Source organism: Tachysurus fulvidraco, chromosome 21 (assembly GCF_022655615.1).
Source record: "Tachysurus fulvidraco isolate hzauxx_2018 chromosome 21, HZAU_PFXX_2.0, whole genome shotgun sequence".
Lineage (NCBI taxonomy): Eukaryota > Metazoa > Chordata > Actinopteri > Siluriformes > Bagridae > Tachysurus > Tachysurus fulvidraco.
The window spans coordinates 17951472-18167526 of NC_062538.1; the positions used below are offsets into that span (position 1 = coordinate 17951472).

Consider the following 216055-nt stretch of genomic DNA (forward strand, 5'->3'; position numbering starts at 1 on the left):
CCACCTGGGTGGAAGAGGCTACAACTACAACTCAGGCAAACATCCCCGAGGAGTACCGGGACTTCGAGGACGTGTTCAGTGCCCAAGCCGCCACCTGTCTCCCCCCCTCATCGACCCTGGGACTGCTGCATTGACCTGCTCCCCGGTGCTAAGCTACCCAAGGGCAGTGTGTACCTGCTGTCCACTCCTGAACACCGAGCAATGAAGGAATACATCCAGCAGGCTGTCTGTCAGGGGTTTATCACGCACTCGTCCTCCCCAGCAGCATCCAGCTTCTTTTTCGTGGGAAAGAAGGATGGAGGTCTTCGCCCCTGTATTGATTACCGGCAGCTGAACTCCCAAATCGCTCCTCTTCCGTACCCCCTCCTACTCGTGCCTGCTGCTCTGGAGGACCTGCAGGATGCAAGGGTTTTCACCAAGCTTGATCTCCGGAGCGACTACAACCTAATATGCATAAGGAAGGGAGATGAGTGGAAGACTGCCTTCATCACACCCTCGGGGCACTATGAATACCGGGTCATGCCGTATGGCTTATCCATCGCTCCAGCTGTCTTCCAGGGGTTCACGAACGAGGTACTTTGGTCCAGAGGTTCGTCATGGTCTACATAAACGACATCCTGATCTACTCCCGAAATGGGGAGGAACACCTGAGACACGTGCGTGCCGTCCTGGAGGTACTGCGTTCACACCGGCTCTACCTGAACCTCTCGAAGTGCGAGTTCCACCGCCATACTATCCCCATCCTGGGCTACATCATCAGTGTGGAGGGGATCCAGATGGATGAAGGAAAGGTAAAGGCAGTGAGGGAGTGGCCCGTTCCTGAGTCGATCAAGGAGCTCCAGCGTTTCCTGGGTTTCGCGAATTTCTATAGCCGGATCACCGTCCCTCTCACTTCACTCCTCAGGGGTAAAGCCCGATCCCTGAGGTGGACCAGGGAGGCTCAGGAGGCCTTCCACGAGCTTCGCCAATGCTTCTGTAGCGCTCTGCGTCACCCAGACTCCCGGAGGCCCTTCATGGTCGAGGTAGACGCGTCTTCTACTGGAGTGGGGGCCACACTTTCCCAGCGATCGGGAACCCCTGCTCAGCTCCACCCATGTGCCTTCTTCTCCCACAAGCTCTCCGCAGCCGAACAGAACTACAACCTCGGCAACCGTGAGCTTCTGGCCATCAAGCTGGCCCTGGATAAATGGAGACACTGGCTGGTGGGAGCCGATCACCCGTTCACCGTGGTCACCGACCACAAGAACCTCCAGTACCTATGAGATGCACGGAGGCTTAATCCCCAACAGGCACGCTTTTTCAGCAGGTTCCGGTTCCACATCACCTATTGGGCCGGTACACTCAACGGCAAAGCCGATGCCCTATCCGGGATGTACGGGCCGGACGAACCCATTGACCCGGAACCCATCCTTCCTCCCGCGCTCATCCTGGGGCCCATCGTTTGAGAGATTGCCTGCAAGATTCGCACGGCATCGCTCCACGAGGCCACGCCTGCGGGATGCCCAGAAGGACGTGTCTTCGTCCTGACCTCCTGCCGAAGCTGTCTGATCAGATCAGTCCACGACGGACCGGGCACAGGCCACCCGGGTGGAAAACGGACGGTCCAGCTCGTCCAAACACGATACTGGTGGCCCTGCATGACAGAGGAGGTCACACGGTATGTGTAGGAATGCCCCACCTACGCCATTTCCAAGGTCCCACACCACCTGCCCATGGGCAAGCTAATGCCGCTCCCTGTCCCTCAGCACCCCTGGTCTCACCTGGGAATTGATTTTGTGACTGACTTGCCCCGGACGGAGGGCCACACTTGCATCCGGGTGGTGGTAGACCGATTCTATAAGGCCTGCCACTTCATCCCCATGAAGAGCCTGCCGACCGCCCTCAAGACAGCGGAAGCCCTGTTCCATCATGTCTTCCGGAACTTTGGACTCCCCGAGGAAATCGTCTCGGGCCGAGGGCCTCAGTTCACGTCCCGGGTCTGGAGAGGGTTCTTCAAACTCCTGGGGGTGTCCACGAACCTAACATCAGGATACCACCCACAGTCTAACTGCCAGGCCGAGCGAAAAATCCAGGAACTGAGCCGTTATTTGAGGACCTACTACAGCCAGGATCAAGGGGAGTGGTGTCGGTTTCTGCCATTGGCCGAGTATGCCCAGAACTCGCTCTGCCAGGACACTACAGATGGCCCCGCGGTCCCCGCACAGCCGGAAATCGTGGACCAGCCCGATATCTATGTGGTGAAGGAAGTTCTGGATTCTAGGCGGCGCAGGGGTCGCCTCGAGTACCTGGTGAACTGGGAGGGATATGGGCCGGAGGAGCGGTCATGGGTGGCTCGGCGAGACGTGCTGGATCCGGCGCTGCTTGCGGAGTTCCAAACTTCACATCCACGCTGCCCGGCACCCCGGTCGAGGGGCCGGCCTCATCGCCGGGTCAGGGCGTCTGGTGCCGCCCCTGGGGGAGGGGGTGGTATCAGGGAGCACCCTGCTTCTTCTCCTGTGCACGCCCCGCCTGCTTTGGAGCTCATTGCCAACGTACTGATTTCGCACACCTGGTCCTCATTACACTGGCCTATATAAGCACCACAGCTGTGATATGAATTGATGAATTAACTCTGCAGACTAAAGAATATAATTTAATAGATATTATACATGTGTATTCCATTTGTTTGTATGATTGTTATGCCTGTTGTGGTGGTAAGAAAACAAAAAAACAGGTTTGTGTGCACAGCCCATTACCCGGAAATGAAAAAAAAAAGTGTTTTAATAAAACTTTTATTTATTTAAGATTTTTTAAAAACATGTTTTAAATAGCATGAATATTCTTTTAAAGTGTGAATTAGTGGTATATTTGAATGTTTTAGAACAAATCGTTAATATCCAGGTTCCTCCTCATCCTCCATTAGGTAGGTTTGAGCAATAGCACTGGTCACAGTATGTGTCACAGTTGGTGGCAGGCCGGCGATCCTCCAAGTATCCACGCTTGTCCTGGCTAACTTGCAGTGGAATGCGGATGCTGACATCATGACTATCCACAGCAGCTGAAAACTCCTGGATGTTGGAGGTACTGTTTAAGCCAGTAAGTCTCCTCTGGTTGTCCTGCCCACCATGAGGATCTGAGACTCGGATGTACTGGACATGACGTGCGCGTGATTTTTCTATGATCTTCTTGATATGCCTAATATAGTGGAGAAAAGCACAATGACAATCATAAGGTATTAATGTTACATGAATGCACTCACTCCAGCCCTCCATCTGCTCTAGTGGCCACAGTGCTGACGTTAGTGTGGCAGCCAGCTTCATTCTAGTTCCCTGGGATGGGTTTGGGGTCCAGAGAGGCGATTACTCCAAAGTCTTCACACACTCTGTGCAATAGGAAGCGTGCCATCCACAAGTGATCTCCTCCTACAATTCCTTCACATGGACCCACCTGGAACTCTCACTGTATGGAGACAGGCAAAATGTTTAGCAACATGTAGTTTTGAACCATTGAAAAGGCTATATTCATATCTGGTGATTTAAAAACTTCAAAAAAGATGGGGAAAAAAAGACAAGAAAATTACAAGGGTGACTTACTGCTTCCACCAAGATAATACAGTATGAAGCCAATGCACATTGCTCTATCCCATAATTTCAAAAGCCTTCTTTTTCTTTTTTACTTTCTTCATTCTTTTTTACCATTTTGGACAAAACTTTATATTTTGATTAAATTGATATTTAGACATGGGTATACACATACACTTAATTTTATGAGCTCTTTTTCTTGAGAAGAAACATCTGAGACGTTCAACAGCAAATAAACACCTTTAAATTGTGGCACTTGCCTTTAAAGTCCTTATTATATTTTATAAAATTGCTTTCCCTCAGATGAGCTAAAATAATTCAAGAAACATCTTCAGAATGACATGTAAATTAGACCTGTCTCAATTTTGCCCCACAGTTCTATATAGTACTTGTGTCTGTAGTTATGACTGAGTTCTGAACATTGAGGTATAAAGTTGTGGTTATTAAATCTTCACATCATCTCTGAATGCATCCCACAATGAATGAAATAAATAGAATTTGGTAATTACCTGAGAAGGCATCGACTCAGCATTGGTACCACAAATTTTGATGCCTGCATAAATGCATGCTTTATAGTGACACTCTGCAATGTCTTTGCCATAAGCTCTATCTGCACCCACTCCACAATAATATGGTGTAGTGGGTGCAGATAGAGTCCATCTATCCCCGGCAGAGTATACTCCTGCTCCATCCCAAACCACAGTATGGAATCCTTCACCTTCTCCATGATTTTCTTGCAGGCATGCCGATAGCTAGAGTCTACAAATGAAATCAAAATACAGCTTTTAAAATAAATTTTAAATTAATAAAATCTACTAATCCATTAGTCAAATGAGTTTTTTTGACTTTACCTGCAGGTTTGCGGTTGATCTTGAGCACTTCACATAGCACCAGTTTGTTGGGGTCCAGCATAAAAGGGTCTCTGAATATACATACAGGAACCAGGATCATGGTGCTGAGAGTCACAGGGTGGTTTATGCTAAAGAACATACAGTTCCACTCCCTGAGGAAGGCTGAGGTAGTGGGAGCTCCGCACCTCATTTAGTTGTGAGCTAATAGACAAGGCGTACGTCATGGCAGCACCTGTATTAGTTTAGGTAGAACAAAAATGAAGAAAGAACAGAGATACTCTAAAAACAGAACAGTGGAAACACTGAGCAAGATAAGCAATGCAGATCACTGTTCATGCCATGCAGTCCAAAACAAATTAGAGTTATTATTGCCAGCTTGAAGTTTTAAAATGTTTTCCAATGAGAAGGTGTCTTATATTATGTGAAGCATTAATTGCTAAAATGATACCATATTAAGACAAGTCCATTAATATAAGGCTGTGGTTTATAAAAAGAAATAATAGACAAGGTTTCTAAACAATCAGATTCCAAAATTTATCAGTGGAGTAGTATAATTTAATAGTTTACCATCTAAACAGTGCTTGCAAATAATTAGATAAATTATATACAAATTACAAAAAAATGACAAATTACATCTGTAAATACCTAAGAGACAACAAATATTTAAGCATGTTTATGAATAAATGTCTGAAAGTAAGAGCATTTTCTACACACAAAGGAGACTCACTTTAGGAAGATTACTTGTTACTGGAATGTTTTCTGGGAGAGTCCTAGGCTGTTCCGTGCTGACGGCCAGCACCCCAGCAGAGTTGGAGCGGAGATCCTCTCGGACCACATCTCCAAGGTGCTGCACACCTTCTGACTGGTAAACTAGGATTTAAATCTAATTTTCAATAGCCATCCTTCACATCGTCACATTGATACAAATGCACACATAGCTCATCCTATAGAAACTGTGTCTGTTCCCCGAGTAGTGAGATCAAAAAGTAAATGCACGAGAAAATCTCAAAACAATCTTACTGTAATTAGACCAGAAAAATGGAAAAGAAACAAACAAAAACAGTTCCTAAAGTTTGGGCTTCTGAACATTAGATCACTTGCACCCAAAGCACTTATTGTAAATGGAATCATCTCAGACAATAGCCTTACTGCATCAGTCTAAATGAGTCAGTCTAAATGAGTCTACACCATCAGGATATATCTATAAGCATGAGCCTCGTCAGACTGGTCGTGGAGGTGGTGTTACCTCTATCTCGTGATCTCCTTACTGTTACTCAGAGAACACAGTATAGATTTAGTTATTTTGAAGTGCTTGTTCTTAATGCTGCACTCTTGCACATGCACACGAAAAAAGCCATGATGTCTTTTGCTATAGCGGCCGTGTACAGACCCCCAGGACCATACACTGATTTTCTTACAGAGTTTGCAGATTTTCTCTCAGACATCCTGCGAATCCTGAGGCATCTAGAGATCTACCAGCTCCAGTTAGACTCTGCTATACTAAAAAGATGTGAACTCCATGTGATCTTTTGAATATATACAACATTTGTTAGACTGTATATTTATAATCAAACCCTCCAGTGTCACCCATATGAGGATGGGTTCCCTTCGAGCCTGGTTCCTCTCAAGGTTTCTTCCTTACCATCTAAGGGAGTTTTTCCTTGCCACTGCTGCCTTAGTCACCTCAGACTTGCTCATTGGGGATATATACATACACATTGTGAACTAAATCTATCTAATATTAATCTTTAATTTTGTATTCTATTAATCTTTATATTATTCTTATAATAACCCTTTGTTCTATGTTTATGTTCTGTAAAGCTGCTTTGAGACAATGTCAATTATAAAAGTGCTGTACAAATAAACTTGAATTGAATTGAATTGAACTTGTCCCTCTGGTTAGCTGTATGCAAATTAAACTACGAAACCTAAACCCTAAATTTAAAAGTTGGTTGGCTGTGATGTAAAAAAAAAAGGCCACACCTACTGCAACACCTGGTCACTCCTATTTTATTAAGCAACCTGGGCAGCTTATTCAAAGTCAATCCAAAGGTTTTTTCTAGTAAATGTTTGTAAGATTCAGTTCTTATTTTGACCAAAAACGTGCAGTGTTTTGTTTATTATGTTAGCTAATTAAAAAAAAAAAAAAAAAGTTGAGACATCTTCATTTCCATAACACAAAGATAGAAAGAACAGAACACTATAAGAAATGATTTATGGGGTTAATCAGTAAAGCTTAAAAGGAAGAACATTTTCAACATAAAAAATTAAGTTTGTTACAGTGCATGTACCGTACATTGTCACACGACACTAAAACTAAAATTACAGCATATCCTAAGCTAATTCATCGATTCTATAAATAATGGAGTTTTGGCTAGATAGTGTGTTCAAGCTGACTCTACTGTATGGACGGCTAAATATTTTATAGTCGCAGCTAAATGATCTTATGTTGATGACCTAGTTGTTTTTGTGTGAGGTTAAACGTTAATTATATTACAGCTAAAGAACATTCTGTGTCTTTAAAAGCAGGCTGCAAAAGCCACCATGTTGTAGAAAGTAGGAAAAGACATAATAATAAGCGAGTTCATTTAAGCACATTACCTAAAGCATGGCATTGTGTGTTTGCACCATTTTTCACATTGCCCTAGACCTGACCACATTTAAGTTTTACTTGTTACTTCAAGCAGTGAGAGATTTGCTTCAGTGATTCAATTCAGTTCACTCTTCTGTGCTATATCTATTATTATGCTGGCTAGTATGTCTGACTTCTATTCCCCTTCAAGATGTTTAGAGTTAAAAATGTAAATGTGATTTAAACTTAAAGATAAGTTTTTAAAGATTAACACTTCTCCTCCATTCCTTAGGCAGCTTCTCACTATCTAAAATCCTGTTGAACAATATAAATAGAAACGCCACTGATGTCTCTCCAATACCTGTGGAGTCCTTCTCCACAGGTATGTCATCCGGACCAACAGCTTTTCCACTGTTGATTCACCTCAGAGCGTTCCTCACTTCATCCTTTCTAATTTTTAATATTACTTGCTCTACAATATTCACCTCTCCCTCCTGTCTTTCCCTCTTATTTTCCTCATTCATCAGGTCCTCAAATTACTCCTTCCATCTTTTCTGTACACTCTCCTTGCCTGTTATCACCTTTCCATCTCTATCTTTAATCGCCCTTATCTGTTGCACATCCTTATCATCTCTTTCTCTCTGTCTTGCTCAACTGAATAAGTCCTTCTTGCCTTTCCTCGTGTCTAATCAGGCATACAACTCATTGTTTGCTTTCTGTTTGGCCTTTGCCACATCCCTCTTCACTCTGTGCTGCAATTCCTTCTAATCCTGTTTACGTTCTTCAATCCCTTCTATGTCTAACTTCTTTTTAGCTAGAATCTTCCTTTGAATGTTGTCCTGTACTTCCTTGTTCCACCGCCATGTTTTCTTTCTCCTTCAAGATTACACACCTAGCACCCTCCTACCTGTCTTCCTGATCACTTTTGCTGTAGATTAGCAGTCATCTTGAAGCTCTTCCTGACCACCCAAATCTTCCACAGTCTTCCTTTTTAACCTTCCACCACATGGTCTTATTTTCTATTTTTTCTCTCCTCTTCTTCCTGACCACCAGAGACATCTTACACATCACAACCCAATGCTGTCTGGCTACATTCCCTCCTACCACCACTTTGAAGTCACTAATCTCTCTCAGATTGCCCCGTCTACATAGAATGTAGTCTCTGTGCTTTGCTCCCCTTCCATCTGGTCTCCTGCACACAGATATATCTACCTTCCTTCTCTCCATCATGTCCGCCAGCTCTCTACCTTTCCCTGTCATAGAATCAATGTTAAGAATCCCTATTCTCAGACCTGTAGTACACTCCTGCCTTTCCTCTTCTCTCTCTGCCAGAGAGTTTCAGAGTAGAATGGAACCAAAATTAGTTAAAATTTTAAATTTGACCACTTAATATCACCAAAACTTCATAAACTTGTAATGAAAATTAAGTTGTTTTAACTTAATTAAGCTTTATGTGGTCAAACTAGTGTTCGAATTAATAGGCAAGTCGTACCCTTTTATCCTGCATATTGTAAATGCATCAATTTGCATCTAGTTTGTGTGAGACTGCAAAGTTGCTTCAAACAGAGCTGAATTTGCATGGATTAGAACAAAAGATTTGCTATTAAAATAGTTGAACACTGAACATTGTCCATTTTTATTACACACGTATTCATTATAGATATTGTTTTATCAAAATTTTGTACAAGACACTGCAAGAAATATATGATTTGATATAGCTCTATGACTTTGTTGTGTAGAGAATTTCATTTATACCTCCTGTATATTGAAATCTTAATTATGGTTTTTATTCAGGGAACTCTTCAGATGTAAAATTATTCCACTGAACTATTGAAATCTCATTATTTAAATGTTGGCAATAATATCTTGACTATTTATTTGAATGTTAGAGACAGACACAGAGAGCTGAACATTGCTTTTTGGGATATTTGGTTTGTATTTTTTTTCTGCCATGAACAAACTGAGAGTAGATATTTTATATCACTTGGAAGAGTGAGGATTTTACCTAGGAAAGACTGAGATAGGATTAGAAAACATGTCATGTAAGAAACCATAAGGAACACGGTGTTGGGTGGTTAGTTAGGGTTAAGGTTAGCTTATTAGGGTTAGATTATTAAGAGGGATTTCATACTCCATATTGTCATGTCAGTCAGTCAGGAAAAGGGTATTTAAAATGTATATGCATCCAATATTACCCCAACTTTGACAAGTTAAATTTAATAAATTTAATTGATTAAACTCTTAAGTACAGTATGCTTTAAATAGCCTGCATCTCTTTTGTAACATATGCAGTATATACTGTATATTCAATATATCCACACATATATCAATAAACCTATTATATATTTAGTTACATGCTGTAGAACCATGTAATTTAGTGTTATTTGGTGTGATTTACTCAAAATCATTAATATCCAGGTCACTCAGGAGATCTTCCTCCTCATCCTCCATTAGGCAGGTCTGAGCAATAGCACCGGTCACAGCATATGGGTCACAATTGGCGGCAGGCCGGCGATCCTCCAAGTATCCACGCTTGTCCTGGCTAACTTGCAGTGGAATGCGGATGCTGACTCCCCGACTAGCCACAGCAGCTGAAAACTCTTGCATGTTGGAGGTCTCGTTAAAGCCAGTAAGTCTCCTCTGGTTGTCCTGCCCACCACGAGGATCTGAGATTCGGATGTGCTGGACATGACGTGCGCGTAATTTTTCTATGATCATCTCAATATGCCTAATATAGTGGGGAAAAACACAATGACAAACATAAGGGATTAATGTTACATGAATACAACTGTTTGTGCATTCATGTATAAAAATGCACTCACTCCAGCCCTCCTTCTGCTCTAGTGGCCACAGTGCTGAAGTTAGTGTGGCAGCCAGCTCCATTCCAGTTCCCTGGGATGGGTTTGGGGTCCAGAGAGGCGATTACACCAAAGTCTTCACACACTCTGTGCAATAGGAAGCGTGCCATCCACAAGTGATCTCCTGCTACAATTCCTTCACATGGACCGACCTGGAATTCCCACTGTACAGAGACAGTCAAAAATGTAGCTTTGAAGCATTAAATATTCGTATTTGGTGATTTAAGACCAAAGTTACATTTCATCTGAATACGTCCTACTCTAGGTGACAAGCAGTATGCCAATTGTATGACTGAATTCTCAGTGTTCATACAAACAATCGGTGAGAAAATACCTAGACGACCTGCTGTTTCCAATAAGATTCTGCAGTATAGCGCCTGTGCACGTCACACTGTCCCGTAATGTAATGAGTCTGGCATGGAAGAGCTGTTAGAATTTAAAATAGTGGAAAGCAGAACAGCGGCTTTTTTTTATTGCTATAAGTGGTAAACATTTTTCCATGTGGTTAAACTGATATTGTTTAACTTCACCTGAATAAATTGTTATTTTTTTGAAAGCTTAAGCTAGAAAAAGCTGTTATGTCCAAATTGTATTCATATTACCCATATATTCTGCTCTGTATATATAGCATGAACAGCCAAGCAGTAGGTACTGAATCGAATGCAGTACGTACAATATACAATTTTTTGTGTTTTTTTAACTTACCCCTCACTTCAGCTATAATCACTTAAGAAAATTGTCAGAAACGCATGTAAATGAGATATATGAGTTTTGCTCCACCTGTGCAATTCTAACCTAAACTCTGAATAGCAATTATGTCTGAGTTACATCTGGTTATCAAAATGTCACCTCAACTCTATAAATGACCTACAATGAATGAACAAAATAAATGGAACTTGTTAATTACCTGAGAAGGCATCACCTCAGCATTGGCACCAAAAATTTTGATGCCTGCATAAATGCATGCTTTATAGTGACACTCTACAATGTCTCTGCCATAAGCTCTATCTGCACCCACTCCACAATAATATGGTCCTGATAAAAAGATAAGGAAAAACACACAAAACATATAATATTTATATAGATAAGAAAATGAGGCATATATGTTTATTCCAAAGCTACAGAAAAAAATTTCATGTTTCATGTTTCTATTTAAATAATAATTCACGTGCAAATAGCTGTTATATTAATTAGGACAAGTCATATCATTTTGTCTTGCATAATAAAATGGCCAGGCATCTAATCCATTCTGTATACTCTGACATAAAGACTGAATTTCTCACCCTGTGGTTTGGGGTAACCATTTGATGGCCAGGAGTATGGATGTCTATCTATCCCCAGCAAAGTATACTCCTGCTCCATCCCAAACCATGGTTGGAAATCCTTCACCTTCTCCATGATTTTCTTACAGGCATGCCGATGGTTAGTGTCTACATATAAACAGAAATCAACATACAAATTTAAATTAATCTACAAATAAAATTGACTAATCCATTAATCACATGAGTTTTCTTTGACTTTACCTGCAGGTTTACGGTTGTTCTTTAGCACCTCACAGAGTACAAGTTTGTTAGGGTCCAAAGTGAAAGGGTCTCTGAATATACACACCGGAAGCAGGATCATGTCACTATCGGCAGTCACAGACTGGTTCGTGCTAGATCCATCAAAGTTCCACTCTGAAATATCTAGCACATAAGCAAAGATCTTAAGTGTAAAATATAAATTACTTACCTTAGTACACTTATTTGGTATTAAATATCAAATATAAAAAGTTTCCAAAAGGAAAATGTTTCATGGACTGCTTGTATATATTTGATGCTAATCCGCCTTGTGTAAAAATTCAATAAAGGATATCAGTGAGGATTAATTTTTGTGGAACCAATCATAACAGTACTATTAACCATTTGTAAAATAATAATAATAATAATAATAATAATAATAATAATAATAATAATAATAATAATAATAATAATAATAATAATAAGGCCTGGGCTGATTTCTTTCTAGTCCAGACTGAATATTCATGCAATCTTTTACTTACAGGCATGTCAACTGATTACACATAATGACACAAAGTGAGATAAATGCAAAAGAGGTGTATTGTTTGTCATTCATTGTTTTGTACCATAAAATAATTCTCAGTTAAAGCATAATTTCAGTCTAGGTGCTTATGATACCCTCTATGCTGCCGGGTTCAGACTCCAAGGTTCGGGTTTTGCTTCGAAGGCCTTCCCCAGAGCCATCGATCCAAACATAGGTGACCTGACAGAGACCTCCCTGAGGAAGGCTGAGGTAGTGGGAGCGCAGCACCTTATTTAGTTGCGAGCTGGCAGACAAGGCGTACGTCATGGCAGCACCTAGAGAGAGCAGAGATACTTTAAAAATAAAAAAGTGGAAATACTGAGCAAGAAATTAGAGTTATTATTAACACCCTGAAGTTCTTTTCCAGTGAGAGGGTGTTTTAGATTATTTTTAAAGCATCCACTAAAATATATTATTAAATAAATATAAATATATTATTAAGACAAGTATATTAATATAAACCTTTGCTGTTATTACGAAAAAAATAATTAACAGCTTCTGAACAATTAGATTCCAAAATTCAACAGAACTGTAATATAAAACAATTTATTAGTTAAGCATCATGCATAAATATATGATAAGAAGAGGATTCTCTTCACACAAAGGAGACTTACTTTAGGATGATTACTTGGCCGCTCTTGTTTAATTGCACGCAAATTGAACTGCAAACCTGAATATGGTTCCGAGTCCTGCATTTAAATATTGTCTATGATGTCATAAAAAAGGCCACACCTACTGCAAGTTCATTACTGCTTACTTAACTTACTCAACAACCTTTTCAAAGTCATCTAATCTAAAGTATTTACATTTTATACTCATTTTCTGGTCATGTGTTTCTTTGACAATAAATAATCTGTTATTATTGTTATTAATATATTAGCTAATTAAATCTGTTTTGACTAATATGTTATATTAGTTTTTAAATATGCTAATTAAAAAACAACAACAACAAAAAAACTTAACATAAGACAAACACTAGCTGTTTTTTTCCAGTCACCATGTATCCATTTGGGGAACTGCAATCACTGATGCATGACTGTCAGCTGAAATACAAATTACTCTAATTTGCTGAGGCAGTTATCCACCTTATTCAGTGCATAATTACATGCTATACAAATATACCAGGAGCCAACGAGAGTAATGAAAGAGAGCTCAGTTTTTTGCAGAGTGAGCCATGGGCACCCAGCAAGGCCACAGAGGAACAGAACTGTTCATTAAGTCCAGTCTAACTTCACTTCACAAATACACCAGGGTGTAATCTGTAAGAAATGCTGATTGAGCAGTGAGCCATGGTGAAGACAGCAGTTCTACCTCAGCTGAACCAACACTTTAATCTTTAATATTAGTAATCAGTCTCTGGGAAAAGTAAACTTGTATGTTTGATGTGCATGTGTCATGTCATATTGTCATTGTTCTGATTGTGTTGGTTTATAAAATATCTGAAAATTTAACATCTTATTACATGTTACTTATACATTATTATTAATCATGATATTTGTATTATCAATATTTTGTGGAAGACAATGCAAGAAATTCAGGATTTGATATTTCCCTTATGTTACTAAGTTTTATTAAATAGACCTGAGCACACGTAAGCTTTTTTGGCAGTTTAGCCTTATTGAATATACAATAGGTTGAATATACTTCAGCTGTATATACATGTATGATACATTCGAGTTGTACTGGGACTTATGTATGTTTTACCGTATTTATTTGAGTTAGGCACAGCTGAATTTTATTGCCAATTACAATAAATTTAGTTCACTTGAGATGAACACACATGTGAGATGTATTGACACATTGTATTAAATAAATTTGAGTTGCACTGCCATTTAAGTTGCATTGAATACCCTTGAATTGAGTATACTTGAGTTGTATTGACGTTTAAAACACACTGAATACATGTGAGAAGAATAAAACTAACTACAATTTAAAAATAAACTACCACTTGAGATGTATTGAATACACTTGAGTTGAATCAATTCGTGTAGTGTTAGCATTGATTTGGGTACGAATACATCTGAGTTGCATACAAGGAACTTGTATTGCATACTCTTGCGTTATGTACACTTTAGTTGAAAATAAAAAGCCTTGAATAGTATTCAATAGATTTACGTAGTAATGAATACATTTGAGTTGTTTTGGTAATTAAGTTGACTATACCTGGGTTGTATTGACACTTGTACCGAATACACTTGAGATGAATTCATTTGAGTGATCAATTTGTGTTAGTTAGTGTAAATTTTTTTGCAAATTTGTAAATTGGTTTGAATTGAAAACACTTGAGTTGTGTTCTCTTAAGCTGAACCTTGAATAGTGTTGAATAGAATATGAAAAGTATTGAATACACAAGTTGTATACATTTGAGATGTATTTCCACTTGATTTCTCTGCACTGGAGTTGTACAAACAATTAACTTGTATTGTGTATGTTTGCTTATTATGTTTTATTCCACTGCTGCACAAATTATGTTCAGGCTCTAGGGCTATTCACAGAACACAGATGACTCATCACCACCAGAAGCCCTCTGTATGTTGCCTTCTTCCACCTTATTCACATTCAGCCCATTACATCCAGCCCCTAATGTCAGCCATGTGAAATTTGTCAGCTTGTATACTTGTTAGCTCTGTCAGCTCCTATAGCTCATATTCACTTCAATGCTTATCATTCAACCTGATTATTATGGTGCATTTGTGGATGTGATGATGTAGTACTTTGCTATTGCGCTGTGCGGTGTTGTTACAGGCAAAAAGCAAGCTGAGGCTGTCTCAAGCTGAGGCAGCAGCCATGGGATAAGAAGAGGCGAAGAATAATTGTCATTGTCACCACCCATTCAGAGAACATTGAAGAAGATTGTGATGGTCATTGTTGGTTTGTTTTATTTCATTTTTCTTCTTATGCATTTATTTTATTTTTTAAACATACATAACATAGATATTTACATATATGTTCATTCATTTGGCAGACATTTGCATCCAGACCAACTTAAAAAAAACAACACAGTTGCTATTTTTCTTTAAATGGACCACATTTGTGTACAGAAACATCTGACAGCAATCGGTATCTGGTACAGAAATCCTTTTGACACATCACATGGATAAAAATAGCACCTCATTCTCAATACAACAAATCACACACCATACAGAGAGCATTTAGGTTAACAACATCTAAACTCCACTGTTAATAAACAAAACAATGACAATAACTGTTTGGTAAAAGGCAACATGTGGCATAGTGTAAATTATATGGAGTTAATTATAAACACCATTCTTCTTCATTTCATGCTTTCCTAACTATACGGCAGGTCTTCTTCCATCTGAGTCTATCTGACCTCACAGACTTGCTACTGACTCTCCACGGGCCATGGCAGATACGGGCACTGAAAGGCGAGAAAAACATTAATGCATCATATTTTAACCAAAAAGCCTACCCATGGAACACTGCACATGAGGCAGGGCACAATGCATACAACACTCACACACTTGTTCACATTTAGAAGAACCACCAGAATGGTACCATAAAACTAGTGAACCTGAAGGAAACCCATACATACACAGAGAAAAACTGCACATTACCAACATTGAAAGCACAGAATTAAACCAATGTCCCTATACCTATAGCTAGCAAGGGTAGTTGCTGCTCCCCCATGCTGTCCTTGAGCTGTATTTATTTATATTGAATTTAATCTTTATTTATTATTTGAATAATATTGACACAGTTTAACGTTCTTCAGGTTTTGCCAACTTTCTACCAAAGTTGAAGAGTCTGAGGAGTGCTGAAAAGCACAGGATAAAATATCCACTACACTAAGTTTTAAACTCTTTGGAAACAGCATCAGCATAAGAATGGTTCCTCGGGTGTTAGCGATACATTTATCATGGCTGAGTAGCCAAACACAAGCCACACGCTTGTTTTTTGGAGAAAACCCATGGTGATACACTCAAATGATACTGTAAAAATTCTGCTTTGGCTGGCCTTGATGAATTTTCAAAACATATGATATATTTTATATCGTACACCGACATCAGTTATAATGTCATGGACATGTTGATAACTGTGGGATGGTGTGAAGACTACTGTGATATGTACATTATCCTCAGGGTGGCATAATGATGCATGTAGGTAACACTGCTATCGCATGACTCCAGTTTGGGTTACTCTATGTATCATGTAGGATTTGTGGATTTCCTCTGAAATGAATATGTGAGCATTGTGCACTGTCATATCCTAAACAGAATCTATTGCTGCATCATGATCAGTGTTCCAGGGTTGGGCTCCACATTCATTGCAGTGTCACTAATTGTGATAAAAAAAACATTACATAGGTCACAGATTCTCAGTCCTGATCATGGAGTACCCCATGGTCTGCCTAGTTTAATGCTTTCCTGCTGTAGATTTGCTTATTAGTTATTAGAATCAGTGTGTGTAGGACAGCTGATACTCCAGGACCAGGGTTGGACACTTGGGACATAAGGATCTACAGTAGTTGGTAAACAGTTTTGTGTGATCATTCTAAAAGCAAAAAGACTAGCAGTTGCATCTGAACATCTAGATGCATCTGGATCCAGATCACCTTGTAATCCGAGACCATCTAGGCTCAGATACGACAAGTATACATGCTTTAAAAGATAAATAAACAATAAACTCACCTGGAGCGCCACGTCAGAGCGGCTCTCTTGTGAGGTTTGGCCGCTTGTGCCTTGTACTGAATCAGTCCGCACACCAGGTCGTGCGCTATCATCAAGTACAGCAGGAAGATGAGCACCGCAGGATCCATGGCGCTGTCCGAAAGGTGCAGAGAGTCTGTACGCTTTAAAGCATCTGGACGATGCGTGCTTCTGCGTGGCATAAAACGTGTGGGCTGCTTGCGCGTGATACGCTGTCACTCACTATCCTTCCATCCCAGCCATGCGGACTTCTATCTAGGCTGAACATTCCAGTGTGAGCACGCGCACGCACGCCCTCATGGACCGTCCCTGCATTGCTTGGTTCATGGTAGCTATACTGATGCTTCCGAGGTGCGCGCGAGGACAGAAGCGGGAGGATGTTGCCGTGGAGACATCACACCGTTGCTAAGGGTGTCGTCATATAGACTCGTGCAGCTCAACGCATGCGTTCCCATGTAAAGTTTAAACTTAACCTCCTGAAATGAATGTCTAGTTACAATTCAATACGAATATTAATGATAAGAATTGATCCATTTTTCTTATTGCACTCACATTAGGTGATCATATCAGATAATCACATTAGATTATCATATCATGTGACACATGGAGTTGCTTATATGTTGGTTTGGTTTTTTTTTGACACTATATGATACTGGATTTTCTCTAAAATGAGTTAGAATTTGTGCCTTGATTCATTTTCTGGAATTTTCTACTGCACCTAAATAGAGACAGAGCATCAGCCCGTAAAAGTATGTAAAGGGAATCAGCAGCAACTGTTTTTGTTCATAAATAACTCATCATTTAGTTGCACATCTGTTTCTCTACACATTCTATAAGTAATAGCTTTTTAACATGTTCTTGATAGTCAGTGTTAGCCCAACGTCAAAAACATATCCTATCTAACACTGAGAGAGAAATTATTTTATTATTTATAACAAATGTGAGACAAGTTGACAATTCTTATAAGAATATTCTGTTAGTTTAAATGTCTACATAATTATATTTAGACTTAATATTAAATAACCTCATTTTGGGCTGCTATATTACTTAATGTTCTTAATATCTTCTGGCTAGTTTTGTTTGGTTCTTAGCCCAGCTACTTTCAGTGTTTGCCATCTAACTAATACTTGACAGACAGGGTTAGCTTCTTATCTCCACTGCAAAACTAAAGAAGCAAAACTGAGACACCAGACATATACTGGTTACTAAACGACACTCAGAATACGCTTAAAAATGATGTACATACGATTTATTACTTTTAATCAGTGGTTTGTTACATATTACAAATATGTAAAAAAGGGTTTTAACAATGAAAGATCACATGATATATTTTACTGAATTTAGTTCTTGTTGTAAACACTCAGACAGCTACAGTAGTTAGCACAGGTCACATTTTGCATATAAAGTCATTTTAAAGTTCAAACCCCGAAGGCTAATGATAAATCCTTGCTTTTAACATGTAAATACTTTAAAATGTTCATTCAAACAGCATTAAATGATTTCTTTATGTTTGTGCATTAGCTTTTAGAACTGTATTTGTATACGTGTTGTCAGATCATGCACTGCAATGAGTTTTTAACCATTAGTACTAGTATTACTACTAGTAATAATACTAATCAGTAATAGAATATTCTATCAGTAATAGACTGTATATAAATATTATTTTACTGTACTGTTCCATTACTAATATCATCTAGCTCTTGCCTTCTTTACTAAAAGTATGCCCTGGGCCCACTCACATACTACCAATCTCAGCAGCGCAGACCACCATCAAGCGTTAATGAATAAAACATCAGTTAATTCCTCACCAATATGCCTTTTTTAACTTTTGAAGTTAATAAGTAAAAAAAATGCAGCTTGCCATGTTACCACTAAACCATGAAGCCATCCATCTTGCATATTTTCCATTCTTGGAAAGACTAAAAGATTGGAGACTCCTTCCATAAATGTTAAGCATCTCCTGATAGAAGACTTCAATGTCAAGAACTGCACACATATGTATGTGGAGCATGTGCAATACAAGTCCCTGTATGATTTGTTACCATTTAAATGATAATGTATTAGAAAAAGTTTCAAAATGTCTCTTGGTTTACCGTATTGTAATACAGTTTAATTGAATTTGATTGAATACTAACAGAACTGAGTAGTCTACTGCATGCTTTTATGGACGTGTGGATGCAATGATACAAGCAGTTCTTTAGCTGTGAAATCTTGGTCCTTTCACCATGTTGCACAATCATACACTCCGCTCATGCTCCTGTAAAACCGACATATCACTACTGTTAAACATTCAAAAGCTTTTATTCTTTAACTCAAGACTGCTTTAAAAAAAAAAACTGATAACATACCTGACTATAGACAGAAGGTAAAACAACATGATTCTGTTGGGGGTGAAATCAGAGTTATTAACACACTAATATATCCACAATTTGTTTTTCTTAATAAAAATGTCCTCAGTATTGATTTTTTTTTTGTTGACGGTACAAAGAGAAAGCATATCTTTGTTATGATCATAGTCTGTATTAATGCACTTACCTAGCACCCCATCGGTTATTATATTACTATATTATATCATAATTCTTATACAATTTTCTATGAACTATGATCACTGTCTCATAAGAAGCAGATCTAGAACAGAGGCCTGTTAATAACAAATACTTACAGGTTCATACAGATCATTTGTAAAGCCTGTATGAGTCTCTTGACCACTTGAGTCCTGTCTCTGAGAATTGGTACGCTCACGCATCCTTAGGTACAGAAACAGTAACACAGCTAGTGTTACCATCAGCAGAATGGCTACTAGCACAGATGCAGCAATGACTCCTGTGTTGTTAGGTGATGATGAACCTGAAAAGGGAAAAGTATTGGTTTAAATGACAAAAGAGATGTTTACTGTTACCATTAATATCATATTATAATACCATTTATTGCTGAAAGTCTTATTGTGCAGGTCTGACATGCTTGATGACTATATATACTATACTGCATATGCTATACAAACTTTAGGCAAAGGTTTGTGGAAACTTGATCATTTTATTTATATGTGCTTGTCTCTTTCTCATTCCAGATTAATGTGGTGATCTGAGCTCATTTTGCTGCAAGAGCGTTAGAGAAGTCAGGCACTGATGTCAGGTGAGGTGGCTTGAGCTACAGTTGGTTTGCCAGATGCTGTAAATGTAAATGTCTTCCAATTCATCCCACGTGGGGGCTCTATGCCGGTCACTCAGTCTGTTCAACTCCAACCTTGGCAAATCATATCTTTATGGGCCTGCTTCAAACAATGTGGGAACAGTTTGGAGAAGAACCACATATGAAAGCGCTGGTCATGTGTCCACAAACCTTTAGCCATATTCTGTATGTATTAAAATCAGGCATTTACTTATCTGGTCTGTCTGCTCTCCAACACAGTTGACGCCAACACTGTAGCCAAAGTCATCCAACGCAAGAACACCCTTTGCTCCTTTAAGTCCCTCAAACACAATCTGTTGCATGTGCACACATATACACACAAATATTACATCACACAGTAACAGATAGTGTATCAGACGCAGGCATTACACACACACACACACACACACACACACACACACACACACACACACACACACACACACACACACACACACACACACACACACACACACACACACACACACACACACATTTAGCATTCTTTACTCTCTAAGTATTGTATCACAAAGGGTGAAAACTCACTTGGTACTCAGTCTCCGAAGATACATTTAATCTAAAAGGCATCCATGTTCCTTCAGCCCCTGTGAGGCTAAAAAGTTCATTTTTGGCCCCGTTGGAGAGCCTCCACACCACCAACTTGCTGTCATCTCCAGAGAACAATACAAACAACAAAGCTTTTCTATATTAAAACAATAAAACCAATGAACTCTTGAAGCAATTCTACAACATTCTACAATCCCATTATTATATCATTAAAAATCAGAATGAGAAGTTAGAATGAAGAAAAGCCTTACCAGAAACAGGCTGATAAACCCAAAAATACAGGCAGGTGCCTTTAGTAGGAGGAAGATGTCGACTCAGCAACCAGGCATTATAGCCAGCAGAGTCTCGTGGAGTGTGTGGAAGGTAAAGGAAGTGACCTATAAGTTAAGAGAATAGTGTTGGTTACACTGTAAATCTTACAGGTCTCCGTAGATATATCTTGCTAGGCAACACCAGCTATAAAAACATATAAAAACCTCTCTCATTTTGCAGTGTGTGGTCGTGTGGTGGGGTGGGGTAGTGTGTTTCAGACAACAGGTTGCTTAGCTCCCAGTCTAACTGGTCCAGATGGTGGCTCTGAGTGTTGCTCCATCCACATAGACCATGCTCCAGATCACATAATATGTCTGGAAAATGGAACAATTGATCCTGCTTTTGATTAATGTCTATTCATTCATTCATTCATTCATTTAAACAAACCTGTTGTAGGACAGATATGAGTTGAAAAGCTGATGTCATCAATAGCAACATAAGTGTCTTTTCCTCCTCCTCCCTGCACCTCAAACTGCAACTGATGGACAAATATACTGTATATATATTATAGATTTCTTTGCTAGGTGTTATTACTGATGCAAACCTGCAAATACTATAATGAAATGTTTTTTTCTATGATTACTTATAATGAGATAATTACCTGCCAGTCTCCATGGCAACTAACATTGCCCATGCCAAGGCGCCAGACTTCTCCCCGATCCAGACTGTTAGAGAAGAGCAGGATCCTGTCCCCATCAGCAGGCTTTGCATACACACTCAAAGACCCTGTTTGATATATATTATATCAGGTACTTCTGTCATATCAGAAAATATGCAATATATGTATTTATTGCTGTCTAACCTGGGTTTTGTCCCACCATGTTATACCAGAAATAGACACACTCAGTGTGAGTCACACCACGGCGTACAGGAGAGTTCAGAGTCGTCACACTGCCCTGTGGAAGGACATTCGCACCACTGTGGGCCAGCATGTAGTAACCTGAAGTGGCAAGAAATATCACTCGGTCATTTCACACCATCAATTTCTCATATTTATTACTTCTTTCACATTTCAACTGCTTTCTAACCCATCTCTGTCTCAAGACTGTGGTCGGTCTTAGGGCCAATCCTTGTTGCATCCCACGCCTGGTGAACCCAGAGACCATCTCTATTGTTAGTGTAGCCACAGCGCTGACCCTCAAACGAGCACATAGAAGGCAGAGAGCATGGGCCTTTTACAAATGCCACGTCATCGATAGCCACCTGTCCATCAAAACCTGAGCGCACTGCTTCAAACACTAACTGAATGAAAATAGGAAAGTGAAAGTGAGGGATACATAGAAATGTAATTAAACAAAATCATGCAGTATATATACTATATACATACTAAACAAGAAAATTCAGTTGTTAATGAAGTTAATAGAAGTAAATGAAGTCAATTTCCCAAGCTAATAGATACTTTGTACAAGTGCTGATTTTTTTTAAAATTCCATTTCCTTTCACGCCTAAAATATTTCTGACCAAAAAAAAAAAAAAAACAAATTCATTAAATACTGCAAATAAATTACAAAATGCAGCATTAAAAAATAATGATTATAGGGCATAGTACTGTAAAAATATAGTTGTCGGCAACTTTTACCTGATAGGAAATAATTTGTTGAGGCACTGGGCACTGTCCTTCCTGCCAAACATTTCCGTGTGACCCAAACCGGGTCCATAACAGCTGCTCTGATCCGTCTTTGAAAAGCATTTTAACATTGAGTGCACCTGAAATGTACAAAGCGTGAGTCACACTTTACCATTATTATTACTCACATCTCAATTTTTATGCACCAAGCTGGATTATCTTCATTTGTTTATTACCTGTTTGAGGGCCATAGAGTTTATAGAAGAATAAGAGACAGTGCTCATCGATTGAGTTCTGGCTGAGTGAAAGAAGACGACCAGAGAGACCCCTTAATTTCGTGTTCCACATATCCACCACCAGGCTTTTACCTAGAAAGGTGGAGGTATTACAACACAATAATGGGTTAACAATACTGAAATAGTGTAGGCAAGTAAAAGTATGTGTAACTATTAAAGGCATTGTTTTCAACTCTGCTACGTGCTACACACTGTTTAAACTCTGAAGTTATCTTACCTTATCTTATAATGCATCTACTACAATTTTAAACTTTGGAACAAGAAGTTTTTCTTTGTTAAATAACATTACAATTTTTATTAATTTATTAGATTATGTGGAGTGTCCATTATATAAGTACATCAGTATACAAGTGAACCAGTTGTGACTATAGAAATAAAAATAAAAGGTACTATAACGTCTGTATAAAATAGCTTTAAATCTGTTTCACTTGTTCATACAGTAGCATTTATTACAAGATATTCCATACCAACTCCAATAGTGTGATCACCGCCATTCTGAACACTCCAGTCATAGTTGTCCATTTGATCTTGGTACCATCCACATAAGTCAGTCTCAAAGTTACACGATAGTCCTGTTTGATAAAGAAAGCAGAAAAACACAGAACACAAAAATCAATAATTCCAGTAAAGTCACCTGTAAAAACAACCAATGATTTCTTAATAGCAAGTACAATATACAGAGAATAATTACACGCTATTTTCAGATAAATGTTAAGAATTTAGTGAATTCGGGGCTGATGTTCCAGCACTTTAACACAACCCAAACCAACCCTCTGTAAAATACAGTAAAAAAAAAAACAGATAGCAAGAAGCATTATTTGTTCTCTGTCCTGTTTAATACACATACTTACTGACAGGTAACTGCAAAAAAAAAAAAATTAGTTACCGACTTACCATCATTAGTTGAGGGAATATACTCTGGGTTGCAGTTGACATAATGAACATCCTTCACTGCTATTCTTGCCCCTGAGGTAAGAGTTTGAGCATGAGCTCTGAATTCCAGCTTACAGAACAAAGGTAGAGAAGGAGAGTTATAAAAATCAGATGGAATAAACATAAACAGAAGAAAACGGAGTATGATATTTGTAGCAGGACGGGGAGTGGTTTAGCATAGGTCTACTCTGGGAGAGACATACTGTATTTGTTGGCAAAACTAGAGTTGTAATAACTGAGCCTTGTTTAATGTATATTTTTGTGATCACTTTATTCCTCTTGTTTTCTCTAAAACAGTGAGTTGAGCATATGTGTGTATGAGCAGAGCAATGAGCAGAGAAAGCCAACACTGAGCAGAAACTGGTGAAATATTGATCAAGTATTATGCTACTGTTTGACTACTGTTCCAAGTGTAAAAAATCCAACATGTTCTGTTACACCGGGCTTGCTGTCTTTTCTGAGCAGCCTACTGTCAACATTAATACAGTACAAAAGAAATGCCAAAACCTGGAACCGATGATCTCTGGCACCAATATAGACCTCTTCTTTTACCCATGAGTCAGTTAGGTTTTCACCTGTCCTCCCACCAAACTCCCACAGCCGAGGCAGTGAGCCCAACACACTGTCCACTACGATTACAGACACTTCACCTGGGGAGAGAGAACACCAAATATGTTGCTGCAGTGTATGTGTATTATGGACAAGGTAATGGTACGTGCATATTGTAATGGCGTGTGCGTTAGGACTAGAGTAGTTGTTTTGTGTCTATGCGGAAAGGCATTGGAGTGTTTTCCTCCTTGTACCTATGTGTGTGTTGTAGCCTGTGAGACTGTAGGAGAACTGGAGAGTGCAGGCGAGGCCGGACGGGCCGAGTAAAGGGGTGCGTGTTTGAGCTTCTGTCAGCTGCTGACCAGCAGCTTCAGCCACATATAAAAACACCTCTGAAAATAACCAATCAAACAAATAAATAGTTTAATTCCATAGATGAAACTGTACAATATATACATACTAATATTTATGAGATGGAATAGATCAAAAGTAAAAAAAATAATCACCGGCAGAGAGAATGACTTAGGAACCTTTTTTGTAAGCATGTATATGCATGCCCAGCTCTGTCTGATGCAGTATTTACAATAAATCAAACTGTCATACAGCCATCATTCTTGTTCTTCTCGCATTATACACATGTTGGGCCTCAGGTACACAATATGTAATTGCTTGCTTAATTAACAACTTGTACATACAGTCGGGAACTACAGGCATCCTGACCTATAGTAAGCTCCTATTATCCCGGCTTTTCTTTCCTGCTGTGTAAATACTGCAACACTATGGGGTCCACTTGCCTCGAGTTCCACTCATTACCACAAATAACCTTATTAGCAACACTTCCCTTATCTTTGCTGCATTTCTAGTTTGTAATGCTTCCTTCTCTGCATTTTTGCTGTATCTTTATGATTACATTGCAGGTGTATCAGCTGTGAATTGACATGCTAGTTTCTTAGATTTCTTTGAGTTTGAGTTGTTTTCTTCCCTTGAGTTATACTCGCTGCATCAACTGCAGTTGATATGAATATGGACATTAGTATGTGCGTTTTTGCTGTCTCATTGAAGCCATCTGTCACTACTCTTCACAGTCTGAGACCTCATGAAGCAAGATGCTGTACAACTACCAAAGGTGTTACTCATGCTTTTTCACGATCTTGTGAACAGACGTAGCAGGCACAAAGTCTGAGACCTGTGCCAACATTTATTGTTGCTACATGTACACAACTACACATATTCAGTTTAATATTAGAAAATAACTCTGGCACACAATGTGTTTTTTTTTCTTTCTTTCTTTTTTCTTTTACAAATATCTCTGACAAGAGAAATACCCAGTGTTTACTTTTCACATTGAATAAGTAAAGTGATCTGTAACATGCATGGAAACTGCAAAACAGTTTCGATACTATCCATCTACTATTTTACTATTTTTTACACTTTAGGCTGTATTCTTGTGCTTACAGTATATATGAGTATGAATATTTATGATCCTGTATTTTGTTCCATTGCATTTAACAACACTTCTTTTCCGCATCTGTAATATGGCTCTATTTTTCCTCTTCTTATTTATCCTGCATGTATCACTAGAAGGATCACCTGAAGATGAGGTATTTTCCATCCTATTCCAGCCTTGACTTCCGATACTGGTGTCTGTCCAACCCTTGATACCCTGCTCATATGAAAAGTCTCCTGTGGAAATCATAAAACGCATATCATTTACATCTCGGTTACATAAAAAGTATTCCAATATTAATAGTTTTAATATTAATTACATTGCACCAGTAAGCGTATATACACCTGCTCTTGGTGAGCGTATACACCTGCGATTCCGAAACAACACTCACCACACTGTGCTTCATCCTCTTCCTCTGTGCAGTCCTTTGTAAAGTCACAAATCTTGCTGGCCTCTGCACAGGGTTTTTTGGGAGGTTTAGGAAACTCTGGTTTTACTGAATCTGTTGGTGGGGAAATTCAGATAAACAAATCTTAGAGATGCACCAAGGTGCTATATAATAGATTCTCCATTACACAATTATAAATATGATATTTCTCAGATTTAGCCACAGTAAGGTTCACATTAGGATCCAAAATAGTGATTGATTCAGTGTTGAGATATGTCAAGAGCTGTGAATAATTTGTAAAGAGTGTTTTATCCTATATGAGAGAAAAAAAAAAAGATAACGTAGCTCACTATTAGCCAAACGACATTCAGGAGACAGTGTGATATCATCAACTGCAATGCCTCCATATGCTTGGTCTCTAATCGCAGCAACAAACAATATCTGCAGGATTGCATGCACCAGAGAAAGAGAAAGAAACAGACAAATATGGGAAATGACAGAATTAGAGCGTAGATTTATTCTGGTGTACTTATACTGGTCAAAATAGTAAACTGTAAAAAAATAAAAATAAAAATAAAGCATGTACCTGAAATTCGCTGTTGACTACAAACTCTATCTCAGCCTTAACCCACAGATCACCCAGTGAGCCCCCACGCTCCCACACTGGGTAAATCTGTCTCTCTGCTACCAGCACTGATAGGCCACCTGATACACCACCAAACTGGTGTGTGTACATCACCATCTGGCAAGAATGAATTAATCCAAACTCATCCAAATACTAGTGGCTATGCTTACACTTTAGTACATTTCCAGTGATTAATATGATCATTTAAACTAGGACTATTCAAACCCTAATAAATGGCAAATTTGCTGTACTACTTTTAGTTTAGTTTAGTTTTAGTTTTTGCCTTCTTGACATTCATATATACAGTATTTAGTTTGTAATTAACATATATATAAACCTACACGGCAAGGATGTGAGCTATTGGTGGGCTCCAGGGGATGACTTTGAAATGATGTCCAATCCTGCATGAGCTCATTTGGTTTCGTAACATACAGGAAATGACCTGTGAATGCATATTTATTAGAATCATATAACTGAAATTGAAGAAAAAATAAAAAATGTTTTCGCCGTAAAACTGAAAGTTAAGTGACAGTTGCAAGTACCTTTAGCAGAATTGGTGGAATGGTCTCTCCCAGGGCCTCTCAGAGGCTCAGACATGGAGATATTCATCTGACTGGTCCAAATCCACTTAAGGTCTGAAATAGACCTTATGTCCCATGCACACTTATCTTCCTCGAAGTTACAGCTCATATACCCTGCTGTACAACCCAGCAGAACAATGAATATAACATGAATATTTGGAAGTGCCATGATAGAGATGCCCATTAGATGCACTATATGACCAAAAGTATGTGGACGCCAGTCTACATCCACAAAGTTAAAAGCACATTCTGTATAAGATGTATTTGTATCATATAGCATTACGATTTACCTTCACTGGAACCAAGAGGCTCAAACCTGTATAAACATGACAGTGCCCCTGTGCACAAAGCAAGGTAATTTTGGGTATGAAACAACTAATACTCAAACCCAAACTTTACCTCAAATGCATGGAATGCCATTGGGATGAACTGAAATGCAGAAAATATCCAAATTTCCTTTTGTTTTTGTGGATGAATGGATGCAAATCCCTACTGATACACGGCAAATAAAAAGCCTTTCAGAAAGGCTGCTATAGCTAACTTCATATTATTGGCCCTCCTTTTTCGGATGGGTGAGATGGTCAGGCGTTCAAACACTTTTGGTTATGTACTGTATCAATTATGTACACTCATAATTCATAAACTATAAATTGTTAATATGATCCATTCTGTGCATGTCATGGTCATAACTCCATATATCATCAATACCAAAGAATCCCAGCCCTGCTTCATAAAACACACTTTGAGACCTAATTATTTTTTCTTTATTAATGCATTGTTTCATTATAAGGATTATAAGGAACATTTACTTGAAGAACGTTTGCAAGAAGTACTTTATTTATTATGTTTTATATATATATAATAAATAAAGTAAGTTTGGCCTGTATTTCTTTGATTTTGGTGATATAATAAGCTATAAACAATATGTATAATGCATTCTATTACAAGTTTTTGAATGCGTTATACTCATTGTTATAAACAATAATGCATCATAACATCATAATTACATGAATAATGGCATATGAATGTATTAAAACATGTTATGTATGCAGGCTTTTTGCATACAGCTTATATGGAGTATCATAACCATAAATATCATAAAGCACTGCAATATAACAATTGTGTATCATGATAAGGGCTATGGGATGAACACACTAACCGCAATTCTCCTCATCTGTTCCATCTCCGCAATCATCTGTGCCATCACACACTGCACGTTCTTCCACACAGCCTCCCTGTTTACACTGGAAAAAGCCTACCCTGCAGCCCTCAGTGCCTACAGGAGCTAGTTATAGAGCAGAAGCACAGTTCCTATCATTTACTGTAAAATAAATGTACAGAAAAAATGAACTTTTGTTGCCTTTCAGTGTTTTTCTTATTCTGTTGTACCTGGAAGTGCACAGTCCATGAACTCCAGCTGATCGATCGCTATGTCTCCACTTCTCCCATGTTGACACTGTGAGTGTATCTGGATCTGAAAAGGGCCAGGTATGCGTCCCAAGAAGATGATGCCTTCCCTCCATGCACGGACACTCGAGCTCTCTGGTCTCCACACCAGAGCATTCTGACCCTCAGGAGTCCACACTTCTGCCCAAAGAGAGCTGCCTTCTAGAGCGGTCAAACCTAGACAAAATAATTTGAATGTAAGCAGGTGGATGTAAAGCAGTACATACAGTACATATAAAACACACTGTTCATACAGTTTATAGTTTCCTTAACTGCTGCTAACAAGCATTTCTCGGTGCAGAATTTAGAGAGCACGTTTTTTGAAAACTCCTTACATTGTAGAAATAGCACACCACTGGGACAGATGATAAATTATTCAATATTCATAATACTCTTGTATACATTCATCATTAGTCTTGTATAAAGAAATATGTTGGGTTTCCTCTCTGATTGCTAGGATTTCTTGTTAGGAGTCTATGGCAACTCTGTTCCCTGTAATACAATGCAAAATCAAATGAAGAAGGCAAAAAATCATGTCTAAGTGTTTTGATACGATTGATTACGTTGAGATGTGAAAGAACTTAAACCTGAACTTGGCCAAACTTGAAATGAAATCATTTTATTATGTTTTGTTATTTCTTAGATGTTTGTGAGAGCATGTACGTACTCGAGTCCCACATAAAGTAGCGGAGATGAAGGCGACAGCTCAGGGAGGACTGTTGCATTGTGGGAGATGTCAGGACGGCTGTCCTTGGAGACTGTGCATTCACTGCACTTACTGCCATGAACCAACCTGCACATAACACAGGAACGTATATACACACTAGAGATCAGATATCCATTCGATCAAGGTATCCATTCATCCATTCACCAATCCATCTATCCATCAATCATTCTTAGAATGTATCCGTTTATTAATCTTTATAAGAATGTATCTATCCAGTCATCCTTTCATCAATCCACCATTCCATTTATCCAACCCATCAATCATCAATCCATTCATGCATCACCCATCTCTTTTCTGAATCATCCACTCAGCAGTCCATAAATCCATCCATCTATCCATACTGTCATCTATTTCTTCATTAATCAGTAAGAAGCAAATGCCAAACATGTCCTACTGTAGCTTTTACCATTTTAATATTCTTTTTTGCTAAAGAACTGTTAACACTCATGCATCTTAAATACTGAATCTAATATAAGGCATTACTCTAATTTCTCACCCCTTAAAATACTTTTATTAATAATTTAGCCACACAACTATAATAATACTGTATGAAAGTACAGTACGTAAAGTTTACTGTGTTGAAACTGTGTACCTGCTGATGTGCCGATGGTGTAGTCAGATGTGGGGCCGCTGTTGGGCAGCGGGTTTCCACTCTGACGTCTTTCCCACACGTACGTATTACCTACAGCCGACTTATCCGTCCATCCACATGTCCTCGCGTCCTCAAAATCACACACAAAATCTCTCCCCCGATAACCTGTCACATCCCATAAAGGCATAAATAGGCAGTTTCTTTGAATTCATGAAGAACATTGAGTCTGATTACTCAGTTTTAAAGAATATCATCATTTGGTGTCTCACCACAGTCCTGCTCATCGCTGCAGTCGGTGCAGTCGCACACAAAGTCACATCTTGGCGCTTTGCATTCGCTACTTTCCAGGGAAAAAACTATAAAGTGTGAAAATCAAAGATATATACGATTAACGCTGACATTTCAGCTTCAAATCTCTAAAAAATGTTTTGAATATGAACCCTAATTGCTCTTTATGGCATCGTTTCATCACTCACAATCAGTTTCTTACAACAAGAAAAGCTCAGGCCAAAGGTCTCTGATATTAAACAGCAGATATCAAGGACACATGTGCAAAGTCAAGATGTCTTCAAACAGTATTTTATGTCACCTTATTACAACTCTGTATTAGCTCTCATATTCCAAAAATAAAAGAGAGTGAACTGCGTTATAACTATAGCAACAGACACTTAAAAAAAGACACACAGATTTATACAATTAAATAAACCTACAGTGCATTGGAATTATCACTACAATTAGATTATAACTATATATCATTGTCAAAAGAAATATGAATATGAAGTATGAACATTTATTTGCATTTTGGTTTGAACTGTAATCAACACTTGATCCAGTTAATCAATAAGTACTAGTTTCAATACATGACAGAATATTTATACCCTTGTTTTGGAAGATTAACACTTACCACTCTGGACAGTAAGGAGCAGCGTCAGAAGCTGAATGAAGTCCCTCTTCATCTCAGTATATAGAAGAGACTGTATGCACTGTGTATACCAGCTTCACCTGTTCTTAAAGATAATGCTTGGACTTGACCCTCTGAGGTATCATAAAACTGCAAAAATGCACCAACCACAAGAGACTGTGGAAATTAGTACTGCGATTGCAACATTACTGATGTGTACGGTGGCCGAGAAGTGCAAAACAAATTAACGAATCTGAAAACAGATTAACAAATCCAAAAACACATTAAAAAATCTGAAAACAAATGAACAAATCCCAAAAACAAATGAACAAATCTGAAAACAAATGAACAAATCCGAAAACAAATGAACAAATCTGAAAACAAATGAACAAATCCGAAAACAAATGAACAAATCTGAAAACAAATGAACAAATCTGAAAACAAATGAACAAATCTGAAAACAAATGAACAAATCCGAAAACAAATTAACAAATCCGAAAACAAATTAACAAATCCGAAAACACATCGATCAATTTGTTAATGTGTTTTCTGATTTGTTCATTTGTTTTCAGATTTGTTCATTTGTTTTCAGATTTGTTCATTTGTTTGGCACTTCTCGGCCACCATAGATGTGAGATGCAACATATACTTCATATAGCAAGCTATAGAAATGGAATGACTGACAATTTTGGCTTTGGTTATTTTATTAGGATTTATTTACACACACACACACACACACACACACACACACACACACACACACACACACACACACACACACACACACACACACACACACTCTCTCTCTCTCTCTCTCTCTCTCACACACACACACACACACACACACACACACACACACACACACACACACACACACACTCTCTCTCTCTCTCTCTCTCTCTCTCTCTCACACACACACACACACACACTCTCTCTCTCTCTCTCTCTCTCTCTCTCTCACACACACACACACACACACACACACACACACACACACACACACACACACACACACACACACACACACACACACAAGATGCTCTATGTAGTGCCAAAGTGACAAAAACTAAACTTCTTTTATTCCATTTTGTTAATATACATCAATTTCGATGTGAATTAAACATCAGTATGCAAACAACTGTGGAGAATGTCTGCTGAAAACATTGACAGAATGGATATAAACCATCAAATTCATGAGGCAAGCGAGATTTTATGACTTCCTATAGCAATAAACTCTTAGGAACATTTATGCTTTATAGGGACTTTCTCTGGTTCATACACTTTCTCCTGGTTCAAGTCGATGTGGATCCATATTTAAGGGCAAGATTAGAATAGATTAGATCTATTGCAATCATATGCATACACACGTTCCACCTAACAACATATTTTTGAGAAGTGGAAGTCAAACAACCCACAAGAAACTAATGCTGTCACATGGACAACATTAACTGCATCTTAGGATCAAACCTTGAACCCCAGAGCTATAAGGCACCAACACCTCTTAATATAATTTTACAACAGCGAGCAAATCCTTTAAAAAGGTAATTTCCTGCCATATAGCAAAGCTGTAATGCTTTGCAATTTCCTTACGATAAAGCAAATTTATGAATGAGTGTGCACGGGATGGTCTCCCATTCAGTGTGTATCTTCACCTCATGCTCACTGCCATCCTCATCAGTTATAGAGGTTACAGTATATTAGTTACATCTAAGTAGTCACTAAGATCACTGAATGTCTTCTAAATTGTTAATTATGGAAGCAATGACACATATCTATTCATTCATTATGTAGCTGGATTATACTGTGTATCAGGACCAGTAGCTTCTATTCCATTGCTCTAGACTGCCCGGATAGTGTCCTTTGGAACTAGTGGAGTTTATGTATAGCAAACGTGCAGACTGTAAACTATACTCAATGAATTAAAGTAAGTAGAAAAGAAGTGAACATATTTAACCATGATCCTAAGACTGAGGAAAATGTCCATGACATCACAGAGGTCTGTTATAGGTGATGACTTTAGCTATTGGTACCTAACAAGGAAATGGCCATGTGTTCTTCTATAAGCCTGTCTGTTAACAAACATATGATTTCAGATGAAGAAAACAATATTGCAACACAGAGGCATCATAATTATTTATTAGATAGATAGTCAGACAATTTATCAGCAGAGATAGACTTAAATTTCCAAGACATTTTGTCTATTTTCTCTTTCAGGTATTTACAGAAAGCACAGAAACACAAAGTAAATCACATCTGTCTCAGCTTTGTTTTTTTCAAGTGAATAGTGAGTACAAAAGTAAAATTCTATATAATCCTAAAGCATACACTTTATCCTTATGAAGCTTGTCGCTGTATGGCATTATTGTGGATTACTAATAATTAATGTTTTTCACACTTTATGTACATAACTGATTAGTCATATACTCTGTATTCCTATGTAATACTCGTACTGTCTATATTGTTTCACGTCATCTGTATTGTCTTGTATAGTCCAAGCTATTTGTACAGTATTGTGTTATTTATGTCTGTACTTTTGTGTGTGTGTGTGTGTGTGTCAACACACTTGACCAAAAAACCTGATTCTGATGTGAAACATTTCATTTGCAGTTCATTTTATTTAAGTCCTTTAACGTTGTGTAATTTCACAAATTCAGTAATCTCTAAATCACAAACTGGGCAGTTCTTAAGTGGTTAACATATAAATAGAGCGTTAATAAAGTACAGAATGTGTAAACATTTATCATCTGCTGTTAATGAGAAATCCCCTGATTTCAGCTTCTGTGTCGTCCCACGCTGATGTGTCCGATTTCCCATCTTGCTCAAGCAGAGAGCAGGACAAGCTTTTGTTTTATAAACATCTCCAATCTGAGGATTGTTCATGGCCAGACCACTATGGTAAGTCCTTGGCCTTTGAATCAGTAGCCTTCATTTGCCCATGTGATCTCATAATCTGCGTATCTTGTCTTCAGTTTTTCTGTAGAGACTGCGTGATTGGCTTGTCCAAAACCCTGAAACAGGAAATTCACAAAATATTACTTACACTACAAAATCAAAAAACACTACTAAAGCAAGCCGGAGAACGTTTCGGTGTTTTGTTCACCATGGAATAGCCATAGACATGGATCTTTTTCTCAGCGCTGTCGTGTCTGATCCTTCCACCTCCGATACACTCACAGTCCACACCGCCTGCTCTCTCCAGCTCACCAGAAACCTTGTCATAGATATCAGCTGTACAAGACACACACAGGAACAGATACAGCAGTCATGTAACCAGAAAACTCTTGACACAACAAATCTGGATAGTACTTCATCATTTGTACTTTTTTTTGAGGTTTACTGAATGTCACACCATGTGCTACATAATGACTGTGCTGGTTTTTGTGGACTTTCTGCTTTCTCTGTAGCACAAAAAGCTGTTTATCTTCACTTTACAAAAGAGAAACCATGCTGTTATATAACAAGAATAAACTTTAACGACAATTCGACGCTGAACATAATTATAAACAGATTAAAATAAGTTGCCGTGGTGTATATGAGGACTGAAACACTTGTTATTGTTGTGTTGTTATTAGACGCTAGTTAAAGCTAGCTGCACTGTTCAGGTCTCTGTACCGTGATACTCGGCCCACGCGTAGCCGCGCACTATGTCCACGTAGGAGTCGTCGGTTTTGCTGTGAACTCGTATGAGCACGTATTTAAACACGCCGTTCGGGTCGATATCAGCTTCAGGAATCTTGGCCAGTCGTTCGGCGGACATTATGAGCTCGCTAATTTCATACAATGTCTTAGTTCCAAACCCGGTAAAGCTTTCATTCCTGCAGCTCGCATTAGAGCCACCTACCGCCCTGGAGCTCAAATACGGATATTTGAGCTGCCACACCCTCTCAGGGCCACGATGGCCACGATGACCACAGTCCCGATGGCGTGCCAGTGGTGGTATATCATAACTTAAAACATGTATTCATAAAAATATTAATATTGATACCAATGGACATTATAATAAGATATCTGCTATTGAAATCAGTGTGAACAGATGCACTCAGTCTCTCACTATCACAACTTAAGTGGTCATATTGAATACACAGCTATGACAATAATAAATATACGCCAACAAAGTGTGACTGAGAACACAAAAAATAAGCCTTTGGAGGAACTTGTGAGATGTGAAGTATATTTTATTAACTTATGATTCACTTAACGGATCCATAACTTAGTAATTATAACTTGCAAACCTGCAAAAGATCTTCCATGAACATCATAGCATCAGTGGATGTATATCAGTGTATCAGTGAATATCAGCAGACCAGAAGTAGTAGTGTGTGGTGTTGGAGCATGTCAGGCCTACTTTCTTTTATAAGTGTACTTCTTGTCACTCCGTGCAGCACTGAGAAGCTGTTTGTCTTTCAAACATCTACAGTAAAACTCTGAACAGGACTGCTCAAAGTTAAAAGTGATCAAGAGCTCACTCCTAATGAGCTCCACAGAGCACCTGTTCCTGCTGTCACTCCATTTGTTGGCCATTCTAGAAAAGATCCTGTCCACATCACCAGTGGATGCTGGGATGCTTAAGATGTGGCTGATGATGGACAGCATGTTAGGTTATGGCATCGTTTCATATGGATTTTCTGTCAATCTGACACTGTCAAAAGAACCGGCGAGGCGGCGTCCCGCCCTCCTCTGACTCTGATTGGCCGTCATTTACTGCCCGTAACCCTAAAACAAATCAATCAAACCAACAATGGTAACGAGTATTACCCAATCAGGGACAGAATAGTACTCGTCTCCACACAATGCAGGTGGGGTGATTTGCTTGGGATGCTGTATAATGTGGACCTATGTAAAATACGGGACAAATCACGTCCCGTATTGATTTGATACAGGACGCGTCATTTTGCGTGTAAATACGGGACGATTCCGTATTTCACGGGACGGGTGGCAACCCTATTTGGGGGTGCCAATACTTTTAGAGGCAAATGGATTCGCGCATGTGACGTCATCCGAATACCAGTGATGCAATTCCCCTCTGAGTGTTTTGATACGTCACATGTCAATGTTGTGGTAAAATATTTATTTTGGGGGGGGGCTGCATCAGAACACTTGCGAAGACGTTCCCCTGATCAGAGCCTAGTTTAAAATCAGTTCTTTGTTTTTTGACACCCAAAGCACCGGCTCTGAACCAGGAAAACTGGTTCTTAAGTTGCACCTAAACATTTTTGGTCTAGACTTAAGAACCGCTTGCGTCAGGGGCTGGGATTACTGTGACCAACAAAACAAACGAGAACATCGTTAGCGATATTTTAATACATTATTTTTAATCAGGATTCACCACGTTTGAACGCCAATGTTGGTTCGCTAAGCCATAAGCATTAACAGTAAAGCAACATCCTTTGCTTTATTGTTGATGTGTTTTCCGCCACTGCGCAAACATTGCTGTATAACGTTGTATACAGTGACGTCAGACGCGGCTCTGTGATGGCTCTCTAGCCCAAGGAAAGGTTTGAAGAGATATGATGAGATCTTTCATGTAACGTGATCAACACGGTCTTTTTTTTTTTTTTTTTTTTTCTCGTACCCTCTTTTCTTTACTCGCTATATTTATGCCTATTTTAAGCCGATAAAACAGACCATCATTTATAAAAGGTGTTCAACTACACTTATTAAATATATTACTCAATTAAAACACATCACATATTAATGTGTATATAATTTTGTCCTTTCTGTTCTATTTTATTGACAATGTGTCTAAGTTACAGTGTTTTATTTAATTAAATTTATTGTTAAAGACAAATTAGAGTCAGTTATTCATTCTGAGTGTTAATTAATTCACTCACATGTTCTCTCTCTGTCATTCATTTAGTTTGTTGTGTTCTGATAAATGTTTGTAACTTTATTTACTTGTTCACTTGGTTTGTCACAGACACAAATTTTTAGAATATTTTGTTTACTGACGTTCAAGTATTTAATTTTTTAATGGCTGAAGTTTAATTTAATTAATTTTTTTTGCCAAATATGTTGTTCAAGAAGTTTATAAAAGTGTAATAAAGTAGAAACATGTTTTGAAATGAGAAAAAAAAAAAAGCCCAAGGAAAGGCAAACTGGTTCTTAGAAGGCTCACCAGTGGAACAAACTTTGGACCAGCACCCGGTTCTTTCTGGTGGAAAGGGGGCATCTGAGACCCGGTACTGTGAGTACCAGAACTCGGATCGCTTAGAAAACTCGAAAGCTGTAGGAGGAGCAGCAATTAATAGATTTTTGTCCAAGAAGAATAAGCAAAACAGAACATTGAACTTCTACAATCCAGTTTAAAAAAAAAAAACATGCAAAATGCCATTCCATTAATGGGTACTGTTGTTATTGTTAAGTTTATTTCTGTTTTCCTTTTCTTTCATTTTCAGGAACTGTTTTATTTTATACGGTGAGGTTTGCAGTGAATCCAGAGTCTGTCCCATGAACGACTGGCATGATGCAGGAACACACCGAATCGGATCGACTCAAGGCCAAAGATAGATTATGACATTCCCACAACACACTTACAGCACGTTCTGCTCATCGTAAGGTATTTATGGCCATGATTTTGGTATGACTTTTTTGCCTTGATATTATTCATAGAAGCAGATGATTAAAAATCATCCTCCATGGCGCTTCTTAATCTCTATATAAATGAATAAATATATATAGCTTTGTCATTACATTAATAATAATATTTAATTATTCTGGTGTTATAAAGCAGTTCACCTACTGAAAAAAAGACCATTAGACAGCTGCAACTCATACAGAACGCTGCTGCCAGAATTCTGACCAGAACCAAAAAATCTGAGCACATCACTCCAGTCCTCAGGTCCTTACACTGGCTTCCAGTTACACTTAGAATAGATTTTAAAGTATTGTTACTGGTTTATAAATCACTTCATGGCTTAGGACCGAAATACATTACAGATATGCTGATTGAATATAAACCAAGCAGACTACTCAGATCATTAGGATCAGGTCAGTTAGAGATACCAAGGGTTCACTCAAAACAAGGTGCATCAGCATTTAGTTATTATGCCACCTATAGCTGGAATCAGCTTCCAGAAGAGATCAGATGTGCTTCAACAGTAGACACTTTTAAATCAAGATTAACAACACATCTGTTTAACTCTGCATTTACTGAGTGAGCGCTGTGCTGCTTCACACTGACTGCACTTTTTTTCCAAATCACTTTTACTCCTGTTTTATTCTTTTTAACACACTTTAAACTGTTTTTATTAAAATCACATTTATTTTCTTTAATTGTTATTTGTTTTTATGATTTTATCGTGTTTTTTATTTTTCATATATATTTCTTTTTCTCTTTTATAAACTGTTTTATAATTTCTATGTAAAGCACTTTGAATGACCTCTGTGTATGAAATGTGCTATACAAATAAACTTGCCTTGCCTTACTGTATTTTGAAGCCCATATTTTTTTTATATTAACAACACTTAAAGTGTTAAACCATATTTACACCGATAAATGTTTAGTTACAGTATATATAATGTACACCAATAACACTGAGTGTGCCGAGGCATCAAAACTGACTGCATGTACAGGTGCACGTGTGTGTAACAATTCACCCCTTTATGTGGAATTCAGCCACAAATTACGATTTGTTTTCATTGACTGTATTTCTTTATCAATTTCGGAAAGTTAGCAAAAAAAAAAAAAAGGAACAATAATATAATCAGGCAGAGACAGAAAAAAAAAAAAAGGTATTAGATCCTTTATACAGTATCAGCAGCTACTCCAGAGAGAAATGGAGGCCCAGCACTTCTCTGGGACTCTGAAGCAAACCGGTGGCTGAATCGAACTCAAGTGGCACAGACTGGCTTTGTCTCTTCAGATCTCGTTCCATCAGCTACAGAAACAAACAGAATGTTCTAAGCAAAAAATAGAAATTAAGCTCATCGGTTTAGAAAAACATGTTATTACTCTTGTACACACCTCAAACGTGGACAGTTCGAGCAGCTCGCTGATATCATCCTCGGGCTCGGGTAGAGCTTGGTTTATTGCTTTGGCTGCTTTAGAGACATCTGGGTGGTAATGATTCTGCAGTGTCTAAAGGAGTTGTTTGGTTTTTGGTAATAAAAAGGACAAATTAGAAAAAATTAAGAAAAAAAAAAAAAGTGAACACTAAGGCACAAATAAGGTTCGATACAGTTTATCGGTACTGCGAAGACACAATTATCCCTGTGATTTAAACAGACGTCACGCATGTGATTTGAATTACGGATGTTAATCTCCTGAAAACATGATGTCATGCTGCTTTCTTTATCCAAAATAAAAAGCTCAAAAGACATCAATACTACATTCCTTCATATGATGCCTACCTTAATTTCCCACAGACTGCTTTCCAGGGCATAGCACTTGGCAGGGTCCTCCTCCTCCATCACATATGGATCTGTGCACATTTCTGAAGGAAAAGGAAGAAGAAAAGAAGAAGAAAAAAAAAAAACACTTTCAAAAAGGCTTTTTAAGAAAGTTATTTTCCTTTTCTTGCATAATTTGTGCCCTCGAGCGAATGCCGTACCCTCGGCAGCACTGGGTCTGTGGATGAGGACTCTGCACGATGGGTGTCTGCGAATCAGGTTACAAATAAAGGGCAGCACTATGAGCAAGCCGGTCGGAGGAGCGGTCAGGGCGAGCCGAGACAATCGCTTGATAAACGCTGCTACGAGGTAAACCGGTAGATGGCTGTGGAGAGAAGAAAAGACAAAACCCGCACAAGTGAGCTTGTACTTCAGAGCACACAGATCACAAGTGTTATTGGAAGGAGTAAAAGGTTTACCTCGAGGACAGGAAGATGTTGGTTAGGTGGAAGAATCGTGCTCTGTACTTCACATGGAAGACAGAAGGCTCCAGCAGGTTGTACAGCTTCTTGTAAAAATCAGGATAATCTCTGTTTTATAAATAAGAGTTCGGCTGATCGAGTTCTGTCGCGTAGTACTACAGAAATCTTTTCAAAGCATACAGAAGTCTTTTTTCCCCCCATACTTACAGATTGTGCTCGTGGATGAGGACGAAAAGGCCGTTCAGAGCCAGTAAACTGATGGCACCGCCTGAAGTCCAACACGCAGTCGATTATGGTGAGTAAAATACAATTTTCTTACAGTTTCTGTTACAATTTCGATTTTTCTATTGAATCGTTCTCTAATTCTTTTCCAAGCAATTATTTAAATGCAATTAAATCCTTTTTAACTGGGAAATCTAATAAGATGAATACATATATTTACTAACCCCCTCTTGAAGGTCAGGGCTTCCTAAATCTATCGTATGCCTCCTTTTTCTTACTACTATTCTGAACCGTTTGCGTTGAGCAATTCGTAACGAATGTGTGTGTGTGATGGACGAACTCACCGACGTTATACGCCGCAGTCAGGAAGTCGATCATCAGCGTGGGGTCGCCCATGTGGGGCAGAATAGAGTCATGCAGGATGACCAGCACCTTTTTATACATGCTCAATGGTAACTGCAGGAAAACAAAACCCATGATAAACATTTCATCCATTCAACCTTGATTACTGGTGGTCTGAAAGTCTCGTGTCTGGATACGAGAGTTTGACTGTTACCTTGTACTTCAGGAAGGTCAGCCACATTAGCTCAAATGCTCGCTTGTGCTCCTGCAAACAAAAATCAATTATTCTGTACCCTTCACTTAGTGCATCTTTAAACACTACACAGTTATCAGTCGAGATTTTATTTATTTATTTACTTACTTTTTTTTATTAAGCAAGTAGACAGTTACAATATTTACAGAAGAGAAATTAGATGTAAAAATACAAACAAAGACCACCAAAACATACATAACAGCAAGTACGATTTGGGTTTGTGTGTGTGCATGCATGTGTGTGTGTAACTGGGTGTGGGAGTGGAAATATATGAATAAAGGAGCATGTAGGGAAGTACAACAGACATAACCAGAGTATTAATAATAATAATAATAATAAATCCAATTAATAAGAAATGACATAGTAATAATAGTATTAGCAGTAGTAGTAATTATAAACATTAACAAATATACTCATTTCATCCGGAATGGGAATGAGGGGGGAGGTTAAAGGATCAGGAAGAGGACAAATACAAATAGTAGTAATAGTAATAATAATAATAATAATATTAATAACTCACTTTTAATTTAGCCGCCTTCCAGTCTTCATATTTAGCTGAAAAGGTAGTAATGGTGTTAGTGTAATAAATAAATAAATAAATAAATTAATTAAAAAGCACATTTCACTAAAGGACTGATGCATAAAAGTGGGACTCACCCTCCTGCTTGGTCAGGAAGTTGGTGATTTCTGTGCCCTGGCTTGGCACGGTGATGGTCGTGAGCATCGTGAATACGTTGTTTTGGTACACCGGCATCTCGGCCTGCAAAAGCCACACAGATCAGTAGAATAAAATTTTTAGAAAGTATATGTATTTTTTAAATATATATAAAAATAGGTTTATAATAAAAATATCATCAGTAACTCCCAACGACGGTGGTGATACTCATGAGATTTCTTTTTATAAACCTGCAACCATCAAACTGTTCAGAGAGAGAGAGGTAGAGAGAGAGAAGGAGGGAGAAAGAGAAGAGAGAGAGGGGAGAGAGAAAAAGAAATAGAGCAAGAGAGAGATAGAGAGGCAGGGAGGGAGGGAGAAAGAAAAAGGAAGAAAGAGAGAGAGGGTGAGAGAGAAAGGGAAGAAAGAAAGTCTACAAATAAAAAAACGTGATTAACTAAATCTTAAAATAAAAAGTCCAGCCATCAGAGATGGAGAAAAAAAAAAGCAAACAAAAAGGGGAGAAAGCATGTCTACAAAGTCTATGAACATTTCTTCCTCCAGCTCTACATACACACCCGTTTGTTTCGGTCCATCACTCTATGTATATTGTCTCGCACCGAATTCATGACATAGTAGCGCACGTCATCCATTTCTAAAAACTCCTGAAACCTGGAGATAAGCAGAGCCATGTCCTTTTTCTCCGAGAGCAGAACCCACACCAGACCCTGCAGACAAACACACACTCAAAACTTAACACTGCATGTAGCTCAAATTTATCTGACAGTGTGTACGTAGTGTAAAGAAGAAGAATTCATAAGCACAGATATACTAAGACTAAGACAATCGTATAATCAGCGCTTACTGTATTTATATCAATGTAACGCGGATGGATTTAAAGCCGGGCTGAAGGTGTATGTAGACTCACGGATATAAGCTCTCTGGGAAAATTGTAATGCTGACTCCAGTCTTGTTTCTGCAGAGGATGCTTCCCCTCGGCTGCTGCCAGCTTCATTAAGGCACACAGTGCGCTCTCCTACCAGCACAAACACAACACAATAGCCAGGATGTACAAGACACTGAAGTGGTCACTGTACATTAGATACGGTTTATTAATTTTTATTTTTTTTAAAAAAAGCACCAAAACTAGACTTCATAGCCAAGTTCTCTCACTCACCGTTACTTGGTAAGATTCATGGCCCATGTTCTCCAGCAGCAGCTCCACACAGCTATTATAACGGTGCCTTATAAATATGTGGTACTTTTCATCGGCATCTCGCTCACCTGGTGAGGTAAAGGAAATGCAAAACCGTTAATATAAAGAGAAGTATGTAGCACTACTGCTCCAGAGCATTGTATCCTGGGCTTTAGATATGAGTGAGACCGTACAGTGCATGCAGATATACACTAAACCACTGCTCAATGTATAGGATTACCAGTATGTTGAATTGATCCATTTTTTTATCCTGGGAACTATCCTGTGTGTGAGACAAGAATATGTGCATGACCTTCTGCGTCACAGAGCAAATTACTTTTTGCCATCCTGTACATCACAGAGCATAGAAGTGGTTAAGGCATTGGGTTTAATCAGAAGGTATTGAGATCAAAATTTTCAGCACAAATAAGCTGTCACTGTTGGGCCCTTGACCAAAACAACTGCTTTAACCATCAACTGCTCAGTCTTAGTGGTACTTTACTGCACCACTACAAACCAGGTGGTGGATTATTCTCAGCACTGCCATTGCTGCTCCTCAGGAATGGTGGCCTAATGGATAAGGAACTGGCACCTAAGCCAGGAATTGTGGACTCAAGTCCCATCTGGAGTGCACTTAAGCAGAATGGAGCAGCGGAAGCGTGCTGGGCCCATAACCCAGAGGTCAATGGATCAACACCATCCTCTGCTAAGAGAGTTTTTAACGAAAAAGAAAATGGCCAAAAGTACAGAATTGTTGCCATCAGCCCTAATCGTTGCAGGTCATTGCCACAATCCTAGTGGACTACTGGATGATGCTTTGGCCTCTTGCATCAAAGATGGGTTTTTTCCAAATACTCAAAACAGCAGTAACTTAAAACAGCGGTAGTGGTTAAGGTGTTGGACGACTGATCGGAAGGTCATGAGTTCGAATCCCCTGTCCACCAAACTGCCACAAATTATCAGGTCATGAGTTCAAATCCAATGTCCACCAAGATGCCACTAATGATCAGAATTTCATGAGTTCGATTCCCATGTCCACCAAGATTCATTCCACTAATGGTCGGAAGGTCATCCGTTCGAATCCCATGTCCAACAAGCTGCCACTGTTGGCCCCCAGAGCAAGGCCCTTAACCCACAATTACTCAGTTGTATAAATTGATGTCCAGAGTAAGTCACTCTGGATAAGTTTGGCTGCTAAATGCTGTACATGTAAATGTAATAAGTGATTATTGTTATTATTGTTATTATGAAATCTACAGCTACATTTATTTACCTTGGAGAATCTCTTCTTCTTTCGGCAGCTCACCAACATAAAGCTCTCCTCTCTCTATTAACTCGCAGAATAAATTCTGACAGGCGTTGACTGCAAAAACGACTTCTCTCTCTTTTTCGGACTGCAAGTTAAACAGAATTACAGAATGTAAATCTTATACCAACAGAACAGACTTATAAACTCCTAGAAAACCGTGCTAACGTTACCTGTAAGTACTCCAGCAGATCGAACACGCTGTTCGCATGTTTCCTGCTTTGTAAAACGAGCTCTGTTTTAGTGTTTATGACCTGTTTAAATGAAATCTGGCTGTTTTCGGCGTCGCTCTTCTTCACGTTGCGCCTCCTGGACGCCGCCATGTTGTCTGCTCTGTAGCTGTGGAAGAAACACGCGCCGAGCTTCAAGCTGCACACAGCGCCCTCGTACGGTCGGAGGACATGATGCGCTTAGACGTTAATAAACACTACATTAACATCTACATGAACAAAAAGCTGCCTTTAAAGTCCATATTGTAATGACAACTCAATAACTCCAACAAGCAAAAAGTTATGGTAGTGAACAATATTTACATCTCCAGCATTTAGCACATGCCATTTTATCCAGAGATATTTTTTTCTTATGCAACTGAACAATTGAGGGTTAAGGGGCCCAACAGAGGCAGCTTGGTGGACCTGGGATTCAAACTCATGACCTTTCGATCATTAGTGGCATCTTGGTGGACCTCGGAATGAGCATATTGCAGATTTTCACTATTTTTATTTATTATAAGCATATTGCACATTTTCACCTGTTGATTTCATTATCTGTTTGTTAATTGTACATATTGTACACACATATTATACTGAATATATCTATGAGAAAATTGCACATTTTCACCTGTCAATTCATTATCTGTATGTTAAATTGTTTCTGCAACTTCTGGAGTTCGATCCTAAGAATTTCATTCACCTAGGCACATATGCTGTGGTGATGTGACAATAAAAGTGACTTGACTTGAATCAAACTCACAACCTTCCGATTGGCAGAACGACATCTTAACCACTAGGCTACCACACGCACGAACGCGACGCCTAGAGCAGATCATAAGATTTATACCGATCCGCCATAACGTCAAAACCGACAACAGGTGACGTGAATAATATTATCTCGTAACAAAAGGACCTGACAAGAGGTGGGATATATTAAGCAGCGAGTGAAGTCAGTTCTCAAACTTGTATTGAAAGAAGGAAAAATGGGTAAAGAGATTGTCATGGGCATCTAAGGCTTGTGGAAGCACATCAAAAGTGCAGGCTGGTCCTTATAGTGGATCATATTCCTAAATGGAGACATATAAACGAGTCCTTCCGTATTTTTCTGTTGTTAATGTGGAATCGTCTTTGTATGATGCCTTTTCGTTACAGGAGAGTCTCAAACTATTTTTTTTTAAACCATAGCTCTCTAATGATCCATTTATTCTAAATGATTTTATTTCTTGCAAGTTTTTTGTGTTGCTTGGTGACATTTTTTATTCAGAGTGAAAAACAAAACAAAACTAAAAATTCCACAGAGGACTTTGAGGTAATCGATCAGATAACTAACCACAAGATTACTGAAACTTACAGCGATGAGATTTTATTTATTATTATTTTTTTTAAAACATCCTGTTTGGTTTTCCATCAGATTTCTTTATGTAGAATGTCTTATGTTTTTGCATTGATTCAGAGAATATTCCAATATTTTCTTGTAACATTTAAAAAATTTTAACATCTCAGTAACTTTGCAGTAACTTAAAGGTGGGGTGTACGATGTTTTAAAGCCAATGTTGACATTTGAAATCACCAAAACAAACACGCCCCTAGCCCAAATGGGTGTCACCCGTTTTGATAGCTCCGCCCACACATACATACACAAGCAAGGCAACTATTATGGTGGAACCTGCTGGCCGAGGGGCTATTTTTTATCAATAAATAAACTTAATGAGTAATACTATGGTAAAACAAATATGTGTTTGTAGTATGGTGTGTTGTACTGTGAAAGGTTTAGCCCAGTTTCACGCAGAAGACGATGTTCAACACCTAGAACCCGAGGCAGAGGTAAGGCAGGTATCCACCATGTCAATGTTTCAATCGCTTTCAGCTAATGTCAGATATGCGCACTGAACACTCCTCCGCCGCATATTGACAAGACACGCCCCTTTCTGCTAATTGGCTACACGTTTGTTTTGTTAGTCGGCCAACTCGGTTTTCTGAAGCATTTCTCAAACATCCTGCACCCCACCTTTAATGATGACCTAGTGATCACGATGCCAGTCTCAGCTCCTAGAGAGAATGTTAGCTACATTTACCCTCTCAGCACACAAAAGTGTGCAAATCTCTTGGATGACTGACTACAAATTGGTGGCAATGTGAAAATCAGGTCATTGAGGTCAAAATTCAAATTTAATATTTAATATATACATTTCATAATAGATATATCACAACATAAAATATAATAGAAACAAAACCTGCAAATAAAGAAAAAATGAAAAAATATATTGAAAAGTAGAACATAAAAAAAGCAAAAAAAAAAAAAAAAAAAAAAAAGCAAAGATTTTCAAATGTCTCAGTCTGACGCATTTCCAGCATCCTCTTCATCCTGTGGAAAAAATAATATAAGAGAGTCACCTTTTTAATAAAAAAAAAAACCCAAAAAAACCCCCACATATATTCATGCAGGTCAGTTTTATCAAGGTCCCTGATGATTTCTGAGTAAGTCACCTCCTTTTTTTGTTCGAGAATCTTCACACACACTATAATTGTTAAACATTACAATAACAATGTTAAACAAAATAATATAATGTATAATATGATATATATATATATATGTTAAATAAATATATATTCATATTAAATATATTTATATATTATATAATTATGAACAAACATGTAATGCTAACACATTAAATGTTATTTAAATAAGTTTTTACACAGACTTTAAAATGTTCCTGAAACTGTCTGTAAAGAATAAAACACAATAACTTACACTCACATTATATTCATATTACCCTTACACTCACTCACATCCTGAAATGCACATTTACACACCTTGTTATCTTGCTTGCCGGTTGCTGTGGCAGTAAAGTCGTGAATGGGCAGCGTACTCATCCAGCTGATCATCGACTTCTCCTGACACTCTGTCTCCACTATACTCGGGTAAATGTGCTCTTCCTTGAAGGCAGCTATAACGTCCTCTTCATGCTCCCACTCCAAGGTCTCATGAAGACCGTCTCCTCCGAAGCGCTTGTTGTACCGATCAAAGTGTACGCGCTCCAACACGAGGCCGAGCCCAGGAGCCTTGGGCACGTCGACCTTTTCTTCACCCCAGCTCCTTTCGATGATCTCCTCTTGTGCGTATCCCTTCACTACAGCGATCACCAATCCGATCATCTTCCGGATCTGGTGCATCATGAAGCTCTGGCCTCGCACTGTGATCACGGCGAACTCTGCCTTCTGCCTGACAAACGGTTCTCCACAGGACATTTGCGTGATGTAGCGCTTAGCACTCGGGTCCCGGGGACCCTTCTGTGACGTGAAGTTGTGAAAATTGTGGGTGCCTTTGTAGAGAGCAAAGAGCTTGTTAACCTTCTGAAGTGTCTCGGGGTCCAACCGGAATGACGTGTCCTCTTGGTCAGAGTCTTTTGGAGAGAACGCGATAGTGGGAAGCATGTAGGAGTAGGTCCTGGCATCACAGTTGTTTTTGGAGTTAAATCCACCTGTGACTCTCTTCAAACCTGTCAGAAGAGGCGTTGTTTTAAATCGAGCAATCGCAGCATACATTAAGTTTAGAAGATTAAAAAATATCCGGGAACAAAAAAAGGCTCACGTAAAACTCTAATCTGTGGTGGAAGGTGAGTGTTGATCTTTTCCAGAATGTTCTCAATCAGCCAGAGCTTTAGAGATACGACCTGGCCGGCTGCAGAAACACCCTGTGAAATAATCAGAAGAGATCGCAGTCAGAAATGAAGTATAGCTGTGATAATGACACACATGATATTATACACGCACAATAACGTACAGTACTGATGCTAACTACAGAAGATGACACGATCAATAGAGCATGTTTTTATTATCCACAGAATAAAAACACATTGAGCAATGAGGTTTTTTCCCTGCCGTTGTACCAACAGGATGATGTGATACAGCAGGGTTACTGTTTCCACCTCAAAGCTTTTTTGGCAGAAACACATACTGACTCTTAAATGATAATACTAGAGACTCCTTCCACAAATATCGAATAAATCTCCTTACAGTAAATCCCAACATATCAGACGTACATACACATCAAGATATATCTCGAATAAGAGTAGATACAGCTTCAAGTCGAATTGTTTACTACACAACATGATTTCTTGGTCTAACCTTGTCAGTCCTGGCACATCTCTGGAAAGACATCTTCTTCATATCATCGCCATGATTTTCAGGAATACACCCAGCTTTGATGAGAGCTGTGACCAGGTCATCTTCGATAGTTTTAAACTGAGAATTTCCAGGATTCCTCTAATAAAAACAGATCAATGTGCAAGCAATGTTTAAATACGCAGATGTAAAAATCAATATCAGCATTGCCACTCGATTTGATGACTTTCTGATCGCCGTTAGCGAAATTCTACATTTTGGGTCATCGCCAACAGTTTAACATGGAGTACTGAGGTCATTTCTTTTGTTCACTATTATTCAGCTGACACGTACATTTGCTTCCAGATGCACAAGTCTGTACATTTGTATATTTCACCAGATTCATAACAGACGTGACAATGAGAGCAAAACTACCTCATTAGGTACAACATATGCTCAAACATGCATCATATATTTTACATTAACAGCAGATAGCAGACTCCCTTATCCAGAGTGACTTACAATTTCAGAGCTACCAAATCGGAAGGTTTTGGATTCGATCCCAGGTCCACCGAGCTGCCACTGTTGGGCCCCTGAGCAAGGCCCTTAACCGTCAATTGCTCAGTTGTATAAAAAAATTAATGAGAACGTAAGGATTCTGGATATAACTGCGCTCTGGATATAAGGGCGTTTGCTAAATGCTGGAAATGTAAATGAGAAATTGAGGATTAAGGGCCTTGCTCAGGGGCCCAACAGTGGCGGCTTGGTGCACGTGGGATTCAAACTCATGACGAGTGGGATTCGAACCCTGAGCCAAGGCCCTTAACCGTCAAATGCTCAGTTGTATAAAAAATTTATGAGAATGTAAGTCGCTCTGGATATAAGGGCGTCTGCTAATTGCTGTAAATGTAAATGGAGTAATTGAGGGTTAAGGGCCTTGCTCAGGGGCCCAACAGTGGCGGCTTGGTGGACGTGGGATTCGAACTCATGACCTTCCGATCAGAAATGTCCTCAGCTGAATGGACGCTCGACGTATTTTTAGTATTCTATATGCAAATCATTACTACGATGTAAACGAATATGCAAATGAACCTATGACGCGACAGGACGATCTCTAACGACTTCCTCGAGCCTGCAGTAGCTTGGTAACTTTAATCAGACAGACAAGCAGAAAGACTCGCCTGCATCCCATAGTAGCCTTTGCCCGAATAGGCCACAAGCAGGACAACTTTTCTCTTCGGGAACCTTTTCTCCTCGTCTGTTTTTAGCTTCTTAGCCTCCTTTTCTGCCTCACTGTTTTCTGGAGCTCTTTTCAGCTTGATGCTGTGATTGTGATGGGTTTCAGACATCTTCCTGAACCGTTTAATCCTACAGCAGACTGTATAAACAACACATTAACATTACACACACACAAAGGGTTAATGACTGAAATTTAACTCGTGTTGATTGTTTAGAAGCGTTTAAACTCACCTTCGAGTCGAACAGCTGCTTTTAAACGCTCACTGCTAAAAACACCGCCAAGCTGACAGGATTTTAGCATCTCACTTTTGGCTTTAACTCTTTAATGCGGTTCAGAAGCTCATTTTTAAGCTTTTATCTCCTTTTTTTTTGCTTGAAACACTATTTTGTGTCGCCTTCCTCTTAGCCATGGACGCGCACGTGGAGCGGCGCACTCTAACCTATCGCAAAGTATCGCGAGAACTGAGAGACTCGCGTTGCCAGTACCGAGCACAAAAATAATCCCCGTAGTGGATGGCTTTTGTATGTGGCCTGATTGACCTGTATTTATTTTGTGAAGAAAAAAACTTTAATAATAAATAGTAAAAAAAAAAAAATCAATAATCGGTGTTAAAAGATCCTAATCTCTCCATAATGTTCCCAAACATATATATATATATATATATTTACATTAAACATTCACACTATTTTCAATTCCATTGTGACATTGACTGACAATTGTCTTATTGTATCTACAACCCTGTTACCCAATTTCCAGACAAAAAGTAAATATAAATACTGCTATACCATTAAAACCACTGACAGGTGAGGTGAATAATGTTGATTATGTTGTTACGGTGGAACCTGCCATGGGGTTAGATATACCTACTGTGTATTAAACAGTGTGTTGGAAGCCTGAAAGAACCTACAAGAACCTTTGAACACCAGGATGCACTTTGGGAAGAAAGCAAGCTGGTGGAGGCAATGAAGGAGGTTCTACTGGGAAACCTCGGCTTCTGGAGTTCACGTGTATGTTTCTTTGACACACAGTGTACCACCTACCTAAACATCGTTGCAGAACAATTACACCTCATGTCAATAGAATTTCTCAAAGCCCTGCCATACTACAAAAACCTCCAGAACCTTCAGGTTTGAGGAACATAACAGAACTCAGGGTGTTGATTTGGCCTCCATATTTCCCAGACCTCAATCCTGTCAACCATCTGTGTGATACACTGGTCAAATATGTCCAATCCATAGAGGCACCACCTCTCAACTTACAAGTTTTAAAGGATCTGCTATTGTATTGGTGCCGGATCCCACAGCACACCTTCAGAGGTCTGGTGGAGTCCATGCCTTGACAAGTCAGAACCGTTTTTGATAGCACAATGTGGACCTACACAATATTACGCAGACAGCTTTAATGTTATTGCTGATAACTGTACACATATCAGTAGTACATTTTCTGTATTTGCTAATTCTATGGCAAAAAAAAAATACTAAGCCATGTTCCTACTTAAGTGAAACCATGTAAACCTCAAAATATCGCCATCTTAGACGGGTTACATCCGTTGGTAGGTTAAATCACCTACAAATTAACTGCATGTCTTTCTGAAGCAATGCTGTTTCCTGTCTGACATTTTGACATATACATTGGATTAAAAACCACAGAAGAAACAACGCAGAAACATTTCAAAGTTATTTATTTATTTATTTATCGTACCCTTCAAAGCAAAAAAATAAAATAAAATATTGACATGGAAACAGTGTGCACATTTCCATAACTTACTACAGAGTGGAAAGAGGTTTATTGACCACTGGGAGGAGATTTAGTATTACTCTCTTTGGTGGGTTGAAAAGGAGGGGGGGAAAAAAGCACGTCTTCATGCGTTCGCATGTCGTATTTACACATTTGGTGCAATAACTTAATTTACAAACTTTATTTACAAGTGGTGCTTAGGGGTAAAGTTCAGGGTAAATTCTGTCATCTCTGTGGTACATATGCGGAGTAGAGAAGCAAACAATCCAAAGTTTTCTTGTGAATACACAGAATCGGTGTAATTCAGGGTTAGCGTGGCATCAGCAGCGACGGAAGATAAAGACTCAGCACACAACTTTAAATTGATTTAACATTTGATGAATTAGTATTAACTCAATAGGATGTGTATTTACTGATTTTAGAATAGAAACAAAATATCAGCATAGAGTAGAAAAATATCTCCAAACCACCCAAGCGTCTGTGGAAATGTTTGAATGCAGGAATAAATGGTTTGGTTCATACTGTAACTGGCCTTCTTATTGTTATCTACTGTGAAGCATCAATTATAAAACATCCTTGACTAATACAAAAAAAAAAAGAAGTTGAGAACTAGTGTGTTATATACTATCCATCATACACCCTTTTTACACACAATGCAATCCAAACACACTTACACACGGTCACAAAAAGCCTGTCCTTCGTCACGCGTCCGAAAAGGTCACAAACGATATAAGAAAAAACAAAACAAAACAAACAACAAAAAAAAAAAAAACAGGCATAAACATCGAAACATCAATTCATCTATTCAAAATAATAATCAAAACAACATTTTTCAGTGTTTATATTTTAGCATTTTTTTTTAAAGGCACATTTTTAAATAGATTTATCCTATATCTGACACACAAAACCAAACCACTCAGCATACATCAATAGTTTTAAAAGCATTCAACACTAAAACACTTGCATGGAAACACGGCGCAGTAAACTTCTGTTCCCGAGTTACAAAATCCGCATTCACTACAGGCATCATAATGAACAAGCTACAGTCCTTTTACGAATTCGTAGGACTGAATATTAAACTGGAACAATAAGAGATCTGTCGCTAAGGAAAAATGTCAGATAATTCTTATCCAACGTGGTTGAAACTAAATGAAATAATGTTGCATTACAGCGCAGGGCCTGCTGCACGCTATACAATGCCTAGATTTCTAACAGCTAAAACTACAAAAACAAACAAACAAAAAAAACAAATGCAGAACGTCGTTCATTCGCGTTCTCTGTATTTGTAGCATGTCCTTCTGTAACTCGTACACACGTTTAAAAAGGTGGACAAACACGATTGCCAAACATGATGTAAAAACTAGAAAAGAGACGAAAGAAAAAAATAAAAGCGATAAAAGTGATCCAGAGACGTTCAGACGTCCCGACAATCATTTGATGTCTTTGTAATTTGGAAACAAAGTGGAAAATCTTGGTCAGCATTCAGTAAAGTGCTACTCACGGCCTTACTGGTAATAAAAACTCAGAAAAAACAAACAAACAACAACAAAAAAAAAAAACGGAGAAAGTACTGGATATTTATGAGTTCCATGAATTTTTACTTTTAAAAAGTTTTATGGTGTAATTTATATATGTATGTATGTATGTGTGTATGTAAGTATGTATGTATGTATGTATGTATGTATGTATATAAGTATGTATGTATACATATAAGTATGTATGTATGTATGTATGTATGTATGTATATAAGTATGTATGTATGTATGTATGTATGTATATAAGTATGTATGTATGTATACATATAAGTATGTATGTATGTATGTATGTATGTATGTATATATATAAGTATGTATGTATGTATGTATGTATGTATGTATATATATAAGTATGTATGTATGTATGTATGTATGTATGTATGTATGTATGACATCCTTTTCTACAGAACATGACCTGGGTTGCATCAAGAAAGCTACTGGAATAGATCCATATTTATCTGTGAATCCAGTTCCAGCATTAACAAATACTAGTTCAAAATAATTTCATTTTAAACCATCATTCTAAATCCTGGTGTTGATTTTCAACCAATATTTGATCAAAATCAACAAAAGTTAACCTTAAACGAATAATTTTCTCACACGGTAACTGATTCGTGATTATTTCTCCGTTAAAAAAAAACAACAACAAAAAAACCTTGTACTACAGGTAATGAAAGCTCTAAGAATACAGGGACTGCTAGTTTTCTTTCAAGTAAAGAAGACAATGTAAAAGAAGTTTCACTTCACTGCCGAGTAAAGTGTCGTATCACAAGATATGAATTCATCTTCAAATTCTAAACATACTCAACTATTAATTCAGCTCCAAGTTACCTTCTTGGTTCGTCTGTCACGTTTATACGGTGAAGATATTTTTGAAGCAAAAAAGGGATAAAGAAACGTGTCAAATTAAATAAAGTGACAGTTGATTAGGAAAGTGTCTACTTCATTCTCCGTGTGTGACATTAGGATATAAACTTTTTTTTTTTAATTTTTGGCTCGATTTCAAGTGGCTAGGAACATACTTAACCAGAAATGACACTCCGAGTTAGAGTATTAAACTGTGTCTTTCATAGAATGAGGTGTTCGGGTGGGGCATATCGTGGGGTTAGGTAATATGTGGTGGGGTAGGTTGATATGGGGTGGTATGCGGAAATGTGGGTCGTTGTGCAGTGATATGTGGTAGGGTTGATTAATTTGGAGTGGGGAAATTTGAGAAATATGTGGTGGGGTTGGTGTGGTGCCCTCAAAGATCCATCCTTTGTACCTTCATTACCTATAGTTGTCCTTCAAGTTACCTAAATGTCCATAATTCAGCTTTAAAGATAAATTACATGCAAGTGCATACTAAAGCTACTAAAAAAAGGCAGCACCCGAGTTGTAAGAAAGATACAGTTTAATACGCTATTTTTTTTTTCTGAGAGTGTATGATTAAATCCAGCTGCTGATGAATATCTATCACCTGTGATTGCACAATCCCAGAACTAAAGGAACTCAGATCCTGACATAGTGTTATGTCTATGCAAAAAATGTTTACACAGTGCAGCTTATAGGTTTAAAAACGATATCCACGACAACGTCAGGGCCTCAGCGTTGGGTCTGATGTGATTGCCTGCAGCTTAGTTTTGATTCATACACACTGTGATTCAGGACCGCGCTCTCTTCATGTCTCTCCGTACACTGCGGGCATCACTAACACAAACCCCTACCACAAAGCCGGTCCTCTCGGTCTTCATTTTCTGCGATGAGAAAGAGGAAGCAGCGAGAGGGCTGGAAAGGAGGTGTATTTAGGGAATGTAAGGAAGGAATGTAAGGAACACTCTATACACAGAGGCCTGACTTCAGCGCAGTGAGACGACGCTCAATACACTGCTTACCTGTAAACAAAAGCAAAAAAAAAATCCAAAGCGTTACCGTGCTGTTCATTCAGCACACGTGGACAGTATGAGAAGAGGATAAGTCCTCATGGAAGGAAGCACTCACACTTGCTGACGCTCAGGATGTCGGCCTGTTCAGTGAGGAGCAGTAACAGACCCTCCATCAACAACAAGGCTTTGTGGTAGCGCTGTACTGAAGCCTCGCCTTGGTGGAACATCTCATCCAGAGCTGCAGCCTGCACCTACAGGACACAAGTCGTGTACTCAACATAGTGATAGTTTTTCATTATTATTCAATAGTCTACTTATACTGAGGGATTTTGGTCACATTATAGTTTTTTTTTTTTCACTTGGCAGCTCTTAAAAAAATGCAAGTGAAAAGTGTTATCTAATTACAAATGATTAGATATTAATTCGGGGGCGGGGGGGGCGGTGGCTTAGTGGTTAGCACGTTCGCCTCACACCTCCAGGGTTAGGGGTCCTATTCCCGCCTCCGCCTTGTGTATGTGGAGTTTGCATGTTCTCCCCGTGCCTCGGAGGTTTCCTCCGGGTACTCCGGTTTCCTCCCCCGGTCCAAAGACATGCATGGTAGGTTGATTGGCATCTCTGGAAAATTGTCCGTAGTGTGTGTGTGTGTGAGTGAATGAGTGTGTGTGCCCTGCGATGGGTTGGCACTCCTTCCAGGATGTATCCTGCCTTGATGCCCGATGACGCCTGAGACCCGTGACCCGAGGTAGTTCGGATAAGCGGTAGAAAATGAGTGAGAGAGATATTAATTCGATTTTTTTTTTCTCTGTAACTGGATCACAAACAAATCTGTACCCTTTATACCCTCAGTAGTGAGCAGATATAGTGAGTAGAAAGTCATTTGGGATGTTGCATAACGGTGCTTTGGATTAGTGCTTTTTATGTGGGAGTTAAAATGAAATAAAAGCAACATATACATACAGAATAAAGTGAAAAAGTTCTTTCCTCTGGAAAGAAAAGAAGTATGTAATGATGTAGCACCAGATTCAGCAGTCCTGATGTTTTTTTTTTTCATCTTTTACATGATGTGAATTTTATCTGTTTGTATTTTATGTTCAGGTGATGAGTGCCAACGTCCTTGTGCGTGTGTGTCTATTTTTTTCTGGTAGATACGTTAAAGAGAAAAATAACTATTATGGGATGACTATGATAGATGAGGAGGAGCATCTCTATTTATCAAGTTTGCTTGTAACCAGTCATGCACTCTAGTCTTTGCTCTTTATATAATGAATAATTCATATAATCAGCTATGTATATTTATATAAAACTCAAGATGCCTTTAGACACTTAAGTAAACTCAGGTAAAGGTGAAGTCGTGAATAAGTGCTTGAAACGTATAAAGCCGCGAAGTCGTTTTTAACAGTCATGGAGTTTACATCATTGAGTCATGTTTTTTTTTCCGTACCATCTGCACAGTATGGCTAAAGATGAGCCTTTCTGCAGTGATGGTGTTGATGTGGTCCATCAGCCGATGCTTTCGGGAAAAGAACCTCTCTAGACGTGCGCTGAGGGAGCGGCATGACGACACGCTCGACTTGTACACGTCGTTTAGTCTCCTGACAACTGTTGAAATAAGAGAACAAACCAGATATTTGATTAGATTTATATTATACTGTATGTTTATCACTCCAAATGTTGAGGAAAAAAAAACGATGAGACCGGGCTAATATTAGGATCAGCGATTTTAGATCAGAAGGAAAGATGATGCCGTTCACACCTTGTTTGACTGTGGTGGAGGGATACAGTTTACCCTGCTTGATGCCCTCCATGGCTGTGTGCAGTGCAGTGGACAGGAGCTCTGCAGTCTTCATGTACAGCACCAACTGCTCAGAGTGGCTGCAACACACACACACACGCGCACACACACACACACACACACACACGTACACACACACAAACGTACACCACTCTCAAAATGTGGAGTAGCAGTAACTCATAGTACAGCACTGTCTTAAAATATTCCTTCATTTAGCTGAACTAATGCCAAAAATGAAAAAAAGAGAGAGAATGTTTTATGATAAACAGGATATTACAAATTTAAGGTGGTTCTTTAAGGTGGTTCTTAAGGTGTAATCTTCTAATCTGCTCAAATGTTGCAATCCATCACTTTGCTGCCTCGAAAGATAAAGTGTGCGTGTGTGTGTGTGCACTGTGTGCTGACTTAAAATGCATATTGTACACTATGAAAAATGTGCTGAGTAATGCTGCTGAATTCTCAAATCTGATTGGTCAGACCGTGCCCATTAATTCTCTATAACAGCAGCTCTGACAAAATTAATGGGCTGTAATGTATTGTATTAACTTGTGTGTGTGTGCGTGTGTGTGTGTGTGTGTGTGTGTGTGTGTACCTCCATTCGCGGCTCAGAGAGCTGATCTGGTCGGCCACGACGCTTTCTTGCTGGTGTAGGCAGGTTGTGGGCTGACTGGCACGCCCGGCCTCTTCACCTCTGGAAGCTGCCACCTCCACCATACAGCGAGCGAATTCCAGCGTGAACCGGAGCTGCTGGAGAATCTCTGTGTGCTCCTGCTACAGAAAAACAAAGACGAAAGCACTCAGCCCACACAACTGATTCATTTTCTAATAATAATAATAATAATAATAATAATAATAATAAATATAGCTGCAAGCAGCAATACCAGCATCAAGCCAATCAGATGCGCTCAGAACATGTCGCCGATGAACCGTACCAAGTTTCGTAGTGATATGGCATTGCATTGGTAAAAAACTGGCCTTAACGTGAAAATTCAAAATGGCCGACACACAAAATGGCCGTCCGAAAACCGTTTGGTATCGTTTGACTCAGCATGCCTCAAGGAGTGCCTCAAGGAGTCCATGACTTTCATGATTTTAGACTCAAGTTTGCAGTAGTTATAAGTGAAAAGAGCCGTTTTTCAAATCTCGTGACCACTAGGTGGCACTGTGATGAAACGTTGGTTGCACCCTCAAGTCATCACCCTTATGACATATACCAAGTTTTGTGTCGATACACAAAAGTTTTGCGAACATACAGCCTCACGTCCGTTTTGGCCGTGCTCGCCACCATGTATGTTGCCACGGTATACGAGAAGACATTGGTCTATCAAAAAGCTTTTGATAAGTTTTTGTCTCGGGTTTGTCTGGATGCTACATACCAAAGGACATGCCAATCAGACAATCGGTCTAGGAGGAGTTTGAAAAAGTAGGTTTTACGGAAAATTCAAAATGGCGGAAAGAGACAGAAATGACATCATATGATGCATTCGAATCGGCATGAGCAAAGGATCCAAAACATGCAAGAATTCTGTCTCTAGGCCTTACGAGTCAGCAGTTATGAACATAAAAATAATTGGATGTTTGGACTGTTGGTGGCGCTAGAGGGTTTGAGCTAGACACACCAAAGTTGCTATAGTAACTTCTAAGACTGGCCTCTACATGTGTGCCAAATTACATAACTTTCCTACGTACGGTTCTATGGGCTGCCATTCACTTCAATGGCAGAATAAGAACACTAACGATAAAAATAGGTGTCTACGTCCCTTCGGGGTTTGACCCCTAACAGTAGGTGTCTACGTCCCTTCGGGGCTTGACCCCTAACAGTAGGTGTCTACGTCCCTTCGGGGCTTGACCCCTAACAGTAGGTGTCTACGTCCCTTCGGGGCTTGACCCCTAACAGTAGGTGTCTACGTCCCTTCGGGGCTTGACCCCTAACAGTAGGTGTCTACGTCCCTTCGGGGCTTGACCCCTAACAGTAGGTGTCTACGTCCCATCGGGGTTTGACCCCTAACAGTAGGTGTCTACGTCCCTTCGGGGCTTGACCCCTAACAGTAGTTGTCTACGTCCCTTCGGGGCTTGACCCCTAACAGTAGGTGTCTACGTCCCTTCGGGGCTTGACCCCTAACAGTAGGTGTCTACGTCCCTTCGGGGCTTGACCCCTAACAGTAGGTGTCTACGTCCCTTCGGGGCTTGACCCCTAACAGTAGGTGTCTACGTCCCATCGGGGCTTGACCCCTAACAGTAGGTGTCTCCGTCCCTTCGGGGCTTGACCCCCAACAGTAGGTGTCTACGTCCCTTCGGGGCTTGACCCCTAACAGTAGGTGTCTACGTCCCTTCGGGGCTTGACCCCAACAGTAGGTGTCTACGTCCCTAAGGGGCTTGACCCCTAACAGTAGGTGTCTACGTTCCTTCGGGCTTGACCCCTAACAGTAGGTGTCTACGTCCTTTCGGGGCTTGACCCCTAACAGTGGGTGTCTACGTCCCATCGGGGCTTGACCCCTAACAGTAGGTGTCTACGTCCCTTCGGGGCTTGACCCCTAATGATGATGATAACATGCTAAATTCTAGTATTTTATTTTTTGCTATAGCAACAACAGGGCGACTTGCATGGCAGACTCAAACATGTCAGAAGTACAGCTGTGACTCAAAGATTCCTGACATCTTTCAGAGGTATTTTAAGGGTTCTTGGCAACATCACAAGTGGCATTTTCTGTCTTATTAACTACATAAGGCGTAAAAAAAAACCACTGACTTGCGGAATGATTCGTTTCCAGCTGATGAAATGTATGATGTATCGTCCTTTAATGAATTTGCTGTGAAACTTTAGGAGCATGAGATAAAAGACTACTGGAAAATAATCTTGGCACGGTGGCTACTTCAACCCTGACGTTGATTATTTTTCGATAACAGCATTCGTCTGCTGCGTTTTATTCTTTTATTTGTTCGGTAGTCTGATCAGAAATTCAAGATGTGCATATTTACCTCCATGAGTGTTTCTTCTGGGAGCTCAGGGGCCTCAAACATCACAACACCCTCCAAGTTGACTGAAATGGGGTCGGTGAGACCGTAACGTTGACAGGATGAGCCCTCGAACCCATCCAAACACATGCCTGTCTGGGGGTAACGGCTGGTGAGGGACCCCGCGGGACTGATGGAGCTCGAGGAGCATGCTGAAGGATAAATTACAGCAAGACATTCGTCAATTAGTCAGTTATAATAAGCTTATATTCATGATCAGAGCCTTGTAATGTCATGTCCATGTCAATATAATAATAATATACTGGTGCAAAAAAGGACAGCTTTGCTGACATGCTTCCACACAGGGACACAAGGTCAAGACAGAAAAAAGAGGACTGGGAGAAAAACTTACTTGACTTACCTGAGAATTTTCTGGAACGAGAGGTGTGGGGTGGCGTCCCTCCGCTGGGTGGCGAGCCCACTGTGAACACCACCCGTGCAGGACTGCCTGAACCCACCACCATGGTCCCACCAGTACCAGGTGGCGCTGTGGAGCAAAGTAAGGCCATGGATTTTGTGTAAAAAAATAAGCATTTTTTTTAAACCATTTAAAATACAACAACTTTAAGGTATTTTGACCAAGTTTTTTAAGGGTATCTTGTTAGATTCAATAGCTACCTCATTTTATGTTGTCAATGTTTATTTATGTTTTTTCCTTAATGTGTTTTTTACATAATAGCTTGGGTTTGGAATGTAATTAAAATATATATATATGTATATATATATGGGGATTATGAAGCAGTCAGCCTAAGACGGCTGTAAGATTACACCAACTTATCCTTTCTCTCTAAATCCGTTGTTTTAACTGCTAGCATTTTATCTTCTAACAACACACTTCTGTCAATTGTTGTATCCCTCACACACACAGAAGTGAAGAAGTCTTGAGTTCTAACCTGCGATGTCAATCGCTCTGTCAGCACAGAGGTTCTCCGTGCTGCCTCTGTCTCCCAGCTGTCCCCCGAACGCCGCCATTAACAGCATGTCCGACAAACGACCAGAGCTCTGAGACCTGAAAACACAGGACAGGGATGTGAGTGAGGAAACAGAAAGCGAGTGTCTGTTTTCCCAAACTGCTTAATCACTACCTCCCAAAAGTCTTCGCGTCCTCGGGTTGGAAAGCGGCAGGCACGCCTGATTCTCCATGGCACGGTCGGCTGGGAGATGAAGGGAAAACTAAACCCTGCTGAGTCAGAAATGTCACCATGTTCGGCGAGCTGGGCGGCTTTGGGAACTCAAACGGGGACATGGCCTTAAGGGAAACACAAGAAATGAATTCGGAGGTGCTGTGATTGCTCAATTTTACCACACAACCCCTTTGTTTAGGTCAGTGTATAGAATAGCATGAAAACAGCATGAAAATAGCTGATAGTGATATCTGAACTGATATCTGATTGTATGAGATTCTGTTTAAAACAGTTATTAAAAATCTAACACAAATCCACCCTGCAGTCCAGACCACACCCATAACAATACAGCATTTAACACCATATTACATATAAAAGAATAATTACAATATATTGAAAGGAAACATTACATGAAGTCACAGCGCACATTTTATCCTATGCTTTTTTCTCTTGTTTAACACGGAACTGAAAAATATTTTCACTCTTTGTTTTCTTTTGGCTCACAAATCCAAGGTTTCACATTTAACAAATTAAATGTTAAGTAGACAATCGTTTTTCTTGATTTTTTTTGTTTGCTTGCAGTGACAGTGACTTTCAATTAAAGTGTGTTTATGACACATTAAAATGATTAGGATAAGTTAATAATTAGAACAATAATGAAATATTAAAATAACTTAAAAGTTTACATTATGCAGCAGCATGTGATTTAGAATGATTAATCCTTAGTTATATTGCAAACATTAATTGGTTTTTTTTTTGAGTTACAGAGACAAAAAAAAAAGACGCACTGGCAACAAAATAGTTTAATTAACTATTCTCAGTTTAACAGCTTTTGCAAGACACTTAAACAGAACGGCTACATACTCTTGATGGCGACCCTAGGATGGTGGGTAAAGGACTTCGCTGCATCAGTTCACTGAGTCGGGGCGAGGAATGTAGGGGCCTCAGGGCCATCGTGCCTTCATGAGCGGCCACCACGGGGTCCGAGTGCTGTTTCCTGATTGTCTGCCTGCAACCGCCAGCGGCCTCCAGCAGGCAGGGGGCACTGTGGAGGCGTGAGCCCAGTCCATGCTGCCTGGCTCTGGACTTAGCATCGGGTGGCTGGAGAGCTGGAATATAAGTGTGTAGGTATAGAGTGAGAGAGGGAGAAAGAGAAAAAGAATGAGAGAGAGAGAGAGAGAGAGAAAGAGTGTGTGAGAGAGAGGGGGGAGAGAGAGAGAGGGAGAGAGAGAGAGCATGTGCTGATGTAAATAACAATGATGCAGGCTAGAGGGCAGGTGAATTATTAAAAAAAAAAAAAAAGGCAGTAGGGAGCTTTGGGAAATTCAGACATTCTGGTGATATTTGCATGGCGAATTTCACAAGTATGAAACTCAGAAGGTTGAAGCATGCACTGCATATAAAGTGCAAACACAGACGTACCATAAAAAGCTACAGCCTCTCAGAACTCTGTTAATATTGCAAACAGACGCTCAAAACAGCACAGGATTGACGAATGATCAGAAGTGATGATTTTATATTTTTCAGGAAAACAAATCAACAATTTTTTTTTTCCAGAAGTGAAAAGGATTTTTATAAAGAAGAAGTTTCACCATCACGTTTGGCATCTTTAGACAAAATATCAAAGTGTTTAAGTACAGATATTTTAGGAGCACACTGATTTGGTTATAGAAAGCATTTATTTTCAGTGGCTGAATCTGCAATTGATATTTTATACCATATATTGCACAATGGGGGGGGGGGGTGTGCACGGTGGCTTAGTGGTTAGCACGTTTGCCTCACACCTCCAGGGTCGGGGTTCGATTCCCGCCTCCGTATTGTGTGTGCGGAGTTTGCATGTGCTCCCCGTGCCTCGGGGGTTTCCTCCGGGTACTCCGGTTTCCTCCCCCGGTCCAAAGACATGCATGGTAGGTTGACTGGCATCTCTGGAAAATTGTCCAGGAAGTGTGTGTGCGCCCTGTGATGGTTTGGCACTCTGTCCAGGGTGTATCCTGCCTCGATGCCCGATGATGCCTGAGATGAGGCTCCTCGTGACCCCAGAAGTTCGGATAAGCGGTAGAAAATGAGTGAGTGAGTAAGAGTATTGCACAAAACTAGGTTATAAACTATGAAAACGACAAAAGAATGACATGTGGGTCTTCAAAACGACTAAGTTTACTTAGATCACAGGCAATAAACACTAAACAAAGGAAAAAATGTGTTCCAGACACTTTCAAAACAACTGTCTGAAGATTTTGTTCGTCCAATCAACGAGCTACACTATTATTAGCTCTCTATGACCCATTTCAGCTTGTCTGATAAGAGGAAACATATTAACTCAGGGTCAGGATATAAATACAGTACAGCTTGCTTGGTAGTAAAAAACAACTACAAGATGGAACTATAGTTAATTACTCAGCCTGTCAAAGCCAGAGATACTTAGGCACCAGAGGTAGTCCTCACCCTGTGGGGAGAGCTGGAGTGGTTTGATGCCTCCTATAGACAGTCTGCGGGTGGTTATGGTTGAGTGATGAGGGGGAGATGGTCCTATCCTCCCACAACCAAGAGGACTTCCACTGCTGCAGCGCCGCACAGGAGTGCACCTACACGACACGACACGACACGACACAAACAAACGCAGCAAAAATATTTAATATAGCACATCACAGTTTCTCCACAGTGGTGATGAATATAGCGCAACAGGGTTCAAATTATACGGACAAAATCATACAACGTAAAAGCACCCTAAAAAAAAAAGTCTTCCATTTTACTATAAATATAAAAATATTTGATAAGTGATCTTGGTTCTGTACTGACCGTGGGGAGGTGTCCTGGCTGGGAGAGTGCAGGTTTTGCTCTATACGCTGATAATTGTGAATCTGTGTGGGCACTGGAATGGGTAGGGACTGTCCATAGTTACTACAGTTGCTCGAAGAGTGCTCAGGAGGCCTGCTGAGAGCGAGAGAAAGAAGGAAGGGGTAGAAAAAGAGACAGTAGGACAAAGAGAACAGTAAGATGCATGGGTCTAGTCAATAAAATCAAAACACCGTCCAAAAGACTTACATAATGAAACACAGAGACACACAGAGGAGCTTGAAACTGACCCTATTGTTAACAAAAGACTTCAGTGGGCAGTAAGCGAGTGGCACATCAATCAATACTGATGAGGTGACTGCAGAAAGTGTTAACTACTCCACCTTAGAGGTATTCTCGGGTCTAAAAAATGTACCCGACCCGAAGTGGCCTGAAAAAATTAGACCCGAGTCTGACGGCAATTTTTTTTAACCCGACTGGACCCGAATGTTGCATAACTCTACACTCAAGTAACCGCTACAGAGTGGATTCAAAATTGATTGACAGGTCTGTTTCAACAAAAATTAGCTTACCGCCAGTCACACGATGTCGCAAGCGGTCTTGGCAAACAGAGGAGAGGTTGGAAAAGGACTCGAGTCAATGCGAGATACAGTAGTTCTGGTCTTCTCGGGTCCGTTCGGTAAAAACACATATATTTTAAATTACCCGAGACCCGATGCCGCTATTATTATACACGACCCGTGTCCGAGGTACACGTGAAACTTTTAGGTCTCGGGTCTGACCTCGGTTTTTCGGATCTAAGTGGACCCGTGAAGACCTCTACTCCAACTCTATATGAGGCCCTTTCTGTTCAGAGTGACGGGAATGAGCCGAAATAAATTCACCGAACTTTTACCGCTTCAATGCTGAGTATTCTAGCCAGATAGCTAACATGAATCATGAAGATCAAGCTTTATAGCCCATTTTATCTAGCTGGCTAACAATATCCATCAAACAATACTGTATCAATGCCTTTTATCTTCTTGTATCGTTTATTTGTTTCGATGTTTTTCTCTTTTGCTTAGTTTGACAAGATTTTGTCTAAATGTATTCATGTACGTTAATGAAAATAATTAATGGATATTTAAGTTAACGGACATTAAATATGGGTTTGACCTACCCTGCCGGTGGCGCCGAGCTGCTGTAAGAGGGCGAGCGTGGAAGAGACTTGGCCTGATTGCCCTGACTTCCAGAATTGAGAAGAGAACTCCTGTTGCAGAGTGAATTAAAAATGCTTTCATTTAAAAATGTAATCAATTTTAATTTTACTGACTCAGTGTTGTATGCACTACACAGAGAGTACTATACACAAGACTAAACTATACACACCCACTATACACAAGACTATCCTGAAGCACTTTCCCTGAAGGCATTTCACATGTCAGCTCACCTAGAGAGAAAAAGACAGAGATATATAAAGAGTGAGTTGAGAAGAATCAAAGGACTAACCAAAGACGAGAACCAAAATAACAAATAATCGGAGTCCTACTTTTGCAGGCTGTCACCTCCCATCCTGTTATTGAGTTATACGGTTAAGGAGGGAAATAAATTCACTTACTGGGGAAGTTAGCTGGAACCATGACGAAGTCATCCGTGTCACAGGAAGAGTTCTTACTGCTTCCTCCACCACCAGCTGAATCCTTCAGCAAGAAGCCTGGAGAATCCTGGGTAGGGGAGGCCAGTGCTTTGGCTCTATTCTGCTGGATCTCACCGAGGGACTGCTGCAAATTCGAAGAGATATAACAACAACAACAACTTTTGTCATTTTTTTACTTTGACAGTCAGGCTTCAATTCAGAATGCAAAACAAAACAGAATGCATCTTCAACATCCTCATCATGCCAGACAATACCATCAGATGAATGAATATTTACCCAGTTTAAACTGGCTACAAAAAAAAAAAACTAACAAATTAGTAAATCCATCATTACCGGCGGTTGCCAAATGTAACAAAACTAAATAACCCGATTTCATATAGTTTGATGGATAAAAGTGATCGTTATTAATTTTAAATAAAGAAGCATTTAATTATTGAATAATTGAATTATTTACTGTTATAATCACACTATAATACTGTATTATATCACCGTGTATCATCACACTGTAACATCGTAGAAGGAAAGCAAAAAATTCTAATGTAAAACACACAGAGGGTCACAGAGGGCAACCTGCCTAGTATAAAGATCACATAATAGGGATGGTGTCACACACACACACACACACACACACACACACACACACACACACACACACACACACACACACACACACACACACACACACTCTGATGTGAAGGTCATGAGTTCTGACCCCAGGGCCACCAAGCTGCCACTGCTGGACCCCTGAGCAAGACCCTTAAGCCTCAATTGCTCAGTTGTACAAATTGAAATAAAAAATGTCTTTAAATGTAAATTCTCTCTCTCTCACACACACACACACACACACACACACACACTTACAGGAGGAGAAGCAAGGTGAGATGTGGAAGAACTGCTACATGAGCTTGCTGATCCTGAGCTGGGAAAGCAGGTCAGGGTCACTGGTGCAGCTGTGAACACACACACACACACACACACACACACACACACACACACACACACACACACACACACACACACACACACACACAATTACTATCCTGTCTACTTTGTTTTTATTTTATTTCAAAAAGAACTACAATACAGCAGATCTTTAGTCTACATTAGTTATTAGTCATCATTTAAATTGTAAAAATGAAGCTACAATAAGAAACATATTTCTAAAATAGTTCATAAATACTAATAAAACAATTTATTAATAATATCAATTCAATATTATAGAATAGCTACATTAGGATTAAAAAAAATAACATGCAGACTAAACAGTAAAAATCTATATGGACAGGAAAGAGACTCACACTTCTTTATGGTCGAGCTTGCCTCGAGGAAAGGGTGCTTGAAAAACTCGTCTAAAAATTGCATGGCGAGCAAGTATTACATTACTATTTTGATTACAAATGGGAAAATATACAAAAACATACAAATCTAAAGCAGCACTGACCAAAGTCCATGCGGTCCTTATGGTTCCTCTGCAACAGGCCGAGAAGCAAGTGCCTCAGGTGACTGGATGTCTCTCTGGGAATGCTACAGACAGACAGACAGACACAGCGACAGAGAGAAAGAGAGGGGGGGGGGTATGATCAGAGGAACTGAGAACAACAAGAAGCCTGTTCCACCCGACACTTACTTTGGGCTAAGATTCTTATTCTTCTCATAAAACATGCGGAGGTCCTGAGGACTGCTGGCCTAAAAAAGTAGAAACAGAGAACATTTCACTTCGTTTTCTTGCCTTCTTTGTGACCACACTTTAAGAAACGCTAAAGTTACATAATTAATGAGCTACATGTCCATTAATGGCCCTGTTCACACTGCAGTTAAAAGTGGCCCAAATCCGATTTTTTTGGGGTCAAGTGACCAGGTCAGACTTCTTCAGGAGTAGTGTGAACACTCAAATCTGGCCACTTCCATATGTGGTCCTGATGTGGTCCATATGTGGTCCTGAAATCTGGCCACTTCCATATGTGGTCCTGATGTGGTCCATATGTGGTCCTCAAATCGGGCCACTTCCATATGTGGTCCTGAATCAGACCCAAATCTGATTTTTTTCCAATGTGGCCGCAGTGTGAACAGCCAAGGCGGATTTGATGCGACTTTTATGTCAATCTACATCGACATTCATCACAATTATGCGCCGGCGAAGACTTATTTATTTATTTTTTTGCTTAACACACACACGCGTTACCAGTCGCCGCGTTTGAAAACGTGACACAAACGTGACTGGTAACGTGTGTGTGTTAAGAGTATTATATAAAGTGGTTACGTGAACCAGCTCATAATGTTTGCATTGAATACATCACGTTATAGCGTTACATGATATGTTTGCTTGCACCAGATGATACAGTACTTCCTCCATAACCTCGCCATAGCTTTTTAGCGCGATGGCATGCTGCGTGTGACGTCATCGTTATTGTTCGTTTGCGCATGCGGGTCAGTTCAAAACAGCAAACAGTTCACACTGGTATCTGATATAGTCCACATTTTAAAAGGTAATGTGAACAGCCAAACAAAAAAATCAGATCTGAGCAAAATATCCGTATTGAGCATTAAGACTTGCAGTGTGAACGTGGCCAATATCACACGTTTCAGAAGTGAAAGTACGACAAGTAAGAAAATTAAACACCACTGTCTGGTTTGTAATAATATGTAGTATATTGGTCTGGTAGGATTAAGGGGTGTTACTGTATCTCGACTCATCCAATCAAGTGGGAGGAGTACAATACTTTCGAGTGAACGAGTGTTGATTCCGCGCTTCAGTTATTGTTCACATCATAATGGGAAAAAATGCGAACTTTGGCATGGTTGTTGGTGCCAGATGGGCTTGTTTAAGTTTTTAAAAACTGCTGCTCTTGGGATTACACATAATGGTGCGAAAACCTTCCAGTGAGCAGAATCCAGTAAGCGCCATGAAGATGATAGAGGTCAGACAAGAAGGGCCAGACCAGTTGCTGTCGGGCAGAAAATTATCCGAATTGAGCATTAAGACTTATGTCCAAATTTTGTCAATTTCATATTTTTGCACATAACGATGCTATTGGTCAGTCCCCACGTGGATCTGTTCTTTTTACAAGTTATTAACCTATCTAAAGTCTTGAAAATAGCTTGAGCACAAATCTCTTAACTCCATTGGACGCAGCATATCCTCAAGATTAAGAGTCGCAACGAATCAACATGTCTTCTGAGGTAAATGTCTTCAAAACACTGGGCTCAAAGAAAAAAAATCTTGACCCCCGCTAGTTCTGGTGCTCGTCTGAGGACAGGAATTTAGCGCAAGACAATCCACTGCAACACAGACTAAACGCTGTGCATTGCAGATAAGATACGGTGGTTATTTTAAAAATAATGAAAATAATGGTTTTGGAGATACGAGGATTCCGCCCGACAGCGACGATATCTCTTCTTGATGTCCCAAAAAGTCAAGAACAGGAATCTGAGGTTACAGTGGACACCGGCTCAAATGAAACTGGGCAGTTGACGATTGCAAAATCCTTGCCTGGATTTTTTCCAATCTGCAGTTTTGTTGTGCCTGTATCTCAGATTTCTGTATCCTCGTATTCGTTAGTCACATCATAGTCATCTGTATAGTCTGTGTGTCTCTACATACAGTAATAATTAGAAAAACTGCTCCATGAATGTACAGCTCTAATAACAAGTCAAGAAGTAATGATGTTACCGTAGGAATTTAAAGAAAAGAGAGATTATTCGAACACTCACTTGAAATGGGGCTTTCCCAGTCAGGCACTGAAACACAATGGTTCCTATACTCCACAAGTCAGCCTTGGCATCATAGCTCTGTGACATGATGACCTCTGGAGCCTGGGGTGAGAAGGATTTCTGGGTTATACGGGTGCACGTAGGGAGACAGGATAACGAGCTGAGAAGGCGGATGAAGGATACTTGCCATATACATGGGGGAGCCGCAGAGGGTAGCGGCCATCATGTTGTTCTGAAGGTGCCGTGCAAAGCCAAAGTCAGCTGAAGAGAAAAAAGAAAGAGAAAGAAGATGGAGCTCAAGATAAGGAGTTTTATGAAATATAAGACAACATACAATTCACGAGGGGGGTCAGTAAAAAATAAATAAATAAATAAAATAAAACAAACAGGCCTTTACTCATCAGAGAAGGAAGTTTGGGGTGGGGGACTGTTTCAATACTAGGACGAGAGCCAAGTAAATTTGCGTCCGAGTCAGGAAAAGACCGAGACAGAAAATGAAAACAAATACAATCCAAAAATAATAAAACTAACACGGCTCTAGCTACGTTTCCTAAAGTTCCCGAGATTCCTTTAAAAGATGATTATAGATTCCTTAAAGATTGTGACATAATCTAACAAACTAAATCATACTACAACAGTGTGGAGATTAAGAAAGTGATTCAGAAAGTGCTGATTAAGTTTCGACAAATGTGTATAATAACAGCAACTTGAAAATGTGTTATTTAAAAAACAAAATGGTTATGGAACGGAGGAAAAAAGAAGAAAAAAAAACCACAACAACGTATGTCTAGTATGGAAAAAGGAAAAATATTACTAAATATTCATCATGCTCTACCTATTTTGATGCAGGTGTTGTTGGTGTGGGACTTGCGGCCGGCTGGGTGGGACAGCAGGATGTTCTGTGGTTTCAGGTCTCTATGGATAATGCCTTTGGTCTGCAGCACTCTCATAGCTCCTGCTATCTGCTGCAAGAACACACGGATGGTATCCTCGCTCAGTGTGCCCTTGGCTGTGTGTGTGTGTGTGTGTGTGTGTGTGTGTGGAGGAGGAAAAAAAAAAGAATAATCATTAGAATAGACATATAATAAATAACAATGTCTGTGTGATTAATATTACAGTTACGAATACTGTATACATGAAGTAAATATAAGAGATTTTATACATAGGTAAAGTTTGCGCCTTTATCCACTTTAAGCTAAACGAGATAAGCTTACCACGAATGACTATTTAAAAGGGGGAGGAGCCACAGTCCCGTTCTGACTTGTTTCAGTGAACGATCGTTGTTATAAGACACTCTGTATATTCCAAAAGTCAACAGAACTGTGCAGAAAGAAAAGTACATGTTTATCTGTGAAATGACTTGAAACATGGGGTCGACATTGTTCGATCTGTTGATCACCGAAAGAAGAAGTCAGAGCAGGACATATTCAGTAGCTCCTCCTCCTTTTAAATAGCCAATAGCGGTAAGCTTAACTCAGAGCCAGGGCTAAGCCGTACTTGAGAGCTGGAACAAATACTTCGTTCACAGTAAATAAATAAATTTCCTTCTTAACTAACTTACAGCTGGAGTTTACATTTTTAACCCATGCTTCTTGATGCAATTTATCTCGCTTAATAATGGCAACTTCAGCAAGGTGATTTTTTTTTTTTTTTATAATGTCAGGGTGGGGCACTTTAGAATCCAAAAAAGCATTTGATTGGACAGAAAATGTTAAAGTGCAGAATGAGGTCATTAAAATTGTTGATCCGTATTGGTGAAAGAGAAAGATTGTAAGTTATATATATATTCTAAAAAAATGTTTTTTTTTTTTTTACTGTTTTGGAGCAAACTATCTTTTATGATTTAACGCTGTTCCACAAATCACAGATTGAAAGATAAATATCAAATCGCAATACTGACAATTTTAAGTACATTTTAAGAAAGCTTTTAACGTGTATATTCACTTGTGTATTTGCTCGTTCTGACATTGTAAAATGGGAAATCAGATGGATTACTAGCAAAAGACTTCAGCTTAAAACAAAAGCATGTAAGAAAAATTATTAAAAATGATTAAAAATGACTTTTAAAGATTGTTCCTGTTCATAGAGAAAGCGCCCAATAAGTCTGTGCTTATTTTCTTTTTATTTCCTTGAAAAGAGACACTTGGATCCAGCTGCACTTGACAGGGTTTAACGCCTAGCCGTAAACCCGGGACGTCATAAGGTTTGGGCTGTAAAGCGGTTGTAAACAGACCTTTCTAGAAAACCAGACGAGTCAGCATCAGGTGTGAAGTCGAGTTACTGAGCGTTTCTCGGTCTATGTTTAGCAGGTTTGTCTCAGTGGTGTGTTTATTCTGCTAGTGGTGATAATACCCTACTCACCACACACCATTTTATCATCTGGTATCATTTTGTATTTAATGTTTTATATTTACTGAATTGTCCCATTGTATATATTTAAAGTCCACTTTACAGTATTGTCTATTACACGCTATAATTTAGTCTTCCTTAGTTTCTGTACTACTGGTTGTTGATCGTGTACGCTGTTGTCTCTGACCTCTGTAATGTCACACCAAGGTCTTGGAGAATGCTAGAATGACAATAAAATCTTTTTTATCTGATAGACCGTTTATGTACACTGTACACCTCTCGAAAACACCTCAATAGATATATAATCCTAATAAATACCTAAACAGAAGGAACACTGATCTTTAAGGTGCCTAGAAACCTTTTCGAAGAATAGAAGAATATCAGTATGTTTTTTCTTTTTGTCTTGGAATCAGGCAGTCATGTATAGCTCAACATTTAATTTATTTATTTACAATAGCTTGAATTTATTTACAATTTACTTTGACACGTGTCTTCAAAGTGAAAGAAGGGGTAAAAATGAAAGCTAATTGTCAGTGCATCATATTACAAAACAGAATAAAAGCCTTTATTTTGTCACATATACATTACAGCGAAATTCTTTCTTTGCATATCCCAACTTTGGAGGTTAGGGACAGAGCACACGGTCAGCCATGATACAGCACCCCTGGAGCAGAGAGGGTTAAGGACCTTGCTCAAGGGCCCAACAGTGGTGGTTTGGCAGTGCTGGGGCTTGAACCACAATCCTCTGATCAACCCAGAGCCTTAACCACTTGAGACACCACTGCCCTAAAATGCCTCTAACTGAAAGATACATTTTTCCATGTTGTGTTTTTGATTAACTGTGAATAACCATGAATAAAGTTATTATGACTACATTGATATTGTGTATATGAGAATCCAGTGAACACAGGATAGTTAACATCTGTGTTTTGCTACTTTACTGATAAGCCAGACAGTGTGTCTCTTTCCTTTCTTACAAAGCATGCTAGGTCTCAACTGTAGATTTCCTTTATTCTGCAACTAAACACACACACACACACACCCTCCCAGCTTCACTTCCTGTGTTGAACCCTGAATCTGGTCTACTTCAATAAAAAAAAAAGAAAGTAGTTTCCTTTACTTTGTAAGAGAGAAGACAAGAGACCTCATGATGGAGGAAGCAATGTTATTTAACACACACTACCTCTACCAGACAACATGCATCTTACACTACAGACATTGCATCCTTTCTTTGCACTATCTGCTCATTTATATATTTTTCCATATACTTTTCCACTCCCAGCCTGTACAGAATAATTCTATTCTTAGTATATTTTGGGGTACATATTCATCCTTCATTTAATTTTATTTATTTATTTATTTTTTAATTACACATACAGTCGAATACACTTCACTACATGTCCTGCTGTGTACGGTTGTGTTTGTGATGTGTGTGTAATTATGAATTCTGTACTCGGTCACTGTTATACTCACAGTGCAAATAGTCGGCCAGGTCTCCTCCATTACAGTACTGTTAAAAGGAAATGAGAAACAGCTTTAATCTCTGCTGCTGAATAACTAACTTAAGCAACAGCCAATTTATTAGAATGAAGAATTGAAGATTAGGACAATGAATCAGGCTGTGAGGCATTGAAATGCATATTGAATTCGGTCCCTTCCCGAGATCAATGCCTCCAACCCCCACGACCCCCTCCGCAGTTTCTAAACCAGCCCGTAGCCTCCGATGACCTTCATGATGCGACCGGCTGAAATCCGTCACCGTCAGCGTCACTCGTACACACCTGGAGGTCCATGTACAAACCCGATGGTTTGAAACAGAGTTCATTTCCGTTATTATCTGAAAAAAAAAAACTTTGGACTAAGGACACAAAACAAAAACAAACTCTCAAAATCTTACCTCCATCACCAAATACACAGAGCTCGCCGTTTCCTAAAAAAACAACAACCACAAATCAGTTTTAACTCAAAGAGGATCAACTTCCAGAAGATCAGAAATTACATAAGTAAAGAATAAAAAACAATAAGGCACAAAGTGTGACAGGAAAATAATCAACAATCAGCTGGTGTCATGTAACCTGAAACAAAGTGTCACATTCCAACAAAGCATATTCGACATATTTTAGTTTTATTACTCTTCTACAACTGCAACTTAGCAAATACTGAACATATATAAAATATGTCTGTTGATAGTTTAAATATGTCTGTTGATATTAACATTTAATGTCCTGGAAGGTCTGTGAAACAAGTTAGCTCCTGTTATCACATACACTACATCAGCTATAAAAATGCCTCACTAGTTTCATTTCTAAACCTCAAAGCTGCAATAAATAAATAAATAAATAAATAAATAAAATAAATAAATAAATAAATAAATACTGTCTTATTTTAAATAAATAAATAAATAAATAAATAAATAAATAAAAAGTTTTTGAAAGAAATTTTACCCGTCAAGAAAAAAAAAATCTTATTTTTGTTTAATACAATTTTTTTTTTGGCCATTTATAGTGTGTTTATTTATTTATTTTAGATTTTATTTATTTTTAGTGTAATTTACAGTCTTTTTTTAATGTTGTGGAACCCTCTCAATTTCCGGTTACAAACATTCATTTGTTTCTTTACTCATTTTCAATGCAATAAATGAATGAATGAATGAATGAATGAATGAATGAATGAATAAATTGTCATTTTCCCAAAATACCCAAAATCCTGTCCTGAAGACTTTCCTATGGGGGAAAACACAGTGTTCGTTACCTAAAGGTTAAATAATCTAAATGAAATTTCATTAGGACAGGAATCAACATGTAAGGCAAAGATTTCTGGCTCTGAATATAAAGAATTTTTTTTATTTTAAAAAATTAAACTAATTTGTTGAATGAATGGCTTTAACATGGTATTAAAATTGGTGTGGTTTGTTGTTAAAGTCAATATGATGCTAAATGTTAATATTTCTGTTAAGATTTGATATTTTTATTACTACGTTTTAGAGAGGACACATTATAAACAAAATACGATCTGAAATTAAAAAATTTAGAGAGGTGACAAAATCTGTCAGTTTAACTGTAGTGTATGATAAAAGGATCGTCAAGAATCATGTCCTTTCCTATATTTCTGATTAGCTCATGCACCTTAATCACCTAAGTGTACTTTCCAGCCCAAACCCATCCGATGGAAAGAGCTTCATGAAATCTACTATTACTTAGCAACAACCACCAATAAACTCGAGTCCCAGCCCCAAGCTCTAAGTGCTGCTGTCCGACGCAGAGCCAATGGCAAACAAAGACCTTCATAAAAACAAAGCCATTCTACCGCCAGGGCACTTTAGCAACAGCTGACCTCATTGTACTTTCGGTGCAGCCAATTGGAACGAGCTAGATCGGTCTGATCCACTTCTGCTGATTCAGCCAAGCTAAAGTTTATTCATTCTGCCATTGTTGAGATTAGAAGCCAAGCAGAAACATGGCTGGCTGCTTGTTTGCTTTCTATTCAGGCCGGCTTTATTTTACTGCATTGCAGATCATAGAACTTAACAATCAACGGTTAAGCAGTTAAAGATAAAAAATCCATGCTGATAAGTTAAGAGATAAGAGAACATACTACCACAAATACAACAATTAGGAGTTGTTTTTTTTTTAACTGTTGGGATTGTTAGAACAGATTTTACAAATTTGAATAGGTATTTGAATTTTAAATATTTATAGGTTCATAGGCAAAATTTGCATTTGGAGATTTAAAATGCACATTTTCTGCGGAATGTAATTCTACCAAAACACACACTTCTGAGGTTTCTTAGTTAAATCTGCTCTGTTGCTTGATGTTTAAAAATAAGTATAAGTAAAACGATATGAATAATATTCAATATAATAAGCGTATTGTTTAACAACAAAAAAAAAAATATGAACAAATACTACAAGATTTTATATTACACTTGTTCATGGCTAAGCTTCAACTCAGGTCGTATTAACTAGAAATTAGTTGTTACAGGAAATAACCAATCAACGATAGGAGACATTTTTCAAATTAGAAGTGTTTCATTCCTCATATAAAACAGCAATTTGCCAACACAAACCATCTGTGTCTTTTTTTTTTTTTTTTTTCTACATTTAATGTCATTAAAAGATCACTTACGCTACAACAGCTATAAAAGTTACTCCCTCATTAGTTTTCATTGTTTTGTTTTTTTTGGAGGGGGGGGGGGTGTTTTCTTGAATGCAGTTTGTCATGTTATCAAAAAACCTCAAAGCTCTCTACTCTGAAGACTTCCCTGTGACTAAAAAAAGAAAAAAGTTACAATTTTACCTCTAAAGATAAAATTGCTTTTGTGGAACAACACAAACACGTATTACAAGTCTGCTAGCTAAATTTCAGCCGCTGGTTACACCAGAAAGTTTAGTTTATTCCACATAACTCGTGAGCTATGCAACGTCTGGACTATTTACTGCTAACAATTTGATGTTAAGCTTTATAAAAACTAAGCTTTCTGTTATGGTGAAGTAAAACTCTATGTTTTAAATCCAGTCAATTGAGCGTGTGAAGAATATCTACAGCGTGGCATACTGAGGCTTCTTTTCTTTTCTAGGTTTAACCTTTGAGATTGACTAGCACCTTATAAAACCAAGTTTAAACCAAGTTTAATCTGAGAGATTGGACACTTTTTAAGCAAAAACCCAAACAAAATGAAACAGAACTTTATAACACTAAGGTCCTTTTAGTCCACTAAACTGAAGCTCCTGTATCCACATACACACACACACACACAAAAAAAAAATCTATAAACGATCTCCCCCTTGATCCCATGCTTATATCTAATTCAGAAGGTGTACTTTCGCTTCTTTCTCTACGCCTGCCTGCAGACAGTCAACACACCTCTTTCATTTTCAATAATGTAATGAGGACAGATCAGTGACACTGCTTCTTGGTACCTGATACTAAGTCAGGTCTAATGAACAAAGTCTATATATCTGACTATACATGACAAACCTAATCTCCTGCTGATGAAATGGAGGTCAAGTTAGATAGACCAAGTAGCTTAGACACAAAGTAAAACAGCTGAGGTATTTTTATACCACACACCCAAAAGTATAACTCAGATGTCTGAGCTGAAGTATGTTTCCTCGTTCAGATCTACACATCTAAGTTCAGCTGCAGGGTGCGGGTTAGAATTACTCTCATATTAACTCTATGCAAAACACAGAGGAGAATGGGGTCACTATCGCAAGGAAACTGACGTTGAACTAGTTTGTCCAGACAACCGAATGATTGACTTTTAATGTATCGAGATGATTTTTACTGACAGAGATGCTTTACAATGCAAGAAATGTCTCTATGGTAATAACTCAAAGTAAATTTTAGCAGGCAGAAGGTGGGAAAAATACAATTTTACCACAAAAAGGCTTAACGTACGTCAATGGAAAAGACGGTTATTTTCCCCCAAAAACGTTTATTGTTGTTGCCAGAACAGTAAGAATTAAAGGTGTAGAAAAATTCCACTAATAAGCAGCTCCATCATTTCACCAACTTAAGAGACCCTGCAAAAGAGCCATGACCACTTGTTTTCTATTAGCTCATAAAGCCACAAAAGGACACACAAAGTACACCACAAAAGCAAACGTTTGTCTTCACATCCCATGTTCTTTCCCCTTTGTTGAATTTCCTTTTCAGCCAGAAAAATTCATGAACTGTTTGTTTAGCCGATTTATTCGGATCAGAAAACCAGTGGTTATCAGGTGTCTTGTCCATTGCTGTAGCTAAGATTCATAATAAATCCACAGATGATGGTACCTTTGGAAAATATTTCGGAACTGAGGCTGTGAACAGTACAATTCTGTTGCGTGCACAATACTATGATTACACATGTGCAAATTCAAATTGCAGACCAGTACATCATTTTCCAGTTTGGTTAAAATGTTCGCATGTGTGATATGAGGCTTAATACAATTGAAATTCTTTGTTCATGCACATAGTTTGTGTTGTGTGTCATTATGCACTATAGGGTCAAATGTTTGTGGTCACCTGAACATCAAATCCAATTACTTTTTATATCCCATTTCAGATTTACTCTCCCTTGGCTGTTATACAGTAGTAACGTCCACTCACCTCGCCCTTATCCAGACTAACTTTTTTTTAACCTCATTCCCTACAATTGAGCAATTGAGGGTTAAGGGCCTTGCTCATGTGCTGATCAGTGGTAGCCTGATTGGTCTGGGATAGGAACTCACAACCTTCTGATAGGTAGACCAATAACTTTACCACTAGGCTACCACATCCCCACTCCACACACCAGAGAAGGCTTTCTACTAAATTTTTGGAGAATGGGGATTTGTGCTTTTTCAGCCATAAGGGCATTAGGCAGTTCAGGCATTGATTTCTTGTGAGAAGGCCTGGTGTGTCCCATTTCAACCAAAAGGTGATCAGTGAGATTGAGGTCAGGGCTCTGAGAAGGACACTCAAATTCCTACTTAAACCATGTCCTCATGGAGCTCACTTTATGAAAGGCCACAGCATACAAATACAACTGTGTGCTTTCACTTTTGTGACGGCAGTTTGTTTAAAACATACACACCACATATGTTGGATGTTCGGGTGTGCACATATCGTTGAACATATAATGTACATCTGGACCAGAAAATCAGAGAATCCAGCCTTTCAGAGCAGTACATATATTTAAAATGTCAGCTTTTTTATTTATTCCGTATCAAATGAATTTACGCTGAACCATGGTGCATGTTTTTCGTCGATGTGGTTCGTTTAGACAGGTGTGAACACAGCAATATGAATGATTTATTGAATTAAGTACACTCAAATCTATTAACCCCTAAAAACACCTAAATCTCTTCTTATAATAAGAAATGTTTGATAACGTTAAAACAAAGATGTAAACAAAAGTGGACAAAGATTATTTTGCCCACTTAAAAAAAAATTATATATATATATATAATTGTATTTTTGCTTGTTTAAATGTTATTCATAATAAATGTTTGATAAAGCTAAAACAAAGAAAAATACAAAAGTGGTCAAAAAAGTGGGATTTTTTTTCTTACAATTTTTTTTTTGCTATTTAAATGTTATTCAATTTTGATAGGTGTGATGTTGAATATATGTCTGAGAAAGAAAAAAAAAATCTGTCCTTGTTTGTATGTAAATGTTTTTCTCTCATCTGTCCACAGCCGTTAAACACTTGTCATTATGCACCTGTATGACTGCATGACTGGACTTGTCGATCCATATAAATGCAAATCACTAGTGTACCAAGTTACTTCTCAGTAAACAAGGCTTTTTGGAAATAATTTTAACGTTACAAACAAACGGTAAACATCCTACACAAACATTGCGCTCACGTCCTCTGCATACCGGTTATAGAGGCTCCTTTATCATCCAGCGCACATGTCCATGTCAACATTAGCGACGTGACGGAAACGGACCAATAGCAAGCCGGTTAGTCTGTGACGTAACCATTCGGACACGATTCCAGTTTCACACTCATTTGCATAATACGCTACATAAATCCTGGTTCATGTATCGACTCACCTGAAAATCGTGTAACGCAACGATGTTTTCATGCTTCAGTTCCTTTATAAAATAAAAATAAATACACGTCAATTAAAAAAATAATAATAATCATTTAAAGAACCAAAATATCTCCTGAGATCAAGATCTTACCTTTAAAATTTTGATCTCTTTTCCCAGCAGAGTTTGTGATTTTGCTAGATTCTTTTTATTGATGCATTTCACAGCAACCTCCCAGTCATGTTTCTATTCACAAAGCGATAACAGTGTTGGGATTAATAGCTATTCGGATCACGTTATGCCCAGTGTGACAGTTAGTAAACGGGTAAACATTGAGTAATCATGTCTGGACATGTCTGTATAAATACACTGGAAAATATATAAGAATAGGTTATAATTATGATTTTACACAGTGACACGTGCTGATTGATGAATCTAAACGTGTACTTATTGAAATGTTTAGGTATTTATAGAAGAAAATAATATTTGTTGAATGATGGTTATTGTGATTACTGTTTAGTTTTTTTAAGCAATGCAAATAAACACCATATAATACACACACACACACACACACACATATACATATATATATAAAAAGAGAGATGGTCAAGATAGATGGTCTATTTGCAACTATATTGTTTCAGAACACACAAGAGTGAAGCACCACAATTGAAAAGAATAATTATGTTTAATTATAAAGCCTTTTCTGCTGAGGCCCGTTTTTAAGGTGGACCCTTGGAGACGTGCGTTCTCCCGCGTACGCGCACGATTCCCAGGCCTATTGTGATGAAAATCCAGCATCACATGCACAAAAATAAATTAAAAATGAATAAAAAAAATAAAATTGACATGCTGATTATCTAAACGTCTTACCTCTCGATGCCTGCCTTTAAACACCACCGCGAATGCACCATGGCCTATGAGGTCCTTCCTGCTGAACTCGAATTTCCCGACTGTCTCCATCTCCCTGCCCATATAATCCGCACCGATCGAGTATTATTATTATTATTATTATTATTATTATTATTATTATTATTCGGGATCGCTATTGACCCAGACGATTCCTCCTCTTCCCGTCCCCTTGTCCGCGTCGTCAAGGCAGCTGGAAAGGTGAAGCGCGCTGTCGTATTCCATGTGCTGCCTTCGTAAATAAACGCTCCCTTTCTCTTTCATGGTAGCAAGATTAATGAATTAATCTGAGACGTGCTCCTTTTTTAAACTCCAGAGTCCAGTCATGGCGCGTTTGTTTTTGTTGCGCACTTCAAGGTGTCTTAAATCTCTCCAGAGTCCCTGATCGCGCCACCTTAAATCCCAGCGTCGGTTTTGTTTGTGTACATGTCCGACATGAAGAGCTTACATGACATCAGCGCATTTTTGTAGCGTTATACCTGCGGTTTTTTTCGTCCTGGTAGCAGTAAACGAACTCATTTGAAACGTTAATTGTTTACGTGATTTCTACATTCAACACGAAGCAGGTTCGAAGAATTCACAGATCGCTGAGAACGCAAGAGCGCGCATGCGCACACGAGGGCCTCCCTGTTGTTATTATTATGGGTGACGTCAGAGAAGCCCGTCGTCACGACCACAGCCAATCACAACGCTCCTGGTTTATTATCACAACAAATGTTGGGTCAAAATAACATACCATTGTGTTATATCATATGTGTCTGTAGTATGTACTATACTAAATGCACATATTTTGTAGAGTAGTAAAAAGTTTAGTTTCGTCATTTTAAACGTTGTGACAACAAGCATGTGACTTAAATTTAATGCATGAGGTGATCATTTATTTTTGGATTTGTAGTGTATGTATGTATGTAAATGATCTTTTCTAATATCCTTTTTATATATACTTACCATCGTCTTTATTAGGAACACCCATAGACATCCGTACAATTGTTTAATCAGTTAAACCTGCGACAAACGTTGCGTGAAATTGTGCAAATGAGATTCTGTTAAGTGTGAAATGGGAGTCTGTGCCCATTGTGTTTCATCTTCCTCTTCTTTGCTGACAGGGGTAGAATACTGTAGTCTTTCAGATCAAAATCTAGCTTATTGTGTGTTCTGAGATGCTTTTCTCTTATCCACAGATGAGTTAACGGAGCTTTCCTTTAATTTCAAACCAGCCAGACCATCCATGCTCCTCTGACCATCCTGTTTAAACTCCACAGACTGTTGTGTGTGAAAAAGCAGACCAGCAGTTTCAACCACGGGCATGGTCAAATCCACTAGATCACATGCTGATATTTATTATGGACATTATCTGAAGCGCTCGATCTGTATCTGCATAAGTTTATGAAATTCATCAACTTCTAGCTAAACTACAATTAGCTTCACCGAAAAAACAGTACCAAACTGAAGAAAATGAAATACTCTGAAATAGTTGTGCGACAACACTACTGCAAAACTACAAATGAATAGATTCTTCCATTTTCATGCTACTTAAAATGTAGTTAAGCTTTGTAACAGCATCACTGTTTCCTACAGTTTAATGCAACTATTCTTATTAAAATATGAATGCAGTAAAAATGCAAAACAGCTAAATTACCCACACATGCTACAAAACAACACAATTTTCTTACATTTTTGCAGTAGAGTAGGCTGTATCTATAGGGTGTTCAATAGTGTTGTGCACTTTAAATATTTAGATATGGTACATAAAAGTCAGTATATTCTTTCATCTGTTTTCTTTCATGATTTTAAGTCCATCACTATATACAAGATATATATATATATATATATATATATATATATATATATATATATATATATATATATATATATATATATATATATATATATTGTATAAATATATACAAGTTAAGATACGGTCTCTCTCTCACACACACACACACACACACATACACACACACACACACACACACACACACACACACACACACACACACACACACACACACACACACACACACACACACATCACCTTTATTAAATTTTTGCCATAGTAACAATGGCATCATAGCATACGAGATGAAGGAGAAGTACTTATAAGTGTGTTAAGAAGTGTGTGCACTTATTAAGTTAAGAAGTGTGTGCATTAGCCACGGATCATGTGCAACTCTACTGTCTTCATTCTCATTTGTAGCCATTGCGTTTAAGTTGACCAATAATTGCATAAAGTTCAACTTTTCTCAACTTTGTCTTGTCACTGGACATGCCCATATCTAGTCGCCAAATGTCGCTGTCGCTCATGTCAAAAGTTGTCAGCGCTCAGTAAAAGTGAACGATCTCCTGTCGTTGTGTTGCTACGAGTAAATGTATGTGTGAATGCATCATTAGAAGGTATACTGCACTTATTGTTTTCGAGTGTCATTGTCCATAAGACTTTGATGCTTCTGAGTAACACTGACAAGCTGCATTTGTTCATTTGCCTTATTAACTTCAAGACAGAGAAACATTTGCACATTTGTATAGAAACAACTTTATACTCTACTATAAACAAAGAGATAAAGAGGAACTAACCTGTTCTACAACATTAAAATAATCTCTAAAGTGTCACGTCAAAAAGTATGCCATGTTGTTCTCTTGTAATCATTGGCAAATTGCCTTAGATGAAAAGGAAACAATATTTCGGTATGCTAATATTGGAAAACAGTCAACTTCAAGGTGGTAACTGGGTTTCGTGTCAGGCCACACCACACCATCCTGTCGTTGATTATTTTCCTAGAACTATTCCACACCCTCAATTGTTCCTTACATAATAATCAGGTATAGCTTTACGTATATAGTGTGTATGTTTGTTTACAAGCTGATTAAATAGAGCTATTAGACATCTGGCACAAGTGTAGGTTTTCTTGCCTCAGGCATAAATGAAATGGAATCAGAAAACCATGAGAATGATCATTCATATGTTTTAAAAATCTGTAAGAGTCGTGTGTAAAAAAAAAGAAGCCATTAGTTTAAGAACAAACGGCATGTAATTAGCATAGCATTTACATGAACGCTAAGGTCTGATGTTATTTAGGTTCAGTTCTGGCTCCGAAAAGCTATTTTCTTTTCCTATTTATTCTTGCGTTTTTCTAGAAAAATGAAAAACAAAAATCCAATTTGGTTGTCCATTATAAACAAACAGAGCAGTAGGGAATTATGTATACTTGACAAAAGGCTCACAGAATGTTGACTTTCTCCATCGTGCGGTCGATGCATTTTACATTTTTTATTCTAGCAAAAGAATAAAGAGAATTCTATTTAAATACATTGTTTAAAATTCTGAGAGGGATGGAATGTCATCAATTTGTAATGCAAAAGTCATGTAGACAGGCAGATCTAATTGTAGTGCGGTTTTCTCCTTACAGACCAGAGATAAGCGGCTTAAAAATACGATTTTTGGTCAAATTGGTCAGATGTTAATCTCCACAGGGAGGTGCTGCAGGTCTGCAGAAGACTTAAGTCTTGGCAAGCGAGATGTAATTTGTGTGTGCGTGTGTGTGTGTGTGTGTGTGTGTGTGTGTGTGTGTGTGTGTGTGTGTGTGTGTGTGTGTGTGTGGCTACTGAAATCAGTAAAAGAAATTAAGCTTTAAGAGCATTTGATAGTGATTAGAAACATGTTTTAGAATCTACTTATAGTGGCAGATAAACGTCTGTAGTGGTGAAGCAGGAAATCAGTTGATGGCTGATACACTATGGTCAGTTTAAGTCCATACGCTCAGCTATCTCCAGAAGCTGTGTGAATTCTCCTGAAAGAATCTGTTGCAAGGACAGGTGGAAATGATGTTGGGAACATCTGTAGATCTCTCAGGAGAAGCTGGAATTTGTCTTAGGGTATCTACAAGTCTGGACCGTCCTTCACAGCCTGTTGCCACTGCAACCCCCACAGGAAGAAAAAAATCATGATTTATTGTACTGGCAGCGTCAAGTCAGCTTCCCGCACACCATGGAGGGTTCTACAGAAAGGAAGGCCACCCGAAAGGACAGTGTGAATTGAAGAGCTGTGCAAGCCACACTGGTAACTCACACACGCTCAAAATCATTCCTCTCCAGCGTCTCACTCTTCAACACCTTTATGTTCTGTTGTGCTTTGTTGCTACTTTTCTCTCTCAGCCCTTTGTAGAGCTCTGATCTAAAGTGAACTCTCACATGCAGCAGTTGCCATAGATTTGATGGAGTCTAAAACAACGACAAAACTAAAGATTTCTTTAGAGAAACACTAATACATAACCGAGCATTGACAGAATAAAGCCATCCAGCACAGAGTCTGGCAGCTTATTTAGTGCTCAGCTACATCTCAAAAACCTTAAATATCTCACAAAAGCCCAAATGATTTGGAAGTGGAAAAGAGAGACGCGGTTTAATTTTTTGCAGACTTTTATAAGGAAACAAGTTCTCTGTGGTGTTCCCACATTTCATAATGTGACATAATTCAGAGATCTGTAGACGTCATAGGCATGCTCACTTATACTGTATGCATTTTAACTTTATTTATGGAAACTGATTAGATTTGATTCCAGATAATTGCTATTACACAAGATCTCGTTGGCCATGGACTATTTATATGGTAGCCAAATCAATATGGCATTAAAAACAGATACCCTTATCCAGTGGGGGTAGGGGGCTTGCTCAGGGGCTCAGTGTGGCAGCTTGAAGGGATTCTGGGATTTGAACTCACAACCTGCTAATCAGCAGTCCAACATCTTAAACACTGAGCAACATCTTAAACACTTGATATTACTTGCAAATGTTCACTAGTTAGCATGATTCCCCCCCCCCCTTTGCCCAATGGCCCTCTATTTTGCATTTGAATGCAGTTCCCAATTTTGACAAGAAGTAACAATAATATCAACCTAGGCAGCGTGACATTAACTGGAAAGAGAAAAGTACTTTTCTGTGCCAATGGTCGAGCTAGTTCTCTGAAGATATCATTCATCAGTTTCTCATGGGTCTCTTTGAGTTTTTCTTTTAAGAATCTGAGGGAGCTGAACAGTGCTGCAACATCACCAGCTGACAAAGCTGACAAAGAATTGTGGTCACATGGGAGTCACTGGGGTTGATAGGATACACAGATCAACGTCAATCTGAAGATGACACTGGTTGAGCGTTAATGCTCGTCCTGGAACTAGCAGGGGGAAATGAACTGTCTGTTTATCTAATACTGTCAGAGCTCGGCGGCTTCTCAACTCCATTTGGGTTCATAGGTTATCAGGAACTGCCAGGGAGTTTGCAGGCACTGCTGGTTGCCAGCTAAAGACCCATCAGCTGCCTGCTACCATTATCCATCAAACTGTGCACTGCGTGTGCATGTGGCACAGGAAGAAGAGCAGAATGTTGATGGCCTGGAGAGATACAACTGCCATCTGGAGCATCTCCTGCCATATCTTTATGCTCTCAAGCACCAGGGTCGAGAGATGAGCTCAACCAACACACCTATTGCACTTTACCACCAACACGGACATCTAACCCACACAAGCTAATCGATTCAGTTTGTGATCAAATATAGATTCTTAAAATGTCTGTGATGCTTCTGGACTACGGTACCATATTTTTAAAACAGATTACACCTTCAATACAGCAGACAGCGAACACCATTAAGAAAAAAAATGTAAATGGTCTGTTTAAAAGACTTTAATAACAAGACATTTAGTACCGAGTACAAAACTGACTGAATTAATCAGTGAAATATTCCCTATTAAATTTAGCAAGAACAGAGGTCAGTGATCGAAAAGGTGACAGGGATGTGTTTGGTCCAAATGCCATTAGTGACTTTTACCACACACAATAAAACAGGGACTGATGTGGAGGATGAGAACTCCTACATTTTAACACTTTACCAGAGGCCAAAATGGGATTTGCACCTATGCAATTTTGGGGTACTAATTTTCATCATTGAATGCCTTTTTCATGTTATACTTCACAGTCATGGTAATGGTCAATGACTCATAGGAAAGTAGAAACACACAGATTTAAGTATTTCGGTTTTTAGCTAGCATAATTATGCTCTCTGAGATCACAAATCTCAGGACTTCTGATAATTCCCAGAAAATCAAAATCTACTAAAGTTGGGAGAGAGTTTTCGTATTTATCTCCCAAACTGTGGAGTAGCCTTCCTGATAGTGTTCAGGAACACTTAGGTACACTTTCCCATTCTAAATCTAGATTAAAGACATATCTCTATAGTCAGGTGTACACATAATACATCCCATAATCTTGTGCTCTAATACATCTGATCAAGTTCACATCATCATCTAGTGCTTGCGAATATTATGAACAGAAGCCACGCTAAGTCCTTTCCACTGCTTTTCTTTTTCTATCAATCCTGAGGCATCCAGCGATTGTATCCTTTCAGTTGTGTTCTGTGTCATGAGGATTTTGGACCTTCATTGAGATAAGAGTGGGGGGGTTTTCCTTGTCAAAAAAAGGTTATTTTTTTCTACACAAAAGTTTCTTTCTTTAAAGTAAATGGTGCTATCAAACCCATTCCTCTCTCTGAGATACCCCAAGTGCTTGTTCATAAGCATGTACAATTTGAAGGTGATATCTTCAACCGCTAAAATTTTGTGTAAGGTTATCCAACAGAGGGAAAAACGACACTAAAAACCAACATCATTTTATATCAGACTTGTTTTGATAAATTAATTCAATTGTTTCAATTATACTGACTGAAAATCTCTGATAAATCGATTTCAATTCTTTCAGCAGACTGAAACTGAAAGGGTTAAACTGTTAGTTCTTGAGAATTTGCCAGTAATGTTGTTCTTCCCTAAATAGATTTAGTAGCTTGTAGGGTGGCATTCTTTATGCTGTGTAATAATATTAAAATATCATACATTTTTACGATATTTAAAGGACGTCCTGAGGAGGTTAATTTACCGGCTGAGCTCACGCTGGACACTGCAGCCTATGGGATAATTTACACACCCAAGTTACTATAGAAGAATGACTTGTTAAACTGTGGCATGGGCATAACCTTGTAAAAATCGCTCTCCAAAGAGAGATCCAAACTTTACATTACTTTGGAGAAACTTGCCCAGCAATGCTCAGCAGTTTTTGGCAAATTCTTATATATCTGATAACAGTTTAGTAGCAGGTAACTTGACTCTCATAATTTATTATACTGGTTTGATGCACTTGATTCACTTATTTGGACTATGATAGCTATTTCAGCAAACCCTGCCAAGTGCAAACAGAAGTCTGGACTCTGGTTATATTGCTGGTATGAAATTCTGCTTATAACAGCAATATTTCCTATTACATACTGAAGCACATCATGGTTTGCTACAGTGAGCAGAAGACGCTGCCACAACAAAAAAATAAAATAAAACAGATAAACTCATACTGAAGGTTTGGGTTAAACTTTAATGTGGTTCAATATTGTATGAGTAAGCATGTAGAAAAGAACCAGGAATTATTAGTATTATTATTACCTGGTGGTCCAGTGCCATGATCTCCTGCGTTCACCAAGGCGGCCTGAATTCGATGTCCATGCTGGGAACCAGTCCAGCTCCTGAGGGGTTAATGCTCAGTGACTGTCTCAGGCCTGGGTGAAGGGTTACATCAGAAAGGGCATACAGTAAAACATTTTCATTTTCCTTCCCAGCATTTGGCAGACCCCCTTATCCTGAGCGACGTACAAAAGTGCTTTTAAGTCTCTATCATAGAATATTAACTCTGGTTTAACAGGTTTCAGACTTAAGATACCATGAGCCAAATCACTGTTCATTTTTTTTTTTACACAAATACAACAAACAGGGAAGAAAGTGCTAGTTGAAGTGTTTTTTGAATAAGTAGGTCTTCAAGTGTCGTATGAAAATAGCCAGGGACTCAGCTGTCCGGACCCCTAACAGGGAAGATCGTTTACTTGAAGATTTGATTAATTCACAATACTTTTATTTGAGTTTTTTTTTTACTTTGCTACATTACTTTGAGTCAATATAATGACTTTTTAAGAGTGCAAGCCAGTTAAAAAGACAGTATGATAAATGCATACATTTTAACTAAAAGTTTTTTTCTGCGAAAATTTTAGGCACTAAATGCTTAATCAGCAGCTGTAATGTCCGAGACAGTAAAACAGAAGAGCATCGCTTTCCCAATTTATCTGTTTATCAGGCAGGATAAAATGCTTCAAATGGAACAGTTATCAGTGTTTCAGTGCTCGACAATTAAAATGGGTAAACAAGTAGCTATCACAAACCATTAGCTAGCCGAGTGAGCGAGATGCACTAGGTTAGTTAGACAGATCTTTTTTCTTTGGTATTTGCACATTATAAAAAGTGCTTCTATGGCCTAAAACTCAGGGTATTGTGTAAGTTACATTTTTCTTGCATAAAAACATTTGGCTAAGTTACTTAGCCAGCCTGTAAAGTAAAGGTAACATTAGCTGGATAGCTAACTTTTGCTAAGAAGGCTGTTTGCTAGGTTTGTTAATCATATCTAAAATAGGTACATGTATATTAATTCATACATACTTTAGTTACATCTATCTATCTATCTATCTATCTATCTATCTATCTATCTATCTATCTATCTATCTATCTATCTATCTATCTATCTATCTATCTATCTATCTATCTATCTATCTATCTATCTATCTATCTATCTAATGTTTGATACAAGATCAGGCTAGCTGTTGTTGATAATGGTAGTGATGTTCTCTTCAGGATAACTCAGTTAATTATTTAAAATAAAATCTTAAAATAATGCAGTCCATAGTCATAGAACATTTTCAGAGTAAAAAAAAAAGGTATTTTCTAAAATAATTACTCGTACATTTGCACCAGGTGATTTATTAGCTCTTATTTGGATAACTGTCTTGATGACATTGCAGCACCTTTTAATTTTTCTTATGCAGATTCACATTATTTGTGAATGTACTCTGTACTTTAATCACATAAGGAGCTAAGCTTTATTAAATAAGTCCAAATGACCTAAAGGAGTTAGGTAGCCATTTATACACATTTATTTAGACAGGACATTGTGTAAGCTGAAAGCTAAAACAGAACTGACTACACTCTTTATCTGAAGAACTTCTACAAATCAAATTCATCTAACTGTGAAGATTCTATCTCTAAAGAGAAGTGAGAAGAAAAGAGAAGCCTTTATTTTGTCACATATACAGTAAGATTCTTTCTTCGCAGATCCCAAATATGGAGGGTGGGGACAGAGCGTTGAGTCAGCCATGATACAGCGCTACTGGAGCAAAGAGGGCCTTTTCTAAGGGCCCAACAGTGGCAGCTTGAACCACGATCCTCCAACCAACAACCCAGAGCCTTAACAGCTTAAGCCACAACTGCACAATAAGAGTTAGCCTTTAACCATTCGCTTCTGACTGAAGTGTCGCTTGTGAATTATTACAACAGGAGCAGTGTTTTACTCATGTGTCTGTTTTCGATTCCTTCCACCAATAATCCAGTATTCATTAATACTCGATCGATAAGGAACTCCTCATTTATTCCTGCTTAGTTAGTTCATCCATAGATAACAAGACGAATATCATTCAGCAACGAATGTTGTGTTACTAGTTATTTCTGTAAAGGGATTAATTACACCAGGAAGGAGTACAGTACCACTTACCGGAACATACATCACTCAGTCACAGCGTGTAGTAAACACAGGAGGTAAAATGGAAGCCAGTTACCAAGGCGACAGTTAGTTCACATACCTTTTTGTCAGATATGTATGCGTGTGTATTACCGCCATGCCACCGTGGCGTTTCATCACCGTCTGCAGAACTCTGAGCACAAACAAAATGCTTGCAAAAAGAAAATGTTCACCCAAGTACAAGCTGTATGACAACAAAGACAAGCGCAAAAGTGACGCAGTAAGCAACCTTGATTGCTTGCAGTGCGACTTTTTCATGCACCGGTAGGAGAGAATCAGTAGCAATAGCTAGAGAACCTGTCTGTTATAGACAGCAAGTGTCAACCTTCAAGGGGAAGAAAAAATGCTTTTCATTCGGCCTGGTGAAGAAACAAACGAACAATTCATCAGACAGTATAATGCATATTTCATCAATCTTTATTTTTTCTACAAAAATATTTCCCCTTAAAAAAACAGCATGGAATTGAATTTTTTTTTTTTTTTGCGCAATAGCCATACGACCTTTGACCTTAAATATATCTGTACATATAAGCCTACGTATATAAGTAAATACTTTCAGCAATCATGACACGTCAGAGGATCTGCGAGTGTCCTCTCTGCAGGCACGACTCAATATTGTCCCCGTCGTTCTTTAAAAATACCTTCTTCCTGGGTTAAAACTCGAGCTAGAAAAAAACGCTGAATCATTTCACAAAGCTGAACATTTCATGCTTGCGATGCATAAAATATCGTTCCTTACAAAAATACACAAACCGTTAATAAATTAATAAATGTTGGAAACCATCACAGATCATTTGGAGGCTGTGTAAACTCTCAGATGTAGATGAAAAAAAAAAAAAAGTCAGAGAGAACAGGCCTGGATCAGTGTTCATGGTCAGTTAAAGCACTTGAGGGTTAAGTGTGTGGAGAAGCAGGGAGCCCCATTTACAAATTTCTTGTACAATCCCCGTGTACAATGGTACTTTATACAATATTATACCAGATCTTTATTTTCCAGACCATAAAATGTATGTATTTTTTTTGCATCCTGCTGCAACAGCTGCTGTGAATGACATGTGACATCATTTTTAAATACCCAAATAATGCCTTATTTTTATAATGTGTGTGTGTACATGTAAAATGTAAATCCTGCCATCACAGGAAGCCACATCAACAAGGTGGAAGCCTGTGAAGGTCTGGGGCAACCAGTCATAAGTCACTGATGCTGAATTCTGGCAACTAAAAATATTTCAGAAAAATAACTTTTTTTTTAGGATTTTAACAAATACTTCAGAATTTTTTAAAATCTTGCCTAGAAGTGTGCGTATGAGTTAACTGCCATTGTTCACATGCTCACATGGGCATCTTACGTACTGTAAATCCGGACAATCAAAAACAGCATCCACAATATGGCCAAAGCATCTCTTTCGGTCCGGTGTAAAAGTCTGTAAGGTTTAGTAATGTCTGTTATTCTAGCTTTAATGTTTTACGATTTCGAGCACAGTGATGTTAAACACACTAACGAGTGCTATTTCTTTTTAAAGTTTCTTTTTTTGTGGACCTGAACGTTGTTAAAAAAAATTGAATAATTGGAATAGGAAATTTGATTTTGTACAGTCTGGCCAGCTGCGATACGCAATACCATGCACTTGTTGGAGAACGACATACTAAACAGACATCAGCCTAAACAACAGTTAGGGAGCTTTTAAAGTTTTTAGTGTTTTAATAATGAAATTTTAAAAAAGTTGGCTTCTGCGTGTGATTGTGTTTTGTCCGTGGAATCGGACATATCTCTTCAAGAGATCTTTGTCGGAAATTGCTCTGAATTCGTCTAAAAGTTCTTATTGAGTGTAAAATAAACTCACTTAAACCTCATGTGGTGATTTTCTTGTAGAAGAACCGAAGGCTACGATGGCTACAGACTGCGTCTCACGTCTGTCTCAACTCCTGCTGCTATAACGTGTATGTAACCTCTAACACTGATGAAGATTCTTCTCAGCATTCGGGAATGAAATCTTTAAAACCGTTTCTATTTTCCTTTTTACTAATGACATTTTGAAAACAGGGGGGCACGGTGGCTCCGCCTTGTGCGTGTGGAGTTTGCATGTTCTCCCCGTGCCTCGGGGGTTTCCTCATGGGTACTCCGGTTTCCTCGCCCGGTCCAAAGACATGCATGGTAGGTTGATTGGCATCTGTGGAAAATTGTCCGTAGTGTGTGATTGTGTGAGTGAATGAGAGTGTGTGTGCCCTGTGATGGGTTGGCACTCCGTCCAGGGTGTATCCTGCCTTTAATGCCGATGACGCCTGAGATAGGCACAGGCTCCCCGTGACCCGAGAAGTTCGGATAAGCGGTAGAAAATGAATGAATGAATTTTGAATACCCTATAAATTCTAGAGACGATTTGGGGAGGTTTCCCAAGCTGACACACGTATGAACCAGGCGCGGTGGATCATGTAACATGTATATACACTAAATAGAATAAAATAACACAACATATACATGAATTTCCTTTTAAACAGGCATTCTTTTGGATGGTGAAGGCTATAAAACAGACATGATCTTTAGTCTGGAAAATACAGATGTTTTTTTTAAATGCTGAATATTCTTATCATTGCAGGAGGAGAAAAAAAAATCAGATAATGAGTGACAATGACTTCACAAAGTGCTTGAAATGAATCTAGTTTTGAGGCACACAAAAAGAATTTAAATGCAGCTATAATAATAATAATAATAATAATAATAATAATAATAATAATAATAATAATAATAATTACAAGTTTCCAGTTTGGATAAAAAAAGAAGGATGTAAGCAATGATCACTGATTGGAGTGTAAGTTTGCCCTCTGTTGTCCTTCCCACAAGCCGCTGCATACGCACTCTCTGTGTCTGTGTCCATGCCAGTGCAGGCCTGTGGCGTCCCCATCATCAGAGCGTGCCACACAGGAAGATGTGTGTCAGTATTAAGATGGCTACCAGCGGACAAACAGGTGCGAGCTGCAGGCGTGGGCCAGCGGACGAGCCCGAGTCTGAGGTACAGGAGCACACCTCGTAGCCGTTCTCAGCGTGGTCTGTGTGGTGCTTTCCGGTAAGCTGTGAGCCCGTCTCGTTATTCCTCATCTCTGGAGTGTCCGACTGCATGTCCTTGCAGACCAGCCAGTCAGTACCGATGGGGCGCGGATACCCCGCCTCCACCTCCATATCACTGCCCACCACTCGCCAGTACTCCTTACCCTTGAAGAAGTACGAGGCACCTACAAGGACAAATATATAAAGGATAAACTATTAAGTAGAATTCTCACATGCATACGAATACAAATGCAACCAAGGTAAATCTTAAAAAGTCAAGAAGCTTTTATTGTCATTTTAACCATATAGAGCTGGTGCAGTGCACAGAGAAGGACGATAGCTAGCTAGCTAGCTAGCTTATTCATCCCAGTGAGAAATTCCAAATTCCAAACTTTCTATACGAGCAGCTTTATAAGCAATCCTGGCTGGAATTCCAATCACGGATTTATAAATGTGATCCCTTTCTGAATTTCATGAGTTTGCAATCCCTAAATATTCCAAGAAGCATATAATTTTTTTCCAAAAGACGCAGGTTTGCCTCTTATGCAGGTTTGCCTCATGACGTCATTACAACACGCATTACGCCAAAGGCCTTGTTGATTCACCCTTGTGTGTTGAACATGAGTAGAGTTATCTTAATGTCCACCTTGGGAAGGAGTCTCCAGTGTCAGAACTTTGTAACAGTCAGAAAGTTTTACCATCATGAGACAGAGGAACTTGTGTTTACCAGTTTACCAATAAAATGACAAGCTGAAGACCTGTTACTTCATAAAGAGAGAGAGGGAGAGAGAGGGAGAGAGAAAGAGAGAGAGAGAGAGAGAAAGAGAGAGAGAGAGAGAAAGAGAGAGAGAGAGAGGAAGAGAGAGAGAAAGAGAGAGAGAGAGAGAGAGAGAGAGAGAGAAAGGAAGAGAGAGAGAGAAAGAGACAGAAAAGACTATAATTGCTATACTCTAAGTGACATGAAATCTTACATTAAGTATAACTATAAACATCATGTCAAAAAAATATGTCATTTTTAATGAGCGTAAATACAACCAGAATAAAACATGAAGTGCTGTTACAGGAAAATAATCAGCGATAATCAAAATTGATTTTGTTCACTCATGCTTCTGAATGTATTCTGTCAAACAACACAGAAGAAAATGTAAAATAAACGAAACAAACAAATAAATAATAAATCGTCTCTGTGCTGCTTCACTTCCCGGCACTGTCCTTTCCTGACCTGTTTATTATTATCCTTGTTTTATTCTATTTTTTGACGTTGTTTTCTTGAGTCTGGTGTCGAGAAGCAGCGGCACAGGATGATGAGAAAAATCTCGGTTATGAGATCATTTGAAGTGGTCAGTGGGCATGAAATCAATTGTTTGGACAAACACACAAGCTGCGTCCCAACGGCAGACTATACACTTACATGTACTCGACCATATGATGTTGTATGGATTTTATTAGTCTAGTATTGCCTCAAGTAGAACACTAATGCCTTTTCCCTGCTTTTTTAACTAAGAGGAAGTTTATCAGTCAACGGTAAGCAACATCAAAGTCACGTAACCGGACGTTTTAGCAGAATACGTTGAATTGAAATTCATTCATTCATTCATTTTCTACCGCTTATCCGAACTTCTTGGGTCACGGGGAGCCTGTTGCCAGGCAGGATACACCCTGGACGGAGTGCCAACCCATCACAGGGCACACACACTCATTCCCTCACACACACACACACCGGACAATTTCTCCCAGAGATGCCAATCAACCTACCATGCATGTCTTTGGGCCAGGGGAGGAAACCGGAGTACCCGGAGGAAATCCCTGAGGCACGGAGAGAACACGCAAACTCCACACACACAAGGCGGAGGTGGGAATCGAACCCCCAACCCTGGAGGTGTGAGGCGAACGTGCTAACCACTAAGCCACCGTGCGCCCCTGAATTGAAATTAAAGTGCTGAAATTAATCACACAGCACGACCTAATTTAGAGACGTTCGTAAGACGTCTTGTCTACCCAAGTGTCGTCGGCCATATTGAAAATGTTCTCATACACCGTAATTGCCTGGTAGCCCCTATCCCTCTATTTAGATTTTAGCTTTTTTTAATCATTTTAATAAAAAGTGTTTGTTAGCATCATACAACTTTAATCATGTAACATTATTACTGCTAGTTTAATAATAGTTGTAGTTAGTAGTTTAATAATACACCTGCCACATACACACGAATCCAAATATACATGCACATGCTAATATATTTATTTATATTAAATAAAAAAAAATATTTAAACATTCTTTTTATTCTTACCCAATACGACAAAATTAAGAATAATGAACCAAATCCCCAAACGACGAGTGATGTAACAGGAACAATAGCAGCTAAGCGGAGAATAACAGAAACACAGGTTCACTTCAATCTATATGCAGTTAAGGTTAAAAACAGAAACGCTCAGAGAGGAAAACAGGGATGTACAAATTCAAACAAGTTCCATTATGCGGATTAGATGTATTCATTAGGTAGAGCGAGGCGGAGAGATGGACAATGAGGCGAGTCTTAAAAATCTAAACCAACTTTCTCTCCATATACTGAAGCAGAATTTACTCTTCGTAGGTATCGCTTTCAGACTATCCCTTGCTTTCTTGCTTCTTTCTCTGTCCGTCGCTTTGTCTCTAGCCCTAAAGCCCTCCCATGGGAGTTTATCGAGCAGAAGACTGCCACTTTTTAGCTCGACCTGGCACTCATATGCACTTCAAACAGCTGTGAGAAACGAGCTCTGGCACTGGCAGGACCTCAAAGAAGCACAGTTCCTAAACACACATCTAGCAGTGTGGAAAGAGTCTTTATGTAGAGTCGGATGCCGGGTGTTTCTGCGTGTGAGTGTGTGTTCGTGTGTGTGTGTGTGAGTGTATTTGTAAGGAAAATACAAAGACAGGAAAGTACAGAGATACAGAGAGATTCGTGTGGAGTGACAGCAAAAAAGACACAAAAAGGGAGTGAAGGATGTTTTAGTAAACATGTGTGGTCTGCGGAAGTGAGTTTCAGTTCCATAGAGAAAGATGTAAAAATAAAGAATGGCATGGTAGTGGAAGTATGTGTGTGTAAGAGAGACAGACAGACAGACAGACAGACAGACACATAGAAATATGTAGCAGAGTGGACCAGACCACAGAGGGGTGAGTGAGGGAGAGAGGGAGGGGGGGCACAGAGAGACAGACAGACAGACAGACAGAAAGAGAGAGAGAGAATGAGAGAGAGGGATAGAGAGAGAGGGGGGACAGAGAGAGAGAGACAGACAGACAGAGAGAGAGAGAGAGAGAGAGAGAGAGAGAGAGAGAGAGAGAGAGAGAGAGGAAGAGACAAAGACAGAGAGAGAGACAGAGAGACAGAGGGAGAGAATGACAGAGAGAGAGAGAGAGAGAGAGAGGGAGAGAGAGAGAGAGAGAGAGAGAGACAGAGAGAGAGAGAGAGAGACAGAGAGAGAGAGAGAGAGAGAGTGGGAGAGAATGACAGAGAGAGAGAGAGAGAGAGAGAGAGAGAGAGAGAGAGAGAGAGAGAGAGAGAGAGAGAGAGAGAGAGAGAGAGAGAGAGAGAGTTACAGTTAGAAAGTAGCTGGTCCATGCTGTTGAAATCCAGATTGCTGTTATGATTGACAGAGGGATATGAGAACATGCCTGCGTTATCGTACTAGCCTTCTGCTCGTATCCAACAAACACATCTTAAATCTAAAGAGGTGCAATAATAACAGAAGAAGTCTTGTCTCAATTTGAAGATTTGTCCATTAGTACACACAACCATAATATTTTATTGTGTGTGTGTGTGTGTGTGTGTGCGTGCGTGTGTGTGTGTGTGTGCGTGCGTGTGCATACTTAGACCAAGATATAAAAAACAAACTTTTTTTTTTCCCAAGTAAATGGTCTCTCTAGTAGCTTGTTAATTTTGCCTGTTCCCATGGCAACCAACTCCATGTGCTTGTTATTATTATTATTTTTTTCCCCCACCTCTGTCGTGTCCTCTCATGTCCTCGGTTTGTTACTTGAGTTTGTTCGCCTGTTCTGTGTTAATCCTTGATTAGTTTGTCTACTGTTTCATAGTCTTATCATTATACTACATTTGTATTAAGCTCAAGTCTCGTTATATGTACGGTTAATGTGTACAGTATATGTACAAGCGCTTAATATGTATTTATGTAAATATAAAGATTGGATGCTTTACGATGGATGGTTTTCCCCTTCTGGATTACTACTGATATGAGTTCAAATAACTTGTTTGGCTTGGGTTAAAACAAGGCACACTTCTAAGATCTGCTTACAGCATCCAAACCCTTTGAATCGTATAATCGCCTCCGGTATCATGTGAAGAATTAACTGGTAACATGTTTTCAATATTGATTCAAATGTTTCCCATAAGATTTTTTTCTAGGATGAAGTCTCACTGAAAAAAAAAAAAAATATCAAACCACTTTTATACCAGTTAAAGTGCCACAATTTTACTTAACAACAACAACAACAACAACAACAACAACAGGGGGGCACGGTGGCTTAGTGATTAGCACGTTCGCTTCACACCTCCAGGGTTAGGGGTTCGATTCCCACCTCCACTCCTGTGTGTGGAGTTTGCATGTTCTCCCCGTGCCTCGGGGGTTTCCTCCGGGTACTCCGGTTTCCTCCCCCGGTCCAAAGTAGGTTGATTGGCATCTCTGGAAAATTGTCCGTAGTGTGTGTGAGTGAATGAGAGTGTGTGTGCCCTGTGATGGGTTGGCACTCCGTTAAGGGTGTATCCTGCCTTGATGCCCGATGACGCCTGAGATAGGCACAGGCTCCCCGTGACCTGAGAAGCTCGGATAAGCGGTTGAAATTGAATGAATGAATGAATCAACAACAACAACAACAACAACAACAACAACAAAAAAGCCTACGAGCTTTCACTCTCTACTACTTCCTGTTTCCAGTCTTTTTCACCCAGGGACTTTATCACTGTTCTAAAAAAATCATAAACATTGCGAGTTTTAAAACATCAAGCTGCTCTCAGCAGCAATTCTGCAGCAAGAACTTAGCAACATTTTGTCATCTTTGGCACCGTTCCCCTCCTGATCCCAACTGTTAATAAAACATCTGTTTAGAGGAGAAATGTAGGTCTCTGTGGTGTTCTACGGTTTATGCAATGGAAAGAAATAAATCCTGTGGATCACAGACTTCCAGCCATTTGAGACAAGTTGTCTTCTGTCCTGTGTGTCGATCACGTTATGCGTATACGGCACATTGCTCCGAAACCTCTTTAGGACGTGACTTTTTTTGAAAGGAAGGGCTTGTGCATGGACTTTGTGTTCCTAAACAGCTAGTTTCAGCCAATTTCTGTCAAAATCGCTGACTATACTCTTAATGTTGACAACAGCTGTGATGGATGAATCTATGGGGGAAGTTGTTTTCCTTCACTCTGTCAGAAACATAGTTAATGCATCCTCTAACATTTTTCTGCCTAGATAAACAACACAAACTTAAAAAACGTAGAAAAAAAAACTGCACTCAAATGAGGTACGGTCTATGCTAAGGGGAGTCAACTTTAGTCAGCACTCATTTCTGCTAGCTAGCTAGCGATCGACGAGCGAAGTTAACAATTATGCCATAATTTTAAATAAACACATTTCAGTGCGAAACATTTGGTGTCTTTGGTTCTAGAAGGAAACCTTATTGGCTTTTTTAATCCAGATTTCGTACCACGGTGATTTTAAATGATCCGATCCGATCGGTCTCGAGGTGTTGATCTGGCAGTCACGACAGCTGTAATTATATTGTTGTTGTTCTTTCAGCTGCTCCGTGTCAGTGGATCATGTGGTCTGCATGTAGTATTTCTATTCGTTCTCTTTTCAAAAGTTAGCTTCTTAAATTTAGTTAATTTATATGCACAAGGAGGAGTAGGACAGACAATTAAAAAAATAATAATAGAATTGCAATAATTGTTATAGGAAAATGATTCATCTTGGTAGCAGCATCTCACTGATAAGTCTTTTTATTCTATAAGTAGATTATATTGCTACAACACCATGCTCAGTAATATTTCCTACTTTACATCATCAGCACTCCCGATCTTTTGAGCGGTAGACTGTAACGTGTAGTACATTTATATTTACATTCACATTTATGATATTTGGCAGATGCTCTTATCCAGAGTGATGTACAAAAGTGCTCTTAAGTCTCTACTGATGTATACATTATCACTGGTTCACTAGGTTACAGAATCAGGATACCATCAACCTAAAACTCTGTTCAGGTTTTTTTTATTTTATTCATCTTTTTTATATAATATACACATAAAACAAACAGGGAAAATGCTAGCTGAAGTGTTTCAATCATCATTTGAAATTCGGAAGTCTAGGGTTTAGTTCATTCCACCACGTCTGTGTCAGAACTGAAAAGAGTCTTGCTGTATACAGTACAGACCAAATGTTTGGACACACCATCCAAAAGTTTGGACACACCACCTTTTCAACAGGACAGTGACCCCAAACACACCTCCAGGCTGTGTAAGTGCTATTTGACCATGAAGGAGAGTGATGGGGTGCTGCACCAGATGACCTGGCGTCCACAGTCACCGGACCTGAACCCAATCGAGATGGTTTGGGGTGAGCTGGACCGCAGAGTGAAGGCAAAAGGGCCAACAAGTGCTAAGCATCTCTGGGAACTCCTTCAAGACTGTTGGAAGACCATTTCAGGTGACTAGCTCTTGAAGCTCATCAAGAAAATGCCAAGAGTGTGCAAAGCAGTAATCAAAGCAAAAGGTGGCTTCTGAAGAACCTAGAATATGACATATTTTCAGTTGTTTCACACTTTTTTGTTATGTACGTATATAATTCCACACGTGTTAATTCATAGTTTTGATGCCATCAGTGTGAATCTACAATTTTCATAGTCATGAAAATAAAGAAAATTTTTTGAATGAGAAGGTGTGTCCAAACTTTTGGTCTGTACTGTACCTACCTCTTACCCTTAGAGATGTTGGGACCAGTCGAGCAGTGCTAAAAGCTCTGAGGGAGCAAGGTGCAGTGTGAGGAGTGATAAGAGCTTTGAGGTAAGAGGAAGCTGGTCCATTTTTGACTTTGTAGGCAAAGTTCAGTGTAGTAGTTCTTTCCCTATGAATACTAATGGAATTTTCTTACTTTCTTAAATATTTTAAGTCCATAATCAAGTTTCCAAGAAAGCTGAATAAGCTCCTTGACTACTAAACCAATTCTGCTTTAAAAATAATGCACAGATATTTATTTATTTTTATAATCTACTCCCACTAGCATCATCAAGACTCACTGTTGGAATGCACAGCGAGCTGCACTAAGTCCCACAGGCATTACATTATGTTAATTCTTAGTGTGACGAATACAAATTTAACTGCATAAATATTTAATGATTTCAATAAATCATAACGCTATATAGGAATATAGAACGAAATCGTTTTAATGCACTTTTTTAAGGAAAACCAATAGGGTCTATAATGTACGCCTCGAAATGTATTCTCTCTATAATACAAAGGGATGAAAGGGATGCCATGTGTGGTTGTTTCAGAGACGTCTAGGCACAAGAGAACAAAGGGAAGTCTGCTGTGGATTTCACAGTTGTCAAACTGGGAGTGGGCTGAAATAAAGAAATAACCCAAAAAAAAAAAAAAACGACAACACTTACTGTCAGACCAGCGCATGGCGTCATCCAGCTGTGATGGAATTCCTTTCCATAACGTTGTGTCTTTTGGGTAGCCCTGGTCCATGTTTCGCAGGTGGTCGTCATAGCGCCAGTAATGGTTGTCCTTAAAGAAGTATGTCTTGTCGTTATGAAGCCAGACGAAGACAGCATCTACGCCCTCCATAGGCAGGCCGAAATCACTGATGGGCCGTGGGTAGCCTTCCTCGACGTTGTTGTCTTTGAATACCCAGTACTTCACTCCTAAAGGAATTACAGATAACTAGAACATCAGCACTAGCGTGAAACAGAGCTAGAAAAAAAGATAGAAAGAGACAATAGTAGCCGACTGAAAATCACAGCTCTAAGCTAGTATGTTGGACTTGAATACCCAGTACTTCACACCTACAGAAACAGAACAGTACAGAAAACTAGAATACTAGATCGATATCATTCACAAGTAACGAGAGAATGATAGACTGCTAATGGAGCTCATGAATATATCAAGAAAAGAAACTTCAGGATCTTCTTACAATACAACTAACCTGATAAATCCTACAAACATTCCTTGGTAGTAACACAGAGCAGCAACTACAGACATTGCTGACTGAACATCTTGGATCTTGGATGTTGTTTTTGATAACCTACGACTATTAGCTATTCCACTTGTCAGGACTCAGCCTGGACTTTGGCCATGTGCTTTTGTTTATGTTTTGTCACGTGTCTGCCCCGCCCTTGTCTCTTCCTCCTCGCCTCTGCACACCTGTTCCTCATATGTCTAATTGTGATTAGTATTTAGTCGAGCCGCGTTGCCTTAAGCAGCGCGGAATCCTCTGTTGTTGTCTTCGTTCTAGTCGTGTCTGGTTTTGTCCTTGTCAAAGTTTCATGTTTTTTAGTTATCGTGTTTTTTTTTTTTTTAGCTATTCTGCATTTGGGTCTGTTTTATCCCCGCGTCCTTGACACCGCTGTTCATTCCTATGCAATTAAAAACAAAATACTTTACTTTAAAACACTCTACTGAAACAGGATTGCTAACTAGAAATTTAGCTAGCTAAGGCATTTCATTTCAAATCAGGACTATAAAAAAAGCTTTGTAGCCTAAACACATGAATACACCTCTGCACTTAAGTGGTTTACATAGCCATAGCCATTATTTAAGTAAACTGGGCTAAATAAAATGTTTATTGATGTCCATTATTGCTTAATACTAAGTTCCATAAAGAAATGAGATAAGCTAATTAGCTAATTAGGTGTGTTCAGGGTTGGCAAAAAATTGCCCAATGGTCAAAGAAATCAGTAAGACAAACCCTAAGAAAAACCGAAACCCAAAATCTCGACTACGTAACCAAATATAGTAATAAAATAAAATTACACAACACATTTTATATGACACAGTATTAAATCCATGTTATTCTTTTCACAGAAAACAGTGATTTTGTATCATTTATGATGTCAGTTACAGTCATTACAGTTTTTTGTTAAGAAATCACAAGACAGACCTTTAAAAAAGACGATCTTATGGTCTCCGGGTCTCTCATACACAGCATCGATGCTATCCAGGTTAGCAGGCAGACCTCTCCAGAAGCGATGGATCTGAGTCGGTCTCAACGACACCAGGTGCTTATCCCGAGTCAGTCGCCAAAAATACTTCCCTTAAAAAAAAAAACAGCCGAATTTAACCTGAAATACCATTATGTGGATTTCTGCTGTTTTAAAGCTTCAGTCATTGCTCACATTAGTTTTTATAGCAGAGCGATGCTGGAGTCTGTTGCTGCAGTCTGATTAGGGCTCATACAGTATGAAAGGAGGAGAAAGGTTTAAGGTGCGATTTTTACTATTTTATCTCTGTGAGACCCCAAGTGCTTGTTCATAAGCATCTAAGATTTGAAATTTATCCTCAACCACTAAAACTTTGTGTATGGTTATCCAACAGAGGGAAAAACACTCGACTCACACTGAAAGTGTGAAGAGTCCTGATACATTTTATATCAGACTTCAGGCCAGAAAATAATTCAGTAGTTAATCGATTTAACACCAGCGTACTTGTAAATAGTGTTAATGTCTATAACCTTGCTTTATGTTTATTTTCTATAGTAACAACTTATACAAGGACTTGTTATATATGGTATGGTATGTGGTCCAACTTAAATGTGTGTTATTGCTGATATATATATATATATATATATATATATATATATATATATATATATATATATATATATATATATATATATATATATATGTATAGAGAGAGAGAGAGACAGACTCTGTCCAAAATAAATAAATAAATTATATATATTATATATATATATATATATATATATATATATATATTTGGAAAGAGTCTCCAGTGTCAATGCTTTCTATTAAACCTTAAAAGTATTTTTTTCAATATGACATTTCATTACATTAAACTTTATAGTTTATAGTTGCAGGTGGGAACCAGTAACATAAGTGATAACAGGATTATTTATTCATACATTAATTTTCTACCGCTTATCCGAACTTCTCGGGTCAAGGGGAGCCTGTGCCTATCTCAGGCGTCACCGGGCATCAAGGCAGGATACACCCTGGACAGAGTGCCAACCCATCACAGGGCACACACACTCTCATTCACTCACACACTACGGACAATTTTCCAGAGATGCCAATCAACCTACCATGCATTTGGACCAGGGGAGGAAACCGGAGTACCCGGAGGAAACCACCGAGGCAGGGAGAACATGCAAACTCCACACACACAAGGCTGAGGCGGGAATCGAACCCCCAACCCTGGAGGTGTGAGGCGAACGTGCTAACCACTAAGCCACCGTGCCCCATAACAGGATTATATCATGGCAAAATATGTAACCATTTTCTAATTCGTCTGATCATGAAATTGATGTCTGTGGACAGCAACTGTGCACAAAGCAAGAACGTGCCACTCAGTTACGAGTTTGTATCGATTGTGAGACTGTCCTCCAGTTTGAGACTTTACCTTTGAAAAAGAAGGCCTCCCCTCGGATTTGAGCCACTGCATCAAAGTGACTGGTACATCTGTCAGGGGCATCGCGTGCTGGCCTGAAAGACGGAAAGAAAAAAAAAAAACAGAAAACGAAAAAGAACAAATGAGAAAGAAAAAACACCAAAAGGCGTTGCTTGCTATCAGATGACAGTGAAGAATATACAGGCTTTTTTTTTCTATTGATCTCTTGTGCTATAAACAGTGCCTGGGTGTGTAAGTGTGTGCAATTGTGCAGTCAAGTGTGCGTTCATTTCAAGCTTGCTATATTTGCCCAGGCAGCATGATTGATCAAAATTTAAAGGGAGATGTTATCACCTACTTGCAAAAAAGGGCTTTCGCATGCGTTATCTCTCAGTTTATGACTCGTCGTGTTTGCTTTGCTAATGATTATTGCCAGGATTATGGCTTTCTTTTCTGTGCACCTTATTAACAAAGATCTTCATTCATAGCTTATTAAGAAATCTCTCAGGGATAAAAATATTATAGACCTTAGTTAGGATAAATCCAACTTTATTCACCCACCAGCTGTGAAGATGGAAGGAAAGAGAAATGAAGATATAGAAGCGGGTCTCGACGGGCAGAGTGTCCGCCGATAGCGAGACGAGGATTAAACCTTTTATTTGCTTCGTGCTTCATTCTGCTGCTTATCTTTTTTTAAAGGAAAATTTCACCCTGAATCTAATATATAGAAATAGTTTTCAACTAGGTTCTGGCACAAATTTATTGAAAAAACAATTTCAGAAGAACAAGAGCTACTTCTTATGCTTTACATGTCTCAGCAACATTAAACGTTATAAGAAGCCAACATAGGAACAGTTGAGACAGCAAAGTTGAGTCAACTGAGGCAGAGACTCGAGTCAACAAGTTTGGTACGGCAGAGACTCGGGTCAGCTAGTTAACGAGTCATGAGATATTGGCATGGATGATAAAGTTTGAACCAGAACCTTATCTGTGTACAAGTGATGTAGCAGGACCAACTAAAGGACTTAAGCTCTGCTGCATCGCTCTCTTTGAGGCTATGATCAACCATGGCATGTGGGTTAGAAAAAAAAATGGAAACAGACCAACATGTTGACTTAGAATTTCATTACGAAGTAAAAATTGTAAATACCGCGTATCAGTGTATTAAGATAAACAGGTTGCACAGGAAGGATTTCTCCTTTAGCTTCAAGGCATGCGAATGTGAGAGTCTACATCTGTCTCTATGTGTAAATGTTGAGTCGTACTCACGGTACTGTGGATTTGTTTTCTGGCAGGTCCATTAGAACAGGTGGATCATCGGTATGAAACACACCATCTGGACGAGCCGTGTGTGAGACCGAGTCCCGAACACCTGAGAGAAAAACGTCCCAAGTCAGAAGATAATAACAAAACGTATGTCCCTGTTCGTTTCCCACACTGTGCGCTGTCTGTCCTGTTTCCCTCGTCGCTTTCCTTATATGGTTGAAGCTTCCTGTTGGTGTTTCTGTTGCCATGACAGGTAATTAGTCCTACTTTGGTGGGCTGTTTGGTGGGATTTCAGTTAAGCATGTATGTATTGAGAGGTAATGAGAACGTAGCGCTTTCAGAAGTTACACAACGTGTAAGCTTGTAAAGTACAACAATAATGTCTCAAGCAAAATAGAACAATACATAAAATTTCAATTAAACCATAATTACAGCTATTATTGCGATACTTAGGCCTACACATGCAGAAATATACCGATAATATACTAGACTTGCATTATATTCTTTTTTATTTATTTTTTTTTAATACTGGCTTTTATGCTACACCATATTATATTTGATGGCAAAGAAAACAAAAGGCATTTTAATACTCTAGTTGACATTTTTCTATGTTTTTAGGTTCCTTGTGTCTTTAAAGTTTAAAGTAATTGGTAAAAATCTGGCAACATTGGTGGCATGATCTATAATCTAGGCTCCTCAGGAAAGCTTAAGCGAAAACTTCGACTGAATACAGGCAAAGACTAAAAGTCTGAATGCTAAAAAACTATATTTCCTCTTGTAAAATAAGGATGCAAGTCTGTTGTACTGTCTATTTCCTGCAATACTGCACTGGATGCATTTTGTTGATCTAATTCCCTAAAGTGTAACTTCTTCTGGTGTTGATCAGTCGATCAGTCTATTTTTTTCTAGTAGAGACTCTACCCTACTCTATTTTTGTCTGCCAGCGTTCTGACCCGAGCCATGAACTTTTTTATACGGTTATTGGATTTTTCTGAATAAACACGTCAGTCTTCCTCCACACAGAATTTGAGCAGCCTTAAAAACGCACAACTTCAGCTCCTCGTTTAGAACAGAAGTGGAAAAATACACGGAGGCAGGGCAGCACATTTGATTTAGCCATTCTTCATGCTTTAGGAGCGTGTAATTATGCTCCACCGAATTGATGAATTTTTCTAATAACAAATGAATATCAGGAGGCACTGGGTGGCATTATGTAAATGAAATCAGGCTAACTGATCACCGCTAGATCTCGTTAATTGCCGACCATATCAGGATTTTTTTCATCAAGGCCTTTCCTTAATCAACGTGAGTAATGCACACAAACTTTTGTTCAAACACAATCTTTATCTGTCACATTCGATTATTTGAACAAATCCAAAGTCCGTGCCATGGCAGGGGTTAACGGCTTAACCCGAGTTCACCAGCGGTCTCAGGATCTCGCAGCTCATCATCAATCCATCCAGTCTTAATGTTTTCTCTCTCCCTCCCTCTACTCTCCCAGAGCTCTCCATCTGTCAGAGCACCGCCATTTAATTACATCAATAATACTCTAATATAAAGAAATCCTTTCTTAGGGTGGCACGGTGGCTTAGTGGTTTTTTTTGTTCTTAGGTCTGCAGCACTATTCTAAGCCTCATGTCTCTGGCCCAAATGTCCATATAGTGTGCTTTTTCATAGATGTTGTTAGAGGACCAATAAACATTTTTTAGGAACTGGTCTGTTTTTATGGTGGTTTAACTCTTGTGTACTCAGACATGGGGATTTTATTATGTACTGTATGGTGTCTATCCTGTGGTTTCATATAGAAGATTTACCACCAGTATCCTAAAATATAAAAGTATTTTCGACAATGTTCATGGCAGAGACATATATTTAGGGCTTTTATCCGTTTCTTCTGAGGAAAGTTTGGGATCGTCATTGTGCAATAGTTACTATAGAATCTACAGCAAGTGCCAGTAAATTGGTCTACTGACAATTGGTTGCTTCCTCCTTTCATCCTGAATTTTTTTTTTTAATGGTGATTACTGTATATGGATTGTTTGAGGTGCTGTAACATGGATTCAGGACATTCTCCCTCTTTGTCTATAGAGGTTTTGCCCACCAGAATACTAGCTTAATCTCTACTGTAATATACAGTATAATTCCCGATCCCTTCCTATTTTAGAGTATTTAAAGAGTTCGTGGATTTTTACTCTTTCATAAAGTCAAGTTTCGTAGTAAAGTTATTGACTACTCTTGCCTTGAATTTTGTATTTACACTTTAGATTTGTTCTTTATACCCTTTGGTTAAGGTTTGTACAGTATTTATTGCACTTTCTTCCCGTGTCTGTCTGGCTTTTAATCTCGATGTCTCTTTTTCTCCGACCTCCCAAATACTTGCCGTCAGATGTGTCGCCGTACGTATTCATGTATTCAAATACATGTTACCGGAATAAGCTTTAGAATAAGATTCATTCTGACCCTGAACATTTTTACACACCACCTCTGTCACCAGCACAGGTGCAGGTTTTAAATGCTTTCGGATAGGCCTGCTGAGAGGAAGCGTCACCTACAGTACAATACCCGCTGATTATTCAAAATAATTACCGAGGACAAAAAGGGGGAAGCCATGTGACATTCTATGTCTTTCAGATATGTATTAGAAAATGTTTTTGTCGGTCAGTGATGGCGGTCCCATGTGTCCCTTCCCCTTCTCCTGTAATAACTCATCATTATTGACCTTCAACTCATTATCAGTACTGGAATCTGAAGGTGGGAACCAGTCTCATGAGGTTCATTGCCCACTTTTGAGAAAGGATATTCTATCTTTGGTTTAAACTACATTGGGGAAGAAGGGAAAAATATAAAGGTTCAGGAGACAGAATAGAAACAATGTAGAAATCCTAGACAAAAAAAAAAATCTAAATCCCAGCAGTACTCGGGTCGCTAGTTATTTTTAGAAGCACTGAATGATTAAATGTTATTTTTGAATGATAATAAATGTTATAATTTCATTATAATTATTCATTGGTTATTACAAGCTATAAAGGTCGCACGGTAATGCATAATTACTGCATGCTCTTATTAGGCATTTTATAAAAATGCTTACAAAGAATAATTTACAATCTACAAACCTACACACAGATATACTACAGTTATCTACAGTATAGATTTACTGTTTTATTCATATGGGCTTCACAAAAAAAAGTTACCGAGATTTTTAATTAGAACCTAGAAACTTTGGAGAATAGGAACTAGTTTTCTGGCATCGAAAGTGCTAGTGCATATGAAGGAAAAGGAACGAAGAAGAACGTAGGAGCAAGTGGCTTCAAATTTAGAAGATATGAACAATCTGTATGAGTCTGAAAATGAGAAGGAAAACTGAGAACTGCACAGTTTAAATAATGACAATCCTTACCATAAAGCTGCCAGACTCTGACTTTGTCTTCATAAGGGAGATCGTACTTGAGTGGGTCACCGACAGGCCCCTGGTAGTATGGACGCATGATGGACTCCATGGCAGACGTGTGTGCGAGTCCGATGGCGTGGCCAAATTCGTGTACTGCCACAGCAAACAGGTCCATGCCATGAGAATCTGCAGACACAGAACATTAACAGAGTTTCAGGATTAAGACGTTAAGATGTTACTGATCGGAAGGTCATGGGTTCGAACCCCAGGTCCACCAAGCTGCCACTGCTGGGCCCCTGAGCAAGGCCCTTAACCCTCAGTTGCTCAGTTGTAAGTCACTTTGGATAAGGGTGTCTGCTAAATGCCATAAATGTAAAATAACACAGGATAATGATTCAGGACTCAGAGTCGCATATAAGAGTCAAAATTGGAAGGCGCTCGAATCTGATAGGGGCAACACCTTCTTTAGTATGGAAAGTTCTTTATTTTCAGATTAATCTCTGTTTTTTATCTCTGATGCTTGTAAAAGGTTCAATCAGACATAAATGCTTTCTGTTAAATGGCACTGGATGTCATATACAGTAATTATCATACAAAGAGGAAACTGTCAATCAAATGTGAGGATAGACAGGATAAAAGAAATAGTTATTTTATATTATGTATTATATTATAATCAGTATAATGTGTTACCAAATATAATTCAATTCTGTGTAAAGAACAGACACAAATAGATACTCATACAAGGTTTTCTTTTTTCGAGAAAAGAATTCACAGGTATTTGTTTCGAGTCTAGAATATTGCTTTCTGTCTGTAATGCTGCAAAAATGATATGAAGTATGCAGCACAAAGATACTGCAAAATGCATTTACAAAATGGATTCCTTTATCCTTAGTAACCGCCTGGACAGGGTCACGGTGGTTAAAGTTAAGCTTGTTAATATTTTGGAAAACTAAATTTTTTTTAATAAAATAGTGTCGACCATGCAGGAAAAACCCCCCCAAAAAACAAATTCTGAACTGGAATGATTTAGCTAAATCATATTGTCACAGTTTATTCTGCATTTAGAAAAAAAAAACCCGTTTAAGTCATGCCCATGTCTGGTTTCAATCCAAATACAATCTCTGATATGAATATTTGAAGCTTTACAGATACGAGTGCTAAAATAAATGCGGTGATTGCTGAAAAAGACCTCAATGTAAATGTGCAAATCAGGTAATCTTCAGTAACCCCAGTAGTTTGCATTTTGTATGAGCTTCAGGCACTTCAATGGTTCCTTAGCACAAAAGACTAAATTTACCAAAGCTCTAGAAGTCTCCTGGATGACTTACGGGCACAATGCAGGCTCTAATCTACAGGCAGACACACTCTCCAAAAGTCAGATACACGACTGAAGAAGTGCTCTGACTCTGGAGTTTTGATATAATGACGCTCCTATTGAGACACTCCGGCATGTATTTGTGCATGTCAGAGGCCCAAGGAGCTTCTCAATGATCACTTGGCAGCGCATTGTTTGGGATGTATCTCTGAGGAAAGGAGACACACAACATGCCAAATGAAGGTGTCTCTGCTGGTACAGATAGTGTCGTGTATAACAGATGATGATTAGGAAAGAGCGGTGTGAGTCGCTGCACAGTCGGGGAGCTCTGAGCATTCGGGTTCTGACGGAGCCTCAAAGGTGACATAGTGAATATTTTTCAAAGTGCGGACACACGGTAGCAAGCAACACGTTACCTGAATTGCTTGTATTCTGCCATTTGTGGGCACGTAGGAACTGTTACTGTTGCCGTGTTACATAGAAAATGCCTGTTGATTGCTAGCGTGAGCGAAGTATTAGCCCCTTGTGGTCATAACGGTCTAATTCAGTTGATTTCCAATGCTGCATCATTCATTTGAAATCTAATAATTGCCATGTATTAATTATTTCATGGTTATAAAACAGACCTTGAGAAATGTCACCTCGGTATATTAATCTGTATCCACAATTTATCTGGATATGAATTACCACCTTGTCACTTCTTCAGCTCTTCTCTCAGTTTCTCCTGTACTGTAGTTTGATAAATGTAGCTTTTTCAATGTAACTTGAAATGCCACAGCGATCACATACAAACACTGTAACTCCCATCCATTTTAAAGGTAGTCAGAAAAGTAGCCAACACCCCAGCACTAGGGACTGACAGCTACGTAATATAAGTGATAATGGATGAGTGTAATTTCTTCTACCCACTCTCTGGCTCAATGTCCCTCACACACACTCACACCCTTACACACAAATGAGAGACTGGTGCCAAATTGCAAAAGTCATCAAAAACACACCTGCTTAATGAGGCTTTTCTTTGGGCCGCAATCATCAGTCCGCATTAGCGGGCAACCGGAGAGATAATTAATAAAAGCTATTTGCATGCTGTCAAAAACAGCATAGCAATCCTGCTACTCTGCTTAAGTGACCCACAGGAGCACGTCAATCCCGCACCATAGGGCACTCCAGCTGCCATTCAATCAACGAGGAGCCACCTACCAGCATAAATGGAGCGTTTAACATTAGGCACTTCTGCTTGAGCTCCGTTTCACTTCAGAAGTAATTATGCACATTAACAGATGGTCCTCGATGGGGGAAAAGTTCCTACATCCTGCCAAGAACAATACGCTTCAAAGAGGCTTTATGAATAGCGGAGGAAGCTGAGGAATGCTTAGGGAGAAAAGGACAAGGTATTGTTTTAACACGGAAGTAACGTCGGCCCTCAGTTCGATCCTGAGTTTCACATGCTCTAGACATATCTGCATGGATTTCCTCCAGGTTGTCAGGTCTCCTCACACTTGGTCTTCAAAATCATTAGTAAGTGAACCATTCTAACGTGCCACATAGGTGTGTATGCATGGTATATACAGTCAGTTAAACATTTCCCTTAGGATTGGTTTAATCATTAACAACATGCACACGATTCTAAGGTGACATTGTATACTGAAAGGGGAAGATCTTGTTGTAGTACTTTGAAGGTTTCTTTCCAATGGGCAAGCAGAAACATTGTGTAAACAACTTTGTAATTATATTCTAAAACAGGCCATTATTAACACTAATGTGTTTTAAAGTAACCGAGGAAGAAAACTTTTTTCAGGGAAATTTATACTCTAACCTTCTATGAACCTGTTAAATGCATATTGACTGTTCTAGTAATGTCCTCCATTAGCTGGGGGGTTAGAAAGGTGTAGGAGTAGAGGTGTGTCAACCAGACGATTTAATCAATGATTTGCACTTTGAAGCTTATTAAAAAGAAAGAAAGAAAGAAAGAAAGAAAGAAAGAAAGAAAGAAAGAAAGAAAGAAAGTAAAAAATGCGACTGTTACAGAAGTATTGAGTTTAAGCCACACCCACTTCCGGTTTAAATCTGAATATAGCTACAAATAGTTTATTGTTGTAAAAGAGGAATAATTTTCATAATCCCTCTATCTGGTGAAGAGCTGATTCACGTTTCCACTTTTCTCAAGGTTTCTTCCACATGAACTCTTCCTGACATCTTCCAGCCTCTGCTTTTGTTTCTCATTTCTCAAAATCTGAGTGTTCATCTGGATTTCTGCTTTTCATTTACGTACAAACATAAAAATGTTGTTGTTGTTATTTCAGCTGCTCTCTGTTCGGGATCGCCAAAAGGAATCACGTCGTCTGCATATTTTATTTGTCGCAGGTTTTACACCAGATGCCCTTCCTGATGCAACCCTAAGATTTTATGCAGGCTTGGGACCGACACTGACAATTAACTCTTCAGTTACAGTACAAACATTAAAACACATACATTTGAATTCCAATAAACTTAGTTAACTAAGTTCAAGACTGCTCTAATCACCATGTATTATGCAAACTTTTTTCCAGTGACCCAAAGTAGCTCTGAAAAACTTGATTATTTAACCCATTTGACATACATCACCTCCACAAAATGACCTAGCAAACACCCTCACGCACACTTGAGTCCTCAGATGCCCCTTTTCCACCGAGGCAGTTTGAGTGCTTGTTCGGAGCCAGAGCCTAATTTAGAACCAGTTCTTTCTGTTTCGACAGCCAAAGCACCGGCTCCGAACCAGGAAAAGTGGTTCTTAAGTAGCACCAAAAAGTTGCACCGCTTGCATCAGGGGCTGTGGGCGGGGCTACTGTTAGCGCATTTGATAATGTACCTTAAGTATACTAATGTTTAATACACTTTTACTTTACCGCAATTTGATACATTATCAGCACACATGATAGTAGGTAGCTACATGCTAAAGCTAACGTTTTTTCTGTGTTAATGATAAAATAATGTTATGCACGTTATGTTTATACAGATTACACAGAGCTGCACGTACACGGTTATTTCGCCGCGTTTAGATGCCAATGTAGGTTCGCAAAGCCATGAGCATTAACAGTAAAGCAACATCCGCCATTGTTAATGAGTTTGTGTTTGCCGCTGCTGCGCTAACGTTGCTGGGACACGTGACACGTGGCGCTGTGATGGCTCTCTAGTCGGTGGAAAGGGCAAACCGGTTCTTAGAAGGTTCGCTAGTGGAACCAACATTGAACCAGCACCAGCACTAGCTCTGTACCAGCACCCGGTTCTTTCCGGTTTAAAAGAGGCAATAGAGGTGAACTAGAGACTTGAGAAGCTATTACGGTGGTCATTAAACTGCATTTACTACATTAACAAAAAGGGGATGTTTGTAATTTGTTTTCGGAATATTACAAATTTCGGGCATCTAGAGAATTTACTTGGACGAGTGGATACGGAGAGCCTCAAATGAGGCTTGAAAGACATGAGTCTTGAGAAATGAGATATCAGTGTGGACACAGGAAGCATGACACAGAATTCTCTATTGCTAAAATTAAGTTAGCATAATAGTTAACACAAATTGACCCGGAGTGATTAAGGCTTTTGTAACTACTTTGGAAGACTAACATTAAGTGCGGTCCAAACATTTACCTGTTTCCAGACATACGCACACTTGCCAGGCGGAACATGCAAACATATTCTTTCTTGATCCAGGGAATTATTAGCTCAGACCTCACATCTGTCAGGGAGCATAAGGCCTCAGGCAGGCCAACAAAAAAAAATGCAAAGAGGGTGGCGACTCTATTCCCTAGAATTCACAGAAAATTCAGCGACTATACAAAAACAAGCACCTTCCTTCCCACAGAGTCATGCGACTCAGAGAAGTACAAGCTACAGGGATAAAGTACTCAGATGATGGAGAAGTGCATCTGCTGCTCTAGTGCTGCCTCCAGGGGTCTGCACTGAAATGGCTTTGCCATGAGCAAAATGAGGTTAGAAAGTCAGCACAGACAGACTAAAACCTCTCAGTCTGAGTCTCACACATCCACCTGGACACCCAAAAAGCCAGGCCTTGTTATCAACATAAAACACTCCACAATGCTGCTTTAAATGGTTTAGTTGGAGCAAAATGAGGTCACAAACCCAGCTTCAACTCAAACTTTTCACTTTTTTTTGGCACGAAAAACTAAACCTTAAACCTTGCGAATGAAAAAAAAAAGGGTCTAAAATGCTTTAAGGTTTTATTCCATGCAGCAGGGCAAATTGGATTTATTTCTCGAGTCTTATTTTTTTAAGCAAAGTTTCTGCATTTCAAATTACAAGTCGTGACCTCAGTACTGTAGGCATTTTGGTCAAAAATGATTTAACCACATAAATATCTTCATCACTTCCTCTTTTCCTGTGTTGCTATTATTATTATTATTATTATTATTATTATTATTATTATTATTATTATTATTATTATTATTTCTTTTTCCCCCTACCTTTTTATTGTAATATGCATTGAAAAAAAGTTTAATCACCATTCTTACAGATAAGATCTATGAGGTTCTATCAGCTAGGGAATCATCGTCCACAGTAAATATGCAACATGGCCGGTCAGGGCCAATCAATATCCATGTTTACTTGCAGCCTTAAAAGAGCAGAATGGATGATAAAGATAACTAGGTACAGTACGCAAAATGTGCTTAAAAAAAGTCTGCAAACCAGGAACATATATTTCATATTTATGAAATCTTATTAGATTTAACATCTCATAGAATACACTATCAGAATGCAATATATGGTTACAAATTAATATTACTCACTCTCTCACTCATTTTCTACCACTTATCTGAACTACCTCGGGTCACGTGGGTGTCTATCTCTGGCGTCATCGGGCATCAAGGCAGGATACAACCTGGACAGAGTGCCAACCCATCGCAGGGCACACACACACTCTCATTCACTCACACACTCACACACTACGGGCAATTTTTTCCAGAGATGCCAATCAACCTACCATGTATGTCTTTGGGCCGGGGGGAGGAAACCGGAGTACCCGGAGGAAACCCCCGAGGCATGAGAAGAACATGCAAACTCCGCACACACAAGGCGGAGGCGGGAATCGAACCCCGACCCTGGAGGTGTGAGGCGAACGTGCTAACCACTAAGCCATTTTTTTTATATATAATATATAAAAAATATTGTTTTTATTTTAATTTATTAAATAGATAGATAATAGAATTATTTAATATTTTAAATCCAGGAAAATACAGAATAAATTATTGAAAATGTTTTTTTTTCCTTTTCTTTTTTTAAATAATATATTTTAATTGATTAAATAGATTGCTTAATAAGAAGTCTATAAACCCAAACAGCTTGAGCTTACAGAATAATAATAATAATTTGTTTTTAGATTTTATAATCTGCTATGAATTTTGATAGAATTCCAATTTGATTTGAGTTGATTGGACTCTAATAGATTACAAAATACAGCTTGCTTGTTGCAGTAATAACAAAGACTTTATTTTCTCAGTTCTCAGAATTCCTCTTGAGGCAACACATCACACTTAAACTAAATAATACAGAATCCTTTAGAGTAGTTAAATTGTTGCCAGATGTAAAAGCTAAAATTTACAGTAATTGAACTGCAATTTACTAAAAATATGCCTACATAAAAAGCCTTTCACATGCTGGTGCTATGTAATTCAATATTTTTCATCAATTGGAGTGCTTAAATGGTTAATAATGTATGTAAATCAAAGAGGAAAAATGAGTCCCCAGTTTAAAGTCAAAGATCTGCAGGTTTTACCAAAGGAATAGTAATCTATACAGATCAATGGCATCATGAAGAGACAGCAAATGCTACAACTAGACTCATACAGAAATTGTATTGGATTAGTGTAAATACTTTAAAACAGTTACTCCAAGATCTAACTGAATGCAAATCCAATACATGTTCTACAACCCCTTTTACACGGCCTTACCTGGAGACCTGAAAGTCCATGCCTCGTCATCATCAAAGTGTGTATCCCCTGCAGTGAAGCGTTCTCCTGGGAAAAAGGCGTGGGCTACAGTACCACCCGGACCATCGAAAGGGTAGCCGTCGTTGTGGTCTGCTTTGGTGAAGTCAATCTGGATGTCTGCCTTGTTCCCTGCAACCTCATGGAAGTTGAGCGGCGTGATATCACTCCACACCTTCAGAGCGTAGTACATCAAGGCTCGTACCGTTTCCCTCCCGAGCACGGCGGACTCCTTGGGAAATGTCCGCACCCTGGGAAGAAAGTAAAGTCCATAAGGCTACTGCTGCTAATATAGAATAGGGTGGTACCTTTGTGCAGAGAGAAGCATTGCAGCCTTATAGCTCTTTGATTTGATCATGAGTTTGGGGTGCGTGGGGTGTATTCCTTATGTCTTTAAGAGTTTCCACTGGGTTCTCCAGTTTTCTGGTACCATATTAGTATAGGCTACAATTTTATGCATATTTTACACAGCGGCTCAGCAACTAACTTAGTTATAAGTTATCACTCAGATAGATGAGTTCCTCCCAAATTAAATGGTGAATGGAGAGCCTAGTGGTTAAAGTGTTGGACTACCAATCAGAAAGGTGTGATTTGGAATCTTAGGTCCACCAAGCTGACACTGCTGAGCCCCTGTGCAAGGCCCTCAACCCTCAATTGCTCAGTCAGTTGTATAAAATAGAAGTTGCTCAAGATAAATTTGTCTACCAAATGTTGTTATGTAGATGTGCCAAATAACATTAATCTAGAAGGATTTGAGCAAGTGTTTTGATCTTTTAAATATTAACTCACATCACTTTAAACATATGGCATTTGGCAAACAACCTTATCTAGATTACCTTACAGTTATCTAATTTATACAACTTAGCGGTTGAGAGTTAAGGGCCTTGCACAAAGACCCAGCAGGGGCATCTCAGTGGTCTTGGGATTTGAACACTCACCTTTCTGATTGGTAGTCCAACATCTTAACCAATGAGCTTCCACTTCCTTCAAATGTTGCCCCGATCTCATCTTGACTGCACTTGAATATGAAATAACATTATCATTAAACAATGGACTGATGTCATATCCAGTGCTTCACCCAGTGTTCCCAGGATCCACTGCCCCCATCCAGGATTAAGTGGTAACTGAATATGACTCCATGAATGAATGTCTGCTCTTATTTTCATTAATTTTTTTAGTTTATGTTATTTTCATGGATAAGTAAACATACTACAGTACAAAGAAATTGATTTTAGCCTCCATATTTAGAGAGAAATACATTTTACATGAGAGAAATTTTTTGTTGTACTTGTGCTCTTCCTTTGAGACGACAGTATTCTGCTTTGTTTAAATACAAGACAGTCCCCTATTAGAGACCAAGTACCTTAGAAACAACGTAATCCCTTCCACCAAAAGCAATTTGAAGCCTGCGACCTGACAGAGAAAGAATCAATGGAAAATTAATTTTCAGGTACTGGCTCAACAGGTAGCAAGGAGAAACCATACCCTTGAAGTGAAATAAATACACATGCCAGGTTAATGGATTGCACTGAGTTTGAGTCAGATGATATGAACTTTAAATTTGGATGCTGATACAATAGGAAAATGTCCTCAGCCAGTTACTTGAAGAGCGAGGAGGTCTGCTGGAGATGCAGAGATGAAGCTTAAAGCAGTGTTACAAGGTCAACAGCAGCCTATTCTGCATTAGAGATGAGCAGAGTAAGCGTTCCATGTTTACAGTGTTAACACTGTCGGATCAGCAACAAAGCCATTACCCGTATCACCTTGCCAGTTTTCTGCATGACTTCACCTGTGATTACGATTGACAGTGTCTTATAACCTTGTATTCAGAATGCATTCAGAACCGTCATGTTTTGGATGAAGGCTTATGTTAAAATGCTTGATATTATTATTATTATTTGTTCACATCAATCAAAATCAAAACAGATTTGTGATAACTTTGCAAAGACCCCTAGCTTGGTACTTGGTAGTTAAAGCACCTTTGGCAGGGATTACACTTGATGACAAGCGATGCACACCTGGATTATTGGGTTTTTTGCCCTTCTTCTCTGCAGATGCTCTCAAGTTCAGGTAGCTCTACAATGATGTTTGACTGGGATCTGATTGGACCATTCATGGACATTCAAAGAGTTGTCCCTATGTCACTATTGCATTTTCTTTCCTGTGTGCTCACGGTCATTGTCCTGTTGGAAGGTGAACCTTCAGAAGCAGTTTGACATCCTAAATGCTATGGAACAGGATTTCATCGAGGATATCTCTCTATTTTGCTGTGTTACCTTCTACCCTGACCAATGCCCCATTCCCTCAACTGAAAAACACCCCCATAGAATAATGCTACCATCATCAAACTTCACTGCCACACCATTGGAGGGTATTATTCAGTCCAGGTGAGGAACATCTCGTGATATCCTCCAGACTTGAAATTGAGGCCAAACAAACCAGCAAATCTTGTTTCTTACATTCATAGACATTTAGGCACTTCTTTGTGCATTAGGCAATTCATGTGTCTTGCACTGAGGAAAGGCTTCTCAGATCAGTGGTGTGTTGCAGTGATCGTTGACCTTCTGCAAATTTCTCTCATTTCCACACACGAACTCTTGAGCTCTAGAGTGTCTCCCGCTTTAGGAAGAGACCTGGTTGTTCTGAACTTAAAACATTTAAGAATTATAGAGGCCACAGTGCTTTTAAAACTGATCTATGCCTTGACACAATCCTGCCTCTAAACCGATTGACCTCATGTTTGTAATTGTGTGCTTTTCCAAATCATGTCCAGTCAATTTAATCAGTTAATTTATCAAAGGTAAATGCCAAACAAATATCTCAACCTGAGCTAAATTTTAAGTGTTATAGAGGCTCTGAATACCCATGTCAATGTGATATTTCACATTTTTCTATGTAATACATTTGCAAAGTTCATAAATCTTGGTTTTGCTTAGTCATCATAGGGTATTGGGTGTAGCATTTTAGCATAAGGCAGCAACTGTACAAAATGTGTTAAAAATTAATGGGTCTTAATACTTTATGAATGCACTATACACTTAAATATTACAGTCATATCACATCACTCCAAGTCCCATGATATATTATGCTGGATTTAATGCTAGAAATACTTTTCTTGGAAACAGTGACATTAAACATCTTGTTCTTATTCACCATTTTTTTTGATGTGTTGTGCTGTATAGCTTTCCACCATAAACACCCAGTGATAATACTGTATGTAACTGCTGGTCCTTTATTATCGAGAAAAAATTAGCTCATTATTAATACAACTTAAAGCAAAAAGAGTATTTGAGCATATACAGTAGTATATTTTATGCCAAACAGTATTTTGTAATACTTTATTGTGCATCAGTTAGCTTCAATGTCTTCCCAGGGTTCATGAGTTCATCATAAAATCACTGGAATATCCCAGTGAACATATCCAGACTTACCAGTAATTATACCGTTTGTATAGAAAAAAGTAGTGCTTTCAAGAAATATAAGGAAAGGAATATGTATTATAAAAATATTTCTGTGTGTGGGCAGTACTTCAGACTATATAATCATGAGAAAAACAGAGAAGTGGAATTACTGGGTTACTGACCTTTGCATAATACTATGATCTAATGCAGTCTTTGAAAATATACTCGCAACAACAAGCTACAAATTCTTTGATTTTCTATTAAATACTAATAACTATTAATACCATTGACCAATAATACTACCAACAATATTCTCTTAGTAACATAGTCTTTGCTAGCAGGTTATGGGAAACATCATAGACCTTCGTGTGCTATATAACTCATAAATTCACCAAGCGCTAATCTTATGATAATGTCAACTCCAGTGCTTCAAGAAAATATGAGCAGAAATATGGCCAATTTACTGCATTTCTTTTTGCTCAACCCTAGTAACCAGAGGCAGGAAATCCTTTTCAGTTACTTATTATCCTTACACTTTTGATATCTTGTTGCTACTGCTACTATATATCTTGCTGTCAAATGCTAAGGACTTCTTTTTAAAGAACTCTAGGAATCTGTGCAACTCAAGGCCAGCTGTGAAACCAGGGGTGAAAGGTTAGAAATTGTTTTCCAAGCTAATTTTTTTCATAAATTTTCCCTCATACTCTCTCTCCAAAGGCATTACATCCCATTGTTCACACATTTAGCACTCTTTTACTAACATTGTGCGTCACTGTTTTTGTACGGCCACAAAAAACGATGACGCACGAGCCGCTGCTAGCCGCTGCAGTGTTCGCCAGCTAGCATAAACACACAATTCCTTTTTGTGCCATTTTTTTTTGGAATTAATTGACGAGTCTTATTTGTCTTAATTTATGGATTCAATCAATCAATCAATCAAATTTTATTTATAGAGCACCTTACAACTGCCAAAAGCAGCACAAGGTGCTTTCCAGTAAAACAACAATAAAAAACAAAATAAATAGAATCAATAAGAACACAATGAAACATAAAATAGCAGTTGAAACCGGGTCTATGCGTTAAAAGCTTGTATGAATAAATAGGTCTTCAACTGCGATTTAAAAACACTCAGCACAGTGATGGATCGCAAATGTGCTGGAAGTGCGTTCCACAGCTTTGGTCCCTTGATGGCAAATGACCGGCCTCCAAACTTCTCATAATTGTATTTGCTGTTTATTGTTTTTTTTGTCACTTATTTGAAAACTGAGTTTCTTTCAGCTAAACGAATAAATAAATAAATAAATAAATAACACTAGTCACTGTAATAATATATATACTAATGTTATATATACATACAAAACTGTTTATGTCTGTATTCAAATCTGAGAATAATTTATAAATACACTGGTTTATATCCACTCTGATAAATGAGGTGTGCTGATTCTAAAATGCTCCCTTTTAATTTCCAGTCACGGTCCTGTCCTTTGCCACTGTCTGACACTGCAGATTAAGCAGACAGGAGGGCATGTGTTCAGTGAATGTACTGTATAGTGTTCTAATCATCCTGAACAAGCTAGCCCATCCACATGCTGGTAACAAAAAACAAAATAACAACCAAAAATAAACACCATATGTATTATTCTATTCATTCCTGTAGTGATTCAAACTGGTTATCCTGCTTTTATCACCCATTTCAAAGCTCTAACAAACGTGATGGGATGATCCGGATAGACAACACCAGAATAATCAACGACCTAGAGAATGCTATCATCTGTCAGCATGAGCCACACACACCGCCTACTTAGGTGTCCCGCAAGTGAATTGTTTGGGATTTTATTGTGCAGAAAACTTCCTGGAGTTCTGTATTGTTAAAATCTTGACAGATTTTCTAACCATTATATGCACTTATAGTTGAGGGTAAAAGTTTGTGTCCCCTATGGTTTTTGTATAGAAAAATTTGGAATAAATTTGTACCACTATCTGTACCACTGTGTGTGTGTGTGTGTGTGTGTGTGTGTGTGTGTGTGTGTGTGTGTGTGTGTGTGTGTGTGTGTGTGTGTGTGTGTATGTATGTATATATATACATACATATACACACAGTATATGTGTGTGTGTGTGTGTGTGTGTGTGTGTCTGGGCAGCAGAATAAATCTTAAGGTGAAAGAATACTAAAAATTAATAGAAATATAAAGGAAGTGTATGAGACTCAAAGAGAAAGATTTAGACAAGTCCAACTACCTGAATTGGAACAGCTACATCAGTATGAATAAGCAGGATGAATTTTATGACTGAGAGGAGCCAAGGGCTGCTTAGAGCATACAAAATAGGTTGCATGTTGTTAGAAATCTGAGCACAGATATCTCCTAAATATTGGAACGGCAAACCTGGATGTAAATAGTTTGATCATGAGACGAGGTATTTATATAAATCAATTAACAATCAGATTTACTCTATAACAAAAAATAAATAACTTTTTAAAAAATATATTTTGGTTTGATTTGCAAAATATCGATCTGACAAACGAAAAAAAAAAGAAAGAAAAGAAAGCAGATTAACAGGTTACATAATTCTTAAACATCTCTATTATGTTATGTATATTATATTACATAAACATATAGTCTGATTATTTGCCTATCATTATCCCTATTATTATTATTATTATTATTATTATTATTATTATTATTATTATTATTATTATTATTATTACTATTATTATTATTATTATTATTATTATTATTATTATTATTATTATTATTATTAAATGTATTAATCAACTTTGGGGAAACTGGAGGAAAAAGAAAGTGAGATGAATACTCATACCATCATACTCATATGTACTTGGTGAACATCTCAGTCCAGATTTAGTCCCATTTGCTGTGTTAATAAATTCCTCCTTTCTGAGGACACTTTTGGCCCATGGCCAGTTCATCCCAGTTCATCTCCAGTACATTTACTGTATTTCAACAGTGGCAAACCATGTCTTTTGATGTGGTAGCCTGGTGGTTAAGGTGTTGAACTGCTGATCAGATGGTTGTAAGTTTGAATACCAGGTCCACCAAGCTGCCACTGCTGGGCCACTGAGCAAGGCCCTTAACTATAATTTACTAACTTCTAAAAAAATGGGGTAAAATGAAAGTCACTTTGGATAAGGTTGTCTGCCAAATGCCATAAATGTAAATGTATTGCCATCGCCATGCTGGAACAGGTTTGGGCTCCTGATTGTCAGCAATGGAAAACTCTAACTCTATGGCATATAAAGATACTCTACACAATTGTGTGTTTCCAGGATCGAGGAGGGTCTGTCAAGTTTCATCTGTGGGAACAGAATCCAGACCAAATGCAGGGAAAGGATGCAGACAGGATACAGGGCAACCAAAAATATAAACCAGCTAAGAAAATCAGATAACCAGAGACAAGAACTCAAAAAACAAAAGCACAGCAGGTATAAATATGGGAAGTAGTTAGCGCACAAACCACAAAACAAAAGCACATGGCACAGGACGTAACCAAACCCTGCTGTCATGACTCAGCCCGGACTTTGGCCACGTGCATCTGTTTATGTTCTTCGTCACGTGTCTGCCCCGCCTTCGTCTGCTCCTCCCTGTCTACACACCTGTTTCCAATTGTGATTACCCTGTGTATTTAACTGTGCCGCGTTGCCTTGTGCAGCGCGGAATCTACTGTTGTCCTGTCCTGTCTTCAGTCCGTGTCCTATTTCGTGTTCCCTTTGTTATTAAACCCTGTTTGTTTTGCTATCCTGCATTTGGGTCCACTTCCTTACCCCGCGTCATGACACCTGCTGGACACACCGTCCTCTGGTGTTCAGGCAGGGAATTGTCTAAGGACTCACATGAGTGTAATGGTGAGGTGTCCACAAACATTTGGACGTCAAAATGTGCACATACAGTACAAGCATTTATCAGTTCTCTAGTACAGAAATATACAAAGGAAAGTTAATGGCCTTTGCCATAAATGTTACTCTGGCACAAGTCATTACGCTTTGCTTTATTCTTGAAGCTCAGTGACTGGAACCAGCAGATAACGGAGAATGAAATGATGCGCTAAAGTAAAAAAGCTGTAGAACAGAAACAGAATGGATTTGTTTATTATTTACAGAGAATGAGAATAAGACAGTGCACAGATTTGCTTTGCTTAACGGCCTCCGTTATATCATTAAATCTGAGATTCTTATCTAAGATCTCAATGTATGTTTTTTTTTTTGTGCTCTTTGGTCCGGGCTGCGAAAAAACAACAACAAATCTTTGGAATTTTAGGAGGATTTTAATTTTGTTGATGTAGGGGTGTAACCCAGTGTAACTCTTATCTGCATCAGTATTTAGGATTAAATTAAGTGTTGTGTAATGTATTTTTTTCGTAATTAAAACAGACCAGAATTCTAAAAACCAGCACTATTAACACGGGCTGTGAATTTATAATTTGTGTCAGTTAGACCAGTGGTCCCAAACCCCCGGGCCGCGGACCGGTACCGGTCCGTGGACCAAATGGTACCGGGCCGCCCAAGGAACAGTAAATTATTTCCATTTTATTTACTGTGGTGTATTTCTCTCGGGTTTGTGCGACTTTCCATGTACGAGAGTTTAACCGGTAGCTGAGAGACGTCACCTAAAGCCGCACCAATACCGCGCAAGCGCAAAATATCGTGATATCGGGCGGGTTTAGGTGACGTCTGGAGCTGAGCGGCTGCAAGCGGTAGTGGTGTTGTAGCTTTGGTGGAGAGAAGGTGTGTATCGCTCTTCTCTCTGTTCACCAGTACTTTGTCATGTTTAACAGTGCTTGGTGTACGTGTATATTGTGTTTGCTCAAATTTAACCCACAAATTAGCAAAAATGAGCTCGAAACAGACATCGTTAGAAAGTTAGAAACTCTGCCGGTGTTCTGGATTAAAGTCATGGCGGAATACCCTGAGACTGCCACCACAGCACTTAAATCCCTATTGCCATTTCCGACATGCTATCTGTGTGAAGCGGGGTTTTCTGCAGTGATGGCAACCACAACAAAACAACGGAATAAACTGGACATAAACAACACACTTCGGGTGTCATCGTCTCCTATTACCCCAGATGGAACCGTCTCGTTGCAAAGAAACAAGCTCAGGGTACTCATTGATTTAGCATTGTAGTGAGTTAAAAAGGCATGTTTAAATACAATTGAATTAAAATTATTAATTGCATAGTCGCCACCCCCCACCCCCAGCGGGCCGCAGTAAAATGATCAAACATTGACCGGTCCGCGGCGAAAAAAAGGTTGGGGACCCCTGAGTTAGACGTTGGTTTTAATCCCCCTTATGCTATTATTAGTTAATATTGTAGATGCTTGTGAATTTATTATGTGTTCACTTTTATTACCTAACATATAGATAGACTTACAGCCCACTAAGGATGAATAAATGAATACGTAAAGGTACAACGTACATTTTATAGACACGGTTACGCTTATTGTTTGTTCCACCAGCTTCATATATGATGCTTACTTCCTGTATTCTGTTGGATCCACAACATAATTCTAAACCAAGTGCCAAAATAACCAAAAAAAAACAAAAACAAACTATAGTGACCCACTATTTGCATCTCTGTTTATTCTGAACAATGTATTTGTATTTGTTTACAAGTGTGTACCTATATGATTGTTTCTTTCTTTTTTAAACTTGTTATTTATTCCTTTTTACATCTTACTGTATATAGTCAAAGTGCATTGTGTGTTTGTGTGTCCTTGTTTTTTAACTAAAGTAAGTGAAGGGTTAAAATTTGAGAGGGATCTAATAGATTGAAGTGCGATAGAGAGTAATGATGGGGTGAGACGCATATCTTATCTCCTGTTCATTCCGTACCCCCAGTAATCATCGAGGGAAATCAGGAACACAATGGGACTGCAGGGAAAAAAACAGACTTGCTCCTATGTAATCACTCCTAATCTATTTGGGTAATTATAGTGAGTGTTAACAAGTGGGAGGCTGGTCTCCCGTGTGTTAGTGCACTAATGTGAAGTGATGAGCCCATAGTGAGGGTCTGTCTCTGACTGGCACTGCCCGATATGCCACGTGCCCATGACTCTTGTACACAGCTGAGTCTTGGACGTAGGTTTTCACTGGACAATCAATCACCGCTCCCTGAACACCCACTGAGTGCCTGAGCTCCGTTTGGGCCTCCACACATAAACATACACACTCACTCACTCTCACACACCTACTGCAAAGCCATTTTTCTGATCCAATTCGCTTTCTGACATTCTGCAGAGTACATTTTTCACTTATATGTTTGCACACCTTGCATATTTACACATTTTACAGGGTGATATATCAGATACTATGCATCATTTTTGTCAGAGACTGTCAAGCACAGGCTTCAGTATGATCTCTTGCACTTTTTTGCAATAAAACCCTTCAAGATCCAAACTGCAGTGACACAACTTTTTTTTTTTACTTGCCTATGTTATCACACACCACTCCGCTGCTGCGATCCCTCCACCTTCTTCTAGTAGATGCACTCATCCAATTCAAAACACTGATGCTTGCCTACAAAGCCAATAATGGACCATCACCTTCTTACCTCAAAGCCCTTGTCATGCCTCGCACTGCACCTCGGTCGCTGTGATCTTCTAGCACACATCGACTGGTCCCACTATCTCTCAAGGTACAGTAAGAGGTTGTTATATAGCAAGACTCTTTTTTGTTCTCACACCGAGGTGGTCAAATGAACTTACTGTAGGACAACAATTCTGACTCGATATTCTGACTCATTATTTTGATTCACAATTCTTTGATTCTATAAAAAAAACACAGGACACATACATGTAACTACAGAAATTAATTTAGGTTGGTGCAAAAACAAAGCTAGCTGCTCTTTGTGATACAGAGGGTCAAAGAGTGCACCGGAAGTATAGCGTACAACCAACACATCACCAAAAGAACATTAACAGAACGTTAACCAGGTCTAAGCTGCCTATATATCTACTCTGCGATATTGATCCACTGCTCGTCCCGAGTCTGTTATAAAATACATCTCTTTCAGAGCAATCTGTAGAACTACAATTCACAGTGCTTGCCAGCCTCCAGTCTCTCTCTCTCTCTCTCTCTCTCTCTCTCTCTCTCTCTCTCTCTCTCTCTCTCTCTCTCTCTCGCTGTCATTCTCTTTCCTGCTCCATTACTCTCATTACTTTATCTTTGCTCCTAAAACAGACCATTACTTGGGTTATTACCGTGCCTAGCCTTTCACCTGGCTCATGTGCACTTCTTTGCTGCTTCTGGCCGGCAACACACACACACACACACACACACACACACACACACACACACACACACACACACACACACACACACACACACACACACACACACACACACACACAGGTGCACCAAGGGATAAGGTTCAGCTGTTTTCACTCTAACACTAAACATTTTATGTTTAGTCTTACTACACCATATATTCAAATTGTTTGATTTTAAAATAAAATAAATGAAACCGTGCCCTCAATTATTAAGCCGACCGGATTTCATTTAGAAATTGTTTGCAGGAATTAGGCACTCCAGGAAAGTCCAGTTAGCTTAAAAAAAACCCTCATATATCATGAGAGCCACTGAGCTTGTATAAATTTACATAAGGAGACTCACTGATGTGAACTGTGATTGATCGGCTTCAATTCGTATAACCTGCAGCAGTGACTACAGTATGCTTCCGTGTATCGATTATTCTGTCAAGTTTCAAAAGTTTTCGTTACTAAAATGATGACATTTTTGTCAAAATCTCTTGCTTCATATTAATAACTTACAAAGACACAGACAGTAATCAACAAAATGTATACGTTAGTACAAATAAAACAAGCTATTTGTCATGGCAGCTCCAGAAACGGTGTCCAACTACACAACACTAGTGTGAAAGTCTCTGACATTCACACTTACCTGGTTACTAATCACACACCCGGATTTAATACATACATTTATAGTATTTAGCAGGTGCTTTTATGCATTTTATACAACTGAGGGTTAAAGGTGCCCTGCCACACGTATTTCATTACTTTTGTGGTAATGTCTGAAGTTTACCATGGACTCTAAAACCTTGTTTTTTCTTGTTACCTTATTTCAAGCCATTCTAGTGTGGTATAGAAAGCCTGCAGGAAGACTCAGCTCGATTTGCGCCAGTTCTCATGAATATTCTATGAGCTATGCTGCTTGGCTCCGATTGGCTCACCGCTAGGATATGAGAGCATGACTATTCATTCACCCAGCGCAATAAGTAGCCCAGGCTAGAGGGACTTTGTTTACAATCATCTTGAATTGCGGCAGAATGGCTTCTTCAGGTATATTGACATTCAGCCATCCTCGCTGTATAGGAAACTCACTGAGCTACACGAATTCTGTGGGGGCGGTCTCCATTATTTCTACGTCACTCTGAGCAGCTTTTCTAACTGACCTGATTTCTCTGCTTATTTCTTTTAAGTGGCTAGAACTGACCGGGGAGGTAGCAGTTCATTTTCACATTCCCGACACAACACAAGCACATACAGTATGGACATAACACATATCAAAAAACACAAGTAAAAACGGTTTTGTGTGGAAGGGCACCTTTAAGGGCTAGCTCAGAGGCCTAGCAGTGGCAGTTTTGTGGACCTGGGATTCAAACTCACAACCTTCCGTTTGGTTGCCCTACACCTTAACAACTAAGCTATCACATCCAGGTACGCTGTGAACGCACAGTGTCTCTCTTTACCAGTTGTTCTCAAGCATTTGTTTCGTGTACGGGATCCCGGTTATGACTTTAATCTCTTTATAGCTTGCCCATGTTTACACTGTTTGTACATCACCTGACCTGGGTATGTTTATTGACTACATTTTTGGATCACTTCGCAGTTTGTTTGCCAAGTTTTACTAAAAGCATTAAGTACCCGTACTTACGCCAGTGCCTGTATTCTGACGCTATTCAATTAGGACAAGAGAAATGCTGCTGTATAAAAGGAGGAAGAATGAGTGTGTGACTGTAGTAGCTAGAATTGTGGACATTTTACAATGGCTGAACAAATTCTTGTGTTCCGTCTTCCAGATTTTTTACCTTTTCAATCAGTATAAATGAATTTATGGCATTTGGCAGACGCCTTTCTCCAAACCTACTTACATTTTATATTATCGTATACATCTGAGCAATTAAGGGTTAGGGGCCGTGCTCAGGAACCAGTTGACCTAGGGTTCGAACTCGCACCCTTCCGATCTGTAGTACGACAGTATAGTGCTGTAGTGCTACCGCGTCCCCAATTATTACTTTTTTATTGTTATTTTATAAACGTATTTATTATTATTATTATTATTATTATTATTATTATTATTATTATTTTATCTGTGCAAATCTGATATTAAATGAGTCAGGATACTGCTGGCATTCAATGTGAGACAATTTTTTTTACCACTTTTGGGTTAACGTCACACTTCTAGTGGTAAGACGTTTATAAACAAGCACTTGGGGCGTCTCAGAAAGCAGAAATAGGTTTGATCTCACCATTTACTTTAAAGATAGAAACATTTGTGTGGAAATAAAAAACAACTATCATTCTGTTTTAGATTATCTGGAACTTTTGTATGAATATATTTCCTTAGTAGGCTAGAAAATAAACATTCTTAAGGATCTGAGTGAAGATCTTACTTTCATATGAGCCATTAACCACCATTGTGGAGACTCAAATGCCAATGAAAGTAAAATTTTAGTAAATAGAGTTAAGCTGCTCATGTTTGCAAATTCAATGCGAAGTCTTGCCATAACAATCATGTGTATAAATACTGAGCTTTTGCTATTGCTGATTGTCTTGGATGTTTATTGGATTATTATCAGTCCTGGGTTACAACATTGACTCTGGATCATGTTTATATTTTGCCTGAATATGTTTAGATTTTTTGCATGTGAATATTCAGTCTGCATCAGCATCCAATGTGTTATAGCTACGCTGTTATAGCTAGCTAAGTTGCTGACTAAGGCCAAGTCTTAATGCTCAATTCAGATATTTTGCTCACATCTGATTTTTTTGTTTGGCTGTTCACATTACCTTTTAAAATGTGGCTTATATCAGATACCAGTGTGAACAATTTGCTGTTTCGAACTGACCCGCATGCGCAAACGAACAATTACCATGACGTCACACATAGCACGCCGTTGCACTAAAAAGTTGGCGAGGTTATGGAGGAAGTACTGTATCATCTGGTGCAAGCAAACATATCATGTAATGCTATAATGTGATGTATTCGATGCAAACATTATGAGCTGGTTCACGTAACCACTTTATATAACACTCTTAACACACACACGTTACCAGTCACGTTTGTGTCCTGTTTTGGCCGGCGCAAAAAAAAAAAAAAAAAAAAAAAGTTTTCACCCGTGCCCACAAAATAAATAAATAAATAACTACAAAAAATTTCGCCGGCACATAATTGTGATGAATGTCGATGTAGATTGACGTAAAAGTCGCATCAAATCCGCCTTGACTGTTCACACTGCGGCCACATTAAAAAAAAATCAGATTTGGGTCTGATTCAGGACCACATATGGAAGTGGCATGGATCTGATTTGAAAAAAAAAATAAGATCTGGGCCTGATTTGAGTGTTCACACTACTCCTGAAGAAGTCTGACCTGGTCACTTGACCCCAAAAAATCGGATTTGGGCCACTTTTAACTGCAGTGTGAACGGGGCCTAAGAAACCAATGTGGATAAACCTTACCAACCTCTGCAAGGAGGTGGGGCTTCGTGTACACAAGTATGACAGGAAATCGGAGTAAACAAATCATCTGAAAGATTTTGTTGGTTCATCTCGTTAACATTAGATCCCTAATTTAACCCAATGCACTTGTTGCCACTTAATTACAACATGAACGAGAATAATAAATAAAATGCCCTTGTAATAAGCACATCCACTGATCCTGATAATTCCATAATCAGGTTTTTTGGCCTTCACACATTTGTTCTTACAGACAAGAACTGAGAACAAATTAACTCCGAATCAGTGAGCTGTGAAATAAGGAAAAGCAAAAGTTCAGCAACCAAGCGACTCGTACGTATGTGGAATCAAACTGTGACCCAAATCTGTTTCACACTAAAGGCAGAGATGGGGAATTATGGTAGACAGGACCAGGGCTGTAGGGTTGTAGTACACATAAGTGTGAGATATCAGTGGGATCTGGTAATGAGAAAGAGGGAAGACATGAACTGAAAATACAAAAAATAACAAAAAACAGGCCTGTCTAAAAACCTCTGCCATCCATAAAAACACACACAGTACATTTACTCCTGCTTTAGTAGCACAAATTCTCTCAATCAGTCTCCATCAGCACCCATCTGTGTTAATGAAACAGCAAAATCCATATGTGCTTTTTAATACATTTCCCTTTAATAATGACAGCATTGTGACAGACGACTTGTGTTCCGTCTCTCATTTAAACCTGAAGGCTCATTTAAACCTTAAGTGCTACACCCACAGCTATTCACTAAAGGTTAGCATGACCGAGCTGTTATTGTACCTCCAGGACAGGTGTCTCTTGGTCCACTTTTTTGGAGTTGCCAGCGCACGTCTTCTCCTGCCAGCTGTTGTCTCCGTCTCAGACATGTCTGGTAGCGAACAACGTGGCGTCTTCATTAAACCTAGGGTGGCCTGGTCTGAAGGAAAACACACACACACACACACACACACACACACAGTTTAACTAATTTCTAGTAAAACATTAATTTATTCATCAGTTTATTCATTTTCAAAAGCTTTTCTGTCTGAGATTGTTATGGCAACAGACTAAGCAGTTCAAGTGACACATGTTTAATGGCACAAAAAGTCCTGGAAAATTAAAAAAAAAAATATATATATATATATATATATTAAAAAGTCCAGATAGTTGGCAGTAAAAATATTCTTTCTTAAATTTATTATTTTTCCTTCTGAACTGACCAGGGGAACACGGTGGCTTAGTGGTTAGCATGTTTGCCTCACACCTCCAGGGTTGGGGGTTCGATTCCCGCCTCCGCCTTGTGTGTGTGGAGTTTGCATGTTCTCCCCGTGCCTCGGGGGTTTCCTCCGGGTACTCCGGTTTCCTCCCCTGGTCCAAAGACATGCATGGTAGGTTGATTGGCATCTCTGGAAAATTGTCCATAGTGTGTGAGTGAATGCGAGTGTGTGTGTGTGTGTGCCCTGCGATGGGTTGGCACTCCGTCCAGGGTGTATCCTGCCTCGATGCCCAATGACGCCTGAGATAGGCACAGGCTCCCGTGACCCGAGAAGTTCGGATAAGCGGTAGAAAATGAATGAATGAATGAATGAATGAATGAATGAATGAACTGACCAGTTTCCATGTTTATTTTCCTTGTACACTGTACATTACGAAAGAGTCTAAAGACAGCTTGAGCATCTTGATCTTGAAGTTGATGCTCTATTCAAAAACACTTATACACCACTTTTAGGAGAAGATACCACATAAAAACTCAAATAACTACTGTAAACTATTTTATTTAGAAAATTTGTATTTTCTTAGTTCAAATTTTCTGTTAAATCAGCAGCAATACGTGTATTTATCAATACAGCATATCCCAGAGCGGTTTAGCTAGTGTGTAACGTGCGGCGAACGGACGCCGACGGTTGCAGGGATCGAACCCGGGTCTCCGCCGTAAGCCTGATCACTCGCAGTAGCGAATCAGACCGACTTTCAGGACTCTTCTTCATTAACATAACAAAACTTATAGTAAACATGACAGAAAAAAAACATGACTATGACATGAAAACCTGGATATAACAACATCTGACCTTATGACAGAACACAACAACAATGATTCACGATCACAAAGACAACAAGATATGCATATATAAAGCAGTACATCATAGTACATTGCGGGAAACAGGATAGGAAAGGGCATGGCACAACCCACATGGGAACAATAACAAGGTGAGTGATGTGAAAACACCTTCTAGCCCATACTCTGGTGACCTGGCAAGAAACTGTCAAAGCTCCTGACATAGTGCTTGATGCTAAGTATAATGCACGCTGTATGATTATAGTCATTTGGTGTCTTTTCTAAGGAAATGACCAACAAACCTGGAGAATTTCAACATCACATGAGTAAGCCCTGTAGAACTCTGTAAATACGTTTTGGAATTGTCTTCTATACCCATTACTTTCATTTAGAGGTGTCACCTGAACAAAAAGGAAGCATCAAAATCTTTAATAAACTGTGAGACAGTGAGTGTTAGAAGCAGATATTTACCAAGCACTCCGGTTTCCTCCAGGCCACCAAATCTCTGCATGGCTTTAATCGCCTGGGTCAGCGCCTCCTTGGTCTGCAGTTGGCCGGTGACAGGGTCAGCTGGTGGGAGGTATCCGAACTTACTCAGCCAATCCTGTATCCACAGAGAAACAGAGATTTTTAAGCACGTTGCTTGACTGCAGAAGAATTTAAGCATCTATATAGCATACTCAGCATGAAAATAACGTTAAATGCTTAGTATCGTTACTACGCTTCTGCTTATCATCTGCTGTCCTGGTCTTTCACCGAAGCATATGCACGTACCTAAGCCTCATTTTCTCTTCAAGTGACAACCATCTGCTCCATTTACCTCTACTGCTCAAACACACCGCAAATGTACTTTAAACCAATAACAACAATTTCAACTTCTGGATAAACCTTAACTAATAATTGATTTCGGTTCCATACTCTATGCCTCCGGGACATCTTTTCTCTGAGGACGGAGTGGATTAAAACTCCGAGTGTCATGAATTTCAATGTTGTTTTGACAGGTATGTATAAATGCTGAATTACTCAGATCAATAACACAGGCCATCTTCGCTGACACCGCCTCGACAAATTCCATTATTAAAATTGCTTTGTGTTTACACAGCAATCTCGGCAAAGAATGAAAGGCTACAGAAGTCAAATCTCTACCTAAGGCTTCAAAATATTTGGGAGGTCTGTTAGTCACATAGCAAGCATTAGTGTGAACTAAATTTCACTATTTATGTGGTTTCTCAAATAAGAAATACATTTTATGCTTTCGCTAGAAGGTTCGCAGTCCATAAAAATGATTGTGTCTTCCATTCTGGTGTGATGTCTCCCACTGGCAACTTTTTTGTCTAGGCCAAAGACAGAGAAAGGAACTTGTGTACAGTATAAAGTACAATGGGGTCCTTAATTCAAGCTCACACTGAAAGCCTGAAGTTACTTTTAATCCACAGTTTTAGTGACTTTTAGGAAAAGATTCCACATGAAAACCGCAATAACTACTTTTATTTTGAAAATGGGTATTTTCGTAGATCAAATTCTCTATAAAACCAGCAGCAATATCTGTGTTCATCAATACAGCAATGTTAAGTGGACAGACACCGGCGGTGGCAGGGATCAAACCCAAGAGTAACAAAACGTATATTAATGACATAAACAAAAAGTCGTGGCCTAATGGGGGGATGTCGTGGCCTAATGGGGGAAGTTGTGGCCTAATGGGGGGAAGTCGTCATGGTTAGAGAGTTTGACTCCTAACCCTAAGGTTGTGGGTTTGAGTCTCAGGCCGGAAATACCACGACTTAGGTGCCCTTGAGCAAGGCACCGAACCCCCCCAACTGCTCCATGGGCACCGCAGCATAAATGACTGCCCACTGCTCCGGGTGTGTGTTCACGGTGTGTGTGTGTGCGCGCTTTGGATGGGTTAAATGCAGAGAACGAATTCTGAGTACTGGTCACCAAACTTAGCCGTATGTCACGTCACAAAACCTGTATAACATAAACAAAATATAACTATGGCAAAACAACAACACAAAAAAACCCGGATATAAACCTTCAGGTCTCGTTTAGTCCAAAGACAGAGAAAAGGAACTCCATAAAGTCTATAAAGTACTGTATAGTAGGGTCCTTAATTCTGAGCTAACACTGGAAATCTCGGAAATACTTTTATTTTAGAATTAAGAGTTAAGATTTAACAAATCTTACAAGATCTTTGACAAGATGAAAGAATGTTTAAACTGCAATGTTCTGAGCTATTTCTGGGCAAAATTCTGACACTGAACCATGTTAATGCCGTTGTATGAAAAGGTGAGATTTTCCTTGGGTTTTATTCGTCTCACCGAAGCATGTGTCAGGAAGCAGAGACGGCTGCAGTTGCAGTTAATGCTTTATTAAAAAGACAGGCAGAGGAACTAGAAAACAAGCAAGATCAAAAACCAAAAAGCAAAACAAGACGTGCTATGTGGAAGACAGTAGAACAGAGGATAACATATAACAGGTGAGTTGGAGCATGATGGATAGTGTGTTTTGGGATGTACCTTCTGGGATGGCTATGGTTGCAGGCCATGATGCATTCTGGGAAGTGTTATTCTTTAACACAGATTTTGGCAGATATTGATAGATATGATGTAACATAGATTGTTATGTTTTGTACAAACGTGTGAAGTCCATGACAGATCACAGTCATTAAAAAAAAAAAAAAGTGAGATGTACCAGACACTAAACATTTAGCTCCTGCTATTGCTGATAATATAACTTGCAAATAAAAACGTTTGTATTAAATTAAAACTAATGGTCTTATATTTTTAGACTCCACCGTATATACAGTAATGCTATGTACTTTTTTCACGAAATCAGAATAGTTTTAAGGTAAGGTAAGGTAAGGTAAGGTAAGGATTATTACGGTACAAAACTTGAAATAAAACTGAATCGGCAAAAGTAAACACTAATAAACAAGACGACACAAAAACACAGACACCAGAAAAAAGACTACAAAAAATATTAACAAACGGTGTGATGACAACAGAAGTTAGAGAAAGACAAGGTTACACAAAGAATATTAAATAAAGAGACTAATGATAAATAGGGCAAATAGGGAAAATAACAGTGTTGCCCTCTGGTGGTCTGGTGTGGAAATGAACGAGCTAGCCGTGACATCGGGTTACATTCTAACCAGTATTTTTATCATCGTCTTAGCCTTCAAGCTTCATACTTTTAATATAAATGAAATTTAAGGTGCTACCATTATTGTTGTTATTACAACCTGCTGCCTTCATGGTGTTACTTTTTAAACGAAAAAACATTTCTTTTTTTTTTTAAATTAAAAAGTTTTTGGTTCAGAGTATACCGGTTTGAACCAGTCTGACAATTCCATTATGAATATAAACAGATTTATACAGCGCATCAGAAGGACCATAACTCATTTATATTGTAACCCTGCTCCAGACTAACTCAGCTAATTAAAATGGTCTTTAGAGAAAACCTTATGTAGGCTAATCTAGCCATCTTAATTGTCTAAAAATGTCAATGTTCACTGATGATACTAATCAGACTCATCAACATGAGCGATTAGGAAGCTGAGATGGCGGTTGACCTCGGGAAGATAAATAGTCTTAAGCACCAGAGGAACTTTAGTGATGTATAAAATGCTTTGTTTTTTGTTGCAAAGGTCACTTAGGAGATAAAAAGTATTTGGTATATAGTTAAAAATAGTGCAGCTGCTCGGCTTGTTTTCAACCTGCCAAAGTTCTCGCATACCACCCCGCTGCTGCGATCCCTCCACTGGCTTCCGGTAGCTGCACTTATCCGATTCAAAACACTGATGCTGGCCTACAAAGCCAAAAATGGACCAGCTCCCTCTTACCTCAAAGCCCTCATCATTCCTCGCACTGCACCCCGCAACCTCCGATCTACCAGCACTGCTCGACTGGTTCCACCATCTCTCAGGGTAAGAGGCAAGTATACTACAAGACTCTTCTCTGTTCTGGCACCAAGGTGGTAGAAGGAACTTCCCCTAGCTGGACAGCTGAGTCATTGGCTATTTTCAAACGGCGGTTGAAGACCTACTTATTCAGGAAACACTTCAACTAGCACTTCTTTCCTTATCTTTTGCTTTAAAAAAAACAAAAAACAAATCATTGTAACTTTGAACAATGTTTTAAACTCATGGTATCTTAAGTATGTAACCTAGTGAACCAGCATTAATGTATTCAATGTTAGAGATTTAAGCACTTATGTATGTCGCTCTGGATAAGGGCGTCTGCCAAATGCTGTAAATGTAAATGTAAATGTACATGTACATGTAAAATTCATCAAGAAAAACCACTATTTTTCCACACAGAAATCAGAGGCATGCATAGGAATTTAAGTGCAAAAACATAGCATATATAAGATAGCATATTAGTAATTCAAGTAAAGTCAAGTTTATGTATCATTTAAAAATACTTTGGTAAACGTTGCTGATTTTTTTTTTAATAAGGTAATCAAAAGTTAATGTAAACTCTTTTTTCATGATTAAAAAGCTAGCTGAGTGCTAATACAGTGGCGTGCTGTCACGAATAAAAAGATCTTACATGAAAACACAGTGCTTCTATTGTTTCATGTAAAACTATGAGAATTTTTTACCTTAGACTAACTAGCAACAGATTAGCTCCCAATCTCTCGAACTCTAGCTAGCCTGATTAAAATACTCATGATACTGTATAAGGTAGCAGAATGCTAATAACATAGCTGGCTAACAACACAAATGTCCTTCATGAATACAAGACCTTACAGATTTGCTCCTGATCTCTCAAGTGTTAGCTAGCATGACACAAACTATTAGCTATTATCATTCAGCTAGTTTCGCTGCAGTGTTGCTTTATAATTGTATAAATAAAGAAAATTATAAGTGTTTAGATAAAATTCGAGAGTACCGATAGAAAATAAAATGCTATACTGACTTTTCAGTTGTACTTGAACAAAATTGTTTAGCTCTATTACCTTAGATCTATGCTCTCCATCGTACATGAATCCACCAATTAAACTTTGCCAGTCATTTTAAGGTAAACAACGGATGAGACGGATATATCTATGGAGAAAACCAGCGATTAAGCAAAGGTGGAGAGCTGCTGGCTGCGTACTGAAAAAGTATTTTCACCTACATACTGTCAAAAATAATGGCTTCATGTTTTTGAACTGTAACTGCCCCCAGTTGTGACAAATGAGTCCATGGATGCTGACTAAAGTTGAGATAATGTAATCTATGTGTGTTTGGGGAATTTCTGTCCATTATTTTTGTCTTTACTTTATTTGGTTCACCAGTTTAGACCTTTACCATTGTGTTTTAGCATACAGCGTCGCTGCTTATATTTACTTTCAATAGCTAATTAAAGGCTTATCTAATGTTAAAATAATCAGTTTTCCATGAAGACATATTATTAACCTGGAACTGCCTGACATGACCCCTGTAATTTGTTTCACTCGAGCCTGCGCAACGTTTTCTGGGCAAACCCACAACTACCTGCTGACACAATAAAGAATTCTTTAGTTTAGTTTAGAGGAAATCCTTAAAAAAAAAAAAAAAAAAAAAAAAACCTGAATGTAAAGCCTTTTAACAGTGCTTCCTCTCAAGGTCCGTATTCATAAAAATTCTTAGTGTAAAGAGTTGCTCCTAGTGATGAAATTCTAAGAAAATTCTTAGAAATGTGGGCGTTTTGACTTAAGGTTAAAGAGAAGATCCTAATAAAGGTAAAAGTTATTCATAAAGTATCTAAACCATTTAAAGGGCTCATAAGGTCAAAAAGTGTTAGAAGAGGAGAGGAGGACTTTAAAGAGCCTTAAACATTTCTTTAGCAGGAGGAGAATATATATATATATATATATATATATATATATATATATATATATATATATATATATATTTGTGTCATTTTGAGATATGCAAACATCTCCGAAACAGAGCAGAAAAGCCATACCGGTGGAAATGATAAAATTTAGCATTATGACATTTTAGCGCTGTGTCTGAGATGATTATATTTACGTTTACATTTATTATATTTATATTATAAATGTGTAATCCCTACACGATATAGTCTCAAATATATTAACACAGATAAAGTAAAGGCTTATATATTTTCCTGTATTTTCTTTGCTCAGAGTTACTCTGAGATCGGTCCTGAATCACTTTTAAGATAAGATTCCAGGTTAGGAATTTTGATGCTAAATTAATAGCTTTATGAGACCATTCTTAGAATCTTTATGAATATGGACCCCTGGTTTCAAGTAAGATATCTTTATATAGATATATACATCCAATCAGCCATTGAGAAAAAATCAGTATTTTCTCTTTGGAAAAAAATGATTTCTTTATTCTGAATTCTTGATTTAGTGTATGTGATGTCAAGAAATAAAATGTTACATGGACATTCCAAAATATAATGCTAAAAAAATGTCACATTGCGTAACATCACGGACCTCATTTTACCTCAGCCACACAAACATGGCTGCCAACTTTCAGCAACTACCAATTCAACAACATTCCTAATCCCTGGACTTTTTATTTGCATAAGTTTCTTGTTTTGTGTCTTTGGTTCACACCCTTTTTAACCCATTTTTTATTCCTTCTTTATAAGGTATATGCTCTGTTCCCATGGTTCCCGATTTTGATCCTTTTTGCCTCGGATATTACCGTTTTACTCATCTACTTCTGCCAGTTAGATTTCTGGATTATTCTGCTGTGTCTTTTACTTTTGCTTATACTAATATTTTTGCATGTTTTTTTTTTCTTTGTGATTTTCTTAGCATTAGCATTGCCATTGGGTTTTTGTTTTCTCTGTTATTTCTCTTTATTTTTTGTTAATAAACTCTTGCTCTGCACTTACATCCGACCTCTGTAAGCCCGACACGTTAAACTTACATTAATGACATAAACAAAAAATGACTATGACATGAAAACCTAAGTCGTGGCCTAATGGGGGGAAGTCGTGGCCTGATGGTTAGAGAGTTTGACTCCTAACACTAAGGTTGTGGGTTCGAGTTAGAACAAACAGAATTTAACAAAGACAGAAATTACTATAGGATTTACTTGCTAATTACTAGAGCAATTACTATCCTCTTTTGAGTATGTTGTTATGGGAAAATAATTGTCTTCCATGTTGATTATTCTCCTGTAACAGCAAGCCTGGATATTTTTTATTCCTTACATACTCCACCTAATCTGAAACCTGTGTTTAATGACTGCTTCACAAGATGGATTCTCTGGATCATTTTACTCGAGGACCTTTTTGGATGATGACCTTTACTTGACTCATCCTTCAAAATAATGGTACTTTGAGATCGTTTTATCTGTCTCACCTCTGATATGTATCTAACTTAAATCTTTTGACAGGAGTCAATTGCTGGAAACCTTGACCTGGACAGAAACCAGCAGACATTACTGAACATGGTGAGACCGCTGTGATAATGACAGTAATACAAAAACGACAAAGCACAGTGTTTGACTCCATGGCACAATGGACACCATGGAGAGAAGAGAGTTGTTTTTTTTGCTTGCCATTACAAAAGCTCCTTATTTCCTGTCTCTCACCACAAGAGCTGCCATATTCTGGCCTATTCTTTAATACACTCCAACCGAACAGATGAAGTAAACATCTCCAAAAAGCTGTCTGTTGGCGTACCGTGACCCTCTGCTGTGTGCACAGTGGGATTTGTAGCTCTAGCTTCTAGCTAACACAATTTGTGTGTTGACAAACTAGCCAGCTGTGGGAGAATGTAGAGAAAGGGCTTAGTGTGTTTGGATGAGCTTTCCTCCTGCTGTCTTGAAAAATCAATACATGACAACTAACAGTGCTCACCTCATGCTTTGTCTCTCACTTTATCTGAAATGCGCACACACACAAACCCACACACACACACACACCGACAAGTAACGCACCATGGTTATTAATTTCCCTGAAAAGCCTGGCTTTTAGAACATTCATGAATTTAATCATTTGGATTATTGGGCAAAAGCAAATGTTCCTCAATGAAAAGGTTTTCATGACAGATCTTTTACTTAATTGAACATTTCAGAGTTATTTATAGCGATGTGGTGGTAATATCACGAGAAGCATCATTAGCATTGCATTATAATAATGTGATGTCTCAGCATGGCATCATCTGGTTACCTTTATAATGTGAAGAATTCCAAGAAAAGTCAAGCTACTACTGTATTTTTTTTCTTTTTTTGGCAAAGCTAGTACACTTATTGTATTATCCAGTCATGGGAAAAGCTAAAATCATTCTGGTGCCAAGTGTCAGAGATTGTCAGGATGTCCCTGAGACAATATTTAATAAAATATTTTTTTCTACAGAGGTGCCGGCTTTGTCCAAGGACACTACTCTCTCTCTCTCTCTCTCTCTCTCTCTCTCTCTCTCTCTCTCTCTCTCTCTCTCTCTCTCTCTCACTCACAACCTCTCTCTCTGTCAGAAATCCTGAAGCCTGGCATCTATCTCAATCCAAACAAGATTTTCTCTACTGATGAGAAAGCTGGCCTTAACTTTCTATGAACTCTTGCATTTTTATGAAACCCCCAAGCTAAGACAAGACCATATCAGACCTTCACCCTGTCTGGGTGAGTGATGGACTTGTCTAACAAACTACACAACAGATGCAAACTGAAATAATTAAAACCATGTGGTGCTGTGTGTTTGGTCTGAGATATTTCAAGACTGAGGATTGTATACTGATATACAGTGTTTAACAGTCTTGAGTACATGATGGACAAAAATGAAAAATAATAATAGGAAAAAAAATATATAAAAAATATTTTATACAAACCAGGGACAAAGTGACTTACATTTCATTAAAATAAACAAATGAATAAATAAAACAAATAAAAAAGATATGATTATCAATGATCGAAATTCAAAAATATATATTATAAGTATTATTATTTTTTATCCATGCTCATGATGTTTTCTAATGTACATATTTGGTTCCGTTTCCAAAAATATAAACCAAAGAATAAAGCTGTTACTAAGAATAAATGACTCCACAGGATGACACAAGCATCCGGTATGTTCTCATATACTGTAGTTAAAGCCTTACAGCTGCTCTGTAGGATTAATATATACTTCTAAAACACGTTGCCCAGTTTATTCTTGACTGATGTGAAAGCGCTGATAAAAATGGTGTAATCATGGTTACTGTGTAACTACATTATGATCACATTATGATACGTTTCACAGCCTTTGCAAAATTGTAATTAATTTCAAAATGATTCATTTCAACTTTTTATTATTATTATTATTTATTTGGTTTTTTTCTGGTAGAAAGGTGAAATTCTCATCCAGGTTCACAAGACTGATTATACTTTATTAAAAATCAGACTAATCATTTATTTAAAATAAAACCCTTATAAACCTTTATGTACACCTAAGGCAGAATAATCCAAATGAAATGTAAGCTCATTAATTAACTCAGCTGCTTTCTTTTCCATTATTATTTTCCAGAGTAAATAAGAAAGGCTGTTAAGGGAATAACTGTTAACAGGCAACTTATTAAAACGACGAAACGGATCAACTTAACCTATAAAAAGGTTAACAATTGTCGGTGGTAGAGATTTGAAAATTGAAAAGATCTCGATGTCACGTCATGAAATATCACAGACTATAGTGACTAACAAACAGACTCGAACTCCCAGCAACCACCAGCACTCCCACACCTTCAGTCACCAGTCCTTTAGTTATGTTCAGTTATGTATGTTTGCATTGCACCCTGTGTTTTAGGTTCCTCATGGCGAGGTATATGCTCTGTTCCCCATGTCCATGACTTTATTAAGCCTGTTTAGATTCATGCGATTTTGTGGTGTTGTTTTCCCTTCATGAAGACTGTTCGGTTACATTTGAATTTTTGTTATTAAAAGTCCTGCATTCACATCCTACTAGGGCTGGGTGATAAAATGATAACGATATGTATCGCGATAGACACGAGATCGATATCAATAAAAATGTGTTCTATAAAACGTTCGATATTTTTTACTCTTCGTTGGAAGAAAACAGAGGTTGCGAAGCAAGTATGTAACAGCATGTAACAGTATCATGTTTGGTTGCGCCATATCGTTGTCTCCTGCTGGTGTGCTGGATTCCTCTTCAGTAACCAGCCACTGATAAGCAGAAAATAAACCGCAGCGAGCGAAGAAATCGTAAATAAAAGAGGAAAAGTCAGCTCGCCAGTATGGCAGTTTATTGTTATATTATTAGTTTTTTTATATTACAGATGTATCTCAGTCTACCTCAGTTTTATTTATGTTTACAAAACACTGCACATATTTTAAAACACTTTATTCCCCAGAAGGTGAACAGCTAGTGAACTTTCTAGCACTAAATTCTCAGGTTTGTCTATGTTTATATTTAACACTTTGCACTGTTTTATTACACTTTATTAATCATTTCTTTCATTTTCCACCTTAAATGTTAAGAGATAATTGTTAAGTGTTCATTAGGCTTATGTGTACATAATTATTTATGTAATTATTCCTAATTATTTGAGTTTTCCTGGTTGTTGACATTTCTGTCTTAATACCTGAGGGTATTATGATCAGAAGAAGGTTAAGTTTAAAATAAAATGTTTAAATGAATAATTAGATATTTTTCTCCTGGTCCTTATTTTAAATGGGTCATGAAAAATATCAATAATTATCGGTATCGACCGATATGAAACACTGATATCGTGATACAGTTTTCAGCCATATCGGCCAGCCCTACATCCTACTGTACCTTTGAGTCTAACACTCAATAGCTCTTTTTTTTATTAAACTTTGTTTTTTAATAAAATATTTTTTTTTATCAACACACATATCAAAATATTCATATAGAATATCAATAAATAAAAAAATAAATATTTGAATAATGTGATTCTGATGTGAAACCAACTCCTGTTAGATGATTGCCTTTTACACTGCAGTCTTCATAATGCACTCATAAACAGTGTGTAAATCTTTTATGAAGACATGCGGGATCAATAAGCAGCAAATTTAAAATAAATAAATAAACAAATAAACAAATAAACTGATGTTTGATGCATTCTGTGTATTCTTTATATGTATGAGAGAATAACCTATAATTATGATTAAATGCTAAAGAGTTAGAAGCATTAGATGACCCCTAACGAGTCTATAATAGCACTGCATGCATTATTCTTTTCGATATATTTTCTAAGTCTGATATCAAGGGCTAAATAAGTCGGAGAAGGTCTTCACTAGTGTTTCAAAATGAGCTCATACCTATGGGGTAGAAGCTATAAACAGTATGTCACCTCTACTCCATGCTCCACATACAATGAACTAGAAGTCACATGATCTGCTACCTCGTTCTAGTTCCCCAGACTTTTAGTCACTGCCATCTGTTTCCAATTAGCACGCGTCCCATAAATAGCAAAGACATTCGGAGCATCTACGCTGAAGTCTTGCTCCTAGCATTCCTCTAGCTACATTAGTGAGTCTTTTGTTTGCGTAGCTGCCTTTCCAGTGTTGACCTGTCTGTGTTGTACTGTATATTGAGTTCTGTCTAGCATAGTTACATCTGATCTCCTGGTACGGTTTATCATCACTGATTTTGGTTTGCCCTTTCAGATAGGTCGGCTTTGTTCAAAAAAACCCTGCATTTTCATCCCAATTCTGCTTGAGCTTGACAGTTTACTGCATTCCACTGTGCTTTTGTGCATTTTCTTTGCCTTACAAGTGCTTTGTTGATGTTTTGTGCTGTAATTTTTTGCTTTGGATCTAATCTCTATACTGTTTTAAGTGACGTGACATACAGCTAAGTACGGTGTTCAAGGGCACCTCAGTCGTGGTATTGCCGGCCCGAGACTCAAACCCAACAACCTTAGGGTTAGGAGTCAAACTCTCTAACCATTAGGCCACGACTTCCCCATTATTGGTTTGTTCCCTAAATGTATGCACCTACATTATATATAATCTATCCTGCTCTTTATTTGTCTCGTTAAACGGCTTTCGTTTTCTTTCTTTCTTTCCAAATCATGTTTCCCAAGTGCCTTGTCTCTCAAGTTCTCTTTGGTTATGATAATGGATAGTCCTAGTTTGCTACTGCCTGCGTGTTGAAACCTGCTATGTATTCTGGTGATGATTTATGAATTACCTTAAATAAATATCACACCAACGGGTCCTGTTTTCACACGCTGCATGCCACAATGAGGCTGTAGCTTTCGATACAAATGGACCGGCACCTCAGTTAAGAGACACATTTTTCTGCTCCTATACGACCTAGATTGTTCTCAAATAGCAAGAGGTTGTCTCAAACCTGAAACAATGTATTGCCATTGGAGATCAACCGATAAAATGAAACACTAACAATTAACAGAAGACTTGAAAAGAACGATGAATGATATTTTCAAGCAATAAAACACAATGCAAAGGTCCAGTGTAACCATGACTTAGCAATCGGCATTTCTTCTAAACGTCTTTTTTTCTTTCAGTTCATAAGACTTCCCGTGTCACGACTCCACATGTCAAAGTCGACCTAGGTAAAGTTGGCATAACCTTCAAAAAAATTTTGTTTTTACACGTTAGCTGTCCGTTCCCTTTCGGTGAAGTTTTTTTTTTTTATTTGCTGTTTGCTCCGACTGCTGCTTTATCTGAAAAGGTAGCAAATGGTCAAGTGAAGTGAAGCAAATGGTCAAAAAATGTAAATGCAAGTATATCTCAAGTCTCAAAAAAGTACATCCAGTATATTAAGTGGGAGTGTTTCTCATAAATATACAGTATACTCCATATACAGTAAACAGAATAAGGCCGTATACAATATACTCTATAAAAACTCTAGATGCAACTCATAGGTTTTAACCTAAAACTTAATTAAATCCTCTGGCGCATGCTTTAAAGAAAACAAAAGTGTGTAATTAAGCTCCAAAAGTAGGCAGGCTTAGAGAACAGTATTCCTCTATTTTGTCCTCTTTTTTCTTCATCTACTTCTTCCAAGTATGAGTTATATTTAAACACTTTGAATTAATTTGAATACTGTATTTATATCGGATACTTGGTCATTTCTAGGGATGTACCGATCCGATATTTTGGATCGGTATCGGCGCCGATCCAAGCATTTTGAGTGGATCAGGTATCGGCGGTGCGTGACCGATCCAAATCTGATACCCGTGGTCACGTGCGTCGGACCCATTATATGTAGTTGGGACAGGACCCACTCACTTTTTAAGACCAATAATATCGGACCCACACACTTTTACCATCGCTATTCAGCGCATATGTCTTTTTTTATTACTTTTCACAGCGCTGCCAGTCGAATCCATTCTGCTTGAGGAATGCCCTAATAAATCAAACTCCATTCCGCGTTTTACCTACAGCATTGACCACGCTGCTGCTTCCTAAAATCCATGTGCGTCGGAACCATTATATATGTGTGTGGACAGGACACGCCCACTTTTTATTTACTTCGGACGCCCCTGTCCGTGGTGGTTGATTAATGAACAGCAAAGATCATAGACTATTGCTTAAACTTCTAAGAAAAATACACTTATATATTAAATTGCATTGATAAAAATAAATGTGATAAATTTTATAGGAAATACTGTATGTTGCACAACCACCTGCGACAGCAATTTTAGCAGGCGCCTTTTCCATTTACCTCAGCGTGTTAAACATGTCACTCATTTGTGTGCAAGGTTATACCACTAACTGTTAAAAGTACTGTTTGCCAATGCATTAATACTTTTTTAAGGTTTCTTGTGTTTTCATTTTTCATCCAGTAATGGGGATTTTTGTATCTCTTTGCCAGAAACAAATAAATCTTAATACTATACGTTCTTTAGTTTTAAAGGTAGAAAAGAACACGGATATCGGATCGGTATCGGCCGATACCGGCAAACGCTGGTATCGGGATCGGAATGGAAGATAAAAAGTGGTATCGGTACATCCCTAGTCATTTCTACCATCCATCAGCATGTGCCTGAAAATCTGCACTCTTTGGATGGCAGAACAATTTCAGAATGAATACAATTGTTTGCAGCATTTATTTTTTTTTGCCGTATATGTTCATAAAAGCAATCGATACTGAAAGCTAACCAGTAAGTTTATTTTGCGGTTAAAATCATGTCTGGCTGCTGTTGCTTAACACCATTACAGCTGCCAGAAAGGTTTCACAGGTTAACAAAAATAGCTAGGCTGAGAGCCTGAGACACTGATCCTGAGGCAGCAATAAAAGGGATCCTTCAGGAAGTGTTGTGTTGAAGGTGAGAGGTTTGGAGTAGTGCAGAAGACCTTAAATGGACTTGTTCACTAAACAAAAATATCAGATTCGAAGAGGAGAGTTTTTGAAATGGAAGTGGAAGGAAAATCGTTTTTCCGTGTCTCGTCTCGGGAGAGGCATGGCGATGAATCAGGCACGGCTGAGAAGTATTCTGAAGATGACCTTTCTCTTCAACTGGTTCATGCTCGCTTTTTTCTTTTTGCCGAGCTGATTCAGTCCCTCCTGGAGATCCAACCAGCATCCATTCATCTGATCCATCTGCAGTGCCCGGGCTTTATGGAGCAGAAGAACACCCACAGGGTAACAGAGATTACAAGAGCCTGGTTCTTCTGTTTTTTTGTTTTTTTTCCACTTAAATCCCTTCATATATTTCCTTTTGATCACACAAACATGTTTGTTCATGTGCTCCATCCTTTGCGTGCATTTTACGTTCCATTGGGGAGTAAGATGGAGCGGTGTACGCGGGAGACACCCATTAAACAAAGTGTTAAGTCTTTTCTGCTATCTGCCCACGTTCAACACATGAGCCGAAAGTGGAAAAGCTGAGCTCTTGAGTAAATAGGAAAATCCTGCCAATTCACATACCTGATGTCAAACAGCTATCTACTACTGGGAGGATTTAAGAGCACTCAACACCTAAACTTACTCGGGTTAGTGTTGCCATAGTTGGCTTCTAGCCCTCAATATGGCGCCGCACACAAAGGACTTCCAGCTTAGAGAAAACAGCCAGCACAAATAGTGTCCTCAAGCTGTAATCCTCATCTCCCTCATCTTTTCAGGCTCGCTCTTTCGGCATCATCTGATCCAGCTGTCTCGAGGGCCTCCAAAAGCTCCAAATGCTCCACATCTTATCTGTCTGATTGAAGGATAAACCTCCTCAGCCCTGTTTTAATCCTGCTTCCAGCTGTCGTAATCCAAAGTGCCACAATATATGCAAGGCAACACAGCAGTGTGCAAACCTCCATAATCAGGTCTTCTCCTGGCTATTTTTAGCACCAGGTCATTGGTAGAGATTTTTGGACACAATATTGAACGAGAAGACTGTAAAAATCCATGAACATTTCTATTATAAAGCTATTACGGCACAGGGTCACATTCAGAAGTATAGACAATAACCTAGTGGTTAGTACGTTTGCCTCAAGTGTTCGGTTCGAGTCACACTGCTACCCTGCTTACTCAGAATTTACATGTTCTTCCTTTGAATCTTCCAGTTTCCTTCCCCGGTCCAAAGACATGCATTAAAAGCTGTCAGGCCTCTCTTAGTTGTCTTAATATAGCGTGTGAATGTGTGTTCAATTGTGAAATGTCCAGGGTGTCCCCTGCCTTGTCCGTTGGATAAACTTCAGGCTCTCCAGAACCCTGTGTACAATAAGTGGTTCAGAAAACGGATGGATGGATGGATGGAATAAAATCATATCATTCCTGAATATTGTCTGTTAAACAGAAAAGATCTCTTTCCGTTTAACCAGCTCTTTCCTTCGACCCATACGAAACACATAGATTTTTCATTTGCTTTGTAATTTGACTGGACAATCTAAGTTGATAAAGCACTCCGAGAAATCGATGACAGAGAAGGAATCCATCTCGTTCATTATGTTTATTTTGTGAGCCTTCTCAAAATCACCCCGGATGATGCATTATGGATGTGTTGGAGATCTACTGGGAGTTTGTCATCAGATGATTTTTTTTGCTGATGTGTGAATCTACATCTCTATCTACAGTCTGGGCTAGAATGAAATCAGCCTCAAGCTTTACCTTACACCAGTACAACGCCGAATTCTGTGTGTTAATACTTGACGTATTATGTTGGCTTTGTAGAAGCCAACATTCTGTTTTCCTATTTAAGCTTAGACAAAAATTTATAAAATTTAATGCGGCCTAGGGCTTTTGAGCCAAATGCATCAAATTCAGATATGTTGTAGAACCTGGTCTGAAGTTTATTGCTATTACTTTTCTAAGCAATCCGAGTACCGGTACTTCCGGTACCGGGTCTCAAAGTGGCCATTTTTCCATAGACTCCCATTATAAACTTTGGAGGTTTATAACTCGGCTTTTTTAATAAGCTTTCGAACTATCTACACCAAACTCAGCCAGCTCCTTTAGGGTGATACTCTGAACAAAGGTATTAATTGGTGTACCGACTGGCCTTCCAGTTGTGCCGCAGACCCGCCCCCAATATATGCAAAGTAAAAAAACTTTTTACAAAAATGGACATGTGACATATCAAAACACTCAGAACAATGAGGGGAACTTCCTCAGGAGTATTCGGATGACGTCACATGCTCATCTCCACTTGCCTCCAAATGTTTTGGCACCCTATCTTTCTGTCCACCTGCCTCCAAAAGTAACACTGACCCTTATGTCCACTCGCCTCCCAAAAGCACCGGCCTTCCTGATTCCAGAACAGTAAGAAAGGATGTGTTTTCAAGCCATTCGTTACTGCTGTATGATAAAATAAGAAAAGAAAAAAAAACGACAAAAAAGGGCTCCATTTAAGTGTATTTCCCTTAAAAGAGACTAAATAGACTTTGGCTAATGGTGTTCCCTGGACAGATTTTCTAAAATAGCCGTGCAAGTGACATGAAATTGAGTTTGGCTCAAATGAATGAGGAGAAAAGAGAGAAAGAAAGACAAAGAGAGAGAGAGAGAGAGAGAGAGAGAGAGAGAGAGAGAGAGAGAGAGAAAGAGAGCGCCAAAAGGTCACTGTAAAAGTCAAATGGCAGAACATTTCCATTTCCTCCAGGCCTTCTCTAATCAGGAAAAAGTCACCCATTCAGACATCTGCAGCTTTCTCACTGTGAAGTGTGTGATTGTCTCTGTCGAATTAAATACGTCCGAATTCAGTGTGGATCTGTTCATCTGAGCGAACGGCCCTGACAGAGATCTTTCATACCGTATGCCGCTCTGAGAGGAAGTGAGACGTTAGTCCAGGGTTTCCCGGGTAACCTAAAGCCTCGTCTGGATTTTTTTTTCCTCATTGCTCCTCGTGGATTGAGAGAATTAAACACCACTAAATGTCAGAGAGAAAAAGATAGAGAGAGAGAAAGCGAGAGAGAGAGAGAGAGCGAGGAAGGATGGAAAGATCAGGCACAGATGATGCGTTAAATTCACACGGTTCACATTTAAATGATCTACATTATGTATTTTTAGACTTCACTTCACTTACTATGTTTTTCCATGTGATCACATTTTACTCACACGGAGTTCGAGTGTAATTTCACTCGGAGTGAATTGAAAAAAATAATAATAATAAAAGGCGTACATCTGATCCACTTAATTGAATTTTGTAACTTTTAAATTGTGTAAATGAATTTTTGTACATTTACATGATTTGAGTGTTGTTTTTTTTTCAAAACCCTGAATAAAATAAAACACAGAATTTACTGAGAGCTGAGAATCAAAGCCATGATGCTGGGATTGTGGAGCATCCCTGTTACTACTGCTCGATTCTACTAGAAAGGGTTTAAACTCCTAAATTAAATTCAGCAAACATAGTTTAAATTAGTGCCAAAATCCTTACAATATTTCACAATAAAAGCGGGTTATGTTAATACTACAATGATCAAGCTCATTCTACATCATTCAAATATTCTAGAAATTAAAAAACTATACTTTAAATTAAGTTTAGTATAAGAATTATTGATTTTTTTTTCTTAAATCTGAATATTCATTCATTCGTTCATTCTCTACCGCTTATTCGAACTACCTCGGGTCTATCTCAGGTGTCATCGGGCATCAAGGCAAGATACACCCTGGACGGAGTGCCAACCCATCGCAGGGCACACACACTCTCATTCACTCACACACACACACACACTACGGACAATTTTCCAGAGATGCCAATCAACCTACCATGCGTGTCTTTGGACCGGGGGAGGAAACCGGAGTACCCGGAGGAAACCCCCGAGGCACGGGGAGAACATGCAAACTCCACACACACAAGGCGGAGGTGGGAATCGAACCCCCAACCCTGGAGGTGTGAGGCGAACGTGCTAACCACTAAGCCACCGTGCGCCCCTTGAATCTGAATATCTAAAGTCTAATCTTTTTTTCTGTGTGAACCTACATGAACTGCGGCAAAAAAAAACCTCCAGCAACGTAGCAATGTTTCAAATATTTAAAAGGTGTTGTATTTTGAGAAGCGAATGGTTTCTTCTAAAACTGAGAGATACTGTTGCATTAAAAAAAAAATATCACTACATCTCTAGAAATGACTGAAATGCTGATCGTTTATGAAGATCGGAGAAAACACTAATAGTCAAATTGTGTATTAAGAGTTCTATTCAGAGTTCAATTTCAGCTGTTTTTACTTGCTGCACATTTTGTCCCTCTCGAGATTTCCGTCCAGCTGTGTGTAACGTGGCGAAAGTGTCTGTGTTTCCCTGCCGTTCGCTTCCTAAATCAAACTCTCAGAGTTAAGACGAGTGCTCTACATCCTCCTGTCCCGTGCCATAATTAATCAAAAGTTTCTAGATCAAAGTGCTTTCACATACACAAGTCTTTTGAGACTCGCATCCGCATGGCACCATCTGGAAAAACAGGAGAGGAGGATTTGATACAGGATTTTTTCCTTTTTTTAGTGTGTGTGTGTGTGTGTGTGTGTGTATTTGCTATTCTGACCAAGTGAATCAGATGTGTGTTCCCTGTAAGATAGTGGAAAATAGCTTAATAAACAGCTGTTGGAGTTCGTGTTCAGACTGTCTATATGACATCTTAGTCTGGGGACTTTTTGCGGATGTGGCCTTTTTGGAACAGTGCAGTGGCTAATGTACCAAAATGCTCCTGAGGACAGTGTTGAGTGTTCATACACTAGGATAAGAAGTCAGATACCAATCCAGATTCCCGTACTTCCTCTATTCAGATTTAAAGCAGAGGATTAAGGAGAAGATTAAACCATGGCCAAAGTGCGATTGGATGGCTCGATGTGCGATTATTGGCATATTCAATTCAATTCAATGTAATTTTATGTTTATAGCTCTTTTAACCATGCAAACATTGTCTCAAAGCAGCTTTATAGAAAGTTTGAAATTTGAAGTTATATTTATCCCCAATGAGCAACGGCGGCAAGGAAAAACTCCCTGAGAAGCTATGAGGGGGAAGCTTGAGAGGAACCAGACTGAAAAAGAAACCGTTCCTCATTTGGGAGTCTGATTAAATACTCTGCAACTTCATATAAACAAGTAAAGTTGTGTAATGTATAAGCTCTGACAATTCTACAGCCTCAACTACATCACTGGAGTTCATATCTGGCCTCAACTGGAGATTTTCTTTAGTCCCGCTTGTGCACTTATTATTATTGCCTGTACCTGTAGCTATTATTATTGTACCTACCTAGTTCTAGTTCAATAACAACAAGGTTACTAATGTTTCAAATGCATATTAAATTTAATTAAATTAAATGCATATCTCATGACTTCATGAAAGATAAAACCTCCTTTATTATCATCTCCCATAGGATCTCGGTACCGACGCTTACGTCTCACCTTGAACAGACCCTGTGAACCATTCTACAGTAAAAAGCTTTCTGAAAAAAACGAACGAATATCGTCCCTCTCATCCATATCTGTAATTGTATCGACTAAGACCACGTTATCTGTTCAATGTGAATGCTTTGTATACAACAGTTCGTTAAGACCGTAAAGAAGCGGCCGATGGCGAACGAGAGAATGCAAACGAGAGAAGAAAAAAAAGACACTAAGGTCAAGGCTAATTTGGAGGCTGAGAGAACCCGGGTGCATTTAAAATACCGAGCGACAGTCTTTAAGGCACTTGAAAAGCAGATAGAATACACAGAAGAAATAAAAATGCCAGAGGCAAATTGAGTGAAAGTTTGGTGCATTAGCTAGATGTGATTTGAAAGGAGAGAGTGAACAAGCGAGCGAGAAAGAGAGAGAGAGAGAGATGTGAGAAGGTGGGGGGGGGGTGAAAAGAGGTAAAGTGGAACTGTCTCTTGTTCCCTGGACATCCATATTCAACAGGCAGATGTAGCACAAATGGCAGGCGGGCTCGATCAATACAATAAAGCATTTAACTCAGGACTGTTTAAGACACAGTCAAAGCTGGGAGCTGATCGTTTGGGTTTCATCACCATCCACAGCACAGTGGCTCCTGCACTGTGCTCCATTTATTAAACAGTAACATAAAGCGGGGTTCAACAGGTACGTTAAACAAACTAGCGCCTTCCTGTCATCAAGGTGACCTAGCAGCAAAAGACCTGATCTGTATCTCTCACACACACACAGTACAAAAGCCAAGCCATGGCTCAAGAACCGAAGCGTTATACACACATCTAATAACCTTTTTCCAAAGTGCTGTTTATAGAAAATTTTTTGTACGGTATAACATATCGTATATATATTATGTACTTCGTTTAAATCCACTGAGCTTGTGGCCTACTTTTTTTTTCGTTTTGTCCGCACAACTTGTTCTTGGACATGTTTTTCATGTAATGTCCATTCTTGTAGAGATCCAGCACATAGCTGTGTAAGTGTTACTTGGAGACAAAACAGACAAGTCTGTAATTGAATGCCCTGACCAGTCACCCATCCTTAACTTAATCTAGCTACTCCTGGGAGGTGTTGGATTAAAAGCAGAGAGAGAGTGTGAGAGAGAGCGAGAGAGGAGAGGGCATCCAACTAGCACTTCAAATCCTTTGGGACATAGAAAAGGAATAGCAGCGTCTCGGTGAGGAACGCCTAAGGGAAAAATGACTGTATAAAGTGTGTGCAAGAGTTCTGCAGTTATAAAACAGCAATACAAGACAACGGCGAGAGTGGATCCCAGTGAGGTGATGTAGTGTTAAAGGTACACCTCGGGGTACACCAGACACTACCTGATGAGACATGAACTCATTTACTACAGTCTGTGAAATTCAAGCAGTTTGTGTCTCGGTGATACCAGTGGATACTAAAATGCTAGGAAGTTGAAGTCGAGTGAAATGAAGTGACGTGACGTGACGTGACATACGGCTAAGTACGGTGACCCATACTCCGAATTTGTTCGGAGTAGGGTGGGGAGTGGCGGGCTTGGGGGAGAGATTGGGGGTTTCGATGCCTTGCTCAAGGGCACCTCAGTCGTGGTATTGCCGGCCCGAGACTCAAACCCACAACCTTAAGGTTAGTGGTCAAACTCTCTAACCATTAGGCCGCATCTTCCCCTTCCCTATTTATTTATTTATTTATTTATTTATTTATTTATTTATTTATTATGTTTTTTTCACTCACTCTGTACTGATTTTACTTGTATACTGTTATATCATGTTTTTATCAATGAGGATCTCCAGAAAAAGGTTTCAAAAAAGGACCATATTGGAGTCAGGTGGATGTTATCACCAACATAGTCTTTAATAAATGTCCAAATTGGCAGGCAAAATTGTAGTAAAAAAAAAAACAAGTAAAGGTCAAACAATCAGGCAAACAGAGCAATAGAGAGAAAAAGGTCAGAATCAGAAAAGGAACTGGGAAATAATGCGTAGAGCTGCTACAGGAAACCTCGCAAAGAACACAACAAATTGAGTCGTATCAATGTACTGAGTGAATTAAAGATAAACAAGAAAAAGGTATGTTAAAATTAAGGTGAGTGTCTGTGCTGGATTAGGATCAGGATAAAGAGACCGATGTGTTTATTTCTGTAAAGTTTCTTTGCTCCAGTGCCTGTTAAATTGAACATGACTAGAAAAGGAGGCTTAGAAGTTAGCATATCTGCCTTGTGCCTCCAGGATTGCGGGTTCACCTCTGCCCTTTGCATGGTCGGCCTACTGTAAGACCTTCACGTGTCAGGATCCAGCCCGGACTTTTGGCCATGTGCTTTTGCTTATGTTCTGTGTCAGGTGTCTGCCCCGCCCTTGTTTATTCCTCCCCGCCTCACCTGTTCCTTATGTGTTACTTGTCATGTGTATTTAGCTGTGCCTATGGCAGCACTGAATCCTCGTTATTTGTCACGTCTCTTGTCGTGTCCTTGTCCCTGTTTTGTATTTTTATATAATAAATCAGTTTATTTTCACTATCCTGCATTTGGGTCTGTTTTTATCCCCGCATTGCTGACATCATCAGGAAGCCATTGTCTCTTTGTCCTGATTGACTAATCCCACCATCACTTAGGGTACAAGGAAGTCCTGCATTAAGACTCTTCTTTTCTGGCACCTGCTCTGGCATCTTGATGCACAAATAGCTGAGTCACTGTCTGTCTTCAAACAATGACATACCTCTTCCTGAAAGTAGCACTTAAAAAGACTTGTCTGTGTGTTTATATTACTGTATGTTTTCCAAACAGAGACATGCAATGTAGGATGATTATCATCTCTAAATTGTCTGTAATGTAAGTGTATGTATGTGTGATTGGGCCCTGTAATTGGTCGGCACCCTCTCCAAGATGTCCCCTACCCTGTGCCCCATGTGTCCCTAGTAATCTATGCACATAAAATGGATGGATACTTGGAAAACAGGTTGCTTCAAGTTTCTCTAGAAATGTCTCTATCTCTCTATGAAACTCTGTACACATTATACTACTCATGTTCCATAAAATCCAGGGATAGGGCCGATCCAGAGGCTTTCCTTAAGCTCTAGTCTCACACCAGTATAGGACAGTATGACCTTCATTGATTCAAGAATTTCTTCAGCATAGATCTGAGTCTGCACAAACCACTTGCATTTCAGCATTTCATATCCAGAGCATCTTGCAAAACAGCTGAACCTGCTGCACTGACACAAAGTTCTTTTGCTGTTCCTTACAGAATATACACTAATGCTGACTTGTACGAGTGCTAGAATGTACTTGTAACTAAGGCAGACAATTGCATATTAAAGTGATGAGCTATGTAAGTGCAAACGATTTCAAGGATAAACATCATTGTACTGCTCACTCACAGGGTTGCAGTCAATCGACCATGAAAACAAGGTACATGGAGCTGTAAACATTCTAGTGCTGGTTTAATCATACTTTCAGAAATTGCTGGGGAGATGTTAAAATAGACAACATGACTGAGCTATGTAAGATTTACAAAGCATGCCACAAGATCAGATCCATTCATTCATCCATTCATTCATTTTCTACCGCTTAACCGAACTTCTCGGGTCACGGGGAGCCTGTGCCGGTCTCAGGCGTCATCGTGCATCGAGGCAGAATTGATCGGATCCAAAGACTTCAAAATATTGTACCAATGGCACAAACGTTTTCGTCTATGATTCAACACAACTGCGTTTCTCAGCATTGAGTCCTACAGTAAGTCTGGTTAGGGTTCTGATCACTTTGAGACTACTCAGTGCTGCTGAAGTACTGTACATGAGATTACTGTGGAAGGTCCCACTTAAAAACCATGGAGATGGGTTTGGATTGAACAGTTTTGCACTCAAGTCTCCATCAGCGAACAGTTCAGATCAACAAAATAGATAGAATGAATTTCCTGGTTACATAATTGCAAATTTTGACCATATTTTTACTTATTTAAAGAAGAGAAAATGATTTGCCACTCGTCAGGTGTCACCCAGACGATTACAGGTTTCCATAGTTTGGTTCCTTTCAAAGTTTCTTCATCTCTCCCATTAGTGATACTTAGGGGCGGGCGGAATGACCAAAAATCTGTTTCACGGAATAAGTTATTTTATTTCACGGTAGTGGTATATATCACGGAATAATAATTTTTCAGGGAAATCGTTGTATTCTTTGACATGCTTCATTTTTAGCTGATAAAACAATTTACTCATGCTAGCATGGCTAACGGTTACATTCGTGTGACACAGTTTGCAAATCCCATTTGTCTGCTCTTTGTCAGCCTTTGTAAACCCGTACCACGTCCGTACCACTGATGTTGCGCCTCGTTTCACAACAAGTTCCTCCTCCTGCTCGGGATTGGTTTGTGGGATTTCTTTATCAGCATGCATGTCTTTCTTCTTATCTACGTTTATGTGCCGCTTCTCAATCGTTCTCAGATTCAGGCGTGCTACACGTGAGGTTAACCACGCCCACTAATTTAAATTTCACGGTATGCACGGAATAGAAAAACCTGTAACGGTAGACATTTTATTCCGCGGAAACGGAATATACCGTCATACCGCCCAGCCCTAGTTCTACTTTTAAATTTAACGTAAAATTTACATCCTGAATTCTGTAAAAAATATATTTACAACTTAAATATACTATTTACAATTTAAATAGTTCATTGGTTGGCTTCTATGCTATTTCTACCCTAGATTTCTCTCTATATATATATATATTCTTTAATGTCTCTGGAAAATAGTGAGTGACTAAAGAAGGTCTTGTGCTTTTGCTCTTAGGGGCAATAAAACCTTTACACCTGCTGACTGAAACCTTGTTGTAACTGTGCTGCTTATAAAAGTTCTGTGACATTAATGCAGCGCCCCCTTCCCAAATGCCACATGCGCTCACCGAGATTTATAGGTGCCATTATTTTCTGTCAAGGGAAATGAAGAATGTATTGAATGTATAAATAAATGAACCTAATCAGTGTACAGAATGTCAGTACGTTCGACTCGGCTAACTTTAGACAAGGATACGCTATATCTATGGGTGTTGCTGACAAATAAAGTCCATAAATGGTGCGGATTAATAGAGAAAATGTTAGCCATGAGTCATGAGTCATGAGTCAACTGATTTGTGTAAAAAAAAAAAAAAAAAAAAAAAAAGAATTGAAAGTAAAAGTGTATTGAAATTTATTGTTTCCTGTTTGGGGGGCACGGTGGCTTAGTGGTTAGCACCTTCGCCTCACACCTTTAGGGTTGGGGGTTCGATTCCCGCTTGTGTGGAGTTTGCATGTTCTCCCCGTGCCTCGGGGGTTTCCTCCGGGTACTCCGGTTTCCTCCCCCGGTCCAAAGACATGCATGGTAGGTTGATTGGCATCTCTGGAAAATTGTCTGTAGTGTGTGAGTGAATGAGAGTGTTTGTGCCCTGTGATGGGTTGGCACTCCGTCCAGGGTGTATCCTGCCTTGATGCCCGATGACGCCTGAGATAGGCACAGGCTCCCCGTGACCCGAGGTAGTTCGGATAAGCGGTAGAAAACGAATGAATGAATGTTTCCTGTTTCACCCAAGTTTTCATGATTGCTACTGCCAGCAAGCAGTTCCTGACCTCACACCTTGGATTATATTTATTACACTATCCTGTTCTGCTCTCAAACCTGAAATGGTGAAAATACTTAATTTTTCTGTCTTGTTTTAGACATAAAAAAAAAATGAAAGACCACGAACTGGGAAAAAAAATCAATATGTAGCAACCAGGTAATTAACACCAGACTCACTAAAATCACATCTCACAGATTTCAACATAAGGGTGGGCTGAAACACCAAGAGCAGATATTGAGCAGGATTCATCTTTAGACTGACATTTGAGTGACACCGAATTTCTGCCTGCAGGCATGAAGAAAATCACAGCTGGTTTTACAAGATCACATAAAGTCAGCTTATTTAGCGCTACCTCAAGGGAGAACAGGATGAGCAGGGAATCAAACACCTAATCTCAGAGTAACACTGACAGTCTGACATGAAGCACGGTGCTCCCTGAGGGGGCTACACATGGACACACACATACACACCCTGGACAATCAGAGTGTGTGTGTGTGTGTGTGTGTGTGTGTGTGTGTGTGTGTGTGTGTGTGTGTGAGCACGTGAGTGATCAATGAAGCATGTGTGGTCACCCTGTTTCTGTACATCGTGTCTCACCATACAGAGCACATGTAGTGCACAGAGTACTGAGCTGTGCGTGACTTCTTTCCTGCTGTATTTTCTCCACAAACGGAGAAATTGGCCTCCGCAAATTGGCCTCGTTTATGCTTTCTCATGTATTTTTGATGTGTATCAGAGACAGACTGGAGAAATGGTAAAGAAATTTGATATTGGTTTTAAAATGCAAGGCAAGATTTTTCACTCTTTTGCCCCTTATCCATTTCTCATAACTTCTCTCTCTCTCTTATTCTCTCTCCCATTCTCTTTCTCTCTCTGACACATGCATACCTTCAAAGAACTTAAAGTTGGACCAGTTCTACTTTTAATCCCCAGTGCTGGATGCTCGTGAAGGAGCGTAAATGTGTCTAACTGAAGAGTAAGGCCTGCTGAGGTAACAAAAAGCCTGCAAACGACTACCTAAGCTTCTACTGAGACGCTGCCAGCAGCGGAAAAGCAATTCTCGTGCTGAGAACGACGCCCGCAAATACACATTTGACCTGCAAGTAGAAGAGAGCGAGATAGAGAGATAGAGATAGAGAGAGAGAGAGAGAGAGAGAGAGAGAGAGAGAGAGAGAGAGAGAGAGCAGAAAGCTTCCGAGACAAAATAATAGTTCATCAAAACCATTAGTAACCTGGGGCTAATGGGCATCACACTCCATTAAATGTGACTGCTGACCCATGATGGACACGTGCAATGGGCTTCATTAAATCCATCAGGGGATCGATGTGGCGGATCCCTTAAACAGGCGCTTCTTGAATGTGGGCCTGGGTTAATCTTTTTCCAGTTACAGGTGAAGGAATACTGATTCTAGATGTGTTAGATAAGGTTTAACTTTTTTTTTTTTTACCAGAGGCTGAAATATAGAATTTCCTTCTTAATAGATATATTTGCATGAATTTCGTGACATGATTCTAACAAAAAACTTCAAGCTTGAACTCAGATTTACTGTCTATGTTAAGTTTCACCTGTTCTTCCGACGTCTGAGTAGGACTGAAAACATATCTAATAAATAGATCTTTACTATGACGTGAATTCCTTCTGGGGGCACGGTGGCTTAGTGGTTAGCACGTCTTAGTGGTCACACCTCCAGGGTTGGGGTTCTATTCCTGCCTCCGCCTTGTGTGTGTGGAGTTTGCATGTTCTCCCCGTGCCTCGGGGGTTTCCTCCGGGTACTCCGGTTTCCTCCCCTGGTCCAAAGACATGCATGGTAGGTTGATTGGCATCTCTGGGAAAATTGTCCGTAGTGTGTGAGTGTGTGAGTGAATGAGTGTGTGTGTGCCCTGTGATGGGTTGGCACTCCGTCCAGGGTGTATCCTGCCTTGATGCCCGATGACGCCTGAGATAGGCACAGGCTCCACGTGACCCGAGTAGTATATTAGAAAATGAGAAAATAGAGAGAAAATAGTGAGTGAGTGAATTCCTTCTTTCAGGATATGACGCGTTTCGCAGCACGTCGTTTTGTTTACATTGCCACGTGAATGTGTTTTGGTCCTGACTCCACCCCTGTCTTGTCACTGGTCTGTTGCCTAATAACTTTACATACCCCCTGTGCTCATGTCTCATTCGGTATAAATATCTGCTTGTAATTAAAACCCTCCCTGCCTGGAATTATGACCACTTTTGTTGGATTTCCCCAGATAAATCAAAGCCTCATCTACATGCAAGTTATAGTGATTAAGCAATAATTACTGATAATGGCTACGTGGAAGTGTTCTGAAAGCGGATCCGCTGTCCTGAAACTGCAGTCTTTGTTCTGCTTTGATTGACACACGGATGTTATTTTTCTATTTTCTATTGTATCGTCATCCATATGCGGCGTGGCAGGATTTTGAGACGTAAATAAATCCGTAGAAGAAAAATACCATTTTCTGGTGACTGAATTGCAACATAATTTAAAAATAAATGTCCTTTCATTTAACTGCTGTGTTATTTTAAGGGTTAAGGGCCTTGCTCAGGTGCCCAGAGGTGGCAGATTAGTGGATTTAGGATTTGAACTCACAACCTTCTGATTGAATATCAAACACCTTAACCACTATACAATCACATCCCCAAGTTCGGGTTAGAGAATATACACTGATATTTAAATAATAAAAAATGTTGTTGAGTTGTGCATTTTGGAATGAATCTTATGTTTAGAACTCTTCGTTGTTTTGTGTAAAAGTTCCAATTTTTACGTTCTCTGATGTTCGGGGATTGAAAATAAAAACGAGTTCTGTTTGTGTTGTTTTTCAACATTCTCTCAAAGTTCAATTAAAGAAAATTGGAAAAAAAGAACTAAATAATAGCAACATCCACGATGAATAAAATGATCGATATAAGAATAGAAATGTAGCTAGTGACAATGTTGTCCCAGATGTTGGCTTGCCGGAGCTGGGTGTGTTAACGGCGACTGGCTTTTTACAGCCTGAAACATGACCCGGCCGAGAATCTGAAAATTATCGTCCATTCTGTATGCTTTCTCAAGCAAAAAAATCGGGTCCCGAGCGACGACGCTACAAAACGAATAAAATCAATTGAAACACGAGTGCGTGAAGGAGTCACTGTGAATCGTCGCTTTTGTGTTGTGCTGCATCGCTTTCATTTCTATTATACTGACTCGATGTTGCACTTTCCTTCTCTCCCTTGCTTAATCACCAAGAGATTGCCGACAACATCCGGCTCATTCTGCTCAACGGAGCTTGCCGAGCTCGACATCAGCTCTGACATATGGTGCTTCGAAATAGTCCTGCAACCAAATATTTAGTGATAAAACGAAAAAAAAAAAAAAAGGGCACCACATCAGAGGCATTCACAGTAACTTTAAATGTGTGCATATGGGTCCTTTTGGGGTTTGTTTTTTTTACCACAGGCCAAAAACTGGAATTTGCGCCTGTTTAATTGTGTTCGGTATTGAATGTCTTTGTCATGTCCCAATACACATTGGTGTTTTGGTGATGAAAGTAGACACTTTGAGTGAATTTGTAGTACAATATTTCAAGTAGTTCTGTTTTTACCTACCGTTTTTACCTACGTACCTAGTACGGGCAATAAATTCTTAAAACTCCAAAAAATGCAAAATTAAAAAAAAAAATGTTCCTAAAATAAACATCATCAACGATATCAACCCCATTTAGTGGGCATTGGTGGCTCAAGTGGTTAAGGCACTAGGTTGTTGCTTGGCTGATCAGGATTCAAGCCCTAGCACCACCAACCTGCTGCTGTTGTGCCCTTGGGCAAGGGCCTTAACCCTCGCTGTGCCAGGGACGCATGTATCATGGCTGAACCTGTGCTTTGTCCCCAACCTCCAAAACAGAGATATGTGAAGAAAGAATTTCACTGTGCTGTAATGAATTTATGACAAAATAAAAGCTTCTGTTCATAAACATCTACAATTTAAGGTTTATTTTCAACCACTGGAATTCTTTGTCATGTCATCCAACAGAACGAAAAACCAACAATGTCCCGACTCACTTTATATCAGACAACTACTTCGTTCGTTTCTCCTGATTGACAACCGTTCGCAAATGGAACGCTGGTGTGTTGGTAAAAAAAAGGGTTAAAATATACAAATCCCTGAGGTCAAGAGCAATTTTTCAGATGTTGTTTTACAACAGTTAAATTTAACTGCCTGAGCGAGGCAGGAAAACCTCAGCGATCATTTGATCTCAGGCTTTACTGGCACCGGATTTCAAAGGGCAAAGAGCCAGAGTCCTCAAATAAAGAAAGTGAGTAAGTCTAGAAAAGTACCCCTGTAGTGATATTTATTACACATGCCACACAGTTCATGCAGAGAGAATGAGCTACACAGCAGTTTCATACCTCCCTCTGTCCAAATCTGCTCTTTAACAAAAGCTCCAGAACGGTGCGATATAGTGAAACTCCAGGAAACTATAAACTAAGTGTGACTGTGTGGGCGATTCATTTTCCGTAGGGGGGCCGTTTGCGTCCCACTGATATTACATTTACAAATGATGTATGTAAAAGATAAAGAGGGAAGACATAAACATAAGTAAAGTGTCCTTCACGTCGATTGATGAACACGTTTCAGAGAAAGTAATTTAAAGCTTGAATAAAACGTCTGCGTCTCTAGACGTTCGGCTTGTTATGACGACTTCGGTGAAATACTTCAGAAATCCTAACGTGTGCATCCGTTCATCTCATGCGTGAAACCATGAGTCATCGATTGTAGATTGTGAAAAAATAAACATCATGTGGATCACGACAGTCCACAAGTCTATCATGAAGATCACAACAGTCCACAAGTCTATCATGAAGATCACAGGAAGAAGAAAAGTGTCATTAGTTCTCGGTTCTTTTGTCTTTATTTATAAGGATGTTTCGATTCTGATATGTGAAGTCACATTTTGAAGTAAATCTTTAGAATGCACTTAATGCCCTCATCTTATTAGAATGAAATGGAAATAAGTTAAGCACAATTCTATGCTAAGAATATAAATCTGTGTTACTTCAGAGCCTCTTACAGTATGCGTTTTGAACGTTTGAAATGCAGCCGTTGTCGGCGAAAATCCCGCCGAGACGATCAAATGCGTGTTTGTCTGAATTTATTGTTGGAAATGTTTCAAAATATGGAATCAGTCATATTACCATTGCGAATATGGGCGGACTTGGAAAGGCTAATTTACTCTTTTATTTATGGAAAAATACTTCATTATGGACAACATGGATTCTATATCCGTGACTACTTCTTCAGCCACTGTAACGATAACGATCTCTGTTTTCCCAGAATCAGCACTGACAAATAAATGTAGTCCATGGACATGACTATGCTACTAGAAATAGCAAAGTGCTAAAACAGGCTACAGTTCTTAGAATCCAGCTGACCTTTCCCTTGAGGACCTGGACTGGAAATGACACTTGTTCAATTCATTAATGGCTTTGAGCAGATTCTAACAGCCAGTAATCTTAAGGCAAACGTCAGCTACAAATAATCGATGCTACTTCACCACATATTATAGCTACATCTGAGCTAGTAAGTTTACATATATGCCTTGCAGAATTGGCAATAATAATAATAATAATAATAATAATAATAATAATAATAATAATAATAATAATAATAATAATAATAGATAAGGGGGGCACGGTGGCTGTGTGTGTGGAGTTTGCATGTTCTCCCTGTGCCTCGGGGGTTTCCTCCGGGTACTCCGGTTTCCTCCCCCGGTCCAAAGACATGCATGGTAGGTTGATTGGCATCTCTGGAAAATTGTCCGTAGTGTGTGTGTGTGTGTGTGTGTGTGAGTGAATGAGTGTGTGTGTGCCCTGCGATGGGTTGGCACTCCGTCCAGGGTGTATCCTGCCTCGATGCCCGATGACGCCTGAGATAGCACAGGCTATCAGTATATAACAGTATATACCTCTACATCTCTGATTTCCTTCTCCTGCATGTTAACGGCTAGCCACTTGTCTTACGTATCCATTGTCATGGAGATAATTTACACCATAGCTTTGTTAACAAAGTTGAAGAACACTGGCAACTGGCCTTGAACCCGACAATGCATTACTGGCAGCGGACGAGTGTTAAAGAGCTGCTTTCTACTTCCTCAATGACAATCTGAACAGCACTTCAAGAACAAGCAGATCACAAGTGACCTGATTCATTAATACCCAAGGAAGAACGCTTAGCCAAGCATTAATTCCTGACTTAAAGAACTGCTTCACTAAACTGTATTTTTTTCCAAAAAAAAAAAAAAAGAAAAAAAAAAGAAAGGAAAAAAAAAAGCCTTACTGCTGCATGGTATTCTCAAAGGGATCTCCTAAAGCTGAGCACAGGCTTTAGCTTTGACATCAGTATTGTCTCTGTGTCGAGAAATGTTTCTCACCAGAAAAAACCATGCTCAAAAATCTGACCAGTTCCCAGCTGCCAAAAGACAGGCACAAGCTGGATAATCTGGTAGACCATCTGGTAGAAAGGAAACTGTTACTAATGCAAAGATGACTTTTATTATTTAATCAAATGACATAACATACTGTAAAGAAGCTGGAATATACTATAACTGACCATCTGCGGAAGACTGGCTGCCAGCTTGACCAGGCTGATGTGGGGTTTGGCAGCTGGTTCTCTAGCACGTCAGACCAACGTGGATTCAAAGCGTACTAAATTACATGGATCATTTGCAAATCTGCCAACCCTGAAAACGGGTAATCCAGAACAACCCCTTTATCTCTAGTGGTTTTTACCAATAGCTTGTCTGAAGTCCTTCACAAAAACTGTAATGTTTCATCAGTTTGTATGCAGCTGCGTTGACAGGTACGGGAAAGCTAAATAAAATCTTTAAAAAAAAATTTCATGTTCATTTATGTTAAATTCATTCAATTAATGTTTTCTCTGTTAGCCAAGAAGCTCAATTTTTCTGTGGTGTCCATAATAAATATACTTAACACATCTTAAATATATATATATATATATATATATATATGAGATGAGGGATGAGAGGAAGGGGGCGGGGCTTCCAGGAAGTGTCAATTAATCGATGAAAATATCAAGAAGAATGTTGTTTTTCTTTCCCCATAATTTTGACTGATGATATTGAAGATGTTTGGTCTCTTATGCAAAATGCATTGCAGGTCTGCCTTATAAAACGCCATTAAGACGTGAAAGCGTTTATACACACCATAAAATGTACGTAGTGCTGCTCTATAGGTTATAGATATACTATAACATATACATTGGGGTAATAACTATTTAGCAGCTAATAACTAGTTTGTCAGCCTTTAATTGTGCAGCCCTACTAAAAGGTAAAGAACTCCCGCTTTTGCTTCCCTTGCTATTTACTGTCTCTATTCCTCCTCTATCCTTCACGCTCGCCTCTCCACTTAGGCTAAATTAGATTTCCATTTTCTATCAGCAGTGCTGCAACGTGTCATATAACCACGATGACCACTACAAAGAAAGAGTCTCAGTACCACTTGTGTTTGGCGCAGTTCAGGATGCCCGCACTTCTAATGACTGCTAATTAGCCCCTGATTCGCTTTTCTCTCGAGGCCAGAGCCATGGTGCACGTGATATCAGTAGAGTGGAATAAAAAGCCTGGTCTTGCCTCAGGGCATGTTAACAAATCTTAAACCCTGACGCTGAAATTCACTGACACATAAATAAATAAGAGATGAGAAGCCACGAGAGCAATGAGAACGCTTTAGAGGGCGACTCGAGGAAATAACAGTCACTCAAGCAATGCTTTTATTTATTTATTTATTTTCAAAAACAAGAATGTCGAGGTTGCTGCTATAGTCACCTTTGGTCGAGAAATGAGGTTTAGCTTACATAGGGGAAAGTACCGAGACAGCTAGAGGACTTGAAAGAGCTAGAGACTGCAGAACGAATGCTTACATTTCACAGCACGTCCACTTACATCGGCGAGATAACCTGCACAAAAGGATTTGAAAAGGGCTAAAGTGAAACCAGAGAAACCGTTTCTTCGACATCTAATAGGAGGGATGGTGCAGAGCAGCCACGATACCATAGATATCTATATTAGATTTACGCATTACTGTCTTTCTCTGTGTATCTTACAAGAGACAATGTCTGAACCCTGGAATAAATAAATATATAAATAAATAAATAAATAAATAAATAAATAAATCACACTTTTGATCATGTCTTCTAATTAATGTCCAGTTAATGATGAACATACCGCTCTTCATTAATGGTCTCCGAAATGAGCGTTACGCCACAGGCTGCTTTTTTTCTTCCCTTAACTCTGTAACTTTCCTAACGCTTCATATTTTCCTTTCCGTGATCAGCATAGGCGAACGTGTGAAACGATGATAAACGGCAAAGCGGCGAACTTGTGAAACGGTACGAAATGAGTACAATGCGCCAACTATCTGTTCATAACTCAGTGCGCTTTTTTCATTTTCAGAAAAAGCCTTAAGAAAGTTGACTCTTCTCTCAAACTAATGTATTCACATTATTGCATATTGGCACTTAGTGAAACAGAACCATTTTAATTCCCAGAGTAATGCAGTGTCTCATTAATATATTATAGTGTGAGAAAGCATATTAAGCCTGGGAAATGAAGGCGGCAGCTGGTCATGGAAAGCTGATAATAACACAGCAACTGCAACGTGTTTCTCCACTCTATTATTTTAATATTGCACAGAGAATTTGGATTAAACCCAGTAGAGACAGTCGCACGCCATCGTGACACCTCACCGAGTGGAACGTTTCTACTTTCCGCAGGGGCTAGATAAGAAGATTTGTAGCTCCAGCACAGCAATGATTTCGGTGATTGAATAACAAGATCGCAAGTCTTCGCATGCAACTTCTCTGTAAAGCGATAATAAACTATTTGTTTTTTAATTCTCATTGTCTTCACAACATAACAGTTTCTTCCATGAGAGTACGGTATGAAAGTCATTGGCCACCTGATTTAGGGTTAAAGAAGATATTTGTTCTTGAACGTGGCTTAGAGAAAGTCCATAGTCCATCCGTGGATTTTAGACGTTTGTGATTGTTGCGGCCAAAAATGCTTGATTTTATTGCGGATTTTTTCATTCATTCATTCATTCATTCATTTTCTACCGCTTTATCCGGACTTCTCGGGTCACGGGGAGCCTGTGCCTCTCAGGCGTCATCGGGCATCGAGGCAGGATACACCCTGGACTGAGTGTCAACCCATCACAGGGCACACACACACCCTCATTCACTCACACACTCACACACTACGGACAATTTTCCAGAGATGCCAATCAACCTACCATGCATGTCTTTGGACCGGGGGAGGAAACCGTAGTACCCGGAGGAAACCCCCGAGGCACGGGGAGAACATGCAAACTACACACACACAAGGCGGAGGCGGGAATCGAACTCCCAACCCTAAAGGTGTGAGGCAAACGTGCTAACCACTGTGCCCACCGTGCCCCCCTTGGTTGTGATATTTCAAGCAGAGGATTCTTCTTTTAAACTCCTAGCAGTTTAGACAGGTATGTAAAGACTTTCTGTGAGAGCCGTTCTCATGTTCGACTCATGCCGTTCAGAGAGGGTTTGGCTGAGTGAGTGGTGGGATTACGTCTTGGCCCTGCAGAAAATCTCCTCCGATTATCATGCAGTTTGCTCAATTTTGTTTTCATTTCCATTTTCAGAAGATTGTCTAATCCTTAAATCTCATTTAATCTCAATCGCAGCTCCAATCCAGCTCTTTGCATTCAGATGCATGCATCCCACTTCCTGTGATGTCAGTTTTTTTTCCCATTTCATTTCTTCAAGTTCCCTTGGAGAGACATAAATCCATTTATACATGTACTTATTTGATATAGACTTTTTATAGATACAGATATCTATAATCCAGATAAAGTCTTGATACTCAAAGTGCAAACCAATCCCCCAGGTGGTCCATTGGCAGGATCCCGTGCTCTCGTTGCCACGGCGTGGGTTCGATTCTTTTAAAGAAATGTATTGATTCGGATGTGAATCTTAAAGTGAAAAAAAAAAAAACACTGAAAGTGATGAAAAAGCCACCCACATCAGTAAAAGCATGTGCTTTATAATCTCAAAACAATCCAAAGTTCTGGGGGTTAAGGGACTTGCTCAGTAGCAGTTTGGTAGACCTGGGAATCGAACCCATGACCTTCCAATCAGTAGTCCAACACCTCAACCACAAGGCTACCACATCCCTCAGATCGCGTGCCACGTGTTACCAACAGATTTCTTTTTCACTACACCGCTTTAAACAAAACATCCTCATACCATCCTGTCACTCATCTGTCTGAGCATCTCTTACACATGTATAGACCTCGCTGTTTCTCTTTCTCTCTCGCAAAATATGACCGTCATCTCCTCAATAAAACTCATGAAGCAAATATTTCTAGTTAAGAAATTTGAATGCGGTCTCACAGTCTTAACAACAGCCACTTCATCAAATTTATTGACCCCCATGCTGCTGCTCGTACTCTGGCGTTTTTCTTTTCCTCTCTTTCTGCCACACACACACACACACACACACACACACACACACACACACACACACACACACACAGTATAGATACTGTATACACCTAGACAAACACACATAATTAACTAGAATACTTCATCATAATCAGATCAATGAACTTAATAAAGCAAGTATTTGAAGTTAATAAAGAAGAGTGTACTCGTACGGCCTTACTTTAAAAACACGCACTTCATCAGTGAATGGGTCATTTCAGAGAGTCATGCCAATAACCAGCCGTCACATAAAGGCCAAACTACTGAAATAATAATGAGCAAAATGCAATAGTGACCGATGATGCGGTTGCTAAATTAATGATCAACCATTAAGGCTCCATTGATTTGTGACATTATTAAGTGGAAGGCTTCTGTTCAGCTAAGCACTGATTCTGAAAGCCTGTAAATGCAGCTCGAGCGGCACGAAATCAGAACGCATGGAGGCATATGGAAATAATTAAATGGGCTGGTGTGCCTAAGATCCTGTGTCATTTGAAGGAAATAAGACATTAATATAGCTAGTTTGGGCATGCGGGTAAAAGACAGACACAGCTATGTACAAGGGAGACTATAACTGGATTGTACTAAATTGCTCCAAATTAAGACATTGGACTATTTAAGACATTAGTCTCTAACTGGATACTTTTAATTACCCCAGATTAAGACAGTAGTCTCTAACTGCATACTTTTAATTACCCCAGATTAAGACAGTAGTCTCTAACTGGATACTTTTAATTACCCCAGATTAAGACATTAGTCTGTAACTGCATACTTTTAATTACCCCAGATTAAGACAGTAGTCTCTAACTGCATACTTTTAATTACCCCAGATTAAGACATTAGTCTGTAACTGCATACTTTTAATTACCACAGATTAAGACATTAGTCTCTAACTGGATACTTTTAATTACCCCAGATTAAGACAGTAGTCTCTAACTGGATACTTTTAATTACCACAGATTAAGACAGTAGTCTCTAACTGGATACTTTTAATTACCACAGATTAAGACAGTAGTCTCTAACTGGATACTTTTAATTACCCCAGATTAAGACAGTAGTCTCTAACTGCATACTTTTAATTACTCCAGATTAAGACAGTAGTCTCTAACTGGATACTTTTAATTACCCCAGATTAGGACATTAGTCTGTAACTGCATACTTTTAATTACCCCAGATTAAGACATTAGTCTGTAACTGCATACTTTTAATTACCCCAGATTAAGACATTACTCTCTAACTGGATACTATTATTACCCCAGATTAAGACAGTAGTCTCAAACTGCATACTTTTATTTACGCCAGATTAAGACATTAGTCTCTAACTGGATACTTTTAATTACCCCCAAATTAAGACATTAGTCTGTAAATGCATACTTTTAATTACCCCAGATTAAGACATTAGTCTCTAACTGGATACTTTTAATTACCCCAGATTAAGACATTAGTCTCTAACTGGATACTTTTAATTACCCCAGATTAAAACATTAGTCTCTAAAGCACTATTCGGACGGGACTAGTTTTACGTGGGGACGTGGAGTAATGCAATTTTATCTCAGGACGTCTGTAATATTAATTGGCCAATTCGCACGGGACAAGACATCTCAGTAAAACTAGCAGAAGTGGGAGGGGTAACTCGCTTTACGCACCACAGTAACCTCCTTGTCGTCATGTGCGTATGACGTTGCTTCCTGTTTCAAGCGCCTCCATGCTTGCAAAACGCGCCAAAAACTACTTTTAAACAGGAAATGACGGAATTTTACCGTACATATTTACAGCGGGTCTATTCGGACGGGATTAGTATTACCTCAGGTAATTTTTCCGAACCTTTTTACGGAAGGTAAAAGTCGCCGTAATCTTTACTGACATTGTCTGTAATGATTACCGAGATGGCGCATTCGGACGGGACTAAAATCACCGAGAAGCTCTGGTAATAATTACTTTACCCCCACGTCCCCACGTAGAACTAATCCCGTCCGAATAGGGCTTAACTGGATAGTTTTAATTACCCCAGATTAAGACATTAGTCTATTTGAGACCTTAATCTATAACTCGATCCTTTTAATTACCCCAGATTAAGACATTAGTCTATTTAAGACATTAATCTATAACTCGATCATTTTAATTAACCCAGATTAAGACTTCAGACTATTTGAGACATTAGTCTCCAAGTGGATTCTTTTAATTTATCCAGATTAAGACATTAGTCCGTTTGAGACACTAATCTGTACCTCGATCCTTTTTATTAATCCAGATTAAGACATTAAACGAACTGGATTCTGTGAAATATTTGTCTATAACTGCATACTTTAAATTATTTGAGATTACATTTGGGCTGGTATTTTTCATCCCGCTTCACATCAGCTGTCGTTTAGAAGACGCATGCAGAACACGGTCGCAGGTGTAACGAACAGAAACGTGGTGGATTATTTATCATTCTTTCCCCTAAATGTCTGTGGAGGAGAAACAAAAAGGAGAAAATCGAAGCACGCACTGGCGAAAAGATAGACGACAGAAACCTAAACATACAGTAATGTTCTTTTATTAGAGAGGAATGGGATTGTTACAGTATGGTAAAGCTATCAAAAAGATCACTTAGGGACTTGAGAAAAATATCAGATACCACGTAATCAGTCCTTTATAGTTGGGCCATGACGTGTCGAATGATGTCATCACAACACGCATTCAGCTAAAACTCTTTGATTGTGTGTTTTGATTTGAATGTGTGTGCAAAGCTATCAAAAATAAAGCTATATTAATTACACATGTCTTCACTTCTAGGAGCTTACAAGAAGAATCCTGTACTTGCAATTTTGCAAAAATCAAGTATTTAGCCATAACAACCACCAAAAAAAAAAAAAAAGCTCTCAGAACTGCTATCTGCCCTTCAGTGTATAACAGAGATTCACATCTCTCTTATTATCCCATGGATGATACGACGAGACCTCGTGACACTACATTACTCAACCTAAATCATATCACTGTTGAGTTTTTTTAAAGATATCACATTTCAGCCCTTCTATCTAACATCACAACCCATCATCACCGAGCGCGAGGTGCCAAACATGAAATGTAGATAAGAGGTGAGAGGATCATCTTATTGCTCAGCTGTGAACATCCAGCTACATAACATCTCTATCTCTAAAAATGATAGTTTAGTCCAAGTTTCCTTGGCTCTTATCACAAGGTCATGTTTAACACTGGCTTTACTTTCTCTACCAGCTGAGCTTTTCCAACGCTACACGCAGGCTTCTGGGAAATGAATCCCTAGAACACTATAATATTTACACTGTGCCTATAAGGCTGCTTTATGGGATGTTTCACTTCAAAAAAAAAAAAAATTTAAATTTACACGACCAGGGTGGATGTAAGTAAGTGAAAGGAGAACATGTAGAGAACAATTTTATACTTTATTCACCCTCTTAATGACTGTGTGTCAAGGTGACTTCCCTCAGAGAGCTTTTATAGGATCTATTTTAACCAAGGTATCCTGCTAAACAAGGGCACGGCAGAAGATAATTGCCAGTCTGGTTAAAAAAATATTTTACCGAATGTTTAATACATGGTCTTATTACAAACGTATTTACAATTAAACAAGGAAGAAAACAAGTACGTGTGAATAGTTTTGTTACAGTGGTGTACGTGACATACGGCTAAGTACGGTGACCCATACTCAGAATTTGTTCTCTGCAATTAACCCATCCAAAGTGCACACACACAGCGATGAACACACACACACACACACACACACACACACACACACACACTGTGAACACACACCCGGAGCAGTGGGCAGCCATTTATGCTGCGGCGCCCGGGGAGCAGTTGGGGGGTCCGGTGCCTTGCTCAAAGGCACCCCAGTCTTGGCCGGCCCGAGACTCAAACCCCCAACCTTAGGGTTAGGAGTCAAACTCTCTAACCATTAGGCATTGATTTCCCCCGATTAGGCCACGACTTCCCCCGAGAAGATGACCCCAAGAGCGCAGCGATGACTCCTCCAAGATGTCACAAAAGACCCGACAGCGACATCCAAAGAACTGCAGGCCTCACTTGCCCTCAGTTAAGGTCAGTGTTCATGACTCCACCATAAGAAAGAGACTGGGCAAAAATGGCGAAAAAAGAATTCCGGGACGTAAAGGCTTGTCTCATGTTTGCCAGAAAACATCTTGATGATCCCAAACGCTTTCGGGAAAATACTCTGTGGACTGACGAGAAAAAAGTTTGTGTGTCCCATTACATCTGGTGTAAAAGTAACACTGCTTTTCAGAAAAAGAACCTCATCCCAACAGTAAAATATGCTGGTGGTAGTGTGAGGGTCTAGGGCTGTTTTGCTGCTTCAGGACCCGGAAGACTTGCTCTGATAAATGAAACCATAAATTCTGCTGTCTAAGAAAAAATCCTGAAGGAAAATGTGCGGCCATCTGTCCGTGACATCGAGCTGAAGCGGACTTGGGTTCTGCAGCAGGACAATGATCCAAAACACACCAGCAAATCCACCTCTGAACAAAATGAAGACTTTGGAGTGGCCTAGTCAAAGTCCTGACCTGAATCCTATTGAGATGCTGTGGCATGACCGTAAAAAGGGCGGTTCATGCTGAAAATGCACATCATCCAATGTGGCTGAATTACAACAATTCTGCAAAGTTGAGTGGACCGTAATTCCTCCACAGTGCTGTAACTGACTCATTGCAAGTTATCGCAAACGCCTGATTGCAGTTCTTGCTGCCAAGGGTGGCCCAAGCAGTTATTAGGTTTAGGGGTAAGCACTTTTTCCCACACAGGGCCATTTAGGTTTGGATTTTATTTATCCTTAATAATAAAAACCTTCTTTTAAAAACTGCATGTTGTGTTCACTTGTGTTATCTTTAACGAATATTTAAATTTGTTTGATAATCTGAAAAATAAATTGTGACAAAAAAAATAAATAAATCAGGAAGGGGGCCAACACTTTTTCACACCACTGTACAGTATGTGTTATCTAGTATTGCATTCATGTGACCCTTTCTATAGTATAAAATGGTTAGAAGTCAAAATTTGTGATAAAAAAAAACAACAACCCAGATTTCCGAATTATGCTGGTTTGTTGTAATGCGGTTGATGTGCATCCAAGCACTTTTAATCAAAACGAATGACATGACTGACTGATTGAATCTAATAATCATGCCTGGGAGCATAACATTGGCTCAATCTATCGCTCACACGTCTGTCACCATGACCACAAAGAGAAACAGCCTCGTCAATTTAGCATTATGCAAAAGGCATGAAATTAATTCTTCATTACACATTTAGAAGCTACAGTATGCTTGGTCAAAATGGATTCCTTGGCACAACCTGCTTGCCGGGTAAGCGTTTTTCTTTTGTCTCTGTCATCATGTTAGGAACTGACAAATGCAAATGTGAGACGGACTTCGGGAGCAGACGAGCACTTCCGAGAATTCGACGACGCCTGTTGCCGAAATGCGGTATGGTGCTTTTTTATTTTTTTGATCGTTTGGCTCAGGCAATATGAATAAGAGTGACAGCCATCGTGAGACGTGCTATCTGCTCGAAACATTTCTGTAACTGCTTAAACAATTCTGAAAGCAGAGCGTTGTTGCTTTCTGGGTTTACTTCATGCTGTTTTATAGCTGCCTCATGGGTTATTTTGAGCTACAATCCAGTCCAACAGCAAAACCACAGTAATTACAAGCTCTGTATGGATTTTTGGACAGGAGTGCTATGGAGCCTTGGATCTCAAACTGAACAAAGATGAAGGGTTAAGACAAGGCAGGGTTGCACATGGACCAGATTTGAGGTTTTTCCTTTTGGCAAATGGAAAGTGGAAAAGCTTTGGATGTAAAGCCTCCTCAAGCTTCTGAGTCTAAACCAGCCACATTGCGTGCAGCTTCAATGTGGGGAAGAGGTCATGCTTTCTGTAGACCACACAAATTGATCCATTACTGCTGTGAGTTATCTGATGTTCTGCCATTTCTTCCATTCATATATTTAGCTTATTAAGGAACGCTTCTTAGTTTGGTGTGTTGGGGTTTCTAGCAAAATCCCAACCTTGGGCTGGTGAGATATATACAGCTAGCTCAAAATTACAGCCTTGCTGTGCAGATGCTTATAAAAACATATGTTTTATGTATATACTGTATGAATGTATGGGATCCTGTGCAAGGGACTATAGGATTAAAATCCCTTTCATACGTGTAGAGTTCAGCCTCTTTGAATAGAAATGTGCTCCCTCTTCAATGCAGGGACAAACAAAGTTCTGACCAAAACATGACTAAGCTTTTTTAAACAATTGAGCTCAGAATACGATTTGACCCGAAAGTCAAAGAATGGGCTCCATTGTCAAGAAGCTTTGAACTTTGGCGTTGCTCACTTCTGTAATTCACTGGGCTTTTAGAAACAACATATTGTCACTGGAATTGAAAACTAGCTCCAATCTCTAAAAGATATTATACAGTTTTTTTAAAGTAATAAGCTTTGCAACTAAACATTATACTCATCCATTTCCATACGTTTGCTGATGTCAGTCAAACCGTCTCGTCCTTAAAGTTTCCGGCGATTGGTTTCGTCTAGTCGTTAAAGGTAACAGACTCTCTAGCAAAACATAGAGGTATGTCATCTAATACTAGATCCGAGTCAAATTCAGTAAACAAACCTTCTGAGCTATGTATTATACATGTTATGAAGCATTTCTGAGAGAAATATAAAATGCAAAAAGACCCAGAGGCGGAATATAGTAGTAGTAGTATTAGTAGTAGGAGTACCATATACAGTGTTCTAGATATTTTGACTGAAGGACACAAAAAAAAAAAAGATAAAATGTTAGAAACAGTTCTTAAAAATACCTATTATTTATTACTTGCCACTGAACCAATGCGTATTGATTTCTGTGATTTATATTTTCTATGGATGGGAATCCCATTCAAAGAACAAACCTGAACTTAAGAGATATGTGTATCCTGAGCACTTGAGCTACTTTTTTGTATTAAAATCTCTCTCATGCCTCTTTTCCACCGGAAAGAACCGGGTGCTGGTTCAGAGCTAGCGCTAGTGCTGGTTCAAAGTTCTAAGAACCGGTTTACCTTTCCACCGGCTAGAGAACCATCACAGCGCCGAGTGTGACGTCACTGTTTACGTGTCACGTGTGCCAGCAACGTTAGCGCAGCAGCGGCAAACACAAACACAACAACAATGGCGGATGTTGCTTTACTGTTAATGTTCATGGCTTTGCGAACCTACATTGGCATCCAAACGCAGCGAATAAAACGTGTACATGCGGCTCCGTGTAATCTGTATAAACGGAGGTTGTAATCGATAAAGTACATAATGTTATTTTATCGTTAACACAGAAAAAATTTTTAGCCTTAGCATGTAGCTACCTACTATCATGTGTGCTGATAATGTATCATATTGCGGTAAAGTAAAAATGTATTAAACATTAGTAAACTTAAGGTACATTATCAAATGCGCTAACAGTAGCCCCGCCCACAGCTCCTGACCACTTTTCCTGGTTCCTGGTTTCCCGGTGCTTTGGCGGTCGAAACAGAAAGAACTGGTTCTATATTAGGCTCTGGCTCTGAACCAGCACTCAAACTGCCTCGGTGGAAAAGGGGCATCAATGTTCTTTCGCCATGTGATGCATGGTTTATGAATGGCAGGCTTTAACCCTTTTTTTACTAGTTCACGGGTGTTTGTTCCACCGGTGGAAAATAAATCGACTTATTGGACGTTTTCAATTGGTATGAACAAACGAATTGTTTTCTCACCGCAAGCCTGATAAAATGAGTCAAGACTCGGTTGACGGATGCTGGTTGACTCTGTTGGCTTCGCTGGTTGACGATAACTCCTTCAGTTTTTTAGATGCTTGTGAAGTACTTGAGAGCAGAAATTGGTGTGATATCACTTTGAAGATAGAAACATTTGTGTGGGGAAAAAAAAACCTATCCGTTTATGGGTTTTTGAATATTTTCTATGAATATATTGCCTCTAGTAGGCGCTGGAAAAATAGAACCACTCGTGAAAAGCCCTGAGTGTCTGACTTTCATATGAGCCGTTAAGGACCGCTGTGGAGTTTGAAAAGACAAAGAAATTCGATGCTGAGCGAGGACACAACAAAAGAGGCGCAAATTCCATTTCTTTCACTTCAGAATCTATGCAACGGATCTATCGGTCCTTACTAGACGGATCAGAAAAACAAAAAAAAAATCTATTTGATTCAAAGGTAGGCACATTTTTAGCCATGTCTAATAGGTGTGATATTATTACTATTAGTGGAACCTGCTGATGTTGTCCTTGACAACCACAGATTGTGACTCTGAAATACATAGATAATGTCTATCTTTTTGTAACACTGTGAAAAGTTTGTATACATCTCACAGCTTTTGCGCTCTTCTGCCACACAGAGCATCGTGAATAAGGCCTACTTTGGCTCCGTAAGGGTTAGGAAAGCGTGGGAAGTTGGTAGAATGATGTGCTCATTACCCACCTTCTCGCCATCTTCCAGGAGGTACGGCTGTGCTCTGTTCTGTTTACTGCACATCTTTCTATCTGTGCGTAAATTATTCTCTCCCTCTCTACAGCCACGTCCCTGCAGACCGTGTTCTGGAAATAATGTACTCGTCCTCAATCTGAACACCCAAGATGTTTGCCTGTGTGCAAGAGGTCACCGAAATCCTCAAAGTAGGACAAGATTCAGTGTCTGCAATTTGCCCGGAGGACAAAGAAAATGAGGATGATTAACCCTATCAAGCCACATTCTTAAATCTTTTTCCTTTTGTCAGAGATATTTCTTTTGACACATCTAATAGGACAAAAAAAACTCTTGATGGTCTGTGCATTAACCCTAAGAGACAGGTCTATCCTGGGCTGAAAAGGAGGCTTATTGATTTCATCTTTGTTACTTGTCTAAATGGTGTAGCCCTTTTGCCTCTGTTCTGCGTTCCGTTCGTTCGCTTTTCCTTTTCCTTTGATTACTTTCCTCAGCACTAAGGCTAAATATTACCCACTTCCTGTTAGCGATCAATCATCTCTCCCCCTTTCCTCATTCTACAGCCTCTCAGAGTAATTAGAAAAGAAATCGGGTGAAGGCATGTGAAAAAAAACATTCATATGAACAGCATGGGAGTCGTACATCAAAAAACACAGGCATATGTCAGCGTCTGGCATGAGAATGACAGGCTAATATTCAGAACATGCTGCAATACACGTGTGAGTGTGTGTGTATCTGGCAGAGTGTGAGATTCTAAAACCTCTTTGGGAAGATAAGGTTTGCTCTGAACTGCCCTGCTGCTGATGAGACCAGATGGTGGTCTCATTAAAGAAATTACAGTAAAGCTTGATTCAGAAAGTGGCACGTGAAGCATGGGATCATTATGCCATGCCAAGAGTCCGAAAGATTTCCAAATATTTTTCATTACCTCACAATTCTGACTGACCTATTCAATTCACAATGAAGCATACAATTTAACTTAAACTTTTGTTGTTCAAAGAAACAATGTGACTTCATTTAAAGCAATAAATAATAAATAGATAGATAGATAGATAGATAGATAGATAGATAGATAGATAGATAGATAGATAGATAGATAGATAGATAGATAGATAGATAAATAAACATAAATAAAAAAATACAAAATTAATAATTTTGTATTTTGCAGTTTTGTATTTATTTATTTTTGTATTTTATTAATTATTTAAAAAATATATATATATATCACTTTCTAAAAAAATGATATGTCACTTTCTATCACTTTCTATATATCTTTCTAAAAAAAATTCTATATAATTTTTAATATATAATTATTATTTTTTTTTTATAAGCTTACATATTACCAAGATTGCAGAATTACTAAGTGTGCAGTGGCCTCCCAAGTTCCAGCATCTTCCTTAAACAGATATAATTTATTAATGTTTGGAGATGATTCCGCAGCCATGCTTGTACCAGCAAAACCACAGAAAATCAGAAAAGGGACCTGCAAGGAATAAAAGGCAGCTTTCCCATTTTTCTAGAATATCACTTACCCAATAGTAAGCTTGATGCACTACAGTACACGGACAAAAGTTTGTAGACGCCTGACCCACATGTGCTTTTTGAACATCACTTTCTAGATTGAGTTCCCTTTTGAAATTATAATAAGCTCCACTTCTCCACTTCTTCCCACTAGATTTTGCAGTGTGGCTATGGGGATTTCTGCTACAAATCGCTGTGGATTTGTACCCATTTAGCCACAAAGGCATTAGTGAGGTCAGGTACTGATGTGAAATAAGAAAGCCTGGTGCACAGTCGGCACTCCTGTTCATCCCAAAGGGGTGCGTTATACAGACTAATGCCTCATTTTCACACACGCAGTGATTTTATCGCTGCAAGTCTCCCGACGCTGTACTACCGTACTACTGAAGTCGGCAGTCGCTTTGTCACTGAGCGACCGTATATGTAAATGTAACATAAGGAAAATAAACCAATATATCATTAATATCCAGTTCTATATAAGATCTTAATGTGACTCGACTGTTTATGCCATTGATAAAACTCAACCAATAGTTTGACTATTAAGCTGTAGTGTTTGCTCTATGTATCGTACATAAAATATTTTGGTTAGTGTCTTATTTTTTTTAAAGTGAGATCGTTCGTCGGTATAAACTGATAAGTCCATCTAGTTTACCTAAGATATACTGTTGAGTCAAATGAAATAAATACTCAGCTCCTGGTTGTTCAACCAACTTATCTGCTGGAGAACAAACACAAAAGCAACAATATAGCTGGGCTATAAATTCTGCTTGTCCCAAGCATCCAGAATACTGATTTGTCCAACTGTCTTATTAACTGTCCAACTGTTTTCTCTGCAAGTTCATTGGCATGATTGACATGTGTCCTTTATCTAATGCAAGATCTGTGTCATATCAGTCAACAGCACATACACTAAAAAAACTGCACTGTGATATTCATTGATTGTTAGTAAAGTGCTTTATTCTTTTAGGGCCAATGGTTTTTAAGTATAGGAAACACCATAATTGGGACACCACAGGGAAACATGCACATATGCAGTCACACCTCGGGGCAATTTAGCACATTAGGATGATTTTAGGGGTAGAAGGAAATTGGAGAACCTGAAGAAATCCATGGGAAGACAAGATGGACACGTGACAAACAGACGCTGACAGTTACAGCGGCGTGGGAATGTGGTAGCTCTGTGGACAAGGCGCTGGGTTACTGATCAGAAGGTCAGGGTTCAAGCCTCCAAACTGCTATCCACTTTCTTCCCTTGAGCAAGGCCCTTAGCCCCACCTGCTCCAGGGGTGCCACCACCCCATGGGTGTCTGTGCTCCGACCCCGGATTTATAATAAGCTGGGATATGCTAAGATCCTCAGTTGGGATATGCAAAAAAAAAAAAAAAAAAAAAAAAAAAGAATTCCACTGTGTTGTAATGTATGTGTGATGATAATAAAGGCTTCTATTCCCCAAGTTCATTCATTTATTCATATACTGTAGAGGCACAAATCCAGGGACAGTAGGGCTGTGAGCTCTGAGTTTGCCAATTCTTTGCAAACAACATTTTGAAATTAAAATCATTACAGTGTGGATTTTACATCTGGTGGTTGTTGACAAAATTGAACATGCCCTTTTCGTCAGTAATATAATCACAGCCAATCTAAACTGGCTCGAACAGTCAATGTTAGAACAATGTTAATCCGGGTACTTTTTTTCCCTGGGGAACATGATACTGCTGCACACCCTAACATACTGCTGGGGAACATACTGCTGCACACCCTAAAGAAAACACAGTAGTTTTTACTGTCGGTGTTCTTAAATTTGCTCACACAGATAGCAAAAAAAAAAAAAAAACAACATAGAGACAACCTGGAGATAAGATGGAGATAATCATTACTCACTGCTTATCCTACCCACTTGCGACCAGGTGATCAGCTTTAAAAGCCCAATCAGTGCACCATGTGCTTCCATTCCCCCTACTTAACACTAATCAGTGTGGAAAACAGATAACAAACCATCTGTCCCTCAATTAATAGCCTCTTGCCCTTATGAGCTCCTGCAACCACCAGGTGCAACCATGCAAAATCCTTCTAATGGACTTAATCAATGTGTCAAAAGTCTTGCTGCCTCAAGGAGTCCTCAGGAAAGCAAGCTGATCCTGTGGGTGCTGAGTGAGAATGGTGAGGGCTTTGACAGGCTCTGGTAAATGAGATTATGATAACTGGTGCAGAGTCTGTGGTTAGAATCACAATAGCTGCATTGCAGGCACAAATCCAAAGATGTACTTTTCTAAAAGTACCTTAGGGCTCGAAAGAGGTCAGACTATTTGTGGTGGTGCTCATTAGTCCAGGTGTTCTTCACCTAGGAAGCACCTATAGATAGATATACTGTAGGTACCATGCTCCACAATCAATCCAGTACAACAGCCTACTTCTTACTTATATAGTACTAATATTTCACTTATAGGTGTGTCTCACTGTTATGAAGAGAGAATGACCACCATGTGCCATCTTGACGAATACACACTGAACACTTTGCAAAAGGAAGTGCGCACCGAAAAGAATGGAACGTATTCAAAACTCAAACATAGCCTACTACGACATGAGTTGAAATGACTTTCTGCTTTGATATGAAATTAATAACTCTTCCTGTTACTGAGGATCACAAGATGATCACGAGTTGAGTCTTTTTAAACAATGAACTGAACTAATTAGGGATGCAGTTTCTCTGTGTTTGCTGACATACTAAATTAAACAGCTTGACTGCTAGATATCAAGCATTCAAAATACAAGAAAAACGGCTTCATATTTAGTGATTCACAAATGCTTAAGGGTTTTTAATCATCTCTGGGATTTTCATTCACTTGCATTTTTTTTTTAACCTGGTTGAAAGCTGTAATTAGACGCTTAGTCAAACTTTTTCTCTCACTCGCTTTTAAAAACCCAAAATGTACTGTAGGAATTGTTTTTGTATTGAGACCTCAGTGCAGTTTATGCAAAGAAAACACAAACCAGAGATTGCATTGATTGTGGTATGATTGGTGAGACATAAAATCCCACTGAAACCTTGGTGACTCCTTGGAAAAATAGAGAAAGAAATAAAAACCGGGAAATCTTACAAAGAACAAACATGTGTGATGATTGATATATATATATATATATATATATATATATATATATATATATATATATATATATATATATAAATATATATATTATGCAATACTTGTGCCTGGAGATGCACAAAAGTTGCACGTGCTCAGATAAATAGAAGAAACTGGGGACACAATATTACCACCATTATTCAGGTTGTTGTAATCTGATTTGTGTCTGTCTAAACAAACAGTACAAAAACAACCTTTATAACAAGGCATTATAAGCTGATTTATTTTCCAGCACATAGAAGCCTATGAAATGTAAAACAAAAAAAATCAGGTCCATTAAAGATGTATTTTAGAAGCTGAAAGTGATTGAAATGCGTTTGGAGGTTTATGTGGCTGTGTTTGCAAACTAGTGTGGTCTTCAGGGAGCATGCAAGAAGTCGATGCAGGAAATAAGTGGATGTGAATAAATGATCGAATTAGACACCAAGCCGTTTAAGGGGGACGGGTTGCCAGATTGGGTCAAGTTTACTGCCTAAATCTAGCACGAAGTGTAACTTCGAAAAAAACATGTTTTATAATTCGATAAAAAAAAAAAACATATACATACATATGACAAGCGTCAATTTTAAATCATTTTTAAGTGTGATAAAAAAAAAGAGATCTGGCAACCTTTCCAACAGGTTTTTTTTTCTCTGATTCCTGCTTGAGAAATCAAATAGTCAATTAAAATATAATGATAAATAAATAAATAAATAAATAAATAAAAGCCCTTACCACCCCCATATCCATCTGTTCGGTTGTGAGAGATGGAGCAGCGCGAGCGTGCGACGCCAACCAGAGGATAGGCACGAGGAGCATCACGAGATCAGGCACAATCCAAACACTCCACTTGGAAAATGAATTAAGAGAACACATATCCACCCAGACCAGTTCACATGCACACCCAGAGCCGTGGCATACACGCCGGATTATATGTGCATTACGAGCTCGTGCTGACTGGGCTGAACTACCTCACTGTGGCGCGAGGACACGTGAAGCGCACGTAACACGTGAAGCACACATAACACGTGAAGCGCGCATCACGCAGAGCTGATGGGAGACAGAACACAAAACAATTCATATCCGATAAGGGGGAAATGTATCTGATGCTATGTATGTCCTGGTCATTCTGGAGTGCGCTGGAAGTCTCTCCAGATACGCATGAGGGATTCTCAGTGCTGTCCTTCTCTATAAGATACTTTTCCGGTTAGTAAATGCGAGCGATCGTCAGTGAAGAAGCACGAGAAGGAATCCCGTTTAAAACTGAGCAGCTGCGCTCGAGCTCTTTCTTCTGCCGCGCGGCAAAAAAGAGTGAGTGGCTCGCGCTGTGAGGGATCAGATACACCACGCGCGCGCGCGCGTGTGTGTGTGAGAGTGTGTGTGTGTGTGTGTGTGTGTGTGTGTGTGTGTGTGTGCGTGCGCGCGCGCGGGGTGGTGGGGGTTGTGAGTGCGCGTGTATATATATATATATATATATATATATATATATATATATATATATATATATATATATATATATATATATATATACAGTATATATATATATGGTTTATTATCTGGTATATTTGACAGTGTTGATGTTGCGGGGACATTTGCCTGGTCCCCAAGATGAATACTGTTTTGTGTTTTCATTATATCTTTTTTTTTTTTTTTAATAAAAAATAAAAGAAGCTTCAGTTACAGCTACAAAAGCTATTTTCCACATGGAGCTCAGCCAAATGTCCCAACAAGGTCACTCACAAAGTCCTCAAAAAACTGTGCCACCTTTATACCCTTTGTTTTATAATCCTTGTGAGGACGTACAATTTACATTACTGTTATTGTAGCTCTAAAGAGAGAGAGAGAGAGAGAGAGAGAGAGAGAGAGAGAGAGAGAGAGAGAGAGAGAATGTATGTGGATGTGGATGTGTTTGTATATGCTGTTGAGGAATGTTCCGCTTTGGATATAAATATTTGACATTTTTCACCTTGTGAGGACATTTTTTGTAAGTTCTTGTAAACCAGTTTATAAACATTTGGGAGGTCCCCATAAGGTTATTAAGACAAAGCGTGTGTGTGTGTGTGTGTGTGTGTGTGTGTGTGTGTGTGTGTGTGTGTGTGTGTGTGTTGTGTTGTGCGTGTATGTGTGTGTGTGTGTGTGTGTGTGTGTGTGTGTGTGTGTGTGTGTGTGTGTGTGTGTGTGTGTGTGTTTGAGGTGTCCCAAAATTTGCTCTGAGAAAGGACAAATCAGATGTCTCCTCTCATCAAGGGTATAGCTGTAACCACTGAGGTCACTCGAGGGTATGTTATAGTGAAACAGTCTTCCAGAGCTCAATGTGGATTAGAAACTCAAGGGCTCTGCACTACACAAAGTGTACAATTACTAACAGTGCCGACTCGTTGCTATGCGCATGTGTCTTTATGCAATCCATCACTGTTAAAGAGCACAACTGACAAGAAGTTATTCGGGTGCTGGACCAATTTCAAGACTGACCTGATAGACAGTGTTTTTGCTGTTACAAGTGTGTCAGGTGCCGAACCATTGCCATGATTTATGAAGAGTGTATTCGCATACTGATTACACACACACTGGTATTGTTGGTCAGTTTGTAGCCATTTTTTTCCCTGAAAAATTTGCGTTTACTTCTTATAGTATCAGACAGGCACCAATAAGAGACAATACAACAAAATACAAGAAGGACATTGAAAGGGATGATTTAAAAAAAAATTAATTTAGTCTGCAATCGGTTTAATGTAAAATATACTAATAGTTCCATATTCAGTAGCAAGATATCAGTGTTTTTGTTACACAATCTTTCTGCTGGTGGCCACCATATTTAAGATCAAATTCCTGGCTTCGGTGCACAATGTAAACAAGGTAAATGATGGCTAAAATGACACCTCTCAAGAGAACAAATAATTAGACCATAAAATAGATTATGATCCTTACACACTCTTACATGAAATGCTGCTGAAAACTGTGCACATTCAAGCCAATATCCTGTCAGCCAATGATGTGACAGCAGCACAATGCATAAAATCATACAGATCAAACGCTTCAGAACGTAGCATCAGACATCAGAATGGGGAAAAATGTGTGGTGACAGACGAGCTGGTATGAGTATTTCAGAAAGTGTCGAAGTCCTGGGAAACGAACAAATAATAATAAATAAAAAAACTTCAGTGGGTGGGTGATGAGAGAGGAATGTTTATTTGAATATAATTACTCTTTACAGCTGTGGTAAGCAGAAAAGCATCTCAGAATGCATAGTACAGTGAAAATTAAGGGGGTGTGCATGTGAATAGATAATAATAATAATAATAATAATAATAATAATAATAATAATAATAATAATAATAATAATAATAATAATAATAATAATAATAATAATAATAATAATTATTATTATTATTATTATTATTATTATTATTATTATTATTATTATCATTATTATTATTATTATTATTATTATTATTATTATTATTATTATTATTATTATTATTATAGCATTCCCAGTTGTCCCTTAAAATATCTAGCTAGCTCAAACAGCTGTCAGGCAGCATGACAGGGAGAATCTTTAAAACTTCAAACCTTATAAAGGAAAGATGAATAATATACTGAAGAAATAGATCCTCATCGAGCACCTCATAACATCCAGGCTGCATTTTAGTCCAACCTGTTGTGTTAACAATATAACCCTGTCACAGCCCTCCTCGATCCACCCTCCTCAGTTCCCTTAGTGAGTGCAAGTTAGTAAGGCCTCAAACTCAAATTTGACATTAAAATATAAAAGTTACAAAATTTTAAACTTGATTTTAGAGAAACTTCTTTCCATTTTTGGTAGAATATCATCATTTTTCATCCTACAAAACGAATCAAGCGATAAACTATAATGAAAGAAATATCCTTTCAAAGTAAAACGATGACGCTGATACAGAGGCCAAAGATACTAAAGCTAGCATGTGAAATTCACTAATAACTTAATTTCTAATTAAATCCTTTCTAAGCTTCCATGAGATAGAATTTAATAACTTTCTATTCATTTTCAGTAGTGACTTAGTGACGGCAAATTATCGCCTGTCTTTGAAGACACAGAAAGCTGAAACAGAACAGTTGCCACAGATGAAGAAAAATTACCGTCTGACATCGCAGGATGCCAAATTACGCCCAGCTGACAGAGAGGAGATACGACTTCGAACTATCCTAATGAAGATCGGCATCCTGGGATGTATAGTAGTGAAGATATTTAGAAGCAAAGAGATTAATGATTGAGTAAAAGCCGCAATAGTTGACTTGAGAGAGGTATGAGTAAGGAGTGCTGCCGTCGCACACTTCAGTGCTTCGCCGGTGAAAAGTGGAGCCTAATCAATGTACGCTCATGACGGAATTGAACATCCTTCAAAAAAGTGCAGCGACATCACTATTATTTTCTTTTCTGGGTTCTAATTCAAACAGATTATGCCCATTTCCTGTGCCATTAGAAACCTCAAATCTGATGGATCGCGATACTATTCTGACGCTAGCGAAGTAAACATAGTTTAGAGACCGGCTTTGCAGAGTAATACGGAGCTGATGGGAATTAATTTCGTCATTTTTATCTAGAACTTTCATCTTATGTCTCTTTGTAGTGATGGAGATGAAGCAGATGACATATCTGATGTTGCTCGCTTTGAAAGTAGCAATTATTTACCATGATATGTCTGAGCTATGAAAAGCTATACATCTCACACTTAAAAAACTTCTTATAAGTCAAATGATTACAGGATATTATATATTAAAATAAGATTCTGTTATAGAAAAAAATATATATTTCTTTCTAATATCAGCACACCCCGAAGTGCATTTATTCTTCTTATACCACAGAAATGTAAAAATCCCGACAAATTATTAGTATTTATAAATTCATCACACAGCATACTTTTTATTTGTTTACAATATTGTGAACCTATCGGAAAACTAGTTCGTTCATGTTATCAGTTACACTATAGCAGCTGTATTTTGTGTTTCTCACAAACCCCCTTTCCCTCTCTCTTTAATAGTTAAGGTAATAAGACAAAAAAATAAAAATAAAAAATACAGCTTGTTATGTTGCCAGAAACCCACAAAGGCCTCCATCTGGGAAAATGTCCATTGCCAAAAAAATGTAGTTACAGCTTTTCCTCTAACTGTTACAAAGTGCTGACTCTGGAGAAGCTCTAAAAATATTAAACATATCCTAACAGGAAAACACACCATACAGTATCAACAACCTATTTCCTTCTATTTCCTTCTATTTACATACATACATATATATATATATATATATATATATATATATATATATATATATATATATATATATATATATATATATATATATATATATATACACACACACATATATATATATATATATATACATACATACATATATATGTACATATATATATATACATACATATATATATATATGTTGTTACCAGTGGTGGGAAGTAATAAACTATGTGCACTCTTATAGTTCTTATCAATATGGTTGACTGTAAAGTTTTGAGTATAACTAAAATCTAAATGAAGAACATTAGCATTATATTGTTTTATTTGTTTTAGCAGAGAGAAGGACTCTTGACAGACTGCTCTCCATCTTGGACAACACTCAACACCCTCTAGACTGTGGTCTAGAGGGTAGACTGCTGTCTCCGTCATGAACCACTACAAGATTGAGGAACCCTTCCGCTCACAGGAGCGGAAGGGTGGAAACATACATACGTACGTACAGTTTTTAATCTACATCTTATGCATTTACATTGCATTTGTATTTGCTTGTCTATTTAAAAAATCAATAAAAAAAATATGTGCACATATTTAATTCATTCAATTTCATTAATAAACCAGTTTCATGCTAAAACTCTACACTTTAGTTACCAAGTACCTTAGTCAGCTGTAGTAATGTCTGAAACAGTGAAAAGCAACATCCCAATTTATCAGGAATCTACATTTTTATATACTTCAAAAGAAACAGTGTGATAATGATTACTAGCTAGCAATAAATAGAGAGCAGGAGTTTCAGGATAAAATCAGCTGAATCATAAGAGCAAGAAAGTTGATCACAGATGAAATGTTAAAAGTTGAATAAGAAGTTGAACAAATGTCTCTGAGCACATCAACAAAACATCTCAATCTGCATACAACATTAATAAGCACATCACAATTAAATTAAGACCAAACAAATTCAACAAGAAGACAAGTATCCATGTAGAACAACAACAATAGTATCCACAAAGAAATCTGGGATCTAGAAAGAACATTGACAACCATAATCCAGAAAGAGCATCAAGATGAACACCATAATCCAGAAAGAGCATCAAGAAGAACACCATAATCCAGAAGGAACATCAACAAGAACACCATAATCCAGAAGGAACATCAACAAGAACACCATAATCCAGAAAAAACATAAAAAATAACCCCATAATCCAGAAAGTACATCAACAAGAACACCATAATCCAGAAAGAACATCAACAAGAACACTATAATCCAGAAAGAACATCAACAAGAACACCATAATTCAGAAGGAACATCAACAAGAACACCAAAATCCAGAAAGAACATCAAAAATTACACTATAATCCAGAAAGAACATCACAAATAACACCATAATCCAGAAAAAAACATAAACAAGAACACCATAATCCAGAAAGAGCATCAACAAGAACACCATAATCCAGAAAGAGCATCAACAAGAACACTATAATCCAGAAAGAACATCAAAAATAACACCATAATCCAGAAAGAACACCAAAAATAACATCATAATCCCGCTAAACCAACATCCCAATTTATCAGGCATCTTCAGGTTTATATACTTGAAAAGAAACAGTGTGATAATGATTACTAGCTAACCATATATTGTGATAGTTACTAGCATGAAAGCTCTTCGTTAAACCTCGATCTTTGGGAGAAATTGTAAAGTAGTTCTAGATCAGATGACTTATCTACCTTTAGTTAATGACTACTTTTATACAACTTTGAGTATTTATTAATAATTGTGTTTTGTACTCTTTACTCGTAACGTCAATGGCTGTAACTGTAGAAACCACAACATCTTTGAACGAATACATTCATGTAAACTGTTAGTAACACACACACACACACACACACACACACACACACACACACACACACACACACACACACACACGCGCACACACGCACACACACATGCACGTACTGTATAAACAGGAAAGGGATGCAGGAATCTTCAATGTTACTGCACTTACAAAACTCAACAGCTCTCAATAGAAAAAAAAATGGAGAAGAAAATGTAGGTTAAATCTAACCTGAATGTTCCTATAGAAGGAAAAAACACACAATTATTTTCAAAGGTTTGGCTTTTAACATTGTAGTGGAAGTGTTTTCAGACTGTAAAAGTCCAAGAGGTTGTACAAGTGAACATTCATGGGGAATAAACTGACACATAATTAAATATGCATATATTGCCAGAAGCAAAATCATTCGACTAAAAAGACAGCGCATGACTCTTATACACAGAGCTGGTTTATTTTTTACTGCTCATTACTGTGACATTTCAAAAGACATCACAGAGCTGGATACTCTTCTAAAGAAAGGATCAGAACTTTTACTAAAATACATCAAACATCAAACTTGCTATTAAACAATGTGTCAACATTCTTTTCATATTTAAATATGCTGAAGTTATCATAAAGAGTGTTGATGTAGTGTTGACTAATTGATCATTAGTTTCCGCTGGAGTTCTGATGGAGATGTTGGAAGGTATAGCGATCTGTGGAATTCACTAATCAGCCTATTAAAAGGAAGAGTTTCAGGCGAAAATTTGCTGAATCATAAGAGCGAAAATGTCACTCACTGGAAAGTTGGTCAAAGTTCTCTGAGAACATCAACATTCCAACATCCGATAACATTAAGAAGCACATAGTGTAGTGAACATCAACAAGAACACCATAATCCAGAAAGAACATCAATAAGTAAACCATAATCCAGAAAGAACATCAACAGGAACACCATAATCCAGATAGAACAAAATCAAGAACACCATAATCCAGATAGAACAAAATCAAGAACACCATAATCCAGAAAGAACATCAACAAGACCATAATAATCCATAAAGAACATAATCAAGACACCATAATCCAGAAAGAACATCAACAAGACCATAATAATCCATAAAGAACATAATTAAGACACCATAATCCAGAAAGAACATCAACAAGACCATAATAATCCATAAAGAACATAATCAAGACACCATAATCCAGAAAGAACATTAACAAGACATAATAATCCATAAAGAACATAATCAAGACACCATAATCCAGAAATAACATCAACAAGACCATAATAATCCAGGAAGAACATCAACAAGACCATAATAATCCAGAAATAACATCAAGACCATAATAATCCAGGAAGAACATCAACAAGACCATAATAATCCATAAAGAACATAAGCAAAAACACGACAATTAGAATCAAAGTAAGAACATCAACAAGAACATGAGAATCTACAAAGAACATCAACAAGAATGTCAGTATCCACATAGAACATCAAAGAGTTAGATCCATGAAGATGAACCAGAAGATCGGGAATTGATAAACAACAAGAACAACACAATTCACAAAGAACATCAAGAAGAAAAAAAAAATCAAAAACATTAAAATCCAGAAGATACATGACTGAGAATATTAAAATCAATGAACATGAACAAGAACATTAGAAGAACGTCAACGAAAATTTCAATAAAGAATACCAAGACCACAGGAATCTACAAAGAACATCAGAATTTACAAATAACATTGACAGGTATGCCCATGTCCACAAACAAAAACAACAAGAACACCAGAATCTGTAAAGAACCTCAGCGGAATCCAAGAAGAACATCAGAGTCCATCCCTTTTCATCTGAAGACAACGATGGGGGAATGTTTGACTGTCATCTTGTTTTTGTTTTGTTTTTTGGGAATAACACCACTGTGAAGCTTGATCTCCATTCCTTATCTACGATCGTGAATTACAGAAAAAGAAAATCCTGATCATTCATTCATTTTCTACCGCTTATCCGAACTTCTCGGGTCACATGGAGCCTGTGCCTATCTCAGGCGTCATCGGGCATCGAGGCAGGATACACCCTGGACGGAGTGCCAACCCATCACAGGGCACACACTCTCATTCACTCACACACACACACACTACAGACAATTTTCCAGAGATGCCAATCAACCTACCATGCATGTCTTTGGACCGGGGGAGGAAACCGGAGTACCCGGAGGAAACCCCCGAGGCACGTGAAGAACATGCAAACTCCACACACACAAGGCGGAGGTGGGAATCGAACCCCCAACCCTGGAGGTGTGAGGCAAACGTACTAACCACTAAACCCCCCCCCTCTCAAATCCTGATCAAAAACTTAAAAATGAGGAGCTCAGGATTGAATCCCTATTGCAGAAACGTTAAGGACAAACTGTCTAATCTACTAGGATTTAAACAGGCTTGCATATTTACACGAAAGCAAATCAATGATGCAAAATTCAACAAACCAAACCTGCCTCACTGTCTCAGTGGACACTAAATGTGTCTGGAAATAAACCTAGTAGCTTATGTTTCATCTGAAATAGTTCTCCTAATCTAAAAATAAATACTATATATCTCAAGGCAATATCTGTAAGTTCATTATTTATCATGATATATGAGATATGAAAAGATATACTTCACACGGTTAAAAAACGTCTTATCGGTCAAATTATTACACAAATATACATATGAGCTTGTAGAAGAAATGTGAAGAGACAAATTAACTTCTAGATCTCCAGGGTTGCTCTATGATGGTCACAAAAAGTCCTTAGATGAAATAAAATTCCTTATAGAAAATTTGATTCTATTAATAAATAAATAAATAAATAAATAAATAAATAAATAAATAAATAAAACTGCCAAGCTGACACTATTGGGCCCTTGAGCAAGGCCCTTAACCCTTCTCTGAAAGATTTTTTTTAATCGTTAAAAATAAATAAATAAATACATAAATAAATAAATAAAACTGCCAAGCTGACACTATTGGGCCCTTGAGCAAGTCCCTTAACCCCTCTCTGAAAGATTTTTTTTATCTTTAAAAGAAAATAAATAAATAAATAAATAAATAAATAAATAAATAAATAAATAAATAAATAAATGATGGGGAGGTTTGATGTGATTACTTTCCAGTATCAGCACACCCCGGAGTTTATTTATTCTTCTGACACCAAAAAAAACCTACAAATACTGACAAATCTTTGTATTTATAAATGTTGATACATCATACTTTTTATTTCTCTCTGAGGTCCATAACGGTCTGTACTATAATATATCATGCGTTTTTTTTTGTTCCCAACAAGTACATAAAATAAATAAATAAATAAAAATGATGGCACAATAACTACAGCACTATAGAAAGAATTCTCAAATCTGATTGGTCCAAATGTATTGAATAGTTTCCTATAACAGCAGTTCTGCTGAAATTCAAATAAACATTTTGTAATATGTTAGTTATCATTACTGAAAAAAGAAACTTATATAATACATTGGCTCTGAGTGATTGAATTGAATTACACCAAAACAATTTGTTTTCATTCGTTGAAGATGATTTGATCATTAATGATTCAAAGCCCCGAGTAAAACTCTCTCCGAACTGAGGAGCGAACACAGGTCACTGGTTTTCAGCGTCAGTTTTCGTAAACACTACGTGAATTGATTACACTCACTCGAAGTAATTTGATCTAGTAATTAGAAACTCATGTAGTTTAGAATAAACAACGGAATGACATGTTAATGAGAAAATATTTTTATGTATACTTTACACAAGGTTCTCTTCAATCTTACTGACCACATTTTCCATTTTTTTGAGTCTATTGAAATCTGTTTCACAGGGATGTCTGTGGTGGACCTAGCATTTAAACTAGTAATTAACAAATTAAATGCATAATCATTGCCTACAGAGTCTCCAGTGTATGCATTTTGTAAAACTTTTCCACCACAGGAAATTCTTCAGGACAGAGCAGTTTGCACTTTCTAGTTTCTTGGCAACCGGAACCCTGCATTTTTTATTTATTTATTTATTTATTTAGGTAAGTGAGGAAATGATTCACAAAGAGAAACCTGTGCAGGAATGATTGTTATAGCTGCTGTATTATGTGATAACAAGTAACTTGTCTGACAGATGGTTAAAAAAAAATAAATAATAAAGGAAAACAGCATGGAAGCGGGAATCGAACCCCCAACCCAGGAGCTGCAGGCCATTAATTCTTAGCGCCTTGCCTTTTAAATAAGGAATGAAACTCTTTGGGACGTGCTGTTCAGAATTAATTCTAATCAAACAAAGGGAAAGAGTCTGAGTACAGGCAGCGTATCGACGTTGTAGAAAAGCGTTTCTGCTGAAAGATAAATTGAAAAGTTTATGGGGAAATGTGATTATAGATTAAAATGATGGCCAAGCTAGGCAAGAATAATAAACCAGTTAATCAATCGAGCAACAAACAAAGAAATAAATAAATAAAGATCAGAAAACGTAAAAAAAAAAAAAAAAAAAAACCCAAAACAAAGAAAAAGTAGAAAGAAGAAAGAAGAGAAATTACTGTATTGCATGGGTCTGAGGAGGATTTGCTGACACCTGGCAACCCAGGCCGCCCTACTATTAAACTCTTCAATGTAAAGGAGCTAAAAGAGGAAAGCTGGGTCAGACATATATCTGCAGCTGCTTATAAAAGCTTTAAACGAATACCCCTGTCTGTATGTTTCTCTCCTTTCATAGTCACTGGAGACAATAAAAACACTTCACTTTAAAGTGCCTAGCTCTCAACCACTAGTTTGTTTGTTGTCGCATTTTATTATTTTTTTTGTCATGTACTGTAGAAGATTGAAAGCAGACTATTGTTACCATGCTGTCGGCCTCTTTTTTAGTTTACCCAAACCGTTGCCAAATGAAAGGAGTAGGAGAATAAAGGCAGCAGGAGAGTTCCTTTTGGTCAACTGTGGAACCATAATATCTAGATTTTATTGATCAAACCCTGGAATCCCCAAGGAAAAGAATTCATTCTGCTCTACAGTATCTACCAAAATCTTTTTTAATATTATTAGTCGTGAATAGGTGATTGAGTGGCTTAGAGATCAGAAGGTTGGCCTGCATTTCCATGGTTTAAAATAAATAGATAAATAAAAATACATACAGATCCGGTCAGAAGTATTGGAACGAAAAAACGCCAATTTAGTTGTTTTTGCTGTAGACTGAAAACATTTGTGTTTAAGCCCAAACAGTGACAAGGGTTGGGGGTTTGATTTGATTCCTGCATGTCCCTTGCATGGGCTTTGCATGTTCTCTGCATGCTTTGGTGGTTTCCTCCTTGTAACAAGGTTTCCTCCTCAATACAGATACTATAATTGTAGGCTGTTTGGCATCTCTAAATTGTCCATAGTGTGTCCTTACTTTGGGTTGGGACACTGTCAAAGTGTCTACTGTAATAATTTTTATGTTCCCTGCAATACTGTGTAGGATAAACAGTACTGAAAATGGACGGATGGACAGATGGATGGATAAATGACCATTGTACTTTTCACGGTTTCTAGTTAAAATCAATGCTGTGAAATGTCCATAAAATATCTTAACAAATATAAACATTTATAGAGTTGTGTTTTTTTCTTCTATTTATCTCTATACTTTAACAAGAAGAAGAAAACACAGCTTGTTATGTTACCAGGAAACAGGAAAGGGCTAAGCCATAGCAAAGATATTACTGTCAATTGAGACCTCTATAAATGTAAAAAATAAAAGTAAGCAGTTCACAAAATAAAGATTTACACATTTTTCTTTGTTAAATGGCATGTTTTTAAATGTGTTTATTCTTACCCTTAGATTATCGAAATCATTTCCCGTACAATTATTTGCATAAGTGTTGCCATAGTAACAACGATGTATTAGGGAGAGCGCATTACTATTAGAAACCTGGGATTTAAATTACAACCGTAAAATCCTGTCACCCAAATTATAGATTAAACATAAATTATGAATTGGAAAAATGATATTTTAAAAATGTTGATTTTTTTTAGTGCAAAGAGAATTACCTCAATCATGGAGTCACCCCTTCTTCCCAGATGATAACTGTGCACATTGCAAACAGTGATTAAAAAGGTTCTCATATTAACATGCAGCCTGGATCAGATGTGAATCCGTGGAGAGCCGAGTTTGGAAGGGTGATTTGTCTGCTCTCACACTGATTCATGACTGCAGTATACACCTCCTACATGCTCCATCAACGTCACCCCTTAGCCTGTCTCTGATAATTCACCTTGCAGCTAGTGTTAGAGGAGCAGGCATGAAACCAGAGTGGCCTCACACCTAGGATTCATCACAATAGAGCTGCCACAGAGAATGACTCCGCAATCGATACCTGAACAGCATTAGGGTTTATTGTGAGACGAGGCACATACGTCACAGGTAATATCTGACCTAAGACATTTTAAATTTATACCATGCCCTTGTACAAAGCTTAGTCTGCATAAGGCCAGGTTTAGACGGTCTTTAGACGGATCTAAAATGAAAGAAAATGACTACATTTACTCTTATCCAGAGCGACATACATTTTTATCTCATTTTATACAAATAAGTCAACAAAGGTTAAGGGCCCAGCATTGCCAGATTGGTGTCCGCCAAGCGACCACATCTCTACTCATCACATTTACTGTACGTCTTCAGAATATTTCGGACTTGTGCACTAAAAACTAAAAAAAAGTAAAACTAAAAAAAAAATAAAAAAAAAAACAGAGTAAACATTATGTAAATAAATGTCAATATATAGATAAATAATGACAGGTTTATGTTAAACTCACTAACTCTCATTCATTTTCTACCGCTTATCCGAACTTCTCGGGTCACGGGGAGCCTGTGCCTATCTCAGGCGTCATCGGGCATCAAGGCAGGATACACCCTGGATGGAGTGCCAACCCATCACAGGGCACACACACTCTCATTCACTCACACACTCACACACTACGGACAATTTCCAGAGATGCCAATCAACCTACCATGCATGTCTTTGGAGTGGGGAAGGAAACCGGAGTACCCGGAGGAAACCCCCGAGTCACGGGGAGAAAATGCAAACTCCACACACACAAGGCGGAGGTGGGAATCGAACCCCCAACCCTGGAGGTGTGAGGCAAATGTGCTAACCACTAAGCCACCATGCCCCCATTATGTTAAACTGTGTTAAATAAAATTATGAACATTCTCCTCCGAAGGTATTGGCCAATTCATTCCAAAGTAAAGCCAATTCATTTCTCTTTGCTGAAGACATTTGAGTTTAAGATCAAACCGTGACTATGAGAAGAAAGGCTAGAATTTCAACATTTATTTCCAGGTATTTATACAGCACATAAATGTGTTAAATGATGTAGAACTTTTTATATCAGAACACCCAAATTTTAGGCAAGCAAGAATACTGGAACATGACCATAATTTTTGTTTCTTCTTGTTTTTGTGATGCAGTAAAATCATAAAAAGGCAGCTGAAGTCATCCAGAAGAAGAAGCGTATCAGCGGCAGTCTAAAATAGGGCCAAATAATTATTTACAGCAAGAAAAAAATCCAGACAAATATCATACAGTGAAAAGCCAGATTGAACCAGTTTTATCTCCAAAGTATGACAGTGTACAAGCCATTTCCTTCCACTGAGAAGAGCTGGCTCTGTTTATTCAAAAGCTGCCCTTAGTGAACGACTGGAATTACACACACTTGTACGCACATACACATAGTCAATTTGCTTGTATGTGCTATACAAAAACAGGATGTAAAATGAGTAGTATTCAATGCGGTAGAGAACAAAATCACATTTCCTTTATAGTAGTCTTTTATAATAACACACCTCAGGTAACACTCAACAAACAGAGAATTTGGGTTATAAAAAAAAGGCACAGGAAAAAGAAAGGTAACAAAAAAAGACCTGAATTTGTAAACAGACTCAACCCCTAAAAAAAAAAAAACTAGCACCGATTTCATGTTGATTAATACTGTAATTAATCTAATTAGGATTTAGGTGAATTTGTTGCATAATGCAGATTAAGGATGATGAATTCCATGACAACAAAATGTGACAAGCAATTTTCTTCTTGCGTTTGATGAAAATATTTTTTATGTCATCGCCAGACCAGACACGGCTTACAATTAAAAATGTACACTTTGATTTTTTTTTTCACAGTATTTTTTTCCACACAATTTCACGTGTTATTTATTTATTTATTTATTTATTTATTTATTTATTTATTTATTTATTTATTTGTTATATAATATTTATTTCATTTCTCTCTTTTCCACAATCGGGGTGTCATTTTATTCGTTTATAAATATAAATTCCTCTCCACTTGCTCACTTTTATTTTACCAACCTGAGGAATCCAGAATGTGTACCAGCTCCAGTGTCAGGAAGATTTTGGACCTTCATTGAGAAGATGCAGGCACTGTAAGGATCCTGAGGCATCTAGAGATGTATCAGCTCCAGTTGGATTCCACTTCATGAGGATTCAGACCAGCAAAGTGAAGATGCCTTCTCCATGTGGTCTTTGATGAGAACAAGCACCTAATCGATCCACAATTGTCGGACAGTGTATATGACTGTAGAAAGGATATTATTCATAATAACATTCTCAGGTGTTTGTAACAGTTTATAATCACACCCTCTCAAGGTTTCTTCCTCTTCCATCTAAGGGACTTTTTCATCACCACCGTCACCTCAGGCACATCAGGCTTGTTCACTGGGGATAAATACAAACACATTTAAATATAAGTACAATATTAATTGAATTCTTTTTCAGTGAACACATCCTGACAATTGTTCCGTCGGTCAACTGACTCTAACTGGTGATGTAATATAATAGCAAGAATTCAACAATTGATTTATTTAAATTTTTTCTATTTTCACATATAGGGCACTTGGTTTCATGAATAATTCTTGAACCTATGACTCCCGTGATCACGGGAGTAAAACGAGCATGTAACGGGTGAGATCCTTTCTTCTAACTTTAAACGGCTATGAAACGATTTGTTGACTGATGAAATCTCAGGCCGCTGTGATGCTTTGAGAAGAGTTTGCATAATGAAATCTGATAGGTTTCAGAACAGAACAGAGGTGAGATAACATCAGTGCTTTGTGGAGGCAGATTAAATTTTTATGGCGCTGATGATTTGCCTCTGTAATAATATCTATTTGATGGTTATGTGGCCTTGGGATATAAAAAAAACAGTGGTGCGATGCTACACAGATTCAGATGTTCTACAAGATGCCCTTTCCTATTTGCCAGTCCGAAATTTCAGATGGATCTGTCTTAGAGACAGGATGCTGCGCGTGCATGGTGAGACACCCATCTGTATACATCACTTAAAATGGAATCGTGTTGTGTGGACACTGTGATTTCTCATGAACATGGCCAAAATAATGTCCATCCAAGCACACATTGCTGTCTCCATCCATTTTATGTATGGAGAGTTTATTTTATTTGTAGGCTTGCTTATGTTCGCTGTTCTGCTTTATTTGGGATGTGTAGCAAAAAAAAAAAAATGGTGTTAGTGGCTTTCCAGATAACAAACCGCCTCACTGCAAGGGTTGGTGGAATCGAATGTGTCTTGGGAATTAATGGCAAAGCCCCCACCCTTCCTCGGTTCCTCCTGCAGGATCCTACCATCATTATCAGGCTTTAAAAGCACTGCAGGACAAGCGGTGCCTAGAAAAAAAGACAATACAAATAAATTTATAGCTGAGCATTCGATTTGCACACAAAGGCTTTATAGAGGAGAATCAATCTCTTACGGATGTATACATGAAGACGCGGACGTCTTACATCTTTGTTAGCACTAAATCCGAACATTCTTTTCTTCTCAGTCGGAATGGTGTATCATTGTAAAAACAAACTAACAAAATAACAAATATACAAAGCGTGGCCTGTTGTGTCTAGTCCTCAGAATTCTGTTTGCCGTCTGCTCGAGGGAGTAAATAAAGTCCGAATGACGCAGTAGCGTGTTTCATATTGACAGCCTGTTATTTACAACACATTCTGTCTAGCCCAAAGATTTACTAGTATCCCAGCTCAAGTTTGGAATCAGGCCATTGAGTGCACCAATTAAACTCAGGCTAATATTAGGGTTCATCATTGAAAAAGAAGTTAGAAAAGCTTGTGAGGTTAATAGCTTTTTAGTTTTTCGGCTAATTACCAGCGTATAACCTCCTAAGAGCCGTACAAGCGCTCGGGCCTGAGGTATTCTTAAAAAAGAAGACTAATTATGTCAGCACTCTGGATTTTTGGCACCAAATGTGAGACCGGATAGCAGAAAATTTGAACCATTATTCTCTCTTCCTGCTGGCATTTTATTGCATGCTATCTATCATTTAAACAAGTGATAGTTGGAAACAATATTAAATAGAGGGGTTACAAAATTCTACCGTCAACTTATAAGTAGCTTCAAACAAATTATAACACACACACACTGAGAGACACTGAGAGACAATTTGTTCATGCATGGTATTATTCTCATGGTATTATAAGTGATTCAAGTACATGCTTATTAGGTGTCTCTTCAAAATAAAACAGTATAAACAGAACAGAAAATCTGTGTTTGCTGTACTTAGTCAAAGCTTTTGTTTAAACCATGCAAAAAATGACAGATCTTTTGTGTATTTTATACTTGTGAGCTTAGTCACTTGCGAATTGTGTACAAAAAAAGTTACAATTTATTCGCGGTCATTATGGTATTGTAGGTCACATGACAATGACAACATGGTGGATGTAGTATTTCCCGGTTACATTCATGCTACATATATACTGTATACCGATCAGTACAGGTTGTACCAACATGACCAGGAGCAGTAGATACCGTCCCAGAACGTGATTCCGTGGTTGGTCCACATTAGCAACTTATTTGCTAATTAGCACTGGTTTGTTCGATTGTTAGCATCAGTACCATTAAAAAAACATATATTCTTATTAAAACCCTTTATTATGCTCTATATTTATTTTGTTCTCTAATATTCTGTAATGTAGATTTACATTTGCAGGGGTGTGATGTGGCTCTTGACTGATTTGGTAACCAAGCCTTGACTTCCTGTTTAAGTTGGATAAACTTCAATATATTGAATCAAATCAAGATTCTGAATCCATTTTATGTGAAAAACAAATCACCCCAGTGGACAGTAAATGTAGAGGATGATTCACTAAGTGTTCTAACAGTGGTACAGTAGGATGTGTGAATCTATAGTAGTGTATGTAATGAGGAGTCGAAAGGCTGGTGATCCATTTGCAGCGTTTTAATCGAAACTCGTAAACATACAGGCAGGGTCAAACAAGGCAAAAACACGATATTGTAGGGCAGGCAGAAATCAGACACGAAAAGACAGGCAGAAGGTCAGGGCAGGCAGCAAACAATCAGAGAATCAAAAACACAGAAACTAGGTCAAAACCGGAACTATGACAAACAGGAAACGCTCGGAAAGATCGCTAACGCAGATCGAGACTTCGCACCGGAGTCAAGGTCAAGTTCGTATTTATAGGAGTTGGCTGATAGGAATCAGGTGGTGAAGCAATCAGTCTTCGTGATGGGTGATGGGAGGGGTAGTCCGGAGATGCCTCTCTATGTTGCCGGTCGGAGAGAGGGGCAGGTGCGCCGACCGTGACAATAGTTTGGGCTAGAAAAAAATCAGCCCAAGCATCTACTTCATGCTGTTTATGTGTGTTGTTACTGATCTGTTAGTGGTGGTGTTGTTTTTGGTTTCAGAAAAGTAAAAAATAAAACTTATTTGGTAAAAAACATAAAATGGCAAAAAAGGGTCTTATTTTATGTATTGTTTCTTTGAAAAGCTAAAGTGGTACCTTAGCGCTCTAAACCCATTTGAATCCAGTCAGCCCTGATTCAGCCTCTTTCCTGAAATCTGTGAGAAACTCATGACAAAAGACTACAAGCTGCTACCTGCATTAAAGGAGTTCATTCACCGCCTGGGATGGTGGCGACAGGTTTGTGGGCATTGCCAGAAAATCTCCTGAGGCCTATTCAGGGATTTTTTTTTTTTACTTTTAAAATTTTTTTGCTGTGCTGCTTCTTGTTGTTGTTCAACAAAACCCTGTTTGGTCTTTTTGTTTCTATGGTGGCCTCATTGTCTTGTGCACTCAATACAGTAGGCCTGCTCTAGCCGGCTGTGTCTCTCTCCAAATGACAATTATTTGCTCTAATGAGCTAGTGGCTGGAGCGTAGTTTTAGATCACTGCTCATTTTGACCATCTAATTAAAGCCACGATGCTTAATGGCTTTAATTAAATCAAAGTTGCCGTGCTGAATTTATCAGTAGGATTGGAAAGAAACGACAGCATCTTATCCAGTCCGTCTGCTACAGCTTTTCCTCGTCTAAACGTTTGATTTATAAAACAAAACAAGACGATCTGGCTCGACTGATAACTCCATACAGTAAGGCCCATGAGTATTAATTAAGAAGCTTACTGAATATAAAAGTTTATAGACTAGGTAAAACCACACTTGACTCAGAGCAGTGAGCACCACACAGTTTGCTTAAATCCCTCTTGATTAAAAGGTAGCTTTCGATAATTTATTCATAGTTTAGATCTAAAAAGAATACAGTTTATATTTCGTAAGCTCTGGTCCGTGTTACTTTAATACAATCCTGTGATAATTTGCTAATGATTTGTGTAAGGTGTTATAGAAGGGGGAAAAAAAACTAAAGCAATACCCCGAATCCTCAGGGCAATCTTTTAACGAATCTCAATAGGAATCCACAAATCCTCATTTGCTTGGAGATAGTTTGAACTTTCTTAGGTTTACGTGAGCTATTTCTGTTTCACTGAATCACAGTCGACATCCATGTAACGAATGCAGACTATAATGAGTTTGAAACACTGGGATTTTTTTTAATTAGTTAACAGCACAAGTCACCATAGTTTGCAAGCATTAGACCTTTCCAAGTGTATTTTTTACACAGTAAGCACAAAAGCACTCCATGTTTACCAGACTGTAAATATATTAATATATTTGTATTGTTCATTTTTTTTTATTGTTTTGACCGTCGAATTGTAAAATCTTTTTTTTTTCCACTGACAAATTAGGATGTAATGAATCAGCAGTGCATGAATCAGTTTATTTATATTTTGCAAAATAGATCCAATTAAATTCATTTTATTTAAGAATGTTGCATAAAATGTTCAAACATTAAAAAAAATAATAACAGTGCACGGGGGATTAAAAACTCACCTCTTGATTATAATAATAACAAAAACTTAATCTTACAGAAATTAAATTTGAAGGTGTTAACACACACCAACATAATTACACACAACTTTATTATGAACTCGAGTGATATAGCCGAACCTGAAATGACAATGACAGACAGAAAAATAAATAAATAAATAAAATAAAAAATAAAAATAAAATAAAATTAAGGGGGGCACAGTGGCTTAGTGGTTAGCATGTTTGCCTCACACCTCCAGGGTTGGGGGTTCGATTCCCGCCTTCGCTTTGTGTACATGGAGTTTGCATGTTCTCCCCCCGTGCCTCGGGGGTTTCCTCCGGGTACTCCGGTTTCCTCCCCCGGTCCAAAGGCATGCATGGTAGGTTGATTGGCATCTCTGGAAAATTGTCCGTAGTGTGTGAGTGTGTGAGTGAATGCGAGTGTGTGTGTGCCCTGCGATGGGTTGGCACTCCGTCCAGGGTGTATCCTGCCTCGATGCCCGATGACGCCTGAGATCCCCGTGACCCAAGAAGTTCAGATAAGCGGTAGAAAATGAATGAATGAATGAAAATAAAAGCAAATTTAAAAAACCCTTACGGTTTAATCCACTTTGAGTTTAAATCCGAACACAGATCCGAATATCTGATGAACTAAACAGATTTAGATCAAATAAAAATAAAAATTCTTCAATTCTCTGAAATTTGAACCAAAGGTATATCAGACTACAAATCATATAGAATTGACCCCTACAATACAGAGAGCCTATTTTTATTTTTTGATCTCTATGAAAGCCTGGAAGGGATAAAATGCATTATTTCATCATCCTTACGCTGATTCTCAGACTGATCGTTCGAAAACTAGTTTCGAACGCATAAAATGTGACTTTCTCACGGACGGCTGTTTTATACCATGTGCTATGACATTTTTCAAGCCCATCAATAGGATGATGGTACGTAATTATGCAAAATGAACAGGACAGCTACAAACATACAGCAGTGGCTATAAATGAAACATGCTAATGGACAGAAAAATATCCTTATTACCTCAAGAATGTTGTTCAAAGAACCCAGTCATTTTTCCTGTTATCTTTAATGTAGAATCTGACATGGACAACATATTAGAATAGAATCCTTTATTTTGTCACACACTTTATTACAGCACAGTGAAATTCTTTCTTCACATATCCCAACTCCTGAGGTTAGGGCCAGAGCACAGGGTCAGCCTTGATACAGCACCCCTGGAGCAAAGAGGGTTAAGGGCCTTGCTCAAGGGCCCAACAGTGGCAGCTTGGGCCTTAACTGCTTGAGCCATCATTACATGTTTGTTATGGAATTCTGCAAAGATTTTTATTGAGATTTGACCAATACAACATTTATCTGACTGTATATTATAATCACACCCCCGGTGTCACCCATATGAGGATGGGTTCCCCCTTGGGTCCGGTTCCTCTCAAGGTTTCTTCCTTTACCAATTTAAGGGAGTTTTTCCTTGCCACTGCTGCCTGAGTCATCTCAGACTTGCTCATAGGGGAATAAATACATACATATTGTGAACTATATACATCTAATAATAATCTAGAATTTTTATTCTGTTAATTCTTATTTCTTTTATTATTCGTTATCTCCTTTATCTTTAATTATGTTTACCTTCTGCTCTATGTTTATGTTCTGTAAAGCTGCTTTGAGACAACGTCTATTGTAAAAAGCGCTATACAAATAAACTTGAATTGAATTGAATTGAATTTCAATGTGAGTGTGACAAATAAAATTCTAAGACTGCTAAAGTAGAACGAAAGAAGTATTATTTTGGATTGTGAGGTGAAATGAACCGATGCACTGAACTGTGTGATTAAACAGAGTTTAAGACGATTTTTGATTAAGTGATCTTGGTAGTGTCTTGGCTACTCACTGTTATGATTCTTAATGAGCCTTTTACTCTTTTAAGCTGATTAGAAGCATTAATGCTTTGTTGTTTATGTGGCAGCTGGCCATATGAGCAGAATGTTCTCCAGCTTTCACAGGACTACATATGCTGGTGGTCTGATAAAAAAATAAGATCTCCTACAGAGACACAATTCTGCATTCTGCTTTGAAGGCTTGATACTAATACCACAAATAGATTAAAAAAAAAAAAAAAACATATTCTCAGAGACTTTCAGAGAAGTGATTTTCCAGTCTACTCATGGATGATTTCTCTAACTAAACAATCCGACAGTCGCTGGACCGATAGCTTTGGAGGTGTTCTTGGCATAGCAGCCACAGCATCACATTAGAGGCATGAAACGATCTTTGGCACATGTGAAAGAGATGAAATTTCAGCCAGTGAAATCTGGGCCATTGGGTGTCTCGTGTGTTTAGAACGATGTCATACTCTGTCCGTGATGTCTCACTGATGATCTATGAGTATAAACACGCACAGCCCTTTGGCTCATTCTTAGCTTTCACTTAAATATACAAGCCTTCACCTCAAATGTAACCAGTACTCTGCGGTAATACAACAACTCTGACAAGAAATGTATTCTTGTATAATTAGAAGTGAACTTTCTATACTGGGCCAACGTATATCAGAGTCTCTGCCTTTAATCACCTCATGACCTTTTCGTTCTATCAAACGAAGGATGTGTGGACTCCTATTGGGTGAGGACGATTTGTTTTGACACGCCATTTCTCTGAATAAAAACAAGGCATTACTCCATGGCTACCTCCATCTCAAGCTCTCAGGCTTCCCAAGGGAAAAGGTTGATAAGCAAAGGCAGGAGAAAAATCAATACCACACTTTCCTCTAATCAGTTTGAGACGAATTCTACATAAGCTAGTGTCTTTACTTAACTGTCAAAACCAGTATTGGACCAAGAGACTTGTTTACCGGACCAGCTCTTTGATTTAGCACAAAAAACGAAGAGAGAAAGTTTGAGAAGAATGTTGTAAAGCTTTGAAATTCATTGCCACATCACTAAATATGGAAATGTTTCACTTCGTATAAGGCGCAGATGAACGTAGCAGGAAATAACAGACGTAATATTCTGTCTCGTGGGACGTGAGAAATTTCATGATAGAAATTCAGTTTGATTTTATTCGTATCACAGTTTTACCAGTAGCATAGTCAGGAAGCAGCTTTACAGACACCTGGATGTAGATTTAGTTCCCTGATGAGCAAGGTGAAGAAAAACCCACATGATGTCATAATGAAGACGTGTAAGGCATGGCGCCTGTCCTCTTTTTGGTGCTATGAAACACTGCAAAATATATATTTTAGCAAGTGATAATATCTTGAATTTAGTCAAATTTCTTATTATAAGATTAAAACCAAATATAAAATTATTAGATTAAAGTAATATAAGATTAAAATGATTATTTCTAGGCATGTTTTACTGTTTTTACCAAAATTATCTGCCAATAGAAAACTTAAAAACAGTCATATATGTCTATAAAATCGATTTGATAATCTTTATTGGTGTGGCACGGTGGCTTAGTGGTTAGCACGTTCGCCTCACACCTCCAGGGTTGAGGGTTCGATTCCTGCCTCCGCCTTGTGTGTGTGGAGTTTGCATGTTCTCCTCGTGTCTCCGGGGTTTCCTCCGGGTACTCCGGTTTCCTCCCCCGGCCCAAAGACATGCATGGTAGGTTGATTGGCATCTCTGGAAAATTGTCCGTAGTGTGTGAGTGTGTGAGTGAATGAGAGTGTGTGTGTGCCCTGCGATGGGTTGGCACTCCGTCCAGGGTGTATCCTGCCTTGATGCCCGATGACGCCCGAGATAGACACAGGCTCCCCGTGACCCGAGAAGTTCGGATAAATGAATGAATGAATGAATCTTTATTGGGAAATAATAGATCATATTTAAAGATATTCTAAGATGTCTAACACCTTAATCTTTTACATCTGTATACGGTTAATGCAACCAGTACTTAGTGTGCCTTTCTGACGTACAAATCTACAGTATCCAAGTGAAATCCGCTGAAGCATGGCAGAGATGGGCATTAACTGTCTTTAGTCATCTCTTGCACTAGAGTGTTGAGGAAGAAAAGGAATTTTGTTCATTTCAAGATTTAACGTTACGCTGTGTGTTTGAAAGGCTTATTTCAGAAGTAAATACGCAAAGCGAGTGATTTCCCTTCATAAGGAGATTTTCCTCCAGCAAGTCATATGTTTACCAAAATAATTTATCAGATGTCTGTGTTGTTACAAGGTTTACACATTCCCCCAAACGACAACAGCACCGTTGTGCCCTTTTATAATTAGAATGATTCCCTGCAGCAGGCAAGAATGTGAGCCGGACAGATTTACAACCGACTCTCCAACCTCGGCTTTTAGTGCCTCTGCTGCACCTCGACCAAGCAGGACAGGGAGGATAAATAACCCTGTGAATCAGACCCACGTTTTAATCACCCACAATGTCACAATTTACAGAGTCACAATTTGCAGTCCCTTTTCCAGAAAAGCATATGACACAAGGTGAAGTTGTTAAATTCTGCACCATGACTGGGATAATGTCACCATTTTTATTTAATGTAAGCAGAGAGAGAGGCTTGAACACAAGACGTCGGTGCAGTCACACTATACAGTAAGTCGGTAGTAGTGTTGACACGCTGGGGCTTTTCTTCATGGTTAGGTGCCTTCAGCAGTCACACACCACCCGTATCTGTGTGAAATCTGATGAAGGCCATAGTCCGTGGCACAGACAGTTAGCTACACCAACAGACACCCCAGGGACAGTTCTTCACCTCTGAAATATATCTATACATAGCATAGAGCAAGTTCACAACCCTTTCTATATATATAAGAGCTGGCTGAAGTTGCAAAGCAACAAAACTGTCAATATTTCAAGCGCATCTGGGAGCTTACTGGAGCAGCAAGAATATCAGTTGTAATCACTTTAGCCATTAGTGTGCATTAATCTTCGGATGGATTAATGTAGATAAATGGGGATCCATTGACATTCACATTTCTCATTCTAACTGGATGATCTTTCTTATGTGCCTCAGTGAGTTTCTGTGACAATCCACTGCCTGCTATACAGTCCACTGAATTATCTGTTATTTTTCTCCCCCCTGGTGCCCAAAACACTCTGCCTCTCTTTGCTAAATAAGTCTGGAGAAACATTATTGTACTACTGCTTCTTCCTTATGCCCTTTTGTCCCCGTCTCTACTATCTAATCCATTTGGCTAATAACTATGTCCCAGGCTCCGACGCACCACGGTTGCCCCATATGGATGACTGACAGGGTCCAGGGCATGTCTGACTCACCGTGCTAGTCCAGATGCCGCCTCTACAGGGAAGCAGACGAGTGAATGAGCCTTGATTTATGGATCCCAATGGATAGGCCTCATAAACCTTTCAAAGCACTCCATTAATTAACCACTGGATCAGTGAGGAAGGCTGACTGGGGAGCTTTTCCCTTGATTACTGAGGTTCAGTCTTCAGCAACAATGAGCTTCCTGGACCTCCCTGGTTTCATAATATCCTCTGTTCTTAGTGCTTTGCAGGGGTTTAAGCCACTGTTTCTCTACGCTAATAAGCAGCAACTTACTGCAGACACATGGGTCCCCGAATAAAACATGTGGGTTTTGGTTCGATTCCAGACTGAGGGCTGTGAGGGATACTGGACACTTTCTTTTGAGGTTGCATGTCATTTTCCACATGAAAGGAGTAGAGATGCAGATATTAGCTCGCCAGCTGGCTGCAACAATCAACTCTTGGATGAGCCAGAAAGGGTTGGGACTGATAAAGGAATAGGATTGAAGTGAAATGCTGATTTTATCCCAAGTTCTTTCAAATCTAAGCATGACAGAAAACCCTGAATGCAAAGCTTCTTACGCCTGTAATGGTGTGATCTCATTATTGGCTGCAGGGGAAACAAAAGACACCAATCATTCAACCGTGGATGTGTCGCAAAAATAAAACTACTTTTACAGGGCACTCGTAGGGACTGTATGCATTTACACTGACACAAGAGCATTCTAACATTTGGCAAATAAATCTTAAAATGGTCACATGAAACATTAGAAATAATTAAAGGCAGGCAAAAACCTTAGTGTATAGAGTGGGGCAATGTGAATAAACTGACAGTAACAACACAAGTAACAGTAACTGGATAGTATTGCTATCCAGGTTAGCAAATGCAGCTACTAACTAATAATTGTGCATTTAATAGCATTAAATAAATAGTAATAAAAATACTGCAGTGGGCACTGTGGCTTAGTGGTTAGCACGTTTGGGGGTTCGATTCCCGCTTCCGCCTTGTGTGTGTGGAGTTTGCATGTTCTCCCCGTGCCTCAGGGGTTTCCTCCGGGTACTCCGGTTTCCTCCCCCGGTCCAAAGACATGCATGGTAGGTTGATTGGCATCTCTGGAAAAATTGTCCGTAGTGTGTGAGTGTGTGAGTGAATGAGAGTGTGTGTGTGCCCTGTGATGGGTTGGCACTCCGTCCAGGGTGTATCCTGCCTCGATGCCCGATGACGCCTGACATAGGCACAGGCTCCCCGTGACCCGAGAAGTTCGGATAAGCGGTAGAAAATGAATGAATGAATGAATGAAAAATACTGCACTATGGCCTTAAGTTAGTGACATTTATTTGTTATTGGTTTCAAAATATTGAATGACCGTCTTACATTATGAGATACAGTGCCATCAAATCAAGTATGTCAACCAGGTGCCAGTGGCACACTAGAAATAATCATAGTGTTCACATAGTGTGTAATTCACTCTGCGTTTAGACAGGTTTAATATGAGTGTCATACTGAGCCTCTCAGTGAAATCATCCCTTCCCACATTTCCCAGTGGCATCGCTTGTGTCTCATATGCATTGGACTGCATTTGAGTGTTGAATGACTAATATTTGTCAATCGGTTTATTCATTTATTTTCTTGAAACGGAGTACCCTGAGGCACATGTGGCAATGGAGGTTCATGGTAGAGCTTGACTCAGTCACTGAAGCGAGTCCATTATACCAGCATTGTCGCCAGCTGAACTCTGATTAGTCCATTTTCTTCAATTGGATGTGGGATGAAAACAGATGGCTTTGACGATGAAGTTGATGCGAATGCAACAAATCCTGCTTCCTTGAGCAGCAGGCCAATTAAAACAACACTAAACCCACAATGAGAAGCAAGTGGAAGAGAACAGAACAGAAACGAGTGACAGATATGTCTAATTGAGCTGATATACAAGGGGAAACTAAATTAGTTCTTGAAGCGTAAGGAACAGGGGGGACAATTACATCCATCCTCCTTTGTTGATTGCTCGGTAGTCTTAGCATCACTTCCAGCCAGGCCAACTACTTTTACTACCACTAAAACAATAAACCTTTTTTTTTTTTTTGCCATTTTGCATAGGAAACAATTTCACTATAGTACCAGCGTATTTATAATGTATCTTTATATCTTAGGTCTGTATATCATCCACTGGTGCGACCATTGTTTACTCTATAATCGAATTCCTTCGATCAATCTTTGCATGATATTTTCTTCCCTATTTAGATCCTTCAGCAGTTTTCCTTGTCATTTTGACAGATGAAATTCGTAGAAGCCTTTAAAATCGGATACATTTTCTACCCTTACACAATACCTTTAAGTATGTAAATTCATTTGAATTTGTAATTATTTCCTTCTAAGCCCCCAAACACACACACGCACACATACACACACACACACACACACACACACACACATGCACATATGCACGCACACACACACACAAACACACACACAAAGCACACACACACAAAGCACACTCACACATACACACACACACACACACACACACACACACACACACACACACACACACACACACACACACACACACACACACACATACAAACACACACATGCACACACACAAACACACACACACACACACACACACACAAATGCACACACACACACACACACACACACACACACACACACACACACACACACACACACACACACACACACACACACACACACACACACACACACACACACACCTCAAAAAAAGGCCACCCAGACATGTGCTTTTTCCTCCAGCAACCTTGTTCCAAAAGTATCCCAAATTGGTAATCACAGGCTCATACAGTAAGTACAAATCTATCATAGTCAGGTAAAGTGAAAAACAACTTTTCATCTGAATGACAAAAATGTTCTGGGACTTTTTTTTTTTAAAGAATTTTAAAAGATAACCAGTCACTATTCCCTACCTGGACACTAGGGGGACATTGTATCTATGCCACGTGCCTTTATTTTTGGTTTTTATATCACCTGTTTTAGCCCCGCCCTTTCATATTCTATTCCCACCTCTGCACACCTGTTCCTTATGTTTCAATGATTATTTATACCAGTTGTCTCGTGTCCATTTTTTGCTGTCTCTTTGTTTGTTGTCTCTTGTATTTGTATTTGTGTTTCTCTTCCTGTGTGTTGTGTTTCCAGCACCCCTTTACGTTATCCCTGTATCTGTGTCCTTTTTTATCTGTTAAGACACCCCCGTTCCCTGACAGATACCTGACATTAACAGTCGCGATTCCCTTCACTTCTCACATTTATCAGTTTAATGTTTGGAGAGTATGAGTTAACGCAGATTCAGTGCAACTGGCTAGCAAAAACCCAGTGTTTAGCGAATCAAGAGTGCTTGAAATGTTGTCACATGACCAGGGACGCTCGTGAAGCTGGAGAACAAGCTTGGCGACAATCAGAAATGAATGTCAACTACATCCAAAGCTGTACTCATCCTGCAATGAGAGAAAGTTTCCACTGTGGATTTGAGAATAAATATGCTTCAATGACAGCCCTTGACAAAAAGGGCAATGCACTTGAGTGATCCCAGACATTTGGCTGCTCAGCTTTGAAGAGCTCTTTGCATTTAGGCAAAAGAATATGAGTCCTTGAAGTTATTACACTAAAAAGTGTTTACAGACAATCTCTCAACAATAAGGTGTACTGAGAGTGATGAGGTGCACCCAAATGGTTGACATGGTTCACAGAGGATTGATCTTTTAAATTATAGTTAAGGTGCAGCGTCAGTGGAATTGGAAAACAGAATTTGGTCCTGGCCTTCATCCGAACTATATTGCAATTAAGAGAAGAGGTGATCTGAAATAAATTCAAGGTCTGGGCTAGTCATTGCCCTCTAACAAGGTAGGATATAGCTTGACCTAATGGCTACCTTTAAATAAATCTGAATCATGCTCCATCATTTGGTTCAAATATTCACAAAGTACACATCAGTGTCGGCTCAGTTTCTTGCTTCAATGTGCAATCCAATTTTCTACTTCCCCAGAGGTGCCAACGTTGCTAACAAGAAAAATCCTAAAAAGCAAAGACTGAAAAACAGAATTTTTTTTTTTAACCAAAAATCATTTGGGAGTCTTAATGATGACACCATAAATAATAAAACATTAGTAATGGTAGTAATGGTTTTCGCTATTGTTTATCCTTATTGCTTATTGGCGCAAGTCGTGGCCTAATGGTTAGAGAGTCTGACTCGTAATCCTAAGGTTGTGGGTTCGAGTCTCGGACCGGCCACGACTGAGGTGCCTTTGAGCAATGCACCGAACCCCCCCAACTGCTCCCCGGGCACCGCAGCATAAATGGCTGCCCACTGCTCCGGGTGTGTGTTCACGATGTGTGTGTGCACTTTGCATGGGTTAAATGCAGAGAACGAATTCTGAGTATGGGTCACCGTACTTAGCCGTATGTCACGTCACTTTCACTTTTTTGTGGATTCACAGGTCAGTACAGTATATATCTAGATTAAAGTCAGTGTAAATGTGAAAGTAACTGCTTGCAGGATCAAACGTACATTTTCTCCACATCCATTCCCATCTGTTAGAAATTCTATTCCACCAAATGAAATCTAGTTATTAACATTTGGTTTGATATCGCTGAAACAGCAGAAAAGCATAATTATCAGGTATTTCCTGTGTCACCATTGCAAAGGATTAAAATCATAAACAGTACAGCTAAACCTCTCACTCCCAGGGTTCATTCATCACAAGATTTGCCCACTTAAACAACTTCATCTTTCAGAGCTAATAAACAGGGAATGAAAAAAAAGGTAACAGGCTCATTTGAGCCTTTGCTTCAGTTCATTATGGTTTGATTGCATTTGCATTTAAAACAGAAAACATCTGAGTATAATCGCACTCGCTGCGTAGTGACACTGGATGCAATAACAGTGTTGGATGCAACGTGTGACAGCAGCACATAATCATTTTCATTTGGAAGCTTTTTATTTAGGATTCGCCAAGGAAAATGCATCCATGCTGCGAAAACGAAGAGGAAGAGAAGGATAAAAAGAAAAGACATGTCCTCTGTGATGAGTGGAGTATTTCATTAGCTGTCTTATTTCTTTCGTTTCTTACATGCCTTTTCTTTTATCCTCTCAAAGCTGCCAGCGTCTGACACAGATTTTTTTTTTTTTAGAAAATTAGAATAGTGAAATTAATGTGTATTGATGCAAACATCATCTTGTGCTTTATGGTTAACAAAAAAAAAAAAAAAACTTACTTTATCCACTTCAGCTGCTTCATACAATATGCCGATTGAAACGGCTACAAATTATATTTATTTAATTTTTAAATTTTTTTCTTGTAGGCTCCTATCTTAGCTTTCTTCAGAACGCAGATTTTCAATCCTTTCAATTAAAAATCCAACACACATCATTTTACATGAGCCAGTGCTGTCGGCTTACCTTCTTTAGTATCGACAGTTCTATATGGTTATATGATCATTGATCATTTATCTACTGTATCTTGTGATCTCAGTGATCGTTAGAATTTTTAATAAAAGGAGAAATAATTATTGTTTAAAATGAAGATTATGCTTAAACACTGCAGAAAATACTTATATTTTCAACAAGAATAACTGATCCATTTGTTCATCCTGAGTTAGTGGCTTTTCCTGTTCAGGGTCACCGTGGATCTAAAGTCTATTCACCCCAGATGAGGTGCCAGTCCTTTTCGTGGCACCATTCACGTAGACATTCACACATTCTCACATTGAGGGGGAATTTAGTGTAGCCAATCTGTCTAACGGCATGTTTATAGACAGCAGGAGAAACCTGGGGAACCTGGAAAACATAGATTTGAACTAATCAGTGCTACCCACTGAGCTGTGCATAAGTAGCTTTATGACCACTAAATAATAATTAGACTGCGTGCAAACAAATGATCATAATTAAAAATAAATCTCAGTTTCCTACACTTGTGCTTCACATGTACAATCCCTTTGGCATCCATTGTTCTGCGGATAACCAAGACACAATAATACGGATAGTTATGTAAAGTAATATATTATAATAGATTAAAAAAAAAATATTAAGATATTAGAATAGTTGTAAATATGTAATTCAGAAAATACAGCACCTTCACCACTCTTGTTATTGTCAGAGGATCCGTTTTTATTAATATTTCTCTATACACTACTTTGGAAATCAGCAAAGAAACTTAGACTATTATCACGATTAAAAGAATATCGTGTTTAAAATAAAATAAAAGCGCAAGAGCACATTTAAGCAAAACAAAACAAAATACCGCCACATATTATTGAGTCTTGCTCATTTTCCAAATGGTTCCAGTAATTCTGGCTGAAAAACACTATCCTCAGAGCCATTATGTTAATGCATGGATACCAATCAATCTCACAACATTTCCCAACAATTCACAAAAGCCTCCAGAAATCTGTCACAAATTGAGAATGGGTCGAATGCCATTAGACGGATCTCTCTGTGCTCTGATAGTGAAGTAATAAATGGAGTATTATCGTGTCATTACAACCTCCTGTGATTTCAAGAATAAAATTGTGATAAAAAAAAAGAAGCCATTGCACAAACCTAGAACAGACAGGCTTGGTGCTGGAATTCAAACGACATATTTATTTGTCTCTTGAGAAGTTCAAGCTGATTCCAACGGGAAGTGGAGCTCAAGATTGCCGTCTCATGGGAAGCAGTAATTGGGCCATTCTGTGAGCAGAAACTGTGCAGCTCTTTACTCGCTCCATCCCTCCATCGCTTGCTTCTGTTACAGATCAGAAATCTCAGTGTTCCTTTGTGAGGTGGAAGTCGAGATACAAGAATTTTTTTATTAGTTTTTTTTTTAAGAAGGCATGTATAAATATTCACTCCACTGGATTTTTCCCAACCCAATCTGGAACTGAAATATACTTAGGATTGGGATTATATGTAATTACACAAAACCTTTTTGGACTACAAACCCACTACATCAACTCTTACACAGCACACTTTGCACTTTTATTCATTCATTCATTCATTTTCTACCGCTTATCCGAACGTCTCGGGTCATGGGGAGCCTGTGCCTATCTCAGGCGTCATCGGGCATCGAGGCAGGATACACCCTGGACGGAGTGCCAACCCATCACAGGGCACACACACACTCTCATTCACTCACACACTCACACACTACGGACAATTTTCCAGAGATGCCAATCAACCTACCATACATGTCTTTGGACCGGGGGAGGAAACCGGAGTACCCGGAGGAAACCCCCGAGGCACGGGGAGAACATGCAAACTCCACACACACAAGGCGAAGGCGGGAATCGAACCCCCAACCCTGGCGGTGTGAGGCAAACATGCTAACCACTAAGCCACCGTGCCCCCCTTGTGCTGCATTTTTTCCCCTCAATATTTTGTCCATCTATTTACCTCTAGTCAAAGGCACAGCTAATTCCATTCAATTTTATTTCATTTTATATTATTATGTGCATACATATTTCCTTTATATCTCGTATATATTGGTATATTATCTTATTTATTCATTCTCATTTTATAACACAGACAGACGTATTTCACTGCATTTTGTACTGTAGGTTTGTGTAAACAAACAAATACAATTTGAATTTGATTTGAATTTGAACTTAGAATATTAAAGTAGGGATAAAATATCAACACATTTTTAATCATTTCCTAAGCCCTGAGCTGGTGCGAGCATTTGCCTTCAAAAATTGCAAAATTATTTTAAAAAGACTGTGCGAAACTAAAGGGACATGTGACCTGAATATAATCACATTTGTTTTTATTGGGCCTAGAAATGTCCAGAGAACATGTCTAAACAAACATTGTCATGAAGAACAGGAAGCTATCAAAACAAGCGTTAAAAAGGAATCAATCAGGGTTTGGTTGCAAAAATTAATGACCTGAGCATTCATCAGAATACGTCAAAAGACCTCTGGTTATCTACTGTAACTCTAGATACTAGATCAGAATCTACAGTATGTTCACAAAAGGATATGAGGATATGAGCGGTTAAAAAACACTGAGTGAAAATAAGTCACAATAAACCTTTCTAAAATATCCTGGATATCATCAATGTTTTCTGACTGAATGACACCATTAGATGCTATTAGATCTTGAATTGGATATTAAAATGTATTTTTGTACAAAATATTTCACTTTCATACCTTTTTTTGTTTTAAATCATTTATTTTTGTAGAGGTTTTTGTCAGATTTCTAAAATGAAAAACAAAAAAAAATGGTTTCTAATTATTTTTCCAGTACACGTTCAGTGTTTTAACAGAGTTAGTGGACCATAGTTACTGTTCAATTCAGAGGTCTGACTATTATGGCCCAGATACTCCACAAAGCTGGGCTTTATAGAAGAGTGGAGAGACAAGAAACCATTACTGAAAAAAAGCCACTTTGTGGACACGAGCACTGAACTTTTTAGCCTTTGTTTTTTTTATATATATATCACCCTGAGAACACCTCCGTCATTGTGAAGCATGGTGGTGGTAGCGTCTTGCTCTGGGGATACTTTTCATCAACACATACTGGGAAAATAATCAAAGGACAGCACATCCATAATGGAAAACCTTTTCTAGTCTGTTAGAGATTGACTGGGGTCTTGCAAATCTGGACCGTTCAAAGCTAAGAACCTGAAATTGTTGGCCCAGTCAAAGCCCAGTCTTCTGTCTTATTGAGAATTTTATAGCAAGACTTGAAAATTGCTGTTTACAAACAGGCTCCATTCAGTCATCTGACAGTTAGCCAAGAAAAGCGAAATGTTATGTTAATATTGTTCACCTTTAAATGTCAGGCATGCTGTATTAATCAAATGAAAAATTCCTAATTAAATCAATTTCCTACAAAATGTGGAAACAGGTGTGAGTCGTGGTGCAAAGTAGTAGGAATGGAGAGAATTTAAGATTCGGTCTCAAGGCTTCGTCCAGTGACAACGGATAATCTAGATTCCAATCTTATCTCCTTGCCTTATCTTAACGGTTTTATTAGATCCTCTATAAAATAAAAGCCTCCCGAATAAATGAGGGCTGGAGGGTTTTCAAAGCAGATCATACCCCACACATTTGAAACGGTAAATCATTCTTCTTGTTCACTAATTAGCCACTGCATCCAATAAATGTATTTATATGATTGTGCTGTAAAAGAAAGTCTTTGTTGTGGAAGATGTGAAGTGGATAAAAAAACAAGCTGCATTAGCACTGATGAAATGAGGTCAAATTATCTGTAGAGAAACAAACAAAAGGGAAAAACTTTCAAATCATGTCAGTAAACACATTGTGTTGTGTTTAACTTCAAAATACACTTTTAGCCTTTAATATGTAACCTATATTTACAGATGGAACCGTTTCTAATACAGGAAAAAAAAACCTGTGTCATGTTTGACAGAGAAGTTGTCTGGCTTTCAGTTGGATGTAGTGCCATCAAAATAACATCCGCTACATGAAAGATGGACAAGTTGTTTTTTTGGGCCACGGTAGGCAGGGTGCCGCAAGATGATAGAGCGTCCTCATTTTAACTGGCTGAACAGCAGACGTTCAAAGCCAGCTGCTATGTACTGTAACAATGGTCAGCAAAACATACAGTGTCTCTCCCTGGGCCTGCTTTAGGAGCGAAACAAAAACAGATCCATTTCTCAGCTTAATAGGAATCCTACTGCTTTTGCTTGCCGATGGAAACGAAAGCCCTGAAAATGGCCGAGCTAGCTCAGAGAGCTCAAACAGCGCTAGCTCTGTGTTCTCAGAGTGGTCACATGGAAACCCATTTGTGCCCTCCGATTGGCTAGACAGCATTAATATTTAGCAGATATCTTAAAATCTACAAAAGAAAACCCATAAATTTTAATAGTATTTTAATTCCCACGCATAAAATAAATCCCACTCATCTCGTGTGAGTTGCCTTTTCTCAAATGTGCATTCTAGTTTAAAATGAAAGAGTATTGTGGTTGTGGTAAAGGCTTTTTGTTGGAGCCATTAAGAACTGAGTCTCGTCCCCTTGTTGGTTGACAGGTGTGACTGTCATTTATGGCTCCATGGCATGTGCGTAACGTGAACTTTCACCTCTAGAGTCTGTTCATACATGTCACACACACACACACACACACACACACACACACACACACACACACACACACACACACACACACACACACACACACACACACACACACACACACACACACACACACACACACACACACACCAGTTCTCCTTCACCCATACAGTACCACAGGCCACAGGGCACATATGCAGCACACACGAACAACAAACTTTGAAAAACAAGTTCATTAAAGCATATGAGAGAGAATTATTGAAGTCCAGTTGTATTTTATTAAAAGTATGGCTATCAGATGGCTTTGATTCTTGTGTTAGTTCTAATAGCAAAGTGTTTCTTTTTCATATATATTTATTACAAGTAAGCTCTCTATCTAGAATGCTGTGATTTGTGTCCATATGTTGACATTAACAGGGCATTACTGGGTAGTGGTGGCTCAAGTAGTTAAGACTTAGAGTAAAGGATCAGAGTTCAAGCCCCAGCACTGCCAAGCTTCCACTGTTTGGCCCTTGAGCAAGGTCCTTATCCCTCTCTGCTCAGGGGCACTGTATCATTGCTGCATGACCCCAACCTGAGATTGGGATATGAGAAAATAGAATTTCACTGTACTGTAATGTATATGTGACAAAATAAAGGCTTATATTCTATAACTACATGGCCAAAGGTATGTGGACAACTGACCATCACACTCGTATGTGGTTCTTCCCCGAACTGCGGCCACAAAATTGGAAGCACAGAGTTGTCTAGAGCAGGGATGTAAGATATTATGCAGAAAGGGCTGTTTATGGTGCAAGTTTTCATCTAATAAATCCAGTCTAATAAATTCCAAGATTTACGGATTAAGACGGGTGAAACTGGGAGTGGCTTTGGTTTAATTAGAATAAAATCCTGCACCCACGCCACTGTTTCTTTTGTTAAGATTAGACTCCCCTTATCTAAAACGTTTTTGTATGCTGTAGTGTAATCATTCACTGAAACAAGGGGCATGACAATGTACACAATGCAAGGTCCTAAAGGAATGACTTGCCAAGGTTGGGGTGGAATAACTGGAGTGGCCTTCACAGAGCCCTGTCCTCAACCCTAATGATATCTGTTGGGATAAATCGGAACATGACTACAACCGAGGCCTCTTCACCTGACATCCGTGTCCTATCTCATTAATGCTCTTGTGATTGAATGATCACAA

At 38.7% G+C, this 216055-nt stretch overlaps 7 protein-coding genes and 1 pseudogene across 11 annotated transcripts; all 8 read right to left on the bottom strand.

The window, feature by feature from the left end:
• Positions 1-2869: 2869 nt before the first annotated feature.
• Positions 2870-4635, bottom strand: LOC113640071 (annotated as a pseudogene).
• A 4742-nt stretch (positions 4636-9377) lies between these two features.
• LOC113661763 (glutamine synthetase-like) lies at positions 9378-12196 on the bottom strand. The gene is made up of 6 exons (XM_027176201.2): positions 12019-12196; positions 11365-11526; positions 11125-11271; positions 10749-10876; positions 9806-10005; positions 9378-9711 (listed from the first exon to the last, which is right to left on the bottom strand). The coding sequence occupies exons 1-6, from the start codon at positions 12188-12190 to the stop codon at positions 9378-9380; spliced, it is 1143 nt and encodes a 380-aa protein (XP_027032002.2). The 5' UTR covers positions 12191-12196.
• Positions 12197-17824: 5628 nt separating this feature from the next.
• On the bottom strand, positions 17825-30833 carry mamdc4 (MAM domain containing 4). Its single transcript, XM_027176169.2, has 29 exons — positions 30693-30833; positions 30058-30144; positions 29789-29953; positions 29137-29262; positions 28413-28646; positions 28183-28308; positions 26985-27140; positions 26784-26884; positions 26404-26559; positions 26168-26258; positions 25821-25931; positions 25573-25665; positions 24237-24374; positions 23941-24083; positions 23395-23503; positions 22968-23072; positions 22441-22572; positions 22217-22344; positions 21666-21879; positions 21440-21577; positions 21239-21363; positions 21025-21115; positions 20802-20951; positions 20577-20702; positions 20305-20429; positions 19970-20072; positions 19253-19437; positions 18939-18971; positions 17825-18847 (listed from the first exon to the last, which is right to left on the bottom strand). The coding sequence occupies exons 1-29, from the start codon at positions 30742-30744 to the stop codon at positions 18827-18829; spliced, it is 3564 nt and encodes a 1187-aa protein (XP_027031970.2). The 5' UTR covers positions 30745-30833; the 3' UTR covers positions 17825-18826.
• Positions 30834-32809: 1976 nt separating this feature from the next.
• Positions 32810-34531, bottom strand: phpt1 (phosphohistidine phosphatase 1). The gene is made up of 3 exons (XM_027176174.2): positions 34302-34531; positions 33790-33917; positions 32810-33697 (listed from the first exon to the last, which is right to left on the bottom strand). The coding sequence occupies exons 1-3, from the start codon at positions 34444-34446 to the stop codon at positions 33605-33607; spliced, it is 366 nt and encodes a 121-aa protein (XP_027031975.1). The 5' UTR covers positions 34447-34531; the 3' UTR covers positions 32810-33604.
• A 3882-nt stretch (positions 34532-38413) lies between these two features.
• Positions 38414-43857, bottom strand: noc4l (nucleolar complex associated 4 homolog). Its single transcript, XM_027176170.2, has 15 exons — positions 43646-43857; positions 43440-43560; positions 42149-42255; positions 41900-42007; positions 41550-41699; positions 40974-41076; positions 40837-40871; positions 40278-40328; positions 40066-40177; positions 39707-39767; positions 39497-39607; positions 39239-39402; positions 39039-39121; positions 38653-38766; positions 38414-38566 (listed from the first exon to the last, which is right to left on the bottom strand). The coding sequence occupies exons 1-15, from the start codon at positions 43793-43795 to the stop codon at positions 38450-38452; spliced, it is 1587 nt and encodes a 528-aa protein (XP_027031971.2). The 5' UTR covers positions 43796-43857; the 3' UTR covers positions 38414-38449.
• A 1576-nt stretch (positions 43858-45433) lies between these two features.
• Positions 45434-49528, bottom strand: pus1 (pseudouridine synthase 1). The gene is made up of 6 exons (XM_027176202.2): positions 49259-49528; positions 48970-49166; positions 47813-47950; positions 47277-47379; positions 46499-47184; positions 45434-46049 (listed from the first exon to the last, which is right to left on the bottom strand). Exons 1-6 carry the CDS (start codon positions 49326-49328, stop codon positions 46017-46019), a joined length of 1227 nt encoding a protein of 408 aa, XP_027032003.1. The 5' UTR covers positions 49329-49528; the 3' UTR covers positions 45434-46016.
• Positions 49529-52925: 3397 nt separating this feature from the next.
• Positions 52926-79636, bottom strand: ulk1b (unc-51 like autophagy activating kinase 1). Of its 5 annotated transcripts, none has more exons than XM_047805645.1 (28): positions 79142-79636; positions 78962-79055; positions 78242-78334; positions 78110-78151; positions 72483-72515; positions 72059-72095; positions 69072-69245; positions 68424-68497; positions 68237-68338; positions 66153-66211; positions 65967-66049; positions 65824-65874; positions 65387-65475; positions 64487-64649; positions 64258-64318; positions 64049-64138; positions 62893-63024; positions 62539-62678; positions 60961-61205; positions 60058-60221; positions 59866-59981; positions 59334-59459; positions 58937-59124; positions 56550-56728; positions 55919-56037; positions 55607-55764; positions 54281-54416; positions 52926-54174 (listed from the first exon to the last, which is right to left on the bottom strand). In XM_047805645.1, the coding sequence occupies exons 2-28, from the start codon at positions 79049-79051 to the stop codon at positions 54119-54121; spliced, it is 3000 nt and encodes a 999-aa protein (XP_047661601.1). In that variant the 5' UTR covers positions 79052-79055; positions 79142-79636; the 3' UTR covers positions 52926-54118. The 5 variants fall into 5 exon arrangements, with proteins under 5 accessions (XP_047661601.1, XP_047661600.1, XP_047661598.1 ...); XM_047805644.1 differs by having other exon boundaries at positions 62893-63027; XM_047805642.1 differs by having other exon boundaries at positions 78962-79636.
• Positions 79637-90871: 11235 nt separating this feature from the next.
• mmp17a (matrix metallopeptidase 17a) lies at positions 90872-180704 on the bottom strand. The gene is made up of 10 exons (XM_027176171.2): positions 180086-180704; positions 130884-131016; positions 129158-129293; positions 114210-114496; positions 106959-107135; positions 103565-103667; positions 102308-102390; positions 100830-100982; positions 99337-99594; positions 90872-91870 (listed from the first exon to the last, which is right to left on the bottom strand). Exons 1-10 carry the CDS (start codon positions 180224-180226, stop codon positions 91545-91547), a joined length of 1797 nt encoding a protein of 598 aa, XP_027031972.2. The 5' UTR covers positions 180227-180704; the 3' UTR covers positions 90872-91544.
• Between the last annotated feature and the right edge of the window lie 35351 nt (positions 180705-216055).

Bases quoted from the DNA above. Each gene is read 5' to 3' on its own strand.
- pus1 (XM_027176202.2), bottom strand. From the start codon at position 49,328: ATGCTAAAATCCTGTCAGCTTGGCGGTGTTTTTAGCAGTGAGCGTTTA. The intron at 47,185-47,276 runs GTGAGCCTTTTT...CTCTTCTGACAG, and splicing joins ACCACAGATTAGAGTTTTAC to GTTTGAAGAGAGTCACAGGT. The intron at 46,050-46,498 runs GTGTGTAAATGT...TTTTTTCCACAG, and splicing joins CCGGCAAGCAAGATAACAAG to GATGAAGAGGATGCTGGAAA.
- ulk1b (XM_027176183.2), bottom strand. From the start codon at position 79,063: ATGGGCAGGGAGATGGAGACAGTCGGGAAATTCGAGTTCAGCAGGAAG. The intron at 78,335-78,961 runs GTAAGACGTTTA...CTTTGTGAATAG, and splicing joins TTAAAGGCAGGCATCGAGAG to AAACATGACTGGGAGGTTGC. The intron at 68,498-69,071 runs GTAGAGCATGAT...TTTTCTCTTCAG, and splicing joins CAACACCTGCATCAAAATAG to CTGACTTTGGCTTTGCACGG.
- mamdc4 (XM_027176169.2), bottom strand. From the start codon at position 30,744: ATGAAGAGGGACTTCATTCAGCTTCTGACGCTGCTCCTTACTGTCCAG. The intron at 26,259-26,403 runs GTACATGCTTTA...GCAATCCTGCAG, and splicing joins TAGTCAACAGCGAATTTCAG to ATATTGTTTGTTGCTGCGAT. The intron at 18,848-18,938 runs GTATGTTATCAG...TCGGTTTTACAG, and splicing joins TACCTTCTGTCTATAGTCAG to GAGCATGAGCGGAGTGTATG.
- mmp17a (XM_027176171.2), bottom strand. From the start codon at position 180,226: ATGTGTTCTCTTAATTCATTTTCCAAGTGGAGTGTTTGGATTGTGCCT. The intron at 102,391-103,564 runs GTGAGTACGACT...TCCGTCTTTCAG, and splicing joins GAAAACAAATCCACAGTACC to GCCAGCACGCGATGCCCCTG. The intron at 99,595-100,829 runs GTCTGTCTTGTG...TAATTCCTTTAG, and splicing joins TAAGATCGTCTTTTTTAAAG to GAGTGAAGTACTGGGTATTC.
- noc4l (XM_027176170.2), bottom strand. From the start codon at position 43,795: ATGGCGGCGTCCAGGAGGCGCAACGTGAAGAAGAGCGACGCCGAAAAC. The intron at 41,700-41,899 runs GTGAGTCTACAT...GTTTGTCTGCAG, and splicing joins TTCCCAGAGAGCTTATATCC to GGTCTGGTGTGGGTTCTGCT. The intron at 39,122-39,238 runs GTACGGCATTCG...CTTTTCCTTCAG, and splicing joins CAGACCCAGTGCTGCCGAGG to AAATGTGCACAGATCCATAT.
- LOC113661763 (XM_027176201.2), bottom strand. From the start codon at position 12,190: ATGACGTACGCCTTGTCTGCCAGCTCGCAACTAAATAAGGTGCTGCGC. The intron at 11,272-11,364 runs GTAAAGTCAAAG...GTTTATATGTAG, and splicing joins GAACAACCGTAAACCTGCAG to ACACTAACCATCGGCATGCC. The intron at 10,877-11,124 runs GTGAGAAATTCA...TCTTTTTATCAG, and splicing joins TGGTTACCCCAAACCACAGG to GACCATATTATTGTGGAGTG.
- phpt1 (XM_027176174.2), bottom strand. From the start codon at position 34,446: ATGTCCGCCGAACGACTGGCCAAGATTCCTGAAGCTGATATCGACCCG. The intron at 33,918-34,301 runs GTACAGAGACCT...TGTCTTGTACAG, and splicing joins CGCGTGGGCCGAGTATCACG to CTGATATCTATGACAAGGTT. The intron at 33,698-33,789 runs GTGAACAAAACA...TTCCTGTTTCAG, and splicing joins ATGTCTATGGCTATTCCATG to GGTTTTGGACAAGCCAATCA.